General features: G+C 41.0%; 8 protein-coding genes and 5 long non-coding RNA genes across 68 annotated transcripts in view; 6 read left to right on the top strand and 7 right to left on the bottom strand.

The window, feature by feature from the left end:
* Positions 1–13,765: 13,765 nt before the first annotated feature.
* Positions 13,766–26,000, bottom strand: ZNF226 (zinc finger protein 226). Of its 7 annotated transcripts, none has more exons than XM_065534564.2 (8): positions 25,753–26,000; positions 25,303–25,353; positions 23,412–23,488; positions 21,224–21,287; positions 20,747–20,802; positions 18,910–19,036; positions 18,172–18,264; positions 13,766–15,953 (listed from the first exon to the last, which is right to left on the bottom strand). In XM_065534564.2, the coding sequence occupies exons 5-8, from the start codon at positions 20,759–20,761 to the stop codon at positions 13,777–13,779; spliced, it is 2,412 nt and encodes an 803-aa protein (XP_065390636.1). In that variant the 5' UTR covers positions 20,762–20,802; positions 21,224–21,287; positions 23,412–23,488; positions 25,303–25,353; positions 25,753–26,000; the 3' UTR covers positions 13,766–13,776. The 7 variants fall into 7 exon arrangements, with proteins under 7 accessions (XP_065390636.1, XP_065390635.1, XP_065390634.1 ...); XM_065534563.2 differs by having other exon boundaries at positions 25,962–26,000; XM_065534562.2 differs by lacking the exon at positions 23,412–23,488.
* Positions 26,001–32,241: 6,241 nt separating this feature from the next.
* Positions 32,242–48,260, bottom strand: ZNF234 (zinc finger protein 234). Of its 5 annotated transcripts, none has more exons than XM_005589505.5 (6): positions 48,141–48,260; positions 47,526–47,595; positions 44,928–45,018; positions 42,290–42,416; positions 40,683–40,775; positions 32,242–35,001 (listed from the first exon to the last, which is right to left on the bottom strand). In XM_005589505.5, the coding sequence occupies exons 3-6, from the start codon at positions 44,940–44,942 to the stop codon at positions 33,134–33,136; spliced, it is 2,103 nt and encodes a 700-aa protein (XP_005589562.2). In that variant the 5' UTR covers positions 44,943–45,018; positions 47,526–47,595; positions 48,141–48,260; the 3' UTR covers positions 32,242–33,133. The 5 variants fall into 5 exon arrangements, with proteins under 5 accessions (XP_005589562.2, XP_005589561.2, XP_045235230.1 ...); XM_005589504.5 differs by having other exon boundaries at positions 47,526–47,579; XM_045379295.3 differs by having other exon boundaries at positions 32,242–34,998; positions 47,526–47,579.
* Positions 48,261–48,823: 563 nt separating this feature from the next.
* On the top strand, positions 48,824–52,783 carry LOC141409105 (uncharacterized). Its single transcript, XR_012427665.1, has 2 exons — positions 48,824–48,957; positions 52,602–52,783. It is a non-coding gene; the product is annotated as an uncharacterized lncRNA (long non-coding RNA).
* Positions 52,784–55,078: 2,295 nt separating this feature from the next.
* Positions 55,079–72,010, bottom strand: ZNF225 (zinc finger protein 225). 2 transcript variants are annotated; one of them, XM_074023831.1, is made up of 5 exons: positions 71,849–72,010; positions 69,270–69,352; positions 66,473–66,599; positions 66,210–66,302; positions 55,079–59,202 (listed from the first exon to the last, which is right to left on the bottom strand). In XM_074023831.1, the coding sequence occupies exons 2-5, from the start codon at positions 69,282–69,284 to the stop codon at positions 57,317–57,319; spliced, it is 2,121 nt and encodes a 706-aa protein (XP_073879932.1). In that variant the 5' UTR covers positions 69,285–69,352; positions 71,849–72,010; the 3' UTR covers positions 55,079–57,316. The 2 variants fall into 2 exon arrangements, with proteins under 2 accessions (XP_073879932.1, XP_073879933.1); XM_074023832.1 differs by lacking the exon at positions 69,270–69,352.
* Positions 72,011–72,177: 167 nt separating this feature from the next.
* On the top strand, positions 72,178–79,910 carry LOC107128225 (uncharacterized). Its single transcript, XR_001487091.4, has 2 exons — positions 72,178–72,593; positions 77,045–79,910. It is a non-coding gene; the product is annotated as an uncharacterized lncRNA (long non-coding RNA).
* ZNF224 (zinc finger protein 224) lies at positions 75,564–90,613 on the bottom strand. Of its 9 annotated transcripts, XM_074023825.1 has the most exons (6): positions 90,444–90,613; positions 89,940–90,080; positions 87,119–87,201; positions 84,038–84,164; positions 83,840–83,932; positions 75,564–78,986 (listed from the first exon to the last, which is right to left on the bottom strand). In XM_074023825.1, exons 2-6 carry the CDS (start codon positions 89,944–89,946, stop codon positions 77,098–77,100), a joined length of 2,199 nt encoding a protein of 732 aa, XP_073879926.1. In that variant the 5' UTR covers positions 89,947–90,080; positions 90,444–90,613; the 3' UTR covers positions 75,564–77,097. The 9 variants fall into 9 exon arrangements, with proteins under 9 accessions (XP_073879926.1, XP_073879924.1, XP_073879925.1 ...); XM_074023823.1 differs by having other exon boundaries at positions 84,029–84,164; positions 89,940–90,613; XM_074023824.1 differs by having other exon boundaries at positions 89,940–90,613.
* A 5,484-nt stretch (positions 90,614–96,097) lies between these two features.
* On the bottom strand, positions 96,098–164,382 carry LOC102117336 (uncharacterized). 16 transcript variants are annotated; one of them, XM_074023833.1, is made up of 11 exons: positions 164,249–164,382; positions 163,619–163,757; positions 162,286–162,364; positions 160,870–160,950; positions 156,317–156,443; positions 155,977–156,069; positions 131,186–131,268; positions 126,143–126,269; positions 125,883–125,975; positions 122,245–122,388; positions 118,945–120,635 (listed from the first exon to the last, which is right to left on the bottom strand). In XM_074023833.1, the coding sequence occupies exons 4-11, from the start codon at positions 160,882–160,884 to the stop codon at positions 119,422–119,424; spliced, it is 1,896 nt and encodes a 631-aa protein (XP_073879934.1). In that variant the 5' UTR covers positions 160,885–160,950; positions 162,286–162,364; positions 163,619–163,757; positions 164,249–164,382; the 3' UTR covers positions 118,945–119,421. The 16 variants fall into 16 exon arrangements, with proteins under 16 accessions (XP_005589547.3, XP_005589544.3, XP_045235228.2 ...); XM_045379287.3 differs by lacking the exon at positions 163,619–163,757; XM_005589490.5 differs by lacking the exons at positions 122,245–122,388; positions 160,870–160,950; positions 162,286–162,364; positions 163,619–163,757 and adding exons at positions 96,098–96,358; positions 97,731–98,818 and having other exon boundaries at positions 119,447–120,635.
* On the top strand, positions 113,453–121,365 carry LOC135968363 (uncharacterized). Of its 2 annotated transcripts, none has more exons than XR_010583032.2 (2): positions 113,453–116,059; positions 118,126–121,365. It is a non-coding gene; the product is annotated as an uncharacterized lncRNA (long non-coding RNA). The 2 variants fall into 2 exon arrangements; XR_010583033.2 differs by having other exon boundaries at positions 113,453–113,588; positions 118,126–118,314.
* Positions 164,383–164,454: 72 nt separating the features above from the next.
* LOC102115474 (uncharacterized) lies at positions 164,455–169,219 on the top strand. Its single transcript, XR_286636.5, has 3 exons — positions 164,455–164,612; positions 164,708–164,829; positions 169,083–169,219. It is a non-coding gene; the product is annotated as an uncharacterized lncRNA (long non-coding RNA).
* A 1,995-nt stretch (positions 169,220–171,214) lies between these two features.
* On the bottom strand, positions 171,215–199,450 carry ZNF230 (zinc finger protein 230). Of its 3 annotated transcripts, XM_005589480.5 has the most exons (7): positions 199,279–199,450; positions 196,352–196,451; positions 193,222–193,348; positions 192,961–193,053; positions 187,528–188,771; positions 182,181–182,210; positions 171,215–174,328 (listed from the first exon to the last, which is right to left on the bottom strand). In XM_005589480.5, exons 2-7 carry the CDS (start codon positions 196,364–196,366, stop codon positions 173,717–173,719), a joined length of 2,121 nt encoding a protein of 706 aa, XP_005589537.4. In that variant the 5' UTR covers positions 196,367–196,451; positions 199,279–199,450; the 3' UTR covers positions 171,215–173,716. The 3 variants fall into 3 exon arrangements, with proteins under 3 accessions (XP_005589537.4, XP_005589543.2, XP_005589538.3); XM_005589486.5 differs by lacking the exons at positions 182,181–182,210; positions 187,528–188,771; positions 192,961–193,053; ... (1 more) ...; positions 196,352–196,451; positions 199,279–199,450 and adding exons at positions 176,007–176,093; positions 176,261–176,387; positions 178,093–178,175; positions 181,723–181,886 and having other exon boundaries at positions 171,215–174,912; XM_005589481.5 differs by lacking the exons at positions 171,215–174,328; positions 182,181–182,210 and having other exon boundaries at positions 185,026–188,771; positions 199,396–199,450.
* A 12,611-nt stretch (positions 199,451–212,061) lies between these two features.
* ZNF221 (zinc finger protein 221) lies at positions 212,062–228,211 on the bottom strand. Of its 3 annotated transcripts, XR_012427664.1 has the most exons (6): positions 228,039–228,211; positions 220,474–220,556; positions 218,206–218,332; positions 217,963–218,055; positions 215,522–217,483; positions 212,062–214,891 (listed from the first exon to the last, which is right to left on the bottom strand). XR_012427664.1 is itself a non-coding variant. In XM_065534561.2 (5 exons), the coding sequence occupies exons 2-5, from the start codon at positions 220,486–220,488 to the stop codon at positions 215,928–215,930; spliced, it is 1,791 nt and encodes a 596-aa protein (XP_065390633.1). In that variant the 5' UTR covers positions 220,489–220,556; positions 228,029–228,211; the 3' UTR covers positions 212,062–215,927. The 3 variants fall into 3 exon arrangements, 2 of the variants coding, with proteins under 2 accessions (XP_065390633.1, XP_005589534.2); XM_065534561.2 differs by having other exon boundaries at positions 212,062–217,483; positions 228,029–228,211; XM_005589477.5 differs by having other exon boundaries at positions 212,062–217,483.
* Positions 228,212–228,282: 71 nt separating this feature from the next.
* On the top strand, positions 228,283–231,007 carry LOC135968361 (uncharacterized). Its single transcript, XR_010583030.1, has 2 exons — positions 228,283–228,336; positions 230,006–231,007. It is a non-coding gene; the product is annotated as an uncharacterized lncRNA (long non-coding RNA).
* Positions 231,008–237,064: 6,057 nt separating this feature from the next.
* The window catches only part of ZNF45 (zinc finger protein 45), a 23,194-nt gene continuing 20,318 nt past the window's right edge, over positions 237,065–239,940 (top strand). For 4 of the 17 annotated variants that reach the window (XM_015441104.3, XM_015441100.3, XM_065534544.1 and 1 more), the window contains exons 1-3: positions 237,065–237,094; positions 237,602–237,902; positions 239,622–239,704. The gene's annotated coding sequence lies outside the window, so the exon portion shown is untranslated. Of the gene's footprint in view, positions 237,095–237,601; positions 237,903–239,621; positions 239,705–239,940 lie in introns of those variants that run through there. The other 13 variants (XM_074023812.1, XM_074023808.1, XM_065534548.1 and 10 more) reach the window with 6 other exon arrangements.

The following is a 239,940-nucleotide window of genomic DNA, read 5'->3' as shown; positions in this document are numbered from 1 at the left end:
AGCTGGGACTACAGGCACTCGCCACCTCGCCCGGCTAGTTTTGTGTATTTTTTAGTAGAGACGGGGTTTCACCGTGTTAGCCAGGATGGTCTCGATCTCCTGACCTCGTGATCCACCCGTCTCGGCCTCCCAAAGTGCTGGGATTACAGGCTTGAGCCACCGCGCCCGGCCACTTGACCTATAATTAACTGAGAGATTTTCCAGTTGGGCCCCTGGAGAACCTTAAAGGAGGTATCATCTTGTAGAGATGTTAATTTGGCTTATTTAATTAATTGTATGGGAATCAATGTCAAGTAATAAAGTGATGCTAAATTTTCTTTAAGTTACATGGATATGTTATTGATGTATGTTAAATATTATGTGAAATTTATAAAGGTGTGATGGTCCTGATATAATGCTGTCAACCACGATTCTGGTTGTTACCTTAAAATGCTAAATACAATAGAAATAATTGAATTTCCTTCTCAATTGCTGAACTTCCATCAGATTTTTAATGATGGTCATTTTAAGTCTTTGACATCTACAGTTTTGATTTTTCTCTAAAGGTATCTGCAATCAGATTCATGGAAAAGACTCTAATAAGTACTCTTAAATATAAATTTCTAATAACTTCAAGATTAATGAACTAAATAAAACTTTTCACAACTGCACTGAAGAAATTGATGAATTTGTGAAACTGCTAATCAAGATCAAGCATAACAAAAACTAATTACATGAAACTGAATAACTGATAATGTTTTATAACTTTAATTTAAACATCGTTGGTTTTTTACTGAAATGTTTTGTCTTCCAAGTTTAAGGAAACATTTTTTCTTAAGCTATATATAGTTTACAACAATTTGGTAAAATATACTTTTGTGAACAAAGGTGGAAATATTTATTTTTTTCTCTCTATTTGGTCCCTTCAAAATCTGGAAATGATTTGTGTTTTTTAAATGACAATATAATTATTTGCATACATATGAATCTGTACCTCCTTGTAACATGATACAATTAAAAACATTGGTTGTATTACCAAGGTTTTGACTGGAATGCCATATTTAAATTTTTATTGGTACTGCAAACAAAGTCTGAAGTCTGCCTTTGTTTGGCTTTCTAGACTCAAGGGGTTTTAAAATCTGAGATTCTTATATTGTCAATTTACTACTCTTGCTGTCTTATGTAAATTATTAGGTTAAATAATAAACTTTAAAAAACTAAAATAATAAAACTAATAAAATAATACTAGAAACTAAAATAATAAAAAAACTAAACTTATTTATAAACAAATCAATCTTACCGTAATTATCTTTGGTAGAAATTAGGATAACTATACAGAGACAAAATTATGTTTCTAGAAAAGGACTATAATACATCTGTTATTAGACTGTAGTTCTGTGCATTGTCTTTGAGTTTTTATTATCTACCTGTAGACGAGACTGGATCCTAAGTTATTCTAGGTTCCCTAATCCAATTTTCTCCCATGTTATTACTAAGAATGGGAACTATTCTTTCCTAAAGCCTGGTAAGCTGAAGCTAGAAAACTTGATGTAAACTTTAAGAAACAAGCCTCATGCCTAATTTGTGGGTCATGTAGAAAGTTCACCAAACCACCCAATGCTATAACCAGAGATATTCAAACTACAAACCAGGATGAGAAGTTGATGTCTTTATGTTGTGGACAGTTTTCTCAAGATGTCAGAACAATCTTTATCATAATGAGACTGTTGCTCCTCTTAGTTTGTTCTTGCCTATGCCTAACTTTTTCACTGGGCACAATAACGGTGTAATTAAAATTTCACAATTAGCAGCTTATATGGACAATTTGACAAAATGTTAGATCTGTTATGCCAACCTTAGATCTTTACATGACCAAAGAATCCTTTAGTCCAACTTTAAAAATATTCCTAATACAACTGTCACTCACTCTATGCTTTTAATTCAACCCAGTCATGAGATATCTGGTGACAAAATTTTTCTATATTATCTATTGGTTAAATAAGGTAGTGTTTATGCTATTGCTAGGACTACATGCTGTACCTGGACAAATTCCTCCGGGGAAGTTGAGACCCAAATACACAAAATAAGAAAACAGGCACACAGTTACATTAGGTCTCACCTAATTCCCAATGGTCATTCGATTGATTCAGTTGCTTGCCTTTAAGCCCAGGTTCAAGGCTCGAAACCATTATGCAAACTGGGATGATCATAAATTTTACTTTGTATCTTTCTTTTTAAACTTTGTACCTGTTGCCTGTCAAATTTCTGTGGAAGTACAACTCCTAACACAGTAATGCTGACCCACAGCTTTGAAATAATAGTCAACACCTACAGAACAAACAAAATTGAACTTAACAATGGACTCCAGGTAGACCTAGCCTAAGAGCCACTCCCTCCAAACCTCCATTGTTGCTCAAATGTCATGACCTTACACAAACAAAACTACTTCCATGAAGACATCTGCCCAGGAACTGGCTGTCCAACCTTGGACTGATATCACCGCTGTTATTGATCCCTGTGGTCAAGAAAAATTGTTTTAAAGCAACTTATGTGGCCTTTTTCATTTTTCCTTATAAAACTCTTGTCTTCATGTACCTCCCTGAATATACCCACTGTATTCCCATTGAAATGTTCATTCCTGAATAAATGTAATTTAATTTTAGAGAGCCTCTTTCTCTTTTACCTAGATTGAAATTTATATCAGACAAAATAGACTTAAGACAAAAACTGTCACAAGAGACAGAGACAAAGAAGGATATCATATAATGATTAAAAGTTCAACTCACTAGGAAGATACAACAATGACAGTTGTTCCTCGGTATTCACAGGGCATTAGTTCCAGGACACTCTGTGGATACCAAAATCCATGGATACTCAGATCCTGTACACAAAATGGCACAATATTTGCATATAGCCTATGCACATCCTCTCATATGCTTTAAATCATCTCTGGGCTATTTATCCTAATAAAATGTTAATACCATGCAAATAGTCATTATATTGCATTGTTTAGGGAATAATCACCCAAAAAAGGTTGTACATATTCAGTACAAACGCAGCTGTCCATTTCTTTTCAAATATTTTTGATCCAAGATTAGTTGAATCTGTGGCTGCAGAACATGCAGATACAGAGGGCTATGTAAATATATATGCACCTAACATTAGGGTGCCCAAATATATAAAACAAACATTGACAGAACTGAATGGGGAATAAACACAATAATAGTAGGATACTATTATAGCAACACAATAATAGTAGGATACTTTAATATCCCACTTTCAATTATGGATAGAACCAGACAGAAGATCAATGAGAAAATGAAGGACTTGAACAACACTACAGACCAATTGGATCTAACAGATATATACAGAACACTTCACCTAACAACAGCAAAATGCACATTCTTTTCAAGTGCACATGAAACATTCTCTAAGACAGACCATGTTAGGCTACATTACAAGTCTTAATAAATTTAGGAAGACTGAAATTATACCAAGTATCTTCTCTGACCATACTGGAATAAAACTACAAATTAATAGTAGGAGGAAAACAAGAAATTCCACAAATATGTGGACATTAAACAATGCATGCTTAAACAACCAATGGGCCAAAGAATAAATCATACAGGAATTTAGAAAACATCAGGAGGCAAATAAAAACAGAGATACACATTTCAAAACTTATGAGATGCAGTGAAAGCAATCCAAATAGGGAAGTTTATATTAGTGGTAAACACTTACCTTTAAAAACAAGAAATATCTCAAATCGACAACCTAACCTTATACTTTAAGGAAATAGGAAAAGAAGAACAAGCAAACCAAGAGTCAGCAGAAGGAATAAAATAGTAAAGATTAGAGCAGAAAATAGAGAAAAAGAAATAACATTTAAAAAGGAAACTAAAGAGTCTGTTTCGAAAAGATTAACACGATTGACAAATTAATTAGTAAAAATAATTAAAATTAATTTCTTAGCTAGATTAAGAAAAAGAGAGAGAAGACTCAAACATTTAAAATTAGAAATGAAAGAGGAGACATTATGATTGATGTCATGGAAATCAAAAAGTATAAGAGACTACTATGAAGAAGAATACAGCAACAGATTGGATAACCTAGAAGAAATGGATAAACTCCTAGGAATATGCAACCTATCAAGACTTAATCATGAAGAAACTTTAAGAAAACAACCGAACAGTTGTATAACTAGTGAGGCATTGGACGTAGTCATCAGAAGCCTCCCAAGAAAAAAAACTCTAGGACCACATGGATTCACTGTAGAATTCTACCAAATATTTAAAGAAGAATTAACACACAAATTCTTCTTAGACTCTTCCAAAGATTTGAAGAGGAAGGAACACTCTCAAAACTCATTCTGTGTGGTCAGCATTAGCCTGATAAGAAAGCAAAGACACACAATAAAATAAACTGTAGATCAATATGTCTGATAAATATTGATGCAAAAATCCTAAACAAAGCACTAGCAAACTAAATTTAACAGCACACTAAAAGAATCACATGTCTTGATCAGGCAAGATTTATATCTGGTATAATTCAACATATAAAAAGCAATCAAAGTCATACACCACATAACAAAATAAAGGGCCTTTCATGATTTAAAAAAAAAAAAAACCACTTAACTAGAAATGGAAGGAAAGTACCTAAATATAATGAAAGTCATATATGAAAAGCCCACAGTTAGTATCATACTCAATGGAGAAATACTGAAAGCTTTTACTCTAAGATCAGGAACAAGGCAAGGATGCCCAACTTACCACTACTATTTAACATAGAACTGGATATTCTATCCAGGTCAGATCAGAAAGTTTTTAAAAAAGCATCCAAATTGGAAAAGAAGAATTAAAAATTTCTCTGTTTGCAGATGACTTGGTCTTATATGTAGAAAGATCCCACATACACACAAAAGCTACAACTAATAACTCAGCAAAGTTGCAAGATACAAAATTAGCGCTAAAAAATCAGTTACATCTCTATGTACCAGCAGTCACCAACGTGAAAAGAAAATTTCATTTACTATAGCATCAAAAAAGGTAAAATACTCAGGAAAGAACTTAATCAAATAACTGAAATATTTTTCCACTGAAAACTACAAAACATTGCTATTAATAAAAGAAGAAGTCTAAGAAGATACAAATAAATGGGAATTCATTCTGTACTCATGGGTTTGAAGACAATAATGTTAAAATTTCCATGCTACCCAAAGTGATTTACAGTTTCAATGCAATCACTATCAAAATCCCAATGACTTTTTTTCAGAAATAGGAAAAAAAAATCCTAAAATTTGTACACAATCTTAGAGGCCTCACACTCCCTAATTTCAAAACATACTTCAAAGCAGCAGTAATTAACATGACACGGTACTGGCATATAGACATATAACCATTATAACACAGAACCCAGAAATAAACCCCTGCATATATAATCAAATGATTTCGACAAGAGTGCCAAGATTACACAATGAGGAAAGGACAATCTCTTCAAAAAATTGTATTGGGAAAACTGGATATCCACATGCAAAAGAATAAAGTTAGACCCTTACCTTACATTGTATACAAAAATCAAATCAAAATGGATTAAAGGCCTAAATGTAAGACCTAAAACTATTAAAATCCTAGAAGAAAACATAAAGGAAAACTTTCAGAACATTAGATTTGGCAATGATTTCTTGGCTATCACAACAAAAGCACAGGTAATGGAATGAAAAATAGACAAATGGGACTATATCAAACTCAAAAACTTCTGTGTATCAAAATAAACAATTAACAGAGTGAAAAGGTAGCCTACAGAATGGAGGAAAATTGAAAGTTATACATCTGATAAAGGGTTAATATCCAGATTATATAAGAAACTTCTACAGCTCTATAACAACAAAGAAAAACCCAAATAATCCAATGAAAATAATGGGTAAAGTTCTTAAATAAACATGTCCAGAGAAGATATATAAATTGTCAACAAGTGCATGAAAAGATGTTCAATATCACGAATCTTTTAGAAAATGCAAATCAAAACTGTAACAAGATATCACCTCATACCCACTATTGTAGTCACTGGTAAAGGAAGAGAAAAATAACGAGTGTTGTCAAGGATGTAACGTTGGAAGACCCGTGCACTGTTGGTGGAAATGTAGAATGGTATAGCCATTATGGAAAATAATATGGAGGCTCCTCAAAAAATTAAAAATAGAATTACTAGATAATCCAGCAATCCCACTTCTGGGTATATATCCAAAAGAACTCAAAGCAGGATCTCAAAGGAATAGATACTCATCACAGCATTATAGCCAACATACAGAAGCAATCCAACTGTTCACTGACAGAAGAATGGATAAAGAAAATGTGCTATACACATACAATGCAATATTATGCATTGTATAGGAATCCTGTTACATGGCATGACATGAATCAACCTCGAGAATATTATGGTAAGTGAAATAAGCAAATCACAAAAGGGCAAATACTGTAAGATTCTACTCATATGAAGTATCTAAAGTAGTCAAAACCATAGGAACAAAATTTAGAAAGGTAGTTACCAGGGGCTGGGAGGAGGGGGGAGGAAATAGTATCTAATTGGTATAGATTTTCAGTGTTGTAAGATGAAAAGTTCTATAGATCTGTTGCATCATGTGAATAGAATTTACACTAATGAATTGTACACTTAAAAATGTTAAGATTAAAAAATGGTTAAAATGGTAAATTTAGTGTTTTTTTTTTTACCATAACACATTTCTAAAGTCAAGCATACACATACAAAACTCACTAAGAATACTACTAGTCATTGTCTCTCTTCTCTGCTGGTTTTAGAAGGGTCATATGCAGCTATTTGCTCTTTACTTTGGAATAGATATCTTGGTATATCTGATATCACTGGCCTTTAGAAAAAAAAAATTTTTTTTTTTTTTTTTTTTTTTGAAATGGAGTCTCGCTTTGTCGCCCAAGCTGGAGTGCAGTGGCGCGATCTCGGCTCACTGCAACCTCCACCGTCTCCCAGATTCAAGCAGTTCTCTGCCTCAGCCTGCCGAGTAGCTGGGATTATAGGCGCCCACCACCATGCCCAGCTAATTTTTGTATTTTCAGTAGAGACAGGGTTTCACCATCTTGGCCAGGCTGTTCTTGAACTCCTGACCTTGTGATCCACCTGCCTTGGCCTCCCAAAGTGCTGGGATTACAGGCATGAGCCACTGCGCCTGACCAGTCCTCTAGAAATCTAACGAACATAGCTAGCTCCTGAATTTTTGTATTATCCATCTTCTAACCAAAATGTCTATTGTAATTGCTTCTTTCTGCTTAAAAAGTACAATCAGCATTGTATCTACAGACTAGAGTAGGGGTCAGAAAGTTATTTCTGTAAAGAGCCAGTCAGTAAATATTTTAGGCATTGCAGGTCACATGATCTCTGTGGCCTAACCACTCAACACTGTCATTTTAGCATAAAAGCACTCATGTAATATGTAAAGAGTGGTTATGGTTATGTTTCAATGAGACAATTTATAAAAATAAGTTGCTGGAGATTTAGTCCATGAAATACAGTTTACCAATCCCTGGGTAAATTGTGAAAAATACTGGAAAGTAGATACAGAACTGAGCTGGGACCTTAAAACTGTACTGATGGCCCTACCAAACTAAACTTCTGTGGATGATATTTACAGGCAGGTATAGAGAAAAAGGCATATATTGGCTTAGTGGCTCTCTATATCAGGTGCCAGCAGACATGTTGATTTGCTGTACCAATAAAACCACATCTGGAACTACAAATGAAGTCAACTTCTAATTAAGTTTCAAATAATTTCATGTAATTCTCTAGGATATAACTGTCTCTGCACAGGTCAACTGAGTGAATGAATCAGCATATAAACATGAAGGTGATCTGGCTGCAACATCTGTCACCCTATTGATCACCAGGGTTGAATCAGGATGTGACAGAAACCATAACCCTTGCAACTTTCAAGATACTGCTAGTGGCACTAACCTCTGCAATTCCTCCATGAATGTGGTTTTGCTTTCAGGTTACCATTTTTTGGCACATACAAAGCATTTATAGTGTTTGTCCTTGGCAAAACAGCCCTTTTTCCATGGATCAGGGAACATTCAGTATGAGGATTCTGCCAGCGATTGAATGCAGCTGTTGCAATTCTGCATTCTGAAACTTGGGAAATAATCAGAGGATGAGTTCAGGCATCCATTCAGACCACCACAAAGGGGCCTGAGCAAAAGCATTCAGTAATTATTAGTCCTCTATAAGCCCTTCTGCTACCTGGTGGGCTACAGGAACATTTTAGGGTTCTCAGAGTTAATGTCAATTCAGCTCTAGTGACCGGTAATCAATCCCTCCATGGGATTGATTCCAATTACCTGTTTAGGCTGTTTCCAATTACCTAATCACAGCTCCATTAAATATGGCTGCAAGTCACTTTGCAGAAGTGCAGGATGATTTATGGTAGATAAGTCAGTTTTGGCAGCATGTCAGTGTACTTTCTCAAGGAGACTTGATCTACACTTCATTCAAGGTGTTCTGGGAATGAGAATTCATTCACATTATGGAATTGCCTGAGAGGCCACAATTCTCTCTCATGTTGATTAACCAGACCCAGAGTCTTTCCACTTATTCAAATCAAGCAGGGATTCAGTAGGCTTCTGGTCTATTTCAGCGAGAGGGACAACGCAATCTATGAACAAATGCAAAGATCTCTGATAATGCCTTTGACTTCACTGGTCATTATGATAAACACGCTCATTTTGTCTTTACCAATGAAGTGCCTCCACTTGACCCCAGATGCTCCAGGATCCCATCATCCTCATTGAATTTTTTTTTTTAAGCCCATTTCAATGTCACAATTTTCCTCTCTCATTCCTGTTCTGCTGAGAAGAGTTACTACAGAGTTCTCCCGAACTGCCAATGCTCCTCTCGCCAATGAATTTCTCAAGTCCTTGGCAAAGAGTGTCTTCTGAATCTTCCCAGAGTACAAGGGTTGAGTAAGGCTTTACGTAAATCCACTCCAGCATTCTGGCATTCCTATGTCTCTGTATATGTTCTATAACACTGGTTCTCAGTTGGGGACAATTTCCAAACCCCCGCACTGATGTCTGGCAGTGTCTGGAGACATTTTTGCTTGTTCTGAGGGGGATGTGTGTGTGCGCGCACGCAGTACTGGCATCTAGTGTCTAGAGACCAAGGATGCTGCTAAACATCCTACAATGCATAGTGCATCCCCTAAGAACAGAGCTATCCAGTCCAAAATGTCAGTTGTGCCAAGGTTGAGAAATTCTATAACATACTTACAAAGTTCTGGCTTTTTTTTTTTTACTTTAGGGTAGGCTAACGTTTTTGCATCCAGGTTTCACACAACTGAGAAAACTACTGAAACTATTCCCAGGTGCTCAAGCTAACAGTGGGTCTGGAATCACTGTTCACTGCACCCATATCAGCAGATCCAGCCTAATCCATCACTATATTATTTCCACCTGATTCAATATCCGTGAGATCTACAACCATTTCTCAGGTTTCTATTGATATAAATTACAAAAATCCTTATTTTGTCAAGTGATCCTTCCACCTCAGCTTCCTGAGTACCTGGAACCACACATGTGTGCCTCCATGGCTAGCTAAGTTTTAAAACTTTTTTTGGAGAGACAGGGTCTCACTATATTGTCCAGGCTAATCTTGAACCCCTGAGCTCAAGAGATCCTCTCACCTCGGCCTCCCAAAGGGCTGGGATTACAGGTGTGAGCCACTGCACCTGACTGAGTTGAAACTTAATAGCTCATAAAGGCCAAAAGAACTGGATACACAACTAGCTGTCTAATCTTGAGTGTAGGTGAGAATCAAGGCCAGAGGAACCACAAACATGGTGAGTAGTAAACTACCCAACACTACAAATGAAACAGCACCTCCCTTCCACTGACTGTGAAAAGATAGGTGCTCCCTGGTTGCTAGCCCCATCTTGAACCTAAAGACCAGGGTTAACCAGAAGGGTAGATATGAAAATCAAAAGAAAATCATTTTGGAATCCTGACCGAAGCAGGTCTAAGTCCTGTTCTACCTGGGGTCTTTTAAGTTATGGGAGACAAATCATTTTGGTTTAACATAAGGGTTGGTAAATTTTTTCTGTAAAGGGCCAGAAAGTACATATTTTAGATTTTGTGGTCCAGAGTTTTTGTCACAACTACTAAATTCTGACACTGCAGCAAGAAAGCATACATAATACATTAAAACATAGGCACTGCTATATTCTAATAAATCTTTAAGGGAGTGGGCTGGATTTGGCCCACAGGGGGTAGTTTTTTGACCCCTGACTTAACCCACCAAACTACAGAGAGTTGGTGGGCTATCCTGATATCTAAGAGCAAACTAAACATCGAAGACTCAGGATTTCTGATATCTAACACAATTTGAGGTATCATGGACTTTACATACTTAGCATGTGAAGTTGCAGTCCAGGAACAACAGGAATTGTAATCCAAGTAGAGAAAACTGTAGAAACCTCATAAAGATATACCCTTTGCTGAGTAAAGCCTTTAGCCAAATAAGCTTTAAATGTCACAGAAACACCTAAGAAAGAAATGGTATTAAATCCTGTTTAACTGCCTGTTCCCATGGTTTGTTTTCACTGGCATCATGCTGTTCTCTCCCCATGCACATCTTTTCCTCAGGGAATCTTTATTAAATTTTACCTCAAAATGTATGTATTTCCACTCTATATCTTCAGAATTTTTTTTTTTTTTTTTTTTTTTTTTGAGATAGAGTCTCCCTCTGTCACCCCAGCTAGAGTGCAGTGGCACGATCTCAGCTCACTGCAACCTCTGCCTCCTGGGTTCAAATGATTCTTCTGCCTCAGACTCCCGAGTAGCTGGAATTACAGGCACCTGTCACCTTACCTGACTAGTTTTTTTTTTTGTTTTTTTTTTTTTTAAAGAGTGATGGGGTTTCACCATGTTGGCCTGGCTGGGCTCAAACTCGTGACCTCAGGTGATCCAGCTGCCTCGGCCATCCAAAGTCCTGAGATTACAGGCGCAAGCAACCGCACCTGGCCTCTTCGTAAATTTTATTATTTCTTTTTTCCACAACTTGATTTTCCTTGCCATACAGTACCTAGAAAGGCCCAGCCATTTCCCCCAATCAGATCAAGCACTTAAAAAGACAAGCCAGTGCCCTGGGTTATGTATCCATTCAACCAGTGAGTAAGTCTGTCAAGAACTAAGCAACATTCCTACTACTGGAATTACACTAAAACCGTATTGATTGCACAGATTTGCACGTAAGAAGGTTCAAATGCATTCATTGCAAATATATATTCACTCTCACCAATGCATCTGCATCTTTGAACAAGTGTTTATAATTGATTTCCAGAGTTCCATTCTTTAATTTTGGCCTTATATACTATATGATGACACAAGATTTCTTAACTGTAAGGGATTAATATCTTCTAGTAATTTTTCAAACTATATTTTAGTTTTACTATGTTACTGTAAACTAACAGTATTTTACTATAAAACCGATGCTCAGTGAAAAAAATAAAATATAGCCGGGCGCGGTGGCTCACGCCTGTAATCCCAGCACTTTGGGAGGCCGAGGCGGGCGGATCACAAGGTCAGGAGATCGAGACCACGGTGAAACCCCGTCTCTACTAAAAATACAAAAAATTAGCCGGGCGCGGTTGTGGGCGCCTGTAGTCCCAGCTACTCGGGAGGCTGAGGCAGGAGAATGGCGTGAACCCGGGAGGCGGAGCTTGCAGTGAGCCGAGATCGCGCCACTGCACTCCAGCCTGGGCGACAGAGCGAGACTCCGTCTCAAAAAAAAAAAAATAATAAAATAATAAAATAAAATAAAATAAAATAAAATATAGAAGTTAAATGTGAAAAAATTCCTGCATTCTCTTCAATGCTGTTGGGGCATAGGATAGACTGTCACATCACTAGATGCACTGTTCACTCACATAGACACACACGAATTTAAGGTATGTGTTTTTTTTTTTTTTAAGATTGAGTCTCACTCTATTGCCCAGGCTAGAGTGCAGTGGCAACATCTCGACTCACTGCAACTTCCGCCTCCCAGGTTCAAGCAATTCTCCTGCCTCAGCACCCCAAGTAGCTGGGATTACAGGCATGCACCACCACACCCAGCTACCTTTTGTATTTTTAGTAGAGACAGGGTTTCACCATGTTGGCCAGGTTGGTCTCCAACTCCTGACCTTAGTTCATCCACCCACCTTGGCCTCCCAAAGTACAGGGATTATGGGCATGAGCCACCACACCCGGCCTATGATGTTCTTAAACTAAACCATTACACTTTGCTGTTATAAAATGTGGCCATCATTTTCAAGGATTTTTACTATAATATATAAAAAATTATTATTATTATTATTATTTTTTGAGGCGGAGTCTTCACTCTGTCGCCCAGGCTGGAGTGCAGTGGCACCATCTCGGCTCACTGCAAGCTCCGCCTCCCAGGTTCGCACCATTCTCCTGCCTCAGCCTCCCGAGTAGCTGGGACTACAGGCGCCCGCCACCGCGCCCGGCTAATTTTTTGTATTTTAGTAGAGACGGGGTTTCACCGTGTTAGCCAGGATGGTCTCGATCTCCTGACCTCGTGATCCGCCCGCCTCGGCCTCCCAAAGTACAGGGATTACAGGCGTGAGCCACCGCGCCCGGCCAATTATTTCTATTTTTACAAAATTCAGCAACACACTGCTGAGTTACTCACATTTTCTATTTGAATCTCCTAATCAAAAATTCCTATTCTATGAATTCCAGAAAAAAGAGATGCACATTCTATATTGATACATACTAACTTCTCTTCCAAAAGCATTTTTTTCACTGCCACCACTAGGAAAAGGTAAAAGTCAGTCACGTTCCAAAAATTGATTTTGGATGAAATTTATCAAATGTTAAATATTTTGTCCTTTTTCTCAGAATATGGGAGAGAGAAGTTGACAAAAGAAATCTGCAATAGCCTCAAACTAAGTTCTGATTAAAGTAATGCTAAAGCCCTTAGAAGGCAATCATGTCAAAGCCTGAATGAAAATGTGAAAAAAACAATGATAAATTCAACATCTACTAAAAAATGTTTGTCATTAGCAACTCTGACACTTAAACCCCTGCCTTAACAGTGTTGAAAACATAAGTGTAGTATGTAGCATCCACTTATTACAAGATGAACAAAGTTATCTCTTACAAAAGATAATTGAATCTATACTACATAAAACCAGTAGAAAACTAGACGTCTGGGAAGATAGTACTCAACTTGATTAGTGAGGCTAAAAGACAGGATCTAATCACAAGACAATATCAACTTAACATTGGAGAGTTCGGTATTGAGTGGTTTTCTACATTTCAATTGTCTCTGACTTAATCTTATTAAGGCTACTTTGTTTCCTGTTTACAAATTCAAGATATTCTGGAGGTGATCTCAACATAATTTTCAAAAATGTTTCCTATTAACAAATATTGAGCACCTGTGAAGTATATGGCAATGGTAAGATTATGTAGATTCAGTAGTGAACAAAGTCTCCGCCTTTATGGAGTTAACATTCTAGTGGACACTTAATTTTGGCATGTCCACCATGTTGTAAAAGGCCTGAGAAAAATCTTACTCTAACACCCCTCTTCTAAGTGACATTTTATAAAGGTCAAGGTTCTGACTAAAGCCCTTGCTATGCTAATCATAAAGATTGTTTTATTGTCTTTGAACCACTGGAACAAGACAAGCTATGGCTGAAACACTGACTTTAGTAATTTTCTGAGACTTGATAATTGGAAGAATTCAAATGACACGAGTCTTCACAAATAATCATTTTATGGATTTTTTTTCCTGTGTGGATTCTCTGATGTTCTTACCACCCCTATTATTTTTATAGGATTTATCACCAACATGGATTCTGTGATGAATTGTAAGATTCGATCGCCAACTGAAGCTCTTACCACATATCTCACATTTATAAGGTTTTTCCCCAGTGTGAACTCTCTGATGAGACTGTAGTTGTGAAGAACGACTGAAGACTTTACCACACATATCACATTTGTATGGTTTCTCTCCTGTGTGGACACTCTGATGAAGTTGAAGACTTGATGCCTGACTGAAGTACTTACCACACTCCCCACATTTATATGGTTTTTCTCCCGTGTGCACCCTCTGATGCATGTCAAGATTCAAGCTCCACTTGAAGCCCTTCCCACACTCATCACATTTGTATGGCTTTTCTCCAGTGTGGACTTTTTGATGGGCTTGAAGATGTGCACTCCGACCAAAACTCTTCCCACACTCTTCACATTTGAATGGTTTTTCTCCACTGTGGACTCTCTGATGGGCCAAAAGATTTGAGGCCTGCCTGAAGACCTTCCCACACTCCTCACAATTATATGGTTTCTCTCCTGTGTGGATCCTACAGTGAATTTTAAGATCTGCTCTACGACTAAATCCCTTGCCACACTCTTCACATTTGTATGGTTTCTCACCCTTATGGATCAGCTGGTGAATCTGAAGTCGTGAGCTCTGATTGAAACCCTGCCCACACTCCTCACACTTAAAAGGTTTCTCTACACTGTGGGCCTTCTGATGGATTTGAAGATATGAACTTTGACTGAAGCCCTTCCCACATATCTCACATTTGTGGGGTTTCTCTCCTGTGTGGACCACTAGATGAACTTGATAATGGGAGTTCCTCCTGAAGCTCTTCCCACACTCACTGCATTTGTATGGCTTCTCTCCAGTGTGGACTCTCTGATGGGCTTGAAGATTTGAACTCAGAGTAAAGCCTTTCCCACATACAGTACATATGTATGACTTCTCTCCAGTGTGGACTCCCTGATGGGCCTGAAGACTTGAAGGCCGACTAAAGCCTTTACCACATTCCTCACATTTATAGGGTTTTTCTCCTGTGTGGACTCTCTGATGAATGTAAAGATTTGAGCTACAAATGAAGCCCTTACCACACTCCTCACATTTGTATGGTTTCTCTCCTGTATGAACTCTTTGATGGGATTGAAGATGTGAATTCCGACTGAAGCTCTTACCACATGCATCACATTTGAATGGCTTCTCCCCAGTGTGGAGTCTCTGATGGTCCTGAAGATGAGAGGCCTGACTGAAGGCCCTCCCACACTCCTCACAATTATAAGGTTTCTCTCCCGTGTGGACCTTACAATGAACATTAAGTGCTGATCTACGACTGAAACCTTTCCCACATTGCTTACATTTGTATGGTTTCTCTATCACATGGACTTTCTGATGGGTCTGTAGATGAGTGCCCTGACTGAATTCCTTACCACACTCATCACACTTAAGTTTTTCTCCCACATGTACTTTCTGATGAACAGGAAGAACTGGGCTGTAACAGAAGCCTTTTCCACGTTCAACACATGTAAGAGACTTCTCTCCTGATTGTAACTGCTGATGAAGATCAAAGCTGGAGAGATCACTGAAGGGTTTTTTACACTCATTACACTGGTAAGATTTCTGTCCTGTGTGAATCATGCTATTCTGATCAAATGTCGAAATCTTCATGTTGTCTTTTTTGTAATCATTGGGTCTATAAGACTTGTCACTTTTGTGTACTCTATGACCATCATGATGTGAAATCCAACTGATGGGATCAACACCCTTCTTACATTGACATAATTTATTTTTTATGGAAATTTGCTGATCTCTGTTCAATCTCTGTGACTCAGTCAGGAATGTTTTCCTCCAAGAATCCTGGGTTCTCAAGATAGGAAACTCTGGATTCCCAGTATCACTGGGACCATCTGCTTTATTTACTGTATAGTTCTCATCTTCGGAAATTTGAACAGACAGTTCTGCCCCTACCTGGCAAGGGAAATCACCTTGTTTGTGAAATTGAGAATTATTGATCATGGAGTCTTGACACCTGGTTAAGTCATTTGCAATTTGTTGCCAGATTTGCCAGCAAGAAAGCTCTTCTTCTGATTCTCTGTCTTGAATAGTCACTAACTTACTTTGATTTTTCTCTCCTGTAAGGACAAAGAATTCAGAGAGATAGACAGTGAATTTTTTTGTTCAAAGATTTAAGATTTCTCACTGAGGACAGATTAAAAGACTTTAATGAGCCTCGGGATAGTTCTGCTCATCTTTTTCAACACATTTGAAGTTTCTGGTTTACCTACTGACAGAAACCAGGAGATGGTCCACCAAGCTCCCAATTGCTAAGCACTAATGAAACCCATTTAAAAACACAACTACTGACATACTAAATTTTTAATCCCATGTCTTTCCTACCAAAATATGGTATCAATAAGGAAAAACATTTTGTAGTGCTCACAGTTTACAACCACAGCCCAGAAGTTATTGCGTGGCAGTTATTAACAGTCACTCAAGGAATGTATGCATGTATGAATCCTTGTTTGACTTCTGATAGTTCTTCTAACTTCAAATCCAAGTTTAAGTTTGAGCCAGGTCATAGAGCAAAAGAGCTTTTACAAGTAAGGTATGTGAAATAGAAAAAGAACTGGAAAGTACAGTTTTGCTGCAAAGTTGAAAAGCTGTACCTGAGGCAGGGGTACACCAAGTGAGTTATTGCTGAAGAGAAAAATCAAAGGTGATAATCACTTGGGGTGAAAGCAAAGCATGAAGACCTATGCACTGGATCCTTCTAAGGCTTTTGCATTGAGTCAAAATTGGAAGGTTAGCAAAGAATGTTGTCTCTTTGAAAGAAACGTATGGAAAGTTTCTAGATGTAGATATATTTGTCTTTAACAAGAATGTTTTCCAAATTGACAAAGTGGTCTATTAGTGAATCGTGAAATAAATTTAATAGCTTGTGATATTTAGGAAAAAAATCAGATAAAGTATCATATCAGAATAATCACAAGCAGTAATGGTGTCATTACATAAAAGGCCTTCTAAAGACATACATATAAGCCTACACAATATAAATGTTTGAGAGGCAACAATGTAAGATCCATTTCTTTTTATGAGAGTGGACTTTGGAAGAAGCAAATGGGATGCCAACTGTGCAAACTTTTTAAGGAAAAGGCTAATGCTCATGTCCTGACTTTTAGTTTTACTTTTTCTTTCCTGATATAATGGATAAGAAAATCGAATTTTATTCCCTTCTATGGGGGAATACCTAAGAAATAGAAAATAAAAGTCTGTATTTGAAAATATTCCCTCCCCGATGAATATGCTCTGCTACAAATACTCAAAGAAAGTCGTAAGGAAAGCATGTTATTCAGTTTGGTTACAGCTATGACGCTAGGTTCCCTAAGATATGGGTCAACTTGTATAGACAGGCAAACACATGCAAATATACAAACACAGACATTCATACACAAAGAGAAATTAAATTAGGTTAGGAATTTATTGGAAGACAAAAAATACTTTGCAATATCCCTTATTTATGCTGATTTGTTCACCACCTATTAGCTCCATGGAAGACAGATTTCCATTAACTCATTTATTTATTCAACTAATGTTTATAGTGTCTCTGCCATATACTAGGACTATTCTAAGTACTGAAGAGACAGCAACAAATAGATAAAATTCCTCCCCTCCTGGAGATTACACTCCAGTGAGGAGACACAGGTGGTAAGTCACTAAACGAAAGCATATATGAGGTGATGATCAGTGCTTACACACAATATAAGGCAGTGCACAGAGAGTAAAGGAAAAGACTGTTTTTAATAGGGTGGTCAGAGGAGGCCTTTCTTATAATACTAAAACTGAGCAAAGAACTGAATGAGGAAAAGACCAGAAGGCTTATAGGTGAAATATTATTTCAGGCAGAGAGAAGAACACACACAGGGCTGTGAGGCAGAAGCATCCTTGATAGGTCTGAAAAGCAAGAGGGAGGACAATGTGGCTGGAATTCACAGAGAGAGAGAGAGTATACGAGATATATTTAGAGAGGTAGTGGGGGATGAAGAGCACACCATGTAGGACTCTGTCAGTCACATTAAGTGGATTTTACTCTATGTAAAATAAGTTACAGATAATTTTGAGCAGAACAGCAACATAGTCTGACACAAGGTAACAAAAACTCACTTTGGCTGTCACTTAGAAAACAGACTGTTTAAGAGGAGAGGGGTGGGAGCAGGGCAAGCGGTATGAAGGGTGTTGCAATAATCCAGGAAAGAGAGTTGGCAATTTGGACCAGGTGATGGCAACAAGGTTGATGAAAAGCAAAGCAGATGGACAGTTAACTACAAGAACTCACAACTGTTTGGTTTTTACCTAAATTTCTCTGTCTTTGGGTTGCTGTCGTCACTATCCAAAGCTGCTCATTTCTTTCTATAGGTGATACATCTTGTTTGAAGGGTTGATGCCCTGTGAAAATGCCAAATCACAAGTTGAAAATGAACATATTAGAGTTAAAATACACTGGAAATCTGAGCTGCAACTGCATATTCAAGACACTGAAAGCAGTGTTTTTCAAACCTTTATTTAAATTGTGACTCAGTAAAGAAACACCATTTATTTCATAACCCAGATACACATGCATAGATACATATTATGAAAACCAAGTTTGAATAATCTATTTTTAACTATTGTCTGTTTTCATTAAATCTCCTCCCATTAGTTCTCACATCAGTCAAGAAATTGGCCAGTTTTTGCTGCAGTGTGCGCCATTCTTCCTAAGGAGTTCTAGTATTTTCTACCCTATTTTATTTCATTGAAATCTGCTGGCGGTATTCAATAAATTGGTTTTATAATTCAATAATGGGACAGGTGTAAAATATGAAAAAGAATAGACAAAGCATAGCAATATTCTGTTCATTTATAGTTCTTCTATAAAACACAAATGAAAAAGACCTAAAATACTCTGTTCAGAAAGATCAGAAACATCCAGTGTCTCTGCATCCCATAAAAATTAGGAAAGTCAGGTTTCCACACTCAGGGAACCATTTCAAGGGCCACAAAGCCTTAAAACTCCAAGGTCACAAAGATACTCCAGAGGGAGGCTGTCCTCACCCACTGACAGCAGGTTCCTAAAGTTCTCCACCATCACATCTCGGTACAGCTTCCTCTGGGCAGGGCCCAGCAGCCCCAACTCCTCCTCTGTGAAGGCCACAGCCACGTCGTTGAAGGTCACTGCTTCCTACGACAAAAACACATGACCTCAATCTTACAACCAATGTCCACTGGAAGATGGGTAACACTGAGAAGGTGAAGAGAACAGGTGCAAAGTTGTTCTGGATGCCGCGACGTTTGTAGATTTCCCAGCCCTTCTCCTGTCTTGCAAATGCCATATACTGACTTACCAAAAGTGCTGCTATGAAAAAGAAAGCTTTGTATATTTACTGGATGCTCTCAGTGAGTACTCTTATAAGGGCATTTCCTAGAACTGTTACCTACTGAACCTAAAACATTGCCAATTTCCCCAGAAAGGTTTACCAATTTAGTCCCAACAGTGTTTGATAGCACCTGTCTTCCTACTGAGGTGGGAAGCAGTACTACATGTGGAAATAAATGTAAAGGGCATGTCAGGTTTCTGAATGAAAGACTCTTTCTCTCTGTCCTCCTGTCTTGGTCTTTCACTTGAATGTAATACACTGATCCTGGATCTTTAGTTTTCCATGTGAACTTGAGCAGGTTCCTCATTCTTCACAATCCCTTTTCTATTTATGTTTAAAACGAAGACAAAACAAAGAACCTCCTCATAGTTGCTGTGAGATATCAATATAGGGGCACAGTGTAAGTGCTTGGCAAATCCTTTCCTACCACTAGGCATTTTAAATTAAGGTCACATATTACACTTTGACTAAAAAAATATTCAAAGGGAAAAAGACTAGTAACCACACAGGGTATGGCTGAGGCAGGGGGAAGACAGAATCTAGCTCTTGGAGTAAAAAAAGTCTAATATTTTTTCTGTGTGAAGCAGTTGTTAAATCTTGACGCACTGTGCCATATTTGAATATTCTATCAAAAAACATCGGAAGTACCACACACAAAACATATACCTTTTCAATTCTGAATACCTAATGTTACACATTTTAAAAGGCAGTATTTTTCAAAATTGATTTTTTCAGAAAAAGTTAAATGCAAGAAAACTAACACTATAGTTCCTAAAATAGTAAAAAATTCTACACTAACTGTCTATATAGAGAGAATAGTTTAAAAACTGGATACATAAATTTGATAGAAATACAACAAAAATGAATCTTACATATTAAATTTAAGAAATGTAAAATTATATCTATGTTATGAATGCAAATATATAATTACGAGTACATACAATGAAGAGATTGCAGAAATAAGGTATTTGTCATTTCTATTAATTTTTCCTTTTTTTTTTTTTTTTTTTGAGATGGCGTCTCGCTCTACTGGCCAGGCTGGAGTACAGTGGCACGATCTCGGCTCACTGCAACCTCTGCCTTCCAAATTTAAGTGATTGTCCTGCCTCAGTCAACTGAGTAGCTTGGATTACAAGTGTGTGCCACTACACCTGGCTAATTTTTGTATTTTCAGTAAAGACGGGGTTTCACTATGTTGGCCAGGCTGGTCTCAAACTCCTGACCTCAAGTGATCCCACCCCCTGCCTCAGCCTCCCAAAGTGCTGGGATTACAAGTGTGAGCCACTGCACCCGCCCATCATTCTATTAATTTTTCTACTTTTATTTGTAAAATAAAAATGATGAAATAAAACTAAAACCAAAACCAGCTAAACTTAAACGGGACAAAATAAGCACCTAGCACACTCAACAGGTCCTCAAATGCCTTGACTCTTACTTGAAAAAGAAAAACCTGGTCCCATCTCTAAGTACTAAAATGGTATTTTTAACAGGTGGGAAAGGCAAGTTTTACTCACCTTGAACATATTCATTTTTAATTCTTCCTTCTGGGGAAGTGCAGAGTCCTAAGAAGCTGAACGAGGAAAGAAGAGAGAAGTAAATGAAAACTGGGCAAGTATGTTGCTAATCCATGTGGCTGCTGTTTAGGAATTAGCAAAGGTGTGTGCTTCTTGGGGTAGCTGCAGCTTTATGTGGCTTTTAAGCAGATTATGACATGGATCCTAGATATCCATCTACCCCTTTCAGTAGTAGTTCAGAACCAGGCTAACCACACAGTGGCTTCACTGCCCACATGCCTGTCATTCCACCCTAGTAATTCTTATTCTGAGTATGGTATAAATTGAGACAATATAAGCACAGTAGGCTCTGGAATTGATATGCAAGGGTTAAAATCTCGACAGGGTACTCACTAGAAGCATCACCTTGGGGAAATTACTAACATCTCTTTGCCTTACTTCTGTCATCTACAAGTGGCAAATAACAACAGTACCAACCTCATTGGATTGCTGGAAGGTAGAAAGCTCTTACAACACAGTCAGGTACCTTATTTCTTTGCAACTGCAATAAGTAGAAGATAGTCTATGGTTTGAAATTATCCTTAAAAATATAATTTCCACCAATAGAATATTATAAGATAGCTGGAGTTCACAGGTTGTTGCTATGTCACGTGAAAGTGTCTTACAACTTCTGAAAAACATCTTCTGTCTTTCCAATAATTTGCTAACACTGAACTAATAAAACCTAAGATACTGCAATTAAAAAACACAGTTTGACAATCCACACCTAACTTAAATTAAAAAGGCAGGAACCTGGCCAGACACAGTGGTTCACGCCTGTAATCCTACTAGCACTTTGGGAAACCGAGACAGATCACTTACAGTCAGGAGTTGAAGACAAGCCTGGTCAACATGATGAAACCCTGTCTTTACTAAAAAGACAAAAATTAGCTGGACATGGTGGCAGGTGCCTGTAATCCCAGCTACTTGGGAAGCTGAGGCACGAGAATTGCTTGAACCCAGGAGGCAGAGGTTGCAGAGAGCTGAGATTGTCCCACTGCACTCCAGCCTGGGTGACTGAGTGAGACTCTGTCTCAAAAAAAAGGAAACAGGAGGAACATTACTCTATATTGTTACAAATAAAAGAATGTGTAATAAATGGGTGACAAGAGAAAGCTCCTATAGTAAAACAGATAAACTAATAAAGGTAGAATGAAAGATAACCAGAACATCATCAATAGATGCTAAAAACTGGTGAAAGTTTGGTGAGGAATAAGACGGCTACATAGTCTCAAAGTATTAAGTGCAAAAGGAAAAAGGTAACCTGGCAGACATTTTATCCAAAAAAACAAAGTTGAGACCACTAGTGGGACAAACTCACAAACCAACATTTGACTTCTCCTATGATGCACTGAGAAGGATGCCTACTTTGATGGCATCTCTGCTGACAACGCATAGCTTGAATTTAATCATGAATAAATATTAAGGAAACAAAAAAAAAAAAGAGCATTTTACAAAATAATTTCTCAATACCCTACAAAGATATCAAGGGCAAAAAAGAAAGTCTAAGAAATCATTCTAGACTAAAGGTGACTAATGAAACAAAAACAGTGCAATGCATACAATTAGATGGGAAACTCACCTGGGGGAAGAAATGACTTTCAAAGTCTTTAATGGGAAAATGGAATAAATTTAACTACAAACTGTGGATTAGATAACAGTAAGTTAGCAATGTAACTAATTTCATTTTGATCACTATCTCTAGCTTGCTCTCAAATGCTTCAGCAAAAAGACAAAAACAAAATGTAAGTATGACAAAGTTGTGAAAGCAAAAAGACAAAAAAAACAAAAACAAAAACAAAAAAAACTGCTTTGACAACTAAGAGCAGCAACAGCCAGAACCTGGTGTTTTCAATTTGTCAACAAGAATGAGACAGGTCTACTCAGTGATCATGGTGAAAAAGAAAAAAACCAGACAGCTTATAACTCAGAGAGAAATACATTCTACAATGACAAAAATAGCCAAATAATTGCCTCCTCCATCTAACATGACCACTTTGTTATTAGTAACAACTCCAGTCTCGTTATTTCCCCACCTCCTACATAAAAATTAGAATAGCCTGATCAAATTGCTGCTGCTTTTTGACAGCATCCAATCCAGAACAAACCCATAGCCTAAAACTCTCCCCAACTCAGCTAACATAAACCAAAACCCTATAACCAGGCCCTTACTAATTGCCTCCTACCAAGACACCCCATGCATGTGTGGGCTCCTTGGATGCAGCAAGCTAAAACAAACTTAACTGTCTTCGGTTACAGGTATGTTCCTGGTGATATCTGGCTGATGATGGTCATTAACAGAGCAAACAGGCAAAACATAAACAACTGATGAATCTGGGTGAAAAGCATATGAGATTTCCTTATACTATGATTTTTGCAGCTTTTCTGTAAGTTTGAAATTATATTAAAAAAAAAAAAAAAAGTTGGCTGGGCATGGTGGCTCATGCCCATAATCCCAATACTTTGGGAGGCCGAGGTGGGTGGATCACCTGAGGTCAGGAGTTCGAGACCAGCCTCGCCAACACGGAGAAACCTCATCGCTACTAAAAATACAAAAAAATTAGCTGAGCATGGTGGCGGACGCCTGTAATCCCAGCTGTTCAGGAGGCTGAGGCAGGAGAATCACCTGAACCTGGGAGGCAGAGGTTGCAGTGAGTCAAGATCACACCATTGTACTCCAGCCTGGGCAACAAATGTGAAACTCTGTCTCCAAAAAAAAAAAAAAAAGGTTAAATTAGGAAACAGTCATTAATCACAATAATAACGATGACGTGACGATGATGACAACTATGGCAATGATATCTAATGTTAAATTAACAATAACTAGGTAGCTAATCTTCCCACTTCAGACAGAAGGCCTCCAGAACCAAAGATGGCAAGGAATCTACTCCCCAAAGCCTGGGAGAAATAGATCTTCAGGACACTAAGTCCCTCCATTGTGACTCTAGACTTGCCAGCTGCCTTCTACTCATGTCATGGTTTTTGCAAAGAAACTTGACAGTTAATATTTAGTGGGAAAGAAAATCACTGGACTGAGTAGGGTTCTCGTATGGCCAGCTCAGTTTTATCTGTGACATCTGGCAGGGTCAGTTTTCTAGTCCTGAGTTTCCAGATAAGACCTTTCCCTGAGCTTCTCAAACTTTAACTTGCACCTTAATCGCCCTGGGATCTTGTTGAAATGCAGATTTCTGGGTCCTATCTGCAAAAATGCTAAATCAGAAGGTCTTGGGTAGGGCTCAAGAATGGGTGATGCCAACGTTGCTGCTTTGTGAACAACAATTGAGTAGTGTTGCATTGTACTCAGTCCCGCCCCCCCAAAAAACCCCTAATAAACAGCAATATATACAAGAAAAACTTGACAGAAAGGCACTAAAACTATAGTTGTTATCTTTATATCCTAAGGTCATGGCGAATTTACATTTTAAAAATATATTTCTGTATTTGCATGATTATGTGTTACCTCTATTATTTGAAACAAATAAAACTAATAATTGAGAAAACTTTTTTTTTTTGAGACGGAGTCTCGCTTTGTCGCCCAGGCTGGAGCGCAGTGGCACCATCTCAGCTCACTTCTAGCTCCACCTCCAGGGTTCACGCCATTCTTCTGCCTCAGCCGCCTGAGTAGCTGGGACTACACGCGCCCGCCACCACGCCTGGCTAATTTTTTTATTTTTTTTATTTTTTTTATTGTTAGTAGAGACAGGGTTTCACTGTGTTAGCCAGGATGGTCTCGATCTCCTGACCTCGTGATCCGCCCGCCTCGGCCTCCCAAAGTGCTAGGATTACAGGTGTGAGCCACCGTGCCCGGCCAAGAAAACTATTTTTAAAAACTCTTTTCTGTTTTTGAGAGTCTTGCTCAGTTGCCCAGGCTGGAGTGCAGCAGTGTGATCTCAGCTCACAGCAACCTCGCCACCCGGGTTCAAGCGATTCGCCTGTCCCAGCCTCCCAAGCTACTGGGATTACAGGTGTTTGCCACCATGGCTGGCTAATTTTTTATTTTTAGTAGAGATGGGGTTTCGCCATGCTGGCCAAACTCGTCTCAAACTCCTGGCCTCAAGTGGTCTGCCTGCCTCAGCCTCCCAAAGTGCTGGGATTACAGGCATGAGCCAGCACGCCCAGCCACTATTTTTTAAAACTAACAGAATAGCCCAAACCTTGAGTGAAGTCCCAACCTATTTTCACATGATACCAGCCAGTTGCCTATGGCTCATGGAGAACATACCAAAGAAAACTCAGGTCTAGACTCAGACTGTCTCGCTTTCAATGCTAGCTCTGCCTCCTACTAGCTGGGTGGCTATCAGCAAACAAGTTATGTTCTTATGTCCCAGTCTCCTCGGAAAAAGAGTATCACTTCACAGAGCCACTGTATAGTGGAAAGGTGTTCATTTGTATAAATCCCTTAGAATGGAACTTAGCAACTAACGCTAAATTATAATCACTTCTCATGCCTAAATACATGACCCACACATTCTCTGATTTATGTGAATAAAACAAGAATAATAACAAATCTTACTCACATGGGGCTCTGCTGCCTCCTCCTCTGTGCAGTGCTTTTTGAGAAGTCAGCGCTGGGGAAGAAAAAGGGGCTGTGAAATAACTAGAATTATGTCTCCATCCCCGATACATCACAGTGGCATCTCCCAGTACCAGTGAGAAGCAACCCTCTCCTTCCTAAAAAGAGGTCAGAGGCAATCCAGCTTCATGGGCTCCCAGGAGTTCGCTACAAAATGGGACTTTCTAGGGAAATTTTAGTAGTATTGGTAATTCACGTGCCAGGCAGTTTTAAACTTTTTGTACTACCTCGTTTTCTCTCAAAACATTAGGAAGGTATGGCTTTCATTTTCCTTCAGAACAGCAAACGAAGGTACGGGGATTAACTAACTCGCCCAGTGTGATACTGTATGAAGCGGTAGGGCTGGCTCATCAGGTGGGGGAGTCACAATGAGGGAGCGAATAGCCCAAGAGACCTTCAAACCCGACGAAGCATCACCCCAACCGCACGAAGCCACTACGCCCCCAATGCAAACAAGCTCCGTCGAGGGAAACGCAAAAGACCATCCTGGCCCCTCAAACCGCCGCTCTTTGCCGCTACTCCTTTTTTTCTCCAAACAAAAGACCGCTAGTTGTTGACACAAGCCCATTTCGGGGAAGTTTGAAAGGTTCCTGAGAAGCTGACCTGAATCACCAGAGCCGGGGAAAAGATGGCTGCTACGTCGTCTTCCTGGGCGGAAGTGCCTGCAATTATCAAGAGCACCGGGACTACACTTCCCAGAATTCCACAGCACTGCCTTCCTCGAGCCGGAAGTGCCTACAACTACCTGGAACGATTGGACTGTAGTTCCCAGGATTCCAGGGGAAATGTTTACAGCCTTAACTGTAGCTGAGGTATGTGCGAGTACACGGAGCTCCGGACTACATATCACAGAATACTAGAGTTGGGGGAAAAACAGAACAGTACCGCCCTCCTGGACTACACTTCCGGAATATCCAACCCTTCTGATGTGGAAGTACCTGATATGGAAGTACCTTCTGATGTGGTAGTACTCAACTACCTTGAGCTCCTGGTTTTCATTTCCCAGAATCCCTCACTTCTCTTTAGGTATTATTATGGTCTGAGTGTTTTATGGCCCCCACCAAATTCATATGTTGAAATCCTAACTCCCAAGATGATGGTATTAGGAGGTGGAACCTATGGGAAGTGATCAGATCAAAAGGGCAATGCCCTCATGACTAGCATTAATGCTCTCTTAGAGGTGGCCTGAGGGAGCTCCTTCGCCTCTTTAGTTATGTGAGGACACAGCCAGAAGGACCATGTATAACTTAGAAAGCGGGACCTCACCAGACACTGAATCTGCTGGCAACCAATCTTGGGCTATGTGCCAGCAATTCCACTCCTAAGTAAATACCCAAGAGAACTGAAACATGTCCACACAAAAACTTGTTCTAAAAAAGTTCATAGCAGCATTAGTCATAATAGTCAAAGTGGATATGACCCAATGTCCATCAACTGATGAGTGGATAAACAAAATGTGGTCTATCCATATAATGCAATATTTAGTAATGTGAATGAACAAGATACTGATTCATGTTACAACATAGATGAACTCTGACGACATTATGCCAAATGAAAGAAGCCAGACACAAGAAACCATATGTGGTATGATTCCATTTGTATCAAATGTGCAGAATAGGCAAATCCATAGAGACAGAAAGTAAATTAGTTGTTTCCAGGCCTGGGGAGATGTAGCTGGGAATGGGGAGTGACTGTTAATACCTAGGGTTTGTTTTTTTTTTCTTACTTTTTTAGAGACAGCGTCTTGTTATGTTTCCCAGAATGAAGTACAGTGGCTATTCACAGGCATGATCATAGCATACTGCAGCCTTAAATTCCTGGGCTCAAGTGATCCTCCCCCATCAGCCCCCTGAGTAGCTGAGACTCCAGGCATGCACCACCACACCCAGCTCATGTAGGGGGTTTCTTTTGGGAGCAGACGAAAGAGTTCTAGGATTAGATAGTGGTAATCATTGCACAATATCGTGGATCTTTTCAAAGACACAAAAATGTTATGTGACAGTATCCCCTAAGTGTTAAAATGTAGCTAAACTCAAAGCTAAGACAGGGAAATCCCAAGGGCCAAAGATGAACAGGAAAGTCAAGCCCACAGATGGCAAAACTGAATTATCCCACAAGGGCTGGGCATACTAGGTAAGAGCTAAGGAGTTAATCTTGAGTGTGGATGGGAGTTAGAGTAGCCATGGGTTTTGGGAGACATGAACTATACTATACTAGAAATGAGACAGTTCTCTCCTCTTGACTGTGAACAACCAACCACCAACCAAAAACAAATAAAGCCAGATAGCTCCCAGTTTCTACAGCTATCTTGTGACTAACCTGAAGACTCAGGTCACAAGGAAGGTAGATGTAGACTGTACCTACAGTCATTAGTTATGGGGTGGAGGGGCAAGAAATTATTTGGTTTAGTCTACTAGTTTTGGTTACAAATTACCTTGAAGGAAGATGACCTAATGTAGTATCTGGTCATACAAAGAAAGAAAAAGAAAAGAATATAGGTACTGGATTTCTGAAGCCCTGTGTTCAGAAAAGAGTTAACATAGGCCTGAGGCTGTTATACTTAAAAGGCCTGCTTGCAACAGGCTATAGTTTGATGGTGTTACCTTGTTAAAACTTAATCCCTTCTTGCTCTTTCATTGCTCCCACCATATGAGGACATAGCACCTGTCTCCTCCAGAAGATGCAGCAACTAGATGCCATATCGGAAGCAGAAAGCAGCAGCCCTCACCAGACATTAAACCTGCCAGCATCTTCACTATGGACTTCCCAGCCTCAAGCACTGTCACAGATAAATTTATATTGTTTATAAATTACCTAATCTGTGGTATTCTGTTATAGCAGCACAAGATACAAGGTTAGTCCTTGACTGGTGTTCAGGAACTTGAATTTCAGGAGGATTTCCAGAATTCCCTGATAAGGGTGGCTCACCATGCCCCAGCTATTTGTATAATGTGATTTATGCTGAATTCCTTCTGGGAATCTAGAATTTTGGCCCAAGCTGGCCTATGTGACCAGTTCCAGAACAAAACAAACAAAACACAACACAGTGCCTAGGGCACTAAGTCTCCATTGAGCTTCCGGGACAAACATTTCACATGTTACAATTCAATGCTGAAGAAACAGTACATCATGAATGATTCCACAGGAAGAGGATTATTGGAAGCTTGTACCTGATTTCTTCTGGACTTCATCCCATGCACATTTTCCCTTTGCTCAACTTACTTTATATATTTTACTATAATAAATCATAGTGACTATGATAACATAGGGTGTCTTGAGTCCTCCTAGTGAATTACAAGAATGTGAAGGTGGTATTACCAATTCTCAGCACACCATGCAAATTGAGGTAGCATGGACCTTAATGACTAGCAAGCATCCAGTGAAGGTATACTGAAGAAAATCAATAGTGGAAAAAAGTCTCCCCACTTAGATATAATTTATTGAGTAAAGCCTTTTAATCCAGCAGTTCCCAACCTTTTTGGCACAGGGGACCAGCTTTGCAGAAGACAATATTTTTCCACAAGGTGAGGTGAAGGGGATGGGGATGGTTTGGGGATGATTCAAGCACATTACATTTATCATTTTATTCTCACAAGGAGCAAGCAACTTAGATTTTTTTTTTTTTTTTTCTTTAACAGAGTTTCACTCTTGTTGCCCAGGCTGGAGTGCAATGGCGTGACCTCGGTTCACTGCAACCTCCATCTCCTGGGTTCAAGTGATTCTCCTGCCTCAGCCTCCTGAGTAGCTGGGATTACAGGCACCTGCCACCACGCCCGGCTAATTTTTGTATTTTTAGTAGAGATGGGGTTTCACTGTATTGGTCAGGCTGGTTTCCAACTCCTGACCTCAGGTGATCTGCCCGCCTCTGCCTCCCAAAGTGCTGGGAATACGGGCATGAGCCACTGCGCCTGGCTGCAACCTAGGTCCTTCACAAGCACAGTTCACAATAGGGCTCATGCCACTGATCTGACAGAAGGCAGAACTCAGCTTTGCTCACTTGCCCACTGCTCACCTTCTGCTGTCTGGCCCTGTTCCCAACAGGGTCTGTGGCCCAGGGGGTAGGGACCCATGCTTTAATCCACTATACTGAAAATATCACCATCATGTCCAAGGAATGTGGAATGGCATTCAAACCCACCCTTAGACCTCACTTGTTCCACATCCAGTAAGTGGATTGCAGTATATTCTCCCCTTATGCACACCTTTTCCTCAGTGAACCTTTTTAAACATACTTCCCTAACATATGTATCCCACTTTGTTTTCACTTCCGGGATTTTCTCTCTGTGTGTTATGGATTACTGCTTTAAAAGATGTAGCAAGCGAGGCTGGGCACAGCGGATCATGCCTGTAATCCTGGCACTTTGAGAGGCCAAGGTGGGCAGATCACTTGAGGTCAGGAGCTCAAGACCAGCCTGGCCAACATGGTGAAACCCCGTCTCTACTAAAAATACAAAACTTAGGCTGGGTGCGGTGGTTCACAGTGGTAATCCCAGCACTTTGGGATGCCGAGGTGGGCAGATCACAAGGTCAAGAGATTGAGACCATCCTGGCCAACATGGTGAAACCCTGTCTCTACTAAAAATACAAAAATTAGCTGGGTGTGGTGGCGCACGCCTGTAGTTCCAGCCACTCAGGAGGCTGAGGCAGAATTGCTTGAACCTAGGAGGCAGAGGATGCAGTGAGCTGAGATTGTACCACTCCACTCCAGCCTGGCAACAGAGTGAGATTCCATCTCAAACAAACAAACAAACAAAACAAACAAAAAAAACTTAGTTGGTGGCATGCCCCTGTAATTCCAGCTACTCAGGAGGCTGAGGCAGGAGAATCGCTTGAACTCAGGAGGCGGAGGTTGCAGTGAGCCAAGATTGTGCCACTGCACTCCAGCCTGGGCAACAGAGGGAGACTCCATCTCAAAACAACAACAACAAAAAAGTGTAGTAGGCATTAATTGCAAAGATAATGTTGTTCACACTCACCCATTTATCCACGTATTTGGACAGATAATTTTTTTGTTTTTATAATTGGCTTTCAGAATCCATTACTTATGATCTTATGTACCATATAATGATATAGAACACATTTTGAGGCTTTAATTGTAAGGGATTATTATGTAGCACTTTTCAAAATTCTAATGTACATAATTGACTGCTTTGGTAATATTGATGTTTAATAAGGAATTAAAATTAATTTATGGAATTACAAAATGGAAAAATACCACAAAATGCTCATTGCTAGAGAAAATTGCTAAAAAAAAAAAAGTATCCTTTACACATTATCTTATGCATGTACATACACACTCACAAAAATGTATGGATTTCATTATGCTACAAAGGCTATAGTCTATGATCTTCCAAAGGCCATATTATTTCTTTATCCTGTCATTACAGATACCTGCCACCATTTTAATGGCTTCAGGTCAATACAAGAATGAAAATATCAAAAGTCAACTTATTACGGAGGAACACACACTTCCATTTAAAACAATTCATTGATATCATTGATATGTTACTTAGTCTTTTTGGTAGTTTAATCTCATAATCATAAATTCCAATTATTTAACTTCCAGATCAGAGATATACAGTGTAAATTCTGAAAAACACTCTTCCTTAAACCCGTTTACTGGGAATAGGGAAAAGCATGGTAAATGTCAATCTTGCCCAAATAATACATTTGAAAAAATTATCAAAATTATCAAATAATTATAAAATTATCAAATTTCCACAAGCTGTTTTTGGTATTTGCTTAATGGGTGTGGGGTAAAAATATGGTAAAGCCCCTACCTGAGAAGTCTTTTTTTTTTTTTTTTTGGAGACAGAGTCTTGCTCTGTCGCCCAGGCTGGAGTGCAATGGCGCGGTCTCAGCTCACTGCAGCCTCCACCTCCCGGATTCAAGTAATTCTCCTGCCTCAGCCTCCCGAGTACCTGTGAGCCAAGATCGCGCCACTGCACTCCAGCCTGGGCAAAAGAGGGAGACTCAATAGGCGTCTGCCACCATGCCCAGCTAATTTTTTGTATGTAGTAGAGACGGAGTTTCACCATGTTGGTCAGGCTGGTCTCGAAGTCCTAACCTCAGGTGATCCACCCGCCTTGGCCTCCCAAAGTGCTGGGGTTACAGGCATGAGCCACCATGCCCAGCCAGAAGTTTTAATAAGAGAATGCTACAGTTATTAGAAGGCAATCATTTCAAAGTCTGGATGGAAATGTGGAAAGTTAGAAATCAAATAAATTCAAGGGGATTGATAAAAATTTGGCATTGGCAACTACTTCTGACACTTTAAAAGTGTTAAACTCCTGCCTTAACATTAATGGATTAAAAACTCAATTATGTAATATTCAGTAATCTCTTGTTGTCAGGTTAAATTTTTTTCAGTCTGCACTGTCAGAAAAAAATCACAAGATACTTCAACTTGGTCAGGTGTGGTGGCTCACACCTGTAATTCTAACACTTTGGGAGGCCAAGGAGGGTGGATTGCTTGAGCTCAGGAGTTCAAGACCAGCCTGGGCAACATGGGGAAACCCTTTCTCTACCAAACATCGAAAATTAGCTGGGAGTGGTGGCACGTGCTTGTGGTCCCAGCTACTCAGAGGGTGAGATGGGTAGATGGATTGAGCCTGGGAGGACGAGGCTGCAGTGAGCCATGATTATGCCACTGCACTCCAGCCTCAGTGACAGAGCGAGGTCTGGTCTCAAAAATAAAATTAAAAATAAAGGTACTTCAACTTATGTTTTATACAACCCTTGGGAAACTAGACAGGCTGTCAAACAATAAGAACCAAATTTGAGAGGAGAGACTAGAGAGAAGACAGGTGTCAACTGTAAAAGGGTAATACCATATTAATATTGTAGGCTGTAGTATCCAATGGTTTTCTGCATTTCAACAATGTTCATTTCCCCAAATAATTTTATTTTGCAGGTTTCTTCCCTTGGATGCAATGTTAAAATATTGTACATTTACTCCTTTTGATTCAGTTAACACACAAGTATTGAGCACACCTACAAGCACTAGTCAATGTTAACATTGTATAGATTCAGCAGCAAACTTCCTGACCCCATGAAGCTTACAGTCTAATGGACATCAATTCTGGCACCTTCATCAGTATACTTTTTTAAAGCCCAGGTCAAACTCATTTTCTAAGTCCTATTTCCTAGGTGACATGTCATAAATGTCAAAGTTTTTACAGATTCTTTACTGTACCACTTAACAAGGGTTCTCAGCTGTGTGGTCACTGGACCACTGGGATATGTTGAGCTATTGCTTAAACACTGACTTAAATAAAACAAATATTTTAAATAAGAGAATGCTATTGTAATTAGAAGGCAATCATTTCAAAGTCTAGATGGAGGCCAGGGGCAGTGGCTCACACCTGTAATTCCAGCACTTTGGGTGGCCGAGGTGGGTGGATCATATGAGGTCAGGAGTTTGAGACCAGCCTGGCCAGTATGGTGAAACCTCATCTCTACTAAAACAAAAAGTTGCCAGGCGTGGTGGTGCGCGCCTGTAATCCCAACCACCTAGGAAGGCTTAGGCAGGAGAATTGCTTGAACCCAGGAGGTGGAGGTTGCAGTGAGCTGAGATCGCATCACTGCATCCTGCATGGGCAACAGAACAAGACCCTGTTTCAAAAAAAAAAAAAAAAAAAAAAAGTCTAGGTGGAAATGTGAAGCATTACAAATCGAATAAATTCAAGGAGGTTGACAAAGAAAATTTTTTCTCTCCTATGAAATCTGATTACAGGCATTCAGGTTGTACATGAGTTTTTTTTGTTTGTTTTTAATCACCTTGTAGAGCTTCCTTCCTCTGACAACTCTCTGATGTTCTTATTATTCTCATCATTTTCATACAATGTACCAGCAGCATGAATTTTGTGATGACTTACAAGATTTGATCGCCAGCTGAACCTCTTACCACATATCTCACATTTGTAAGGTTTCTCCCCAGTGTGAACTCGCCTATGATACTGTAGTTGTGAAGACCGACTGAAGACTTTACCACACACATCACATTTGTATGGCTTCTCTCCTGTGTGGACACTCTGATGAAGTTGAAGACTTGATGCCTGACTGAAGTGCTTCCCACACTCCCCACATGTATAGGGTTTTTCTCCTGTGTGTACCCTCTGATGCATGTCAAGGTTCAAGCTCCACTTGAAGCCCTTCCCACACTCATCACATTTGTATGGCTTTTCTCCAGTGTGGACTTTTTGATGGGCTTGAAGGTGTGCACTCCGACTGAAGCTCTTCCCACACTCTTCACATTTAAATGGTTTTTCCCCACTGTGAACTCTCTGATGGGTTAAAAGATGCGAGGCCTGACTGAAGACCTTCCCACACTCCTCACAATTATATGGTTTCTCTCCTGTGTGGATCCTACAATGAATTTTAAGATCTGCTCTACGACTAAATCCCTTGCCACACTCTTCACATTTGTATGGTTTCTCGCCGGTATGGATCAGCTGGTGAATCTGAAGTCGTGAGCTCTGATTGAAGCCCTGCCCACACTCCTCACACTTATAAGGTTTCTGTACACTATGTGCTTTCAGATGGATTTTAAGATATGAACTCTGACGGAAGGCTTTCCCACATACTTCACATTTATAGGGTTTCTCCCCTGTGTGGACTACCAGATGCACTTGATAATGAATTTTCATTCTGAAGCTCTTCCCACACTCATTGCATTTGTATGGCTTCTCTCCAGTGTGGACTCCCTGATGGGCCTGAAAACTTGAACTGTAAATGAAACCCTTACCACACACTTTACATACATATGGTTTCTCTCCAGTGTGGATTCTCTGGTGGGCCTGAAATTGTGATGGTTGAATAAAGCACTTACCACATTCTTCACACTTGTAAGGCTTCTCTCCTGTGTGGACCCTTTGATGGATACGAAGGTTTGAGCTACAAGTGAAACACTTACCACAGTCCTCACATTTGTATGGTTTCTCTCCTGTATGGACCATGCAATGATTATTAAGTGCTGATCTACGACGGAAGTTCTTACCACATGTATCACATTTGAATGGTTTCTCCCCAGTATGGATTCTCTGATGTTCCTGAAGATGGGAAGCATGTATGAAGGCCCTCCCACATTCCTCACAATTGTAAGGTTTCTCTCCTGAGTGTAATTTGCAATGCACAGTAAGTGTTGATCTACGACTGAAGCCTTTCCCACATTCCACACATTTGAATGGTTTCTCTACAGTGTGGACTCTCTGATGAGTTTGCAGATGTGAGCTCTGACTGAATTCCTTACCACACACGTCACACTTATAGCATTTCTCTCCCATGTGGACTCTCTGATGAATATGAAGGGCTGAGATGTAACAGAAGCTTTTTCCACACTCATCACATGTATGAGATTTCTCTCCTGAGTGTAACTGTTGATGAAGATCAAAGTTGCAGACGTCAGTGAAGGATTTTTTGTACTTATCACATTGGTAAAGTTTCTGTCCCGTGTGAGTTGTATACAGTCCTGCCCTAACCTGGCAGGACAAATCACCTTGTTTGGAGAACCGAGAAATATTTATCATAGAGTCTTCATACTTAATTAAATCACATGCAATCTGTTTCCAGATTTGCCCCCAGGAAAGCTCTTCATGTCGTCCTGCTTCTGGAACAGTCTCCATCTCACTTTGGATCTTGTCTGCTGTAAAGACAGAGAATTCAGACATGTGGAAGCTCTGTTAAAAGTTTTCAAGATGTCATACTTAAGTGAGAGCATGGGATTTTAACAAATCCAGAGAAGGTCCAGTTTGTGTAATGGTCTTTTCCACTGTGTATCATGATCTCTGATTTCCATGCCTAGATAAATCAAGAGGTGGTCCAATTGGCTGCTATCTACCAGGCATTAGACCATATCAAGTCTCCTATGTGAGACACAAGGTAGAAGTCAGAGTTAATTTTAAAATTTAACATGATACAAATTGTTAAAGTATTGCCATTTCCATCCAATTTTAAAGTCAGTGTAGAATAATAAATAGTAAATTATACAAATATAAAAAGCATAGGCCAGGCATGGTAATGCCTGTATATCCCAGAATTCTGGGAGGCTGGGGCAGAAGGATAGTTTGAGGCCAGGGGTTTGAGACAAAGCAAGAATGTATCTCTATTAAAAATATTAAAAGTTAAAAAAATGTAGATAATATGAATCAACAAGAACTTCAAGGGAAAGTAAGAAAATAATCAAATACTTTGCAGTTTAGGTTCATGTTACATATTCAAATTATTAAATAACCTGGAATATTTATATTTACATGTTCAAAATACTGTTGAACCTTGAACAACACAGGTTTGAATTGCATGTGTTCACTTATATATGGATTTTCTTCCATCTCTGCCATCCCTAAGACAGCAAGATCAACCCCTCCTCTTCCTCCTTATAATGTTCTTAATAACATTTTCTCTTCTCTTTATTGTAAGAATAAAGAATTCTTCCTTTATGGTAAGAATACAGTATATAATACATTATAACATAAAAATATGTGTTAATTGACTATGTTATCAGTAGGTCTTTCAGTCAAAGTAGGCTATGAGTAAAGTTTTATGGGGGAGTCAAAAGTTATACATGGATTTTTTACTGTGAGGGGAGTTGGTGTCCCTAACCCCCATATTGTTCAAGGATCAACCATATTATTGAATATTCTGCATAACACATACACTTAATCTTATTTTTCTGTGTTGATAGACATTAAATGAGTTGGCAGCTATTATAAACTCTTGACCACTTCTAATATAACTTAGATTTAAAATGTGTCTTCTGAAAGGTTTATTTATCCTTAATAATATTCCAAAATGTGTAATCTTGTACAAAGACATATAAATATTTGGAAATTATTTTTTAAATGAACTTTTCCACAAAAGTTTAGTGGAAAGAAATACCTCTAAGAAAATTTTTACAGGGGAAAAACTTACTCCCCTCCCTGCAGGAATAGTCATTTAAAAGCTGCCTCTTGGCAGGGTGCAGTGGCTCACACCTGTAATGCAAGCACTTTGGGAGGCTGAAACCGGAGGATCACTTGAGCCCCGGAGTTCAAAACCAGCCTGGGCAACACAGCAAGACTCTGTCCCTACAAAAATACTTTTTAAAAAATTGGCCAGATGTGGTGGCACGCACCTGTAGTTCCCACTATTTGGGAGGCTGAGATGGAGGATCACTTGAACTCAGAAGTTAGAAGCTGCAGTGAGCCATGATTTTATCACTGCACTTCAGCCTGAGTGACAGAGTGAGACTTTGTCTCAAAAAAAAAAAAAAAAAAAGTCTACTGTATCAGTAGACATTTGTTAAATGGAGTCTATATAACTCTGCCTTGGGTCATTTTATTGGAAAGTTACTTCAATGTCCAGGTGACTGGAATGGTTAACATGACTTGCAGGCTAGGAGCAAGTATCTAACCACATACTGACTAAAATATAAGCAGATAAGCAGATGGTGAAACTTTAGCTTCTGTAAGCAAGTTTCCTACATGAGGACTAAAGGGAAAGAAAGTTGAACTGATAACATATATTATTCTAAAATCTGGCAGTAATTCAGACCTCCAGAAAAAAAAAAAAAGAAGTGAAAAAGAAGTAGACTCCAATATTTCACAACTGATATAGAGACAGAGAAAAGAAAAAGATGATGTCACAGTGTAAACTTTGAAAGCCGCCCCCACAGCAGGAGTTATATTCAGGCAGGAACTCTTCCCAGATAGCGAGATGGACGGTTCCTCACATCTTGTAGGTCTCTGCTCAATGTCAGCTCACCAATGAGGCTTGCTTTATTACCCATTGAAAAATAATGAATTCTGTCTTCACCCTATTCACCTCTGGCAACTTGAATTTGTCTATGTTCTTCACAGCACTTTTAACCACTGGGCACACTAAGTTACTGGTTGTTTAATGTATGTCCTTCCCACCACAATGCAGCATCAATGAGGGAAGCATTTTCTAATTTTGACATAATACTCATTTTACACTTTCCTACTTTCTAACCATTGTCCAGAACTGTGCTTGTCACAGTGAACGCTCAATAAATGCATGTCAAATGAATAAATGAACCCCAGCTTGACTCTTTTTTTGTCAGAATTTAAACATCTTTTCCAAATAAGTTATTTGAAATAGGAAAAGAATAGAAAATTGTAATTTTTTAGAGAAGCTGAAAAGCTGTATAAGAGACAGGCACATTCAGGGTGAAGCTAATAAGAAAATTTGAAGGTGGCAAGAATCACTTGGGATGAAAAGAAAGCAGGAAGCCCTATACACTGGTTCCTTCTGAAGCTCTCAATGTAGGTAAGTTGGCCCTTTCACAACAGTTTTTCAAATTAAAAACTGTAGCCCTTTAGTGAGCTGTGAAATAAACTTAAGAGCTTGTAATAAGCAATCAGAAAAAAAGAACCAGGATAGAAACTATCAGAGTATTAACACCAACAGGAAAGGGGTCCTTATGTATAATGCTTACTAAAGCTATAATGTCAATCGATAGACATGAAATGTTTGTTTCATTTCTCTAGTTTCCATGAAAGATGCATTTCTTGCTATGGCTTATGCTCAAAAGAGCTGGAAAACTTTGGTTCTAGAACTTACCTGGTCCTGAATTAAACAAACTGCTTCAAATGGAAAGATAATTTCCAACCGCGACACCTTGGAAAAATGCTGCATAGGAGAGTATGTAACTCTTGGTATATTATATATATATACACATGTGTGTATATATATGATGAATATATGATTATATTTAACAAACTAACCCTTAAAAATAGTTTTTGGAGGGGGACAAGTCTCTCTGATAATGTGACAATTTTGAGCAAGAAGTTTCTTCATTTTTCCCAAGTTATAATGTCAACTAGTTGAAAATAAAAGCCAGGTCTTTATAAAAATAAAGGAAAAAATGTATGACATCTATATTCTTTAGCATATGCTTAGTGGCTACTACATTTGTAGAAAATAAAAGCATAGCGTATTTTTGAACCAGAGAGTTAGGCAACATTCAACTGTGTCACTTTTGCCACTCAAATCTTCCACCTCTGGCACAGGGGAGGTGAAACCTGGGGGCAGTGATGTGGATGGGCACTTTGGAACAAGCAAATGAGGTTCAGATGCGCAGTCTGTTGAAAGGAAAGCAGTTTGCAACCTAGTTACTATCTGACACCTTAGGAAATAATTATCTTCTTGTGTGGTGAGCTGTCTCAGAAGTAGACATCAGAATCTTCATTCGAAGATTATTCCTTCCCAGAAATGAATGTGTTCCATACTATGAAAGCCTCCAGGAAAGCCAACGGGAAGGCTTGTTACTCAGTGTGGTCACAAACACGATGCTTGTAAGTTTTCATGGGATGAGGTTCAAGTGCACACACAAACATTCATGTGAAGGGCACCTAAGGCAGAAGAAACTGGATGTGCAGCCATCAGAAAACAAATAATGTTCTGCAACCCCCTTCATTCACTCTGGTTTGTGTATGACCTGTCCTAGCTGCAAGACCCCTAGAGTGAGGTCGCATCCATCCATAACGCCTTCATTACACCAACAAATAATTATATTAACAGATATCTGCCATGTAACAGAATTATTTAGGCACCAATGGTAGAGTAATAAACAAACAAAAAAATTCCTCCACTCTTGGAGATTATATTCCAGTGGGGAGAAAGAGGGGACAAGCAAGTAAACCAAAGTCTATGAGACACAAGAGAAAGCAGGGCAGAGAGTAAAGGATGGCATTTCCAGTAAGGTCGTCAGAAAAGGCCTCCACTGTGAAATTAAAACAGCAGAGACCAGGATGAACTAAGAGAGGGGCCGAGAGGATTGTAGGTGAGTTTTTCCAGGCAAAGACAAGGGCAAATAAGGGCTTTGAGGCAGAAGTATCTGTAGTTGGCAGAACAATCATCCCCCAAAGAATTCACGTTCTAATTCTCATCCTAAGAATATGTCAGGTTATGACAAAGGGTAATTAAGGTTGCAGAGGGAATTAAGGTTGCAAATCAGCTGAACTAAAAATAGAAGGCAATTCTCTATTATCCAAGTGCACCCAATGCAATTAGAAGGTCCTTATACAGTGGAAAAAGGATAAAGAGAGAATAAAAGGGAAATGTGACTATGGAAGAATGATCAGAGAAGCAATGTTGCTGGGCTGTGAAGAGGTCACAAGCTATGAAATTTTTTGGCAACCCCTACTACTGACAAGGTAAGGATACAGATTCTCCCTCCCTAGAGCCTTCGGGAAGAAACGGACCTGCTGACAGCTTGATTTCAGCCTAGTGAGACCCATGTTGGACTTCAAACAAAGAACTGAAAGACAATACATTTTTATCATTTAATCCACTCAGTTTGGGGTAATATGTCATGAGAGCAGTAAGAATACAGTGTCCAGGTTGGGCACGGTGGCTCATGCCCGTAATCCCAGCACTTTGGGAGGCTGAGGCAGGCAGATTACTTGAGTTCAGGAGACCAGACTGGCCAACACAGTGAAACCCTGTCTCTACAAAAAATACAAAAATCAGCCGGGCGTGGTTACAGGCATCTGTAATCCCAGCTACCTGGGAGGCTGAGGCAGGAGAATCGCTTGAACCTGGGAGGCAGAGGTTGCAGTGAGCTGAGATTGCACCGCTGCACTCCAGCCTGGGCGACAGAGCAAGCAGTGTCCTTAGCAGATCTGGGAAACAGCAGGGAGGATGATGTGGCTGGAAAAGATGCAGCAAGAGGTAGAATACAGGAGATGTAGTCAGTGAGGCAGAGGAGGATGAACAGCAGACCACGTAGGACTCTATAAGCTCCTTTAAGAGTCTTCAACTTTAAGAAAAATAAGAAGCCATTCAGAGTCTTTATTTTTTTTTTAGATGGAGTGTCGCTCTATTGCCCAGGCTGGAGTGTAGTGGTGTGATCTCGGCTCACTGCAACCTCTGCCTCCTGCCTAAGCTGCCCAAGTAGCTGGGACTACAGGCGCTCGCCCCCATGCTTGGCTAATTTTTGTATTTTTAGTAGAGATGAGGTTTTGCCATGTTGGCCAGGCTGGTCTCAAACTCCTGACCTCAGGTGATCCTCCGGTCTTGGCCCCCCAAAGTGCTGGGATTACAGGCGTGAGCCACCATGCCCAGCCCTGTACAAGGTCTTAAGCAGAAGAATGGCAATTTGACTTACATTTCCAAAGGATCACTTTAGCTGCAACATGGAGAATAGCCTGTAGGAGAACATACTTTATGCTATTAAGGGTGGAAGCAGTGCGCCCAGTACAAAGGCTGCTGCAATCATCCAGGACAGACGTTTGGCAATTTGGACCAGATGACAGCAACAGCAGGGGACAGAAGTACAACAGATGGACAATCACGTACAAGGACTCTCAGCTACTTGGTTCTTACCTGATTTCCCTTTTCTTTGAGTTGCTGTCTTCATCATACCAAGCTTTTTTTCCTTTTCTAAAGGGAATACATCATGTTTGAAGGGGTGATGCCCTAGAACATGCAAAGTCACATGTTTAAAACAAACACACTAAAGGTACAACTGAACTTACTGGCAATTTGAATTACTACTGTATACTGATCAATCAATCAAAAGAAGGGTTTTCAAACACTTTTAGAAACACCTAATGAAGTAGTATCAGTATTTCAAGATCCAGAAACATATACACAAATATGTGCTATAAAAACCTATTTCTGAAAGGAGTTAGTTCGCTTGCCTTAGGTAGACAGCAAGGGAAGGGTCTTTGGAGAGCTCCTGACCCATGGGTTAGTGCCTTATTTTTATAAAACATAAAAAGCAGCCTGGAAAAAAAATTTAAGCTGCAGGCACCAATAAGAGAACTAGCACAGGGTGTTGTGCCTGGAGACATGCCCACAGCTGCACAGATAGAAAAAGCCTCCAGCCCATTTGGATAAAAACTTATACAAACCTCCAGCTCACTCAGATAAAGGAGGAAGGCCTGGCATAAGAATGCTTTTGTCCTTTGTAGTCAGCAGGCTCCCAGGAAAGTTTCTTCTCCTTTTGTGGGCATGGGTACAGTGTGCTCTAGTGGGTTCCAGTGGGCACTCTACTTTCTTTTGTTCAAACTATAAGTCCGGCCTCTATAAATCTTCACTTCAACCTGATTGGTTCCAGGCCAAGGTCCCGGGGCCAAGCTAAGTCACACTTTCTCCAAAATAGCCCACAAACAACACATTCTTTCCCCTTCACAGTCCATAAAAACCCCACACCCCTGCCTCATAGGGGGAACCCTGTTTGGGTCCCCCTCTCTGCTGGCAAAAAGCTTTCTTCTTTTGCTTATTAAACTTTTACTCCAACCTCACCTTTCTGTCTGCACTCATTAATCTTCTTAAAAATAAAACAAAAAACTCTGGGTGTTACCTCAAACAACAGAAAAACTGTTACATCTTGGTGCGTTACTAAACTTACATCTCTAACTAATGTCTTCTTTTTTTTTTGAGACAGTCTCACTCTGTCACCCAGGCTGGAGTGCAGTGGCATGATCTAGGCTCACTACAACCTCTGCCTCCTGGGTTCAAGCAATTCTCATGCCTCAGCCTCCCAAGTAGGTGGGATAAGAGGCATGCACCACCACACGTGGTTAATTTTTGTATTTTTTTATTTTTTGGTAGAGATGGAGTTTCATCATGTTGGCCAGGCTGGTCTCGAACTCCCAACCTCAGGTGATCCACCTACCTCAGCCCTCCAAAGTGCTGGGATTACAGGCGTGAGCCACTGTGCTTGGCCCCCACCTATTTTCAATAAATCTCCTCCCACAGGTTCTCACACCACTCATGTGATTTACCAGTTTTATTTGCTATGTATTCCACCTCTTTTAATGAACTCTAATATTTTCTATCTCTTTTATTTCACTAAAACTACTGATAGGAAAGTCAGGTCCACAAATGCAGGCAACTAATTGAAGACCTCCAAAGTGCTGAACCCGTGAAGACACAAAATCACTCCAGGAGACTGACATTGAGTGTCAGAAAGCTCATGTCCTCACCCACTGACAGCAGGTTCCTGAAGTTCTCCAGCATCACATCTCGGTACAGATTTCTCTGGACAGGGTCCAGCAGCCCCAGCTCCTCCTCAGTGAAGACCACTGCCACATCCTTGAAGGTCAGTCCCTCCTATAACATTAAACACACCTCACTTCAGCCTTATTAATAACCTCTTGAAAAGAAACAGCACTGAGAAAGTGGAGAGTATGTGGGGGAAGCTGGTCCTGATTTTCAGAGACTTAATGTGTAGATTTCTCAGCCCTTCTCCTTCCATCTTATCAATGCCACACTTTGATTCTCCTTAGCGTCAGTAAAAGTACATCAGTTACAATAGCCTTCGACATTTCCTTTGTGGCTTCACTGAGTCTATTTGTAAATAACCATCTAGAACTCTAAATGATGCATCCTGAGCCATACAGGTTTCACCTTTTGGTAAATATTACCAATTGCCCCAGAAACATTTAGCAAGTCAGAACCAACATACATGATAACACCCACCTTCCTCCTCTCTCACATAGGAACCCTGGATGCTATCCCTTTTCATTAAAGTCTGCCAAACTAACAAGCTTTTGGTAACGTATCTGAAACTGCTATGTAGTTTTCCTTCTGTACACCCAGGGCACACAGCACCATCATTACCTGCAGCATTCAGTGTCATGATCTGGAGCCATCATGCCTCAGTGCACACAAGGGTACCCTTCAAAGTTGTGTGACCTTGGATAAGCTCACCTAGTTTCATCTCGGTATGATAGTTCTTATATGTCAGAGTTCTTTCAAACATTGAACAAGAGACTACAAATAGCATTTGAAATAGTGTATGGCACAGACTAAGTGCCTGAGAAACATTAGCTATTATTTATTACTGTTGTCATCATCTATTTCACCTCATTTCATGACTGCATATTGTTCAAGGGAACTGATGATCTGCATCTACCTGTTCTAAATAATGAATATTTAATTTTCAATATTGTTCTCATTATAACCAATCCAGCAAAGAACATCATTTCATGTAGGTCTTTCTTTTTCTTTTTCTTTTTTGAGACAGAGTTTTGCCACCATGTTAGGACAGTGCCACCACGTTAGGAAGACAAGAGGTCCCCCACTACCTGTGGACGTCATCACCCAACAGGGCACTCCAGACATCCACACCATGGGTCATTGAATTGAGAAATATTTGTTTCTTTTTGTCTCTCACTTTCACTTGAATGGAATGGCTAATGTTTCTGACCCCTGACTTCCTATGCCAATCTGAGCAGGTTTCTCATATTTCACCTGTTTAAGAGGAAGAAGAGACCAGGAACCTCCTCATTCTGCTGCTCTGAGTAAATGCAGTAACAGAACACAAGTGACTGGCAAATCTTCAGTATCACTGGACATTTTAAATGAAGGTTATTACCTACTACTTTGGTCAAAATGGTTACTTTATAAAGGCAGTAAGACACTAGTAAATAAAATACATACAAAGTATGATTGAGGCACAGAGAACACAGAATCTAGCTCTTCCTATATGAAAACTCCAACAATATTATTTGTGTGAAGTACCATTATAGCCTGTTGTGCTGTGCCATGTTAGAATATTCTATCTACAGCCAGGCACGGTGGTTCATGCCTGTAATCCCGGCACTTTGGGAGGCCAAGGCGGGCGGATCACCTGAGGTTGGGAGTTCAAGACTAGCCTCACTAACATGGAGGAACTCCGTCTCTACTAAAAATACAAAATTAGCTGGGCATGGTGGCACACGCCTGTAATCCCAGCTACTCGGGAGGCTGAGGCAGGAGAATCGCTTGAACCCAGGAGGTGGAGGTTGCAGTGACAAAAAAATCAGCAGAAAGTTTTCAGAATTGATTTTTGAGGAAATGGTCATGTAGGAAAATTGTCATTGCAGTGTTATTTAAAACAATAAAATTCTTAAATCACCTAAATGTCCATGAGTGGAAAGTAGTCAAAAATAAAAAGACACATTAATTAAATGGGAATATGGCATAACCTCAAAAAATGAACATTATTTAGTACTTAAGGAAAAAATAACAATAAAAAATGAGATATATATCATGAATACCAATATAGTTATGAACGCACATTAGGAAAAGACTCTAAGAAAATAAAAACAGCTAATATGTAAGCAGAGAAGTAAAGCAAGAGAACTGTTCATTCCCACTAATTTTTCTACTCCATAAAATAAATACAGTTGTCCCTCAATATGCTTGGGGAATTGGTTCAAGGACCCCTGAGGATACCATAATTTGTGGATGCTCAAGTCCCTTACCTAAAATAGTGTTTGTACTACAGTCAGCCCTCCACATCCATGGGTTCCACATCTGCAGACTCAATCAACCACAAAAGGAAAATACATATGGTCAGCCTTACGTGTACTCAGGTTTCAATCTGTGGTTGGTTGAATTCACAGATGCAAAATTCAAAGATGCAAAACCTCAGATGTGAAACCCACAGATACAGAAGGTCGACTGAAATAATAAAATAAACAACATCTAAAAACAAAGTCAACTCAAAAGGCAGAAGGACGCACTTAGCATAAACAGGTCCTCAAATGCCTGTTGTTCTTGAGTCTTCCTCAGGTGACATGACAATGTGAATAGTGAGATGGAATTTTAACAGCAAGAGAGACAAGCCTTATTCACCTTGAATGTGGTCATTTTTCCTCCTGTTTCTGGAAATTTGCAGAGTCCTGAGTTATGCCATTTGAGAGAAGGCAGAATCGTGCCTGGAACACTATGGAAGATATGAAAAGAGACATGAAAGTGTGGCCAGGGATGTCCCCACCAACACAGAAGTGTATTGTGAATTAGCACATGAATGTTCACAGCAGCATTATTCATAATAATCCCAAACTGCACACAACCAAAATGCCCTCCTATGGAAAAATGGATAGACAAATCCTGGCATATCCATACAATGGAATCTTACTTGGAAATTAAGAGGAATGAAGTACTGACTCACACTACAACATGCATGAACCTTGGAAACACTATGCTGAGTGAAAGAAGCCAGGCACACAAAACCACAGATTGTATGATTTCATGTATATGAAACGTCCAGAACAGACAAATGTATATAAAAAGAAAGTAGGTTACTTGTTGATGGGGATTTGGGGTAAGAAGGGGGATTAAATGTAAATGGGCAAGAGGAGTCCAATTGGGGGATGAAAATGATCTGAACTAAATTATGATGACAATTACTACATTCAGCAAAGTTCCTGAAGATTACTGAATTGTACACTTGAAATGGGTGAATTCTGACATGTAAAATACACCTCAATAAAGTTGGAAAAAATTATTATTATTATTATTATTTTTTTATTTTTATTTTTTGAGACGGAGTCTCGCTGTGTCTCCCAGGCTGGAGTGCAGTGGCGTGATCTCGGCTCACTGCAAGCTCCGCCTCCCAGGTTCACGCCATTCTCCCACCTCAGCCTTCCAAGTAGCTGAGACTACAGGCGCCCACCACCACACCCGGCTAGTTTTTTGTATTTTTAGTAGAGACGGGGTTTCACCATGTTAGCCAGGATAGTCTCAATCTCCTGACCTCGTGATCCACCCGCCTCGGCCTCCCAAAGTGCTGGGATTACAGGCTTGAGCCACCGCGCCCGGCCGGAAAAAAATTATTAATCTACATGTCATTTAACAAGACTGAGTTCTGAGTCCATATTGATAGAATATTTACTTCTGAATGAATGAATAAGCAAACAGGGGAACAGGGGATGCTGGTCTTTACAGTATGATGCCTGCTAACAAGTATATCTACCCATAAAAATTAATTTTATTTTATTTTATTTTATTTATTTGAGATGGAGTTTTGCTCTTGTTACCCAGGCTGGAGTGCAGTGGTGCAATCTCAGCTCACTGCAACCTCCTCCTCCTGGGTTCAAGCGATTCTCATGCCTCAGCCACCAGAGTAGCTGGGACTGCAGGCGTGCACCACCACATGCAGCTAATTTTTGTATCTTTAGTAGAGACAGGGGTTTTTGCCATGTTGGCCAGGTGGGTCTTGAACTCCTGGCCTCAAGTGATCCACCGGCCTTGACCTCCCAAAGTGCTGGGATTACTTGGGCTCTGACCCCGGGTGCCTTGGTTCCATAACTCAGGATTCAGGCCTGACCCACCATGCCCTGCCCTCTTATGCCATTTTTGCAACTTTTCTATAGACTTAAGATTGTATAATTACTGTATTAAAGTTTTTTTAAAATCGGGAAATAGGCCGGGCGCGGTGGCTCAAGCCTGTAATCCCAGCACTTTGGGAGGCCGAGACGGGCGAATCACGAGGTCAGGAGATTGAGTCCATCCTGGCTAACACGGTGAAACCCCGTCTCTACTAAAAAATACAAAAAACTAGCCGGGCGAGGTGGCGGGCGCCTGTAGTCCCAGCTACTCGGGAGGCTGAGGCAGGAGAATGCCGTGAACCCGGGAGGCGGAGCTTGTAATGAGCTGAGATCCGGCCACTGCACTCCAGCCTGGGCGACAGAGCGAGACTCCGTCTCAAAAAAAAAAAAAAAAATCGGGAAACAGTCACAGGAGTAATAATAATGAGAAGAATAAGAATGAGAATGATAGAACACAGCAGGTTGCTAGTTTATTATCTCCGTATTTGGAAATTTCCATGGATAAGCAGATAAGTAGAAAAACACTGAGAAATGTATAATAAAAATGTTGTAAAACATAAGTAAATAAATATAAACATAGAACCACGAAAACCAAACGTATTAGGAATTTAACCATTACTATCTTTACATCCTGGTTTCATAGGTAATTAAAATTTTTGTATCTTCATATTTCTGTAATTTCTGAATGCTCCACAGTGATATGGTTCTATTAGAATGTGAAATATTTGTAATAAATGACACAAAATAGTTGACAGTTTTTAAAAACTGAGAAAACTCCAAGCCAATTAGCCTTGCTCTTAAGGTCCTTTAATCAAGTTCTGACTTACTTTCCCCACCTGAGTCCAGCTAGTTCCTCTGCCTTAATGAGAATATATCCAAGAGATGATCAACTCGGGCTCTGACCCTGAGTGCCTAGGTTCCAACCTCAGCTCCATCTCTTACTACTTGGATGACCAGTACCTCTCCACAGAGTCACGGTGCGACTTAAACGTTCTAATTGTATAAAGACCCTAGAATTGAAGTTAGCAATTAAGGCTTAATTATTATAAATGCCCATACCCTATTACACATGCTACAAAGACACAGTCTCTGTAAAAGAAAAATGACAAGTCACACTCACGTGGAGCTTTGCTTTCTGTAGCCAAGAAGTCAGTCCGTGCAGTCCTTTTTCAGGCTGGGGAAGGAGAAAGCTGTGAAAACACCCTGACTGGGTCGCTGTCCCCGAGAAAAGTTAAATGCTCCCCTCCCTTCGTGGAAGTGGACGCAACCCTCGCCTTCCTAAAAAGAGGTCAGAAGGCGTCCGGGATCGTCCAGCGTCCTGCAGGGATCAGAGACAAGGGCTGGGGCTCTGACCCCACCCGGGGACCTGACAGGTTTCGTGGGAAATTAACAAGAAACCACCACTCACCAAGTGACAGGGACTGCTTGTGTTGTGTAACCTATTCCAGTTACCAAAACGATTCTACAAGGATGGTCCTAACGTCCCCATTTTAAAGAACAGCAAGGAGAGGCCCAGGGAGATTAAGAAGCCAACCCTGCACTGTAAAAAAGTGACCATGCGCCTGGAGTGCAGGGAGGCGGACTGGGCGAGCTCAGAGCCCCGGAAACGCTGAAACCAGGCGAGACGCGACCCAACCAAGTCCCAATGCCCCCCGCCTCCCGCCCCGAAACGCGAGGAGAGCCCCAGCCCAAGAAGGCTGACACAACAAAAGCCGCCGCCCTCGTCCCTCCAAACCTTTACTCTCCGACGAGGCTTTTTTTCCCATAACCGGATCACCAGGTCCCAGCGAGCCCCAAGCTTCTAAGACCCTGACAGTATAAATGGCCCGCAAGTCGCGGAACTGGAACAAACTACGCTGGAATGCGCCGCGCCAACCGCTCCCCCTTCCCCGGAGCGGAAGTGCCCGCGACTCCACTGATTGTCGGGACTACATTTCCCAGAATCCCCCGGACCCGCCCGCGTGAGCCAAAATGACCACGACTCCACTGAACGTTTGGACTGCGCTCAGAACGCTGAGGGAAAAACGTTCAGAATCTCACCCTTCAGGGAAAGCGCTGGGACTCCGCGGTGATCCTTGACTACGATTTCCGCAATGCCCATGGGGAACGAATCCTATATCTCTGAGCGCCTAGTAGGGAATGTGGACTGTGACCCTGAGGATCGTCCTTCCCTCTCCCTGAGTCCTTGAGCGAAAATACTGAACAGACAGGAATTCCTGAAGTCTAAACTCCTCCCAGGACTACAGGAGCGTTATTGGAAAGCGAGGAGATCCAATCTTCAAGGAATAAACGAGGAATGACTTTTTAGGGGTCAGTAGATGATTGATGATTGATTACTATAAACTGATAATATAAGGCTAAAACTAAAAGTTTAAAGAATGAGCAAAGTACAATGATTTGGGAGAGGCAATGAAGAACAGAGGCGCCAGGCCCTACTCTGGACGCTGTGGTACCACTGGTTTGGCAGGAAAGGGCCAGTGGGGAAGCCTCGTCCTCATGGAAAAGCTATCTTCCTTCATTACACTTTTCGTGGTATTATGTCTACTGAAGAGGTAAAAACACCAAATTTCAGAGAAGGCCGTAAATTGCCCAGTGCTTCAAAGCAAGTGTAACTGGTGAAGCGCTTGGCATTGATGTCAGACACCCAATGCCTATGATTTATTTAATGCAGTAGCATTAAGAAGGATCTTATACATAGGGAAAATATTTTATTTTCTCCCTTTATATTTTTTGGTTAAAATATCGTTATTATAGTTAGCAATTTGGAATCTGGCTTATGTTGGTTGATACAAATTAATAATAGAATAAGGCAAAATCAGAAAACAACCCATCTAAAATCCTTCTTCAAGATAACCAGGGGCTGGGTGCGGTGACTCACGCGTGTAATCCCAGCACTTTGGGAGGCCGAGGCGGGCGGATCACAATGTCAAGAGTTTGAGAGCAGCCAGGAGAATATGGTGAAAACCCATCTCTACTAAGAATACAAAAATTAGCCGGGCATGGTGGCGTGTGCCTGTAATCCCAGCTACTCGGGAGACTGAGACAGGAGAATCGCTTGAACCTGAGAGGCGGAGGTTGCAGTGAGCAGATGATCGTGCCACTGCACTCCAGTCTGGGCGACAGAGCAAGACTCCGTCTCGGGAAAAAATAAAAAAAGATAACCAGATTTTTTTCTCCTCATAAACATACATTGGCCTATGTATATTGTTTAGATCTGTGTCCCCACTCAAATCTCACTTTGAAATGTGATCCCCAATGTTGGAGTTGGGGCCTGGTAGGAGGTGATTGGATCATTGGGGAGGTTTCTAATGGTTTAGCACCATCCCCCTAGTGCTGTTCTCCTGATAGAGTTCTCATGAGATCTGGTTGTTCAAAATTGTGTAGCACCTCACTGCTCGCTCTTTTCCTCCTACTGTGGCCATGTGAAGTGCTGGCTCCCTAGTTGCCTTGCAGCATAATTGTAAGTTTCCAGAGGCCTCCCCAGAAGCTGAGCTGATGCTGCCATACTTCCTCTACAGCCTGCAGGACCCTGCATTAGCCAATTAAACCTCTTTATAAATTACCCAGACTCAAGTATTTCTTTATAGCAATGCGGGAATGGACTAATACACACCAATCTATGTTTTTGTTTTTTAAAAAACGAAGTCTCACGTTCTAGATTCATTTTATAAACATTTTCACAATTTTGTTTACACATAAAAACAAGGTTACTATGCTAACCACACAATGCCATACATCCCCCTTCTTTGAAAATTGACTGACTGCTATTTCTATGCCAGTTACAGCTGTATTGTTGCTCTAGTCTGCCCTTCCAAATGACAAAATTCATTGAGATGCTCTATCTTGACCAGGCGCAGTGGCTCACGCTTGTAAACCCAGTACTTTGGAAGGCCAAGGCCAGTGGATTATTTGAGGCCAGGAGCTGGAGTTCAGCCTAGCCAACATAGTGAAACGCTGTCTCTACTAGAAATACAAAAAATTAGCTGGGCGTGGCATGGTGGTACATGCGTGTAATCCCAGCTACTCAGGAGGCTGAGGTACAAGAATCACTTGAACTTGGGAGACCAAGATCACGCCTCTGTACTCCAATCTGGGTGACAGAACGAGACACTGTCTCAGAAAAAAATAATAATAATAAATGGAAGGGAGGGAGGAAGGAAGCGAAATGCACTCCAGCTGAGTGACAGAGCAAGACTGTCTCAGAAAAAAAAAAAAAAAAAAGGAAGAAAGAAATGTAAATCAATCAATATCTTCTAAATAATTTAAAATTATTTTTCCAGAGTTATATTTTTAACATTTTGATCTTCAGCGACTCCAACATTCAAGATTATGTTTTTCTGGATTATGATCAATTCCTCTCCTTAGTGCATGATCTCAAGATGTACCAGATACTAGTTTTTATCCATTAATGGTGCTGCTAAACTTGAACAGTTGATTAAGGTGTTTCTCTCCAGAATTCTGCACTCTAAAATTATTTTTCCCCTAAAAAGTTACTACTATCTGGTGAAAAATTGAGATACTCCAACTTATTCTATGTTTATTTCTTGGCATTATGCTCTAAGAAAAAGCTTTCCATCTATATTATTTATTTGTTTATACCAGTGTGGATTTGTGAATTTCTATTATATTAATGAGTTCACATCTGCTACTGTTATTATTTTGATTCTCTGGTTGTCTCAGATTTTGCCAGTAAAATCCTCTTCAAGCAGTCCCCTATTGCCTTCTAGCTCTTCCTGTTCATCATGATATGAGCTCCTTGTGCACTGGTTTACTTTCTGATACTGTGTGCTGTGTGTTCCAAGTTCATTAGGTATTTTTCAAGTTCATTGGGTATTTTCCCTACCCTAGCCATGAGATCAGATATTTCTCCTAGGATTTCTGGTTCCTATTTGTGGAAAATGTAGTTAGAAACAAAGAACTGAGTGCTGGGTGTGATCACTGCTACCTTAGTGTTATTGATTCTTGACCCTCTCAGCTGACAAAACTAGCAAATATATACTTTTTTTTTTTTTTTTTTTTTTTGAGACGGAGTGTCGCTCTTATTGCCCAGGCTGGAGTGCAATGATGCAATCTCGGCTCAGTGCAATGTCTGCGTCCCAGGTTCAAGCGATTCTCCTGCCTCAGCCTCCCAAGTAGCTGGGATTATAGGCATGCACCACCACGCTCAACTAATTTTGTATTTTTTGTAGAGATGGGGTTTCACCATGTTGGTCAGGCTGGTCTTGAACTCCTGACCTCGAGTGATCTGCCCACCTCGGCCCGGCCTTTTTGTTTTTTGTTTTTTGTGGTAGAGACAGAGTCTCACCATGTTGCTCAGGCTGGTCTCAAACTTCTAGACTCAAGCAGTCCTCTCGCCTCAGTCTTTTTCCACTTTTTATACTGCTATTGATGTCTACTTGTTATGATCTAGATTGCAATTGGAAAATACATTTTTATAGTGTCAAACTTTTACATTTATCAAGACTTGTTTTGTGGCCTAATATATGGTCTGTCTTGAAGACTGTTTCATGTGCAGTTGAGAAAATGTGTATTCTGTTGAGGGACGGAGAGTTATGTAAATGTCTCTTAGGTTGAATTGATGTATAATGTTCTTCAAATTATCTGTTTCCTTATTTATCTTTTGTCTGGGTGTCCTATGCATTTGAAAGAAAGGTAGGGAGTCTCTTTCTATTATTGGAGAGCTGTATATTTCTCCCTTCAATTCTGTCAGTATTTACATTTTATATTTCAGAACTCTGACATTTGGTGCATATATAAGTGTTTCATCTTAGTGAAATGAACCTTTTAGCAATATTAATGTCTCGTTTAACAGTTTTTGACTTAAAATCTAATTTATCTGTTGTTAGTATAGCTACCTGCACTGTTACTTTTTTTACATGGAATACCTTTCTCCATCATTTGCCTTTCATCTATGCATGTCATTAGTTCTAATGTGCAGAGCATATAATTAGATACTGTCTTTCAATCATTTTGACAAACTACATCTTTTTATTGGGAAGTTTCATTAATTTCACTTAAACTAATTATACACAGGTAAGGATTACCATTTTAAATTTGTGTTTTGTATGTCCTACTGTGTTTTTTCCCCTCATTTCCTTCATTACTATTGTCCTTTGTGTTGAGGTCTTTTTTTGTAGTGATACATTTTGAATCACTTCTTTTTTCTTTTTTTTTTTTTTTTTTTTTTTTTTTTGAGATGGAGTCTCACTGTGTCGCCCAGGCTGGAGTGCAGTGGCGTATTCTCAGCCTACTACAAGACCTCTACCTCCTGGGTTCAAGCAATTCTCCTGCCTCAGCCTCCTGAGTAGCTGGGACTACAGGCACATGCCACCACGCCCAACTAATTTTTTTTGTATTTTTAGTAGAGATGGGATTTCACCATGTTGGCCAGAATGGTCTTGATCTCTTGACCTCATGATCCACCCGCCTCAGCCTCTGGAGGTGCTGGTATTACGGGCATGAGCCACTGTGCCCTGCCTTGAATCACTTCTTATTTTCCTTTGTGCATGTTTCATTGGTATTTTCTTTATAGCTATCATAAGTATAGGCAACATCCTAAAGTTATAACAACGTTTTACATTGATACCAACTTCACTTCAATCACATATAAGAACCCTACTCCTTCACAGCTTCTTCCTTCCCATACTGTTACTGATCTCATAGTACATCTTTACGTATTGTGTACTTATTTACATAGATTGGTAGTCATTTTTATGCATTTGTCTTTTACACTGTATAGAAAATAAAAACTGGGATTACAAACTAAAATTACTATCATAATGTTGTTTGTATTGCTTCATGTAATTGCCTTTAGTATAGATCTTTATATTTTCATATGATTTCAAGTTATTGTCTAAAATCCTTTCATTTCAACTTGGAAGGATTGATTCCCTTTATCAGTTTTCCAGGCTGGAGTGCAGTGGCGCAATCTTGGTTCACTGCAACTTCCACTTCCCAGGTTCAAGCAATTCTCCTGCCTCAGCCTCCTGTGTAGCTGCGATTACAGGTGCCCACTAGCAAGCCCAGCTAATTTTTGTATTTTTAGTAAAGACAGGGTTTCACCATGTTGGCCATGCTGGTCTCAAACTCCTGGCCTCAAATGATCTGCCTGCCTCAGCCTCCCAAAGTGCTGAGATTACAGGCGTGACTGCACCTGGCCCCTTTATCAATTCTTGAATAACTTGTCTACTGGCAATTAATTCTCTCAGCTTATGTTTTTCCTGAAAAGTTATTAATTGATCGCTCATTTTGGAAGTATAGTTTTGCTGAATATAGAATCCTCAATACACCAGGTTTTTTTCCAGCACTTTAATACATCATCTGGCCTTGGAGATTTGCAGAGAAATCCACTGATGATCTTTTTTTTTTTTTTTTTTTTTTTCCTTTTTCCTTTTTTGAGACAGAGTCTCCATCGCCCAGGCTAGAGTGCAGGGGCATGATCTCAGCTCACTGCAATCTCCGCCTCCCAGGTTCAAGCGATTCTCCTGCCTCAGCCTCCCGAGTAGCTGGCACTACAAGTGTGCACCACCATGCCTGGCTTATTTTTGTATTTTTAGTAGACACAGGGTTTCACCGTGTTGGCTAGTCTGGTCTCAAACTCCTGACGTCATGCGATCCGCCTGCTTCAGCCGCCTAAAGTGCGATTATAGGCATGAGCCACTGTACCTGGCCAGAGCCACTGATATTATTGAGGATCTCTTGTACATGACAAGTCACTTTCATGCTGCTGCTTTCAAGGTGTTCCTTTGTCTTTTGATTATAATGTGTCTCAGTGTGGGTCTCTTTGGATTTATCCTACTTGAAAACAATAATTCAGTCGCTGCCAAAATGTGTGATTATTTCTCTTTTTGAGTACATAGTCACAGAAGTTCATGACTGTAGGTCCTTATGGAGATCTCTGGGGAAAAAATTAGTGCTGTAAATTTTTGCAATCTAGCAGGGTCCATCCTTATCCAGAACTGCCCTCCCACCCCATCAAAGGAATTGTGGATTTGTAAACTGGACATGTCTTGGAATTTATTTTTGGGCTGTGAGTCTGCATTAGAGGATTTAAGTTACACTTTGGTTCACTTGAAATAGAAACCTTCTACCTATATAGATTATGTAACAATTTAATAGATTTCTCACAAACTTATTTATTATTATTATTCTTTTTTTTTTTTTTTTGAGATGGAGACTCACTCTATCACACAGGCAGGAGTGCAGTGGCACGATTTTGGCTCATTGCAACCTCTGCCTCCTAGGCTCAAGTGATTCTCCTGCCTCAGCCTCCTGAGTAGCTAGGATTACAGGCACACACCACTACACCTGGCTAATTTTTTGTATTTTTAGTAGAGATGAGGTTTCACTGTGTTGACTAGGCTGGTCTAAAACTCCGCCTCAGCCTCCCTAAGTGCTGGAATTACAGGCGTGAGCCACCATGCCCAGCCTCATCAATTTATTTTTTATATTATGGATAACAAGACCAACAAAGGAAGTTCAGCTAACCTGACTTGAAGCCTCCCTCCTTTTTCAAACACAGAGGAAGGATGATTATCTGTAATAATCCCCACCAATTGTGAAAATACACCCAAGTCAAAGTTATACTAGGGAACTCACCAGTGTCCACAAAAGAAAAAGGAAATAAAATCTGTGGTGAAAAATGGCAAAGAACATTAGCCCCACATAAGCTCAGGGTACTAGATATAGAACTAGGTATTTAATATTCAGTGTGGTTGGGAGAAACAGAAATATTAACCAGAAACACAGTAAGTCCCACATGTTAACACCATGTTGTAACCAAGTTGATGATGCAGGACACACCAGAGAGCAGATATAGACCCTACCAAACTTTTAATAATTGTAATAGGCAAGTATTTTCTGTTTAACCTGCTGAGTATTCTGTTACAGTTACCTTGGAGATGAGCTATTCTGGTATCTGGTGACAGTTAAAAACCAAAACACACAAAACAAAAAGAAGACTGCAGCCAATAGTTTTCTAATACTATGTGCACAAAAAGTTAATATAACAGGCCTGAGACTGCAAATCCTAGACAGGACTGCTTACAAGACTGGCCTTTAGCTGGTGTTAGGATACATGGAGTTTGAGAGGGTTGCCACCATTTCATAACTGGTAGGCATGGTTCAAGTTATTCTGAACACTTGCTCCCCTTCTTGGAGTCTAGAATCTTGATTTTGGAGGGATGATACCTACATGATTAGTCCCAATAAGAACCTTAGGTACGGGTTGATAATTAACTTCCATTATAGACATTTCACAAGTACAATCACAATTCAATACTGGAGGAATTGCGACCTGTTACTCCATGCACAAAGGATCTTTACAAATTTATATCTGATTCCCTCCAGATATTATCCAAGAACCTTTTCCCTTTACTGATTATTTGTATCCTGTCACCATAATATAGGCATGAGTACAACTATATTCTGAGTCCTCTTAGCAAATCACAGAACCTGGAGAGATTGTCTTAGGGACCTCCAACCCACTATGCAAATTGAGACAGCATGGATGTTCATAAAGTACCTAGCATCCTGAAAAGATACAGTCTAGAACATTAAGAATAAAAATCAAATCTATCTCTAGTAGACATTTTGCTGAAGAAAGCCGTTTAACCTAATGTACCCAAAATATCACCACGGTGTCTATGAATAGAATGACAATCCTGCTCTGTGTCCTAACTGGTTCCAGACTGTTAGAGGCCCCACTGCTGTCATGCTATTGTTCCCAACCCATACACACCTTTTCTTAAAAGAATCTTTGTTGATTCTTTATGTCCATATGTATACCCCTTTATTTCTATCTCCAGGATTTTTCCACTCCTTCACTTATGCTTAAAGCAAGTTCACATGCATTATGTACGAGGACAGCTGAAGACACTCACCAATTTTTCTCTATATTCAAACTAGAGAACATTTTGTTTTGAAAACCAATTTCCACAATCCTATTCCTTAATTTTGAGTCATGTCATATTATTATATACTTGATACATACCCAAAGAAAAGGAAATCAGTATGTTAAAGTGTTATCTCCACCCCCCATGTTTATTGCAGCACCATTCACGATAGCCAAGAAATAGGCCAAGATATGTAATCAACCTAAGTGTCCACTGGATGAATGAATAAAGAAAATGTGGCCGGTGGCTGAAGCCTGTAATCCCAGCACTTTGGGAGGCCGAGACGGGCGGATCACAAGGTCAGGAGATCGAGACCATCCTGGCTAACACGGTGAAACCCCGTCTCTACTAAAAAATACAAAAAACTAGCCGGGCGAAGTGGCGGGCACCTGTAGTCCCAGCTACTCGGGAGGCTGAGGCAGGAGAATGGCGTAAACCCGGGAGGCGGAGCCTGCAGTGAGCTGAGATCCGGCCACTGCACTCCAGCCTGGGCGACAGAGCAAGACTCCGTCTCAAAAAAAAAAAAAAAAGAAAATGTGGCAAATATACACATCGGAGTACTATGTAGCCATGAAAAACAACAAAATTCTATCACTCACAGCAAAGTGAATGAGCCTTACAGGGCATTATACTAAGTGATATATACCAGGCACAGAATAATAAATACTACATGTTCTCACATATATGTGGAAGCTCAAAAAGTTAATTTCATAGAGGTAGAGAGTAGAACAGTAGTTCTTAGAGGTGAGGAGGCAGGGCGGTAGCCAAAGGTTGGTTAATGAATATAGAAATACAGGCAGGTAGGAGGAATAAGTTCTAGTGTTTTACACCACTACAGGGTGATTGTAATTAACAACGTATTATTTTCAAATAGCTAGAAGAGTTAATTTTAAAGGTTCCCAACACAAAGAAATGATAAATGTTTGAGGTGATGGATACATTAATTATACTGATTTGATCATTACACATCGTATACTTGTACCAACTATCACATGTGCCCCATAAACGAGTACAATAATTATGTGTCATTTAAAAATAATGACAAAAGCATATCAAGATTCAAGCGCCTCTTGTAACGCTTCCCACAGTCCTCACATTTAGATGTTTTCTCTTCCCTGTGGTCTCTTTGTTGGTCTTTAAGACATGAACTGTGTACAATGCTTTTCCCACAGTCCTCACATTGAAGTACTTTTTCTCTACTATGGAGTCTCTGATGGGTTAGATGAGTTGAGGCCCATCTGAAACCCTTTCCACACTTCTCACATTTGTATGGCTTTTCCCCAGTGTGAACCCTCTGATGGGAATGAAGCTGTGATTTGTCAGTAAATCTCTTCCCACATTCTTCACATTTGAATGGCTTTTCATCACCATGGAGTCTCTTATGATTCAAAATACTTGATGCCCGGCTAAAGCTCTTCCCACATTCTTTACAATTATAAGGTCTCTCTCCGGTGTGGACCCTCTGGTGCATGTCAAGATTAAACTTACTGTTGAAGCCCTTCCCACACTCTTCACATTTATATGGCTTTACTCCAGTGTGGACTCTGCGATGAGAATAAAGTTGTGAATTCTGAGTAAATCTTTTCCCACACTCCTCACATTTGAATGGTTTTTCTCCACTGTGGACTCTACGATGGGTATAAAGTTGTGAATTCTGAGTAAATCTTTTCCCACATTCTTCACATTTAAATGGTTTTTCTCCACTGTGGATTCTCTGATGATTCAAAAGACATGAGGCCCAGCCAAAGCTCTTCCCACATTCTTTACAATTATAGGGTTTCTCTCCTCTGTGGACCCTCTGATGAAAGTCAAGATCCAACCTCCTTTTGTAGCCCTTCCCACACTCCTCACATCTATATGGCTTTTCTCCACTGTGGGCTCTCTGGTGAGAATAACGTTGTGAATTTGTGTAAAATCCCTTCCCACATTCTTCGCATTTGAATGGTGTCTCTCCACTGTGGACTCGCACATGTCTTGAAAGACCTGAGGCCCATCTGAAGCTCTTTCCACATTCTTTACAATTATATGGCTTCTCCCCTGTGTGGTCTATCTGATGCTTATAAAGATCTTGCCTATAAATGAAGCGTTTTCCACATTCCTCACATTTGTACCGTTTCTCTCCTGTGTGGACCATGCGATGACTATTAAGTGCTGATTTCAGACCAAAGCTCTTACCACATATATCACATCTGAATGGTTTCTCTAGCATGTGAACCGTGGAATGCCTATTAAGATTTGCTCTACTACGGAAGCTCTTACAACATGTATCACATGTGAATGGCTTCTCCCCAGTATGGATTCTTTGATGTTCCTGAAGCTGGGAATCATGAATGAAGGCCTTCCCACATTTTTCACAAACATGAGGTTTCACTCCTGTGTGTAATTTACGATGAACATAAAGTCCTGATCTACGACTAAAGCCTTTCCCACACTGCTCACATTTGAATGGTTTCTCTCCAGTGTGGATTCTCTGATGAATTTGCAGATGTGAGCTCTGATTAAATTCCTTACCACACACATCACAATTATAGAGTTTCTCCCCCATGTGAACTCTCTGATGAATACGAAGAGCTGAGCTATAACAGAAACTCTTTCCACATTCATCACATGTATGAGACTTATCTCTTGACTGTAATTGTTGATGAAGATCAAGGATGGAGACATCACTAAAGAATTTTTTACACTTCCTACCCTCAGAAGGTTTCTGTCTTATGTGAATTATAGATAGTCCTGCATCAACCTGGCAGGGCATATCATCTTGTTTGGAGAACTGAAAGCTGTTTACCATGGAGTCTTGAAACCTGGTTAAGTCACTTGAAATTTGTTCGCAGTTTTGATGACTGAACAACCCTTCATGTGTTCCTACTTCTGGAACAGTCTCCATCTCAGTTTGGATCTTGTCTCCTATAATGACACAGAATTAAGAGATGTGGGCAAGTAAAGCCTTTATTCAATGTTATCAAGATTTCATACTTAGGACATAGCCTGAAATTGTATTAAATACAGGGAATGTTCAGATTGTGTTTTCCTTTTTTTAAGAGAGTGTCTCCCTCTGTCACCCAGGCTGGAGTGCAGGGACACGATCATGGCTCACTGCAGCCTTGACCTCCTGGGCTCAAGTGATCCTCCCACGTCCACCTCCTGAGTAGCTAGGACTACAGGTACATACCACCATGACTAGCTAATTTTTACATTTTTTTTGAAGAGACGAGGTCTTGCTACATTGCCAAGGCTGGTCTTGAACTCCTGGCCACAAGTGATACTCCCATCTTGGCCTCCCAAAGTGCTAGGATTACAGGCTTGAGCCACTGTGCCCAGCCAATGTGTTTTTCAAGTACACTATGGACTCTCGTTTGCATGAGACCAATTCAGAACCACACCAAGTGTCAGATGTGAAATACTTGGTAGAAATAAAACCTTACATGGTAAATTATGTAACTAATAAATTATGTAAACAGTGAAGTATGAATCAAATGTGAACTTTAAGGAGAAGCCACAACATCATCAAAACTTTGTATATTTTAGTTTGTATTGCATATCTTTATGAAGTACAGAAATTATCCTAAGTCACAAAGAGGCCTGGGTGATATCCTCAGCATCTGACAGGCAATCTCTCGGTCCTAAAATGTCATGCCTGAGGAGAGTGTCTCTGTTTGCCTGGAGGCAAACAAATATGAGGTTTCACTCCTGTGTGTAATTTACGATGAACATAAAGTCCTGATCTACGACTAAAGCCTTTCCCACACTGCTCACATTTGAATGGTTTCTCTCCAGTGTGGATTCTCTGATGAATTTGCAGGTGTGAGCTCTGCAAAATTAAAGCATCATATATGAAGGGAAGTGCTATCTCCTGGCAGGAGACCAACCAGCACAAAAATAAAGCATGAAACCACCAAAGCTAAGAATCACAGAGTCCATTGCACACCCCAGCCACCTCCACCGGAACAGGCACTGATATCTATGGTTGAGAGACCCACAGACAGTTCATATCACAGGACTCTGTGCAGACAGCCCCCAGTACTAGCCCAGAGCTGGGTAGACTTGCTGAGTAGCTAGACCCAGAATAGAGACAACAATCACTACAGTTTGGCTCACAGGAAGCCACATCCATAGGAAAAGGGGGAGAGTACTACATCAAGGGAACACCCTGTGGGACAAAAGACTCTGAACAACAGTCTTCAGCCCTAGACCTTCCCTTTGACAGAGCCTACCCAAATGAGAAAACCAACTCTGGTAATATGACAAAACAAGGCACTTTAACATCCACCAAAAAATCACACTAGTTCACCAGCAATGGATCCAAAAAAAGAAGAAATCCCTCATTTACCTGAAAAGGAATTCAGGAGGTTAGTTATTAAGCTAATCAGGGAGGCACCAGAGAAAGGCAAAGCCAAAAAGGATACAATAAGTGAAGGGAGAAATATTCAAGGAAATAGATAGCTTAAAAAAAACCAATACAAAATTCAGGAAATACTGGACACACTTATAGAAATGCAAAATGGTCTGGAAAGTCTCAGCTATAGAATTGAATAAGTAGAAGAAAGAAATTCAGAGCTTCAAGACAAGTTCTTTGAATTAACCCAATTCAACAAAGACAAAGAAAAAATAATAAGAAAATATGAACAAAGCCTCAAAGAAGTATGGGATTATGTTAAATTACTAAACCTAAGAATAATCAGTGTTCCTGAGGAAGAAGAGAATTCTTTTAGAATTCTAAAATTCTAAAAACATATTTGGGGAAATAATAGAGGAAAACTTCCCCAGCCGTGCTAGATGCCTAGACATCCAAATACAAGAAGCACAAACAATGCTTGGGAATTTCATTGCAAAAAGATCATTGCCTAGGCACATTGTCATCAGGTTATCCAAAGTTAAGACGAAGGAAAAAATCTTAAGAGCTGTGAGACAGAAGCACCAGGTAACCTATAAAGGAAAACCTATCAGATTAACAGCAGATTCCTCAATAGAAACCCTACAAGCTAGAAGGGATTGGGGCCCTATCTTCAGCCTCCTCCAACAAAACAATTATCAGCCAAGAATTTTGTATCCACCAAAACTAAGCATCATATATGAAGGGAAGATACAGTCTTTTTCAGACAAATGCTGAGAGAATTTGCCACTACCAAGCCACCACTATAAGAACTGCTAAAAGGCGCTCTAAATCTTGAAACAAATCCTGGAAACACATCAAAATGGAACCTCTTTAAAGCATAAATCATACAGGACCTATAAAACAAAAACATATTAGAAAGCAAAAACAAAAAAATTTAAAAACCAAAGTACACAGGCAACAAATGGCAAGATGAATGCAACGGCACCTCATATCTCAATACTAACATTGAATGTAAATGGCCTAAATGCTCCACTTAAAAGATACAGAACTACAGAATGGATATGAGCTCACCAGCCAACCATCTGCTACCTTCAGGTGACTTACCTAACACATAAGGAGTCATATAAACTTAAAGTAAAAGGGTGGAAAAGGCATTTCATGCAAATGGACACCAAAAAATGAGCAGGGGTAACTATTGTTGTATCAGACAAAACAAACTTTAAAGCAACAGCAGTTAAAAGAGACAAAGACAGGCATTATATAATGGCAAAAGGCCGGCCGGGCGCACACGCCTGTCATCCCAGCACTTTTGGAGGCCGAGGCGGGCAGATCACGAGGTCAGGAGATCGAGACCATCCTGGCTAACACGGTGAAACCCTGTCTCTACTAAAAAAATACAAAAAAATTAGCCGGGCAGGGTGGCGGGCGCCTGTAGTCCCAGCTACTCAGGAGGCTGAGGCAGGAGAATGGCGTGAAACCGGGAGGTGGAGCTTGTAGTGAGCTGAGATCTCGCCACCACACTCTAGCGTGGGCAACAGAGCGAGACTCCATCTCAAAAAAAAAAGAAAAGAGAATTCAGCAAAGTTTCCGAATATAAGATTAATGTACACAAATCAGTAGCTCTTCTATACACTGCCAGCAACCAAGCAGAGAATCAAAGCAAGAACTCAACCCCTATTATAATAGCTGCAAAAAAAAATAAAATACTCAGGAATATACATAACCAAGGAGTCAAAAGACCTCTACAAGGAAAACAACAGAACACTGCTGAAAGAAATCACTGATGACACAAACAAATGGAAACACATCTCATGCTCATGGATGGGTAGAATCAATATTGTGAAAATGACAATACTGCTAAAAACAATCTACAAATTAAATGCAATCCCTATCAAAATATCACCATCATTCTTCATAGAATTAGAAAAAACAATTCTAAAATTCATATGGAATCAAAAAAAGAGCTCACAGAGCCAAAGCAAGACTAAAGCAAAAAGAACATATCTGGAGGCATCACATTAACTGATTTCAAACTATACTATAAGACCATAGTCACCAAAATAGTGTGATACTGGCATAAAAATAGGCACCTAGACCAAAGGAACAGAATAGAGAACCCAGAAATAAACCCAAATCCTTACAGCCAACTGATCTTCGACAAAGCAAACAAAAACATAAAGTGGGGAAAGGACACCCTTTTCAACAAATGGTGCTGGGATAATTGGCTAGCCACATGTAGGAGAATGAAACTGGATCTTCATCTCTCACCTTATACAAAAATCAATTCAAGATAGATTAAGGACTCAAATCTAATACCTGAAACTATAAAAACTATAGAAGATAACATTGGAAAAATCCTTCTAGACATTGGCTTAGGCAAGGATTTCATGATCAAGAACCCAAAAGCAAATGCAATAAAAACAAAGATAAATAATTGGGACCTAATTAAACTAAAGAGCTTTTGCACAGCAAAAGGAACAGTCACCAGAATAAACAGACAACCCACAAAGTGGGAGAATATCTTTACAATCTGTACATCTGACAAAGAACTAATATCCAGAGTCTACAACAAACTCAAACAAATCAGTAAGAAAAAACCAAACAACCCCATCAAAAAGTGGGCTAAGAACATGAATAGACAATTCTCAAAAGAATATAGATATATGGCCAACAAACATATTTTTAAAAAACTCAAAATCACTAATGATCAGGGAAATGCAAATCAAAACCACAGTGTGATACCACCTTACTCCTGCAAGAATGGCCATAATCAAAAATCAAAAAACAGTAGATGCTGGTGTGGATGTGGTGATAGGGAACACTTCTACACAGCTGGTGGGAATGTAAACTAGTACAGCCACTATGGAAAACAATGTGGAAATTCCTTAAAGAACTAAAAGTAGAACTACCATTTGATCCAGCAATACCACTACTGGGTATCTATCCAGAGGAAAAGAAGTCATTACGCGAAAAAGATACTTGCACACGCATGTTTATAGCAGCACAATTCAAAATTGCAAAATCATGGAACCAACACAAATGCCCATCAATTAACGAGTGAATAAAAGAAACTGTGGTATTATATATGATGGAACGCTACTCATTCATAAAAAGGAATGAATTAATAGCATTTGCAGCAACCTGGATGAGACTGGAAACTATGATTCTAAGTGAAGTAACTCAGGAATGGAAAACCAAACATCATATGTTAATGATATGTGGGAGCTAACCTATGAGGATGCAAAGGCATAAGAATGAGACAATGGCCTGTAATCCCAGCACTTTGGGAGGCTGAGGCAGGTGGATCACAAGGTCAGGAGATCAAGACCATCCTGGCTAACATGGTGAAACCCCGTCTCTACTAAAAATATTTTAAAAATTAGCAGGGCATGGTGGCAGGCGCCTGTAGTCCCAGCTACTCGGGAGGCTGAGGCAGGAGAATGGCATGAACCCGGGAGGTGGAGCTTGTAGTGAGCAGAGATCGCGCCACTGCACTCTAGCCTGGGCGACAGAGCGAGACTCCATCTCAAAAATAAAAAATAAAAAAAAAAAGAGACAATGGACTTTGGGGACTTGCAGGAAAGAATGGGAGGAGGGCAAGAGAGAAAAGACTACAAATATGTGTAGTATTTACTGCTCGGGTGATGAGTGCACCAAATTCTCACAAATCACTAAAGAACTTACGTAACCAAATACCACCTATACTCCAATAACTTACAGAAAAAATTTTTAAAAATAAAAATTTAAAAAAAGCTCCAAGACAAGTCAGAGAGAAGGCATAGTACTCAGTGTGGTCATAAAAAAACCCTTAGAAGTTTCCATGGGATGTGGGTAAACTGCATGTACCTAAAAATAGTATCCCAACAAGTAATCCTAAGAAAGTTCTAATTAGATAGGCAGCCATCAAAAGACAGAAACATGTTCTGCAATAGCTCTCATTCACTCTAGTTTGTGTATTACTTATTAACCATCTATCTCCATGATTCCTGGAGACACTGAAGTTCCCCTCATCCATTAATTTATTTATCAGGATAACAATTAGATACCTGCCATGTACCAGAACAATACCTTCTAGCCTGTGAATAGATAGCCATGAGCAAAACAGCTAAAATTCCTCCTCTTAGATATCACATTCCTGGGGGTAAAGGTGACAGGTAAACAGAAATACATAAAACACAGTGCAAGACAGCACAAGAAGAAAAAAATAGAACTGTGTTTTGTTTGTTTTTTTGAGACACAGTCTCACTTTGTCACCAAGGCTAGAGTGCGGTGGAGCCATCTCGGCTCGCTGCAACCTCCACCTCCTGGGTTCAAGTGATTCTCCTGCCTCAGCCTCCCGAGTAGCTGAGACTACAGGCACACGCTACCACAGCTGGCTAATTCTGTATTTTTAGTAGAGATGGGATTTCACCATGTTGGCCAGGCTGGTCTCGAATTCCTGACCTCAGTGATCCACTTGCCTTGATCTCTGAAAGTAGTGGGATTATGGGCGTGAGCTACAGTGCCTGGCCTAGAACAGTATTTTAAATACAGTAGCTGGAAGTGGCCTCTCTAAAACTGAACAGAGACTTGAATATACTTAAAGAAGAAGCCAGAAAGTTTTGAGGTGAAAGAGTATTCTGATCAGAGAGAAGAGCGAGTAAGGGCTCTCGAGGCAGAAGCTTCAGTAGTAGACAGAACAATGATTCATAAAAGATGTCCACATCCAGTACCCAAGACCTACAAACATGTTATATTACACAGCAAGGGGGACTGGGATTGCAGATGCAATTAAGGTCACTAATCAGCTAACTAGAAAGTGAGGTCATTGTGGATCATCCAGGGGTAACCAACACAATCATAAGGAACCTGAAAGGCAGGAGACAGAGGCATAAGAAGAGTGGCAGAGTGAGCATGACTATGGAAGAAGGATCAGAAATGCAAAGTAGCTGCCTTTGAAGATGGAGGAAGGGAAACAAGAGCCAAGGAGTGCCTAGAGACTGGTAAACCAAAATAAAGGCTTCTCCCCAAGAGCATCCAGGAAGAAACAAACACCTACAGACACCTTGATAATTATCCAGTGAGATGTGTCAGACTTCAGGCCTAAAGAACAGAAAGATAATAAATTTTTGTTGCTTAGTCGAGTAAATGTGTGGTCATTGGTTACTACAACAGGCAATACAGTGTCTTTGGCAGGTTGGAGAAACAGTATGAAGGACAGTGTGGCTGGAAAGACAAGGCAAAAGGGAGAGGACAGGAGATGTAGTCAGAGAGGTGGTGGGGGATGAACAGCATATCACATGGTCTCTAAAGGGCACTTAAAACACTTGTAACTTAAGTAAACATAAGCAGCCAGAAAGGCTTTTGAACCGAGGAATGGAAATCTGACTTACATTTCCTAAGGAACACATTGGCTGCCATGTGGAAAACAGATGTCAGGGTGGGAAAAGTGGGAGCAGGGCAACCAGCCGAAAGTTGGCTATAATAATTCAGGAAAGAAGTTTGGCTATTTAGACTAGGGCAACAGAGCTGGGAAACAGACAGAAGTAAAACAGACGGGAGAGTCATGCACAAGGACACACAGTTGCTTGCTTCTTACCTAAATTCCCTTCTCTTTGGGTTACTGTCTCCATCATCCAAAACTTTTCTTCCTTTAGGAAGTGGAAAGTATCTCTGTGGAGTGGTTGATGCCCTGTGAACATGAAAAGTCATGTGCTTAATGCTAATACATCCTAGAAAAAAATCGAATAAGTAAAATTTACTAGAAACTTAGGTTCCCAATGCATACTCAAACTTGAACACTCCAAGATACAAAGCCACTCCTGGTCCTGACGTTCCCTTACAAAGAGCGCCTGTCCTCACCTACTGAGAGCAGGTTCCTGAAGTTCTCCAGCATCACTTCTCGGTACAGTTTCCTCTGGGCAAGGTCCAGCAGCCTCAGCTCTTCCTCACTGAAGACCACAGCCACATCCTTGAAAGTCACTGCCTCCTACAGCATCAAACATATGCAACCTCAGTCTCATGACCAATGACTACTGAGAGAGGGGTGGAACAGAGCAAACATAGGGGAGGGAAGACAAGCTGTTTTGGATCTTGACAAACATAGGTCAACACATAGATTTCCTTTTTTATTTTTTATTTATTTATTTTATTTATTTATTTATTTTTGGGACAGTCTTGCTCTGTTGCCCAGGATGGAGTGCAGTGGCGTGATCTTGGCTCACTGCAACCTCCGCCTCTTGGGTTCAAGTGATCCTCCCACTTCAGCCTCCTAAGTAGCTGGAATTACAGGTGCCCACCACCATACCTGGCTAATTTTTGTATTTTTAGTAGAGATGGGGTTTCACCACATTGGCCAGGCTGGTCTCAAACTCCTGACCTCAGGTGATCTACCTGCCTTGGCCTCCCAAAGTGCTGGGATTACAGACATGAGCCACTGCGCCCAGCCAACTCATAGATTTTCTACTCATTCTATCTGTATCCTGACAATGATGGATTTTCTTGAGCTCCACCAGAAGTTCAATGATGGAAAAGACCTCCTGTAGGTTTACTTTGTGCACTTACTGAGTCTCCTTGTAAGTAACCCTGTAGGACTCTAAATGCAACATCCTGGGATGCACATATATAGGTTTCAATGAATCTTGCCAACTGCCCCAGTAACATTTAGCAATTCAGTCCCAGTCTTGTCTGATAATTCCCATTGTTCTCATACTTGAACCCTGAATGTTATAATTTTTCTTTAATATCTGCCACCAAACGAACAAGCTTGTGGTATCCTGTGTGGGACAGCTATGCAGTACATCCTCTGTACTCTCAAGGCATAAACTACATACATTAATTGCAGCATTGATCTATGATCTGCAGACAGTGTGCCTAGGAGCACATCCCAAGGCTCTGTGCCTTCCTGGTCACATGACCTTGGACCAGTTCACCTATTTATTCCCTCTCTAACAATTTTCATATTGTAGTTTTTTCAGTGATTAAACAAGGAAATACATGGAGCATTGGGAAAGTTGATCAGTACAGACTAAATACCTAATAAACACTAGCTTTTTAAAATTATTTTTTATTATTACTGTCATTGTTGCCATCCATTTTATCTCATTTCATGTCTGCACAGTATTCCAAAGAATTGATAATCTATTTTTATCTACTCTAAATAATCTTTAGGCCGGGCGCGGTGGCTCAAGCCTGTAATCCCAGCACTTTGGGAGGACAAGACGGGTGGATCACGAGGTCAGGAGATCGAGACCATCCTGGCTAACACAGTGAAACTCCGTCTCTACTAAAAAATACAAAAAACTAGCCGGGCGAGGTGGCGGGCGCCTGTAGTCCCAGCTACTCGGGAGGCTGAGGCAGGAGAATGGCGTAAACCCGGGAGGCGGAGCTTGCAGTGAGCTGAGATCCGGCCACTGCACTCCAGCCTGGGCGACAGAGCAAGACTCCGTCTCAAAAAAAAAAAAAAAAAAAAAAAAATCTTTAATTTTATATATGCTTATTAATACCAATACTGTAAAAAAATTTTTGGGTAGATTTTGCTCCTGTTTATTTAAAATAATTTTAAATGAAAATTAAAATGTCAATAAATAGGCATATTTAAAATTGTGATCATATAATATCAGGTCTCAATTTTTTACCAAACTCTGATCTTTCAAGAGGATACATGTACACTGATTTGTCTTACCATAATCAAGAGCAGGTTATCAATTTTCCCATGATTTTTATAATCATATTAGGAAGAATTTAACAGTTTCACTTATTTAATTATAAATAATACCATCGCCTTTTCGAATATTTATTGGCCATCTCAATTTCTTCTTTTAAACTTACCTGTTAATGCCCTTTATTCATATTCCTTTGGATTTTCTTTTTCTATTCTGTACGTAAGATTCTTATGTTGGATTTTATCTTTTTTAGATATACAAGTAGTGAATATTTTCGCTCTAGGCTGTTATATTTTCTGATAACATTGTGTGCGGTATCCTTTACCATACTGAAAGTAAAGATTTTCTATCATGACTATGGTTATCACTGTCTTTGAGTGCCTGGAGCACTGGGTCCATCTGAGTAGGTGTCAAGTCAGGAAGAAAGAAGGTCACCCCGAAATGGTGCCTGGAAGGAGCAGTGCCACGTGTGGATGCTGGCTCTCAGGTTGGCACAACACAACAGGCTATAACTGCTTAACTGCAGCTTCACACAAGGATTATTGGAGGTGTTTACACAGGAGGAGCTAGATTCTGTTTCTCCCATGCTATATCTCTGTTGTACTCCCTAAGTCTTCCCAAGACTGAGAAGAACATCTGAGAATACGAGTAGTCAGATGAAATACGGTCAGGCACGGTGGCTCACACCTGCAATCCCAGCACTTTGGGAGGCTGAGATGGGTGCATCACCTGAGGTCAGGAGTTTGAGACCAGCCTGGCCAAGATGGTGAAACACCGTCTCTACGAAAAATACAAAAATTAGCCAGGTGTGGTGGTGTGTGCCTGTACTCCCAGCTACTCGGGAGGCTGAAGCAGGAGAATTACTTGAACTCGGGAGGCAGAGATTGCAATGAGCCAAAATCAGGCCACTGCACTCCATCTTTGGTGACAGAACAAGACTCCATCTCAAAAATAAAAAAGAAATTTTAACAGCAAGAGAGGCAAGCTGTATTCACCTTCAACGTGTTCATTTTTCCTCCTATTTCAGGGAATATTCAGAGTCCTGAGTGATGCAGTCCGAGGGAAAGCAGAATCCTGCCTGGAAAGTACCAGGGAAAGCAGAGAAAGAGACATGAAAGTGTGGCCAGGGATGCCGTCCGCCAACACGAATGTGTATTGTAAATGAACACATGAATGTTCACAACAGCATCATTCATAGTAACCCAAAACTGCACACCAACAAATGCCCTCCTATGAGTACAGGGATAGACAAATTGTGGCCTATTCTTACAATGGAATCTTATTTGGAAATTAAAAGGAATGAAGTACTGTTCATGCTACACCACACATGAACTTTGGAAACATTATGCTAAGTAAAAGAAGCCAGTCACATAGGAAGGCCCACATATTGCATGATCTATTTCTATGAAGTTCCAGAGTGGGCAAGTGTATATAATGAGAAAGTAGGTAGGTGATCTCTGCATATTTGAGGTGAGAAAGAGGATTAACTATAAGTGGGCATAAGGAGTCTTAATGGGGGATGAAAATGATTTAAACTGAATTATGGTGATGTTTATTCCACTCCACAAAGTTCCTAAAAATCATTAAAGTGTCAAGCGTGGTGGCTCACACCTGTAATCCCAGCACTTTGGGAGGCCAAGGCGGGCAGATCACGAGGTCAGGAGATCAAGACCATCCTGGCTAACACGGTGAAACCCCGTCTCTACTAAAAATACAAAAAATTAGCCAGGTGTGGTGGCGGGTGCCTGTAGTCCCAGCTACTTCGGAGGCTGAGGCAGGAGAATGGCGTGAACCCGGGAGGCGGAGCTTGCAGTGAGCCAAGATCGCGCCGCTGCACTCCAGCCTGGGTGACAGAGCGAGACTGTCTCAAAAAAAAAAAAAAAAAAAAAAATCATTAAAGTGTACACATGAAATAGGTAGATTCTATGATATATAGAATACACCTCAATAAAATTGGACGAAGTATTGGTAATTGTTAATCCACATGTCATTTAACTTAATAAGACTGGATTCTGCATCCACACTAATAGAATATTTATAGTTGAACGAATGAATAAGCAAATGAAGGAGGAGGGGAAGCTAACCTTTACAGGAGAATGTGCACTAATAAATGTATTTCTCCTTAAAAATTTTTATTTAACTAAAAAATTAGGGAGTGTATATTGAGAGCAACTTGAATCTGTGTTCCTGGGGTTAAAAAAAAAAATTCAAAATAATAACTTTACAATGCAGAAATCTGACAAACATGACTTTGGCCAAGTGAAAAAAGTTGAGATCACCAATGAAGTGACAAACTGACATATGCCCCTGTTATGTTGCAATAAGAAATTTACCACTTCAGGCTGGGCACGGTGGCTCATGCCTGTAATTCCAGCACTTTGGGAGGCAGAGGCGGTTGAATTACCTGAGGTCAGGAGTCTGAGACCAGTCTGGCCAACATGGTGAAATCCCGTCTCTACTAAAAATACTAAAATTAGCTGGGTGTGGTGGCAGGCACCTGTAATCCCAGCTACTTCGAAGGCTGAGGCAGGAGAATAGCTTGAACCCGGGAGGTGGAGGTTGCAGTCAGCTGAGATCGTGCCATGCACTCCAGCCTGGGCGACAAGAGCGAAACTCCGTCTCAAGGAAAAAAAGAGAGAGAGAGATTTACCACATCTGTGGTATTCCCGCAAAAAAAGATGCATATATTGAAGTTAAACATGAAATACATCAGAAAACTCAAAATGAACATCTTTGACCCAAATAACTTCATCTATACTCTTCAAAAATAACAAGGATAAAATATCAAGAAAAAAAGATGAAAGCTATGCTATTTTTCGAGATTAAAGACTAGAAAAACCTGACAACTGAAAGCAACACCCATGCCCTAAGACACATTCTATACACACTCGGTTGGGGTGAGCATCTCTGTCAAAGAAAAAAGCCAAGGATCACTCACGTAGAGCTTTGCCGTCAGAAGCCAAAAAGTCCTTCCCTGCAGCTCTTTTGGAAAGGTAGGGCTGGGTAAGGAGAAGGCTGTGAAACACCCTGACCGTGGTCGCCGTGCGCCATAGAAGTTAAATGTGCCTCTTCCTTCATGGAAGTGGACGCAACCCTCGCTTTCCTAAAAAAGGTCAGAAGGCGTCCAGAATCATCCAGCGTCCTGCAGGGATCAGGGAGAAGGGCCGGTGCCCCTGCAGCTGGAGCTCTCACCCCACCCGGGGACCGGCTTTGTGGGAAATTAACAAGAGACCACCAGTCACCAAGTGACAGGGGTTGCTTTAAGGCTCTCATTTGTGTTACCTCTTCCAGTTCCCAAAACGATTCTATTAGGATGTTCCTAAAGTCCCCATCTTAAAGAACAGTAACGGTAGGACCCAAGGAGATTAACATCCTAACGTTTTATCGCGAGGACGTGGCCACGCGCGTGGGGTGCAGGGAGGCGGAGTGGGCGAGCTCAGAGCCCGGGAAACCCTAAAACCTGGCGAGACGCAACCCGACAAAGTCCCAAACACCCCGGGGACGCGAGGACAGCCCCAAGCCCAAGAAGACTCCACTGACTAGAACGAAAACAGCGGCCCTCGCCCCGCCAAACCTCTGCTGTCCGACGGGGTTTCTTTTCCCCTAATTCGATCACCAGTTGGTTGAGGATCCAATGCGTAGGTCCAGGAAATTCAGAAGGGTCCGGCGGAACTGACCCAAACCACCAGGGACAAAACTGCAGCAACCTTACAGTCCCGGAGCGGAAGTGCCCTCTACTCCACAGAGCGTCTGGACTCCACTTCCCAGAATTCCTGAGCCAAACTGACCGCGGCGACCCCGAGCGTCTGCACTACACTTCCCAGAATTCCCTGGGATCCGCCTGCCAGAGCCAAATTGACTGCGACTCCCCTGAGCGTCTGGACTACATTTCCCAGAAATCCCGATTCGCCTGCCGGAGCCGAACTGACCGCTACTCCACTGAGCACCTGGACCGCCGTTACCAGAATTGCCTGTGTCCTCCTCCTGGAGCTAGTGTGTGCGACTCCATAGAGCATTTGGATTACACTCCTGCGAATCCCGAAGGAAAAACGCTCAAAATCTCATTCTTCAGGGGGAAGCGTTGCCACTCCGGGGTGCCCACTGGGAACGAATCCCAAACCCACGAGCGCCTGCCTGGTGGGGAATGTGAACTGTTATCCTGAGAATCGTCCTTCTCTCTCCCTGGTTCAGGACAGAAAATATTGAATAGACGGGAATTCCTGAAGTCTAAACGCCTCCAACGATAAGAGGAGTGTTATTGGAAAGGGAACAAGCGAGAAGACGCAATCTTCGAGGAGTTAAGTTTTGCTAATCTAATGGTAAGAAGTGGTATCTAAATGTAGTTTTAATTTGTATTTGTTCTTTTGTAAATAAAGTGGAGCATCCTTGCATATTTTCCGTTGCCATTATTATAGTGTTTGTGAATTGGTCAAATGTTTTGCCCACATTTCTATTGAGTGTTTAGTCTTTTTCCCTCCGTTAAGTATTATTTACAGATTCATACTAACATTGTATCAAATATTGCTCAACCAAAAAGCTTTTCCTTTGACTTCTGTTTTTCGCTATGCAGAACGTTTTTAACATAGTCGTTTTATTATTTAAAAAACATTTTTGAGGTGTAATTCACAAAACAAAACTATTTTAAGGCACGTAATTCAATGGCAATGGCATCTAGTACAAATAGAGTGTTGTTGATGTAGGAGTTAAGAAGCAATCACTTAGGCAGATAGGGTATGGGAGCCCTCGGTAAGGCTTTTCTGTTTAATGAAAAACAGCCCCAAATTATTTCCCTTCCTAAGGAAGAGCAGCCTGTAAAATGGAGCTGCCGCAGACATAGATACCGCCAGTTGTGCCAATCATGTTCAAGATGGCGGCTCCATCTTCCCTTCTCTTTGCCAGCCACGTGCACAGTAAGGAGTAGACAAGATGGGCCAATCAACTGGGAAGTCTATTTGCATAAAAAGATTAGGGTGGGGCGACCAGCCTTCCCCAGGCACTACGTAAACGTCATAACTGATCGAACCAATCTGTGACGCCTATGTAAATCTGACAGTGCCTCCTCAAACTGGACTGTAAAAACTCAGCACATTCGCTGCCAGCCGACCCTCTTCCGCTCCGAGACCCCTTCCTCTATAGAGTAACCCATTTCTCTTTCTCTTCTCCCTATTAAACCTCCGCGCCTAAACTCCTCTTGTGTGTCCCTGTCCTAAATTTTCCTGGCACTTAACGACAAACCCCGGGTTTATACCTCAGACAACGTAGCTGCTTCATTGTGAAACCACCACCTCTTGAATTCCAAAACATTTTTATCACCCAAAGAAAACCCCATGCCCACTAAGCAAATCACTACTGTTGTCCATAATCCCACTCCTGGTGAAACATTAATCTTTCTCTCCTTTCTATTACCTGTTTTGGACAAATCATAAAAATGAATGGAAGCTTTTGTTTCTAACTCCCTTTGCTTAGCATAATATTTTTAATGTTATTCACATCATATCACATATCAGTACTTCATTCCTTTTCATAGATGAATAATATGTTTATACTACAATTTGTTTCTGCATTCATACGTTGATGCGCATTTGGCTTCTTTTCACCTTTTGGCTGTAGTGAACAGCGTTACTACAAATGTTCATGTACACGTATTTGTTTCATTACCAGCTTTCAGTTTTTTGTTTGGTTTTGTTATTTTTTGAGACGTTGTTTCGCCTCCCGCTTTCCAGCAATTCTCTTGCCTCAGCCTCCTGCGTAGGATTACAAGCATGCACCACCACGCCCGGCTAATTTTGTATTTTTAGTAGAGACGGGGTTTCTCCATGTTGGTCAGGCTGGTCTCGAACTCCCCACCACAGGTGATTGGCCCGCCTCGGCTTCCCAAAGTGCTGGGATTACAGGCGTGAGCCACCGTGCCCAACTGTGTATTCCACTTCTTTCTGCTGCTGAGACAATAATTTCAGATGACTTATCTTTATATTCACTCATTCTGAAGATAATATAGCAAGAGTAGGGAGATGAATATTAGGTGCACTTACCTATGGCTTCAGAGCCTGCACAAACAATCTCATATACACCACTTCCAAATGGAATACTAATGTGCACATGTAACTTAAAGAGATGCAGGGGTCGACACCCAGTTCATGATGGAAAGCATAAGTCACATGTTAATTTTGTGGTCTGTGGTCAAGTGTTCTGTTCCTTTTAAGACCCCTAGTGGCCGGGCGTGGTGGTTTACGCCTGTAATCCCAGCACTTTGGGAGGCCAAGCGGGTGGATCATGAGGTCAGGAGTTTGAGGCCAGCCTGCCCAAGATGGTGAAACCCCATCTCTACTAAAAATACAAAAATCAGCCAGGCGCGGTGGCGGGCGCCTATAATCCTAGCTACTCAAGAGGCTGAGGCAGGAGCATCGCTTGAACCTGGGAGGCGGAGGTTGCAGTGAGCCAAGATTGTGCCACTGCATTCTAGCTTGGGCCACAGAGCAAGACTCTGTCAAAAAACAACAACAACAACAACAAAAAACCCTAGCAAAATGAAAAGCTTCTTCTCAAGAGGAGAGTAAATATATGCAGAGGATGACAGAGATTTGCTTCAAAATCCTAAGCATCTGAATTTTGATTCTCCAATTAGGGCCAGCCATAGGCTTCAAACGTCACTATCTGCCACTGACATTTCAAACACTTTTGGACCTCCGGGATCATAGGGTTTTAGTGGCAGAGAAGCTTACGTGGCAGCTGGGACATATTATACAAACTTGTCTGGGACAAGTCAAAAAGTTTTTAGGTCACTCATAAAAGTCAGAGAGCACAATCAAAACAATAAGTTGCATCCAATATCAAAAGTGGTACACTAAGCATTGTGACACTTTTCTTTGCTTGTAGCGGGGGTGATATGCCCTACTTGTCCTATACCTTAGAAAAGATATCACTTTAACTTAACACACTTAAGATATTACTGTGGTGTATACCTGATGAGTTAGCATCTGACAATAGTTTGAATATGTATCCCCTCCAAATCTCATGTTGAAATATGACCTCCAGTGTTGGAGGTGGGGACTATTGGAAGGTGCTTGGTCATGGAGGCAGATCCTTCATGAACACTGGTGTCCCCACCAAGGTAATGAGTGAGTTCACACTATTAATTCACACAAGAGCTGGTTGTTTAAAAAGATCATGGCATAAAAAAATTAAAAATGCATGGAAGTACAAAATGGAAAAATGCCTGCAAATCCTCACTGCCAGCAAAGATCAGTAAAAATATTCATTTATACAGTATGTAAACACTTAAAAGAACATAAAACACACAAAGATATTTATTTGATTAGGTTATGAAGGCTAAAAAAAGCCACATTTTCTCCTTTTGTTATTGTGTCTATGTTATCATCTCATTGATTTCATGTTATTATAGGAATAAATGCAATTCACACAAATTCCTGTTCTTGAACACTTGTTCTTTCCATTTTAAAATGGAGTGACATCAATGTGGTCTTCTACTTTTTGGAGTTTTAGTGTCATAGGCATAATTTCCTAACCTATGGTTTTCATATCAAACAGTTGCACCTTATACATTCTGACATGTTCTGCTCTCCAAAAGACATATTCTTACTGCCAGCAATAAAGAGGAGGATTTAAGTGTTATTCCTGCCCCAATAATGAATATATTTGATGAAATTACCAAACTCCATTAAGTTTCTCTTCCTGTTTCATAGGGTTGGTGGAAGAATATTGGATAAGAAAGTTGACAAAAGTTGTCCTTCAAATTTAGAATATTTTATACCAGAAAAAAAAAAAGAAATTGTACAGCAATTAAAAGGCAATCATACCAAGGCCTGCATAGAAATCACAAATCATGATCAATCTAGGATTGACTAAGAAAATTTCTGTCAATGTACATCTGGCACTTTAAAAGTGTTACTGTAAATCTTGCCTTAATACTGTTGAGAACACTTAATTGTAAAATATGCAGTGGCCTGTCATTGCAAAATTAACCAAATCTTTTCAGTCTATACTGTGAGAAAAACTACAAAAGACGGTTAAATTTATGCCGTATAAAGCAATGAACATTTGATAGAGGCACAAATAATAATCCAACTTAAGAACACAGGATGGGGGGAAGTCAGGAGCCAAGTTCAATAAAATAATATTCAATGAATATTATAAATCTGATCAAGAAAAAAATTAAAAGGAAAAAATAATAACATTCAAAATATTGCTATGGATTGCAGTACTGAGTTTACTCTGCATTTCAACTCATGTTTCCCAGAATTATTTTTTGCAGGCTTCCCTTTTTGGATACATAAAATTGTATCCAAATCCATACATATGTTTTATCCTTTCATGATTTGACAAACAAGTACTGAACACATACCAAGTGCTAATCAATGTTAAGGCTGTGACGATTTAGCAGTAAAGAAAGACACATGTAGCTTACATTCTAGCGGACGTCAATTTTGGCATGTCCACCGTTAGAGTTCAGCAAATTCATGAACTCTTACTCTTTCTAAGGCCTGTCTCCTGAATGATAGCTGTAATTATCAAACTTCTGAATGAAGCTTTATTGCACCATTTACAAGGACTCTCCACTATAGTGGTCCTGAGACTACTGGGGCATGCTGAGTTATGGTTGAAGCACTGATGTTATCTTAAACAAAGGTTTTACCTCTTCCAAGAATGGGTGAAATTTATCATCAGCATGGATTCAGAGATAAAGTACTCAAAGGGAAGTGCTTACTATGTGCCTCATATTTTAATGTTTCTCTCCTTTGTGAACTTTCAGATGAGATTGCATTCATGAAGACTGAGTGAAGACTTTATCGCACCATCACATCACTAAGGTTTTTCTCCAACATGAACGTTCTGATGAAGCTGAAGACTTGAGGCCCGACTAAAGCACATATCACACTCCTGACACTTCCATGTTTTCTCTCCCACGTGGACCCTCTGATGCACCTCAAGATTCAAGCGCCTGTTGTAGCCCTTCCCACAGTCCTCACATTTGTATGGCTTTTCTACACTGTGAACTTTTTCTAGGACTTTAGAGAATGAATTCCGTACAATGTTCTTCCCATGCTCCTCACATTTGAGAGGTGTTTCCCTGCTGTGGCGTCTCTGATGGGTCAGACGAGTTGAGGACCATCTGAAGCCCTTCCCACACTCATCACATTTGTATGGCTTTTCTCCAGTGTGCACTCTTTGATGAGAATGAAGCTGTGAATTCTGAGTAAATCTTTTCCCACACTCTTCACATTTGAATGGTTTTTCTCCACTGTGCAGTCTCTGATGTTTCAAAAGACACGAGGCCCAGCCAAAACTCTTCCCACATTCTTTACAATTATATGGTCTCTCTCCTGTGTGGACCTTCTGGTGCATATCAAGATTAAACTTACTGTTGTAGCCCTTTCCACACTTCTCACATTTGTATGGCTTTTCTCCAGTGTGGACTCTCTGATGGGAATGAAGATGTGAATTTTGAGTAAACCTCTTCCCACACTCTTCACATTGGAATGGTTTTTCTCCACTGTGGAGTCTCTCATGTTTCAAAAGACATGGGGCCCGACTAAAGCTCTTCCCACATTCCTTACAATTATACAGTTTCTCTCCTGTATGGACGCGCTGGTGAAAGTCAAGATCCAACCTCCTTTTGTAGCCCTTCCCACACTCCACACATTTGTATGGTTTTTCTCCACTATGGGATCTCTGGTGGGAATAACATTGTGAATTTGTATAAAATCCTTTACCACATTCTTCACATTTGAAGGGTTTTTCTCCACTGTGGACTCGCTGATGTTTCAAAAGACACGAGGCCCATCTGAAATTCTTCCCGCAATCTTTACAATTATATGGCTTCTCTCCCGTGTGAACCATATGATGTGTATAAAGATCTCGCCTGCAAATAAAGCCTTTTCCGCACTCCTCACATTTGTATGGTTTCTCTCCTGTGTGGATCATAAGATGACTATTAAGTGCTGATCTCTGACGAAAGCTCCTACCACACGTATCACATTGGAATGGTTTCTCTCCCGTGTGAACCATGGAATGCCTATTAAGTCTTGATCTACCACAGAAGCTCTTACCACATATATCACATTTGAATGGCTTCTCCCCAGTATGGATTCTCTGATGTTCTTGAAGCTGGGAATCGTGAATGAAGGCCTTCCCGCATTCCTCACAATTATAAGGTTTCTCTCCTGTGTGTAATTTATGATGAACATTAAGCGCTGATCTACGACTGAAGCCTTTCCCACATTCCACACATTTGAATGGTTTCTCTCCAGTGTGGACTCTCTGATGAGTTTGCAGACGTGAGCTCTGACTGAATTCCTTACCACACACGTCACACTTGTAGCGTTTCTCTCCCAGGTGGACTCTCTGATGAATACGAAGGGCTGAGATGTAACAGAAGCTTTTTCCACACTCATCACATGTATGAGACATCTCTCCTGAGTGTAATTGTTGATGGAAATCAAAGATGGAGACATCACTGAAGGACTGTTTATATCCATTGCCCTGGGAAGATTTCTGTCTTGTGTGAATTACAGATAGTCCTGCCTCAGACTGGCTGGGGAAATCACCTTCTCTGGAGAACTGAGAGCTATTTATCACCAAGTCTTGAGACCTGGTTAAATCACTTGCAATTTTTTCCCAGATTTGCTGGCAGGACCACTCTTGATCTGTTCCTGCTTCTGAAATAGTCTCCATCTCAGTTTGGATCTTGTCTCCTATCAGAATACAGAATTAAAAGACGAGGACAAGTGAAGCCTTTGTTCAGTGTTATCAAGATTTCACTTAGGCCATGGCATGAAACTCTCAAGAGTACAGGCAACATTCAGTTTTTATTTTTCAAGTGCACCATAATCTCCAGTTTGGATGAGGCCAATTTCGAACTAAACCAAGTATCATATGTAAAATGCTTGGTAGAAATAAAAGACTTACAAAAAACAATAGACGTTGACATGAGTGTGGTGAAAAGAAACACTTATATACTGCTGGTGTGAATGTAAATTAGTACAACCTCTATAAAAAGCAGTATGGAGATTCTCTAAAGAACTAAAAGTGATCTACCATTTGATCCAGCAATCCCACTACTGTCTTCCCAAAGGAAAAAGAAGTCATTACATCAAAAGGACACCTGCACGCCTATATTTATTACAGCACAATTCACATTTTCAAAGATATGGAACCAACCTAAGTGCCTATCAACCAAAGAGTGGATAAAGAAAATGTGGTATATATACACCATGGAATACTATTCAGCCATAGAAAAATGAAATAATGTCTTTTGCAGCAACTTGGATGGAGCTGGAGGCCATTATTCTAAGTAAAGTAACTCAGGAATGGAAAACCAAATACCATGTTTTCACTTATAAGTGGGAGCTAAGCTATGGGTATGCAGAGGCATACAGAGTGATATAATGGACTATGGAGACTCAAAATGGGGAGGCTGGAAGGTAGGGTAAGTGATAAAAAGCTACAAGTTGGGTACAGTGTACACTACTCAGGTGATGGGTACACTAAAATCTCAGACTTCACCATTAGACAATTCATCCATGTTACCAAAAACCACTATACCCCAAAAGCTACTGGAAAAAAAAAATTTAAATAAAATAAAAGACAATAATAAAATTAATATGATACAAACATTATACCTGCTACTCTTCCTAGTGAATTTCCTAATCAGTCTAAAATCTTGCATGGTAAATTATGAAACTAATAAATTATGTATATAATAAAATATGAATCAAAACCAACTTTAAAGAAAAGTAATATAATCAATACTTGGTACATTTGTGTTTATATTGTGTATCCTTACAAAGTAAAGATATTAAACTCACTCAAAATGAGGTCTGGATGTTCTCCTCAGGATCTAAGAGGTAATTTCTAGGAGTTTATGCCTGAGGAGAGTGTCTTTGTTTGCTTGGGGGCAAAACTAGGTCACTGGAAAGTGAAGCAATATGATTTAGGGTTGTGGCTGGCCACGCCTTTGGGGGTTGGTGCCCCCCATGTCACAAAGAGCAATGTGATTTAAGGTGGGGCTTTAGGTTACATGCAATCAGTGGCCCAGGAGACTGACTAGCCACATGGGAATCAATCAACAAATAATGGCTATGTAATAGAGCCTCAAAAATTACTTGTAAAGCCAGGGCTCAGGTGAGCTTTCCTGATTCGCTGTACTCTCTACGTCACACCTTAATTCTAGGAATGTAACGCATCCTACTTTATTGCAAGAATACAAGATCCTCATTTGGTACTTCCCAGAACTGTTCCTTATTTTTCTCTTAGTGAAATGTAATGTGCACCTCTACCCTGTAAATATCCATAACTTTTAGTATAAAAGCATTCAGTGAGTTCTGCTTGCCTTTCTAAGTAATTACTGAATGTGAAGATAGTTTTGGAAAATCCCCACACTTGCAGTTGGTGTGAAATGAGAATGATCTTCTGTAAACTCTTGCTCTAAACTGTGTAGTCAGTTAAACTCTTCACAATAATATCAAAGGCCTACGAGTGTTTATATCTACATATTCATAATATTCCTATACAAGAATTTTGCATAACATGTATCTTTAATTTTATTTTTCTGTAGATGTGAACAATAATTTGGTTATCTGAAATAGGTAAGAAACAGACAACTGCAGTTTTGATGGGAATCTGAAAGGTTGGACTTGACAGGGGCATACAAAGGGTGATGCTCCTGATGAGACAATGAAAGGTGATGAGAACACTTGGGATAAAAAGAATGTCTGAGGGGTCATGCCCTGGTTGGTTCCATGGGGGAGTATTAGACTCTCATTTTAAAAAAAAAAAAAAAAAAAAAAAAAACAGAGGCTAGGCGCCGTGGCTCACGTCTGTAATCTCAGCACTTTGAGAGGCCAAGGCAGGCAGATCACTTGAGCCCACGAGTTGGTGACCAGCCTGGTTAACATGGTGAAACCCTGTCTCTACTAAAAATACAAAAATTAGCCAGGTGTGGTGGCGCACATCTATAATCCCAGCTACGTGGGAGGCTGAGGTATAAGAATCATGTGAACCCAGGAGGCGGAGGTTGCAGTGAGCTAAGATCATGCCAATGCCCTCCAGCATGGGGGACAGAGTGAGACCTTGTCTCAAAAAAAAGAAAAAAGAAGAAAAAAGAGGGCAGAAAATATATGACATAGATAAATATGCCTTTATACCTATTTCCAAATGGCATAATATAGACAAGAAGGGAGCTGTGAAATAAATTTAAAACCTTCTAATGAGCATTTAGGAAAAAAGAACTAGAAAAGAAATGATCACATCTTCATGACAAGCAAGAAAGATATCATTTCATGAAATGCCTACTAAAGTAACCCATAAACATCTACATGCATGAAAAATGTTTGTCCTGGTTATGATGAAAGATGTGTTTCTTACTATGACTCACACTCATAAAAATGTTGAAAACGTTGGTCAGGATATTACCAAGTCCTAAATTAAGTCAGTCAAATGGAAAGATAACTTCCAAGGCTGAATCTCGGAAAACAGTAATAGGTAAATGTGTACCCAATGGTACACACTGGAATATGGATATATTTAACACACTGTTACTTAAGAGGTTTTTGGGGAGGAGAGAGTCTCTTTCAGGGTTATGATGTTTTGAGAGGGCAGTTTCCTGATTCCTTCCAAGTTATGAAGTTGAAAATAGAGCACTAGGTCTCTAAAAAATAAAGGAAAAGTTATGTTGTAAAAATCTATATTCTTTTATGTTTTTAACAATTAAATTTGTATACAATGAAGATGCAGAAATATACATATTTTTGAACAAAGACGACCAGAAATGTAGGCAATGTTCAGCTGCGTGAATTGTGTTGCTCTCTTCCTCATCCTTCCCCATCCAGGAGAAGGAGAAACCTGGGGTCAGTGACGTGCATGCAGACTTTGGAAAGGCAAATGGGCTGCAGATGGGTAAATGTCTCAAAGGAAAGCTAGCTGGGAAGCTGGTTATTATCTGTCACATCACAAAATGGAGATTTTTTCCCCTTGTAGAAAAGCTGTCTCACTAGCAGACATCAGGATGCTCATTCAAAAATGATTTCTTTCCAGAAATAAGTATGCTTCCTATGAAAAGCTCCAGGATAAGTCACAGGGAAGGCATATTGATCAGTGTGGTAATAAAAATAATGCTTAGAAGTTTCCATGCGATGTGGGCCCACTGTAAACACACAATGTAGTCAAATAAGGGAATCTAAGAATGTTCTAATTAAATACATGGCCACTGGAAGACAAAAAACACGTTCTGCAATATCTCTCTTTCACCGTGGTTTGTGTTTCACTTCTTAGCTCTCTCCATGATTCCAGGAGACAGTGAAGTCACCCCATTCAATAGCTTATACATCAGGTTAACAAATATTTGGAAACCTGCCATGTACCAGGACTATTCTAGACACTGAAAATACAGCCAGAAGAGTTAAAATTTCTTAGACATTACAGTCCAGCATGTAGAAGTGACAGATAAACAGAAGTTAATGAGACTTGGTACAAGACAGCACAAGAAGAATCAAAATAGAACGGAATTATAGAGAGTGGTTTGGGATGGCTTCTCTCATGACTTTAAAACTGAAAAGAAACCTGAATAACTGAAGGAGATGCCAGACGGCTTTAAGGTGACAGAGTATTCCAATGACTGAGATAAGCAAGTAAGGACTGAGTCAGAAGCTTCTGTAGAGACAGAATAATGGTTCCTAAAGGATGTCCACATCCAGTCCCCAGGACCTATGATCACGTATACAGCAGGGGAATAGAGGTTGTAGATGCAATTAAGGTTGCTAGTCAGTTAACCAGAGAACAGGAAGATCATCCTGGATTATCCAGGAGTGATCAATATAATTACAAGGGATGCAAAAGGTGAAAGAAGGCATAAGAAGAGTGGCAGAGGGAGCGCGACTACGGGGATGCAAGTTGCTGCCTTTGAAGATGGAAGAAGGAAAGCAAGAGCCAAGGAGTGTGGACAGTGCCTAGACACTGATAAACCAAAGCAAAGGCTTCTCCCCAAGAGCATCCAGAAAACATGAAGCCCTACAGACAACTTGATAACTGCCCAGTGAGATGTATCAGACTTCATCCCTAAAGAACACAAAAATAATAAATGTTTGTTGCTCAGTCTGCTAAGTCTGTGATCATTGGGTACCAGCAAAAGGCAACACAGTGTCCTTGGGAGGACAGAGAAACAGCAGGGAGAATAATGTGGCTGGTAAAGACAGAGCAACAGGGAGAGGACAGGAGATGCAGTTAGAGAGGTGGCAGAGAGGGGATGAATGGCAGAACACAGGTTCTCTAAAAGTCCATTAAAGAGGTTGTAACTTTAATAAAAATAAGCCAAACAGGCTTTTGAGCTGAGGAATGACAATCTGACTTACATTTCCTGAGGATCACTTCGGCTGCTATGAGAACAGATGTCACGATGGGAAGGCAGGCAGCAGGGCCACCAGGTGTAAGATGGTTGTCAATAATCCAAGAAAGAGGTCTGGCCATTTAGGCCAGGGCAATGGATTTGAGCACAGACAGAAGTAAACAGATGGAAGAGACGTACAGGGATTCACAGTTGCTTGATTCTTACCTGAATCCCCTTCTCTTTGGGTTGCTGTCTTCATCATCCAAATCTTTTCTTCCCTTAGGAAGTGGAAAGTATCCCTGTGGAATGCTTGATGTCCTGCAAATAGGCAAAGTTACGTGCTTAATCCCAACACATTCTAGGTAACATCAAGGTAAAATTTACTAGAAATTTAGGTTCTCACTGCACACTCACTGTCCTCACCCACTGAGAGAAGGTTCCTGAAGTTCTCCAGCATCACATCCTGGTACAGCTTCCTCTGGGCAAGGTCCAGCAGCCCCAGCTCCTCTTCAGTGAAGACCACAGCCACGTCCTTGAAAGTCATTGCCTCCTACAGCATCAAACATATGCAATCTCAACCCCATGACCAATGATTCCTGGGAGAGGGGTGGTACTGAGCAGACAGAGGGGAGGGGTGGGAAGTTGTTTTGGATCTTGAGAGACATAGGTCAACTCATAGGTTTCCTACTCATTCTGTCTGAATCCTGACAGTGACTGATTTTCCTGAGTTCCACCAGAAACGCAATGATGAAAAAGACCTCCTGTATTTTTACTTCGTGCAATCATTGAGTCTCCTTGTAAGTAATCCTCTAGGACTCTAAATGTGTCGTCCTGGGCTACACATATATATACGTTTTGATAAATCTTGACAATCACCTCAGCAACATTTCGCAATTCAGTCCTGACTTTGCTTGATAATGCCCATTGTTTTCCTCTCTCAAACTTGAACCCTGGATGTTATTGTTTTTCTTCAACATTTGCCAAACTGACAAGCTTATGGTGACATGTGTGAGTAGTTACGCAGTGAGCCCTCTGTACTCTCAAGGCAAAAACTACATATATTAATTGCAACATTGAATGTCATGATCTGCAGCCAGCATGCCTCAGAGCGCATATATAAGGCTCTGTCCCTTCCCAGTCATGTCACCTTGGACAAGCTGGCCTGAATGCATTACTTTCCTCTCTGTATAATGATTGTCACATGATGTAGTTTTTAAAGAATTAAACAGTGGAATATACATATGGTACTGGGGAAAAGTGTGCAGCACAGACTGAATACTTAATAAACATTAGCTGCTTTGATTTTTGTCAATTATTGTTATTGATTTTATCTCATGTCTGCATAGTGTTCCATGGAACTAATCTATTGTTATTCTAAATAATGAATATTTAATTTTATATCTTTTCCATGATTACCAATCCAATAAAGAACATCATTTCAGGTAGATCTTACTCTCCTATTTAAAGTAAGTTTTAAATAGCAAAATGTCAAAAAATAAGAATGTTTAAAATCGTGATTATGTCACATTTTCTCAACTTTTTTTTTTACCTAACTTCAAAATCTTTCAAGGGGATACATTATCCTGATTTTTCTTAACATAGCCAAAAGCAGGTTATCAATTTTCCCATTATTTTGGCAATCTGATTAGGAAGAAATTGGTTTTTTTCTTTTTTTTTTTTTTTTTCTTTTTGTAGATATAGAGTCTTGCTATGTTTCCCAGGATGGTCTTGAGCTCCTGATTTCAAACACTCCTCCTTCCTAAGCCTCTTAAAGTGCCAGGATTACAGGTGTGAGTCACGGGTCTGGCCACAATTTTGTTTTATTATTCTCACTTATTTGATTATAAATGAATACCACCATCTTTTCAAATATTTATTGATGTCTGTTTTTCTCCTTCTATACATTCCTGGTAATGTCCTTTATTCATATTTCTTTGGATTTTCTTCCCTAGTTTGTGCATAAGATTCTTATTTTAGATTGTATCTTTTTTTAGATATCCAAATGGTAAATATTTTCACCTTAGACTATTACAGTTTCTGGTAACATTGTGTAAGGCATCTTTTCCCATAATGAATTTTAAAATTTTCTATAATGACTGTGGTAATTGCTGTCCTTGGGTGCCTGAAGTGCTGGGGGCCATGGAAGAGGTACCATGACAGGAAGAGAAGACGTCCCCCTCCCAAGGTAGGGTCAGGGAGGAGCAATGCCACCTGTGGACGTCATCACTCAACAGGACACTCCAAACACCCACACCACAGGGCACAGGCCCCTCAGTGGAGAATTCTCTCTTTCTTCTTCTCTCTCTTTCAACTGAGGAAAATGGCAAAAATGGCTAATATTCTTGAACCTTGGTCTCCTGTCTGAACCCAAGCAGGTTTCTCATATTTCATGTGTTTAAGAGGAAGATAAGAACTGCTTCAATCAGCTGTTCTGAGGAGTAAATGAAGAAACAAAACACAAATGACTGGCAAATCTTCTAGTATCATACACAAAAAATTTACGTTAGGCTGGGTGTGGTGGCTCATGCCTGTAATCCCAGCACTTTGGGAGGCCCAGGTGGGTGGATCACCTGAGGTCAGGAGTTCAAGACCAGCCTGACCAACATCGAGAAACCCCATCTGTACTAAAAAACAAAATTAGGTGTGGTGACGCATGCCTGTAATCCCAGCTACTCAGGAGGCTGAGGCAGGAGAATCCCTTGAGCCCAGGAGGCAGAGGCTGCAGTGAGCTGAGATTGCACCATTGCACTCCAGCCTGGGCAACAAGAGTAAAACTCCATCTCAAAAAATTAAAAAAAAAAAAATTAGCTTACATATTACTTTGGTCAAATTCCTTAATATATAAAGGAATAAAGAAAGGCCAGTAAATAAAAGACACAGAAGGCATGACTCAGGCATGGGGGAAAGAGAATCTAGCTCTTCCTGTGTGGAAACTTCCAGCAATCCTTGTGTGAAGCCACAGTTACAGCCTGCCGTGATGTGCCACATATGGATCACTCTATCTACAAAACAGCCACCGTGGCACACATCAAAAGTAGCCTTTCAAAACTGAGTTCCTGGTGTCTGGGAGTATAAAGTAATTAAAAAGGAACATTGATTAAATGGGAATATGGTGCAACCATTAAAAATGAGCATTATATAATATTAAATACAAAGAGTGCAATTTAAATTAGATTAATATCACCAATACAAATACAGTTATGAATGTACATGAAGAAGAGTATCACAGGACAAAAATAGCTAATGTGTGAGCAGAGAAGTAGTATAATGAAATAATTATCCATTCCTACTATCTTGTCTACTCCATAGAATAAATGACACACGAAAACAAGAAGTAAAAACAAATGCAAAATCCACTCAAAAGTAACAAAGGAAGCACCTGGTACACAAGAGATCCTCAAATGTCTGCTTTTCTCCTTGAGTCTTCCCAAGACAGAGAAAAATTTGTGACAATCTGAGTACTGAGATGGAATTTTAAGAGTAATAGAAACAAGTCCTACCCACCTTGAACATGGTCATTTTCCTTCTTACTTCTGGAAACTTGCAGAGTCCTGAGTGATGCAGTTCCTGGAAAAGCAGAATTGTGCCTGCAGAGTGCCAGGAAAGGCAGAAAAACAGACATGAAAAGGTGGCCAGGGATGCCACCCACCAACAGGGATGTGTATTGTGAATTGGCACATGAATGTTCACAGCAGCATGAATCATAAAAACCCAAAACAGCACAACCAAAATGCCCTCCCCAGGGTAAATGAGTAGACAAATCATGGTCTATCCATACAATGGAATCTCATTTGGAAATTTAAAGAAATGAAGTACTGACTCATGCTACAACATACATGAACCTTTGAGACATTATTGCTAAATGAAAGAAGTCAGTTACAAAGGGCCACATATTGCAGGATTCCATTTCTATAAAATGTCCAGGTAGGAAAACACATATAGAGAGAAAATTGATTAGTGATTGCTTCAAATCTGAGTGAGAATGATGTCTAACCATAAGTAGGCATGAGGAGATCGATATGAGAATGAAATGATCACTGAATTGTGGTGATGGTTACTCCATTCAGCAAACTTTCTAATGATCACTGGATGTACACCTGATATAAGAAAGTTCTATGATACCATAGGTTGGAAAAAATAATTGTTAACATACACATCATTTAACTTAACAAGAGTCAATTCTAAGTCCATATTGATAGAATATCTGTAGTTGAACAAAGAATAAATGGAGGAGGAGATCATTTTACAGCTGAATGCCCATGAATAATGTTATCTATTCCTAAGAAACTTTACTATTTTCATTTTTTTTAAAGTAACTTTATAGTGGAGAAATCTGAAAGACAGCATCTCGGCCAAGTGGACAAGGTTGAGATCACCAATGAAGAGACAAACTGACATCACTTGGACCCTGTTATGTTGCAATGAAAAGGACATTTCACCACTTCTGTGGTATCCCTACCAACAATACATAATCTGAACCCGCACGTGAATTACATCAGACACACCTCCAAATTAATGCCTTTCTCCAAAATAACTTGCCTATACTCTTCAAAAATATCAAGCATAGAAAGACAAAGGGTGTAGAATCCTCCAGATTATAGATTATGGAAATGTGACAACTAAAGGCAATGCATAAAATTAGACTGTGAACACGGGTGGTGGTGGCAGATGGGTAGGGGACACTTGTAAGAACCTTAAGTGAAAAACAGAACAAATTTAAATATAGAACTGCAGAGTACATAACATGAAGTTAGGTAATATGTTATCTAGCACTATATAATAGATAATACAATAAACTACTATTAGCAGTCTGGATAGATATCTAATATTAAATAAATAACATTATCCAGTATACAATCTAATATTATCTAATATGTTATGTGAAACCATATACTAGCCCTTCCTAAGCTCCTCTCACCAAGATAGCTCCTGCTATGTGGGCTTCCTTGCTGCAGAAAGCTATAATCAGCTGTCTCTGGTTACAGGTATATTTCTGGTGGTATTCAGCTGATGGTCATCAACAAAACAGGAAAAATGTAAACACTTGACAAACGTGGGTAAAGAGTAAATAAGAATTTCTTAGGCTATTTTGGCAACTTTTCTATAGGTTTTAAATGATATGAAAATAAAAAGTTTTATAATTTCAGAAAACATAAGAAAAATAATAACAATGAGATTAATGAGTATGATATAACATGATAGTTCACTAGTTTAGTCTCTTTGTCAGTGTTTGGAAATTTCCATAGTTAAACACATAAGGGGGAAACATTAAGAAAAAATTATAATAATTTAAAAATGTTCATAAACCTATAAATATACAAAAAAAAAAAAGAAAAGAAACATATTACAAGCTTAACAGTTGCTATCTTTACATCATGGATTAGTGGGTAATAAAAACATTTTGTTCTTTTTTTTTTTTTTTTTTTTGAGATGGAGTCTCGCACTGTCGCCCAGGCTGGAGTGCAATGGAGGATCTTGGCTCACTGCAACCTCCGCCTCCCGGATTCAAACGAGTCTCCTGCCTCAGCCTCCCAGGTAACTGGGATTACAGGCGCCCGCCACCACGCCCAGCTAATTTTTGTAATTATGTTTTAGTAGAGACAGGGTTTCACTATCTTGGCCAGGCTGGTCTCGAACTCCTGACCTCGTGATCCGCCGGCCTAGGCCTCTCAAAGTGCTGGGATTACAGGCGTGAGCCACCGCGCCCGGCCCATTTTATTCTTAATAAAGAAAAATAGAATGCTCTACAATGATATGGTTCTGTAAGAGTACAAAATATTTGTAATGATTGAAACAAAATAGTTGACAACATTTTTAAAAACTGAGAAAAGCTCACGCCCCTAAGCCTTGCTTTCCCCACTTAAGTCCAACTAGCTCCTCTGCCTCAATGAGAACGTATCCAACAGAAGATCAAATCAGGCCCTGACCCGGACTGCTTAGGTTCCAACCCCAGCTCCACCTCTCACTAGTCGGGTGCCTATGCGCCCTGTGTCTCTCTTTCGTTTTTAAAATAGAAAAAAGCAATACTTCTCCACAGAGCCACGGTGTGGCGTAAATTTATTTGTATAAAGCCCTTAGAATGAAGTTACTAATTAAGACTTAATTATTATCGACCCCCATGCCCGAGGACACATCCTATACACTCTCGGTTGGGGTGAGCATCTCTGTCAAAGAAAAGAGCCAAGGACCACTCACGTAGAGCTTTGCCCTCAGTAGACAAGAAGTCCCTCCCTGCAGCTCTTTTGGAAAGGTCGGGTTGAGGAGGGAGAAAGGTATGAAATACTCTGACCGCGTCGCCGTCCCCCATAAGTTAAATGTTCCTCACCCTTCATGAAAGTGGACGCAAACCTCGCCCTCCTAAAGAGGTCGGAAGGCTTCCGGGATCATCCGGCGTCCTGCAGGGATCAGGGACAAGGGCCAGGGCCCCTGCAGCTGGAGCTCTCAGCCCACCCGGGGACCTGACAGGCTTCGTGGGAAATTAACAAGAGACCACCAGTCACCAAGTGACAGGGACTGCTTTACGCCTCTCATTTGTGTTACCTCTTCCAGTTCCCAAAACGATTCCATTAGGATGGTCCTAAAGTCCCCATTTTAAAGAACAGTAACGGGAAACCCAAGGAGATTAACACCCCAACGTTACATCGCGAAGAAGTGGCCGCGCGCGTGGGGTGCAGGGGGCGGAGTGGGCGAGCTCAGAGCCCCGGAAACCCTGAAACCAGGTGAGACGCGACCCAACCGAGTCCCAGTGCCCCCGGGACGCGAGGACAGACCCAAGCCCAAGAAGGTGCCACGGACGAGAACGCAAACAGCTGCCTTTGCCGCTCCAAACCTCTGCTCTGCGACGAGGCCCCTTTTCCCCTAATTCGATCGCCAGTTGGTTGAGGATCCAATGCATAGGTCCAGGAAATTCAGAACGGTCCGCAAGGCGCGGAACTGACCCAAACTGTCGCGGAAAAACTGCAGCAACCTCAGTCCCCAAACGGAAGTGCCCGCGACTCCACTGAGTGTTTAGACTCCACTTCCCAGAATTCCCCGGGACCCGCCAGGCGGAGCCAAACTGACCGCTACTCCACTGAGCGTCTGGACTACACTTCCCAGAATTCCCTGGGACCCGCCTGCCGTAGCTAAACTGACCGCGATTTCACTGAGAGTCTGGACTGTACTCCTGCAGCATCACCCTCCGGGGGAAGTGTTGACGACTACTAGGAAGCCCTTGACTACTCTTTCCACCGGGAATGAATCCCATATCCCCGAGCGCCTGTTGGGAAATGTGGACTACCTTGAGAGTCGTCCTTCCTTTCCTCTCCCTGGGTGCCCAGGAGAAAATATCGTATAGAAAGGAATTCCTGAAGTCTAAATGCCTCTAGTGATGACAGGAGGGTTACTGGAAAGGGACCAAGCGAGATGATACAATCATAAAATAATTAAGTTTTGCCAGTGGTAAGAAATGGCATGTAGTTTTAATTTAAATCTCTTGTAAACAAAATGGAATATTCTTGCATATTTTCAGGTGTCATTATTACAGTTTTTGTAAATTGTCCAGATGTTTTGCCCACTTTTTTATTTTTTGGTTTTATCCCTCACTTTTCAAGCACTGTTTTTATATTCATGATATTAACATTTTATCTCGCAAAGATTTTCTCAACAAAAACGTTTGTTTTTTTCTTTCTTATCTATGCGAAACATTTTAACGTATTTTATTATTTAAAACATCTCTATTGAGGTGTAATGCACAAAACGTGAAAGTCACCAAAAGTTAGGAAACATTTTCATCACCCCAAAGACCCCATACCCACTAAGCAATCTCTGTCCTATTGAATTACCTATTGTGGACATTTCATGTAAATGGAATTATAAACTATGGAACCTTTTGTTTCTGACCCCTTTCACTTAGCATACTGCTTTTGTTTGTTTGTTTTTGTTTTGTTTTTTGAGACTCACTCTGTGGCCAGGCTGGAATGCAGTGGCGCGATCTTAGCTCACTGCAACCTCCGCCTCCCGGGTTCAAGCGATTCTCCCGCCTCAGCCTCCAGAGTAGCTGGAACTACAGGCGCGTGCCACCACGCCGGCTAATTTTTCTGTATTTTTAGTAAAGACGGGATTTCACCGTGTTAGCCAGGATGGTCTCGATCTCTTGACCTCGTGATCCACCCGCCTCGGCCTCCCAAAATGCTGGGATTACAGGCGTGGGCCACCGCACCGGGCCAGCATACTGCTTTTAAAGTTCATCCACATCACAGCATGTACCAGTACTTCATAATATTTTATATTTATGCTACGATTTGTTTTTTTGTTTGTTTGCTTTATCATGTTTTGTTTTGAGATGGAGTTTCCCTCTTGATGCCCAGGCTGGAGTGCAATGGCGTGATCTCAGCTCACTGCAACCTCCGACTCCTGGGTTAAAACGATTATTCTGCCTCAGCCTCCCAAGTAGCTGGGATTACAGCTATGTGCCACTATACCCGGCTAATTTTTTTGTATTTAGTAGAGACAGGGTTTCACCATGTTACTCAGGCTGGTCTCGAACTCCTGACCTCAGGTGATCCACCCACCTCAGCCTCCCAAAGTGCTGGGATTACAGGCCTGTGCCACTGTTTATCCATTCATTCATTGAGGGACATTTGGGTTATTTCCACCTTTTGGCAGTAGTCAATAGTGTTGCTACAAACAGTGGCATACAAGTATTTCTTTCATCACCTGCTTTCAGTTCTTTTGGGTATACACCTAGATATGAAATTTAGTGATTCGTATGGTAATTCCATGTTGGGAACCACAAAACAATTTTCCACAGCAACTGCACCGTTTTTACACTCCCACCTTCAGTGTGTGAGGGCAGTAATTTCTCCACATCCTCTCCAACACTTATTTTGTGTGTGTGTGTGTGTGTGTATATATGTATGAAATATATATGTATATGTATATGTGTGTATGTATAAATTGGAAACGGGGTCTCCCTGTGTTGTGCAGGCGGAATTGCAGTGGCTATTCACAGGCAACATCTCACTACTGATCAGCATGGGAGTTTTGACCTGCTGTGTTTCCATCCTGGACCAGTTTACCTCTCCTGAGGCAACCTCATGGTCCTCTGCTCCTGGGAGGTCACCATGTTGATGGTGGACACCCAGTGGGCATAGCTTACTACACCTCAAAACTCCTGGGCTCAAGCGATCCTCCTACTTCAGCCTCCCAAGTAGCTGGGACTACAGTTGCCTGCCACCACATCGGCTATTTTCTATTTTTAAAGATGATAGCCAACATAGCTGTTTTAAAATGGTATCTCATTATTGGTTTGATTCGCATTTTCCTAATGACTAATAGTTGAGCATCTTTTCACACGATTGTTGGTAACTTATATATCTGAAATTTCTATTTGTATCTTTGCCCATTAGAAAATTGAATGATTTCTCTTCTTGTTATTGAGTTGTAAGAGTTCTTTTTTTTTTTTCTTTTTCTTTTTCTTCCTCTTTTTGAGAGATGGAGTCTCTCTTTGTTGCCCAGGCTGGAGTGCAATGGCACATCATGCCTTGCTGCAGCCTTGACCTCCCAGGCTCAAGCGATCCTTCTGCTTCAGCTCCCGAGTAGTTGGGACCACAGGTGTGGGCCACTATGCCTGGCTGCTTTTTGCATTTATTTTTTCATTTTTGTAGAGACATGGTTTTCACCATGTTGCCCAGGCAGGCCTCAAACTCCTGGGCTCAAGCAATCCACCCATCTCAGCCTTCCAAAGTGCTGGGATTATAGGTGAGAGCCACCTCACCTGGTCTAAGAGTTATTTATATATTCTGATACTAGACACCATGCTGTATGGTCTTTTCATGCTCTTGACAATGTCTCTGTATGCAAAGCATTTTTTTGCTCTAGTCCAATTTATGTGGGCTTTTCTTAGCTTGTGCATATGGTGTCTTATCTAAGAATCCATTCCAAATAAAAAGCCTTAAAGATGAACTTTTATGTTTTATTCTAGGAGTTGCATAGCTTAAGCTGTTTTATTTAGGTCATTGATCATTTTGAGTTAATTTTTAGGTATAGCGTGAAGAGTGGATCTAACTTCATTATGTTGCATATGTATATATAGTTGCCCAGCACTGTTTGCTAAAGAGACTATGCTTTCTCCATTAAGCCATCTTGGATCTTTCTTGAAAATCAAGTTACTTTAGATGTATGGGTTTCTTTATGGACTCTCAATTCTATTCCATTACTATAGCTTGGTAGTAAGTTTCGAAATGGGGAAGTGGGAGCCACCCATCGTGTTCCTTTAAAAAAAAAAAAAAAAAGATGTCTATTTGCATCCATTGCAATTACATATGAATTTATTTCTGCAAAAAAAGACTGTTTGGATTTTGATAGTGATTGCAGTAAAACTGTAGATTGGTTTGGATAGTATTGTCATCATAAAAACGTGAAGTTTCCAATCCATGAATGCCTAGATAATAAGTGAATTCAGCATGATCACAGGATACATTATCAGCATACCAAAATTAATTTATATATATTATACTAGCAATGAACAAATGGAAATCAAAGTTCTTACCTAGATGGAAGTTCAACAAAAGATGTACAAGGGTTGTAAGATGAAAATTACAACACACTGATGAAGAAAATCCAACAATATTAAATGAATGGAGAGATATTCCATGTTTGAGGATCATGGGACTCAATACAGCAAAAATGTTCATTCTCCCCAAATTGATACACAGGGTTAAAATAATTACTATCAAAATCACAGCAAGATATTCTGTAGATATAAAACTATTCTAAAATTTATATGGAAAGGCAAAGGAACTAGAATATGAGTATGGTTAGGGTTGTCTTCACAGTTGAAAATCTTTCATTTCCGGAGACATTATAGGGGAGACACTCTGTAAAAAGCTGGTCTCAAACTCCTAGATTCAAGTGATCCTTCTGCCTCAGCCTCCCAAAGTGACAGAATTAAAAGTGTGAGCCACCATGCCTGGCCACTTACAAGAGACTTACAAAAGTGAGTCACTAAATGATTAAAGTAAAAATCAACAAATTTCCTTGAAAAATGCCCTGTATAAATGTGATTATTGTATTTTCGGCTTCGGTTTGATTTTACATCACCATCAAAATCAAGGAGCACATAAAAGAAAGCAAGTTTGTTTACTTTTATTTTTATTTTTATTTTTTGAGACGGAGTCTCGCTCTGTCGCCCAGGGTGGAGTGCAGTGGCGCAACCTCAGCTCACTGCAACCTCCACCTCCCTGGTTCAAGCAATTACCTTGTCTCCGCCTCCTGAGTAGCTGGGCTTATGGGCGCATGCCACCACCACACCCAGCTAAATTTTTTGTATTTTTAATAGAGACAGGGTTTCACCATGTTGGCCAGACTGGACTCAAATTCCTGATCTCAGGCAATCTGCCCACCTCAGCCTCCCGAAGTGCTGGGATTACAGGCATGAGCTACCAAGCCCGGCCGAAAGCAAGCTTATTATGCTCACTTTGGCACTGGAGAAGACCTCTCATAACCAGCAGACAATTTTCTCAAAAAACCTATGTGTAATGAATGTGGACAAGGATTCAGTGATGGCTCTAGAGTTGAAATTCATCACTAACTAGATTTAGGAGACAGCCCCAATATCTTTAATAAAATATATTGGGCTTTAACGATAGCTGAGTTTTTCCCATTCATGAGTTTTCATCTGTAAGCCCATCACCTTGTCAGTGTTGGAAACTTCAGAAATGTGGCGCACCTTCAGATGGATTGAAGTCTTCATGTTTATTAAGGAGTCCATGACAATGCTACATCTTTTACAGGTAATGAGTATGGTTAGGGTTGTCTTCACAGTTGAAAGCCTTTCATTTAACCAGAGACATTACAGGGGAGACACTATAAAAAGTAAGTGCTTTAAATATTCCTGCTTATGTTATGTTCATCTTTATGCCAATATTTTTATGCTGTCCAATTCATCAGATTTTCTTTCTTGTTTAGTGATACTCCCCCCAAAAATACTAGCCTTCCCAAGTTAGTGGAAACAGTGTACTATTTTGTTGACAGAAACTAAAGAAGATCAGTCAGGGGTGGTGGTCCATGCCTATAGTCCCAGCTTCTCAGGGGGTTAAAGCAAGAGGATCACTTAGTCCCAGGAGTTCGAGGCTACAGGGCACTGTAAATGCATCTGTGAATAAACAATCCAGCCTGGGCAACACAGAGAGACTTCATCTCAAAAACAAAACAAAACAAAACAAAATGCTGGGTGCAGTGGCTTATGCCTGTAATGCCAGCACTTTGGGAGGCTCAGGAGGGAGAGTCACTTGAGCCCAGGAGTTTGAGACTAATTTGGGCAACATAGTGAGACCCCATCTCTACAACAAAAATTTAGCCAGGCGTGTTGTTGCATGCCTATAGTCCCAGCTTTTGAGGGGCTGAGGCAGAAGCATTTCTTGAGCCTGGGAGGTCAATGCTGCAGGGAGCCCTGATCATTCCACTGCATGCTAGTCTGGGTGACAGAGCAAGACTGTCTCAAAAGAAAAAAAAAAAAGCCAAGTCTTGCCTAATAATGGTCAGAGTTTATAGAGGTAAAACCAGTTTGAAATAGTTTTTGGAAGTATCTACTAAAATTAACATATTCATACCTTATAACTCTTTGCTGTCACATACATCATATTATTAAGGTTCCTCTACAGAATAGGCACTGAATTTGAAGATGTGAGCCCTGACTGAAGTATGTACCACACTCTCCACACATCCATGGTGTTTCTCCAGTGTAGATCCTCTTATGCATATTAAGATTCATGTGATCCAGCAATCCCACTATTAGCTGTATATCCAAAGGAAAGGAAATTCGTGTGTTGAACTCCTATCTGTACTCCTATATTTATTATAGTACTATTTGCAATAGCTAACGTATGGAACAATTCTAAATATTCATCAACAGAAAATGGTAAAGAAAATGTGGCATACATACACAAAGGTACACTATTTAACCATAAAAAATAATAAAATGCTGTCATTTATGGCAAGGTAAAGATAAGCTTTGGAGAACATGAAGTTGAGTGATGTAAATTCAGGCCCAGAAAGACAAATACTACAGGTTATCACACATATGTGGAAGTCTGGGCAACAGAGCAAGACTATTCTCAAAAATCACAGAAGCAGCATAGCATTGGCCAGGCACGGTGGCTCATGCCTGTAATCCCAGCACTTTGGGAGGCCAAGGCAGGTAGACCATTTGAGGTTGGGAGTTCAAGACTAGCCTGGCCAACGTGGTGAAACCCAGTCTCTACTAAAAATACAAAAATTAGGCTGGGCATGGTGGCTCACGCCTGTAATCCCAGCACTTTGGGAGGCTGAGGTGGGGGGATCACCTGAAGTCAGGAGTTCGAGACCAGCTTGGCCAATATGGCAAAAACTCATTCCCTACTAAAAATACAAAAATTAACCGATTGTGGTGGTGGCCACCTGTAGTCCCAGCTACTTGGGAGGCCAAGGCAGGGAGAATCATTTGAACATGGGAGGCAGAGGTTGCAGTGAGCCGAGATCATGCCATTACACTCCAGACTGGGCGACGGAGTGATACTCCATCTCAAAAAAAAAAAAAAAAAAGTACCAAAATTAGCTGGGCATGGTGGTGCATGCCTGTAATCCCAGCTACTCAGGAGGTTTAGGCAGGAGAATCACTTGAACCCAGGAGGTGGAGACTGCAGTGAGCCAGGATCATGCCACTACATTCAAGCCTGGGCAACAGAGCAAGACTCTGTTCTCAAAAAAAAAAAGTAAATAAAAATAAAAAAGGAGAAGCAGTGTGGCACAGCAATTACTAGAAGGGAAAAGTAGGAGGGGGGTGGATGATGAAAGATTGGTTAACAGATAAAAAAGTACAGTAAGATGAAAGGAACAAGTTCTAGTGCTCCACAGCACTAAAGGTGACTATAATTAATAATAATTTATTTTCAAATAACTAGAACAGTTTTTGAAGGTTCAAAACACAAAGAAATGATAAATGATCAACACAAATAAATGATAAATGAGGTGATGGATATGCTAATAACACTGATTTGATCATTACACATTGTATACATGTATTGAAATATCATGCTGTAACCCATAAATATGGACAATAATTATATGTCATTTAAAAATAATGATAAAATCATATCGAGATTCAAGCGCCTCTTGTAGCGCTTCCCACAGTCCTCACATTTAGATGTTTTTTCTCCACTGTGGTCTCTTTGTTGGTCTTGAAGGCATGAACTGTGCACAATACTCTTCCCACAGTCCTCACATTGAAGTACTTTTTCTCTACTGTGGAGTCTCTGATGGGTTAGATGAGTTGAGGCCCATCTGAAGCCCTTTCCACACTCCTCACATTTGTAAGGCTTTTCTCCAGTGTGAATTCTTTGATGGAAACGAAGTTTTGAATTCTCAGTAAACCTCTTCCCACACTCTTCACATTTGAATGGTTTCTCTCCAGTATGGAGTCTCTTATGTCTCAAAATACCTGAGGCCCACCTGAAGCTCTTTCCACATTCCTTACAATTATAAGGTCTCTCTCCCGTGTGGACCCTCTGGTGCGAGTCAAGATTAAACTTACTAATGTAGCCCTTCCCACACTTCTGACATTTATACAGTTTTTCTCCTCTGTGGGCTGTCTGATGAGAATGGCCCCGTGAATTCATATGAAATCTCTTCCCACATCCATCGCACTTGAATGTTGCTTCTCCACTGTGGATCCGCTGATGTCTCGAAAGACGTGAGGACCACCTGAAGCTCTTCCCACATATGTTACAGTTATATGGTTTGTCTCCTGTATGGTCCATCTGATGCTTACAGAGATCTTGCCTACAAGTGAAGCTCCTTCCACATTCTTCACATTTGTATAGCTTCTCTGCTGTGTGGTCCCTGCAATGACCATTAAGTGCTGATCTCTGACCAAAGCTATTACTGCAGGTATCACATCTGAATGATTTCTCTTGCATGTGGACCATGGAATGCCTATTAAGATTTGATCTACTATGGAAGCTCTTACCACATATATAACATTTGAATGGCTTCTCCCCAGTATGGATTCTTTGATGTTCCCGAAGCTGGGAATTGTGAATGAAGGCCTTCCCACATTCCTCACAAATATGAGGTTTTTCTCCCGTGTGTAATTTGCAATGAACAGACATTCCTGATCTACGGCTGAAACTTTTCCCACACTGCTCACATTTGAATGGTTTCTCTCCAGTGTGGATTCTCTGATGAGTTTGCAGTTGTGAGTTCTGACTAAATTCCTTACTACACACATCACACTTATAGAGTTTCTTTCCCATGTGAACTTTCTGATGAAGAGCTGAGCTGTAACAGAAGCTCTTCCTGTACTCATTACATGTATGGGACATCTTTCCTGAGTGCAATTGTTGATGAAGATCAAGGATGGAGACATCACTGAAGAATTTTTTACACTTCCCATCCTCGGAAGGTGTCTGTCCTATGTGAATTATAGATAGTCCTGCATCAACCTGGGAGGGGACGTCACCTTGTGTGGAGAACTGAGAGCTACTTATCATGGAGTCTTGAGGCCTAGTTAACTCACTTGCAGTTTGTTCCCAGACTTGCTGGCAAGACCACTCTTCATGTGGTCCTGTTTCTGGAACAGACTCCAACTCAGTTTGGATCTTGCCTCCTATAAGGACACAGAATTAAGAGGTGTGGGTAAGTGAAGCCTTTGTTCAGTGTTTTCAGGATTTCACTTAGGACATGGCCTGAAACTTTACTGAATACAAGGAAGGCACAGTTTGTGTTTTCCAAGTGCACCACGGTCTCTTGTCACGAAACCAGTTTGAACTACATAATGTCTCATAGGTGGTAGAAAGACTTAATTTAAAATAGTAATATAATACAGTTAACTTGTTACTATTTCTACCAATTTCCTAGTTAGTCTAAAATCTTGCATGGTATATTATGTAACTACTAAATTATATATGTGATGAATCAGAAGGAACTTTAAGGGTAGGAAGACTTCAAGATGGCTGACTAAAGACACACAGAGCTTGCCTCCTCCACAAAGAGCCAAAATAATGAGTAGTGCTCACTTCAGCAGCGCATATGGTAAAACTGGAATGAACAGCCTCTGCGCAAGGCTGATATGCAAATTCATGAAGTGTTCTATATATTTTATTAGTAAAAAATTTAAAAAGCAAATAGATAATCATACATCAAATAGCATCTAAGAGGGATCATTGGAATTCAGCAGAGAAGTGACAAGAAACACCCAAAGCACAAAAGGAGAGCGAAGGGAGGTAGCCCTTCTAGACGTGATCACCTGAAAGCCCGGAAAGGCTCCTCAGTGCTGGGAAAGGGTAAGTGAGAGGGCCCTAGTGGTTTACATTTCCACTGTGGACTCCAGCAGTCAGCCATGAGAGACGCCCTCGACCCCTGCGGGCCCTGAGACTAGTGTAGGGGGCTACCTGGAGTCCATGCAAGGGCACTGCTTCAGAGAAGGCGCTCATGATGGGTTCCACACACTTCCTGAGACTCAAGCAGTTATGGCACAGCGCTATTTTGAGAGCCGCACCCCCACCAGACTGCATCTTGCCCTGGGGCCCAACAGCCCTTGCATCTCCAAATCCCTGGAGCCCCATCAACATGTCCCCACAGCCACCCGGAGGGTTGCAATAGTGCAATGCCTGTTAGACCCAGCAGTACGGCAGAGTCCCCAGCAATCTAGGCCACATAGTGTCCTATTCTCTGGCGAATGGGCAGTGCAGCACACCAGGGAGTCTGCCCCCAATACAGTACAAAAGGACCCAAAGTGTGCACTCACCAGAGCTTGAAAGCTGCCTGTCTGGGGCTGCTGCCTCTAACAGCAATGCTCCCTTACCCCCAGCAGCAGGGCCACTGTACACTTACATGTGTTCTCACTCTGAGGAAAGGCTCTCCGCACACTCTGCCACTGCCACCCAAGCACACCTCCTAAAGGCTTGGGGAACCCCTTGCACTGCCCACCACAACCTGTGCCCGTGCACAGGACAAGCCCACTTCACTTGGTGCCACCCATCTCAGTGCCAAAGCATGACACAGAGGGACCTGGGGATTGCTCCACCCTGTGTTGCCTCAGGCACACGTGTGCACAAACAGGAGACCTGACAAAGACCCAGCTTGTGTGCTGGCAGTGCTGGAGCATGCCATCCGGGGGCCTAGGGATCACGCCGCCTCTTCCACCACAGCCTACATCTGCCCGCGCCACTGAAAGGCCTGAGGACAGGCTCACCTGGCCTGGCGTCATGCCTCCACTACCCAAGCATACCACTTGGGACTACTGAGATCACCCTGCCATGTTGGTTGCCCCAGGCATGAGCATGTACCATGGAGGGAGCCTTACAACAGACCCAGAACCCTGCCGCAGGTGCCCAAGCCTGCTGTCCGGAGGCCTAAGGATTTCCCTGCCCTGATCACCACCACTGGCATCTGTGCACTCCTCCTAGTGACCTGAGGAAAGGTCCTACAAACCTGCTACCACCACCACCGCTGATACTCACCTGCACACACCATGGGGGGCCTCAGGACTGGCCCACCCAGCCCATCACCACTACCTCTAACACCAGTGCACACAGCCTGGAAACCTGAGGGTTATCCTGCCACCATTGTTGGGTACTGTGCTCAGTACCTGGGTGCCAGGATCATTTGCAATGCAGACCTCAGCACCCCACCATATACCTAGGTAAGAAACCTGCACATGTACCTCCTGAATCTTAAAATAAAAATTGAACAGCTGAAAGTCCTCCTCTTAAGACATTCTATCCCAGTGGGTAGAGATGACAGCTAAATAGAAATATATAAGACACAGTATAAGACAACACCAGAAGGGTAAAGATGGGATGGTATTCCATTCTACTTTTTTCTTCCTTTCTTCCTTTCTCTCTTCCCTCTCTCTTTCTCTCCCCTACCCCTCTCTCTCCCTCCCTCCCTCCCTCCGTCCCTCTCTCTCTCTCTCTTTCTTTCTTTCTTTCTTGAGACACAGTCTCACTCTGTCACCCAGGCTAGAGCGTAGTGGCACAATCCCAGCTCACTGCAACCTCTGCCTCCTGGGTTCAAGTGATTGTTATGCCTCAGTCACCCGAGTAGCTGGGATTACAGGACTGTGCTACCACATCCAGCTAATTTTTGTATTTTTAGTAGAGTCAGGGTTTCGTCATGCTTGCCAGGCTGGTCTCAAACTCCTGATCTCATGCTATCTGCCTGCCTCAGCCTCCCAAAGTGCTGAGATTACAGGCGTGAGCCACCACACCCGGCTGGTATTTTAAATAGAGTGGTCAGAGAAGGCCTCTCTCATGATATTAAAACTGAACAGAGACCAGAATAAAGGAAGGGTCAGAAGGTTTTGAGGTGAAAGATTATTCCAATTAGAAAGAAGAGCATATATAAACTCTAAGACAGAAGCTTCTGTAGTAGACAGAACGATGGTCCTTGAAAGATGTCCACATCCAATTCCCAGGACCTATGAACCTGTTACGTTATACAGCAAGAGATTAAGGCTGCAGATGCAATTAAGATCACTAGTCAGCTAAACAGAGAGTAGGAAGATCATTCTAGATTATGCAGGAGTGACCGATCCAATCACAAGGGACCTAAAAGGTGGAAAACAGAGGCTTAAGAAGGGTGGTGGTAGGCCGGGCGCGGTGGCTCAAGCCTGTAATCCCAGCACTTTGGGAGGCCGAGACGGGCGGATCACGAGGTCAGGAGATCGAGACCATCCTGGCTAACATGGTGAAACCCCGTCTCTACTAAAAATACAAAAACTTAGCCGGGCGAGGTGGCAGGCGCCTGTAGTCCCAGCTACTCGGGAGGCTGAGGCAGGAGAATGGCGTGAACCCGGGAGGCGGAGCTTGCAGTGAGCTGAGATCCGGCCACTGTACTCCAGCCTGGGTGATAAAGCGAGACTCCGTCTCAAAAAAAAAAAAAAAAAAAGAAAAAAAAAAAAAAAAAAGAAGGGTGGTGGCATGACTATGGAAGAATGGTCGGGGATGCAATGTAGCTGCTTTTGAAGATGGAGGAAGGGAAACAAAAGCCAAGGAGTGTGGACAGCACCTACGGATTGGTAAACTAAAGTGAAGGCTTCACTCCAAGAACATCTAGTCAGGAACAAAGCCCTAGGGACACCCTGATTTTTGTCCAGTGAGATGTGTGAGACTTCAGGTCTGAAGAACAGAAGGATAATTGTTGTTTAATCTGCTAAGTGTGTGGTCACTGGGTACCAGCAACAGGCGATACAGTGTCTGTGGCAGGATGGAGAAACAGCAGGGAATATAACTTGGCTGGAAAATGAAGATGTAGTCAGGGAGGCAGTGGGGGATGAAGAGCAGATCCAGGGTCTCTAAAAGTCACTTAAAGCAGTTGTAACGTTAATACAAATAAGAAGCCACAAAGGCTTTTAAGCTGAGGAATGGCAATCTGACTTATGTTTCCTAAGGATCACTTTGGCTGCTATGAGGAAAACAGATGTCAGGGTGGGAAGAGGGGTTGGGGGAGCAGGACAACCAGCAGGAAGGAGGTTGTAAGAATCCAGGAAACAGGTTTGGCCATTTACGCCAGGGCAATGGAGTTGGGTAATGGACAGAAGTAAAACAGATGGGAGGGTCGCATACGAGGATTCATGGTTGCTTAGTTCTTACCTGAATTCCCTTCTTTTTGAGTTGCTGTCTCCATGATCCAAAACTTTTCTTCTCTTTGGAAGTGAAAAGTATCTTGGTAGGAAAGTTGATGCCCTGTGAACAAAGTCAGATGCTTAATCCCAATACATCTTAGGTAAAATTTACTAGAAATTTAGGTTCTCACTGCACACTCAAACTTGAAAACTGATACGGTTTGGCTGTGTCCCCACCCAAATCTCACCTTGAATTGTATTTCCCATAATCCCCACATGTCATAACAGGGACCTGGTGGGATGTAGCTGAATCATAGGGGCCGTTTCCTTCATGGTGTTCTCATGAGAGTGGGTGAGTTCTCATGAGATCTGATGGTTTTCTAAGGGGCCTTTCCCCCTTTGCTCGGCACTTCTTCCTGCTGCACTGTGAAAAAGGTGCCTTTCTTCCCCTTGGCTTTCCACCATGACTGTAAGTTTCCTGAGGCCTCCCCAGCCATGCGGAACTGTGAGTCAATGAAACGTCTTTTCTTTTTTTATTTTATTTTATTTTATTTATTTATTTATTTATTTATTTATTTATTTTTGAGATGGAGTCTCGTTCTGTCACCCAGGCTGGAGTGCAGTGGTGCTATCCCAGCTCACTGCAACCTCCGCCTCCTGGGTCCAAGCTATTCTTCTGCCTTAGCCTCCTGAGTAGCTGGGATTACAGGCAAGTGCCACCATACCCGGCTAATTTTTGTATTTTTAGTAGAGATGGGGTTTCATCATATTGGCCAGGCTGGTCTCGAACTCCTGACCTAGTGATCCACCCGCCTCAGCCTCCCAAAGTGCTGGGATTACAGGCGTGAGCCACCGCACCCAGCCTATCTTTTCTTCATAAATTACCCAGTCTCTAGTATTTCTTCCTAGCAGTGTAAGAACAAACTAATACAAACACCCTAGGGTACAAAGCCATTCCTGGGGCCTGACATTCCATTACAGAGGGTGCCTGTGCTCACCCACTGAGAGCAGGTTCCTGAAGTTCTCCAGCATCACATCTCGATACAGCTTCTTCTGGGCAGGGTCCAGCAGCCCCAGCTCCTCCTCAGTGAACACCACAGCTATATCCTTAAAGGTTACTGCCTCCTATAACATCAAACATATATAATCCCAATGTCATGACCAGTGATTCTTGGGAGAGGGGTGGCACTGAGCAGGTGAAGGGGATGAGTGAGAAGTTGCTGTGGATCTTGAGAGATGTAGGTCAACTTACAGATTTCCCATTCATTCTGTCTGTATCCTGGCAATGACACACACTGATTTTCCGGAGCTCCACCAGAAGTCCAATGATGAAAAAGTCCTATAGGTTTACTTTGTGCACTTACTGAGTCTCCTTGTAAGTAACCCTCTAGGACTCAAAATGCAGCATCCTGGGCTACGCATATATAGGTTTCAATGAATCATGCCAGTTGCCCCAGTAACATTTAGCAATTCAGTCCCAACTTTGTTTGATAATGTCCATTGTTCTCTCTCGTACTTGAACCCTGGATATAATCATTTTTCTTTTTTTTTTTCCTAATTTTTATTTTTTGAGATGGAGTCTTGCTCTGTCGCCCAGACTGGAGTACAGTGGCACTATCCCAGCTCGCTGCAACCTCCGCCTCCTGGGTTCAAGCAATTCTCCTGCCTCAGCCTCTCGAATAGCTGGGATTACAGGCGCCCACCACCATGCCCGGCTAATTTTTGTATTTTTAGTAGAGACGGGGTTTCACCATGTTGGCCAGGCTGGTCATGAACTCCTGACCTTAGGCGATCTGCCCACCTCAGCCTCCCAAAGTGCTGGGATTACAGGCGTGAGCCACCGCACCCGGCCCATGTTTTTCAGTATCTGCCAAACTAACAAGTTTACGGTGACCTGTGTGGGACAGCTATGGAGTGGGTCCTCTGTATTCAAGACACAAACTACATATATTAATTGCAGCATTGAATGTCATGATCTAGAGCCAGTGTGCCTATGATCACACTGAGCGTGTGTGCTCCCTCACAAGGCTCAATCCCAAGGCTCTGTGCCTTTGCCTGCCCAGCCACGGGAACTTGGATAAGTTTTCCCGCGTGCATTTGTTTCCTTTCTGTATAAAGACTGTCACATCAATTTTCTCCAGGAATAAACAAGAGAATATAAATGGGGAAAGTCTCTGGCACAGACTAGGTATTTAATTAACATTAGTTGATTTTATTACCTTTTTTTCTTTTTTTTTTTGAGACGGAGTTTCGTTCTTGTTGCCCAGGCTGGAATGCAGTGGTGCAAACTCAGCTCATGGCAACCTCTGCCTCCCCGGTTCAAGCAATTCTCCTGCCTCAGCCTTCTGAGTGGCTGGGATTACAGGCATGCACCACTATGCCCAGCTAGTTTTGTATTTTTAGTAGAGACAGGGTTTATCCATGTTGGTCAGGCTGGTCTCAAACTCCCGACCTCAGATGATCTGCCCGCCTCGGCCCCCAAAAGTGCTAGGAAAAAAAAAGTGAGCCACCGCACCCAGCTGGTAATGTCCTTTATTCATATTTCTTTGGATTTTTTATTATAACTTTCATTACAGTTATCTATTTCATTTCATGTCGGTATAGTATTACAGGGAACTGATGATCTATCATTATCTATTCTAAATAATGAATATTTAATTTTATATCATTTTCATTATTACCAATCCTGCTAAGAAAATCATGTTATGTGGACTTTACTCTCCTGTCTGATTATTGAAAATAATTTTGGCCCAGTATGGTAGCTCATGCCTGTAATCTCAGTACTTTCAGAGGCTGAGACAAGCAAATCATTTGAGCTCTGGAGTTCGAGACCAGCCTTGGCAACATAGCAAAATTCTGTCTCTACAAAATATACAAAAATTAGCTAGGCATGGTGGCATGTGACTATAATCCCAGACACTTGGGAGGTTGAGACAGAAGAATCATTTGAACCCAGGAGGTGGAGGCTGCAGTGAGCCAAGATTGTGCCACTGCACTCCAGCCTGGGCAACAGAGCAAGACTCTGTTTCTAAAAAGAAATAACATAAAAAAATAAATTAATTAATTTAATTAAATAAAATAATTTCAAACCAGGTGCAGTGATTCACACCTGTAATCCCAGTGCTTTAAGAGGCTAAGGTGGGGGGATTGCTTGAATTCAAAAATTCAAGACCAGCCTAGGCAACACAGCAAGACACCATCTTTATAAATTTTAAAAACTAGCCAGTCATGGTGATACGTGCCTGTAATCCTAGCTACTTGGGAGGCTGAGGCAGGGAGATCTGGACCCCAGAGGTTCAAGGCTGCAGTGCGCTACACTTACATCACTGTACTCTATCCTAGGCAACAGAGCAAAATTCTGTCTCTAAAAGAATAAGAATAAACTAAAATAAAATAATTTCAAATGAAAATTACAGTGTCAAAAAATAAGAATGTTCAAAATTGTGATCATGTATGCCAGATCCCAATTTTTTGTCAAACTCCAAAATCTTTCAAGGGGATACGTTACCCTGGTTTTTCTTAAAATAGCCAAAGGCAGATTATCAAATTTCCTGTGATGTTGATACTCTTATTTGAGAATAATTCACCTTATTAATCCCATGTATTTGATTATAAATAATACTATCACCTTTTCAAACGTGTACTGGCCACTTCTATTTCTTCTCTAAAATTTACCAATTAATGGATTAATGTCCTTTATTCATATTCCTTTGATTTTTTTTCTCCATTTTGTACATAAGATTCTTATTTTGGAGTGTGTGTTTTTTAGATATCAAAGTGGTAAATATTTTCACCTTAGGCTGTTGTATTTCCTGGTAACACTCTGTAAGCCATCTTTGCCATTAGGAATGTAAAGATTTTCTATAATGAGTGTAGCAATCACTGTCCTTTGGTGCCTGGAGTACTAGGTGTACCTGAAGAGGTGACACAACAGGAAGAGAAGAGGTCCCCTGGGGAGAGGTCAGGGAGGAGCTATGTCACCAATGGTTGTCATCACTCAAGAGGGCACTCCAGACACCCATACCAGAAGGCACAGGTCCTTCAATGGAGAATCCTCTTTCTTCTCTCTCTCTTTCAATTTAGCAAAATAGCTAACATGCCAACCCTGGGTTTCCTCTCTGAACCTCAGCAGATTTCTCATATTTCACATATTTAAGAGGAAGATGAGGCTGAGAATTGCATCATCCAGCTGTTCTGAGGAACAAACAAAGGAACAGAACACAGTGACTAGAGAATCTTCTGATATCATGGACATTTGAAACTAAAGTTACCTATCATTTTGGTCAAACTCCTTAATACATAAAGGAATAAGAAAAGACCAGTAAATAAAATACACAATGCATGACTTAAGCATGGGGAAAACAAAAGCTAGCTCTTCCTATGTGAAAATCTCCAGAAATTCTTCTGTGAAGCCACAGTTACAGCCTGCTGTGCTGTGCCACATGTGGATATTTTATCTACCAAACAGCCAACATGGTACATGTCAAAAGTACCCTTTCAAAACTGAGCTCCTAGTGCCTGTGTATAAAGTAGTTAAAAAGAAACATTGGTGGGTGTGGTGGCTCACACCTGTAATCCCAGCACTTTGGGAGGCTGAGGCGGGCAGATCACTTGAGGCCAGGAGTTCGAGACCAGCCTGGCAAACATGGTGAAACCTCGTCTCTACTAAAAATACAAATATTAGCCAAGCATGGTGATAGGTGCCTGTAATCCCAGCTACTCAAGGGGCCGAGGCAGGAGAATTGCTTGAACCCAGGAGGTGGAGGTTGCAGTGAGCCGAGACTGCGCCACTGCACTGCAGCCTGGGTGACAAAGCAAGACTCCATCTCGAGGAAAAAAAAAAAAAAAAGGAGCATCAATGCAATGGAACATGATGCAACCATAAATAATGAACATTACATAATATTAAACAAAAAGAACACAGTTTAAATTAGATAAGTATCAATACAAATACAGTTATGAATATACATGAGGAATAGCATGAGAAAATAAAAACCCCTAATTAGTGAGAAGAGATGCAGTGAAATGGGAGAATTTCTACTCATAACACAAATAATGGTAAAGGTAAACAAAACCAAAAGCAAATGCAAATTGAACACGAAAGAAACAAGCAAGCACTTGGCACACAGCAGGTGCACAAATAACTGTTGTTCTCCTTGAGTCTTCCCAAGACTGAGAAAAACACGTGGCAATCTTAAGTAGCGAAACAGAATTTGAACAGCAAAAGAGACCAGACTTGCTCACCTTGAACATGGTCATTTTTCCTCCTCTGGGGAATTTGCAGAGTTCTCAGTTATGCAGTTCAAGGGAAGACAGAATTGTGCCTGGAACGTGCCATGGAAGGCAATAAAAGAGACATGAAGAGGTGGTCAGGGATGCCGCCCAACAACATGAACATGCATTGTGAATTAGCACTTGAATGTTCACAGCAGCATTATTCATAATAACCCCAAATTGCACACAACCAAAATGCCCTCCTACAGGTAAATGGACAGACAAATTGTGGCCTATCCATACAATGAAATCTTACTTGGAAATTTAAAAAAATGAAGTACTGACTCATGCTATAACATGCATGAACCCGGAAACATGTTAAACAAAAGACACAAAAAGTCACAAAAAGCCATGGATTGTATGATCGCATTTATGTGAAATGTTCAGAATAGGCAAATGTATAATAGAGAAAGTAGATTCGTGGTTGCTTCACATTTGAGGTAAGAATGAGGTTTAACTGTAAATAGGCACAAGGAGTCCAAACGTGAGATGAAAATGATCTAAACTGAATCGTGATGATGGTTATTCCACTTCACAAAATTCCTAAAAATCATTGAATTATATGCCTGAAATGGATGAAAGCTATATGTGAAATATATCTTGACAGAATTGGAAAAAATAATTGTTAATCTGCATGTCACTGAAATCAGTAAGAATGAATTCTAAGTCCATATCTATAGAATATTTATAGGTGAATAAAGGAATAAATAAATGGGGGAGAAATGGAAACTCATCTTTACAGTAGAATGTCCACTAATAATGTATCTCCCCATAAGAAACTTTATTATTTTCAAAATTTAAAAAAAGTAACTTCACAGTGGACAAATCTGAAAGACTTCATCTTGGCCAAGTGAACAAAAGTGAGATCACCAGTGAAGGTGAAGGGGTGGCCTGCCCCTCCACACCTGTGGGCGTTTCTCGTTAGCTAGAAGGAGAGACTTGAGAAAAGAAACGAGACAGAGAAAGTCTATACAGAGACAAAGTATAGAGAAAGAAAAAGTGGACCCAGGGGACTGGCGCTCAGCATACAGAGGACCCACACTGGCACCGGTCTCTGAGTTCCCTCAGTATTTATTGATCATTATCTTTACCATCTTAGAAAAAGGGAAGTGGCAGAATAATAGGATCATCTAGGGAGGTCAGCAGTAAGACATATGAATAAAGATCTCTGTGACATGAATAAGTTTAAGGAAAAGTGCTGTGCCTTGATATGCCTATACAAACATCTCCATAAACCTTTTTAGTGCATAAGGAGCAGCATTGTCCCTAGCACATCCCACCTTTTGCCCTAAGGCGGTCTCCTCCCATCTTAGTAAATAGAACATACAATCGGGTTTTACACTGAGATGTTCCATTGCCCAGGGATGGGTAGGAGACAGATGCTTTTCTCTATCTCAACTGCCAAGAGGCCTTCTTTCCTCTTATATTAATCCTCCTCAGCACAGACCCTTCACGGGTGTCAGGCTGGGGGACGATTAGGTCTTTCCCTTCCCACGAGGCCATTATTTCAGACTATCACATGGGGAGAAACCTTGAACAATACCTAGCTTTCCTAGGCAGAGGTCCCTGCGACCTTTGGCAGTGTACATGTCCCTGGGTACTTGAGATTAAGAGAAGGGTGATGACTTTTCACAAGCATACTGCCTTCAGGCGCTTGTTTAACAAAGCACACTCTGCACAGCCCAAAATCCGTTAAACCTTGAGTCACCACAGCACATGTCTCTTGCAAGGACAAAGTTGGGGGTAGGGTCACAGATTAACAGCATCTCAAATACAGAACCAAATGGAGTCTCTTATGTCTACTTCTTTCTATACAGACATAGTAACAGTCTGATCTCTCTCTCTTTTCCCCACAGAAGGGACAAACCAACATCATTTGGACACTGTTATGTTGCAATGAAAAGGACACCTCACTACTACTATGGTATCCCTACCAACCATGCATAATCTAAACCTAAACATGAAATTTATCAGATAAACCCCAAATGAATGTCTTTCTATGAAACAACTGCCTATACTCTTCAAAAAACCATGCATGTAAAAGACAAAGGCTGTGGAATCTTTCTAGATTAAAGAAAAGTATAGAAATGTGACAATAAAGACAATGCATAAAATTCAACTTTGAATGGGGCTGCAGGTAAAAAGTGGGATAGTTATAAGGACCAAAATTTAAAAACTGAACAAATTTAAATATGGAAGCTGCAGATTAGATAACAATGTTATGTAATATGGTATCCAACACTATCTAATAAATAACACTACAACTACTATTAGTCGCTTTTTAACAGATCTATCTGATATGTAATAGATAACAATATTATTTAATATAATATTTAATTATTTTTTTGCAACAGAGTCTCACTCTGTCATCCAGACCAGAGTGCAGGGGCGCCATCTCAGCTTACTGTAGCCTCTGCCTCCTGGGTTCAAATGATTCTCATGCATCAGCCTCCCTAATAGCTGGGATTACAGGCGCACGCCACCTCAAATTTTAAAAAAGTAACTTCACAGTGGACAAATCAGCTAATTTTTGTATTTTTAGTAGAGATGGGGTTTCTCAATGTTGGCCAGGCTGGTCTCAAACTCCTGGCCTTAAGTGATCCACTTGCCTCGGCCTCCCAAAGTACTGGGATTACAGCCACCATGCCTAGCTAGTATAATATCTAATAGTATCTAGCATGTTATGTGAAACCCTATAACCAGCCCTTCCTAAACACCTCTTACCAAGACACCCCACAATTATCTTGAAATGTGGGTTTCCTTGCTGCAGAAAGCTACAAGAAACTGTCTGGCTACAGGTATGTTCCTGGTGGTGTCTGGCTGAAGAGCAACAACAAAGCAAACAGGAAAAATGTAAACACGTGGCAAATTTGGGTAAAGAGTATATGAGAATTTCTAATACTATTTTTGCAACTTTTCTATAGGTTTCAAATGATATGAAAATAAAGTGTTAAAAACTTTTTTTTTTTTTTTTGAGAAGGGCGTTTCGCTCTTGTTGCCCAGGCTGGAGTATAATGGTGCGAGCTGAGCTCACCACAACCTCCACCTTCCGAGTTCAAGTGATTCTCCTGCCTCAGCCTCCCAAGTAGCTGGAATTACAGGCATGCACCACCATGCCTGGCTAATTTTGTATTTTCAGTAGAGATGGGGTTTCTCCATGTTGGTCAGGCTGCTCTCAAACTCCCGACCTCAGGTGATTCGCCCATCTCGGCCTCCCAAAGTGCTGGGATTGCAAGCGTGAGGCACCACGCCCGGCCAATATCAGGAAACATTTACAAAAAAATTAGATAACAATGAGATAAATTAGGATGAGCATGATATAACATGGCAGTTCACTAGTTAATTTCCCTTTTGGCAGTGTTTCCAAATTTCCATAGTTAAACACACAAGGGAAAACACATTTTTTAAATTATAAAATTTTCTTTAAATGTTTATAAATAAATATGCAAATATACCAAAAGAAAGACTAAAAAGAAATGCATTCGAAGTTTAACAGTTACTATATTTACATGCTGTATTCATGGGTAATTATAAACTTGTACTACTCATATTTCTCCAATTTCTGAACGCTCCACAATGATACCGTTGCATAACAAGTGAAATACTTGTAACAAATGAAATAGTTGTAATGAATGAAATAGCTGACAAACTCCCAGAACAGTCCAAGCCCATAAGCCTTGCTCTCGAGGTCCCTTCAATCAAGTCCTAACTTGCTTTCCCCACCAGATTCCAGCCAGTTCCTCTGCCTCAATGAGAATGTATCCAAAAGATTATCAACTAAGGCTCTGACCTGTAATGCCCAGGTTTCAACGGCAGATCCACCTCTTACTACCTAGGTGACTATGCGCAGATAACTCCTGCTCCTTTGTATCTGACTCATCTTTAAAACGGAAAAAAGTAGTACCTCTCCACAGAGCCATGGTGTGGCGAAAATTTGATTATTTTTATAAAGCCCTTGGAATAAAGTTACCAATTGAGGCTTAATTATTATCACCACCCATGCCTGAGGACACATCCTACACTCTTGGTTGGGGTGAGCATCTCTGTAAAAGAAAAAAAGCCAAGGACCACTCACGTAGAGCTTTGGTAGCCAAGAAGTCCCTCCCTGCAGGTCTTTTTGAGAATCAGGCTGGGGAAGGAGAAGGCTGTGAAACACCCTGACCGCGTTGCCGGCCCGCATAAAAGTTAAATGTTCCTCTCCCTTCGTGGAAAGTGGACACAACCCTCGCCTTCCTAAAAACAGGTCAGAAGCGTCCGGGATCACCCAGCGTCCTGCAGGAATCAGAGACAAGGGCGGGGGTCCCTGTAGCTGGAGCTCTGACCCCACCCGGGGACCTGACAGCCTTCGTGGGAAATTAACACTAAGAAGAGACCACCAGTCACTAAAGGAAGGACTGCTTTAAGGCTTTCATTTGTGTTACCTCTTCCAGTTCCCAAAACGATTTCATTAGGATGGTCCTAAAGTCCCCATTTTAAAGAACAGCAGTGGGAGGTACAGGGAGGTTAATAACATCCCAACCCTAAACTGTGAGAAAGTAGCCTCACAGGTGGGATGGAGGGAGGTGGGCTGAGCGAGCTGAGAGCCCCCAAAACCCTCAAAGCAGGCGGCGTCCCAACCAAGTCCCAACCCCCAGCCTCATCTCCGGGGACGCGAGGACAACCCCAAGACCAAGAAGGCTCCGCGGACAAGAACGAAAAGAGCGGCTGTTGCACCTTCAAACCTCCGTTTTCCAACGAGGCTCCTTCTCCTCTTAGTCAACTTCCAGGTGGTTGCGAGCCCGCATCGTAAGGGGACATGTTGAGAAGGACCGACAAGACACACAACTGACACAAAACTACCACCGAAATGCACTGCAGCAACCTCACCCCCCGGGAGCGGAAGTGCCCCCTACTCGGCGCAGCGTGTGGACTACATTTCCCAGAATTCCCCGGATACGCCGCCCTGCGCCAACTTGCCCGTCATTCGACGGATCGCCGGCGCTACACTTCCTTGAATGCCAAAGGAGACGTTGTATATTATCACCCTCCAGCGGGAAGCCTGGAACTCCCCGGTGCTCTTTGACTAGACTTCCCGCAATGCCCACGAGGAATGAATTCCATATACCCGAGCGCCTGGTGAGGAATATGGACTGTGACCCTGAGAGTGGTCCTTCCCTTTCCCTGCGTCCTCGAGAGAAAATATTGAATAGACAGGAATTCCTGAAGTCTACACGCCTGCCATGATGACAGGAGTGTTACTGAAAGAGAACAAAGCAAGGAGATACAATCTTCAAGGAGTTAGCGGTCAGGAGATGGCTGAAAGGCTAATATACTAGACGCTAACAGTATGAGCTAAATCTAAGAGCTTAAATAATGGGCCAGGAAAAAATGGTTTGGGACAGGCAATTCCTGGGGCACCAGCCCCTGCTCCAGACACTGTTGTACCACTGCTTTGGCAAGAAAAACAACCACAGTTTAAGTGTTTATGAGGGCTGTAAGAAAGAAAGAGAAAAGAAACACGAAAAGCGGCTCAACAGTCAAAGACAGGCTCGTTTTGGAGAATAAACCTGAGAGGGGCTTCTGGCCGATTGCCGTCAGGAGCACAGTCTCTTACAGACTAAGAGTATTGACTTTAGGGTGAGAGAGCTTATCACAGGCTTAGAATGTTTCTGTGTTGGGGAGAAGTCTGTTGTGGGGTTGGAATATCTCTGGTTGGAGGGGAGGTTATCTTGGGACTGACATCTCTCCAGTGGAAGGGAGGTTATCTCAGGGCTGGCATGTCTCTGGTCAGGGAGGGGTTTATCTTATGGTTGGAATGTTTCTGGTTGAAGATGTCATTTATGGTTTATGGTCATGCCGACCTTAGCCATTAGGCTGATGCCCTTTGGATTTAGGCAGTTTTTGATCAAGGTGAACTTTAAAATGGCAGTGATTGTCCAAGATGGCAATGCTCCTGCCCTGTCAAGAGCCAATATGGAGGGCCAATTGCCCTCCTGGAAAACCTATTTTCCCACTTTAAAGTTTTCATATTAATATTCTTTAGACGTGGAAACGCCACATTCCAGAGAAATTAAACTGCTTAGTATTGTGAAAGGAAAATATCTTGGGCCCCCAAAATCACTAAGGAAACCTCAAGCTGGAAATAGCTTAGGGCAAACCTGCCTCCCATTCTATTCAAAGTCACTCTTCTATCTGTCCTTGCTACTAGGGCCCTTCCATGACATGTGGGAATTATAGGAGCTATAATTCAAGATGAGATTTGGGTGGAGACACAGCCAAACCATATCAATGTGTGTAGATTTCTTATTTTCCATTATTACTTAAAAGAAAGCTTGTTTCTAACTCTTCTATGGTCATGTAACAACATATCCTAGAAATCACTTCATGTACAGTACATTCTTTTTAGCACTGCGTAAACTAGAAAATCCAGAAATAAATTTCTACACCTACAGTGAACTCATTTTCAACAAAGGTGCTAAGTATATATATTGGGAAAAGGACAGTCTCTTCAATAAATGGTGCCAGAAAAACATGATATCCACATATAGAAGAATGAAACTTCACCCCATTGTTCACCATATACACAGATAAAATCAAAATGGATTAAAGACTTAAATCTAAGACCTCGAACTATGAAACTACTACAAGAAAACATTGGGGAAATGCTCCAGGACATTAGTCTGGGCAAAGATTTCTTGAGTAATACCCCAAAAGCATAGATAACCAAAGCAAAAATGGACAAATGGGATCACATCAAGTTAAAAAGCTTCTGCATAGCAAAGGAAACAATCAACAAAGTGAAGAGACAACCCACACAATAGGAGAAAATATTTGCAAACTATACATCTGACAAGGGATTAATAACCAGAATGTAAGGAGCTCAAACAACCCAATAGGAAAAAATTTAATAATTCAATTTAAAAATGAGCAAAAGATCTGAATAGACATTTCTCAAAAGAGGGCATACAAACGGCAAACAGGTATATGAAAAGGTGCTCTACATCATAGATCATCAGATAAATGCAAATCAAAACTACCGTGAGATATCATCTCACCCCAGTTAAAATGGCTTTTATTCAAAAGACAATATCAAATGTTGGTGAGGATGTGAAAGGAGTGAGGGAGGGAATCCTTGCACATTGTTGGTGGGAATGTAAATTAGTACAACCACTGCGGAGAACAGTATGGAGGTTCCTCAAAAAATTAAAACTGAAACTACCATACAGTCCAGCAATCCCACTGGGTATGTACGCAAAAGGAAGGAAATCAGCATATCAAAATGATATCTGCACCCTCCCCTGCAATGTTTATTACAGCACTATTCACAATAACCAAAATTTGGAAGCAACCTAACTGTCCTTCAACAGATGAATGGATACAGGAAATGGACATATACACAATGGAGCCACAATTCAGCCACAAAAATGATGAGATTTTGTTATTTGCAACAATATGGATGGAACTGGAGGACATTATGTTCCGTGAAATAAGCCAGGCACAGAAAGGCAAACTTCACATGTTCTCACTTATTTGTAGGAGCTAAAAACTAAAACAATTGAATGCATGGAGACAGAGAGCAGAATGTTAGTTACCAGAGGGAGGGAAAGGTAAGGTTAGTGGTGAGGGAAGTGGGGATGGTTAGTGGGTACAAAAATATACTTAGATAAAATGAATAAGATCTAGTATTTGATAGCACAACAGAGTTACTACAGTCAACAATAATTTATTGTACATTTAAAATGACTAAATGAGTATGGATTGTTTCTAACACACAAAAATGATAAATGCTTGTAACAGATACCCCATTTACCCTGATGTGATTATTATGCATTGTATGCCTGTATCACATACTCTATATGTGTACCCATAAAAATTAGAAATTTTTTAGGCTGGGTGCAGTGGCTCATGACTGTAATCCCAGCACTTTGGGAGATTGAGGTGGGCAGATCACTTGAGTGCAGGAGTTTGAGACCAGCCTGGGCAACATGGAGGAACCTCATCTCTACAAAAAAATACAAAAATTAACCAGAGGCAATGGCACGTGCCTGTAGTCTCAGCTACTCAAGAGGCTAAGGTGGAAAGATGGTTTGAGCCCAGGAGGCCACCACATCCAGCTAGTTGTATTTTTAGTAAAGACAGGGTTTTACCATGTTGGCCAGGCTGGTCTTGAACTCCTGGCCTCAAGTAAACTGCCCACCTCAGCCTCCCAAAGTGCTGGGATTATAGGCATGAGACACTGCGCCCAGCCCTTTGCCCATTTTTTTAACTGGGTGGTTTCTGTTATTGAGTTGTAAGAATTCTTTATATAATTTGGATAGAACTCATGCCATATGGTCTTTTCATGTTCTTGACAATGTTCATGTATGCATAGCATTTTTTAAAACTTAGGTCCCATTTTTGTATTTTTATTTGCTTTTGCTCATGTTGTTTCATTGAAGAATCCATTCCAAATAAAAAGGAAGATTTACTTCTATGTTTTCTTCTACGTTTACAGTTTAGCTATTACATTAAGTCATTGATGAATTTTGAGTTAACTTTTAAGTGTAGTGTGAGATACAATCTAACTTCATTATGTTGTGTGTCTGTGTATAGGTGTCCCAGCAGTATTGGTTGAAGACTATTCTGTCTCCATAAAGTAATCTTGGATCTTTCTTTTTTTTTTTTGAGACGGAGTCTCGCTCTGTCACCCAGGCTGGAGTGCAGTGGCCGGATCTCAGCTCACTGCAAGCTCCGCCTCCCGGGTTTACGCCATTCTCCTGCCTCAGCCTCCCGAGTAGCTGGGACTACAGGCGCCTGCCACCTCGCCCGGCTAAGTTTTTGTATTTTTAGTAGAGACGGGGTTTCACTGTGTTAGCCAGGGTGGTCTCGATCTCCTGACCTCGTGATCCGCCCGTCTCGGCCTCCCAAAGTGCTGGGATTACAGGCTTGAGCCACCGCGCCCGGCCTGATCTTTCTTGAAAATCAAGGGGCCTTAGATGTATGGGTTTCTTTATGGATTCTCAATTCTATTCCATTTATCTATATGACTGCCTCCTGGGTTCAAGTGATCCTCCCACCTCAGCCTCTCCAGTAGTCTCCAGCTGGGACTACAGACATACACCACCACAACTGGCTAATTATTGTATTTCTTGTAGAGGTGGGGTTTCTGATGTTCACTGAGAAATCTAAAACTAATGCATACAATTATAAAATAGAAAAATTCCAGCAAATATTCATTGCTGAAGAAAATAAGAATATAAGCTGGGCGCGGTGGCTCAAGCCTGTAATCCCAGCACTTTGGGAGGCTGAGACGGGCAGATCACAAGGTCAGGAGATCGAGACCATCCTGGCTAACACAGTGAAACCCCGTCTCTACTAAAAAATACAAAAAGCTAGCCGGGCGAGGTGGCGCCTGTAGTCCCAGCTACTCGGGAGGCTGAGGCAGGAGAATGGCGTGAACCCGGGAGGCGGAGCCTGCAGTGAGCTGAGATCCGGCCACTGCACTCCAGCCCGGGTGACAGAGCGAGACTCCGTCTCAAAAAAAAAAAAAAAAAAAAAAAAAGAAAATAAGAATATAATTGTAACACATTATGTATGTACACTCAAAAAAAAAATTCCAGAAAAACAGATATGCTTGTCCAGAAATACACAAAGGTATTTATTTAATTTTTTTTTTTTTTTTTTTTTGAGACAGGGTCTCACTCTGTTGCCCTGGCTGGAGTGCAGTAGCACTATCATAGGTCACTACAACCTCAATCTTCCAGACTCAAGCGATGTAAGGATGCAGCAAAAATACAAAGACACGTGGCTGACATTCTAGGGGTCATCAATTTCGACATATTCATTAGTGTTTTGAAAGTGTGTGAATAAACTCTTATACTAAGGCCTGTCTCCTGAATAATAACTAATTGTCAAACTTCTGTTTGAAACCCTGCAGCACGACTTACAAGCATTCTCTGCTATGACAGTCCCATGACCACTGGGGTATGCTGAGCTATGGCTGAAACACTAACTTTAAACAAATGTTTTACTTCCCATAAGACCAGATGAAAACTATCAGCAGCATTGATTCTGTGATAAATGACAAGATATGAACTCACACTTACCACATGCCTCTTATTTTTAATGTTTCTCTCCTTTGTGAACTCTCACATGAGACTGTAGTGAGACTGAGTAGAGGCTTTATCACACACATCACACTACTAAGGTTTCTTTCCAGTGTGGACACTGATGAAGAGTTAAAGTCTGAATGAAGCACATACCATTCTGCCACACTTCCATGGTTTCTCTCCTATGTGAAGCCTCTGAGGCCTAATATTTCCAGTGATGTAGCAATCACACTACTGGGTATATCCAAAGGAAGGGAAATCAGTATGCCGAGGAGATATCTGCACTCCCATGTTCACTGCAGCACTACTCACAATAGCCAAGATACGGAACCCACCTAAGTGTCTATCAATAGATGAAGAAAAGGTGGCGCATATATATATATATATACATACACACACACACACACAATGAAATACTCTTTAGATATAACAAAGAAACAAAATTGTGTCACTTGTAGCAACATGGATGAGCTTTGGAGGACATTATGTTAAACAATATAACCCAAGCAAAGAAAGATAAATACCAACTGTCCTTACTCACATGTGGAAGCTAAAAAAAAGCTGATTTCATAGAAGTAGTGAGAACAATGGCTCTAGAGGCAGGGAAGGGTAGGGGATAGGTGGGATGGCCAAAGGTTGGCTAAAGGATACAAAAGTACAGGTAGATAGGAGGAAGTTCTACTGTTCTGCAGCACTAAAGGTGACTATCATCAACAACGATGTATTTTCAAATTGCTAAAACAACGAATTTTTAATTTTCCTAACACAAAGAAGAGATCATTGTTTGAGGTGATAAATATGCTAATTACACTGATTTGATCATTATACATCATATACGTATATTTAAATATCAAATTTTCCCCCTTAAATATGTACAACACTTACGTGTCATTTAAAAATAATGATAAAATTATATCAAGATTCAAGCGCCTCTTGTAGCGCTTCCCACAGTCCTCACATTTGGATGGATTTTCTCCACTGTGGTCTCTTGGTTGGTCTTTACGGTATGACCGGTGTACAAGCTTCTTTCCACAGTCCTCACATTTGAATGGTTTTTTCTGGCAGTGGAGTCTCTTATGATTCAAAATACTTGAGGCCTGTCTAAAGCTCTTCCCACAGTCATCACAGTTATAAGGTCTCTCTCCTGTGTGCGCTCTATGGTGCAAGTCAAGACCTGACTTAGTAATGTAGCTCTTCCCACACTTGTCACATTTGTATGGCTTTTCTCCAGTGTGGACTCGCTGATGGATCAAAAGATATGAGGACCGTCTGAAGCTCTTCCCACATTCTTTACAATTATATGGTTTCTCTCCTGTGTGGATCGTCTGATGCTTACACAAATCCAGCCTACCGATGAAGCCTTTTCCATATTCCCCAGTGTTGTTTGGTTTCTTTCCTGTGTGGACCACACAATGCCTATTAAGACTTGACCTAAGACGGAAGCTCATACTACATATCTCACATTTGAATGGCTTCTCCCCTGTGTGAATTCTCTGATGTTTCTGAAGCTGGATATCATGAATGAAAGCCCTCCCACATGCCTCACAATTATAATGTTTCTCTCCCATGTGTAATTTGCAATGAACTGTAAGTGCTGATCTACATCTGAAGCCTCTCCCACATTGTTCACATTTGAAAGGTTTCTCTCCAGTGTGGACTCTCTGATGAGTTTGCAGATGTAAACTCTGACTGAATTCCTTACCACACACATCACACTTAAAGAGTTTCTCTCCCAGGTGGACTCTCTGATGAATATGAAGTGCTGAGATGTAACAGAAGCTTTTTCCACACTCATCACGGGAATGAGACTTCTCTGCTGAGTGTATTTGCTGAGGTAGATCAAAGATGGAAACATCACTGAAGGATGGTTTACACTTCCCATGATTGGAAGGTTTCTGTCCTGTATGCATTATAGATAGTCCTTCCTCAACCTGGGAGTGGGCATCACCCTGTTCAAAGAACTGAGAGCTATTTGTGGTAGAGTCTTGAAGCCTGGTTAAATCACTTGCAATTTCTTCCCAGATCTGCTGGCAGGACAACCCTTCATGTGGTCCTGCTTCTGGAACAGTCTTCATCTCAGGTTGGATCTTGCCTCCTATCAGAATACAAAATTAAGAGATCAGGACAAGCTATGCCCTGTTCAGTGTTTTTTAAGAGTTCACACTTAGGACATGGTATGAAACTTCAATGAACATTCAGTTTTTGTTTTCCAAGTGCACCCTGGTTTCTGGTTTGCATGAGAGCAATCTAAAACCATACCATGTTGCCGGGCACAGTGGCTCACACCCACAATCCCAGCACTTTGGGAGGCTGAGGCACTTTGGGAGGTTGAGGCCTGCGAATCACTTGAGGTCAGGAGTTCAGGACCAGCCTGACCAACATAGTGAAACCCTGTCTCTACTAAAAATATAAAAATCAGCCAGGTGTAGTGGAACACACCTATAATCCCAGATACTTGGGAGACTGAGGCAAGAGAATTGCTTGAACCCAGGAGGCACAGGTTGCAGTGAGCCGAGATTGTGCCACTACACTCCAGCCTGGGCGACAGAGTGAGACTCTGTCTCAAAACAAGAAGGAAAGGAAAGGAAAAGAAAAGGAAAAGGAAAAGGAGAAAGAAAGAACGATACCACATCTCAAATATAAAATCCTTGATAGAAATGAAAAATTAATATGACACATACATTTAACCTGTTACTATTAAAATTTCCAACTCAGTCTGAAATCTTACATGATAAATTACTAAACTATTATGTACATAATGAAATATGAATCAAAAGGAACTCTAAGGCAAAGCAGTAACAATAAATACTTTGTATATTTACCTGTATATTGTATTTCCTTATAAAGAAGTTAACCTTCCTTTTTGTATGAGGTGGCTTAAAAAACATTTTTAAAAATAAGAAAAGAAGTTAACCTAACTAAAAAGAGGTTGGGACTTTGTCCTCAGTATCTGAGAGATAATCTGTAGGATCTTGAAGGGGCATGCCTGAGGAAAGTGTCTCTGTTTGCTTGGGGGCAAATCTTGGGTAACTCTTGATAGTGAAATAATATAATTTAGGGTTGTGACTAGCCACAGCTTTGGGGGATGGGAAATGGCAGGTGGAATTCCCCATATCAGAAAAAATAACAATGTGATTTAACGTGGGGCTTTAGGTCACAGGGAACCAGTGGACCAAAAGACTAAATAACCACAAAGGAATCAACCAACCAATTATGGCTGTGTAATGGAGCCTCAATAATTACTCTGATCCCAGCACTCAGTTGACTTTCCCTGATTGGTAGTTCCCTGTGTCTAAGTCACATGCTAATTTTGGGTATGTAACATGCCCTACTCTACTGTGAGAATACAATAGGAGATCCACATTTGGTGCTTCACTGGACTCTGTCTTACTTGGTTTTCCCCACTGGCTAACTATAATATGCATATTTTCCCTGTAAATGTCAGTAACTGTGAGAATAAATGCATCCAGTGAGTTCTGAGAGTCTTTCTAGGAAATTATTGAAAGTGAAGGTAGTTTTGAAAAACTCCTGAATTTGCATTTGGAGTGAAGTGAGAGCAGTTCTCTGTAAAATGTCCCATTAAACTTTTTAGTTTAACCCTTCATGATACTAAACATCAAACACCTTAGAGTGTTTATATCTACAAATCGAAAGTATTCCTATGCAAGAATTTTGCACGACACGTATAAAATACTTAATCTTACTTTTCTGTTTTGATATGGACAGTAACTTGGTTATCTGAAAGAGTACAGACAACTGCAGTTCTGAGGGGAATCTGAAAGGCTGTCCTTCCAGGGGTCCACAAAGGAGGATGCTCTTGATCAGACAATCAATGATGTGAAGAATCACTTGGAATGAAAAGAAAGCCTATAATGTAGATAAACAGGCCTTTATAACTTTTTATATTCAAGACTACATATCAGTGAGCTGAAATAAAGTTAAAACCTGCAATAGACATTTATAGAAAGGAATCAGAATGAAAATTATCACAGCGTGGAGACAAGCAGGAAAGGTATCGTTAATGAAATGTCAGCTAGTCACTCACATACATCTACGCGCATGAAAAATGTCCAGGTTATACTGAAAGGTATTTCTTACTATGGTTCATGCTCACAAAATGTTCAAACCTTTGTCAGGATATTACCAAGTCCTGAATCAGGTAAATTTTTCTGATGGAGAGTTAAGTTCCAAAGGTTGAATCTTGGAAAATATTAACAGGTAAGTGGATACCTATCGGTGTACAGTGGTGACAGAGAAGGGCTGGGCTCCTGGCCAAACTCCACTCTTAAGCCTAGAACCTCGGCCCTAAGTGGAAACAGATGACCCCATTTTTCTGCCCAAATGTTGCTTTTTTGGCCTGCCTGCCACTATCCTGTGCCCATAAAAGATTTCAGCTGGCAGAGCAACACAAGCAGCTGAGTGGCAAGGATACAAGTTGCTGAGCAGTAAGCAGAGAAGCAACTGAGTGTTGGAAACTATAGATAGATCTGGCTAACTTCAGAAGGTGTGGCTTTGGAGAGCGTTCTAGCCACAAATGGCCTGCTTTCAGAAACAGATCACTTTCCCATCCCCTTTCCAGCCTCCTTTTCTGCTGAGAGCCACCTACTGCTCAATAAAGTCTTCTTTATTCATTACCTTTCACACAGTTCGTGTGACCCGGTTCTTCCTGGATGCTGGACAAGAACCCAGCTGCCAAGAGGGCAGGGGCAGCTACTCTGAAGCTCCACTGAGCTGGCTGGCACTTGGCCATCCCCAGATGGCAGAGCTGAAACAGCACGGGTTGTAACATGCTTGGACACTGCTGTGGGGCATGCACAGAGCCTGCTCCCACCAGAGAGGAGCGACCAGCCAATTCCAGCATTCATTTGCTCCAGTTCTGGCACTCGCTCACTTGCATGCTCTCTCCCGCAAGGAGTGGACAGCGGAGGGCTGAGTGAAACAAACCCTGCAGTTTCCGCCCACAAAGACGGTCAAGGGAATAATCCTCTCATCAGTACAGGGATATATTTAATACACTGTGACTTATAAATAAGAGGTCTTTAAGGAGAAGGGAAGGTCTCTCAGGATGTTTCTATTTTGAGAAAGTAATTCCCCAATTCCTTCCAGGTCATACCGCTTACCAGTTCAAAATATACCAGTTCAAAATAAATCTATCAAAATAAACAAAAAGCCTGTAAAATCTGTGTCCTTTTAACTTTTTGACAATTAAATTTGCATAATGTAAAGATGAGGAAATATACACATTTTTGAAGAAAGATGACCAGAAACAGAGTCAACATTCAGCTACATAACTTGCGTCTTCTCATCCTCATTCTTCCCCCTCTAAGGGAAGGAAGGAGGAACCTGGGGGCAGTGAAGTGCAGACCGACTTTGGAAAAGGCAAATGGGCTGCAAATGGGTAAATCTTTCAAAGGAAATGTAGCTGGAAATCCTCATTCAAAAAGACTTTCTTCCCAGATATAAACGTGCTCCCTATGGAAAGCTCCAGGGTAGGTCCCAGGGAAGGCATATTACTCAGCGTGGTCATGAAAAAAAATGCTATGCTTAGAAGTTTCCACAGGACATGGGTTAACTGCACACACATAAAACCAGTCATGTCAAGGAAACCTAAGAAAGTTGGAAATGGATAAGCAGTCATCCACAGAGGAAAAAAAAAACTGTTCTGCAATATATAATCAGCCCTCCATATCCATGGGTTTGGCACCCATGGATTCAACCAACAGTGCTTAAAAATTATTTAGGGAAAAAAATTTCAGTTCCAAAGAGCAAAACTGGAATTTCTCACAAACTAAGTCCTATGTTGAATCCTTGTGAATGAAGTGACAGGTAGGCATTGCATTTGGTATTATAACTGGTCTAAACATGATTTAAAGTATATGGGAGGATGTACATAGGTTATAGGCAAATACTCCACATATATCAGGAACTTGAACATCTCTGGCTTTCGGTATCCATGTGGGGTCCTGAAATCAAATCCCTATGGCTTCCAAGGGACTAATATATTTCATTCACTCTGGTTCATGTATTACTTATTAGCTAGCTCCATGATTCCTACAGACAGTGAAGTCCCCCCATCCATTAATTCATTCATCAGGATACCAGATATTTATAGATCCCTCCATGTACTAGAACTATTCTAGGCACTGAAAATGCAGTCATAAACAAACAGATAAACACCTTGTAGAGATTATATTTGAAAGGGAATAGGTGATCTACCAGTAAACAAAAGCATATGACACATAATACTTGCAGGCCAAGTAAAGATAGGATGATATTTTCAATAGGGTGCTTGAAGATGACCTCTCCCATGATAGTAAAACTCAGCAGAGACCTGCATAAACTAAAGGAGGGGGTCAGTAAGTTTTGTGGGGACAGAGGATTCCAGTCAGAGACAAAAGCAAGTGAGGGCTCTGTGGCAGAAGCTTCTGTAGTAGGGAACATAATTGTTCCTGAAAGATGTCTACATCCAACCTTCAGGACCTATGAATCTGAAACATTACACAGCAAGGCAGATTAAGGCTGCAGATGTCATTGAGGTCACTAATCAGCTAAGCAGAAAGTAGGAAAGTCAACTTGGATCATGCAGGAGTGATGAATACAATCACAAGGGACCTGAAAGGTGGAAGACATAGGCATAAGAAGAGTGGCAGAGGGAACGTGGCTCTGGAAGAATGGTCAAGGATGCAATGTAGCTGCCTTCAAAGATGGAGGAATGGAAACTAGAGCCAAGGAATGTGGACAGTGTCTAGGGACTGGTAAAACAAACGAAGACTTCTCTCCGTGAACATCCAGAAAGGAACAAAGCCCTAAGACAGCTTGATTTTTATCCAGTGAGATGTGTTACACTTCAGGCCTAAAGAAAAGAGAAATAATAAATGCTTCTTATTTAATCATCTAAGTTCGTGGTCATTGGGTACCAGCAACAGGTGATACAGTGTACTTGGCAGGATGGAGAAACAAGAGGGATGACAAGGTGGCCAGAAAAGATAGAGAAAGAGGGAGAGTATGGGAGATGTAGTGAAGAGGCAGTGAAGAATGAAGAGTAGACCACAGGGGTTTCTAGAAGCCACTTAAAGAGGCTTTCATAAAAAAAGGAGGCCGGAATGGCTCTTAAGCTGAGGAATGACAATCTGACATCCAGGTCCTAAGGATCACTTTAGCCGCCATGAGGAGAACAGATGTCAGGGTGGGAAGGCACGGAGCAGGGCCACCAGCTGGAAGGAGGTTATAATAATCCAGGAAAGATGTTTGGCCATTTAGAACAAGGTGATGCAGCTGAACACGCACAGAAGTAAAACAGATGGAAGTCACAAACAAGGACACACAGTTGCTTGCTTCTTACCTGAATTCCCTTCTCTTTGGGTTGCTATATCCATCATCCAAAACTTTTCCTCCCTTAGAAAGTGGAAAGTATCTCGGTGGAATGGTTGATGCCCTGTAAACAGGCAAAATCACATGCTTAATCCCAACATATTCTAGATAATATCAGGGTAACACTTACTGGAAATTTAGGTTCCCACTGCACACTTAAACTTGAACACCCTAGGATACAAAACCACTCCTGGGACCTGACATTCCCTTATAGAAGATGCCTGTCCTCACCCACTGACAGCAGGTTCCTGAAGTTCTCCAGCATCACATCTCGATACAGCTTCCTCTGGGCAAGGTCCAGCAGCCCCAGCTCCTCCTCAGTGAAGACCACCACCACATCCTTGAAGGTCACTGCCTCCTACAGCATCAAACATATGCAACCTCAATCTCACAACCAATGGTTACTGGGAGAGAAGCAACATTGAGGAGGTCAAGGGAAAAAATGGAAAGCTTTTCTGGATCTTCAGAGATGTAGGTCAACTTATAGAATTCCCATTCATTCTAGTCTGTGTCCTGACAATGACACACATTGATTGTCCCAAGTGTCATCAGAAGTCCAACGATGGAGAAGTGCTGTGGTCTTATTTAGTGAACTCATTGAGTTTACTGGTATGTAGCCCCCCTAGGAGTCTAAATGCTGCATCCTGGGCTACAGGTATATAGGTTTCAATGAACCTTGCTAATAGTCCCAGCAACAGTGAGCAATTCAGTCAGTATCTGCCCAACCTGGCAGCCGGTTGATGAGGCTGTGGCTGTGAAACCCCAATCTCAGTATTCCCAATAATTATTTTTCCTTTTCCCCTTTATAGTGCACATCCTGTTGGTAGTTTGTGGTTCAGATCACCACAGTAACTGACAAAGGTCCTCCTGACTCTAATCTGGAGGTGATGCTTCCCTGAACATCCCCTGACTTCTACAGGATCCCACAGTGGTGAAGAATGAGACCACAGAACACTGTAGGGGGTATCAGGGTCCTTCTGATGGTACTGGGGACACCTGATCCTCCCATTTGGGTGGCTGGCACTATCAGGCATATCTTTTTGTACAGGACATGACCTCCTTCCTGACTGAACAACTCAGGCAGGAAAGTCTTGGCCAAAAAACCAGGGGAATGGATGTCTACAGTGGTAGTAGCCTCAGGACAGGGACAGACTAGGTCGCTACACCACCTCAGCCAGCCCCCTATCCAACAGGTATTAATCTGCTGTTTCCCCAAGGGTGTGGCAGCAGAGGCCTGGAAGCACAGCACATTCCTTAAGTTATCTCAAGCTGCAGTCACCTTATGTCACCTGGTTAAGTGTTCCATCTGCTACCCTGGATTTATTCTATCACCAACCACAGTGACCCTCTCATCCTGACCATGGTAAACCACACCAGCATCCCTCATGCCACAGTGCACACCAACAGCTCCATAACCCTGGCTTGTCAAGTCAGGACCTGGCACCTGCCACATGAGAGAGAGCTGGAGGGCCCAGTGGTAACTGGTGTAAGGCAACAGAATCACACAACCTCAACAAAGCTACAGTGGACTGTGCTTGCTCACACCATGTTCCTTTGACTACCTGGATGAGAAATGTTCCATATAATGAAAACCAGAACTGGATGAGTGGCATTCCTCTCTGTAAGGGCCGCATGAACGTCATACGCGGGGAACTGACCTTATGCGACTGTGCCAAAAATGAGCTCTGGCTGGCAAAAGATAATGTCCCCATTCCCACAAATGGGTCACAGAACAGCCAAACAAGGGCATGGGTGTTGTGTGCACCTGAGCCTTATGGCTTTCTCTGTGGATGGTTTGGAGGGTGACCCAGATACAGGGTGGCTATGTCATGCCTGGAAAGCTGGCAGACTGTTAGATCCTAAACATTGGGCATTCCGGGGGTGCCCCTAGATCTCACCCTGGGAGCGAGATGTACCACTGGGCAAGAAGGCTAAAGCTGTGCCCCAGGCTGACTGGGGACCTGCCTGGAGTTGTAGCTAGCTTCCAGATTTATGTTCTACACCTACAAGTCAATTCCCATGAAAAATGGTGAGACACCTGTCACAGACAGTGGTCGATAGATACTGCTTCTTCCACGGCCACTGCCTCGGGAGCCCAGCAACATCCCTTCACTCCCTCAGGAAGGTTCAAAAAACACAAGTGCTCTGTGCTTTTAGCCCTACTGGGAGGAGTGGGTCTGCGACTGCCAACACCTCCGGTCTTCTCTGGATACATAGCTACTGTAAAAACTCAATGAGAGGCAACCCAGAAGCAGGCCCACTGGCTTCAGACACTGGGGCCATCTGAATGATTCTTCTTTGGTATCTTCAGCAGCTTCTTATTTTGATAACTGGGACCCAGGCAGGATTGCTACTTCAGGAAGGTCTGGCCGTGCTGCTTGTGGTCATGCTCCTCTGGGGTCCACGGAATGTATTCCAGCTATAATTCCATGAAGTTGGCAGAGATTGTGTCAGTCAAGGTATTACACTGATCTAACAAGATCAACCAACACCTCCAGGCCTAGGGAGGTCGATGGGCACATGAAATGGACCAGTTGGCTAAGGGGGATATCTAGGTCAGGGGATGGACTGCAGGACAGTTGTAGGCAAACATGTCCGAGGTCACATGGTTAGAAATGGGCAGACTCAGTTCTCTCCCCTTTCTTCCTTGCAGTTGTCAAGAATAACTGTAGATTATTCTAGGAATGCAGTATTATGGGGAGGAATTAACTGCCTTTGACAGTCTAGGCTTTGTTCCTCTCTCACCTGGAAGCAGGATGTCCTTCAAGTTTTTCTCCACGAGTCATGGCACCCTGAAGTATATAAACAAGGGCAGGTTACCTTCTGGGGTGCCTCAGCTCTGGTGCAAGTGGGGCACATACAGTCAAGATTCCATCTGCTCAAGGTAGCTTTCTTGAGCCCTGGATGGCCGGCTCACAGTGGACCCCAGGCTTCTGGGCTCCCTTATTGCCAATCTGTAGTCATAAATCTGCTTCATGTAATCTGCTACATGTGAGTGTGTTCTGTCCCACAGGACTCACACGAGTTGGTACACAGTGCACAGTGAACCTGCTCCATGGTACTCGGTGTGAGACAGCTATGCAGTGTGTCTTCTGCACTTGCAAGGCACAAACCACATATGCTTATTGCAGCATTTAGTGTCCTGATCAAAAGCCAGTATGCCTCAGTACACAGCCTAAGAGTCTGCCCTTTTCTAACCATGTGACCTCGGACATGTTTGCCTACAAGCCTTGCTCCCTCTGCGAATAATAGTTCTTATATGACAGAGTTTCAAGAATTAAGAAAGGAAATATACAGTATTTTGAAAAGTCTATGGCACAGACTAAGTGTTTAATGGACACTAGCTAGTATTACTTATTACTGTTTATTACCATTATCTATTTCAGGGTTCCACAGTATTCCAGGGAACTGATTATCTATTTTTAGCTATACTAAAGAATAAATATTTTTACATATTTTCCATTATCAATCCTGCAAAGATAATATAATAAGTAGTAAGATGTAAGAACATCTAACTCTCCTGTCTCATTTAAAATAATTTCATGTGAAAATTAAAATGTGAAAAATAACCACATTTAATATTATCATCATATAATGGCATACTTTCGTCTCACTTTTTTCCCTACCTCTCCAATCGATACCCTAATTCTCCTTATCATGGCCAAGGGTAGTTTATAAATATTCCCATGGTTTTGGTAATCTGATTAGGAAGAACAATTCATTGTATTATTCTCACTTATTATTATAAATGAATACCATCACTTTTGCCATCTCTATTTCTTCTTTTACAATTGCCTTTTAGTGTTCTTTGTTCCAATCTGTTTGAACTATTTTCTTTATCCTTTTAGAAGATTCTTATTCTGGATTTATTCTTCCTTAACTATCCAAGGGGTAAATGTCTTTGCCCCAGGTTGTCATTTTTTTCCGGTAACAATGCATGAGGCGGGCTGGGCGCAGTGGCTCACGCCTGTAATCCCAACACTTTGGGAGGCCGAGGCGGGTGGATCACGAGGTCAGGAGATCAAGACCATCCTGGCTAACACGGTGAAACCCTGTCTCTACTAAAAATACAAAAAAAATTTAGCTGGGCGTGGTGGTGGGCGCCTGTCATCCCAGCTACTCGGAAGGCTGAGGCAGAAGAATGCCGCGAACCCGGGAGGCAGAGCTTGCAGTGAGCTGAGATCACGCCACTGAACTCCAGCCTGGGCAACAGAGTGAGACTCTGTCTCAAAAACAAAACAAAACAAAACAAAACAAAAAAACAATGTGTGAGGCATCTTGTGCCATAAGAAGGAGTTTAGAGATTTTTAAGAACACCTGTGGTAATCACTGTCCTTGGGTACTTGGAACGATGAATACACCTGAGTAGATGCCAGGAAAAGAAGTCACACCAACGCAGGACAAAGAGAAGCAGCGCCACCTGTGGATGTCATCACTCAAGGGAGCACTCCAGACACTCACACAACAGGGCACCACACCCTCAATGGAGAATTTTTCTCTTTCACTTGAGCAGAATGGCTAAGATTCCTGATCCTTGATTGCCTCTGTGATTTTTTGCAGGTTTCTCATATTTCATGAGTTTAGGAGAAGAGAACAGGAACCTCCTCATTCTGCTGCTCTGAGAAGTAAATGCGTGACAGTACACAAGTGACTGGCCAATCTTCAGTATTACTGGACTTTTTTTTTTTTTTTTTTTGAGATAGAGTTTCACCCTTGTTGCCCAGGCTGGAGTGCAATGGCCCAATCTCAGCTCACCACAACCTCTGCCTCCTGGTTTGAAGTGATTCTCCTGCTTCAGCCTACCGAGTAGCTGGGATTATAGGCATGCACCACCACGCCCAGCTAATTTTGTATTTTTAGTAGACTCGGGGTTTCTCCGTGTTGGTCAGACTGGTCTCGAACTCCCGACCTCAGGTGATCTGCCTGCCTCAGCCTCCCAAAGTGCTGGGATTATAGGCGTGAGCCACCGCACCCGGCCCAGTATTACTAGACATTTTAAATGAAGGCTTTCTGGCTGGGTGCGGTGGCTCATGCCTGTAATCCCAGCACTTGCAGAGGCCGAGGCGGGCAGATCACTTGAGGTCAGAAGTTCGAGACCAGCCTGACCAACATGATAAAACCCCATCTCTACTAACAATACAAAAATTAGCCAGGCGACAAGAGATCATCAAAGTCCTGTTGTTCTCCTTGAGTCTTCCCAGGACAGAGAAAAACACAGAACAATCTGAGTAGTAAGAGGGAATTTTAACAGTAAGAGAGGAAAGCCCTACTCACCTTGGACGTGGTCATTTTTCCTCCTCCTTTAGGGAATTTGCAGAGTCCTGAATGATGCAGTTCAAGGGAAAGCAGAATTGTGCCTGGAAAGTGCCACGAAGACAGAAAAAGAGACATGAAAGGGTGGTCAGGGATGTCACCCACCAACAAGGACTCATAGTTTCAATTAGCACATGAATGCTCACAGCAGCATTATTCATACTAACCCCAAATTGCACACAACCAAGAAGCTCTCCTATGGGTAAATGGATAGAAAAATTGTGGCATGTTCACACAATGGAATCTTATTCGGAAATGTAAAGGAATGAAACAATGAGCCATGCAGCAACACCCGTGAACCTTGAAAACATTACAGTAAGTGAAAGAAGCAAGCCACAAAAACCCGCAGACCCTACAATTCCATTTACATGAAATGTCTGGAATAGACAAATATATATAGAAAGTAGGTTAGTAGTTGTTCTAAAGTTGAGGTGAGAATGAGGTTTAAAGTAAATGGGCATGAGTTCAACTGGGGGATGAAAGTGATCTCGGCTGAATTATGATGATGATTACTCCACATCAAAGTTCCTAAAGATCACTGACTTGTACACCTGAAATGGGTGAATGCTACAACTAAAATAAACCTAGAGTTAAATAACTGTTAATGCACATATTGTTAGAATCAATAAGACTGGATTCTGAGTCCATATTGATAGAATATTTATAGTTGAACACATCAATGAACCAATAGAGGAGAAATGGAAGCTCTTCTTTACAAGAAAATGCCCACTAATAATGTGTTTTCCCATAAGAAGCTTCATAATTTAAAAAAAAGTAACATAAGAGTGGACAAATCTGAAAGACATCTTCTTGGCCAGTGACAAAGCTGAGATCACCAATGAAGGGACAAACGAACATCACTTGGACCTTGTTATGTTACAATGAAAAGGGCATCTTAATTCACCATTGTACTCCAGCCGGGGTGACAAAAGCGAAACTCTGTCTCAAAAAAAAGAAAAAGATAAAAAAAAGAAAAAAAAGAAAAGAAAAGGGCATCTCAGCACTCCTGTGGAATCCCCACCAACAATGTATAATCTGAACCTAAATGTGAAATATATCTGTGGGGGAAAGAAAGAGAGATCAGGCTGTTACTGTGTCTACGTAGAAAAAGGAAGACATAAGAAACTCCATTTTCATCTGTACTAAGAAAAATTCTTCTGCCTTGAGATGCTATTAATCTGCAACCCTAACCCCAACCCTGTGCTTGCAGAAACATGAGCTGTATTGACTCAAGGTTTAATGGATTTAGGGTTCTGCAGGGTGTGCTTTGGTAAAAATGTGTTTGCAGGCAGTATGCTCGGTAAAAGTCATTGCCATTCTCCAGTCTCGAGTAACCGGGGACACAATACACTGCGGAAGGCCGCAGGAACCTCTGCGCAAGAAAGCCTGGGCATTGTCCAAGGTTTCCCCCCACTGAGACAGCCTGAGATATGGCCTCGTGGGAAGGGAAAGACCTGACTGTCCCCCAGCCCGACGCCCATAAAGAGTCTGTGCTGAGGAGGATTAATGAAAGAGGAAGGCCTCTCTGCAGTTGAGATAAGAGGAAGGCATCTGTCTCCTGCTCGTCCCTGGGAATGGAATGTCTTGGTGTAAAACCCAATCATACATTCTATTTACTGAGATAGGAGAAAACTGCTTTATGACTGGAGGTGAGACATGCTGGCAGCAATACTGCTCTTTATTGCACTGAGATGTTTGTGTAAAGTCACACATAAATCAGGCACAGCACCTTTCCTTAAACTTATTTATGACACAGAGTCCTTTGCTCACATGTTTTCCTGCTGACCCTCTCCCCACCATTACCCTATAGTCCTGCCACATCCCCCTCGCCAAAATCATAGAGATTGTGATCAATAAATACTGAGGAAACTCAGAAACCAATGCCGGTGCAGGTCCTTACTTGCTGAGCGCCAGTCCCTAGGGCCCACTTTTCTTCCTCTATACTTTGTCTCTGTGTCTTATTTCTTTTCTCAGTCTCTCGTCTCCACCTTGCGATAAATACCCACAGGTGTGGAGAGGCACGCCCCCTTCAATATCAAACTCCAAATGAACAACTATGGAAATGTGACAGCTAAAGACAACGCATAAACTGGACTTTGAATAGGTGAAGGGTGGGGAGAGGACAGTCATAAGGACTTTAAGTGAAAAATTTAACAAATTCATATAGGGAACTGCAGATTAGATAACATGATGCTAGGCAATATGCTATCCAACACTATCTAGTAAGTACACTACAAATACTAGTATTCTTTTAACACATCTATCTGATACGTAATCGGTAACAGTATTATTTAATATAATATCCAATATTATCTACCACGGTATGTGAAGCCCTATAACCAGCCCTTCCTAAATGCCTCTTACCAAGACACCCCACAATTACCATGGTATGTGGGCTTCCTTGCTGCAGAAAGCTACCAATCAGCAGTCTCTGGTTACAGGTATTTTCCCGGTGGTATCAAAGCAAACAGGAAAAATGTAAACATTTGGCAAATTTGGGTAAAGAGTATATGAGAATTTCTCATACTGTTTTTGCAATTTTTCTATAGCTTTGAAATGATATCAAACGTTTTAAAATATCAGGAAACAAGAGACCACCACTCACCAAGTAACAGGGACAACTTTAAGGCTTTCATTTGTATTATCTCTTTCAATTCGCAAAACAATGTTAGGATGATCCTATATGCACCATTTTAAAGAACAGCAATGGGAAGTACAGACATTAAGTAACATTCCACATCACACTGCGAGAAAGAGGCCGCATACGTAGGGAGGCGGACTGAGCGAGGTCAAAGCCCTGGAAACCCTCAGAGCAGGGCACACAGGGCCCCCCCAAACCCACCCCCGGGGACGCCGGCACAGCCCCCCGACGCCAGAAGGCTCCACTGACGGGAACAATAAACACCCCGCCCTCGCACCTCTAAACCTCTGCTCTTCGCTAAGGCTTCTTTTCCCCTGAGACGATCATCGATCATCAGGTGGTTGCGAGCACCTCAGGCAAAAGGGGCTCGTTCAAAATGTCCTGCAAGACGCCGGTCATTAAAGCAAGAATCTCAGGCTCGGAGACCGGAAGTGTCCTCTGCGCCAGAGTGTCTGGACTCCACTTCCCAGAATTCCCCAGACCCGCCCGCCTGAGCCAAAGGGCCAGAGACTCCGCAGAGCATCTGGACTATCCTTCCCAGAATTCACCGGACCACCTGCCAGAGCCAAAATGCCCGGTGTTTCACCAGCCAGTGGACTGCACTTCCCATAAAATGGACTACAATTCCCAGAAGTCCCCGGAAATGCCTACCTGAGCTAAAGTACCAGGAATCCCGCAAGGTGTCTAGATTGCAGGGCCTCGGATGCAAAAGGAAAATGTCCATTATCTCACCCTTTAGGCGCAAGTGTTTCGACTACATGGTGCTCCTCGATTACACTTCCCGCAACACCCAGGGGGAATGAGTTTCATAGCCCCAGGCGCCTGGTGGGGAATGTAGACTGTTACCCTGACAGTTGTCCTTCCCAGAGTTCTCGAGCGAAAATATTGAATAAACAAGAATTTGTGAAGTCTAAATGTCTCCCATGATTGACAGGAGTGTTCTTGGACAGGGAACAAGCGAGGAGATACAATATTCAAGGAGCTAGTGGGAGTGACTGTTGAGCAGTCAGATGGCTGAAAGGAGGCTCAGGGTTTAAAGCAAGGATATCCAACTCCAGGGCCACAGACCTGTACCGTTCCACTGCCTGTTAGGAACCGGGCGGCACAGCAGGAAGTGAGCGGCAGGTGAGGGAGCATTATGGCCTGAGCTCCACCTCCTGTGAGATCAGCCCAGCATTACATTCTCATAGGAGCGTGAAACCTATTGTGAACTGTGCGTGGGAAGAATGTAGGTTAGGCGCTCCTTATGAAAATCTAATGCCTGAGGTGGAACAGTTTCATCCCGAAACCATTCCTGGTGGAAAACCATTCCTGGTGGAAAAGAGTTTCATCCGGAAACCATTCCTGGTGGACCACAAAACCGGTCCATGGTGCTAAAATGGTTGGGGACCACTGGTTTAAAGAATGAGCCAGGTAGAATGGGTTGGGAGGGACAATGAGAAGCCAGGAAAGCATCAGCCCCTGTAACTGAAAAGTAGATTAGTGGCTTCCCGTTTGCAAAGTCCAGTTAACAAGAGGGAGATCTGGTATAAAGAAAGTTATTTAATCCAGAGCTAGTGTAGGGTAGGAAGCACAGGTGTTGTCTTTAAGTGTACTGCTTGGCTTTTAGAGCAGAAGGCAGGCACTTTTAAAAGGTAGGGGAGGAAGAGGGCAGGGGTCTGTGTGCTGGCTTGGTGCCTTATCTATTAGGCAGTTGAGTTGGCTTTTTCATGGGCAGAAACAAGTTGTGACCAGAAGGGAGAGAGTAGCAGGCATGCTTTCAACTGTTGTCTCTTCAGGCAACCTCCTGGTGGGTGAGAGTTCAGAGGCCAGCATGCTTTAGTTTATAAATCGACTGTTAATTCCGGAGGAGAGTTCTGGCTTGGAGTATATAGTTAGATGAACTTGCCCTGTAGGAAGTGTCTAGTGAAGGGGAGGTAAAAGTCTATATTTGCATTTTTTAAAGGGCTACGTAGGAAGTGGGAAACTAAGGAAATGAGAAAAGAGAAAGAAATCAATAAGCCGTCTCTTAGAAAAAATGGTGGTTCTCAGTTACACCCCTACTCCAGATGCTGTGGTACCACTGGTTTAGCAAGAAAAACAAAATTCCAGCCATCAATGGAGAAGCTGTGTCCTCATGGAAAAGCTATCTTCCCACCTTTAACATTCTCATGGCAGTAATGTTTCTACTTTAGATATAGAAACACTAAATTTCAGAGAAGTTAGTGAATTGCTAAGTATCTTAAAGCAAGTATAACTGTTGAAGAGCTTGGCACTGGTATCAATCTGACACCCAATATCTATGGTTCAATGCCATAAAACTGGAGAAGATTCTGTAGGTGAGGGAGCATGATTTATTATTAAGAGTTTCCTGTTGGGCATGGTGGCTCACTCCTGTAATCCCAGCACTTTGGGAGGCTGAGCCGGGTGGATCACCTGAGGTCAGGAGTTTGAAACCAGCCTGGCCAACATGGTGAAACCCCGTCTCTACTAAAAATACAAAAAACTTAGCCAGGCATGGTGGCAGGACCCTGTAATCCTAGCTATTAGGGAGGCTGAGGCACGAGAATCGCTTGAACCCAGGAGGGTTCAAAATCACAGCAAGTTGTTTTTTGTTTCTTTGTTTTGTTTTGTTTTTTGAGACGGAGTTTCACTCTTGTTGCCCAGGCTGGAGTGCAATGGCACCATCTTGACTCACTACAACCTCCACCTCCCGGGTTCCAGCGATTCTCCTGCCTCAGCCTCCTGAGTAGCTGGGATTACAGGCATGCGCCACCACGCCTGGCTAATTTTGTATTTTTAGTAGAGGCTAGTCTAGAACTCCCGACCTCAGATGATTCACCCGCCTTGGCCTCCCAGAGTGCTGGGGCTACAGGTGTGAGACACCGCACCTGGCCAGCAAGTTTTTTTAACTGATAAAAAATTCAAATCAAAAGGCAAAGGCACTAGATCACCTAAAACGACTTTGCAGAAGAATAAAGTAGAAGGAATCACTCTAATCATGTCAACAGTTATTATATATCCACATTAACCAAGGCAGAGTAATACTCTCTGAGTACAGACACACAGATCAGTGGAACACAATAGATAACCCAGAAATGACCCTAACCAACTATAACAAAATGATTTGTGCCAAAATGCTAAAGCAAATAAATAGAAATGGGACAGTGTTTTCATCAAAGACTGCTGGGAATACTGAACATTCATATGCAAAAAAGAAAAAGAATCTGAGACTTTATTTAAAAATTAAGTCCAATTGGATCATAGATTTAAATGTGAAATATCAATGTAAAATTACAAAATTTTAAGAAGACAATGTAGGAAAACTGTAGTACCTAGAGCTTTGTCAGTATTTGCATACCTCATATCTGACAAAAAAAAAACTTACATCTACAATATATAAACAACTCTCACAACTCAACCATAAAATAGTCTAATAAAAAAAGGAGCAAAGAGCACAAAGACGCGACTCACTCAAGAAGATTTATGAATGGTATGTGAATACAGAAACAGATGTTCACAGCATTAGCCATTAGAGAAATACAAATTAAGAGCACAAATACAAATTATGAGCATCGCTACACAAAATTTGAACAGTTGAATTGTATGTAATAGTTACAACATCAAATGCAGCTGAAGATGCAGAAAATCTAGCTCTCTCATACTTTGTTAGTGCCTATAAAGAGTGGCACAGCCCTCCAAGAAGGAGCATTGGATGTTCCTTAAAAACATTCATTTACATATGACCCAGCAATTGCACTTCTGGGCATTTATGCCAGAATGAGGAGAATTTATACCTGCACAAAAACCTGTGCATAATTGTTCACAGCTGTTTTTTGGTAAGAGTCCCAAACTGGAAGCAGCCAAAATTAGCCTCTCTATATAGGTGAATGGTTAAATCAATCTGTGGTATGTGCATACCATGGAATGCCACTCAAGAATAACAAACAGTACAGTTGAGTTAGATGTAACGCTTAAAAAAAACAAAAAAGCAAAGCAAAGCAGTACAGACTTCTGGTAGATACAGCAATTTGCATTGATTTAAAGCAGGGGTGTCTAATCTTTTGGCTTCCTTGGGCCACATTGGAAGAATTTTCTTGGGCCACACATAAAATACACTAACACTAATGATAGATGATGAGGTAAAAAAAAAAAAAAAAAAAAAAAAAAAAAACTCATGATGTTTTCAGAAAGTTTACAAATGTGTGTTGGGCCACATTCAAAGCCATCCTGGGCTGCATGCATGCCACTGGCTGGATAAGTTGAGCTAAAGAATGTTATACTGAGTAAAAAGACAATCTGAAAAGGTACATAATACATGATTCCATCTGTATGACATTCCCAAAATGACAAAAGGCAGAGATGGACATCAGATGAGTAGTTGCCAGAGGATGGTGAGGACACAAGCTGGGTTGACTATAAAGGGGTACCTCAAGAGAGATCCTTGTGGTGATGGAATAGTTCTTTCTGTATCATCACTGCCTTGGTGGTTCCATTAAATCTACATGAAATACTATGAATAAAAGTAGTATACACACACATTGTGCCAATGTTGAATTCCTGGTTTTGATATTTTACTAAAATGATGTAAAATGTAATTAAGAAACTAGATGGAAGACCCAGGGGGTTTCTCTGTACTTCCCTTGCAATTTCCTGTGAATTTCAAATTATTTCACTACAAAAAGATAACACAACTGATTATTATCAATCCCTGCTTTTCTGAGGAATGTCTTTTTTTTTTTTTTTGAGATGGAGTATCACTCTGCCACTCAGGCTGGAGCGCAATGGCACCATCTCGGCTTACAGCAACCTCCACCTCCTGGGTTTAAGCGATGCTCCTGCTTCAACCTCCTGAGTAGCTGGGATTACAGGCAGGCGCCATCACGCCTAGCTAATTTTTTTTTGTATTTTTAGTAGAAATGGGGTTTCACTATGTTGGTCAGGCTGGTCTCGAACTCCTGACCTCGTGATCCGTTCACCTTGGCCTCCCAAAATGCTGGGATTACAGACGTGAGCCACCGCGCCTGGCCCGAATGTCTTTTCATTATTAACTTTACTGAACTACAAAGAGTTACAGTAGAAAATAGTCCTCTCTCTATACTATAGGTAGGGTCCAAAAAATTAAATCATATAAAACTGTGTAATGTTGAGAATTCGAGACCAGCCTGAGCAACATGGTGAAACTCCCTCTCTAGTAAAAAAATACAAAATTAGCCGGGCATGGTGGCACATATCTGTAATCCCAGCTATTCTGGAGGCTGAGGCAGGATAATTGCTTGAACCCAGGAGGCAGAGGTTGCTGTGAGCTGAGATCGTGCCATTGCACTCCAGCCTGGGCAACAAAAGTGAAACTCCTCAAAACAAAACAAAACAAAACAAAAACAAAACAGTGTAATGTTACAGAAAGTTTAATTTAAAACTACAATTATTGGGCAAGGCATGGTGCCTCACACCTGTAATCTCAGCATTTTGGGAGGTTGAGGCGGGAGGATCACTTGAGGCCAGGAGATTGAGACCAGCCTGGATAACATTGTGAGACCCCGTTTCTACAAGAAAAAAAGAAAAAAAGAAAAAAAAAATAGCCAGGTGTGTTGGCATGCACCTGTAGTCCCAGCTACTCAGGAGCCTGAGGCAGTAGAATTGATTGAGCCCAGGAGGTGAAGGCAACAGTGAACTGTGATTGCACCACTGCACTCCAGCCTTGGTGACACAGAGAGACCTATCTTAAATAAATAAATAAATAAAGGCCAGGCACGGTGGCTCACACCTGTAATCCTAGCACTTTGGGAGGCCAAGGCGGGTGGATCACCTAAGGTCAGGAGTTCGAGATCAGCCTAGCCAATATGGCAAAACCCCGTCTCTATTAAAAATACAAAAATTAGCCGGACTTGGTAGCTGATGCCTATAATCCCAGCTATTCGGGAGGCTGAGGCAGGAGAATCACTTGAACCTGGGGGGCAGAGGTTGCAGTGAGCCAAGATGGCGCCACTTCACTCCAGCCTGGGCAAAAGAGCAAAACTCTGTCTCAAAATAATAATAATAATAAGGTAAAAAATAAAAAGAGGAAAATTTTTATTCAGTATGTATTGTAACAAAAATACAAAAGAAGTGAAAATATTCTGTTCATTTCTGATTGTTCTGATGCAGACCCAAATAATAAGAATTTTATTTTACATCTCTCATTGGAAGCTAGACAGAAACTTTTGGCTTATAGCAGTATAACTTATACTTTAGTTTCTGTTATTGTGAATGTAACATTGTGCGGTTTTCTGCATAGAATTGATGGTGGTGTTCTTGAATAATACTTGCAAGGTTACACCTTCAGTATTATTTATTTGAGTGCAACTTAGCATTAACTTTTGATAAACTTAATAAAGGTTTTCCATTTACAGGGATCCTCTCAATATCATTGAAGTAATAAGGAGGAGGCCACATTTGACTCTTGTAGATTTTGGACACCTCCATCTTCTTGGACTCCTTCCTTTAAAAAATTTTTAAGATTATATTTTACAATTGTATTGGTATAAAGATGATTATAATACATGCAGAAGTACTTGAAGCACATAATTTTCTGGAGTGTCTCCCTTATATGGTATCTTAAAATGAAGATTCTCAACTTTGAAGACAACTCTAACTAGACTCATTAGCTGTAAGAGATATATCACTATTATAGACATCTTTGTGAACTTGAAGACTTTAATTTATCTGAAGATAAACCACACTTCTAAGGCTTCTCTCCAGAGTTGACTAGATGATGACTTGAGTTTGGAAAGGCTTATGAATGGGAAGAACTAAGCTATAACTGAAGCCCAATCTATATTACTACATATATGGAGCTTCCCTATCTAATCTAATTACTGATGCCTTTCAAGTTTAGAGCCATCACTACTTTTTTGTCCACATTCATTACATATGGATTTTCTGTGAAATTCGTCTGCAGGGTTAGGTGATGTTTTTCCCGAAGTCATGTGACTATAATAAACTCTCTCTCTATTATGTGCTCTTTCATTATCACAGTGATGTCAAATCCAACTGAAGCTGAAAAAGATACTGATTGCATTTATATGGGACATTTTTCAAGGAAATTTATTGACCTCTACTCTAATTACTTAGTCATTTTTATAAATTTCTTGTAAGAATCTTAGGCTCTGCTTCCTGGAAACTTTTGATTTTAGTTATTATTGGAACTATCTCCTTGAAAATTTATGACATAGTCTTTATCTTCTGAATCCTGAACTCTGGCACATATGTGACAGCAGAACCTCTTGCTTTAAGAACCAGGAGTTAATTTTTTCAAGATTCATTAGAGAGTCTTATTCTTGCTTGATGTAGTTGCAACTTGTTCCTAGGTTTGCCAGCAATAAAGGTTCTTATGTTAGGGATATCTGAGCCCTCCATTGTGAAGTTTCTCCATCTTATCATGAATCTCCTTCCCTGTGCCATCATATATTCTAAAATGCTCTCAACACTTTGCATTCGCCACAATATCACATGGGACCACGACACTAAAGACACCATGCTGGCCGGGCGCGGTGGCTCACACCTGTAATCCCAGCACTTTGAGAGGCCAAGGCAGGTGGATCATGAGGTCAGGAGATTGAGACCATCCTGGCTAACACAGTGAAACCCCGTCTCTACTAAAAAAAAAAAATACAAAAAAATTAGCCGGGCGTGGTGGCAGGCACCTGTAGTCCCAGCTACTTGGGAAGCTGAGGCAGGAGAATGGCGTGAACCTGGAAGGCGGAGGTTGCAGTGACCCGAGATGGTGCCACTGCACTCCAGCCTGGGCGACAGAGCAAGACTCTGTCTCAAAAAAAAAAAAAAAAAAAAGGAAAAGAAAAAAGAAAAAAAAGACACCATGCTGTTAGAATCTGATGTGCAGAAAGTTGCAAATGAGATCCTTTAGAAATCTATAAACCATGGGGTATGATAAACCCCATGAAAATGTAGGGAACCATGACCTAGGTGATGTTTCTTGAAATTCAATTTCTGAAACACAGATATCCCCTCCAAGGTGAAAGACACAATGCTATACCTTATACAACCTACCACTAAACAGAGGATAATGCTTGGTTAAAGTGTTGTTTTAGTGGCAACATCTGCCATATCTGAGTATGCTGTTATGTTGGGTTACTGAACAGTTGTATGTTTAAATTTATAAGAAATTGCCAAACAGTTCTTCAAGGAATTTATACTGTTTTATACTCCTGCTAGCAATGTATTAAACACTATAGTTCTTCCAACTCTTTGCCAAGACTTAGTATTGCTCGTTGTTTTAATTTTTGTCTTTCTAGTGGTGAGGAATGATGTTACATATTGATTTTAATTTCTATTTCTCTCATTAATAATGGTGATGCATACCTCCAAATGTGCCTGGCAACCATCTGTATATAATTTTTAAAACTGTATAGTTAACCATTTTGGTCTTTTAAAAATTAGTTTTTCATTTTATTGTCACCAAGTAGGAGGTATTTGTATAGTCTGCTTATACCTCTGCTGTCAAATATATGTGTGGTGAGCTTTTCCCAGTGTTTGTTTCCCTTTTCATAAGTTTTATTTTTTATGCTTATCAAACTCATTAAACTTTCCTTTATGTTTAGGAACATTTTTCCCCAAGAAATACTAGGCCATTTAAGTTTGTTGAGTCTACTATTTTGCTGAATGAAGCTAAGATGATCTACATAAATAGAACAGCACTCCATCTTCATGGAATATAAGACTAAACATTGATGGAGACACTCCCCAAACAGTTCTACAAATTCAATGGAATACTTCTCAAGATGCCAGCTGACTTCTCTTTAAATATTACCATGCTGAATGTTGGATTCATATGAAATTTCAAGGGACTCAGAATGTCCAAAACGATTCAGAAAAAGAACAAAGCAAGAGGACTCAAGTTTCATGGTTCAAATTTTACTATAAATCTTCCCAATCTAATTATAAAAATGGTATTCACATATAGTTTGTATTTGCTATTTTACTTTATTTTTTTAGATAGAGAATCTTGCTCTGTAACCCAGGCTGGAGTGCAGTGGCACAATCATAGCTCACTGCAGCCTTAACCTCCTGGGTTCAAGTGATCCTCCTGCCTCAGCCTCCGTATTTGTCTACTTTATTAGATTTTTTGTAGCAATGGAGTCTCACTATGTTGTTAAGGTAGGTCTTGAACTCTTGGTCTCAAGTAATCCTCCTGACTTGACCTCACAAAATGCTGGGATTACAGGCATGAGCCATAGTGCTAGGCTGAATTTGCTTTCAATTTAAATGAAAATTTGCAATTTAAATTGCAAATAACACCAAACATCTGCTCTAGATTAAAAACAAAACAAAACAGAAAACAGAATGAGGCAAACACAGGTCCAGGTCAGGGCTCAGGGAACTCCACTTGAACAGCACTGCCAAGCATGATTAGTTCCAGATACCAAAGAAGAATGTAAAGGAGGCACTGGAAACTGTGGGCCCATGACACACAGGACATCACTTCCCTGGATCTAAGGGCAGTACTGCTGTCCTCTCTGTCCATTGCCAATTTCACCATTTCACCACACTCATCATCCTATGTGTTGTAATATGTATTGCAGGGAGCATTCTTTATCTGTTTTGCAGCCCTAGACTCAGTTCATTCCCAGAATGAAGACCGCAGAATCTCAGGGCATGGACATCCCAAAGAGGCTGATACTGGCAAAATAGACTGACAAAAAGATTGGGCTTATATGATTTGGCTCTGTGTCCCCACCCAAATCTCATCTCAAATTGTAATTCCCACATGTTGGGAGAGGAGCCTGGTGGGAGGTGATTAAATCATGGGGAAGGACTTCCCCCTTGCTATTCTCATGATAATGAGTGAGTTCTCATGAAATCCAGTTGTTTGGAAGTGTGTGGCATTTACCCTTTGCTCTCTCTCTTCTGTTCTAGTGCTTTCTTCTCCTTTGCCTTCCACCATGCTTGTAAGTTTCCTGAGGCCTCCCAGTCATACTTCCTGTTAATACTTGAAACTGTGAGTCAATTAAATCTCTTTTCTTTATAAATTACCCAGTCTTATACTTTATATGAGTACTTTATAGCAGTGTGAAAACAGACTAATACAGCTTATTACCCAATTTCACTCCTAAGTATACACCAAGAGAAATTAAAGCTAAGAGATGTGATATAGAAGAGAGCTTGGTTGTATTATTTCATTTACATGAAATATTCAGAATGGGCAAATCTGTAGAAACAGAAAGTAGAATAGTGATTGCCAGGAGCTGGTGGAGAAAGGACAAGAATTGGGAGTGACTGCCAAAGGATAAGGGATTTCTTTCTGGGCTGATTTAAAAAACCTGAAATTAGAGAGTAGTGATAGTTGCACAACTTTAGGAATATATTAAAAACCACTAAAGGATACATTTTAAAGTGATGCATTTTATTTTATTTTATTTTTTATTTTTTTTTTTTTGAGACGGAGTCTCGCTGTGTCTCCCAGGCTGGAGTGCAGTGGCCTGATCTCGGCTCACTGCAAGCTCCGCCTCCCGGGTTCACGCCATTCTCCTGCCTCAGCCTCCCAAGTAGCTGAGACTACAGGCGCCCGCCACCACGCCCGGCTAGTTTTTTGTATTTTTAGTAGAGATGGGGTTTCACCATGTTAGCCAGGATAGTCTCGATCTCCTGACCTCGTGATCCACCCGCCTCGGCCTCCCAAAGTGCTGGGATTACAGGCTTGAGCCACCGCGCCCGGCAAAGTGATGCATTTTATATTTGAATCATTACTCAAGTTTAAGCAAGGTTAGGCTGGTTGGCCTAATAGTGTTTTGGAGCCTACGTAACCAAGCACCTTAGCTTCGAACTACATTTTAAAAACTGTTTTTTCTTTACCTCTTCTCCCCAGTCTCAAGAAGTAGTTTTGAGACAAACTACATATGTGTTTTCTTTTGTATTGAAATACAGCCTCCAAATCTGCTTTAAAACTCTACTCCCTTCTTTTTCTCACCTTATGCTTCCATGCCCTATGCACATTTATTTACTTGGATGCTTGTTAAGCTCACACCATGCTCACTTATCTGCTCATATATTTTCCTTAGAAGCTTCATGAGAAGAATACTGATGAGGATCAGGCAGCACTGAAATTCTCTCCTCCTGGCGACAGATGAACTGCAAGATTGATTGCCATTAATTTATAGCCTGATTGAGCCCATGATGGCACTGGCGCCTTCACTAGATGGAACAATAATTCAAGATCATCAGAGTGAGACATGCCATCAGGTACCTCCTAACCCCCCTTACCTCTCTGAATTCCAAACCCGCTTCTTAAATGGTGGCCCTCTCTCCACAAATTGAAAAGTGGCAACTTTTGGAAAAGATTCCAGTCACTCTTTCCCTTGCTAGCAACAAATAATAAAATTCACTCTTTTTAATCACACATTCCTTTTGTTATTTTGGCTTTTTTCTATAAGTGATGAGCAGCAGGACCTTCTTTCAGTTACACCAATAGCCCACTCACCTATCATGAATTGGTATACTTCTTTCCCTCACAACACATTGAAAATACTTCTACCACTACACTCACCACAATGCCCAGAGTTAATGCTTAACAGATATGTCCACTCACTGCCCTGTATAACCCGACAGAAGTGCTTAGAAACTAAGAACATGATTATACACAATGTATCTGAAGAATAATTTGTAATGAGAAATTCCTTAATTCCAAAGCATGAGAATAATTCAAAAATCAAAAACATGGAGGCCATCATTATTCTAATAAAACATCACTCTAACTAACTCTATGACAGGCTTTCCTGAAGTGGAATTGGACAGAGCATCAAAACAAATGTCCTTTACTGGCTATTTATTCAGGATACACCCTATTGACTGCTGCTTGCAGGGTCTACTCCAAACCCCTATTGCCATTCCTCTCTCTTCCATAAAGCTTAAAAAATCAAATATTATCTTTCCCTGCCTTTGTCTAGCTAGAGATTTTCATGGGACATATTCTGGGATGTAAGATAGAAGTGGAAGTGAGCAGTCGTCTCCTGACAAGAGATGCACTTGGCTGGCTGTGAGGACATAAGGGGATAAAAGAGCAAAAAGGTGATAGCCTCAGTGGATTGTAGGTATTGGCAAGGTACTAAGATTATTGATGCAAGAATGCTGATGCGACGCAAGTGGCAATACAGGTGAAAGTTGTTGCAGACTAGTGCTGCAAATTTTACCGAAGGGTATTTTCTAGGAAATGACAAGGTTTAGGATATGACCATGGGAGAGAGCATCCCTTGATATTTCACATGAATCTTGGGTGAATTTTTCCATTTCTGAAAAAAAATCATTGTGATTATGTTAAGGATTGCAGTGAATCTGTAGACCATTTTAGATGGTATTGACTGCCTTGTAATTTATCTGTCAACTCATTAATAATGGATATATCTCCATTTATTCGTGCCTCCTTTAATTTCCTTCAGTAAGGTGTTGCAGAGTTCAGTGTTCAAGTGCTTCTCTCGTCCTTCGTTATGACAGTTCCTAAGTAATTGTTTCTTTTTGATGCTATGGCCAAGAGAAGTATTTTCCTTTTCAGATTGTTTTTTGTGTAGAAATATAACTGCTTCTTCTATCTAGGTATTTTTCCTGCAACTTTTTGACTTTGTTAGCTCTAAGGGGCTTTTTTCTTGAGTAGAATTTACATTTATGAGAACATGTCGTCAGCATATAGACACAGTTTTATCTGTTTCCAATTTTAACAGGTTTATTTCCTTTTATTCCTGATTGTTCTGCCTAGAACTTCCAATACTATGTTGACTAGATGTGGAAAAGTGGAGCAAACTCATTGTGTTCCTGATATTAGAAGAAGAGCTTTCAGTCCTTCACCACTGAATATGAAAATAAGCTCTTGAGATTTTCCACATCTAGCCTTTATTTTGTTGAGATAGTTTCTTTTCTTTTTAGTTGTTTCAGTGGTATTTTAATTATGAAAAGGTGAATTTTGTTAAATGAATTTTCTGCATTCACTGACATGATCATGTGAATTATATTTTTATATCTTTCAATCTGTTCATGCAGCATAATACATTAATATTTGTATGTTGAGTCATAAATTATATTTGCATTCCAGAAATAAATGTTTGGTCATTGAGTATAATCCTTTTAATATACTGCTGAATTTTGCTGGTATTTTATGGTAGAGTCTGCATCAGTATTCATACGGGATGTTGGTCTATAATTTTCATGCAATGTCTTTTTCTGGTTTGGTACCATGGTAATCCTGGCCTCAAAGAAGGAACTAGGAAGTGTTCCCTCCTCTTGCATTTTTGGGAAGAGGTTGAGGAGTTATGGTGCTAAATGTTCCTTAAACGTTTGGAATACTTCTAAGTAAAATAAGGGTTACTAAAAATAAAAATAATTTTTTTTTTAAAATGGAAGAATTAACCAGTGAAGCCACCTAGTTTTGGCCTTTCTTTGTTGGGAGGCTCTGGGTTACTGATTAAATCTCCTTACTAGTTAAGGATCTACTCAGATTTTCTGTCTTTGTGATTCATTTTTGGTAGGGTATATGTTTTAAGGGATTTGTCTATTTCATCTAGGTGGTACAATTTGTTGGCTTACAATTGCAGATAGTGCTCTATTATAATCATTTTTCTCTAAAATTTGCAGTAATGTTCACATTTTTGTGTGTAAATTTTGTTTCTTGAGGCTTCTCTATTTTTTAGTCAATCTAACTATAGGTTTCTCAAGTTTCTTAATCTTCTGGAATAACCAACTCTCAGTTTGGTTAATTTTCTGTTTTTCTATTCTCCATTTGTCATTGCATTAATCAGCATTATTTCTTTCCTTCTACTAGCTTTCCGGTTCAAATTCTTTGCCCTTTTGTAGTTCATGAATATAAAATTAGGTCGTGAATTTAAGATATTTCTGTCTTTAATATAAGCATTTACAGGTACAAATTTCCCACCTACTACTGCTTTTATCTCATCTGATAAATTTTGGCACATTGTTTTTATTTTCAATGGTCTCCATATATTTTCTAATTTCCCTTCTAATTTACTCTGACATATAGGTTATTTAAGAATGTGTTTAGTCTCCACATACTTGTGAATTTTCACTTTTCTTGCTGCTATCATTTCTAGTTTTTGTGATCTAGATTGTAATTTTAAAAAGTATTTTATTGTATTAAAATTTATTAACACTTGATTCATGGCTCAATATATAGCTATCCTGGAGAATATTCCATGTGCAAATGAGAAAATGTATATTCTGTTGTTGTTGTGTGGGTTATTCCATATGTGTGTTTTAGGTCAATTTTGTGTATAATGTTCTTCAAATCCTCTATTTCCTTACTTGTTTGTTTGTTTGTTTTTTCTTACTTATCTTTGATCTGGTTATTTGAAAGTGAGGTATGAAGTGTCCTAGTACAGTTGACCCTTAGTATATGTGGGGGATTGGTTCCAAGAACCCTGGTATATCACAAAGTTGTAGAGTGTCTCACTTTGGGATGAAATGCTAAACAATTGATTTACAGCCTTGTTGCCACCACCCAGGCCACTAGGTGGCCCATTACACAAGATAACCATTGCAACCAGGTAATACTGACCTGCATGCCCTACCAGTCATGTGCTTTGCCCAGCCCAGCCTTCAAACCCTATTCCTGATGTTAATTCCCACACTTTGCCAAATAAACAATCCTATGAGCTCTTTGAAAGGAGTCAGGAGATTCTCTCTTGTGCTGCCTCCCTTATGTCCTGGCATAAGCTCCAACGAAAGCTTGTCTGGGAAAACCCTTTCAGCCTCATTTCAATTTCTGTTGCAGAGAGCCCAGGAACCTGTGGTTGGTGGCATATTCTTTGTGGATTTGTCTAGGATCATGGGACATGGGGGAGGGCCTTTCTCTCCCTGAGGGGGAGACATGTGAGCTGACAGGACTGCTGGACAAGATTTCTTCACAATTGAAAATCACCTGACTGAACTTTTGATTCGGTGTTACCACAACAGGTGGCTTTCTCCAGCCTCATGGACCTCCTTGCCTCTGCCTCTGCTGTAGAGAGCCGAAAGCCAGAGGATCATGACCAACTCAGCACTCCAATAAGGCTATATGATCAAACAGCACATTGTTTATCATGAATGCAGGATGTGAGCAAACTCACATCTGCGCCTGCCGCCAGAAGGTTTGTTGGGTTCAAACACTCCCTGGTGCTGTGCTCCTTGAGGTTATCTACTGGAACATCTGGAGACTACTGTTCAGAGAATGCAGTCGTACAGGCCTGCACCAAGTCAAGCAGCTGACTGACAACCACCTCCTTCTCCCTATCTCCTTTGCTAAATAAATACAAAGGGATCTAGAAGCTCATGGCCCTGGTTCACTAGAAGCAAGGAGCCTCCTGACCCCTTCTTCCAAATATACTCTTTTGTCTTTATCTTTATTCCCGTGTTTGTCCTCCTTTGTTCAGTCCAAGAGGGATTGGGACCGCCTCACCCTACCAGCCAATGATTTTCTTTCTTTTTGAGACAGGGTCTCACTCTGTCACCCAGGCTAGAGTGCAGTGATGTGATCTTAGCTCACTGCAACCTCTGCCTCCCAGGCTCAAATGATCCTCCCTCCTCAGCCTCCTAAGTAGCTGATACTACAGGCATGTGCCATCATGCCCGGCTAATTTTTGTATTTTTTAGAGACAGGGTTTCCTCATGTTGCCCAGACTGGTCTTAAACTCCTACACTCAAGCAATCTGCCCGCCTGGGCCTCTCATGCTAGGATTGCAGGCATGAGCCACAATGCCCAGTCAATCCCTTCCCTTTTTTCTTTCTCTCTTTTCCTCTTCCTATCTTTTTTCTCACTCAGGGTGCTTTGCCTCTCCTTTCCTAATCCTTACTGGCTTGTGTTGCCTGAATAGACATCCATGAGGAATGGGTGGAAAGTTTCCCTGTCTTACTGATCCAAGTCACCTGAATAGATATCCATGCAGGATGAATTGAAACGGTTGACTTTGCAGGCCTGATCAACCTGGCAAGCAGTGGGAGGGACTGCACCCCTCCCCTGGACTAAGTTCATTCGGGTTCCAGTCCCAAGAAAAATCTCTCTCCCTCTCTTTTCCTCTCTCTAGAACCCTGGCCCTTGATCCTGTAACTTTATTCAAAACTCCGCACTACTCAGCACTTTGGGAGGCTGAGGCGGGCGGATCACGAGGTCAGGAGATTGAGACCATCCTGGAGATTGAGACCTAACACAGTGAAACCTCATCTCTACTAAAAAATACAAAAAATTAGCTGGGCTTGGTGGTGGGCACCTGTAGTCCCTACTACTTGGGTGGCTGATGCAGGAGAATGGCCTGAACCCGGAAGGCAGAGCTTGCAGTGAGCCAAGATTGCACCACTGTGCTCCAGCCTGGGCGTAGAGTGAGACTCCATCTCAAACAAAACAAAACAAAACAAAAACAAAAACAAAAAAACTCCTCACTACTTCACTTCTAATGTTCTACAGCCCTATAGGTGACTATAATCAACAGTAACTTGTTTCAAATCCAAAAAACAGATGTTCAATTTTTCCAACACAAATCATAAATGTTTCAGGTGATACACAAATTAAACTGATTTAATCAGCATACATTTATATACATTATATACATGTATCAAATTTCACACTCCACAAACATGTATAACTTATATGTCATTTAAAAATAATGATAAAATTATATCCAAATTCAAGCGCCTCTTGTAGCGCTTCCCACAGTCCTCACATTTGGATGGATTTTCTCCACTGTAGTCTCTTTGTTGATCTTTACAGTATGACCGGTGTACAAGCCTCTTTCCACAGTCTTCACATTTCGATGGTTTTCTTTGGCAGTGGAGTTTCTTATGATTCAAAATACTAGAAGAATGTCTAAAGCTCTTCCCACAGTTATCACAGTTATAAGATCTCTCTCCCATGTGGGTTCTATGGTGGAAGTCAAGACCTGATTTACTAATGTAGCCCTTCCCACACTCCTCACATTTGTATGGCTTTTCTCCACTGTGGACTCGCTGATGGACCAAAAGATATGAGGACCATTTGAAGCTCTTCCCACATTCTTTACAATTATATGGTTTCTGTCCTATATGAATCATCTGATGCTTATGCAAATCCAGCCTATCAATGAAACCTCTTCCATACTTTTCAGATTTGTACAGTTTCTCTGCTGTGTGAACCATGCAATGCCTATTAAGACTTGACCTAAGACAGAAGCTCTTACCACATATTTCACATTTGAATGGCTTCTCCCCAGTATGAATTCTCTGATGTTTCTGAAGCTGGAAATTGTGCATGAAGGCCTTCCCACATTTCTCACAATTATAAGGTTTCTCTCTCGTGTGTAATTTGCAATGAACTTTAAGTGCTGATCTACATCTGAAGCCTTTCCCACACTGCTCACATTTGAATGGTTTCTCTCCAGTGTGGACTCTCTGATGAGTTTGCAGACGTGAGCTCTGACTAAATTCCTTGCCACACACATCACACTTATAGCATTTCACTCCCATGTGGACTCTCTGATGAATATGAAGGGCTGAAATGTAACAGAAGCTTTTTCCACACTCATCACAGGTATGAGACTTCTCTCCTGAACATAACTGCCGAGGAAGATTAAAGATGGAAACATCATTGAAGGACTGTTTACACTTTCCACCCTGGGAAGGTTTTTCTCTTGTGTGAACTGTAGATAGTCTTTCCTCAATCTGGGAGGAGCCGTCATCTTGTTCAAATAACTGAGAGTTATTTATGGTGGAATCTTGAGACCTGGTTAAGTCACTTGCAATTTGTTCCCTAATTTGCTTGCAGGAAAATTCTTCATGTGTTCCTGCTTCTGGAACAGTCTCCATTTCAGTTTGGATCTTGCCTATAAGGACACAGAATTAAGACATGTGGACAAGTAGGCCGGGCACGGTGGCTCACACCTGTAATTCCAGCACTTTGGGAGGCCGAGGCAGGTGGAGCATGAGGTCAGGAGTTCGAGACCATCCTGGCCAACATGTTGAAGCCCCATCTCTACTAAAAATACAAAAATTAGCCAGGCATGGTGGCATGCACCTGTAATCCCAGCTACTCAGGAGGCTGAGGCAGGAGAATTGCTTAAACCTGGGAGGCAGAGGTTGCAGTGAGCCAAGATCAGGCCATTGCACTCCAGCCTGGGCAACAGAGTGAGACTCTGCCTCAAAAAAAACAACCAAAAAACAAAAACAAAAAACAGAAACAAACAAACAAAAAACACCAAACGAGACATGTGGACAAGTAAAGTCTTTGTTCAGTGTTTTCAAGACTTTACACTTAGGATGTGGGATTTAACTTTAATGAACATTCATTTTCTGTTTTCCAAACGCACCCTGGTTTCTGGTTTGCATTAGACCAATTTAGAACCACACCATGTCTCATATGTAAAATTCTGGATAGAAATAAAATACTTGTTTAAAAAAATTAATATATACACTTCACTTATTGCTATTTCTAGTGAATTTTTTAGTGAGTCTAAAATGTTGTGTGGTAAATCATAAAGCTAAAATATTACATACGTAGTGAAATATGAATCCAAAGGAACTTCAAGGAGAAGCAGTAACAGAATACATAGTTTATATATTTGTCTGTCATACATCCTTACAAAGAAGTTAACCTAACTTGAAAGAGGTCAGGATGTTGTCAGCATCTGAGAGGTAATATCTAGGATCTTGCAGTGTCATGCCTGAGGAGAGTCTCTTTGCTTGAAGGTAAAACCTGGGTAACTCTGGATAGTGAAACAATATTATTTAGGGTTGTAACTGGCCACTCCTTTGGCGCATGGCGGGTGGTCCTCCTCACATCAGAAAGAACATCAGTGTGATTCATGGAGGGGCTTTACCTCACAGGGAATCAGTGAACCAGGAGACTAAATAACCACATGGGAATCAACCAACCAATTATGGCTATGTAATGGAGCCCCAATAATTACTCTGGATCCCAGCACTCAGGTAAGTTTCCCTGATTGGGAGTTATCTGTGTCTAAGTCACATGCTAATCCTGGCAATGTAACATACTCCACTCTACTGGGAGAATACAATAGAAAATAAGGATTTGGTACTTCCCTGGACTCTGTCTTATTTGGTTTCTCATCTTGGTTAACTATAATATGCATGTTTTCCCTGTAAGAATCAGTAACTGTGAGGATAAAAGCATTCAGTGAATTCTAAGAGTCTTTCTAGCAAATTACTAAACATGAAGATAGTTTTGAAAAGCTGCCGAATGTTCACTTGATGTGAAGTGAGAGCAGTCCTCTGTAAAATGTCCCACTAAACTTCATAGTTGGTTGAACTGTTCACAATGCTAAACACCAAACACCTCAGAGTGTTTAATATCTATACATTCAAAGTATTCCCCCACAATAATTTTACACATGTATAAAAACACTTAATCTTATTTTTCTGTTTTGATATGGACAGTAACTTGGTTATATGAAAGAGTACAGGGACAGACAACTGTAGTTCTGAGGGGAATCTGAAAGGCTGTCCTTCCAGAGGTTCACAAAGGGGGATGCTCCTGAGCAGACAACCAAAGTTGTTAAGAATCACGTGGAATGAAAAGAAAGCCTATGATGTAAACAGGTTTTATAACTTTTTATACTCAAGACTATGCCTCAATGAGCTGAAATAAAGTTAAAACCCACAATAAACATTTACAAAAAAAGAACTAGAATGAAAATTATTGCAGCATTATGACAAGCAGGAAAAATGTCATTACATGAATTGCTTACTAAAGCCACTCACACACATCTACACACATGAAAAATGTTTGTCTGGGTTACATTGAAAGGTGTGTTTCTTACTATGGCTCATGCTCACAAAATGTTTAGAACTTTGTCAGGATACTACAAAGTCCTGAATTAGGTAAATTTTTCCAACGGAAAGATAACTTCCAAATTTTTCCAATGGAAAGAATCTTGGAAAATATTAATTGGTAAGTATGTACCTGTCAGCACACAGTAGTACATGGATATATTTAATATGCTGTCACTTATAAATAAGCAGTCTCTAAAGAGAAGGGAGAGTATCCTTTGGGAAGTTTCTATTTTGAGAGCAGTTTCCCAATTCCTTTCAGGTCATAAAGTTCACCAGATGAAAATACAACACTCTATCTCTGTAAATATAAATAAAAATTTCTGTAAAATTTATATTCCTTCACATTTTGACAATTAAATTTGTATAAAGATACAGAAATAGACAACACATTTTTTGAAGAAAAACATACAGAAATATAAGCAACATTCAGCTCACAGATATAAAGGATTTCTCACAGACATAAACATGGTCCTTAAGGAAAGTTCCAGGGTAAGCCCCATGGAAGGCATGTTTCTCAGTGTGGTCATGAAAACAATGCTTGAAAGTTTCCACGGGATGTGGGTCAACAGAACACACAGAAAACCAACCATGTCAAGAGAATCTAAGAAAGTCAAAATTGAACAAGCAGCCATACACAGACAAAAAAAAACAAAAACAAAAACTGTCCTGCAACATGCAGTCAGCCTCCATATCTGCTGGTTCAGCATACATGGATTCAACCAGCAGTGCATCAGAAGTATTTGGAAAAAAAAAAATTCCACAGAGTTCCACACAGCAAAACGTGAATTTCTCACATTGAGTCCTATACATTGAATCCATGTGAATAAAGCAATGGGTAGGCGTTGCATTTGGTGTTATACCTAATCTAGACATGACTTAAAGTATATGAGAAGATGTGCGTAGGGTACACACAAATACTTTACATGTAGAAGGGACTTGAGCATCCTTGGCTTTTGGTATCCACAAGGGGGCCCTGGAATAAAACCCCATGGTTACCAAGGCATGACTATATAACATTCACTCTGGTATATCTGTCACTTATTAGCTATCTCCATGATTCTTACAGACAGTCAAGGCCTCTCATCCATTAATTCATTCACAAGAATACCAAATATTTACAGATACCTGCCATGTACCAGGAGTATTCTAGGTGCTGAAGACGCAGTCATAAAGAAACAGATAAATACCTTCAGGAGACTACATTGTAAAGGGGAGAGGTGATCTATCTGTAGACAAAAATACATGAGACGCAACACATGCAGGCCAAGAAGAGTAAAGATAGGATAGTATTTTCAATAAGGTGCTTGGAGACGACCTCTCCTATGATATTAAAACTGAGCAGAGAGCTGCATAAACTAAAAGAGGGATCAGTAAGTTTTGTGGGGACAGTGTATTCCAATCAGAGAGAAGAGCAAGTGAGGGTTCGGAGGCAGAATATTTTGTGGTAGAGAAAATAATCATTCCTGAAAGATGTCTACATCCAGTCCTCAGAACCTATGAACATGTTATGTTCCACAGCAAGGGAGATTAAGATGTCATTGAGGTCACTAGCCAGCTAAGCAGAAAGTGGAAGGGTCATCCTGAATCATGCAGGATTGATGAATACTATCACAAGGGGCCTGAAAGGTGAAAGAAGAAGGCATAAGAAGAGTGGCAGAGGGACCGTGACTATAGTAGAATGGTCAGGGATGCAATGTAGTTGCCTTTGAAGATGGAAGAAAGGAAATAAGAGTCAAGGAGTGTAGACAGTGCCTAGAGACTGGTAAACTAAAATGAAGTCTTCTCCCCATGAACATCCAGAAAGGGACAAAGCCCTAAGACAGCTTGATTTTTGCCCAGTGAGATGTGTCAGACTTCAGGCCTACAGAAGAGAAAGATAAGTGTTTCTTGTTCAATCTGCTGAGTTTTACGTCACTGGCCACAACAGGCAATACGACGTCCTTGGCAGGATAGAGAAACAGCAGGGAGGACAATGTGCCTGGAAAAGATGGAGCAAGTGGGAGAGGACAGGAGATGCAGTCACGCAGTGTGGGATGAAGAGCAGATCACAGGGTCTACAAAAGCCACGTAAAGAGGCTGTAACACTAATAAAAACAAGAAGCCAGAAAGGCTTTTGAGCTGAGTAATGGCAATGTGACTTTCATTTCCTAAGGATCACTTTCGCTACCGTGAGAACAGATGGCACGGTGGGAAGGGTTGGAGCAGGGGCATCAGCAGGAGGCGGTTGTAATAATCCAGGAAACAGGTTCGGCCATTTACCCCAAAATGCTGGAAATGGGCACGGACAGAACTAAAACAGACAGGAATAACATGCAGGGACACACAACTGCTTGGTTCTTACCAGAAGTCCCTTCTCTTTGGCTTGTTGTCTCCATCACCCAAAACTTTTCTTCCCTTAGGAAGTGGAAAGTATCTCCATGGAATGGTTGATGCCCTGTGAACAGGCAAAGTCACATGCTTAATCCCAACACGTTCAAGGTAATATCATGTTGGTGCAAACGTAATTGCGGTGTACCATTACTTCCAATGACAAAAACCACAATTACTTTTGCACCAACCTAATAGCTAGGCAAAATTTACTGGAAATGTAGGTTCTCACTGCACACTCAAACTTGAAAACCCTAGGATATAAAACCATTCCTGGGGTCTGACATTCCATTACAGAGGGCGCCTGTCCTCACCCACTGAGAGCAGGTTCCTGAAGTTCTCCAGCATCACATCTCGGTACAGCTTCCTCTGGGCAGGGTCCAGCAGCTCCAGCTCCTCCTCAGTGAAGACCACAGCCACGTCCTTGAAGGTCACTGCCTCCTACAACATCAAGCAGATGTCACCTCGATCTTATAGCCAAGGACTATTGGTAGACAGCAGCATTGCACTGGCACAAGGGACAAGTGTAAAGTTGTTTTGGATCTTGAGACACAGGTCAGCTTACAGATTTACAACTTATTCTGTTTGTGTCCTGACAATGACTGATTTTCCTGAGCTCCACCAGAAATGCAATGATGAAAATGAGGCTGAGGCAGGAGAATCACTTGAAACTGGGAGGCAGAGGGTGCAGTGAGCCAAGATTGTACCACTGCACTCCAGCCTGGGCAACAAGAGCGAAACTCTGTCTCAAAAACAAACAGACAAAAAAGAATAGAAAGAAAATGAGGTCCTATATTTTTACTTTGTGTGCTCATTGAGTCTACTTATAAGTAACCCTCTAAAACTCTAAATGCTGCATCCTGGGCTTCATATATATATATATATATATATAAGTTTCAATGAATCTTGCCTATTGCTCCAGCAACATTTAGTAATTCAGTCCCAACCTGGTTTGATAACATTCATTTTTCTCTCTCATATTTTAACCCCGGATGCGATCACATTTCTTTACTATTTGCCCAACAAACAAGTTTTAGGTAACTGGGCAATTTTCAGTATTACCTTAGATTGACTCTGCCCACCTTCTTGCTCATAGCTCTCAATAATAACCATAGAATGTGCTACAAATGCAATGTATGTGTCCTTCCTAGGGAAGATAACATCTCAAGTGAGGGAGGAACTTCCCAGTAAGCTATATTGCCCCTGAGGCACATAATCCAGGACACGTTGCCTCTTGGGGTGCCTTGGCTGAGCTGCAAATGGGGCGCTTGCAATTCAGACTCTACCCACTCCAGGCAGCTTTCTTGAGCCTTGGGGGACTGGCTCACAGGGAACTGCAGGCTTTTGTTCTCCCTTGCTGCCTACCTGTAAGCAATAAATCTGCTTTATGTAATTAGTCATGTATTGAGTGTACTCTTCTACTGAACTCATGTACATTGGTAACCCGTGAACCTGCTCCACAGAATTGGCACAGCAGGGTCTGGTCCAACAGAACCATGCATTAGCAAAGGGGGAGCATAATGCCCCCCAGCTTGTGGTCCAGGGCAGTAATGGCAGCTTGGGGGCACAGGAGCTGGAAAGAAGCTGCATGATTTATGGGAAAAAACAGAGTGATAAGTGGGACACAGGTCACCCCTCTATAGATGTGAGCTGGCTGCATGGATTCAGAAAGAGAGGATGGCAAATGAAAACAGGGGAGCATGGCGTGTAATATACTGACTGTGGGGCTTTTAAGTAATCGCATATTCCTGGGGCCAGAGGGCTCTGGAAGTGGGTGAAGTGGGTTATCAGAAAGTCTCTGAGGCAGCTAAGAAGAAGGGAGCCAGTAAGCATGATGTGGACCTTCGAGAAAGAGAGACTCATGATCTGCAGGACAGGTATAGGCAATATCATAAGGACATGCTATTTTGGCTATCCCGGATTGTTGGTGAGGGACGACAGATTTTTCTATCCCAAAAAGAACAGCACAATTAGGGATGGAGCCTGGTCTCTGGGTCTTCACCATTCCTATCAAGGTAAGAGGGAAGGCCGGGTGCGGTGGCTCATGCCTGTAATCCTGGCACTTTGGGAGGCTGAGGCAGGCGGATCACCTGAGGTTGGAAGTTTGAGACGAGCCTGACCAACATGGAGAAACCCCATCTCTACTAAAAATACAAAATTAACCTGGCATGGTCGCACAGGCCTGTAATCCCAGCTACTCGGGAAGCTGAGGCAGCAGAATCGCTTGAACTCAGGAGGCGGAGGTTGCAGTGAGCTGAGATCGCGCCACTGCACTCCAGCCTGGGTAACAAGAGTGAAACTCTGCCTCAAAAAAAAAAAAAAAAAAAAAAAAAAAAAAAGAGGGAAAAAGAGAGGGAGGAATTCAAATATTAATATTTCTTAGGGGAAAAATGAAACTAATGACATCAAAGCTTTTAGGAAGAACTCAGTGACTCATGACGCCTGTCTGCTTGTGGTGCTTATGTTTGGGGGTGAATCCTTTGGGCTACTTCAGGTGTCAGTGATTGTGGTTCCCACTGCTGAGTGTATTAGAAGCGGTGGCATTTGGGCTGTTCAGACACAGAACATCACTGCTGCCTCAGGGGATATGTGTCCTTGCATGTAATTTTTGAATCATAACAGTGGGGCATATCCACTCCTGCCTACCACCTAAGCCACCCAAGCCCTGGTGGGTTCAGCAAAAGCACTGCTGCATGCTTAGTGGAGAACAACACATTACTTCATTAGTTCAGGAATTACTTGCCACAGAGAAAAATGTTACACCAACCAGGTCAAAATGTAATTAACAGCCTACTTTTTTAGCTGGTCAGACAGACCTCCAGGGCATGGAGAGGAACAGCCGACTATGGAAGGCTGAATGCCAGTGTCACATGGATGGGAAGCCAAACAAATATCCCAGATACAGGCAAGCAAAAAGTCTTAACCGTGTCAGCACCCACTAATGGAATGGAGACTCATCAGCCGATAGGCCTTTGGGTACTGCAGAAAGCACATAGCTCACTTGGTGTTCATTTAGCCCCATAGACACTGAGTGGCAAAGCCATCAACTTTGAATGGGACCCTTTGTAGTAGCAGGCCTTGGAAGCCATTCAACTAGCCAAGGCCCAGACATGCCTTTACACCTTCAGAACATGCTAGTCCAATGAAGGTACAAGGTCCATAATCTGCATGTGTACTGACTAGAGTCTGTGAAAACAAAACGTTGACACTGAGGTGCACCAGTCTCTGAAATTTTGGATATGTTGCCTAAGGCAGCCACAAGGGATGCTTGTATAAATGGCAATTCTTTGCTTGCTATTGGGCACTGATGGGGACAGTGCATTTTACCGCTGGAGTACACATGTGACATAAACTGCCCATTCTCACCTGGGCCCTTATTCACCCTACACATAAAGTTGGACAGGCTCCATTTGATAAGTGGTAAAGCTCTACTATCATAGGCAAATGGTATATTCGGCTGGGTGCGGTGGCTCACTCCTGTAATTCCAGCACTTTGGGAGGCCAAGGCAGACAATCACCTCAGGTCAGGAGTTCAAGACCAGCCTGGCCAACATGGTGAAACCCCATCTCTAGTGAAAATACAAAAATCAGCCAGGTGTGGTGGTGGGCGCCTGTAATCCCAGCTACTGGGGAGGCTGAGGCAGAAGAATCGCTTGAACCCAAGAGGCGGAGGTTGCAGTGAGCCAAGATCACACCACTGCACTCCAGCCTGGGCAACAGAACGAGACTCCTTCTCAGAAAAAAAAAAAAAAAAAAAAAGGGAAATGGTACATTTAAGATCAGACCCAGGAGGCTGTATGAACAAATGGCTAGCTTAACAGCAGAGACCAAATGACCCATAAGGGGGGTTCTGGCACCTCCTGGGGCTACCTGGGGCCCCAGATTCAGATGTGCCTACTGATGGTACAGTATGGTTTACAGACAGCTCTGCGAAACAACAAGGAGACAGGCTCCACTGGGCTGTGACCAGCATCTGGCCGGTGAATGGCTATCTTAAGGCTGAGATTGAACATGGCCCTTTTGCCTGATGGACCAAACTACATGCAGTGGTGACTGCAATGCAGGCAACTGCTACTACCATATCTTGCTACATTTTCATGAACTCTGGGCTGTTGTCAGCAGTCCAGCCATCTGGTCGGGAGTATGGCTACTGACTGGGTACACTGTGTGTGGACAAAAAGCATGGCAATAGCTTGCTGCCTACGAGGGATAAATATATGTCACTCATGAACACTGGGACTACCACAGCTGTCCTTGAGAAGAACTGATATTGTGTTTTTGAACACCTCATGGAATTTCACTCTGACCAAGGAATATCCTTCATTGACCATGCAAAACAATGGGCGCTCTCTCATGAAATATGATGAACTTGGCATGCACCCTGTCACCTGCAGGCCAATGGAGCTACTGAACCATAGAACAGGTGGCTCATAAAATCACTGAAAGGCCGGGCATGGTTAGCTCACGCCTGTAATCCCAGCACTTTGGGAGGCCGAGGCGGGCAGATCACCTGAGGTCGGGAGTTTAGACCAGGCTGACCAACATGGAGAAACCCCGTCTCCACTAAAAATACAAAATTAGCCGGGCATGGTGGTGCATGCCTATAATCCCAGCTACTTGAGGCTTGAACCTGGGAGGTGGAGGTTGCGGTGAGCCGAGATCACGCCATTGCACTCCAGCCTGGGCCACAAGAGTGAAACTCCATCTCAAAAAAAAAAAAAAAAAACAAAAGAAGGAAGCACCTGGCACAGAAGAGATCCTCAAATGCCTGTTGTTCTCCTTGAGTCTTTCCAAGACTGAGAAAAACACATGACAGTATGAGTAGTGAGATGAAATTTGAACAGCAAGAGAGGCACGCCATACTCACGTTGCATGTGATCATTTTCCCACCTACTTCAGGGAATTTGCAGAGTCCTCAGTTACGCAGTTCGAGCAGAAAGAATTGTGCCTGGAACGTGCCATGGAAGGCAGAGAGAGAGATATGAAAGGGTGGCCAGGGATGCTGCCCAACAATATGGATGTGAATTAGCACATGAATGCTTACAGCAGCATTATTCATACTAACCCAAAATTGCACACAACAAAGAGGCCCTTGTATGGGTAAATAGAGAAATCTTGGCATATCCATACAATGAAATCTTATTTAGAATGTAAAGGAATGAAATACTGACTCATGTTACAACATACATGAAGCTTGGAAACATTATGTTAAGTGAAAGAAGTCAGTCATGGATTCTATGATTCCATTCAGATGAAATGTCCAGAATAGGCAAATGTATATATGGAGAAAGTAGATTAGTGGTTGAGGCAGATTTGAGGTGAGAATGAAGTTTAAATTAAATGAGCATGAAGAGTCCAACTGGGGGATGTAAAAGATCTAAACTGAACTACGATGATAGTTACTCCACAAAGTTCCTAAAGGTCACTGAATTGTACACCTGAAATGGGTGAATGCTATGATATGTAAAATACACTGGAGTTGGAAAAAATAATTGTAATCTATATATCATTAAAATAAATAAGGTTGGATTCTGAGTCCATATTGATAGAATATTTATAGTTCAACAAATGAATGAATCAATGAAGGAGAAATGGAAACTCCTATTTACAGCAGACTGTCCACTAATAATATATTTCCCTATGAGAAACTTTATAATAATTTTTTAAAAAGTAACGTTACAGTGGACAAATCTGAAAGACATGATCTTGTCTAAGCCAACACAGTTGAAAAGCCAAAGAAGGGACAAACGAATATCATTTGACCCTGTTATGTTCCATTGAAAAGGATACCTTAACACTTTTGTGGTATCTTCACCAATAATGGAGAATCTAAAGGTGAAATATATCAGACAAGCTAAAAATGAATGTCTTTCTCCCAAACAACTTGCCTATACTCTTCAAACAACAATGCACATAAAAGAAAGGATGTGGAATCCTTCCAGACTAAAGACAACTATGGAAATGTGACAGCTAAAGATGATACACAAAATTGAACTTTGGGGATAGAGATGGAGAGTGGGGAAGGGGGCAGTTATAAAAAGTTCAAATGAAAAACTGAACAAATTTAAATATGGAACTGCAGATTAGATTACATGGTGTTAGATAATATGCTATCCAATACTATGTAAAAAATAACGCTATAGTCTTAGTAGTCTTTTAACAGATCTGATAAATTACAGATAACAACATTATTTAATATAATATCTACTATCATCTAGCATGTTATATGAAATGCTACACCAGCCCTTCTTAAATGCCTCTTAACAAGACATCCCACGATTACCCAAGTATGTGGGCTTCCTTGCTGCAGAAAGTTACAATCAGCTGTCTCTAGTTGCAAGTATGTTCCTGGTGGTATTTGGCTGATGGACATGAACAAAGCAAACAAGAAAAATGTAAACACTTGGCAAATTTGGCTAAAGAGTACATGAGCAAAACTCCATCACACCCCCCCACAAAAAGAAGAGTACATGAGAATTTCTTATACTGTTTTGCAACTTTTCTATAGCTCTAAAATAATATCAAATGTTTTGAAATATCAGGAAACAATCATAGGAATAATAACAATGAGATTAATAAGAATGACCATGACACAACTTGAAAGCTCACTAGTGAATTCTCTCTTGGTGGTGTCTGGGAGTTTCCATAGTTAAACAGATAAGGGGAACACATTTATAATATTAGAATTTTGTTAGAATGTTTACAAATAAAATATAAATAATAATTTTGATCAAAAAGAAAGGCTACAAAGAAATGCATTCAAAACATAACATTTACTGTCTTTATATCCTGGATTCAAGGGGACTTAAAAATTTTTTTCTATTCCAATTTCTGTAGTTTCTGAATGCTCCATAATAAAATGGCTCCACAACAATATGAAATATTAGTTAAAAAGTGAATGAAATTCTAGCACTTCGGGAGGCCAAGGCGGGTGGATCACCTGAGGTCAGGAGTTCGAGACCAGCCTGGCCAACATGGTAAAACTCCATCTCTACTAAAAATACAAAAAAAATTAGCTGGGCGTGGTGGCGGGCGCGTGTAATCCCAGCTACTTGGGAGGCTAAGGCAGGAGAATCGCTCAACCTGGGAGACGGAGGTTGCAATGAGCTAAGATCACGCCACTGCACTTCAGCCTGGGGGACAGCAAGATTCCCTCTCAAAAAAATAAATAAAGAAAAAGAAAAAAGAAAATAGTAGGTAAGACTAAAAAAAAAAAAGCCAAAAACAAACAAAAACTCCCACAGAAGTCCAAGCCCCTAAGCCTTGCCTCAAGGTGCCTTCAGTCAAGTCCTAACGTATGTTCTCCACCTGTCCCTACCTAGTTTCTCTGCCTCAGTGAGAATGCATTCAAGAGATGATCAACTCAGGCTGACCTGGACTGCCTAGGTTTCAACCCCTGCTCCACCTGTGTCTCACGCCTATCTTTAAAATTAAAAAGGCTGTACCTCTCCACAGTGCCACTGTGGAGATCATGTATTTTGGGGTATAAAGTACTTGGAATAAAGTTACCAATTAAGGCTTAATTATTATCAACACCCATACCCGAGGGACAAATCCTACACCCTCTTGGTTGAGGTAAGCATCTCTGTCAAAGAAAAAAGCCAAAGATCACTCACGTAGAGGTTTGCCCTCAGTAGCCAAGAAGTCCCCTTCCTGCTGCTCTTTTAGAAAGGTCGGGCTCGGGGAAAACAAAGCTGTGAAACACCCTGACCGTTCTGCGGTCCCCCATAAAAGTTAAATGCTCCCCTCGCTTTCCTAAAAAGAAGTCAGAAGGCGTCAGGGATCGTCCAGCGTCCTGTAGGGATCAGGGAGAAGGGTCGGGGCCCCGGCAGCTGGAGCTCTGACCCCATCCGGGGACCTGACAGGCTTCGTGGAAATTAACAATAGACCATCAGACAACGAGGGACAGGGACTGCTTTTAAGGCTCTCATTTGTGTTACCTCTTTCAGGTCTCAAAACGGTTCTACTAGGAGGGTCTGAAAAGTCGCGTTACAAAACAAACAGACAACAAAAACAACAACAACAACAACAAAAACCAGCAATGGAAGATAAACGGACATTAAGTGACACTCCACCCCACACTGAAAGAGGCCGCAGATGTAGGAAGGAGGGAGGCGGACTGAGCGAGGTCAAAGCAGGGCACACAGGGTCGCGCCAATCCCACTCCCTGAGACGCTAGCACAGACCCCCGAGGCCATAAGGCTCAGCGGACCGGAGCGGCAATCCCCGCCCTCGCCCCTCCAAACCTCTGCTCTCCGCCCAGGCTTCTTTTCTCCTGAATCGATCATTGGGTGGTTGCGAGCCCCGAGCAAAGGAGACTCGTTCGGAAGGACTCGCAAGATATGGAAATAACTCAAACTACTATGGTAAGTGAAATAGCGACGTCACAGTTGGGGACCGGAAGTGCTCGAGCCTCCACAGAGCGTCTGGACTCCACTTCCCAGAATCCCCCGGACTCGCCCGTCTGAGACAAAGGGCCCGCGACTCAAACAGAGCATCTGGACTCTGTCACTCTAACTCTGCAGCAAGCTTTCCTGAAGTGGAGTTGGAGATAGCATCTCAGTAAATGTCCTGTACCCACTACTTATTGAGGACACACCCTGTTGACTGGTGCGTGCAGTCTCCATTCCAAACCCCTATTGCCATTCCTATCGCTTCCATAAAGCCTAAGAAATCAAATATTTTCTTTCTCTGCCTTCATCTAGCTAAAAATTTTCATGGGACACAATTCTGGGAAGTGAGACATTAGGAGAAGTGAGCTGTCCTCTCCTGACAAGAGATGTGCTTGGCAGGCTGTGAGGAGAGGAGGAGTTACAAGAGTAAAAAGGTAATCATCTCAGTGGACTGTAGGTATTGGCGAGGTTCTAATGTTACTGATGCTAGCATGCTGGTGGGACCGAGGTGGAAATACAAGTCAAAGTTGTTGGAAAGTAGTGCTGCAAATTATTATGGAGGAATATTTGCTAGAAGATGACAAGATCTAAGATATGACCATGGGAGAGGAGAGAGTATCCGTTGATATTTCACATGAATTTTAGGTGGATTTTTTAATTTCTGGGAAAAATGTTACTGTGATTAAGGATTGCATTGAATCTATAGATATAGATATTGACATCCTTGCAATATGAAGTCACCCAATCCATTAATAATGGATATATCTCCATTTATTTGTGCCTTCTTTAATTTTTTTTTTGAGACAGTGTCTCACTCTGTCGCCCATGGATACCAGCTTAACTTCAATCACGTGCAAAATACTACTCATTCACAGCTTCTCCCTCTCCCCAGTTTGTATAACTGATGTCATATATTATGTCTATACGTATTGTCTACCCATTCACTAGATTTATCTCTCAAGTTTGAAGGACAGTTTGGGTGAATGTTGAATTCTCAATAGACGTGTGTGTGTGTATGTGTGTGTATGTGTTTTTAGCAAAGAATATATCATCTCGTCTCAGATGTTTGCTGAGAAATCTGCTGACATCTTCGTTAAGGACGTCTTTGTACATAACAAGTGACTTTGGACTTGCTGCTGTCAAATTTTTCATTTGTCTTTGGTTTCTAACGATTTTTTAATAATATGCCTCAGTTGGGTCTCTTTGTGTTTATCTTACTTGAAATGCATTGAACTTCTTGGATTTACAGAATAATGTGTTTTTCTTATTTGAGAAGTTTTCAGCTTTTATTTCTGTAAATAAGCTCTCTTGGCTTTCTTTCTCTCTATCCGGGACACCTATAATGCACATAAGGTCCTTTAGGCTTTGTTTACTTTTAATCACTTCATTTCTGGAGTAGGGGTCATGATACACTTATCTGTGGCTTCAGAGCCTACTCAAACCCAATCATATATATGCCACTTACAAATGGGATACCAATGTGCACATAAAATTTAAAGACAAGGAATGACCAACTGCACCCAATTCATGATGGAAAGCTTGGCGCACATGCTAATTTGGTAGGTTATGGTTAAGTGCTCTGTCTCTTCTAAGACCACTAGCAAAATCATAAGCTGCTTTTCCAAAGAAGAGTAAGTAGGCTGGGGTTGGTGGCTCATACCTGTACTCATTGCTTTGTGAGGCTGAAGAACGAGGATCTCTTGATGCCAGGAGTTTGAGACCAGCCTGGGCAACAAAGCAAGGCCCTGTCTCTACCAAAAAGAAAAAGAGTAAGTATATGTAGAGGATGACTGGGCTTTGCTACAAAATCTCATCCATTTGTGGTTTGATTCATCAAATGTGACCAGTTGATGGCTCCAAACGTCATTCTGTATCACTGATATTTCAATTACTTTTGAAAATCCTGGTCCATAGTGTCCTAGGGGTAGAGAAACTTACATGGCAGCTAGGACACATTACACAGTCTTATCGTATCTTAGTCGAGGCAAAATGTTTTGGGGTCAGACAAAAAAGGCAGAGTAGCATATCCCAATGAGGAATAAGTAGCATCCAGTAGCCAAGGAGGGCCCCTAGACATTGTGACACTTTGGTTGTAGGAATACCATATGCTTCTTGCCCTATACATTAGAAGGGATATCTCAATAGTCCCACATCAATGAACCTATGGAAATTTTACCAAAATGGAAGGCCTATGAATATTTATAGGATTTATTCTTTCTTTCTGTCATGCATGTGTCTTACTAATATGCCTAGTAGTTCCTACTTTCTCCTCACCATGTCTGATCATCGTATCAATGTGCCATTTGACAATGAAGATTCAGTCATTGCCCAAAAGAGTGATTATTTCTCCTTTTATATACTCAGTCACAGGTTTATGGCCATGGTTTCCTGTGGAAAACTCTGAAATGTATCAGGGCCCATACTCATCTAACATTGGCCTCCCCTTTTTATAAGTGAATGTGGATTTGTAAACTGGACATGTCTTGGAATTGATTTGAGAGCTGTGACAATGTTAGGTGGTTGCAGTTAGAGTTCTCTTCCCCTGCAATAGAACTCTTCTGCCAATACAAACCCAGTGACAGTATCATAGATTTCCCATCAATTTATTTACTATGAATACCAAGATCAACAAGGTGAAGTTAAGCCCTGCAAAGTGATTGACCTCATCTTCTTCTTTCCTTCTTCTTTTTTTTTTTTTTTTTTTTCTGAGACGGAGTCTCGCTCTGTCACCTAGGCTGGAGTGCAGTGGCGTGATCTTGGCTCACTGCAAGCTCTGCCTTCCGGGTTCACACCATTCTCCTGCCTCAGCCACCCAAGTAGCTGGGACTACAGGCACATGCTACCACACCTGGCTAATTTTTTTGTATTTTTAGTAAAGACAGGGTTTCACCATGTTAGCCAGGATGGTCTCGATCTTGTGATACGCCCTACTCGGCCTCCCAAAGTGCTGGGATTACAGGCGTGAGCCACGGTGCCTGGCCTTCTTTCCTAATTTCTGAAGCCCCAGTAGGAGCATCCAGGAAATATACTATACTGAAAAGTTTGTCTACTGTGTCCTAAACTAACAAATTCATGGTAACCAGAATCATTCCAATAGGCATTTTATTAGGATTATTCAATATGATATTTGGCATATTATCACACCGTGCCTTTGACAACCAGTTCCCTATGTTGCACTGGAAATAAAGTCAATAGTGCTCTTAAATTTAGTAAGAGTAGAAATCCAATTTTAGAAAACACAATCAATTCAGAAAACTCATCCTTAGGGTGCTCTTCCTCTGGAAGTTCTTGTGGGGCAAAATATCTTTTGGTCAGCATTCAACCAGAGAAACAGAATCAGTATGACATATACAAGCAATTATTGCAAGGAACTCTCCTTTGGCACTGTGGATCTGGCTAAGTCTATTAGTCTGTTCTCACACTGCTATAAAGAACTACCTGGCCAGGTGCAGTGGCTCACACCTGTAATCCCAGCACTTTGGGAGGCCAAGGCAGGTGGATTTCCTAAGGTCAGGAGTTTGAGACCAGCCTGGCCAACATAGTGAAATCTCGTCTCTACAAAGAATACAAAAATTAGCTGGGCATGGTGGCACACATGTGTAATCCCAGCTACTCGGGAGTCTGAGGCAGGAGAATTGCTTGAACCTGGGAGGTGGAAGTTGCAGTGAGCCGAGATCACACCACTGCACTCTAGCCTGGGTAACAGAGCAAGACTCCGTCTCAAAACAAAAAAAAAAAAAAAAAAACAAAAAAACAAAAAACGAACTACCTGAGACTGGGTAATTTATGAAAAAAAGAGGTTTAATTGACTCACAGTTCTGCAGGCTGTACAGGAAGCGTGGCTACGAGGCCTTAGGAAATTTACGATCATGATGGAAAGTGAAAGGGAAGCCAGCATATCTTACCATGGCAGAGCAGGAGAGAATGAGAGCAGGAGGAGGTGCTACACACTTTTAAAACAAGCAGATCTCATGAGAATTCCATCAAAAGACAGCACTAGGGGGATGATGCTAAATCATTAGAAACCACCCCCATGATCCAGTCACCTCCCACCAGGCCCCACCTCCAACACTCTGGATCACAATTCAACATGAGATTTGGGTAGAGACACAGAGTCAAACCACATCACTAAGCAATTCCAAAATGCATATGGCTGGCCACCAGAAAGGTGAAGATGGAACTCTAACCCATGAGAGGAAGATGCCACCAGCAGGTGTGGTATTTTTTCATTCAGAGAAGCTTCAGCTCTATTCTAAAGGATCTTCAAGTGATGGATCAGGCCTGCCTGTATTTAGCATAATATCCCTACTCAAACCAACGATTATGGGCTGAATATCTACAAAATACCATCACAATTTCTATATTAGTGCTTGATTAAATAACTAGGGACTATAGTCTATGCACTATAAATCCATTAAAATCAATTATCACACAGATCTTCATCAGCAGAAAACTGCCTTTTGAGTTTTTCAAAAATTTTTTGTATCTTTTCCTCAGAATCTACAGAAAACTGTTTAATGAAAAAAATAATATTCAGTACACAAGAGTACTACAGATATTAAAGATGAGATTGGAAGTCAATTTATTAAGAAAACCTTTAATATTGTCAAATCAGAACAATCTCGTTAGAATCTAGCATACTTAGTATATTCATTTTGTAAAATCTACATTCCTCTTCCTTTTCCAGGTCTCTCTCTAGAAGAGAATTCACTAAAGAGTCTGGCACTGTTTTCCACCTGATAAGAGACACTTACCATCTATTCTCTGAAGCTTGCTACCTGGAGGCTTCATTTGCGTAATAAAAACCTTGGTCTCCAGAACCCCTTATCATAATCCAGACACTCTTTTCTATTGATTCCAGGACTTTAGATAACTCTTTCAACCAATTGCCAATGAGAAAATTTTTGAATCCACCTATGACCTGGAAGCACCTCCATGGCCAACTTCGAGTTGTCCCGCCTTTCCAGACCAAATCGATGTATACATGTATTGATTGATGTTTGCTTGTAACTTCTGTCCCCCTAAAATGTATAAAACCAAGCTATAACCCAACCACTTTGGGCACATGTTCTCAGGACCTTTTATGGCTATGTCATGGGCCTTGGTCACTCATATTTGGCTCAGAATAAATCTCTTTATATTTTGTAGGGTTTGACTCTTTTTGTCAACACCATGGTGTATAACTCTGAATTGGCATCCAAACCAGGTCTTTGTTCTAACTGGATCCATAGCAACAGAAGCTCTGCTGCTGTCATGCTATGTTTCCTGCCCATACACCTCTGGTTTTCAAAGGATCTGTTTTTTTTTGTTTTTTGTTTTTTTTTTAAATTTTTTGGGATGGAGTTTTTTTACCCGGGCTGGAGTACAATGGCATGATCTTGGCTCACTGCAACCTCTGCCTCCTGGTTTCAAGTGATCCTCCCACCTCAGTCTCCTGAGTAGCTGGGATTACAGGCATGTGCCACCACACTCAGTTAATTTTGTATTTTTAGTAGAGACAGGGTTTCACCATGTTGGCCAGGCTGGTTTCGAACTCCTGACCTCAGGTGAGGATCTGTTGCTTTAAAAGACAAAAAACAAACAACCTTCACAACATACGTATATCTATTTCAATCTCTGAAATCACCTTTGTAAAAATTTTAACAGTGAGAAAATTATGACAGTGCAAGAGATCTCATCTAACCAATTCTATCTTGCTTTTAACCACCAAACTGCCCTTGGTAATTCCTGGGCATGGGCCAAGCTAACTTTGGGAGGAATTTAGTTTATTGTTTAAATAATAGCCCTTTCCCCAAACTAAACTGCCTTTGTAATACGATTGAAAGGCCCCACTAGTTTAGGAGGATGAGAGGGGCCTGACTTCTAAGATAATATATGTAAACGATTACCAGCCATTATTCTGATTTCCAGCGTTATTCCAGAGGTCTCAAAATTTGCAACTTCCCCAGTTACTCCAGTAAATAACATCACTATTGTAGAACTAAGACCGGCCTTTTGAGATGTCTTTTCAGGCTTCTGCATTTCTGACAACTGGATGGCCCCACCTAAACCCATGACTCTTGACTCAACTGGTCCTGTGGCCCCCACCCAGAAGTGGGCTTAGTGCCCAAGGACCATTTTTAACATCCCCAGCCAATCAGCAGCACCCATTCCGTAGCCCCCTGCCTGTCAAACTATCTTTGAAAAACCCTAGCCTCCAAATTTTCAAGGAGGCTGATTTGAGTAATAATAAAACCCCGTCTCCCATTTAGCCAGTTCTGTGTATTAAATTCTTTCTCTATTGTGAATTCTCTGTCTTGATAAATCAGCTGTGCCTGGGCACTGGGCAGGATCTCCAGTATTTGCACACTCCCTGACTTATCCCTAAAGAAGCATCACATGCTTTAATTACCAAGACAGTTAACCAGACTTCATCAATTTATCTGCATATTCGAAGAACCAGAGAATATTTCTTTTCTTTCCCTTTTTTTTTTTTTTTTTTTTTTTTTTTTGAGATGGAGTCTAGCTCTGTTGCCCAGGCTGGAGTGCAGTGGCATGATCTTAGCTCACTGCAAGCTCCACCTCCTGGGTTCATGCCATTCTTCTGCCCCAGCCTCCCGAGTAGCTGGGACTACAGGCTCCCACCACCGCACCTGGCTAATTTTTTGTATTTTTAGTAGAGATGGGGTTTCACTGTGTTAGCCAGGATGGTCTCGATCTCCTGACCTCATGATCCACCAGCCTCAGCCTCTCAAAGTGCTGGGATTACAGGTGTGAGCCACCGCGCCTGGCCCAACTAGAGAATATTTCATTTTGAAATGACTTCCAGGACCCTAGTCATTGTGAACTTACGTCATATGACAATATAGAGCAACTTTATTCTGAGATTCTGAGTCCTGATAGGTAAGTGATTAACATTAATAAGTTTGCAAATTTATTGCACAAAATTTACTACTTTGATAAAACTGATGTTCACTGAGAAATCTAAAAATGCATAAAATTATAAAATGGAAAAATACCAGCAGCAAATATTCATTGCCAGAGGAAAGAATATTTGTTCACATATTACGTATATACACACGTATATACACATTAAAAAGTCTCAGAAACACACAAAGATATTTGATTATGTTATGAAGGTTACAGTCTGATTTCACAAAGCTCACATTATGTTTTTCTCCTTTTACTGTATGTCTGGTGCCATCATTTTATTGGTCTCATGTTATAGGAATAAATGCTTTTCACATAAATTCTTGTAGAATACTTATTCCATTTTAAAATGGGGTGATATCATCCACGTGGTTTTCTACTTTTCACAGTTTTAACATCATAATTGTAATTTCCTATCCCATCATTTCCAGATAAAACACTTGTACCTTATATATTCTGATATACACTGCTTACAAAAGACTTATTTTTACTGCCAACAATAAAGAAGAACATGTAAATGTCACTCCTACCCCAACCATGGATACATTTGACGAAATTACCGAACTCCCATAGGTTTCTCTTAGTATTTCATAGAGATAGGAAGAGAATATTAGGTTTCCAAAAATTGTCAAATTGGCATAGCTTCTACCTGAGTTGTTTGATAAAATAAATGCTACCACAATTAGAAGGCTGTCATATCAAAGCCTGCATGAAAATACACAAGAAATCATGTGAATTCAGAACTGAGGAAGTTTTTTCCAATGTAACTACATCTGCCACATAAAATTACTATAAATTTTGCCTTAACATTGTTGAAAAAATGTAATTGTGAAATATGCAGTGGACTGTTATTGCCAAGTTAACAAACCATTTTCAGCCTGTAGTGTGAGAAATTACAAATGATTGTTGAATTTATATTGTATGCAACCAATGAAACATTAGACAAAGCCACTAGTAGTAAAAATCCAACTTCAGAACAGAGGGTGAGGGGAAGCCAGCAGCCAAGTGCAATAGGGTAGTATTACCCAAAATAATGCTTTGGATTGCAGTACTGAGTATATTCTGCATTTTAACTCAGGTGTCTCTGAATTATTTTTTGTAGATTTCCTCTCCTAGATACAATTTTAAAATATCACATTTTCTCCTTTTGAGTCATTTAACACATACTAAACATGTAAGTGCTAATCAGTGTTAAGGTCCTGAAGATGCAGAAAACAAGGTACCTGTAGTTGACATTCTAGTGGTCATCAATTTTGACATGTTCATCATTAGGGTTTTGTAAATGTGTCAACAAACTCTTATTCTAAGGCCTTTCTCCTGAATGACAAGTGTAAATGTCAAAGTTCTGTTTGCAACCCTACTGCACAATTTACAAGAGTTCTCTACTATGATGGTCCCAGGATGATGGGAGTATGCTGAGCTATGGTAAAACAGTGAATTTAACTTAAATGTTTTCTCTCCTGCAAGACTGGATGAAATATATCACCAGTATGGCCTGTGATAAATTATGATATAAACATACACTGAAGTGTTTACCATATGCCTCTTTTTAATGTTTTGCTCCTTTGTGAACTCTCAGATGAGATTATAGACAACTAAGCAGAGACTTTATCACACACCTCATTACTAAGGATTCTGTCCAATGTGGACATTCTGGTGCAGTTGAGGACTTGAGGCCTGAGGTGGTATGAGGCCATACCACCCTAGCCACACTTTCATAGTTTTGCTCTTATGTCAAGCCTCTGAGGCATAAGATTTGAGTGATCTAGCAATCCCACTATTGAGTATATCCAAAGCAAAGGAAATCAGTATGTGGAACAGGTATGTACACTCCCATGTTCATTGGAGAACTATTCTTCACAACAGTTAAGACATGGAACCCACCTGTGTGTCCATCAATAGATAAATGAAGAAAAGGTGGCATATATACACAATAGAATACACTTTGGGCATAAAAAGAAAACAAAATTGTGTCATTTATGGCAACACAGATGAGCTTTGGAGGACATTATGTTAAACAACATAAGCTAAGCAAAGTAAGATAAATACCAACTGTCCTCACACACATATGGAAGCTAAAAAAGTTGATTTCATAGAAGTAGTGAGTAAAACAGTAGTTCTAGAAGCAGGGAAGTGTAGGGGTTAGGTGAGATAGCCAAAGATTCAGTAACATGATACATAAGTACAGCTAGATAGGAGAAATACATTCTAGTGTTCTAAAGCACCAAAGGTGACTATAATCAACAATAATTTATTGTTTCTTTTCAAATCGCTAGAACAATGGATTTTGAATTTTCCCAAAACAAAGAAATGGTAAATGTTTAAGGTAATACACTAATTACATCAATTTGATCATTACACATTATATACACATATTAAAATTTCTTACCATATCTCATAAATATATACAACTTACATATCATTTAAAAATAATGATAAAATTATATCCAGATTCAAGCGCCTCTTGTAGCGCTTCCCACAGTCCTCACATTTGGATGAGTTTTCTCCATTGTGGTCTCCCTGTTGGTCTTTACAGTATGACCGGTGTACAAGCCTCTTTCCACAATCCTCACATTTGAAGGGTTTTTTCCGGCAGTGGAGTTTCTTATGATTCAAAATACTTGAAGCCCGGCTAAAGCTCTTCCCACATTCCTTACAATTATAAGGTCTCTCTCCAGTGTGGACCCTCTGGTGCAAGTTAAGACCTGACTTACTAATGTAGCCCTTCCCACACTCCTCACATCTGTATGGTTTTTCTCCACTGTGGATTCGCTGATGAATCAAAAGATATGAGGACCATCTGAAGCTCTTCCCACATTCTTTACAATTGTACGGTTTCTGTCCTGTGTGAATCATCTGATGCTTATGCAAATCTAGCCTACCAATGAAGGCTTTTCCACACTCCTCAGATTTGTACAGTTTCTCTGCTGTGTGGACCATGCAATGCCTATTAAGACTTGACCTAAGACAGAAGCACTTACCACATATTTCACATTTGAATGGCTTCTCCCCAGTATGAATTCTCTGATGTTTCTGAAGCTGGAAATCGTGAATGAAGGCCCTCCCACATTTCTCACAAATATAAGGTTTCTCTCCTGTGTGTAATTTGCAATGAACTTGAAGTATCGCTCTACATCTGAAGGCTTTCCCACACTGCTCACATTTGAATGGTTTCTCTCCAGTGTAGACTCTCTCATGAGTTTGCAGACATGAACTCTGACTGAATTCCTTACCACGCATGTCACACTTAGAGAGTTTCTCTCTCAAGTGAACTCTCTGGTGAATACGAAGAGCTGAGATGTAACAGAAGCTTTTTCCACACTCCTTGCATGTATGAGACTTCTCTCCTGAGTGTAACTGCTGAGGAAGATCAAAGATGGCAACATCACTGAAGGATTGTTTACACTTCCCATTCTGTGAAGGTTTCTGTCCTGTATGAATTATAGATAGTTCTGCCTCAACCTGGGAGGGGACATCACCTTGTTCAAAGAAGTGAGAATTATTTATGATGGAGTCTTGAGACTGGGTTAAGTCACTTGCAGTTTGTTCCCAGATTTGCTGGCAAGGGCAGTCTTCATGTGGTCCTGCTTCCACAACAGTCCTGCCTCCTATAAGGACACAGAATGAAGAGATGTGGACAAATGAAGCCTTTGTTCAGTGTTTTTAAGATTTCACACTTAGGATATGGCATTCAACTTTAATGAATGTTCAGTTTATGTTTTCCCCATGCATCTTGTTTTCTAGTTTGTATGTGACCAATTTATAACCCCACCATGTCTCATATGTAAAATCCTTGATGGAAGTTATAGACTCAATTAAAAAATTGATATAATATATACATTTAATTAGTTACTATTTCTAAGGAATTTTCTGGTCAGTCAAAAATCTTGCATGATAAATTGCATGATAAATTACTAAATGTTCATAGTGAAATATAAATCAAAGGGAAATTTAAGGAAAAGCGATAACAAAATCAATAGTTTATATGTCTGTGTTTATGTTGTATATCCTTATATAGAAGTTACCCTAAGTAAAAAGAAGTCAGGACTTTGTCCTCAGCATCTGAGGGGTAATCTCTAGGATCCTGACATATCATGCTGGAGGAGAGTGACTTTGTTTGTTAGAGTGCCAATTCTGGATCATTCTGGATAGTGAAACAATATGATTTAGGGTTGTGGCTGGCCACTCATTTCCAGGGTGAGGGGTGGGAGACCGTCCTCCCCATGTCAGAAAGAACAACAATGTTTGTTGTTTAATCTGTGAAGTCTGTTGTTACCAGCAACAGGGAATATAGCGGCCATGACAGGACAGAAAAACAGCAGGGAGGAGAACATGGCTGGAAAAGATGGTGCAAGGGGGAGAGGACAAATGTAGTCAAGAGGCAGCAGGGGATGAAGAACAGACCACAGGGTCTTTAAAAGCCAATAAAGAGGTTGTAACTTTAATAACATTAAGAAACCATACAGGCTTTTGGACCAAGGAGTGGAAAACTGACTTGCATTTCCCAAGGATCATTTTGGCTGCTCTGAGGAAAACAGATGTCAGGGTAGAAGGGAGGGAACAGGACCACCAGCCAGAAAGGGGTTGTAATAAACTAGGAAAGAGATTGGGCAATTTAGATCAGGGTGATGAAGTGGGCACATTCAAAAGTAAAACAAACGGGCAAGTCATGTACAGGGATGCACAGTTGCTTGCTTCTTACCTGAACTTCCCTCTCTTTGGGTTGCTGTCTCCATCATCCAAAACTTTTCTTCCCTTAGGAAGTGGAAAGGGTGGAACGGTTGATACCCTGTGAACGTGCAAAGTCATGTGCTTAATCCCAATTCATTCTAGGTAATATCAAGGTAAAATTTATTGGAAATGTAGGTTCCCACTGCATACACAAACTTGAATACTCTAGGATACAAAGCCACTCCTAGGGCCTGATGTTCCATTACAGAGGGTGCCTATGCTCACCCACTGACAGCAGGTTTGTGAAGTTCTCAAGCATCACATCTTGGTACAGCTTCCTCTGGGCAGGGTCCAGCAGCCCCAGCTCCTCCTCAGTGAAGAACACAGCCACGTCCTTGAAGGTCACTGCCTCCTACAACATCAAGATACATAACCTCAATCCTATGACCATGGACTACTGGGGGAGGAGCGGCATTGAGCAGGCGGAGAAGAGAAGTGGAGGTCAACTTATAGATTGCCCACTCATTCTGTCTGTATCCTGACAATGATTTTCCTGAGCTCCACCAGAAGTGCAATCATGAAAAAGACCTCCTGTATTTTTACTTTGTGCACTTACTGAGTCTCCTTGTAAGTAACCCCTTAGGATTTCAAATGGTGCATCCTGGGCTACACCTATATAGGTTTCAATGAATCTTGCCAACTGCCCCAGTTGCCCCAGCAACAATGAGCAATTCAGTCTCAACCTTGTTTGTTGAGGCTTATTGTCCTCCTCTCTCAGACCCAAACCCTGAATGCTATCACTTTTCTTTAGTATTTGCCAAATTAACAGGTTTTAAGTAACTATTTTCAAAGTGGCCTTGGATCCATTCTCCCCACTTTCTTGTTTACAGGTCTCAAGAATAACCATAAATATGCTAGTTATGCAATGTCCTTCCTAGGGAAGATAACATCTTTTTATTTTTATTTTTTATTTTTATACCTTCTTTGATCCTAGTCCAATCCATAAAAGATAATATCTTGAGTTAGGGAGGAACTGCTTAGTAAGTAATGTTGCCCCTGAGGCATATAACCTGGGACACGCTGCCTCTTGGGGTGGCTCAGCTATGGTGCAAATGGGGCATATGCAGTCATGACTCCACCCACTCTAGGCAGCTTTCTTGAGCCTTGGGGGACTGGCTCACAGTGGATCATAGGCTTCTGTTGTCCCTTGCTACCTATATGTAATAAATCTGCTTTATGTAATTTGTCATATATGAGTGTGCTCTCTCATGGTGGGCTTCCCAAGTCTGTAACTAGTGAACCTGTTCCATGGAATTGGTGCAGCCAGCAGGGTCCAATTTGACAGAACTCTGGACCGGCAAAGGGGGAGCACTTATATCCTGGGCAATTGGCCCAGTGCAGTGATGGCAGCCTGGGGACGCAGGCTGGCTGGACAGCAGCTTGATGATTTATAAAGAAGACAGAATGATAAGTGGGACACAGGCCACCCCTCCACAGATGTGAGCTGGCTGCATGGATTGAGACAGAGAGGACAGAATATGGAAACACAGGAGCTTGGCACATGATCCGCTGATTGAGACACCTTAAGTAATAGCTCATTCCTAGGGCCAGAGGACTCAGGAAGTGGGTGAAGTAGGTCAGAGGGTCCTCGGAGCATCTAAGAGGGATGGAGCCAACATGTGTGATGGGGGTCTCCACAGAAAGGGGGACTAACTATCTGATGGACAAGTATGAATTAAAACCAGAAGGACATGTTATCTTGGTGTATAGCACACTCTTGACACAAGGAACTCCATCATCAATACAAATACAGTTACAAATGTACAAGGAACAGCACAAGAAGAAAAAACAGACTAATTTGAGAGCAAGGAGGTAAAGAAGTGGGAGTACTGTTCTTTCCTACTAATTTTTCTACTCCATAATGTAACGGTAAAAAACAAAACAAAAACCAAAAACCAAATGCAAAGCCAACAAAAAAGAGACAAAGGAAGCAACTGGCACATAACAGGTCCCAAATGCCCTTTTCCTCCTTGAGTCTTCCCAAGACAGAGAAAAATGTATGACAATATGAGCAATAAGATGGAATTTTAATAGCAAGAGAGGTGAGCTCTACTCACCTTGAATGTGGTCATTTTTCTTACTACTTTTTGTAATCTTCAGAGTCCTGAGTAATGGAGCATGAAGGAAGGTGGAATCGTGCCTGGAAAATGCCAGAAACAGTAAAAAGAGAGACATGAAAAGGTGGCTGGGGATGCTGTGTAGCAACATGGACATGTATTATGAATGATCACAGCAGCATTATTCATACTAACCCAAAAACTGTACACAACCAAAATGCCTTCCTCTGGGTAAATGGATAGAAAAATCATGGTATATCCATATAACGGAATCTAATTTGGAAATTAAAAGGAATGAAGGACCAACTCATGCTACAACATGCATGAACCTTGGAAACATGCTAAGAGAAAGAAGCCAGTCACAACAATCCATAGATTATATGATTCCATTCATACGAAATGTCCAAATAGGCAAACGTATACATAGAGGAAAAGTAAGCTAGTGGTTGCTCCAGATTTGGGGTGAGAATGACGTTTAATTGTAAATGGGCACAGAGTCCAACTGGGGGACTCTGAATTATGATGATGGTTACTCCACTTTACGAAGTTCCTAAAGATCACTGTACTCCTGAAATGAGTGAATGCTTTATGTAAAATATACCTCAACAGAGTTGAAAAAAAAATTGCTAATCTACATGTAATTTACCTTCATAAGACTGAATTCTGAGTCCATATTGTTGGCAGATTTATAGTTAAACAAACAAATGAATAAATGAGCAGAACCAGAAGCTCATCTTTAGTAGAATGCTCACTAATAATGTATCTTCCAATAAGAAACTTTAGTTTTTTTAAAAAAGGTAACTTTATAGCAGACAAATCTGAAAGACATCATCTTGGCCAAGTGAACATAGTTGAGATCACCAGTGAAGGGACAAACCGACATCATGTGAACCCTGTTACGTTGCAATAAAGAGGAAACTTCATCACTTGTGCGATATCCTTACCAACAATACACAATCTGAAACTAAACATGAAATACATCAAACTCCAAATGAACATCTTTCTCCAAAATAACCTTCCTATTAAAACAAAAAAAACACCATGTTTATAAAAGACAAAGACTGTGGAATCTTTCCAGACTAAAGAAACTATGGAATGTGACAACGAAAGACAATGCATAAACTGGACTTTGAATGGTATTGCAGGTGAAGGATGGGGCAGGGGACACTCATAAGGACTTAATTTTTTTATTTTTTGAGATGGAGTCTCGCTCTGTCACCCAGGCTAGAGTGCAGTGGTACGATCTCAGCTCACTGCAACCTCCGCCTGCTGGGTTCAGGTGATTCTCTTGCCTCAGCCTCCCGGGTAGCAGGGATTACAGGCGTGTGCCACCACACCTGGCTGATTTTTATATTTTTAGTAGAGACAGGGTGTTACCATGTTGGCCAGGCTGGTCTGGAACTCCTGACTTCAGGTGATCCACCCCCTTGGCTTCCCAAAATGCTGGGATTATAGGCATGAGCCACCGTGCCTGGCATAGGACTTTAAATGAAAAATTGAACAAATTTAAATATCTAACTACAAATTAGATAACAGGATGTTAGGTAATATGCTATCCAACCACTATCTAATGAGTAACACTACAACTACTAGTAGTCTTTTAACAGATCTGATATGTAATAGATAACAATATTATTTACTATCTAATATTATCTAACATGTTATGTGAAACCCTATACCATCCCTTCCTAAATACCTCTTACCAAAACGCCCACATTTATCATGGTATGTGGGCTTCCGTGCTGCAGAAAGCTATAGTCAGCTGTCTCTGGTTAGTGTTGTTACTGGTGGTATTTGGCTGATTGTCATCAACAAAGCAACCTGGAAAAATGTAAACAACTGGCAAATTTGGATAGAGTATATGAGAACTCCTTATGCAATTTTTGCAACTTTTCTATAGCTTTTAAATGATATAAAAATGAAAATATTTTAAATATCAGGAAGTAGTCATAAGGATAATGCGAATAATAAAATTGAGCATGATATAATATGGCAGTTCACTAGTTTATTCTTTTTTTTTTTTGAGTATCACTCTGTTGCCCAGGCTGGAGTGCAATGGCGTGATCTTGGCTCACTGCAACCTCCACCTCCCGGGTTTAAGCAATTCTCCTGCCTCAGCCTCTGGAGTAGCTGGGACTACAGGCATGTGCCACCACGCCTGGCTAATATTTGTATTTTTAGTAGAGATGGGGTTTCACTATGTTGGCCAGGCTGGCCTCAAACTCCTGACCTCAAGTGATCCACGTGCCTTGGCCTCCCAAAATGCTGGGATTATAGGCATGAGCCACCTCAACCAGCCTCACTAGTTTATTCTCTATTAGCAGTATTTAAAATTTTCTATAAAGACATACATTAAAATATAACAATTTTTTTAAATGTTTATAAACAAATAGAGAAATAGACGCAAAGAAAGACTAAAAAGAAATCAATTAGAAGCTTAACAGTTACTATCTTTACATCTTAGATTCATGGGTAATTTAAAAACTTTTTCTACTCCTATTTCTCGCATTTCAGACTGGTCCACGATGATACAGTTCCACAACAATACGAAATACTTGGAAAACGTGAAACAAAATAGTTGAGAAAAAAATTTTTAAATTCCTAGAAGTCCAAGCCCATGAGCCTTGCTCTCAACGTCCTTTCAATGAAGTCCTAACTTGCTTTCCCCACAAGTCCAGCTAGTTCCTCTGACTCAATGAGAATGTATCCAAGGGATGATCAACTCAGGCTCTGACCTGGACTGCCTAGGTTCCAACCCCAGCTCCACCTCTCACTAGTTGGGTGCTATGCACCCTGTGTCTCACTCTCATCTTTAAAATTGAGAAAAGCAATACTTCACAGAGCCCCAGTGTGGCCTAAATTTATTTGTATAAAGCACTTAGAATGAAGCTACCAATTACGGCTTAATGATTATCAACACCCATGCCCGAGGACACACTCTCGGTTGAGCTGAACATCTCTGTAAAAGAAAAAAGTCAAGGATCAATCACATAGAGATTTGCCCTCAGTAGCCAAGAAGTCCCCTCCCTGCAGCTCTTTTAGAAAGGTCAGGCTGGGGAAGGCGAAAGTTGTGAAATACCCTGACTGCATCGCGGTCCCCCATAAAAGTTAAATGCTCCCCGCCCTTCGCGGAAGGCGGACGCAATTCTGGCTTTCCTAAAAAGAGGTCAGAAGGCCTCCTGGGATCATCCAGCGTCCTGCAGGGATTAGGGAGAAGGACCAGGGCCCCTGCAGCTGGAGCTATGACCCCACCCGGAGACCTGACCTCTTCGGGAAGTTAAAAAGAGACCACCAGTCACCAAGTGACAGGGGCTGCTTTAAGGTTCTCATTTGCGTTACCTCTTTCAGTTCCCAAAAACGATTCTACTAGGATGGTTCTAATGTCCCCATTACAAAAAATAGCAATGGAAAGTATAAGGACATTGAGTAACACTCCACGTCACACTGCGAGAAAGAGGTCGCACACGTAGGGTGGAGGGAGGCAGGCTGAGCGAGGTCAAAGTTCTGGAAACGCTCAGAGCAGGGCACAGAGGATCCCGCCAATTCCACCCCCCGGGATGTGAGCACAGCACCCCGATCCCAGAAAGCTTCGTGGACGGGAACAAAACCCCATTTCCCGCCCCACCAAACCTCCGCTCTCCGCCAAGGCTTCTTTTCCCTCTGGTCGTTGCGACCCCAGGCAAAGGTGACAAGTTCAGAAGGGCCCGCCAGACGCAGAAATGGCTCAAACTACGCGGTTAAGCAGCAACCGCAGGCTCACAGACCGGAACCGCTCGCGCCTCCACAGAGCGTCTGGACTCCACTTCCCAGAATTCCCCGGTTCAACCGCCGGCGTCAAACCGCCACTCCATGAAGTTGATGGACTACAGTTCCCAGAATTCACTCGTCCACCCGCCTGAGCCAACCTGCCCGCGACTCAGAATGTGTCTGGACTCCACTTCCTCCAATGCGAATGGAAAATGTCTATAAGCTCACTCTTCAGCGGGAAGTGTTGGACTCCGCGGTGGTCGTTGACTACACACACCGCAATGCCCACCGGGAGCGTATCCCATATATCTGAGCGCCTGGTGGGGAATGTGGACTGTGACCCTGTGAGTCGTCCTTCTCTCTCCCTGAGTCTTTGAAAGAAAATATTGTATAGACAGGAATTCCTGAAGTCTAAACGTCTCCCACGATGACAGGAGTGTTATTGGGAAGAGAACAAACGAGGAGATAAAGTCTTCAAGGATTAGGATAACCTGACGATGGGAGGTTAAAACTAAGGGTTTAAAGGATGAGCCAGGTGGAATGGTTTGGCAAGGGCAATGAGGAGCATGAAAACACCAGCCCCTACTCCAGAAACTATGGGACCACTGGTTTGGCAGGAAAAGCCACCCCCATTTGAGATCACAACTACCAGCGGAGAAGCGGTGTCGTCATGGAATAGCTATCTTCCCATAAACTTTTCATGGTATTCATATTTCTCCTTAGGTGCAGAAACATCAAATTTCAGCGAATGTAGTGAATTGCTCAGTACCTCAGAGCAATAATGACTGATGAAGTGCTAGGCATTAGTATCAATCTTACATTGAGATTGTAAATGCAGTAAAACGGGAAGATTCTATAGGTGAGGGAGCATGTTTTATTAAGAGTTTCTTCCTGGCCGAGTGCAGTGACTCAAACCTGTAATGCCAGCCCTTTGGGAGGCCCGGGCAGGACGTTCCCTTGAGCCCAGGAACTGGAGACCCCCCAGGGCAATACAGGGAGACTTCATCTCTGTAATTTTTTTTTTAAGTGGCCAGGCCGGGTGGCCTGATCTTGGGACTACAAGTCTCAAGTACTCAGGAGGCTGAGGTGGGAGGATGGCTGAAGCCCAGGAGTTTGAGTGAGGCTGCAGTGAGCTATGAGACCACCACTGCACTCCAGCGTAGGCAACAGATACCTCAATAATGAAAAAAATTTTTTTCTTAAGTTTCTTCCTATTTCTTGGTGAAACATAATTTCTTTATTATAGTTCGCAATTTAAAAACTGGCATTGGTTAAAAAGATAATAGTATAAAGCTAAATTAGGAAACAATTCATCTAAAAACCTGTTCTTTTGAAGGTAACCTGATTTTTTTCTCCCTATAAACATACATTGGCCTATAAACCAATATTCTTCTTTTAAAAAAATTGAGTCTACTTTTTTAAATCTATTTTTCTAAACTAAAAACTTTTCATAATTTTGTTTAGACACAAAAATAAGGTGACTGTGCCAACTTTATGATACCAAACATCCACTCTCTGAAAACTGACTGATCACTATTCATAAGCCAGTTATAGCTGTATCCTTGATCTAGTTTGCCTTCCCGAAAGATAAAATGTATTGACACACTCTATCATAGCATGCAGGGAACTGAGCCTAAGAGGGTAGGGGCACTTGGTATCAAAGGTCCCTTCTGCTCCCCAGGTCCTTGCACTCTGGGTCTGTGATGGGAGGAGCAGCCTCTATGATCTCTGAGATGCCTTTGGGGTCATTCTTCCAGTGTTTTGGACAGTAGGTCCTGCCTTCAGTTGACATGACCAATCCAAACTAATCTCATAAATCGATTGCTTATCTCTATCCTTGTTTTATCCAGAACAGGCTTTCTAATTTTTTTTCCAAAGTAGATAGGCTGTGAAATTTTAGAATTCTTAGTTCTGTTTCCCTTTTAATTAATAATTCTGACTTTCTGTGGGGTTCCTCCCACAACACATAGGAATTCTGGGAGATGCGATTCAAGCTGAGATTTGGGTGGGGACACATCCAAACCATGTCACTGATGACAATAACAAAAGCAACAGGGAAAGGACTCCCTATTCAATAAGTGCTGCTGGGATAACTGGCTAGCCATATGCAAAAGATTGAAACTGGTCCCCTTCCTTACACTATATACAAACATCCAGCTGGGTGCTGTGGCTCACCTCTGTAAAAACTGGTAATAATGTCCCCACTTTTGTTTCTGATTTTAGTTACTTAAGTCTTTATTTTTTAGTCAGTCCTGCTAAAGTTTTCACAATTTTGTAAGTCTTTCAGAATAACCAACTCTTGGTTTGGTTTTCTTTGTATTGTTCTTCTCTATTTTATTTATTAATACTTTAATATTTATTATTTCCCTCCTAATCACTTTCTGTAAGATTCTCTTTTTCTAGTTCATGAAAATAAAATTAGGCTGTGGATGTCAGATCTTTCTTCTTTTTTAATATAAGCATTTGCAGGTATAAATTTCCCTCCTTCTACTGCTTTTGCCTCATTCCAAAAGTTTTGGCCATTGTTTTCATTTTCAGTTGTCTCCAGGTATTTCTTAATTTCACTCCTGATTTACTCTGACATATTATTTAAGAGTGTGTTGCATGCACACGTATGTTTATTGAGGCACTATTCACAATAGTAAAGACTTGGAACCAACCCAAATGTCCATCAATGATAGACTAGATTAAGAAAATGTGGCACATATACAACATGGAATACTATGCAGCCATAAAAAAGAATGAGTTCATGTCCTTTGTAGGGACATGGATGAAGCTGGAAACCATCATTCCGAGCAAACTATCGCAAAGACAGAAAACCAAACACTGCATGTTCTCACTCATAGGTGGGAACTCAACAATGAGAACACTTGGACACAGGGTGGGGAACATCACACACCGGAGCCTGTTGTAGGATGTGGGGAGAGGGGAGGGATAGCATTAGGAGATATATGTAATGTAAATGATGAGTTAATGGGTACAGCACACCAACATGGCACATGTATACATATGCAACAAATCTGCACGTTGTTCACACGTACCCTAGAACTTAAAGTATGAAAAAAAAAAAGAGTATGTTGTTTAGTTTCCACATACTTGTGAATTTTCCACTTTTCATGATGTGATTGAATTTCAGTTTTTGCGATCTAGATTATAATTGGAAAAGACTTTTTTATAGTATTAGACTTTTGAAATTATTAAGATGTTTTATTGAATTTATTACAATGTTTTCAGCCTGTGAGAAAAAATACAAATTATTGTTGAATTTATATTGTATTCAACCAATGGAACACTACAGAAAGCCACAAATACTAAGAATGCAACTTCTGAATAGAGGAGGAGGGGAAGACAGGAACCAAGTGGGAACAGATATTATCAAAATAATGCTGTGAATGCAGTATTTAGTGTACTCTGCATTTCAACTCAGGTGTCCCTGAATTATTTGTAGATTTCCTCTCTTAGATACAATTTAAAAACATCATGTTTGCTCCTTTTGATTCTTTTAACACACAGTGAACACAAAATTATAATCAGTGTTAAAAGTTGTGAAGATAAAGCAGAAAACACATGTTGCTGACATTCTAGTGGTAATCAACTTTGATATGTTCATGATTAGAGTTTTGTAAATGCATGAATGAACTCTTATTCTAAGGCCTGTCTCCTGAATAACTGTAACTGTCAAACTTTTTTTTGAAGCCCTACTGCACAACTTAACAAGGGTTCTCCACTATGACAGTCCTAGGACCACTGGGGTATGCTGAGCTATGGCTGAAAAAGGTTTTAACTTAAACAAATGTTTTTTCTCCTACAGGATGAAATGTATCATCAGCATGGATTCTGTGATAAATTACAAGATACGAACTCAAAGGGAACTGCTTTCTATGTGCCTTATATTTTAATGTTTCTCCCCTTTGTGAATGCTTAGGTGAGATTGTAGTCATGAAAACTGAGTAAAAACTTTATTACATACATTACTGAGGCTTCTCACCAATGTGGACACTCTGAAGTTGAAGACTTGAGGCCTGAATGAAGCACATACCACCCTCCCCACACTTCTATAGTTTCTCTCCCATGTGGAGCTTCTGAAGCCTAATAAAATTCAAGTGATCCAGCAATTCCACTATTGGTATATCCAAATGAAAGGAAATCAGTATGTCGAGGAGATATCTGCACTCCCAGGTTCATTGTAGCACTACTCACAAAAGCCAGGATATGGAATCCACCTAAGTGTCTATCAATACATGAATGAAGAAAAGGTGGCATATATATACAATGGTATCCTCTTTAGACATAACAAGGAAACAAAATTTTATCATTTGTGGCAACATGGATGAGTTTTCAAGGACATCATTAAGTCATATAAGCCAAGCAAAGAAAGAGAAATATTGACCTCCCTCATATGGAAGTTAAAAAAAGCTGAGTTCGTAGTAGAGAGTAGAAGAGTGGGTGTAGAGGCAAGGAAGTGTAGGAGGTAGGTGAGATGGCCAAAGGCTGGCTAACAGATACAAAAGAGGTAGAGAGGAAGAATTTATACTGTTCTGCAGCACTAAAGGTGACTATCATCAACAATTATTTACAAATTGCTAATAATGTGTTGTAGTCTCACAAATGCACCACACTGTAGCAGTCTCTCTTGTGATGTATCACTCGGAGCTCTTAATCTCATGTCCAAGATGATTAAGAAGCACGGACACAAGGGTGAAATTGGAGTGAAAGTTTAAAAAGTGAAAGAAAAAAAGCTCTCCACAGTGGAGATGGGGACCCAAATAAGTTGCCCACTACGAGGCTGGGATCTGGGGTTTTTACGGACTGGGAAGGGGAAGGAATGCGCTTAGCCTGCCGGCTGTCCTGGAGAAAGTGTGATTCAGCTTGGTCTGGGACCTTGGCCTGGGACCAATCAGGAACTGAAGTGATGATTCATAAGGGCTATTCAGCTTGACCGGGGACCAATCAGGAGCTGAAGTGATGATTCATAACAGCTATTCAGCTTGGCCTGGGACCAATCAGGAGCTGAAGCGATGATTTATAGAGCCTGGGCTTTTCCTTTTCCACAAAGGAAAGTGCCAATCTGAACCTACTGAAACCCACTATGTTCATGCCCATAAAAGAAGAAACTTTTTCCTGGGAGCCTGCTGATTATACAAAGGACAAAGGCATTTCTGTGTCAGGTCTTGTTCCCTTAACTGAGTGAGCCAGAGGTTTGTGCGAGTTTTTACCTGAGTGAGCTGGAGGTTCTTCTATCTGTGCAGCCACGGGCATGTCTCCAGGCACAATCCCCTGTGCTAGTTCCCTTATCCGTGCCTGTAGCTTGATTTTCTTCCCCAGGCTGCTTTTTATGTTATGTGGGGATGAGGCACTGACCCATGCGGTGGGGGCTCTCCAGGGACCCTTCCCTTGCTGTCTACTAACTCCTCTTAAGTGGATTTTGAATTTTCCAACACAAAGAAATGGTAAATATTTGAGGTGATAGATACACCAATTACACTGATTTGATCACTATAAATTATACGCACACATTAAAACCACATTGTACCCCATAAATATGAATAATTATGTGTCATTTAGAAATAACGATAAAAGTATATCTAGATTCAAGCGCCTCTTGTAGCGTTTCCCACAATCCTCACATTTGGATGGGTTTTCCCCACTGTAGTCTCTCAGTTGGTCTTTACGGTATGTCCTGTGTACAAGCCTCTTTCCACAGTCCTCACATTTGAATGGTTTTTTCTGGCAGTGGAGTCTCTTATGATTCAAAATACTTGAGGCCCGGCTAAAGCTCTTCCCACATTCCTTACAATTATAAGGTCTCTCTCCCGTGTGGACCCTCTGGTGCAAGTCAAGATTAAACTTAGTAACGTAGCCCTTCCCACATTCCTCACATTTATATGGCTTTTCACCATTGTGGGATCTCTGATGGGAAGACAGTTGTGAATTTGTATAAAATCCCTTCCCACATTCTTCACATTTGAAGCTTTTTTCTCCACTGTGGACTCGCTGATGGTTCAAAAGGCATGAGGACCATCTGAAGCTCTTCCCACATTCTTTACAATTATATGGCTTCTCTCCTGTGTGGACCACCTGATGCTTATAAAAATCTAGCCTACCAATGAAGCCTTTTCCACACTGCTCACATCTGTACGGTTTCTCTCCTGTGTGGACCATGCAATGCCTATTAAGTGCTGATCTCTGATGAAAGCTCTTATCACATGTATCACACCTAAATGGTTTTTCTCCTGTGTGAACCATGAAATGGCTCTTAAGTCTTGACCTAAAATGGAAGCTCTTACCACATATGTCACATTTGAATGGCTTCTTCCCAGTATGGATTCTCTTATGTTCCTTAAGCTGGGAATCATGAATGAAGGCCTTCCCACATGCCTCACAAATGTAAGGTTTCTCTCCTGTGTGTAATTTATGATGAACATTCAGTGCTGATCTACGACTGAAACCTTTCCCACACTGCTCACATTTGAATGGTTTCTCTCCAGTGTGGACTCTCTGATGAGTCTGCAGATGTGAGCTTTGACTAAATTCCTTGCCACACACATCGCACGTAAAGAGTTTGTCTCCCATGTGGACCCTCTGATGAACATGAAGAGCTGAGATGTAACAGATGCTTTTTCCACACTCATCACATGTATGAGACTTCTCTCCTGAGTATAACTGCTGAGGAAGATCAAAGATGGAAACATCACTGAAGGACTGTTTACACTTCCCACCCTGGGAAGGTTTCTGTCCTATGTGAATTGTGGGCAGTCCCGCTTCAACCTGGGAGGGGACATCACCATTTTCAAAGAACTGAGAATTATTTATGATAGAGTCCTGAGACCTGGTTAAATCTTTTGCAATTTGTTCCCAGATTTGCTGGCAGGACCACTCTTCCTGTGTTCCCGCTTCTGGAACAGACTCCAACTCAGTTTGGATCTTGCTTCCTATGAGGACACAGATTTAAGAGATGTGTACAGGTAAAGCCTTTATTCAGTGCTCTCAAGGTTTCACACTTAGGACATGACATTAAACTTCAATGAATACAGAGAACATTCAGTTTGTGTTTTCCAAGTACACCCTGATTTCTGGTTTGCGTGAGGCCAATTCAGAACCACATCATGTCTCACATGTAAAATCCTTGATAGAAACAATAGACTTAATTTTAAAATATGATATACATTTAACTTGTTACTATTTCTAATGAATTTCCTAGTCTAGTCTTGCGTGATAAATTATGAAAATAAAAATTTATGTACATAATGAAATATGAATAAAAAGGAACTTTAAGGAAAAGCAATAACATAATCAATACTTTGTATATTTGTGTTTATGCTGTATATCCTTATAAAGAAGTTAACCTAGGTCAGGTGCGGTGGCTCAAACCTGTCATCCCAGCACTTTGGGATTGATCATTTGAGTCCAGGAGTTTGAGACCAGCCTGGGCAATATAGTGAAACCCTGTCTCTACTAAAACTACAAAAATGAGCCAGGAGTGGTGGCATACTCTGTAGTCCCAGCTACTTTGGAGGCTGAGGTGGAAAGATTGCTTGAGCCTGGGAGGTGGAAGTTGCAGTGAGCCCTGGGTGACAGAACAAGACCCTGTCTCAAAAAAAAATAAAAAATAAAAATAAAAAAAATGCTGGGTGCAGTGGCTCACACCTGTAATCCCAGCACTTTGGGAGGCTGAAGTGGGCAGATCACTTGGGGTCAGGAGTTCGAGACCAGCCTGGCCTTGAAACCCTGTCTCTGCTAAAAATACAAAAATTAGCCAGGCGTGGTAGCACATGACTGTAGTCCCAGCTACTCAGGAGGCTGAGGCAGGAGAATTGCTTAAACCTGGAAGGCAGAGGTTGCAGTGAGCTGAGATTGAGATCGTGCCACTGCACTCCAACCTTGGAGACAGAGTGAGACTCTGCCCAAAAAAAAAAAAAAAAAAAAAAAAGGTTAACCTAACCAAAAAGAAGTTGGGACTTCGTCCTCAGCATCTGAGAGGTAATCTCTAGGATCCTGAAGTGTCATACCTCAGGAGAGTGTCTTGGTTGGCTTGAGGGCAAACAATGGATCACTCTGCAGAGTGAAACAATATAATTTACGGTTATAGCTGGCAAATCCTCTGGGGGCTTGGGGGTGGGAGATGCTCCTCTCCATGTCAGAAATAACAGCAATGTGATTTAAGGTAGAGCTTTAGGTCACAGAGAGTTAGCAGACCAGGAGACTGATTAACCACCTAGGAATCAATCAACCAATAATGGCTCCGTAATGGAGACCCAATAATTATTCTGGATCCCAGCACTCAGGTGAGTTTCTGTGACTGACAGTACTTTGAGTCTAAGTCATACCTTCATACTGGGAATGTAATACATCCTACTCTGCCAAGAGAATACAATAGAAGGTCCACATTTGGTTCTTCTCATCTGGACCCTGCCTTATTTGGTTTTTCTCTAAGTATAATATACATCTTTTCCCTGTAAAAATCAGTCAGTGAGAATAAAAGTATTCAGTGAGTTCTGAGAGTTTAGAAAATTATTGAATGTGAAGGTAGTTTTGAAAACCTCCCGAATTTGCAGTTGGTGTGAAGTTAGAGCAGTTCTCTGTAAAACGTCTCAGTAAATTTTGTAGTTGGTTGAACTCTTCACAATGTTAAACATCAAACACCTTGTAGTGTTTCTATGTACACATTCAAAATAGTATCCCTGCACAAGAATTTTGCACAGCATATGTAAAATGCTTAATCTTACTTTTCTGTATTGATATGGACAGTAACTTGGTTATCTCAAAGAGTACAGGGACAGACAACTGCAGTTCTGAGGGGAATCTGAAAGGCTGTCCTTCCAGGGGTCCACAAAGGAGATGTTCCTGATCAGACAATCAAAAATGTGAAGAATCACATGGAATGAAAAGAAAGCCTATGATGCAGATAAATAGGACTTTATAACTTTTTACATTGAAGACTACACATTAGTGAGCTATGAAATACAGTTAAACTCTGCAATAAACATTTACAAAAAAGAACTGGAATGTAAATTATCACAGCATCATGACAAGCAGGAAAGTGATCATTCCATAAAATGCCTCCTAGAGTCACTTGTACACATCTACAGGCATGAAAAATGTTTGTCCGGGTTATATTGAAACATGTGCTTCTTACTATGGCTCATACTCACAAAAACATTCAAAAATTTGTCAGGCTAATTAATACCAAGTCCTGAATTAAGTAAATTCTTCCAAGGGAAAGTCAAGTTGCAAAGGTTGAATCTTGGAAAGGATTAATAGGTAAGCGTGTACCTATTGGTATACAGTAGTACACGGATATATTTAATACACTGTCACTTATAAATAAGAGGTCTTGGCTGGGCATGGTGGCTCACGCCTGTAATCCCAGCACTTTGGGAGGCCGAGGCGGGCGGATCACCTGAGGTCAGGAGTTTGAGACCAGCCTGGCCAACGTGGTAAAACCCCACCTCTACTAAAAATACAAAAATTAGCCAGGTGTGGTGGTGGGCACCTATAATCCCAGCTACTTGGGAGGCTGAGGCAGGAGAATCACTTGAACCCAGGAGGCGGAGGTCGCTGTGAGCCAAGATCGCGCCATTGCACTCCAGGCTGGGCGACAAGAGCGAAACTCCATCTCAAAAATAAATTAAATAAATAAGAGGTCTTTAGGGAGAAAGGAGAATCTTCAGGATGTTTCTAGTTTGAGAAGGCAGTTTCCCAATTCCTACCAGGTCATAAAGTTCACCAGTTCAAAATACAGCACTAAATCTATAAAAATCAAGAAAAAATTGTGTAAAATCTATCCTTTAATGTTTTTGACAAAATTTGTATGACACAAAGATGCAGAAATATACATATTTATGAAGAAAGAGGGCCAGAAATAAAGTAAATGTTCAGCTACGTGACTTGTGTCCCCTCATCCTCATTCTTCCCCCTTCTAGTAAGAAGGAGAAATCTGGGGCCAGTGAAGTGCATATAAACTTTGGAAAAGGCAAATGGACTGCAGATGGGTAAATCTTTCGAATGAAATGTAGCTGGAAACCCTCATTCAAAAAGAATTTCTTCCCAGATATAAATATGCTCCCTATGGAAAGTTCCAGTGTAAGTCTCAAGGAAGGCATCTTACTCAGTGTGGTCATAAAAACAATGCTTAGAAGTTTCCATGGGACGTGGGTCAGTTGTACACACCTAAAACCAATCATGTCAAGGGAACCTAAGAAAGTCAGAATTGGATAAGCAGCAATCAGCAGGCCAAAAAATCTGTTGAGCAACATACAGTCAGCCTTCCTATTATGTTACACAGCAAGAGGGATTAAAATGGCAGAGGCCATAAAGGTCATCAGTCACCTAAGCAGAAGGCAGGAAGATCATCCTGGATTATGCAGGAGTGACTAATACAATCACAAGGGACCTGAAAGGTAGAGGGCAGAGGCTTAGGAAGAGTGGCAGAGGGAATGGGATTATGGAAAAATGGTCAGAGGTGCAAAGTAGCTGCCTTTGAAGACGGAGACATGAAACAAGAGCTAGGGAGTGTGGACAGTGCCTAGACGCTGGTAAACCAAAGTGAAGCTTTCCCTGCAAGAACATCCAGGCAGGAACAAAGCCCTAGGGATGCTTTGATGTTTGCCCAGTGAAATGTATCAGACTTCAGGCCTAAAGAACAGAGAGATAATAAATATTTTTGTTTAGTCCACTAAGTTTGTGGCCATTGGTTACCACAACAGGCAATACAGTGTCCTTGGCAGGACAGAAACAGCAGGGAAGAAATGTGGCTGGAAATGATGGAGAAAGAGGGAAAGGACATATGTAGTCAGAGAGGCAGAATGGGATGAAGAGCAGACCACATAGGTCTCTAAGATGCACTTAAAGAGGTTGTAACATTAATAAAAATAAGAAGTTATAAAAGCTTTTGAGGAAAGGAATGACAATCTGACTTCCATTTCCTAAGGATCGCTTTGGCTGCCATGAGAATAGATATTAGGGTGGGAAGGGTGGGAACAGGGCCACCAACTGGAAGGCAGTTGTAATAATCCTGAAGGAGACGTGGTCATTTGCATTAGAGCAATGCAAATGGGCACGGACAGAAGCACAACAGGTAGGAGAGTCATGTACAAGGACGCACAGATGCTTAGTTCTTACCTGAATTCCCTTCTCTTTGGGTTACTGTCTCCATCATCCAAAACTTTTCTTCCCTTAGGAAGTGGAAAGTATCTTGGTGGAATGGTTGATGCCCTGTGAATAGGTAAGGTCACGTGCTGAATCCCAACACATTCTGGAGTAATATTTAGGCAAAATTTACTGGAAATTTAGATTCCCAATGCACACTCAAACTTGAACACTCTACGGTACAAAGCCACTCCTTGGGCCTGATGTTCTGTTACAAAAGATGCCCGTGCTCACCCGCTGAGAGCAGGTTCCTGAAGTTCTCCAGCATCACGTCTCGGTACAGCTTCCTCTGGGCAGGGTCCAGTAGCCCCAGCTCCTCCTCAGTGAAGAACACAGCCACATCCTTGAAGGTCACTGCCTCCTACAACATCAAGAAGACATAACTTCAATCTTATGACCAAGGACTACTGCGGGAGAAGCGGCATTGAGCAAGGGAAGGGGATGAGTGGAAAGTTGTTCTCAATACTGAGAGAAGTAGGTGAACTTAGAGATTTCCCACTCATTCTGCCTATATCCTGACAATGACATACACTGATTTACCTGAACTCCACCAGAAGTGCAATGATGAAGTCCTGTACATTTACTCTGTGCACTCATCGAGTCTACTTGTATGTAACCCTGTAGGACTCTACATACTGCATTCTGGGCTTCCCATATATAGGTTCAACAAATCTTGCCAACTGCCCCAGCAACATTAAACAATTCAGTTCCAACCTTGTTGGGTAAGGCCTATTGTCCTCTCTTATATTCAAACCCTGGTTGCTATCGCTTTTCTTTAGTATTTGCTAAACTAGCAGGTTTTAGGTAACTGTGGGTAATTTTCAGAGTGGCCTTGAATCATTCTTTCTTGCTTATAGTTCTGAAGAATAAACATAGAACATGCTAGTAATGTAATGTTCCTGTCCTTCCTATGGAAGATAACGTCTTGAGTTAGAGAGAAAGTGCCCAGTAAGTCGTGTTGCCCCTGAGGTATATAACCTGGGGTGGGCTGCCTTCTGGGGTACCTCTGCTCTGGTGGAAATGGGGTCAAGATTCTACCCACCCCAGGAAGTTTTCTTCAGCCTTGGATGGCCACCTCACAGTATGTCCTACACTTCTGTGCTCCCTTGCTGCCAATCTGTAGGTAACAAATCTGCTTCACATAATCTGTTGAATGAGATCGTGTTCTGTCTCACAGGACTCACACAAGTTGATAATCAGTGCACAGTGAACCTACTCCACAGTACTTGTGTGGACAGCTGTGTGCGACAGTTATGTAGTGTGTCTTCTACTCTCAAGGTACAAACCACAAATGTTAATCGCAGCCCTCAGTGTCCTGATCAGAAGCCAGAATGCATCATTGCACATCCTAAGGGTCTGTCCCTTCCTATCCATGTGGCCTTAGACATGTTTGCCTACAGGAATTAGTTTCCTCTCTAAATAATAGTCCTTATTTGGCACAGTATTTTAAAGGATTAAACAAGGAAATACATAGCATTTGGAAACATCTGTGCCACTGACTAAGTGTTTAATGAACATTAGCTGGAATCATTTTTACTGTTGTTACTAGCATTATCTATTTCATGGCTGCATAGTATTCCAGAGAACTGATGACCTACTTTTAGCCACAGTAAAGAATATTTAATTTTACATATTTTCCATTATCAATCCTGTGAAGAGATCATTAAGTAATGATGTAGTAAGATGTAAGAACATCTTACTCTCCTCTCTTATTGTTTAAAATAATAATTTCAAATGAAAATTAAAACATCAAAAAATAAGCACATTTAGAACAGTGATCATATAACTGCATGCTTTCTTCCTAGTTTTTTACCTACCTCCATAATCTTTGAACAGAATACAAGTACTTTGCTTCTCTTTATCATGGCCAAGAGCAGGTTATAAATATTCCCACAGTCTTGGTAATCTGATTGGGGGAACAATTCGTTCTATTATTCTCACTTATTTTATTATAAATGAACACCATCACTTTTGAACGTTATTGGACATCGCTAGTTTTCCTTTTACACTGGCCTTTTAGTGTCCTTTGTTCCTATCTGTTTGGAGTTTTTCCTTTATTCTGTGCTCAAGGTTTTGATTTTGAATTTTATTTTCTTTAGGTATCCATGTGGCAAACATTTCTGCCCCAGGTCATTATTTCTTCTGGTAACATTGTGTGAGGCATCTTTTGCCATAAGGGATTTAAAGATTTTCTATAACAACTATGGTAATCAGTGTACTTCAGTGCTTGGAGTAGATGCCATGTCAGAGTGACATGTGACAAGAAGTCACACCAAGTAGGGACAGGGAGGAGCAGCACCACTAGGGACACCATCACTCAACAGGGCACTCCTGACACCCACACCACAGGGCACAGGTTGCTCAATGGAGAATTCTGTCTCTCTCCTTGTCTCTCTTTTTCACTTGAGCCAAATGGCTAACACTCCTGACCTTTGGTTGCCTGTGTACCCCTGAGCAGGTTTCTCATATTTCACCTGTTTAAGAAGAAGAAGAGACCAGGAACCTCCTCATTCTGCTGCTCTGAGGAGTAAACGTAGTAACAGAACACAAGTGACTGGCAAATCTTAGTATCACTGGACATTTTAAATGAAGGTTTTCCACTACTTTGGTTAAACTGCTTACTACATAAGTGAATTAGAAGAGACCAGTAAATAAAGCACACGGAAAGTATGACTGAGACAAGGAAAACACAGAATCTAGCTCTTCCAGTGTGAAAACTCCGACAATATTTGTGTGGAGCAGCAGTTATATCCTGTTGTTCTGTGCCCAGTTAAAATATTCTATCTGCACAACAGCCAATGTGGTACATATCAAAAGTACCCTTTCAAAATTGAGCTAAAATGGCATATGGTTGTCAAAATTAATTTTGTGGGAAAAGGTTATAGATAGGAAAGCTGTCACTGCAGTGTTGCTTAAAATAAGTCTATGAGCATGAGGTAGTTATAAATAAAAAGATACATCAGTGTAATAAGAATATGATGTAACCATAAAAACAGAAGATTATATAACATATAAAAAAAGCACAGTTTACAGTTAGATGTATATCATCAATACAAATACAGTTGTGAATGTACATGACAAACAGCAAGAGAAGATAAAAATGGATAATTTGAGAGAGGGGAGGTAAGGAAGTGGGAGCACTGTTTCTACTAATTTTCTACTCCATAAAATAAATAATGGTAAAAAACAAAACAAAACCAAAAACCAAATGCAGTCAACACAAAAGAGATAAGGAAGCACCTGGCACACAACAGGTCCCCAAATGCCTGTTTTCCCCTTGAGTCTTCTCATGACAGAGAAAAACACATGACAATATGAGTAGTGACATGGAATTTTAACAGCAAGAGAGGCACGCCCCGCTCACCTTGAATGTGGTCATTTTTCCTCCTACTTTGGGGAATTTGCAGACTCCTGAGTGATGCAGTTTGAAGGAAGGAGGAATCCTGCCTGAAACATGCCACAGTCTGCAGAAAAAGACACATGAAAGGGTTGCCACGGATGACACCCAACAATACAGATGTGTGTTGTGAATCAGCACATGAACGATCACAGCAGCATTATTCATAATAATTCCAAACCGCACACAACCAAGATGCCTTCCTCTGGGTAAATGGATAGGCAAATGGTGGCATATCCATACAATGGAATCTTATTTGGAAATTTAAAGGAATGAAGTGCTGACTCAAGCTACAACATGCACAAAGCTTGGAAACATCATGCTAAATGAAAATCACAAAACCCATGGATTATATGATCCCATTTATATGAAATATCTAGAACAGATAACAGTTATATATAGAGAAAATAAGTTAGTGGTTGCTCCAGATTTGAGGTGAGAATGAGTTTTTATTTTTTAAGAGATGGGGTCTTGCTATGTTGCCTGAGCTGGTCTCAAACTCCTGAGCTCAAGCTATACCTCCCACCTCGGCCTCCCAAAGTGCTGAGATTACAGGCATGAGCCACCATGCCCGGCCTGAAAATGAGTTTTAACTCTAAGTGGGCACAAAGAGCCCAGTTGGGAGATGAAAATGGTCTAAACTGAATCGTGATGATGGCAAAACAGGAAAAAATGTAAACAATTGGCAAATTTGGGTAAAGATTATATGAGAATTCCTTAAACTATTTTTGCAACTTTTCTATAGCTTTGAAATGATATAAAAATGAAAGGTTTTAAACTATCAGGAAATAGTCATAAGAACGGTAACAATGGGAATAATAAGGATAAGCATGACATAATATGGTAGTTTGCTAGTTCATTCTCCATTAGCAGTGTTTAAAAATTTCCATGGTTAAAGAAACATGGGAAAACACAGTAAGATATTATAACAATTTTTCAAATGCTTATAAATAAATATACAAATAGACATAAAGACTAAAAGGAAATGGGGGAGAACTGAAAGTTCTATAACTTGTATCAGACAGTTACCACCTTTACATCTTGGATTCATGGGTAATTTAAAACATGTTTTCTCCACATGTTTATCTAACTTTAAACTGTTCCACAATGATATGGTTCCACAATACAAAATCCTTATAAAAAGTGAAACAAAATGTTGACCAAATTTTAAAAGGCTCCTACAGAAGTCCACGTCCATGAGCCTTGCTCTCAAGGTCCCTTCAGTCAAGTCCTAGCTTTTTTTCCCAATCTGATTCCAGCTAGTTCCTCTACCTCAATGAAAATGTATCCAAGGGATGATCAACTCAGGCTCTCTGACCCAAACTGCCTAGGTTCCAACTCCAGCTGCACCTCTTACTACTTGGGTAACTATGCACCCAGTGTCTCACTCTCATATTTAAAATGGAAAAGAATGACCCGGCTTGGTGGCTCACGCCTGTAATCCCAGCATTATGGGAGGCCAAGGCAGGCGGATCACGAGGTCAGGAGTTCGAGACCAGCCTGACCAACATGGTGAAACCCAGTCTCTACTAACAATACAACAATTAGCCGGGCATGGTGGTGCACACCTGTAATCCCAGCGACTCAGAAGGCTGAGGCAGGAGAATCGCTTGAACCTAGGAGGCGGCGATTGCACTGAGCTCAGATCCCGCCACTGCACTCTGGCCTGGGCGACGGAGTGAGACTCCGTCTCCAAAAGAAAGGGGGGGGGGGGAAGAGCAATAACTTTTCGCAGAGCCACAGTGTGGTGTAAATGTATTTATTGCCATAAAGCCCTTAGAATGAAGTTACCAATTAAGGCTTAATTATTATCAACACCCATGCCCAAGGATACATCCTATACACTCTTGGTTGAGGTGAGTATCTCTACAAAATAAAAAAAAACCGGCTCGGCGCAGTGGCTCACACCTGTAATTCCAGCACTTTGGGAGGCCAAGGCGGACGGATCATTTGGGACCAAGGGTTTGAGACCAGCCTGGCCATATGGCGAAACCCCGTCTCTACTAAAAATATAAAAATTAGCCGGGCATGGTGGCGCGTGCCTGTAATCCCAGCTACTTGGGAGGCTGAGGCAGGAGAATCACTTGAACCCGGGAGGCGGAGGTTGCAGTGAGCCGAGATCGCGCCACTGCTGCACTCCAGCCTGGGCGACAGAGCAAACCTCGTTCTCAAACAATAATAATAATAATAATAGCAGACTAACAAAATAAATAACACTTTTTTAAAAAGAAAAAAAGCCAAGGACCACTCGTGTAGAGAGCTTTGCCCTCAGTAGCCAAATCCCTCCCTGCAGTTCTTTTAGAAAGGTCAGGCTGGGGAAGGAGAAAGCTGTGAAACACCCTGACTGCGTCGCCGTCCCGGATACAAGTTAAATGCTCCCCTCCCTTCGTGAAACGTGGATGCAACCCTCGCCTTCCTAAAAAGAGGTCAGAGGCATCAGGGACCATCCAGCGTCCTACAGGGATCAGAGAGAAGGGCCGGGGCAGCTGGAGTTCTGACCCCACCCGGGGCCCTGACCACTTCGCGGGAAACTAACAGGACACCAAGTGACAGGGGCTGTTAAGGCTTTGTTTTATACCACAACTTTCAACTCCTAAAACAATTCTATCAGGATGGTCCTAAAATCCTCACTTAAAAAACGGCAATAGGAGGTGCAGGGAGATTAACACCCTACGTTATATTGCGAGAAAGAGGTTGCACACTTAAGGTGGAGGCGGACTGAGCGAGGTCAAAGACTTGGAAAACCCTGTAAAGAGGCACACAAGACTAGACAGGGTTCTCCCCCGCCCACCGAACCCGCGACGACTCCTCCGGTGGACCTGCGTACAGCCCCCAACGCCAGAAGGCTCCATCGACCGCAACGAAAGCCCCCTTCGTCCCCCGCATCTCCAAACCTCAGGTCTTCGCCAGGGCTTCTTGCCCCCTTAGTTGACCCCCAGGTCGTTAGGCGCCCCCCAATAACTGGTTCATTTTCGCAAAGACCCGCAAGACACAGAGTTGGCTCGAACCACCTTGTTAAGTAAAGTAGTAAAGTCCTGCTAGGAGACCGGAAGTGTCCGCTATGCCACAGAGCGTCTGGACTACACTTCCCAGAATCCACCGAATCCTCCTGCCTGAGCCAAAGTTCCCACGACTCCACAGAGCAAATGGACTCCACTTCCCAGAATTCATAGGTCCTCCTGCCTGAGCCGCAATTCCCACGCCCCTCAATATACTCGCGAAACGCCTGCGGGGGCCAAATTTCCCGCGCATTCACGGGGCAACTGGACTCTCGCAGGCGTTTCGCGGGTATCTTGGGAAATGGAGTCCATTTGCTCTGTGGAGGCGTGGGAATTTTGGCTCAGGCAGGAATTCTGGCCTTTCAACCTATATTTTTATTTTGAAATAATGGAGTCTCATGTTCTGTATCAATTTTTCTGAACTAAAAAAGAAGACTTTTCATGGTTTTCTTTAAAGTGACTACCGCAGTATGAGGAACACTGCTCTGAAAATTGAGTGAATGCTATTTCTATACCAGTTACAGCTGTATCCTTGCTCTGTTCTGCCCCAACAAGGGACAAAAATTTATTGACACGCTCAGTCGTAGTAGGCAGGAAACTGTGCCTAATATATTAGGGTATATCTGGCATCAAAGGCCCTTTCTGTCCCCCAGGTCCTTGCACTCTGGGCCTGTGATGGGAGAAGAAGCTGCCATAATCTGTGAAATGCCTTTGGGGTCATTCTTCCATTGTCTTGGACAATAGGTCCTGGCTTCAGTTGACATGGCCAATCCATACTAATTTCATGAATTAGTTGCTTAACCATACCCTTGTTTCCTTCAGGTTTCCTTTTTTTTTCCCCCAAAGTAGATAGGTTGTAAACTTTTATAAATTTTAGTTCTGTTTCCCTTTTAATTGATACTTATTTCAGTCATTTCTCACTTCTTGCCTTTTACTATGGGTAGTCAAGATTATTCAAGCAACAACTTCACTTTGATTAGAAATTAATTCGAATAAATCTTCAATTATATCATTCACAAATTTTACCTGCCATGAAACACTAGCACCTGAATATAATTCAGTCAAATTCTTTGTCCCTTTATAACAAGAAGCTCTCTTCTCTTCCAATAACATGTTCAACGTTTCTGAGGTCTTCAGAATGGCCTTTACTGTCCATATTTCTACCAACATTCTGATCGTGACCACCTAGGTATGCTCTAACAAGATCTATGCTTTCTCTACAGTTTTCATTCTCTATTTCTGAGCCCTAACCAGAATTGTCCTCATCAGTCCATTCACGGCACCGTAGGCTTTTCCTAGCATGCATGTAAAAACTCTTCTAGCCTCTATCCATTACATAGTTCCAAAGAGACTGCTACATTTTTAGGTATTTGTTACAGTACCAATATTTTTAGTCACAAAATACCATAGCTTGCCTGGCTTTTAAACAACAGAAATCTATTCTTCACAGATCTGGAAACTGTGATTCAAGATCCAGGCACTGGCAGATTTTGTGTCAGGTAGAAGGCCATTTCTTGTTCATACGTAGCACCATATTGCTGTGTTCTTTTGGTTGAAGTGACAAGCTCCTTGTGGCATTTTTTATAAGGGTATTCATCCCATTCATGAATGTTCTTCCCTCATGACCTAATCACCCTCCAAAGGCCCCACCTCCTATTACCATCACATTGAGAGTAACAATTTCAACATATGAATTTTGGTAGGCCACAAACATTAAGACCATTCAATATGCATCATGTAGTGTCAGAATTACTAATTCATATCATTGTAAAAAATAACTCAAAAGTAGAGTTCAACATTCTTTGTAGTTCTTTTTGTGTTTAGACTGAGGATATATAGTCAAATACTGTACTGTTTAATAAGTTGCTTAAATTACTTCTTGCCCTCACTTTTAGACTGTTTATGTCATTGACTTCAAATACATTTAGGTTAATTTGTTATTCTATGATTTTAACTTTCCTCGTTTATCTACAAAGAAATCTCATTCTTGATTTTATATTATTGGGTATGTCAGTCATTAACATGTTCCCATAAGTCAATGCTCTACCACATATTACTCTCAGAGAACTGCCACTCCCCTCCCTCCTACCCCTAAACCACTTCCATGGTGTTGCCACCTAACACTTTTATGTAACTAATTTTATTATTTTCATTATCACTTTTTTTAACAGAATAGATGTGTTTCTTATATTCCCTTTTTACTTAAATGTTAAGATAGTACACTTCTAACTCTTCTATGTTCACATAATAACATCTTGGAAATCACATCATATAGAGTAATTTATTTTTAAAACTGAATACATTCCATTGAGGGGTTTGTTTAACAGGGCTCCAATTTATGGGCATTTCCGTGACTTCCAATATTTTATTATTACAAATAATGCTGTAGTAAATACACTTGTACATGTATATATTATCCCTGTTGAAGATATATCAGAAGAGTACATCCCAAAAAGCAGGATTGAAAAGAGAAGATGTTAATAGAAATATAATTTGTTGCATATTGTCAAGTTGCCTTAATTTTTTCGTACCATTTCCATTTCCAGAAGTAATGTATAAATATACTCTTGCCTTGAAACTAGCTAACAAAATGTGTTATTACGGCATTTTTAAAGTTTTGCCAATTAAATGGTAAGAAGTGTATTTAAATTTAGTTTTAATTTACATTTCTTGTTTTTTAAGTAACATGGAACATTTTTGCATATTTCCTGTGTCAGTATTATTTTTCTTCTTGTAAATTGTTCAAATCTATTACCCATTTTTATGTTGAGTTTTTTTGGTCTGTTCTCCTCAATTTTTTTTTTAGAACGAGGTCTTGCTATGTTGCCAAGGCTGGTCTTGGAGTCCTGGGCTCAAGTGATTTTCCCGCCTCAGGCTTCTAAAGTGCTGAGATTACAGGTATGAGTCACTGTACCTGGCCTCTTCTCAATTTTTAATTATTATTTATTTAAGATGTTAACACCTTTAAAGTTTTTATTGTAGTATATTTTATTGACAAATAATACTTATAACTACTCATGAGACATATAATGATGTTTTGATACATATAATATACAATGATCAGATCAGGGTAATCTGCATATCCATCATCTCAAACATTTATTATTCCTTTGTATTGGGAACATTCAATGTCCTCCTTCTAGATATTTGAAACGATATAATATACTGTTAACTACAGTTGTCCTATAGCGTAGCATTAGTCCATTCTCAGACTCCTATAAAGAACTACCTGAGATTGGGTAATTTATGAAGAAAAGAAGTTTAATTGACTCACAGTTCCACAGATTTAACAGAAAGCAAGACTGGGAGGCCTCAGGAAACTTACAATCATGGCAGAAGATGAAGGGGAAGCAAGCAAGTCTTTATCATGGCAGAACAGGAGAGAGAAAGGGAGAGCACATGAAGGGGGAGGTGCTACATACTTTTAAACAACCAGATCTTGTGAGAACTCTATCATGAGACAGTACTAGGGGGATGGTGCTAGACCATTAGAAAGTGCGCCCATGATCCAATCACCTCTCACCAGGTCCCTCCTCCAATTCAACATGAAATTTGGGTGAGGACACAGTTCCAAACCATATCTCTTGGCAGATTATTAATTTATCTCCTATTTTTGAAGGACAGTTTCACTGAATTTAGAATCCTCAGTAGACTTTTTTTCTTCTGCATATTAGAACATATCATCTCCTCAAAGGTTTGCTGAACAATCCACTGATTATCTTGTAGAAGATTCCTTGTACATGACAAATTAGTTTTGTTTTGCTACTTTCAAGGTTCTCCTTTGTCTTTGGCTTCCAACAGTTTTATTATACGTGTTTCAGTGTGTGTCTCTGGGTTAATCTATTTTGAAGTCCGTTAGGCTTTCGGATTTGCAGATTCATATTGCTCAAATTTGAGAAGGTTTTAGCCTTTATTTGTTTATGTATTTATTTTTGAATTAGCTTTCTGACTCTCTCTCTCCATCTGGGACTTCTATCATGCATACATTAGTCCAACTGATGGCGTCCACAATGTCCCTTAGGTTTTGTTCACTTTTATTAACTCCATTTTAATTTTGCTGCTAAAACAATAATTTCGTATAACTTATCATGTTCACTCATTCTGAAGTTAATGTAAAAGGATTAGGGACCATGGGCCTAGAATCACTTACCTGAAGCTACGGGGACTGCTCAAACTCAATCTCATGTATACCGGTTCCAAATGGAATGCTGATGTGCACATGCAATTTAAAGACATGGAGGGGCCAGTCCGGGCGTAGTGGCTCACGCCTGTAATCCCAGCACTTTGGGAGGCCGAAGCAGGTGGATCACGAGGTCAGGAGATCGAGACCATCCTGGCTAACATGGTGAAACACCATCTCTACTAAAAAAAAAACACAAAAAATTAGCCGGGCATGGTGGTGGGCACCTGTAGTCCCAGCTACTCAGGAGGCTGAGGCAGGAGAATGGCGTGAACCTGGGAGGCGGAGCTTGCAGTGAGCTGAGATCGCGTCACTGCACTCCAGCCTGGGCAACAGAGTGAGACTCTGTCTCAAAAAATAAAAATAAAAAGTAATAGTAAAAATTTAAAAAAAGACATGGAGGGGCCAACAACACCCAATTCATGATGGAAATCTCTGCTCACATGCTAATTTGGTAGCCCATGATTAATTGCTCTGTCTCCACTAAAACCACTAGCAAAACCAAAAGCTGCATCTCAAAAGAAGTGTAAGTATATGTTAAGAATGGCAGAGCTTTGCCCCCAAATCCTATATATCTGTGTTTTAATTTACTAAGTGGGGCCAGCCAAAGGCTCAACCATCACTATCTTTCATTAACATTTTAATCACTTTTGACTCTTCTGGGTCATAGGGTCCTGATGGCAGAGAAACTTACATGGCAGCTGGGACACACTGCACAGACTTATCTTGGGTGAGTCAAAATGTTTTCAGGTCACACAAAATAGGCAAAATAGCACACCTCAACGAGGATTAAGTAGCATACAATAGCGCTAGTGGCCCACTAGGCGTTGTGATGCTATTTTTTTGGTTGTAGGAAGGGCTATATGCTACTTGACCTACACCCAGAAGGGATATCTCAATAGGCCTACATCAGTGAACTTGTGGAAATTTCACCAAGGCAAAAGACCCATGAATTATTATAAGATTTATTTCTTCCCTCTGATACGTATGTATCTTACAAATATGCCTAGATTCCTTCCTGCTTCCTTCTCACCAGGCCCAATCATCGAAATATAAATGTGCCATTTCACAATAAGGAGTTAGTCATTGCCAAGATGTTTGAATATTTCTCCTTTTGACTACATAGTCACACGGGTTAATGGTTGTAGGGCCTTGTGAATTACTCTGCAATGTACCAGGGTCCATCCTAATTCAGAACTGACCTCTCATTTATTGAAACAATTGTGGATTTGTAAACTGGACATGTCTTAGAATTGATTTGGGAGATGTGATTCTGTTAGGTAATTCCAGTTGGATTTCTGTTTACCTGCAATAAAATCCTCCTGCCTATACGAATCAAGTAACAGTGTAATAGACTTCCCATCAAGTTATTTACTATGAATGCCAAGATCAACAACACAAGGTTAAGAAGCCATGCACAATGGCTGAAGCTTTCAGGTTATTCTGGTTGAGATGGAATTTGATGCCTTGACCTCATCTTTTTCTGTCCCACTTTCTGAAGCACAAATAGGAGCAACTAGTAAATACCACTATAGTCCTTTGTTTGACTATTATGTCCTAAACTAACAAATTCATAGTCATCCAGAATCATGCCTTCTATAGGTATATGCTTGGGATTATCCAATATATTTGGCATATATTTATCACCATGTCGTGGTTTTAACAACCAATGCCCTATTTTCCACTGGAAATAAAGTCAATAGTGCCTTTAAACTAAAACAGATGAGAAATCCAATTTGAGAAAACACATAATTAATTTAGAAAACTCATTCTTAAGATTCTCTTCCTCTAGAACCATTTCTGGAACAAAGTATCTTTTGGTCAGTGTTGAAAGAGAGTAATAAAATCAATATAACATATTCAAGTGATTTATTGCAAGGAACTTTCTTATGCCACTGTGGGACTGGCTAAGCAATTGCAAAAACCGAATGGCTGTACCCCAGGATGGCTCAGATGGAACACTAACTCATGGGAGGAAGATGCTACTAAAAGGTGCAATTTTCTTTTTTCAAAGAAGCTTCAGCTCTACTTTTAAATAATTTCAAGCGATTCATCAGGCCCACCGACATTATCTCACATAATATCCCTACTCAAAGCCAACTGATTATGGGCTAAGTATCTACAAAATGCCTTCCATATATATATATTAGTGCTTGATTAAATAACTAGGGACTGAAGTCTAGGCATGTTGTAATTAAAATTGATACCACACAGATCCTCATCAGCAGAAAACTGTTTAAGGAAAAATTAATATTCAGTACACCAGGATACAGCAGGCAGTAGAAATGAGTAGAAATGAGGTTGGAGGTCAACTTATTTATACAGCCTTTAACATTAGTGTCAAATTAGGACAATCCTGTTAGGAGCAAGTATGCTTAGTGTGTTCCTAGTTTTGTAAAATTCTATACAATTGTTACCTATGTGCATATATATGCTGAATTATCCTTACCAAAATATTCATACTTCCTATCTTCCACTTTCCTTTTTAGACTTTTCTGTACCAACGTGATTGTTTCCAATGTCTAGGCATTATTCTTGCAAGTAAAATCATTGTATTTTTACTACAAAATTTAAAAAAACAACAAATCTATCCAGGAAGTTATTGTCATAGTGTATCAAAAAAAATCCACAAATGTTGTGGCATTTAACTCAAACCTTTAAATGGATATCCTACTGATATGATCAGAGATTAATAACTTGGGAAGCTTCCCTCATTTTTCAAACACAGAGATTGACACTCTGCAATAATTCCCAATTATAACAGTGTACCCAATTTCAAAGTTAACATGGTGAACTAGCCAGGTTCACACACATAAAAGGGATCCAGTCCATGCTGAGAAGTGGCAAGAAATACTGGCCACACAAAAGCTCAGGTACTACATATGAAGCTAGGTATTCAATATTCAGTTTTATTGGGAGTCAAATACTCATGCACTCTGTGAGACAGAAATATGAACAATTAAAAAAAATCAGCTGCTCCCAGGTGTTAATGTCATCTTGTGACCAATTTGAGGACCCAGGCACACAAGAGGGTAGATGGAAGGCCTACCTATGATATTTTTTGTTATAACAAATATTTAAAAATGTAATCTGATGAGTTTTCTTTCACAAATAATTACCTTAGAGATGAACTATTATGTTATCTGGTGATAGTTTAAGGAAACCCCACAAGACTGCAGGCCCTACTGTTCTGATACCATGTGTACAAAAAGTTAACAGAGCAGGCATAAGTCAGACTGCTAACTTTAAAAAGAGCTGTTCACAACACTGGCCTTTGGCTGGCGTCAAGGAACATGGGGTTTGAGAGTTACCACCTTTCAATAATGGGTAAGAGTGGTTCACCATGCCTAAACTCTACAATGCAACTTATTCGGAACACTTGCTCTTCTTCTTACAGTTGGGAATCTTGGTATGCACTAGACAGATACCTATATAATCAATCTCAATAAGAACCTTTGCTGCTGGTTGCTAATGAGCTTCCACTGTAGAAATTTCACAAGTAGTATCACAATTCAATGCTGGAGGAGTTAAGTCTTATGTAACACCATGCAGAGAGGACTCTGGTAAGTTTGCTTCTGGTTTCCTCTAGACAACTGCTGATGAGCCATTTCCCTTTACAGATTCTGTTTTGTATCTTGTCACTGTAATATTGTTATAAGTACAACTATACTCTCAGTTATTTTAGCAAATCACAGAACCCAGAAGTAGTCTTAGGGACCTCCAATCTATTATCCAAACTGGCACAGCATGAATACAGCATCATGAAAAGATATTATTTAGAAAACTAATTATGAAAAGCTTATGAATCTCAACTAGACACTTTGAAGAATGACTTTTAACCTAATACAGTTAAGTTGGCCGGGCGCGGTGGCTCAAGCCTGTAATCCCAGCACTTTGGGAGGCCGAGGCGGGTGGATCACGAGGTCAGGAGATCGAGACTATCCTGGCTAACATGGTGAAACCCCGTCTCTACTAAAAATACAAAAAACTAGCCGGGCGTGGTGGCGGGCGCCTGTAGTCTCAGCTACTTGGGAGGCTGAGGCGGGAGAATGGCGTGAACCCGGGAGGCGGAGCTTGCAGTGAGCCGAGATCACGCCACTGCACTCCAGCCTGGGAGACACAGCCAGACTCCGTCTCAAAAATAAACAAAAAACAAAAAACAAAAAACAAAAAAACCAGTTAAGTTATACCATGGTGTATAACTATGAATTGGCACCCAAATCAGCTCTTTGTCCTAGCTGGTTCCACACACTAAGAGACTGCTGCTGTTGTGTTAAGTTCCCTGATCATGCACACCTGTTCTTCAAAGAATCTGTTTTTTCAACCTCCACAACCATATATACCCGCATTATTTCTATCACTAGGATTTGCTTGCTTCCTGACTTATGCCTAAAGCAGAATCACACACATTAGTTATGAAGGCAGTTGACCACACTCATCAATCTGTATATCCAAATGACCAGATACATTTTTTTAATTTTGAAATATGACTTCCACATCCCTATTCCTTAATTTTGAACTGTCATATGACAATGTAGAGCAATCTTATTCAGAGTCCTTATAGGTGATTAATATTAATAATTTTTCAAATTTTTGTTCACATAACTGCTTTGGTAAAATTGGTGTTCAATGAGAAATTTTAAAATGTGTAAAATTATAAAATGAAAAATTCCAGCAAATACTCATTGCCAGGGAAAATGTCAGAATATTCATTCACAAACGATGTACGTACACACTAAAAATAACCAAATAAACAAACCCAGAAACACAAAGACACTTAGAAGACTACAATTGGATTTCCTAAGGCATACATTATGTTCTTATTTTTTTATTGTACATCTATTTCATCACTTTACTGGCTTTGTGTTATACGAATAAATGCACTTCACACAAATTCCTGTGGTTGAACACTTGTTCTTTCCATTTTAAAATGAAGTGACATCATCCGTGTAGTCTACTAATTTTCAGAGTTTTAATGTTGTAATTTTCTATCCTATGATTTCCAGGTCGAACAGTTGTACCTTATACTTACTGCCATATACCACTTTCCAAAAGACGTATTCTTCTGGCCAACAATGAAGAAGAGTATGTAAATGTTACTCCTGCTCAAATAATGAATACATATGATGAAATTATCAAACTCCAACAAATTTTCTTGGTAGCTCATAGAGATGGGAAGAAAGACTGAGTAATAAGGTTGCCAAAAATTTTCCTTCGAATTTGGTAAAGCTTCTACCTGAGAAGTCTGATAAAAGAAATACTACAGCAATTAGAAGGCAGTCATATTAAAGCCTGCATAGAAACACAGAACCACAAATCATGATCAATTCAAAACTTATTAGGAATTTTTTTTTTTTTTTTTTTTTTTTGAGATGAAGTCTCGCTCTGTTGGCCAGCCTGGAGTACAGTGGCACAATCTTGGCTCGCTGCAACCTTTGCCTCCCAGGCCCAGGCGATTCTCATGCCTGAGCCTCCCAGGTAGCTGGGATTACAGGCACACACCACCACACCAGCTAATTTTTGTATATTTAGTAGAGACGGGGTTTCACCATATTGACCAGGCTGATCTTGAACCCTTGGCCTCAAGTGATCCACCCACCTCAGCTTCCCAAAGTGCTGGGATTACAGGAGTGAGCCACCATACCTGGCCTTTACTAGAAAAATTTTTGTCAATGTAACTACATCTGCCACATTAGAAGTGTTACTGTGAGCTGGGTGTGGTGGCTCATACCTATAATTCCAGCACTTTGGGAGGCTGAGGTAGGAGGATTGCCTGAGCCTAGAAGTTCAAGACCAGCCACGCAACATGGTGAGACTGTCTCTATTCCTTAAAAATAAAAAGAAAAAAAGTTTACTCTGAATCCTGCCTTAAAACTGTTGAAAAAATTTAATTGTACAATATGCAGTGGTCTGTTATTACAAAATCTTTTCACCTTGTATTGTGAGAAAAAATGACAAATGATTGTTAAATTTACACTGTATACAATCAATGGAACACTAGACAGAGTCCCAAATAATAAGAATCCGACTTGAGAACAGAGGATGAAGGGAAGCCAGGAGCCAAGTGGAATAAGATAATAATCAAAATAAAGTTATAGATGGCAGTGCTGAGTGTACCCTGCATTTCAACTCATGTTTCCATAAATTATGTCTTGCAAGGTTTCTCCTTTTTAATACTATTTTCTTTTCTTCAACTTTTATTTTAAGTTTAGGGGTACATGTGCAGGATGTGCAGGTTTGTTACACAGGTAAGTGTGTGCCATGGTGGTTTGCTGCACAGATCAATCTATCACCTAGGTATTAAGCTGAGCATCCATTAGCTATTCTTCCTGATGTTCTCCCTCCCTCCACCCCTCCGGAGGCCCCAGTGTGTGTTGTTTCCCACCATGTGTCCACATGTTCTCATCATTCAGCTCCCACTTATAAGTGAGAACATGCAGTGTTTGGTTTTCTGTTCCTGTGTAAGTTTGCTGAGGATAACGGCTTCTAGCTTCATCCATGTCCTGGATGATCTAATTTCTTTTTATGTTTGTATAGTATTCTATGGTCTATATGTATGACATTTTCTTTAACCAGATTATCATTGATGGGCATTTGGGTTGACTCCATGTCTTTATTTTGAGTAGTCCTGTAATGAACATACAAGTGCATGTATCTTTCTAACAGAATGATTTATAATTTGAGGGTATATATTACAGTAATGGTATTGCTGGGTGAAATGGTATTTCTGCCTCTAAATCTTTGAGGAATTGCCCCACTGTCTTCCACAATGGTTCAACTAATTTATACTCCCACTAACAATGTAAAAGCATTCCTTTTTCTCCCCAACTTTACCAACAACTGTTGCTTTTATACTTTTTTTTTTTTTTTTTTTTGAGACACAGTTTCACTGTGTTGCCCAGGCTGAAGTGCAGTGGCATGGCCTTGACTCACTGCAAACTCTGCCTCCTGGGTTCAAGCAATTCTCATGCCTCAGCCTCCCAAGTAGCTGGGATTATAGGCCTGCACCATCACATCCAGCTAATTTTTGTATTTTTAGTAGAGACAGGGGTTCATTTCACCATGTTGCCCAGGCTGGTCTCCAACTTCTGACCTCAAGTGATCCATCCACCTCAGCCTCCCAAAAGTGTGAGATTACAGCACTTTGGGCCGCTGCACCTGGCTTCTTTTTGACTTTATAATTGCCATTTTGACTGACGTGAGATGGTATCTCATTGTGGTTTTGATTTGCATTTCTCTAATGATAGTGATGTTGAGCTTTTTTTCATGTTTGTCAGCTGCATGTATGTCTTCTTTTGAGAAGTGTCTGTTGATGTCCTTTGCACACTTTTTAATTTTTTTTTCTCATAAATTTGTTTAAGTTCCTTGTAGACTCTGGATATTAGACCTTTGTCAGATGGACAGATTGCAAAGATTTTCTCCCATTCTGTAGGTTGTCTGTTCACCCTGATAATAGTTTCTTTTGGTGTGCAGAAGCTCTTTAGTTTAATTAGATCCCATTTGTAAAATTTTGCTTTTGTTGCAATTGCCTTTGGTGTTTTCATCATGAAAACTTTGCCTGTCTCTATGTCCTGGATGGTATTGCCTAGATTTTCTTCTGGAGTTTTTTTAGTTTTGGGCTTTATAAGTTTTCAATCCATCTTAATTTTTGTATAATGTGTAAGGAAGAGGTCCAGTTTAAATTTTCTGCACATGGCTAGTCAGTTCTCCCAGCACCATTTATTAAACAGGGAACCATTTCCCTATTGCTTGTTTTTGTCAGGTTTGTCAAAGATCAGTTGGTTGTAGGTGTGTAGTCTTACTTCTGAGTTCTCTGTTCTGTTCCATTTGTCTATGTGTCTGCTTTTGTTCCAGTACCATGCTGTTTTGGTTACTGTGGCCTTGGAGTATGGTTTGAAGTTGGGTTGCATGACGCCTCCAGCTTTGTTCTTTTTTGCTTAGAACTGTCTTGGCTATTTGGGCTATTCTTTGGTTCCATATGAATTTTAAAATAGGTTTTTTTCCTAAATCTGTGAAGAATGTCAATGGTAGTTTAATGGGAATAGCATTGAATCTATAAATTACTTTGGGCAGTATGGCCATTTCACAATGTTGATTCTTCCTATCCAGGAGCATGAAATTCAATTGCTACAAAAAGAATAAGATACCTAGGAATACACCTAACAAGGGAAGTGAAGGACCCCTTCAAGGAGAACTACAAGCCACTGCTTAAAGAAATCAGAGAGGACACAAATGGAAAAAGTATTAAAGTCTCCCACTATTACCCCGTGGGAGTCTAAGTCTCTTTGTAGGTCTCTAAGAACTTACTTTATGAATCTGGGTCCTCTGCTATTGGGTGGGTATATATATTTAGAATAGTTAGCTCTTCTTGTTGAACCCTTTGCCATTATGTAATGCCTTTTTTTTTTTTTTTTTTACCTTTGTTGGTTTAAAGTTTGTTTTGTCAAAAATTAGGATTGTGACTCCTGCTTTTTTCTGATTTCCATTTTCTTCATAAATTTTCCTCCATCCCTTTATTTTGAGCCTATGTGTGTCTTTGCACATGTGATGGGTCTCTTAAAGACAGCATATCGATCGGTCTTGGCTCTTTATCCAGCTTGCACTTCTGTGTCTTTCAATTGGGGCATTTAGCCTATTTACATTTGATATTAGTATCATTACATGGGAATGTGATCCTGCCATCATGATGCTAGCTGGTTATTTTGCAGACTTGTTTATGTGGTTGCTTTATAGTGTCATTGGTTCTGTGTACTTCAGTGTGTTTTCGCAGTGGCTGGTAATTTTTTTTTCTTTCCATATTTAGTGCTTCCTTCAGGAACTCTTGCAAGGCAGGCCTGGTGGTGATGAATTCTCTCAGCATTTGCTTGTCTGAAAAGGATCTTATTTCTCTGCACATAAAGCTTACTTTGGCCAGATATTAAATTCTGGCTAAGAATTCTTTAAGAATGCTGAATATTGACCCCCAATATCTTCTGGCTTGTAGGGTTTCCACTGAAAGGTCTGCTGTTAGTCTGATGGGTTTCCCTTTTTAGGTGACCTGACCTTTCATTCTCTCTGACTGCCCTTTACATTTTTTCTTTAATTTTGACCTTGGAGAATCTGATGATTATGTGTCTTGGGGTTGATCTTCTCATGGAGTATCTTACTGAGGTTCTCTGCATTTCCTGAATTTGAATGTTGGCCTGTCATGCTAGGTTTGGAAAGTTCTCCTGGATAACATCCTAAAGTATGTTTCCAACTTGTTTCCATTATCCCCATCTCTTTCAGGTTTCCCAGTCAGTCAGTGGTTTGGTCTTTTTACATAACTCCATATTATTTTTTTGGAGGTTTTGTTCATTACTCTTCATTCTTTCTGTATTCTTCTCTGCCTATGTGAGAAAGATAGTCTTTAAGCTCTGAGTCTCTTTCCTCTTCTTGGTCTATTCTACTATTGATACTTGTGATTGCATTGTTAAGTTCTTGTGTTGTTTTTGGCTCCATCAGGTCAGTTATGTTCCTCTCTAAACTGGCTATTCTGGTCATCAGCTCTTGTATTGTTTTATCATTGATTCTTGGCTTCTTTGCATTGGGTTATGACATGCTCCTTTAGCTCAGCAAAGTTCATTATTACCCACGTTCTGAAGCCTACTTCTTTCAATTCAGTCATCTCAGCCTCACCCAGTTCTGTGCCTTTGCTGGAGAGGTGCTGCAGTCATTTGGAGAAGAGGCATTCTGGCTTTTTGAGTTTTCAGCATTTTTTTGTGTTGATTTCATCATCTTTGTGGGCTTATCTACCTTCAATCTTTGAGGTTGGTGACCTTTGAATGGGGTTTTTGTGCGGTCTTTTTGTTGATGTTCTTGTTGTTGTTTTCTGCCTGTTTTCTTTTAACAGTCAAGCCACTGACTGTTAGCAACTGTAGGGCTGCCACAGTTTGCTGGGGTCTGCTCAAGACCCTAGTTGCCTCGGTTTTTCCTGTGCCTTGAGGTATCACCAGTGAAAGCTGCAAAACAGCAAAGATGGCAGCCTTCTCCTTCCTTTGGAAGCTCTGTCCCAGGGCGGTACTGACCTGTTGCTGGCCTGAAGATTCCTGTAAGAGGTGTCTAGAGACTCCTGTTGGGAGGTCTCACCCAGTCAGGAGGAACAGGATCAGGGACCTACTTATAGAAGCAGTCTGGCTGCTTTTGGTACAGCAGGTGTGCTGTGCTGGGGGAGGACCCTTCCTCATCCAGATTGCCCGGACTCTCCAAAGCGAGCAGGCTGGAACAGCTTTGTCAACTGAACCATAGAGACAGTGGTCGCCTCTCCCCTGGGAGCTCCATCCCAGACAGAGTTTAGATTTCTGTCAGTATAAGCCTGGCTGAAGTGACTGGAAGCCCCCCCAAAGGGAGGCACCATATAGTGGGGAGGAATGGGTCAGGGTCCTACTTAAAGAACCAGTCTGGCCCAGGTGCAGTGGCTCATGCCTGTAATCCTAGCACTTTGGCCGAGGCAGGTGGATCACCTGAGGTCAGAAGTTCAAGACCAGCCTGGTCAACACAGTGAAACCCTGTCTCTATGAAAAACGCAAAAATTAGCGAGGTGTGGTGGTACCTGACTGTAATCCCAGCTACTTGGAAGGCTGAGGCAGGAGAATTGCTTGAACCCAACAGGTGGAGGTTGCCAAGAGCCAAGAGCATGCCACTGCACTCCAGTCTGAGCAACGGAGTGATATTCTAACTAAAAAAAAAAAAAAAAAAGCAGCAGTCTGGGCATGATCTGGCAAAGCATGTGTGCTGTGTTGGGCAGGGGGATCCTCTCCTTGTCCAGACAACCTGGTCTCTCCAGAGCTGGCAGGCTGGAACACTGAGTCGACTGAACCACAGAAATGGTGGCCAGTCTTCCCCTCAGGAGCTCCCTCCTATTTCAGGCCGAAGCCTGTTGCTGTTGGTTGGTTGGAATTCCAAGTCAGTGGGTTTTGTGAGGTGCCATGGAAGTGGGGCCCACAGAATGTTGCTGCCTGACTCCCTGGATTCAGCCCCCTTCCTACAGGAGTATAAGGATGAATCTGCCATCTTGCCAGGAATTCTGGGGCTGGAGCATGTAAACCTCCTGGGTCTTTGTGTATGGCTGAGAGGCTGCTCTGCCAAAACTCCACACAGCTCTGTGTATTGAACCCAAGGCCCTAGTGGCATGGGCTCACAAGGACATATCCTGACCCGTGGGTTGCAAGGATCTTTGAGTAACATGGTTTCCTGGGCAGGGTCACATAATCACTCACTGCTTCCCTTGGGTGGGGTGAGGGTTCCTTTGGCTCCATGCCACACCAGGTGGGCCATCACTTCACCTTGCTTTTCTTCATTCTCTGTGGGCTGAATTGATTGCCTAGTCAGTCCCAGTGAGGTAATCTAGATATTTCAGTTGAAGGTACTGAATTCACTTGTTATTTTCATTCCTCTCTATGAGTACCATGAACCACAGCTGCCTCTAATTGGCCATCTTGGTCCATCCCAGGTTTCCTCTTTTAGATACAATTTTGAAATATGTTTTCTCCTTTTGATCCTTTAATATCACACCTCTGACATTTCTAAGATATGAAGCCCAGCTAAAGCTCTTTCTACATCTCTTACATATACCAAACACACATACAAAGTTCCAATCAGTGTTAAGGTTGTGAAGATTCTGCAGCAAAGATACGTACAGTTTACATTCTAGCTGACATCAATGTTGACATGTCCATCATTAGAGATTTGTAAATGCCAGAACAAACTCCTATTCTTTCTAAGGCCTGTCTCTTGAATAACTATAATTGCCAAACTTCTGAATGAAGCCCCAACTTACAAAAGTTCTGTGCTACAGTGGTTCTAAAACCACATGGGTATGCTGAACTATGGCTGAAACACTGACTTTAACTATTTTCCCTCCTGAGACTGTATGAAATGTATCATCAACATGGATTCTGTAATAAGCTATGAGATACGAACTCAAACTGAAGTGCTTACCACATGTATCAAATTTTTAATGTTTCTCCCATTGTTAACTCTCAGATGAGCTTGTAGTTGAGAAGACTATCACAGACATTGCATTACTAAGGTTTCTCTTGAAAGTGAACACTCATGAAGCTGAAGACTTTGAGGCGTAACTGAAGCACATGGCAATCTCCCCAAACTTCCATGCCTTCCCTACAATATGGACCCTCTGATGCATATCAAGTGCCTGTGGTAGTACATCCTGTACTCCTCACATTTGTATGGATTATCTCCACTGTGGACTTTTTTCTTGGACTTTAAGATAGGATCTATGTTCAAAGCTCTTTCCATAGTTCTCACGTTTGAATGGTTATTCTCTGCTGTGGAAAATCGATGGGTCAGATGAGTTGAGGCCCAGCCAAAGCCCTTCCCACACTTCTCACATCTGTACGGCTTTTTTTCCACATAGACTTTCTGATGTAAATGGTGCTGTGAATTCTGAGATCTCTTCCCACACTCCACATTTCAATGGCTTTTCTCCACTGTGGAGTCTCTGATGTTTCAAAAGACATGAAGCCCAGCCAAAGCTCTTTCCACATTCCTTACAATTATAGGGTCGCTCTCCCCTGTGGACCCTCTGGTGCATGTCAAGATTAAATTTACTGTTGTACCCCTTCTCACACTGCTCACATTTGTATAGCTTTTCTCCAGTATGGCATGTCTGATGGGAATGAAGTTGTGAACTCTGAGTAAATCTCTTTCCACACTCTTCACATTTGAAAGGTTTTTCTCCACTGTGGAGTCTCCGATGTTTCAAAAGACAGGAGGCCCAGCCAAAGCTCTTCCCACATTCCTTACAATTGTAGGGTCTCTCACCCGTGTGGACCCTCTGGTGAAACTCAAGATCCAACCTCCTTTTATAGCCCTTACCACACTCCTCACACTTATATGGCTTTTCTCCATTGTGGGATCTCTGATGGGAAGATCGTTGTGAATTTGTATAAAATCCCTTCCCACATTCTTCACATTTGAAGGGTTTTTGTCCACTGTGGACTCGCTGATGATTCAAAAGACATGAGGACCATCTGAAGGTCTTCCCACATTCTTTACAATTATATGGTTTCTCTCCTGTGTGGACCATCTGATGCTTACAAAAATCTCGCCTACAAATGAAGCCTTTTCCACACTGCTCACATTTGTATGGCTTCTCTCCTATGTGGACCATGGAATGACTATTAAGTGCTGATCTCTGACGAAAGTTCTTGCCACATATATCACATCTGAATGGTTTTTCTCCTGTGTGAACCATGGAATGCCTATTAAGTCTTGATCTAACACGGAAGCTCTTACCACATATATCACATTTGAATGGCTTCTCCCCAGTATGGATTCTCTGATGTTCCTGAAGCTGTGAATCGTGAATGAAGGCTTTCCCACATTCCTCACAATTATAAGGCTTCTCTCCTGTGTGTAACTTGCAATGAACATTAAGTGCTGATCTACTATGGAAGCCTTTCCCACACTGCTCACATTTGAATGGTTTCTCTCCAGTATGGACCCTCTGATGAGTTTGAAGATGTGAGCTCTGATTAAATTCCTTACCACACACATCACACTTATAGTGTTTTTCTCCCATATGGACTCTCTGATGAGTACGAAGGGCTGAGATGTAACAGAAGCTTTTTCCACACTCATCACATGTATGAGACTTCTCTCCTGAGTGTAATTGTTGATGAAGATCAAAGACAGAAACATCACCGAAGGACTGTTTACATTCATTACACTGGTAAGATTTCTGTTGCACGTGACTTATAGATAGTCCTGCCTCAATCTGGCAGAGGACGTCACCTTCTATGAATAACTCAGAGCTGTTCCTTATGGAGTCTTGAGACCTGGTTAGGTCACTTGCAATTTGTTCCCATATTTGCTGACAGGACCACTCTTCATGTGGTCCTGCTTCTGGAACAGTCTCCATCTCAATTTGGATCTTCCCTCCTAAAAAGACACAGAATTAATATATGTGGGCAAGTGAAGGCCTGTTCAATGTTTTCAAGATTTCACACTTAGGACATGGCATTAAACTTTAATGAATACAGGAAACATTAAGTTCATGTTTTCCAAGTGCACTATGGTCTTTGGTTTTCAAGAGACGAATTTAGAACCACATCACATCTCATACATAAAATCCTTGGTAGAAATAAAATACTGAATTAAATAATTAATAACATACACATATTTAACCTGTTACTAACTCTGGTAAATTTCCCAGTCTAAAATCTTGCATAATAAATTATGGAACTAATAAAATATGAACATGAATAATGAACCCAAAGGAACTTTAAAGAAGAAAGACAGTTGCAATAATTCAGGAAAGCAGTTTGGGAATTTAGACCAGGGTGATGGAAATAGGCATGGACAGAAGTAAAACAGATGGAAGAGTCATGTACAAGGATGCACAGTTGCTTGGTTCTGACCTGAATTCCCTCCTCTTTGGCTTGTCGTCTTCATCATCCGCAACTTTTCCTTCCTTAAGAAGTGGAAAGTATCTTGGTGGAATGGTTGATTCCCTGTGAACATGCAGTGACATGCTTAATTCCAACCCATTGTAGGTAATATCTAGGGAAAATTTACTGGAAACTTAGATTCCCAATGCATACTTGGAATACAAAGTCACTCCTGGGGCCTAACATTCTGTTACAGAGGGTGTCTGTCCTCACCTACTGAGAGCAGGTTCCTAAAGTTCTCTAGCATCACGTCTCGGTACAGCTTCCTCTGGGCAGGGTCCAGCAGCCCCAGCTCATCCTCAGTGAAGACCACGGCCACATCTTTGAAGGTCACTGCCTCCTAAAATATCCAACATACAAAACCTAAATCTTATGACCAACGATTATTCAAAGAAGGGTGGCACTAAGTAGGCAAAGGGGACAGGTGTGGTAAGTTGTCCTAGATCTTGAGGGATGTAGGTCAACATACAGATTTCCCACTCATTCTGCCTATATCCTGACAATGACACACACTGATTTTCATGAGATCCATCAGAAGTGCAATGATATAAAAGAAGTCCTGTACTTTTACTTTGTGCACTCATTGAGTCTACTTGTAACCAGCCCTCTAGGACTCTAAATGCTGCCTCCTGGGCTTCAGGTATTTAGGTTTTAGTGAGTTGCCAATTGCCCCAGTAACATTTAGCAATTTAGTCCCAACTTTGATAACGTCCATTGTCTTCCTCTCTTGTGTTGTCTTCCTTTCATCCTCAAACTGTAGATGCTGTAACTTTTCTTTAATATCTGTCAAACTAACAAGTTTATGGTGACCTGTGTGGGACAGCTATGCAGTGCATCCTTTATACTCTCAAGGCACAAACTACATATATTAGTTGCAGCATTCAATGTCATGATATGGAACCATCATGCCCAGAGCACATCCTAAAGCTCTGTCCCTTCCTAGACGTGTGGCTTTGGACAAGCTCACCTACATGCATTAGTTTCCTGTCTGTATAATGATTTTCACCTGGTATAGTTTTCTCAAGGATTGAAGAAGGAAATATATATAGCATTGGGAAAACTGTGTGGCAAAGACCTAAGTATTTAATAAATATTATCTATTTTTATTATTTTTAATTATAACTGTCATTATTGTTATTTATTTCATCTTGTTTCATATCTGCATAGTATTCCAGGGCAAAAATTATCTCTTTTTATTTAAATAATGAATACTTCATATTAAACATTTTTCATTATCAATCCTGTAAAGAAAATAATTTTATATACTCTTTATTCTCCTGATTATTTAAAATGTCAAATGAAAATTAGAATGTCAATAAACACATTTAAAATTTGATCACATAATTTCATACTTTCTTCCAAATTTTTTTACCTACTTCCCACTCTTTCCAGTGAACACAAGTACCCTTAATCTCCTTATAATGGTTCAGAGCAGGTTATAAATATTCCCATGGTTTTGGTAATCTGATTAGGAAGAAGAATTCATTGTATTAATATCATTCTCACTTATTTGATTATAAATGAGCAGAATGGCTAACATTCCTGACCTTGGTTGCCTGTGTGAATCTGAGCAGATTTCTCATATTTGATGAGTTTAAGAGGAACAAGAGACCAAAACCTGCATTCTGCTTCTCTGAATAAATATAGTAACAGAACACAGTGACTGGCCAATCTTCCAGTATCATTGGACATTTGAAATAAAGGTACCTACTACTTTGATAAAACTGCTTACTCCATAAAGGAATAAGAAGAGACCAATAAATAACATGCATACAAGGTATGATTGAGGTATGGCAAACACAGAATCTAGCCCTTCCTGTGTGAAAGCTCCAATAACAATATTTGTGGGAAGTGGCAGTCAGAGCCTGATGTGCTGTGCCCTGTTGAAATAATCTATCATCTATAAAACAGCCAGTGTGATACATGTCAAAAGTATCCTATCTTGTTTTCAGAATTAATTTTGGGGGGAAGGGGTTATATATAGGAAAGCTGTCACAGCAGTATTGCTTAAAACAGTAAAATTCCGAAACCACCTAAATGTCTATGAGTGTGAGGTAGTTAAAAACAAGAAGGTACATTAATTCAGTGGGGCTATGATGCCAATGTAAAAATGGAACATTATATAATATTATGTAAAATGAGCACAATTTAAAATTAGAAGTATGTCATCAATACAAATACAGTTAAGAATGTACATGATGAAGAATATAAGATAACAACTAATCTGTGATCAGAGAAGAAGTGAAGTGAAAGAATTATCCATTCCTACTATTTTCTCTACTGCGGAAAAGAAATTATATAAGAAAACAAGAACTAAAACCAAATGGAAAGTCAACTCAAAAGCAACAAAGGAAGCATCTGGCAAACAAAATGCCCTCAAATGCTTGTTGTTCTCCTTGAGTCTTCCCAAGACAGATAAAAATGTGACAATATGAGTAGTAAGATGGAATTTTAACAGCAAGAGAGGCAAGCCCTACTCACTTTGAATGTGGTCATTTTTCCTTCTACTTCAGGGAATTTGCAGAGTCCTGAATGAAGCAGTTCAAATGAAGGTGAAATCGTGCCTAGAAAGTGCCAGGAAAGGCAGAAAAACAGACATGAAAGGGTGACTAGGAATGCTGCCCACCAACACAGACAAGTATTTTCAATTAGCGCATGAATGTTCGCAGCAGCATTACTCATATCCCCAAACTGCAAATAAGCAAAATGCCCTCCTATAGGTAAATGAATAGACAAATCATGGCATATCAATACAAACAGAATTTTATTTGGAAATTCAAAGGAGTGAAGAACTGGCTCATGCCACAACATGCACGAACCTTGGAAACATTATGTTAAGTTAAAGAAGCCAGTCACAAAACCCCATGGATTATAAAATTCAATTTTATAAAATATACAGAATAGGCAAATGTATATATAGAGAAAGGTTAGTGGTTGCTCCGGATTTGAGGTGAGAATGAGGTTTAACTGTACATAAGCATAAGGAGTCCAACTGGGGGGCAAAAATGATCTAAACTGAATTGTGATGATAGTTACACCACTCTTCAAAGTTCCTGAAGATTATTAAATTGTAAGCCTGAAATGGGTAAATTCTATGATATGTAAAATACACCTCAATAAAGTCGGAAATAATAATGGTTAATCTACATGTTATTTAACTGGATTCTGAGTCCATATTGATAGAATATAGTTGAAAAAACTGATGAATAAATTGGGGAGAAGTGGAAGCTAATCTTTACAGGAGAATGCCCACTAATAATGTATCTCCCATAAGAAACATTTCTATTTTCAAAATTTAATTAAAAAGCAACCTTTCATTGGAAAAATCTGAAAGACATCATCTTGGCCAAGTGAACAAAGTTGAGACCTCCAATGAAGGGAAAACAGATATCATGTGACCCCTGTTATGACACCTCAACACTTCTGTGGTATCCACACCAACAATGCATAATCTGAACCCAAACATGAAATACATAAATCCCAAATGAGTATCTTTCTATAAAATACTTTGCCTATATACTTCAAGGATGTCAAGAATAAAAAGACAAAGCTTGTTGAATCTTTCTAGATTAAAGAAGATTACAGAAATGTGATACCTAAAAGCAGTACATAAAATTGGACTTTGGATTGGGGGATGGGGGAAAACAGTTACAAGAACTTTAAAAAGCACAACAAATTTAAATATGGGACTTTGGATAGAAAAGATGATGGTGTCTAGCCATACCTAATAGGTAACAGAATTAACCAATATTGGTAGTCTTTTAATTGATATCTAGTATTTAATAGTGATATTATTTAATATTATATCTAATATTACCTAGCATGTTATATGAAACTCTATAGCCAGCCCTTCCTAAATGCCTCTTACCAAGACACCCCATGATCACCTTGGCATATGGGCTTCCTTGCTGCAGAAAGCTACAATAAGTTGTTTCTCATTATAAGTTTGTTCCCAGTGGTATTTGGCTGACGGGTGTTAACAAAGCAAAATACAAAAAGTAAGTAATTGGAAAATTTGGGTAAAGAGCATATGAAGAGTCAGGTGCTGTGGCTTGAGCCTGTAATCCCAGCTACTTGGGAGGCTGAGGCAGGAGGATAGCTTGAGTCTAGGAGTTAAAGGCTGCAGTGAGTTAGGATTGTGCTACTGTACTCCAGCCAAGGCTCTTAAAGCTCCAACATAATCGTTGACTCCATGTCCCACATCCTGGTAGAAGGGACAGACTCCCAAAGCCTTGGGCAGCCAAGTAACATGACTGAGCAGTAGTTTCAGGACCACTTCTCAGAGGGCAGTGGTTCCCTTCCCACAGATCCATTAGGCAGTGCCCTAGTGGGGACTCTGTGGGGAGCTCACATTTCTCCTTGGCACTACCCTGGTAGAGGTTCTCTGTGGGGGCTCCACCCCTGTGGCAGGCTTCTGACTGGGATCTCAGGCTTTCTCATACATCCTCTGAAATCTAGGTAGAAGCTGCCAAGCCTCCTTCATGCTTGCATTCTGAGCATCTGCAGCCTTAACACAATGTGGAAACCACCACAACCATCAAGGCTTAAATCTTCTGGAGCTGCAACCCAAGCTGTGCCTGGGGCACTCTGAGCTGAGGCTGGAGACAGAGTGGCTGGATTCAGGGCACAATGTCTTGAGGCTGCTCAGGGCAGTGGGGCCCTGGGCCTGACCCTTGGAACCATTCTTTTCTCCTAGGCCTCTGGGCCTGTAATGGGAGGGACTTTCCTGAAGACTTCTGAAATGTCTTCCAGGCATTTCCCCCATTATCTTAGATATTACCACTTGGCTTTCTGTTAGTCACGCAAATCTCTTTTGCAAGTGGTTGCTCCACAGCCCACATGTATCACTCTTCTAAAAATGCTTTTTCTTTCTCTACCAAATGGCCAGGTTGTAAATTTTCCAAACTTTTATACTCTGCTTACCTTTTAAATATAAATTCTAACTTTAAGTCATTTCTTTGCTTCTATATATAACTGTAGGCTATTTGAAGCAGTGAAGCAGCCAGGCCACTTCTTGAATGCTTTGCTGCTCAGAAATTTCTTTTGCCAGGTACCCTAAGTTATCACTCTTAAGTTCAAGCTTCCAGAAATCTGTAGGGCATGAACACAAAGCAGCAAAGTTCTTTGCTAGGGCATAACATGGGTGACCTCTACCCCAGTTCCCAATCACTTCCTCATTTCCATCTGAGATCTCATCAGCCTGGACTTCATTGTCCATATCCCTACCAGCATTTTGATCACAACCACTTGATCAGTCTGAAAGAAGTTCCCATGGCTCAGTGAAAAAGTTAAAAAAATAAAAAAATAAAAAAATAAAAGTTCCAAGCTTTCCCTCATCTTCTCATCTTCTTCTGAGCCCTCCAAACTTTTTCCAACCTCTGCCCATTAGCCAGTTCCAGAGCCACTTTCACATTTTCAGGTATCTTTATAGCAATGCACTGCACCTCAGTACCAATTTTCTGTATGAGTTCATTTCTGTGTCACTGTAACAAAATACCTGAGGCTGGGTAATTTATAAAGAAAAGAGGTTTAATTGGCTCACATTTCTTCAGGCTAGAAAAGAAGTGTGGTGCTGGCATGTGCTCAGCTTCTGGTGAGGCCTCGGCAAGCTTTTACTCATGGGAGAAGGTGAAGCAGGAGCAGGCATGTCACAAAGTAAGAGCAGGAACAAGAGAGAGAAATTGGAGGACCCAGATCTCACATGAACTAACTGAGAAGGAACTCACTCATCACCAAGGGGATAGCACCAAACCATTTATGACGGACCTGCCACCATGATTCAACACCTCCCCCTAGACCCCACCTCCAACACTGGAGATATGGAGGGACCAAACATCCAAACTATATCAAATGTAATTAAAAGAGAGGACTGGGTTGGATTCTGATGCTTGACCAAGCTCGAATTTTAGTGAATCTAAGCTTTAGCCACTTGCCTCAAAGCTGTCCCTAAGGGAAAAATTATGCCAGGACAACAGTAAGTACCTCTAAGACCTGTGGTTACCAAAAGTCAATCAATGTGTGGGAAGGGTAAAACCAAGAAACTGAAACTACAGTGTACAGTGTGAAAGAATTGTTTATTTTGTAGTTTCCTAAGGAACCTTTATTCAACTAGATTGTGAGAGAAACTAAGTAGTAGCATCTTTGGTTTTAAATGTTGCAGAGTTGAAGAGCATGTTTGGGTTTATGTAGGACCCACAGTTCACTATGAAACAATTACATATGGTGATACGTGATGCAACAATTACAGATGGTGAAATCTGATGCAAACACACAGGAGATGCGGAAAAAAAAAAAAAAAAGAAAGAAAGAAAACCAATAGTCTTATCTATTTGGGGCTTCTAAAAGTTGGTAGGCCCCAAGGAAACTGAGTCACTGAGCTTGACCTCTTAACTTCCTTTTTTATTTTCTTGTTCCTGGCTCAGACCAGATAGCATCTAAGATAAAAGATTCTTTGTCTGAGATAAAAGACCCCTTTGACTATTACATCCCTAATGCAGAATGTTAAATCCGTTCTTCCCAATAAAAGGAAACACTGCTATCGAATTTTTGTTAACTATGCATTAATCTTGTATAGAAAATGCTGACATCCTGTTAAGCTTCCTAGACCCTGCCTACATAATGACTCTCAAACCCTTCCACTTCAGAGCATTTATCCAATCTTTTGAAGTCCGTGTCCTCCCAGGTGGACATCTTCAAATTTTGTGTTTGAAAAAACTCAATATTTAACCACATTGCCTGAATCTCATTACCAATGTTAACAGGTTGTTCCCAAGGGAAGAGCCAGCCTGATCAACTGGATAAAAGGCATGGTAAGGTCTGCTTGCCCTGAAAAGGGGGACTGCTCAACTCACCCTATAAATGCTGGGTGGGATACCCCAGATGATGCAGCCGATACACTGCATGCAAGCCACGTGGGACTGAATATATGATGACTGGGATATTCATCTTCTGAATATGCTTCTTACCCAGGTCATGGTAAATGCTGTGGCTAAGGGGGCCCCTTTTGCATGGGTACCCCATGTGACTTTTGTAAAAAGAAAATCCAAATTGGTGACGGTTATGTCAGAAGTTTATAAAAAGAGGCATGTGGAGTTGGACCCCAGTTATGTACACACTCAGATGGATTTTAACGTAACTGGGTCAAATTGTAAAACCAGCTGCATTTGATTGGAATTGTTTATACATGGCCTGATCATGAACCTCTTGGGGAAACAGCTATGCTGAACTAGACTGATCATCAACAAAAGACATCCTTAAGTTGCTAACCAACTGACATGAATCATGGACTGTACTAAGACTTCCAGATATATAAACTTACGGTAAACATTTATAAGCCCCTGCCCAACCTTGCCTGGATAGAACAGGAAATGATTTAGCTGACTGCTAGATCTGTACTTCTTGATTGCAATTCACAAGACCCCACTTAAAATATCTTTTCTTTTGTTTGTGGCTCAGTGTTGATTTTATTTATTGGTTGACACCTTAACTCTTGCAAAATTGAACAACAGTCCTAGAAGCCTTATCAGTTTTGCTGTCTCAGTTTCCCTTTAAGGATATTAAAGATGTTAATAAAAAGATTACATTAATTAGCAAGAGGAAAAAGACAGAGGGCAGAGTCAAAGGACTCATCCCAGAAAGCTAGAGATTTTTTAAAGGTCATTTAGAAACAATGATAAAGGTGAAACTAAGAAGAAAGAGAGAGTGTCATGGGACTCCTTTCAACAGGGTGAAAATCTTCAGATCATTATGTTAAATTAAGTTTAGCCTAAAGCTGCTTTCTTACATACTTTAAATTAGGTATAAAGGTTTCTCCAGGCGGGGTGTGGTGGCTCATGCCTGTAATGCCAGCACTTTGGGAGGCGGAGGTGGGTGGATCACCTGAGGTCAGGAGTTCGAGACCAGCCTGGCCAACATGGTGAAACCCCGTCTCTACTAAAAATTAGCCAGATGTGGTAGTGTGTGCCTGTAATCCCAGCCACTCGGAAGGCCGAGGCAGGAGAAACACTTAAACCCAGGAGGTAGAGGTTGCAGTGAGCCAAAATTGCTCCACTGCACTCCAGCCTGGGCGACAGAGCAGGGCTCCATCTCAAAAAAATAAAAAACAAAAATAAAAATTAAAAAAGATTTATCCATATATAGTGAACTGTAACCTAACTGGAAGAGTAAACAGACTGTAACCTACTCTTGTGCCAATCACTGAGTTTTGACCAATCAAATGGAGGCAACTGTTCAAACAGGGATCAAATAAGGCAAAAGCTGAGCTGCAACCAAACTGGCTGTTTCTGTTTCTCACTTCCACTTTTTGAATGTCACTTTCCTTTTTCTGTTTACAAATCTTCTTCAACCACACCGTAGCACTGAAGCTTCTCTGAATCTATTCTGGTTCAGGGGCTGCCTGATTTGCAAATTGTTTTTTGCTTAATTAAACTCTTTGATTTATCTAAGATTTTTTACTTTTAACAGTTTTATTAAGAAATGGAATAAATAAAATGGAAATTGATAAGGCTAAAACAAAGGTCTGAACACAGTAATATTGAAGGTTTGGTGGACCAAAGGGATCCTCTGCTGATCCCCCAATATTAAAGGGTTTCAAATAAGTTTGCTGTATTTACTCCAGTTTGGAGAAATTTTAAAACTTGTCTTTACTAACAGACGGGGTGGTGTGCGCCTATAGTTCCAGCTACTTGGGAGACTAAGGGAGGAAAATCACTTGAACTTGGGAGGCAGAGGTTATAGTGAGCCAAGGTCGTGCCACTGCACTCCATCCTGGGCGACGAGAGTAAGACTCTGTCTCAAAAAATTTAAAAATGAATTAAATAAATAAATAAATAAAAATAAGCTTAATGGTTATTATCTTTATAGCCTGCATTCAGAGGTAATTAAACATTTTTTCTTGTCATACTTCTGTAATTTCTGAATGCTCCATAATATGGTTCTAGAAAAATACAAAATATGTGTAATAAGTGAAACAAAATAGTTGATAAAGTTTTAAAAGACTCCTAGAGAAGTCCAAGTCCATGAGCCTTGCTCTCAAAGTCGCTTCCATCAAGTCCTAACTTGCTTTCCCCACCTGATTCCAGCTAGTTCCTCTGCCTCAGTGAGAATGTATCCAAGAAATTATCAGCTTGGGCCCTGACCTGGACTGCAAAGGTTCCAACCCCAGCTCCACTTCTTATTACTTGGGCAACTATGGGCAAATAAGTCCTGCTCCCTTTGTCTCACTCTTATCTTTAATAGACGAAATGGCAGTACCTCTCCTACCATGTGGTGTACATGAATTTCTTTGTATAAAGCCCTTAGAATTGAAGATAGCAATTAAGACTTTCTTATCAATGCCCATACCCGATTACAGTATCCTACAATAGATGTGAACGTCACTGTAAAAGAAAAATGATAAGTCACACTCGCGTGGAACTTTGTTGTCAGTAGTCAAGGAATTACTCCATCTACCTCCAAGCAATCCTTTTAGAGAAGTCAGGAAGAGGAAACAATGCTGCGAAATAACATGGTTGTGTCACCATTCTTGACAAAACAGTCAAGACCCTCCCATCCTTCTGTGGAAATTGGAGATACCCATTCTTTTCCTAAATAAGAGATCAGAGAATATCCAGAATTTTCCAGCGTTCTGCAGGGATCAGAGAGAAGAGCCAGCTGGAGCTCTGACACCACCCCAGGGACCTGACCATTTCTCAGGAAATTAACAAGAGATCGCCATTCACTATAACAGAAACTGTTTTAAGACTCTTATATTACGTCTTTCAATTTCCAAGACAATTCTATTAGGAAGGTCTTAATATCCCCCATTTAAAGAAAAGCAAAGAGGCCCAGGGAGATTAAGTAACACCCCAACGTTGTACCGGGAGAATCGGCCCCGCACCAGTAGTGGAGGGAGGCGGATGGGGCGAGCTGAGAGCCCAAGAAACTCCCAAATAATGCGAAACGTGACAGGACCGAGTCCCAAACTCCCCCCAGGACGCTAGGACAGCCCTAAACGCAAGAAGCCTCTGCCGCGGGGATCGCAAACCGCCGCCCTCACCCTTCCAAACCTTTGCTTTCCGACGGCGCTTCCTTTCCTCTAAATCTATCGCTAGCTCGTTGAGGGTTCCGCGAGTAGGTCCAGGAAATTCAGTAGGGCCCGCGAGACGCAGAACAGCTCAAACTATCACAGAATAAAGGGTAACTCTCGCAGCCTTAGCTCCCGCGACTCCACAGAGCGTCTGGACTACATTTCCCAGAATTCCCCGGATCCGCCTGCCTGACCGGAAGTGCCCGCAACTCCACCGACCGTTTGGACACTTCCCAGAATGCCCAAGGAGTAAACGTTCACAGTTTTACCTTCCAGGGGTAAGTGTTGCAACTCTACAGAGCTTCTTGACCACACTTCTTCCAAGTCCCCAGAGAAGGGAATCCCTCATCCCGAACGCCTGTGTGGTAATATGGACTCCTGCACTGAGTGTCGTCCTTACGCTTCTCTTGAGTCTTCGAGCAAAAATATTACATAAACAATGATTTCCTGATCGAAATATCCCCAATTATTGCAGAAGTATTACTGGAGAGTGAACAAATGTGGAGATAAATCTTCAAGGAACTAACAAGAAATTACTGCTTGAGGATCGTAGAGAACTGAAAGGAGGAAAATATTTAGTATAACCTGATGATGTGAGATTAAAACTGATAGTATGCCAATGTAATTTTAATTTACATTTCCTGTATTGTAAATCAAATAGAACATCTTTTCATATTTCCAAAGGCCATTATTATTATTTGGTAAATTGTTCAAACCTTTTGCCTACTGTACTAATGGCTTTTTGGCCTTTTCCCTCACTATTTAAATATTGTTTATACATTTGTAAAATAATTATTTTTCTTGCAAATCTTTTCTATTTATTTATTTATTTATTTTTTGAGGTAGAGTCTGACTCTGTCGCCCAGGCTGGAATGCAGTGGCGCAGATGTTGGCTCACTGCAAGCTCCGCCTCCCGGGTTCACGCCATTCTCCTGCCTCTGCCTCCCGAGTAGCTGGGACTACAGGCGCCCACCACCATACTAGGCTAATTTTTTGTATTTTTAGTAGAGACGGTGTTTCACGGTGTTAGCCAGGATGGTCTCGATCTCTTGATCTCGTGATCCGCCCGCCTCAGCCTCCCAAAGTGCTGGGATTACAGGCGTGAGCCACCATGCCCGGCCCCTCTATTTTTTCTTTTGGTTTTATGGCTTTTTTTGCCACAAAAAAATAGTTTAATGTAATCTATAATTTTTAAAATATTTTTATTGAGATGTAATTCATAAAACAAACCATTTAAAAATGGACAGTTCAATGGCTGTAACATATGGTACATTCACAACACTGTGAAAACAACACCTCTTAAGGTTTAAAACATCTTCATCTCCCCAAAGAAAACCCCATACCCAGTAAGCAGGTCATTGCCATTGCCCCTAAACCTCAACTGACTACCACCAATCTTTCCATCTTACTGAATTACCTATTTTGGATATTTCATATAAATGGAATCACACAATATGTAACCTTTTGTGTCTGACTTTGCTTTAGTAGCATATTTTAAAGGTTCATCTACATCATAGCATGTATCGGTAATTTGTTTTTAAAGATAAATAATATTGTTATGTTTTATACCACGTTTTGTTTATTGTTCATTGATGTACATTTGGGTTGTGTATAATGTTACTATGAACATTGATGTACAAATATTTATTACGCTACCTGCCTTCACTTCTTTTGTATATATTCCTAGATGTGGAATTAGTAAAGTGGGATATGATAATTCTATGTTAAACTTTTTGAGCAACCACAAAACCGTTTGCCACTGCAATTGCCACACCATATGTTCCAACCATCAATATGTGAGAATTTCTTCACATCCTCGCCCATATTTATTTTCCATTTTCAAATGATAGACATCATAGTACTTGTGAAGTGATAACACAGTGTTATTTTGATTTGCATTCTCTAGTGATTAATGATGTTGAGCATCTTTTTTTTTTTTTTTTTAAGATGGAGTCTCGGTCTGTCACCCAAGCTGGAGTGCAATGGCACAAGCTCCGCTCACTGCAAGCTCTGCCTCTGGGTTCCCGCTGTTCTGCCTCAGCCTCCCAAGTAACTGGGACTATAGGAGCCCACCACCACACCCAGCTAATTTTTTGTATTTTTAGCAGGACGGGGTTTCACCGTGTTAGCCAGGATGGTCTCCATCTCCTGACCTCGTGATCCACCTGCCTCGGCCTCCCAAAGTGCTAGGATTACAGGCGTGAGCCACCGCGCCCGGCCAATGTTGAGCGTCTTTTCATATGCTTGTTGGTTGTTTGTATATCTGAATGTTTATTCACGTGTTTTCTGCATTTTTTAATTGGCTGGTTTATATTTTTGTTGTTGAGCATAAAAGTTTTCTTTAATATATCCTGAATACTAAACATCATACTGTATGGTCTTTTCACTTAACAATGTTCTTTTATGGGTACAGTTTTTAATTTTACTGAAGTCAAATTTATGTATTTCTTTTATTGCTTGTGCTTATAGTTCTATCTAAAATTTTATTGCCAAAAAAATCAAGATTTACTCTGTTGGGAACAGGCCCTAAAATCTGGCATAAACTGGCCCCAGAATGGTCCATAAACAAAATTTCTGCAGCACTGTGACATGTTCATGATGGCCATGATGCCCACGCTGGAAGGTTGTGGGTTTACCAGAATGAGGGCAAGGAATACCTGGCCCACCCAGGTATTTAAGACCACTTAAAGGTGGTCTTAAACCACAAACAATAGCATAAGATATCTGTGCCTTAAGCACATGCTCCTGCTGCAGATAACTAGCCAGAGCCCATCCCTTTATTTCGGCCCATTCCTTTGTTTCCCGTAAAGAATACTTTTAGTTAATCTATAATCTATAGAAATAATGCTTATCACTGGTTTGCTGTCAATAAATACGTGGGTAAATCTCTGTTCGAGGCTCTCAGCTCTGAAGGCTGTGAGACCCCTGATTTCCCACTCCATACCTCCATATTTCTGTGTGTGTGTCTTTAATTCCTTCAGCACCGCTGGGTTAGGGTCTCCCCAACCAAGCTGGTCTTGGCAACTCTTATGGGTTCTTCTAAGAGTTTTATACCTTTTGCTCTTTTGTTCTCCACATCCTCACCAGCATTTTATATTGCCTGTCTTTTGTGTAAAAGCCATTTTAACTGCGGTGAGATGATATCTCATGGTAGTTTTGATTTGCATTTCTCTGATGATCAATAATGCTGACCATCTTTTCATATGCTTGCTTGCCATTTGTGTGTTTTCTTTTGAGCAATGTTTATTCAGATCTTTTGCCCATTTTTGATCAGATCATTAGATTTTTTTCTGTAGAGTTGAGCTCTTTATATATGCTGGTTATTAATCCCTTGTCAGATGGGTAGTTTGCATTTTCTCCCATTTGTGCATTACCTCTTCACTTTGTTGATTGTATCCTTTGTTTTCCAGAAACTTTTTAACTTGATGTGATGCCATCAGTTCATTTTTGCTTTGGTTGCCTATGCTTGCACTGTACAGATCAAGAAATGTTTGCTCAGATCAATATTCTGCAGATTTTCCCCAGTTTCTTTTCTTTTTTTTTTTTTTTTTTTGAGTTGGAGTCTTGCTCTGTCGCCCAGGCTGGAGTGTAATGGCGTGATCTTGGCTAACTGCAAGCTCCGCCTCCTGGGTTCACACCATTCTCCTGCCTCAGACACCATTATCCTGCCTCCTCCCAAGTAGCTGGGACTACAGGTGCCCGCCACCACACCCGGCTAATTTTTTGTATTTTTAGTAGAGATGGGGTTTCACCAAGTTAGCCAGGATGGTCTTGACCTCCTGACCCTGTGATCCACCCGTCTGAGCTTCACAAAGTGCTAGGATTACAGGCGTGAGCCACTGCGCCCAGCCCAAAGTTTTCTTTTATTAGTTTCATAGATTGAGATCTTAGATTTAAGTTTTTAATCCATTCTGATTTGCTTTTTATGTGGTAAGAGATAGAGGTCTAGTTTCATTCTTCTGCATATGGATATCCAGTTTTTCCAGCATCATTTCTTGAAGAGATTGTCTTTTCCTCATATGTGTTCTTGGCACATTTGTCAAAAATTAGTTATCCATAGGTGTGTGGATTTGTTTCTGTGTTCTCTGTTCTGTTCCATTGGTCTCTGTGTCTGTTTTTATGCCAGTACTAAGCTGTTTCGGTTATTATAGCTCTGTAGTATAATTGGAAGTTGGTTTTGTTCTTTTTGGTCAGGATAGCCTTGATTATTCTGGGATTTTTTTGTGGTTCCATATCAATTTGAGGCTTTTTAATTTCTATGAAGAATGTCACTGGTATTTTAATAGAGATTGCACTGAATCTGTAGATTGCTTGGGTAGTATAGACATTTTAACATTACTGATTCTTCAAATCCATAAACATGGGACAGTTTTCCATTTTTTGGTGTCCCCTTCAATTTTTTAAATCTGTGTTTTATAGTTTTTATTATAGATAACTTTAACTTTTTTGGTTGATTCCTAGGTATTTGATTTTATGTGTGGCTATTAAAAATAGTATTACTTTTGATTACTATTGATATAGAAAATGCAGTATATCCATACATTAAAATAGTATCAAAAACACTATGAGCAAAAAGAGAAAGCTGAAGAGTCATGCCAGATTAATGGTGACAGGAGAAACGTGACAGTTAAAAACGATTCATAAAAGTGGGCTAAACTGGAGGAAAATCAATTACAAGGACATTAAATTAAAAACAATAAATTTAAACATGGAGTTTAGGTTAAATAACATGTTATCAATATAACCCATTTTCTGATTTTGATCATGAAACTGATTATGAAAGAGAATGTTCTTGTTCTTAGAAAATATACTTAAATTTTAAGGGCTAAGGAAATGCCATCTCTATGGCTTAATTTCCAATGCTTTGGGGAAAAATAAAGATATAGATATGATAAAAGTGTGGAGGGGAAAAAAAGCCCACAACATCTGATAGCTAGCAGTGGCTAGTCCTTGGTGTTTTCATCTCATCATAATTTCTAGAACATTAACAATTATCAAACAGAACCATTCAGTGACAATGGTAGAAAAAGAAATGCAGCCCTTGTGGGAAGCTAGGTCAGGAAAAGAAAAAAAAAGCAGGGAAATACAGTGACTTCTGTTCTTGAGAAAACACAGAAATATTCTCCCATCTCTACTCCCCCATTTCGTCTTACTCCCCCAAACAATGCGGGGAGCAACTCTCTTCATTAAAAAAAAAAAAAAAAAAGGGTCAGACACTGTTCCGCTCTCTACAGGAATCAAAGAGAAAGGCCAAGTCAAATACACATGGACTTCTGACGCAATGTCACGTTCACAGAGTTCAGGAAACTAAGCAGTTCCCAGGAAATTAAAGAGACAACCACTTACCACATCCCAAGGACTGCTTTAGGAAAAAAAAATTTTTTTGTACTTTCTCTTTTAATTCTCAAACCACCTTATTAGGAAGGCACTACTATCATTCCACTATGCGGTTTCACTCCTCCTCACAGAAAACCAAAAACAAATATACAGTACTGAGATTATCACCAGCAATATCCCAGAGCTCAAATATAACAAGGAGACAGTTCCTAGGGCCACGGAGAAGTGAAAACACTCTGAGTAGATGGTAGGAGAATTGAAAAAGTCAGAGGAACAGAGTTTAAGCAACACACGCGGGAGGCCCTAACACCAGGGAATGGACGACCTTGCCTCGACCCAAATGCTCAGAGGTTCAGTTAAGGGGAACGCCTCCCAAGGCCCCTGACTCTTTTCCCCTAAATTGATGGCTGTGCCCTACCGGAAAACCTCGGAAGAGTAGAAAAAGCTGTACCAACACACCACAATAAGGGAAAAATTGGCTGCAACCTCCCCTCCAGGAGAGGAAGTTCATAAGACTCCAAGTAGTGTGCGCACTACACTTCCCAGAACTCCCCTGCCCTAGCCACCTGAGCGGAAGTGCCCCGGACGCCGGGGAACTTGTGGAAACTTCCTGGAAAGCCAAGGGAGAGCCCCTCCCACTGTCTCGCTGTCTTGGGTGGAGATGTTTAAGACCCCTCCGCGCTCTTGGACTACCGTCTCCAACATCCCCCTGAATAGCAAAGTTCACGTTCCCGACTTCAGGAGTGGTAATGTGAATTCCTACCCTGAGATCCTGAATTACCCTCTGCTACGTTCTGTAGGTAAAATAGTCCACAGACAAAATAGTCCACAGGCAAAACTCCTGGAAGACTAAACGTGTCCAATTATTACAGTATTGTTGAAAGAGTAAACCTTGAGCCGAGAAAGAAAATCTTGGAGGAATGAAAGGGGAATTTCCTTGTTGTGAAATGACCACGTCAGCTTTGCTCATAATAGCAAAAAATTGAAAGCATTCCAAATGTTTATCAAGAAATAAATGGATTAATAAGTTGTGACATATCCATATCATTGAAGAGTACTCAACAGTAAGAACAAGTAGTACAACCCGAATGAATTTCAAAAACATGCTGTGTCGGCTGGGTGCAGTGGCTCACGCCTGTAATCCCAGCACTTTGGGAAGCTGAGGAGGGCAGATCACAAGGTCAGGAGATTGAGACCATCCTAGCTAACACTGTGAAACCCCGTCTCTACTAAAAATACAAAAAAAAAAAAAAAAAAAATAGCCAGATGTGATAGAGGGCGCCTGTAGTCCCAATTACTTGGGAAGCTGAGGCAGGAGAATGGCGTGAACCCGGGAGGCAGAGCTTGCAGTGAGCCGAGATCGTGCCATTGCACTCCAGCCTGGGTGACAGAGTGAGAGGCCAACTCAAAAAAAAAAAAAAAAAAAAAATGCTGTGTCAAAAAAGCTTGACACATCAGAGTACATGTTGTGTGATTTCATTTGCATGAGATTCTTTGGCAGGAAAACAACTAATTTTTCATAACAGAAAGCAGATTAATGCTTGGGGCTGGGGACATGACAGAACAATCATAGCAGGGCAAACGAGAACTTTTTGGTGTGTGATGCAAATATCTATATCTTGAGTGTGGTGGCTTTACACAAATGTACACGTTCATTGAATGTATTGAACTTTATTATTTAAAATGGGTATCTTTTAAGATAAACTATACTTAATAAAGTGGATTTTAAGATATTAGCAGTACCACTATCTCTAGTAGTAATAATGTTAGAGGAAATTGAGTTTGTCAAATGTCCAATGACATCCAAAGATTAAGTAAGGTTATTTTCTCGAATCTGAATTTAAGTAACATATTTAAATCTCATATAGACACACTTATAGGAGAAACATGTTCAGAGTAGTTGTCTTTAGATTTGCATTATTTGGGAAAGGAGCAGCCTTTGCTCACACGTGCACTAATAAAAGGCCACAAGTTTAGGATTATGAGAGAGGCCTGAATTCTGCTAAGATGTAGGGATAAATGATTACCAATCATTATTCTGGAGGTCACAAATTTGCAACTTCCCCGGTTATCCTTATAAATAACATCGCTATTGCAGAACCTAAGACTGGCCTTTTGCTATATCTTTTCAGGCTTTTGCATTTTTGATGACCAGATGACCCCACCCAGACCCACAATTCTTGACTCTACCAGTCATGTGGCATCCACCCAGAAGAGGTCCACATCCCTGTGATTGCATCCCCAACCAATTGCATCCCCAACCAATCAGCAGCACCCATTCCCTAGCCCCCTGACCACCAAACTATCTTTTAAAAACCCCACCCTCCAAATTTTTAGGGAGGCTGACTTCAGTAACAGTAAAGCTTCTGTCAATGGAAAGACTGAAACTTTGTAAAATATCTGAAGAGATTATTTTGAGCCAAACACAAGCGTCCGTGGCCCAGGACATAGCCCTCAGAGGACCCTGAGAACATATGCCCAAAGTGGTCAGGCCACAGCTAGCATTTATAAACTGTCATGGCGCTGGTGGGAGTGTCTTATACGGATAGCTAGCAAAGAGAACTTACAGGTTGCTTTCTATCACTTGCCAGTTTCAGCAGGTTTCTTATCTGGTCTTGGAATCACACCCTGCTGGTCCCCTGTCTCAGCCCAAATGGAACATTGTTCAAATGTTTACATCTACTCCTATGTAGTCAACTTCTATTTTTTGTTTTTTACCCTTCCATAATAAAGTTAGAAAAATATTTAGTTTCTACCTAGGAGAAAAGTGAATAGTATAGCTTTCTGTATTTTTTGCATTTCATGTCTTAATCCCTCACTTCACCTCCCTCTCCTTAGTGAATATACATAGACACTTTGGCAAATCATAGGACATCTTTACAGATCCTGATTTTGAGAGCAAGAAGTGATGTGATTCCTTAATCTGATTTTTTTCAAGATTTTATATAGGGTAGACCCTATTCAATACTATATACTTTCTTCAGTATCCTGAGAATGAAAGACAACTAAGTGCAAGAAAAGTGGAAAATTTTGCTGCTTTTGTTTCATGTCCTGCTGGACGATTGCGTCTCCTTTTTTGAGCATTTTTAATAACAGATGAATCCAGACCCATATAATAAAAAGGCTTGTTGCTCAGGGCGGCTCTGGCCACCTCTTTTATTAGCTCTGTTTTTAGCTCACACATAGCATTCCTTTGCAATTTCCTTTTTTTCATATTTGCAACTTCTGTCACGTATAAAAGGGAACAATGGCAAAAGGAAAACGCAAGCTGAGCTCTACAAGCAGTGACTTAGATTCCACCTGCTAATGCAAAAGGAAAATTGCAGGCTGGCGGGAAGCTCAGCCCTACAGAGGATTCTGGGATGTGTAGTCCAGACTTTTGGGGGCACTTCCGCTCTGGGAAAGCGTGGCTTTGTTATTTGCTCTACCGGGGAAATAGGAACCCATAACCCAGTGCTCAGTGGGTTCGGTGGTACATCGGCTACTTGAGGACGAGAACACGAAGCCTGCTCCCCTCGGGGATTCTGGGAAATACGATTCGGCCGTGGGAGTTGAAGCCAGCACTTCCGCCTAGAGGGGCGGGGCAGCGGCTGCCCTTCCTCCCGGGGATGCTGGGAAGTGTAGTTCCAGAGCTCTCTGCCGTCCCAGGCACTTCCGCTGCAAGAGGTTGAGAGCGCGGCCTTCATTCCTCTCGTGGAGGTGAGTGAGCCTTGGGATCCCGCGACCTGTTTTAACTTTTATGGCTTGGTCGTAGGATCAGCTGGGCTCGCTCTTCGGTCAGCAGGAAAAGACGCTGCGGCGAGCAGCGGAGGGCGGAGTTGAATGGCAGGGCAGCTGATTGCCTTACTCTATCCGGAGCCGCTGCGTTCGGGGCGGTTCGAGAGTCCCCAGATTGGGAGTGGACCTGGATGGGGCGGCGTCTGAGGGTCTCCTGGACTCTCAGCGGCCCGACCCGCCTGCCCTCACCTCCCACAGCTCTGTCGCTTCCTAGCGGTATAACGTTGGGTGGGAACTTAATCTTTTGGTGCTTAGTTTCTGGTCTTAGTTTCCTCTTCTGCAAAACGGAATATTAACCTTATGTATCTGTTTTGACAATTAGTAATATAGTACAAGTAAAATGTGTATAGAATAGTACAGGAATGTGGCAACATGTTGGCTATTAATATTAAAACTATGGTAATAACCTTAAAAATATTCATTTTTCAGCAAGCGCCTGGCTTTCCTTTCTGATTCCTGCAGGAGAGGAGGCTGTTCCTGGACTATTTCTGACCTGTTTTTTAAGAAAGAGTGCATCACTCAACAGGTGGCATCTGGAGTTATCCTCTGTGGATTTTCCAGGATCTCAGACAAGATCGTGCAATCTCCCAGCCTCCTTTCCTTCCCCTGCTCTGGCTTCTGAAAGAATGCTGCGGAGAGGAGGAAAGAGAGCATCCTGGCTCCTAGCAGCAGAGCCCCACTGTGACAGGACCTAGCATTCACCTTTCTCTTCTGTTCCGAGTGGAAGAAGGTATTTCATTCATTGCAAATGTTTCTGCTACAGAAGTGTCCCGTTATTGAGTAATTGGGGAAAATGTGACATGGATATTAGTCACACTAAACATTGGGTGCTATCACTCTGAGGGCTTTATAAAAACTAACACACTGAACCTTCACAAAGGCTTTGTGTTGTGGGTTCTGTTCACCTTACAAAGGTGATGTGGGTACTGTTGTTACACCAATTTTGCAGACGAGGAAATGGAGAGAGCCTAATTTACTTTCCTATGTCACAGTGCTAGTAAGAACAGTGGGATTTGTGTCCTAGAATTGGGTTCCTTACATCTGAATACCCTTGGTCCCACAGTTTGAAATCCCAATTTAGAATTAGGAAATAAAATAAACAATCCATATAAATAAGCATAGGAAACTGGCTACAGAGGAGCCATTTGAGATCAAGTTGGGGACGGAGGTTGGAATTTTACTGTAGAAGATTTTGAAAGAAAGGTTGAGTTTGGACTTCTTTATAAAATTTTGAAAGAATTCTCATTTAATTTAATTTTAAGCAATATTAGTAGTTCATATTATAATCATAGAGATGCATGTTCTCTGTACAGGATGCAGAAAATACAGAAATATAAAATATTACCAATTTTCTTAATACTAGGATATAGATTATTATCAACATTTTAATGCATTTCTGTTTGGCAGTTTTTAATGTGTTTTTGTCTGTTTTATGAAATTGTTATCACACTATTCATAGTGGGTTGTTACTCCCTTATTTTCGACTATGGAAATATCCAAACATACCCAAATATAATGAACTCTTACATACAGTCACCCCTGCTTCCATCCTTGCTAATCTTATTGCCTCTCCCACCAACTTTTTTTTTCCCTTGAGTATTTCAAAACAAACCCAGATGTTCAGTCAGTAAGGCTTAAAAACTAATAATTATCATTCATTGTGTTTTGTGTGTTTTGCTTTTTTTGAGATGGAGTCTTGCTCCATTGCCCAGGCTGGAGTGCAATGGCGTGATCTCGGCTCACTGCAACCGCTGCCTCCTGGGTTCAAGCAATTCTCCTGCCTCTGGGATTACAGATGCCCGCCACCACGCCCGGCTAATTTTTGTATTTTAGTAGAGACTGGGTTTCTCCATGTTGGCCAGGCTGGTCTCAAACTTGACCTCAAGTGATCCACCCACCTCAGCCTCCCAAAGTGTTGGGATTCCAGGTGTGAGCCACCATGCCGGGCCTCATTAATTGTTTATATATGAAGGCCAAGGGAGGGGAGATTCTATTCATTTGCCAGGGCTGCCATAAGAAAATACTAAAAATTGGTTGGATTATACAGAAATGTGTTTGTTACAGTTCTGGTGGCTAGAAGTCCAAGATCAAGGTGTCGCCAGTTTTGGTATCTTATAAGGCCTCTCCCCTCTGTGTGCTTGAGCTCCCTTGCTGTATGTCAACTTCATCACCTCTTTAAAGACCCTATTTCCAAAGACAGTTATTTTCTGAGATACTGATCATTAGGACTTTAACATTTTGAGAGAGGCACACACAATTCAGCCCATAATAGATATTAGCAGCAACTCTAAGGTTTTTGACTCCTGGCAGCTAGGAGAATGCTACTTATGTGAGAAAGCTAGAAAGAGTTGCAATTTAGGAAAAGGAAGAAGATTGATTTTCTTTGCTTTTTTGGAGTTGCACTTGCCACTGGCATATAACTCTTGGTTTCTTATCTCTCTCCCATTAGACTTCAGGGACCTCTGTTTCATGGACATTATCATATTCTCAGAGTACCCAGCAAGAGGTTTGCAAAGAGGAGTTATTCAGTGAGTAAGTGTGATTCATGTAGCTCTCCAACAGGCATCTGGATTTTGGGTGCTACAGCTTGCAATTAGAGAACAAAATAGAAAGATTACCCATAGTCCTTGTCCATTATCTCACGTTTGATGGGCTGTAGAATCCATCAACTTTTTCAGAGTATTCAAAAGTTGAGTACAATTGTGTATAATAGTGTACAATTGTGGATAATATCTAAAACAAACTGCCTTAAAGACAAATCAAACCAC

The sequence above is a fragment of the Macaca fascicularis genome, chromosome 19, assembly GCF_037993035.2.
Source record: "Macaca fascicularis isolate 582-1 chromosome 19, T2T-MFA8v1.1".
Classification (NCBI taxonomy): domain Eukaryota; kingdom Metazoa; phylum Chordata; class Mammalia; order Primates; family Cercopithecidae; genus Macaca; species Macaca fascicularis.
Note: the sequence above shows the minus strand (reverse complement) of the source record. Positions and strands in the feature narration are given on the sequence as shown.

Bases quoted from the DNA above. Each gene is read 5' to 3' on its own strand.
- ZNF226 (XM_065534564.2), bottom strand. The intron at 18,265-18,909 runs GTGAGGACAGCC...GCATTTTCACAG, and splicing joins TAGGAACCTGCTGTCAGTGG to GGCATCAACCCTTCAAACAA. The intron at 15,954-18,171 runs GTAAAAACCAAA...TTGTCCTTACAG, and splicing joins CCAAAGACAGAGAAATTTAG to GAGAGAAAAATCAAAGTAAG.
- ZNF234 (XM_005589505.5), bottom strand. The intron at 40,776-42,289 runs GTGAGGACATGA...TGCATGTTCTAG, and splicing joins CAGGAACCTGCTGTCAGTGG to GGCATCACCCCTTCAAACAT. The intron at 35,002-40,682 runs GTAAGAACCAAG...CTGTCTTTACAG, and splicing joins TCAAAGAAAAGGGAAATCAG to CAGACAAGATCCAAAGTGAG.
- ZNF225 (XM_074023831.1), bottom strand. The intron at 66,303-66,472 runs GTGAGGACAGGC...TCATGTTCACAG, and splicing joins CAGGAACCTGCTCTCAGTAG to GGCATCAACCACTCCACAGA. The intron at 59,203-66,209 runs GTAAGAAGCAAG...GTGTCATTATAG, and splicing joins CCAAAGAGAAGGGAATTTAG to GAGACAAGATCCAAACTGAG.
- ZNF224 (XM_015441126.4), bottom strand. From the start codon at position 87,379: ATGATTTGTCTACTCATTTACCCTGGGGAGGGCATTTTGGTTGTGCTG. The intron at 84,165-87,118 runs GTGGGTAGGACT...TTGATGCTGTAG, and splicing joins GGAAAATGACCATGTTCAAG to GAGGCAATGACTTTCAAGGA. The intron at 78,987-83,839 runs GTAAGAATCAAG...GTATTCTGATAG, and splicing joins CCAAAGAGAAGGGGATTCAG to GAGACAAGATCCAAACTGAG.
- LOC102117336 (XM_005589490.5), bottom strand. From the start codon at position 164,290: ATGATCGATTCAGGAGAAAAGAAGCCTGGGCGGAGAGCAGAG. The intron at 126,270-131,185 runs GTGAGTAGGGCT...TTGATGCTGTAG, and splicing joins GAAAAATGACCACGTCCAAG to GAGGCAGTGACCTTCAAGGA. The intron at 125,976-126,142 runs GTGAGGACAGGC...GCCTGTTTACAG, and splicing joins CAGGAACCTGCTGTCAGTGG to GGCATCAACCATTCCACCGA.
- ZNF230 (XM_005589480.5), bottom strand. The intron at 193,054-193,221 runs GTGAGCACGGGC...ACCTATTCACAG, and splicing joins CAGGAACCTGCTCTCAGCGG to GGCATCAACCATTCCACCAA. The intron at 188,772-192,960 runs GTAAGAACTAAG...GTGTCCTCATAG, and splicing joins CCAAAGAGAAGGGAATTCAG to GAAGCAAGATCCAAACTGAG.
- ZNF221 (XM_065534561.2), bottom strand. The intron at 218,056-218,205 runs GTGAGGACAGAC...GCATGTTCACAG, and splicing joins TAGGAACCTGCTCTCAGTAG to GGAATCAACCATTCCACCAA. The intron at 217,484-217,962 runs GTCAGAACCAAG...GTGTCTTTTTAG, and splicing joins CCAAAGAGGAGGGAATTCAG to GAGGGAAGATCCAAATTGAG.